This window comes from Neodiprion virginianus, chromosome 1 (assembly GCF_021901495.1).
Source record: "Neodiprion virginianus isolate iyNeoVirg1 chromosome 1, iyNeoVirg1.1, whole genome shotgun sequence".
Lineage (NCBI taxonomy): Eukaryota > Metazoa > Arthropoda > Insecta > Hymenoptera > Diprionidae > Neodiprion > Neodiprion virginianus.
The window spans coordinates 4,342,490-4,620,438 of record NC_060877.1 but is presented as its reverse complement, the minus strand read 5'-3'; the positions used below and the strand labels follow the sequence as shown (position 1 = coordinate 4,620,438).

The 277,949-nt window shown below is 39.0% G+C and overlaps 29 protein-coding genes and 1 long non-coding RNA gene across 50 annotated transcripts; 15 read left to right on the top strand and 15 right to left on the bottom strand.

Moving 5' to 3' along the window:
- The first annotated feature begins 41,716 nt into the window (after positions 1–41,716).
- Positions 41,717–57,868, top strand: LOC124308102 (zinc finger MIZ domain-containing protein 1). Of its 2 annotated transcripts, XM_046770464.1 has the most exons (11): positions 41,717–42,749; positions 42,863–43,061; positions 51,536–51,790; positions 51,916–52,248; positions 52,372–52,987; positions 53,138–53,484; positions 53,609–53,800; positions 53,903–54,045; positions 54,158–54,650; positions 54,811–55,044; positions 55,210–57,868. In XM_046770464.1, exons 3-11 carry the CDS (start codon positions 51,701–51,703, stop codon positions 55,345–55,347), a joined length of 2,586 nt encoding a protein of 861 aa, XP_046626420.1. In that variant the 5' UTR covers positions 41,717–42,749; positions 42,863–43,061; positions 51,536–51,700; the 3' UTR covers positions 55,348–57,868. The 2 variants fall into 2 exon arrangements, with proteins under 2 accessions (XP_046626420.1, XP_046626429.1); XM_046770473.1 differs by lacking the exon at positions 42,863–43,061.
- Positions 57,869–60,166: 2,298 nt separating this feature from the next.
- LOC124308110 (pre-mRNA-splicing factor 18) lies at positions 60,167–62,332 on the top strand. The gene is made up of 4 exons (XM_046770488.1): positions 60,167–60,564; positions 60,707–60,991; positions 61,145–61,573; positions 61,723–62,332. Exons 1-4 carry the CDS (start codon positions 60,502–60,504, stop codon positions 61,960–61,962), a joined length of 1,017 nt encoding a protein of 338 aa, XP_046626444.1. The 5' UTR covers positions 60,167–60,501; the 3' UTR covers positions 61,963–62,332.
- A 117-nt stretch (positions 62,333–62,449) lies between these two features.
- On the bottom strand, positions 62,450–65,614 carry LOC124308117 (pyrroline-5-carboxylate reductase 1, mitochondrial). Of its 2 annotated transcripts, none has more exons than XM_046770507.1 (7): positions 65,472–65,614; positions 65,301–65,378; positions 64,978–65,234; positions 64,754–64,835; positions 63,053–63,192; positions 62,760–62,971; positions 62,450–62,671 (listed from the first exon to the last, which is right to left on the bottom strand). In XM_046770507.1, exons 1-7 carry the CDS (start codon positions 65,497–65,499, stop codon positions 62,608–62,610), a joined length of 861 nt encoding a protein of 286 aa, XP_046626463.1. In that variant the 5' UTR covers positions 65,500–65,614; the 3' UTR covers positions 62,450–62,607. The 2 variants fall into 2 exon arrangements, with proteins under 2 accessions (XP_046626463.1, XP_046626454.1); XM_046770498.1 differs by having other exon boundaries at positions 65,301–65,393; positions 65,472–65,576.
- On the top strand, positions 63,262–64,756 carry LOC124308157 (zinc finger MIZ domain-containing protein 2-like). 3 transcript variants are annotated; one of them, XR_006908931.1, is made up of 5 exons: positions 63,262–63,658; positions 63,738–63,794; positions 63,875–64,050; positions 64,158–64,277; positions 64,405–64,756. XR_006908931.1 is itself a non-coding variant. In XM_046770571.1 (5 exons), coding segments are annotated over exons 2-5 (534 nt in total). In that variant the 5' UTR covers positions 63,527–63,658; positions 63,738–63,793; the 3' UTR covers positions 64,619–64,756. The 3 variants fall into 3 exon arrangements, 2 of the variants coding, with proteins under 2 accessions (XP_046626527.1, XP_046626536.1); XM_046770571.1 differs by having other exon boundaries at positions 63,527–63,658; positions 64,135–64,277; XM_046770580.1 differs by having other exon boundaries at positions 63,529–63,658; positions 63,738–64,050; positions 64,135–64,277.
- Positions 65,615–65,773: 159 nt separating the features above from the next.
- On the bottom strand, positions 65,774–70,581 carry LOC124303039 (uncharacterized). Its single transcript, XM_046759758.1, has 13 exons — positions 70,446–70,581; positions 69,975–70,228; positions 69,681–69,762; positions 69,352–69,488; positions 68,973–69,184; positions 68,735–68,801; positions 67,717–67,807; positions 67,419–67,532; positions 67,077–67,330; positions 66,928–67,009; positions 66,676–66,815; positions 66,338–66,549; positions 65,774–66,268 (listed from the first exon to the last, which is right to left on the bottom strand). Exons 1-13 carry the CDS (start codon positions 70,540–70,542, stop codon positions 66,205–66,207), a joined length of 1,806 nt encoding a protein of 601 aa, XP_046615714.1. The 5' UTR covers positions 70,543–70,581; the 3' UTR covers positions 65,774–66,204.
- Positions 70,582–71,099: 518 nt separating this feature from the next.
- On the top strand, positions 71,100–72,302 carry LOC124308149 (mitochondrial transcription rescue factor 1). Its single transcript, XM_046770558.1, has 4 exons — positions 71,100–71,305; positions 71,487–71,623; positions 71,786–71,858; positions 71,938–72,302. The coding sequence occupies exons 1-4, from the start codon at positions 71,102–71,104 to the stop codon at positions 72,139–72,141; spliced, it is 618 nt and encodes a 205-aa protein (XP_046626514.1). The 5' UTR covers positions 71,100–71,101; the 3' UTR covers positions 72,142–72,302.
- A 1-nt stretch (position 72,303) lies between these two features.
- LOC124308087 (kinetochore-associated protein 1) lies at positions 72,304–83,381 on the bottom strand. The gene is made up of 32 exons (XM_046770440.1): positions 82,829–83,381; positions 82,496–82,737; positions 82,189–82,305; positions 81,929–82,052; positions 81,689–81,840; positions 81,359–81,558; positions 80,807–81,273; positions 80,535–80,720; positions 79,999–80,420; positions 79,706–79,874; positions 79,517–79,612; positions 79,242–79,433; positions 79,029–79,159; positions 78,830–78,935; positions 78,413–78,656; positions 78,200–78,338; positions 77,945–78,099; positions 77,653–77,862; positions 77,402–77,439; positions 76,973–77,268; positions 76,728–76,885; positions 76,440–76,643; positions 75,708–75,823; positions 75,494–75,603; positions 75,273–75,394; positions 74,805–75,181; positions 74,354–74,718; positions 74,069–74,257; positions 73,723–73,954; positions 73,289–73,591; positions 72,617–72,700; positions 72,304–72,452 (listed from the first exon to the last, which is right to left on the bottom strand). Exons 1-32 carry the CDS (start codon positions 83,144–83,146, stop codon positions 72,399–72,401), a joined length of 6,318 nt encoding a protein of 2,105 aa, XP_046626396.1. The 5' UTR covers positions 83,147–83,381; the 3' UTR covers positions 72,304–72,398.
- Positions 83,376–84,381, top strand: LOC124308171 (uncharacterized). The gene is made up of 2 exons (XR_006908934.1): positions 83,376–83,667; positions 83,999–84,381. It is a non-coding gene; the product is annotated as an uncharacterized LOC124308171 (long non-coding RNA).
- Positions 84,232–86,855, bottom strand: LOC124308128 (protein N-lysine methyltransferase METTL21D-like). 4 transcript variants are annotated; one of them, XM_046770528.1, is made up of 4 exons: positions 86,615–86,855; positions 85,648–85,918; positions 85,364–85,553; positions 84,232–85,169 (listed from the first exon to the last, which is right to left on the bottom strand). In XM_046770528.1, exons 2-4 carry the CDS (start codon positions 85,893–85,895, stop codon positions 84,918–84,920), a joined length of 690 nt encoding a protein of 229 aa, XP_046626484.1. In that variant the 5' UTR covers positions 85,896–85,918; positions 86,615–86,855; the 3' UTR covers positions 84,232–84,917. The 4 variants fall into 4 exon arrangements, with proteins under 4 accessions (XP_046626484.1, XP_046626493.1, XP_046626475.1 ...); XM_046770537.1 differs by lacking the exon at positions 86,615–86,855 and adding an exon at positions 86,334–86,555; XM_046770519.1 differs by lacking the exon at positions 86,615–86,855 and adding an exon at positions 86,303–86,554.
- A 4,941-nt stretch (positions 86,856–91,796) lies between these two features.
- LOC124298188 (programmed cell death protein 2-like) lies at positions 91,797–94,442 on the top strand. The gene is made up of 4 exons (XM_046749871.1): positions 91,797–92,440; positions 92,631–93,067; positions 93,168–93,632; positions 93,872–94,442. The coding sequence occupies exons 1-4, from the start codon at positions 92,330–92,332 to the stop codon at positions 94,137–94,139; spliced, it is 1,281 nt and encodes a 426-aa protein (XP_046605827.1). The 5' UTR covers positions 91,797–92,329; the 3' UTR covers positions 94,140–94,442.
- Positions 94,443–94,958: 516 nt separating this feature from the next.
- Positions 94,959–97,407, bottom strand: LOC124298131 (complex I assembly factor ACAD9, mitochondrial-like). Its single transcript, XM_046749774.1, has one exon. It carries the CDS (start codon positions 97,229–97,231, stop codon positions 95,339–95,341), a length of 1,893 nt encoding a protein of 630 aa, XP_046605730.1. The 5' UTR covers positions 97,232–97,407; the 3' UTR covers positions 94,959–95,338.
- A 164-nt stretch (positions 97,408–97,571) lies between these two features.
- LOC124298107 (double-strand-break repair protein rad21 homolog) lies at positions 97,572–104,218 on the top strand. Of its 2 annotated transcripts, none has more exons than XM_046749734.1 (12): positions 97,572–97,716; positions 98,144–98,313; positions 98,467–98,696; positions 98,906–99,089; positions 99,241–99,400; positions 99,507–99,929; positions 100,186–100,406; positions 100,676–100,861; positions 100,940–101,332; positions 101,507–101,641; positions 101,768–101,923; positions 102,362–104,218. In XM_046749734.1, the coding sequence occupies exons 2-12, from the start codon at positions 98,170–98,172 to the stop codon at positions 102,485–102,487; spliced, it is 2,358 nt and encodes a 785-aa protein (XP_046605690.1). In that variant the 5' UTR covers positions 97,572–97,716; positions 98,144–98,169; the 3' UTR covers positions 102,488–104,218. The 2 variants fall into 2 exon arrangements, with proteins under 2 accessions (XP_046605690.1, XP_046605681.1); XM_046749725.1 differs by having other exon boundaries at positions 97,572–98,037.
- A 174-nt stretch (positions 104,219–104,392) lies between these two features.
- On the bottom strand, positions 104,393–107,783 carry LOC124298150 (T-complex protein 1 subunit alpha). The gene is made up of 10 exons (XM_046749804.1): positions 107,593–107,783; positions 107,371–107,456; positions 107,157–107,285; positions 106,978–107,075; positions 106,775–106,885; positions 106,106–106,511; positions 105,782–105,984; positions 105,191–105,383; positions 104,936–105,099; positions 104,393–104,842 (listed from the first exon to the last, which is right to left on the bottom strand). The coding sequence occupies exons 1-10, from the start codon at positions 107,663–107,665 to the stop codon at positions 104,632–104,634; spliced, it is 1,674 nt and encodes a 557-aa protein (XP_046605760.1). The 5' UTR covers positions 107,666–107,783; the 3' UTR covers positions 104,393–104,631.
- Positions 107,784–108,455: 672 nt separating this feature from the next.
- Positions 108,456–117,645, bottom strand: LOC124298138 (uncharacterized). 2 transcript variants are annotated; one of them, XM_046749784.1, is made up of 13 exons: positions 117,451–117,645; positions 117,246–117,364; positions 116,646–116,807; positions 116,276–116,473; positions 115,728–115,847; positions 113,939–114,050; positions 113,696–113,819; positions 113,483–113,618; positions 113,224–113,280; positions 112,003–112,128; positions 111,605–111,858; positions 111,275–111,462; positions 108,456–111,197 (listed from the first exon to the last, which is right to left on the bottom strand). In XM_046749784.1, the coding sequence occupies exons 2-13, from the start codon at positions 117,262–117,264 to the stop codon at positions 110,897–110,899; spliced, it is 1,797 nt and encodes a 598-aa protein (XP_046605740.1). In that variant the 5' UTR covers positions 117,265–117,364; positions 117,451–117,645; the 3' UTR covers positions 108,456–110,896. The 2 variants fall into 2 exon arrangements, with proteins under 2 accessions (XP_046605740.1, XP_046605747.1); XM_046749791.1 differs by lacking the exon at positions 113,224–113,280 and having other exon boundaries at positions 117,451–117,643.
- Positions 117,646–118,238: 593 nt separating this feature from the next.
- On the top strand, positions 118,239–138,346 carry LOC124298068 (protein dopey-1 homolog). 5 transcript variants are annotated; one of them, XM_046749663.1, is made up of 26 exons: positions 118,239–118,915; positions 119,821–119,928; positions 120,473–120,750; positions 121,315–121,480; positions 121,607–121,796; positions 122,052–122,227; positions 122,324–122,587; positions 122,714–124,280; positions 124,369–124,631; positions 124,749–125,883; positions 125,998–126,423; positions 126,541–126,851; positions 126,926–127,124; positions 127,244–127,645; positions 127,801–127,937; positions 128,039–128,195; positions 128,303–128,674; positions 128,797–128,911; positions 129,010–129,181; positions 129,348–129,559; positions 129,686–129,838; positions 129,963–130,158; positions 131,058–131,069; positions 131,677–131,844; positions 131,990–132,101; positions 135,169–138,346. In XM_046749663.1, the coding sequence occupies exons 2-26, from the start codon at positions 119,873–119,875 to the stop codon at positions 135,376–135,378; spliced, it is 7,449 nt and encodes a 2,482-aa protein (XP_046605619.1). In that variant the 5' UTR covers positions 118,239–118,915; positions 119,821–119,872; the 3' UTR covers positions 135,379–138,346. The 5 variants fall into 5 exon arrangements, with proteins under 5 accessions (XP_046605619.1, XP_046605610.1, XP_046605633.1 ...); XM_046749654.1 differs by having other exon boundaries at positions 118,240–118,915; positions 119,667–119,928; XM_046749643.1 differs by lacking the exon at positions 118,239–118,915 and adding an exon at positions 118,936–119,513 and having other exon boundaries at positions 119,667–119,928.
- Positions 132,308–134,778, bottom strand: LOC124298220 (uncharacterized). Of its 3 annotated transcripts, none has more exons than XM_046749941.1 (4): positions 134,625–134,778; positions 134,184–134,328; positions 133,842–134,058; positions 132,308–132,884 (listed from the first exon to the last, which is right to left on the bottom strand). In XM_046749941.1, exons 3-4 carry the CDS (start codon positions 133,957–133,959, stop codon positions 132,355–132,357), a joined length of 648 nt encoding a protein of 215 aa, XP_046605897.1. In that variant the 5' UTR covers positions 133,960–134,058; positions 134,184–134,328; positions 134,625–134,778; the 3' UTR covers positions 132,308–132,354. The 3 variants fall into 3 exon arrangements, with proteins under 3 accessions (XP_046605897.1, XP_046605907.1, XP_046605916.1); XM_046749951.1 differs by having other exon boundaries at positions 134,184–134,292; positions 134,625–134,772; XM_046749960.1 differs by lacking the exon at positions 134,184–134,328 and having other exon boundaries at positions 134,625–134,758.
- A 771-nt stretch (positions 138,347–139,117) lies between the features above and the next one.
- LOC124298191 (probable pyruvate dehydrogenase E1 component subunit alpha, mitochondrial) lies at positions 139,118–142,170 on the bottom strand. 2 transcript variants are annotated; one of them, XM_046749884.1, is made up of 7 exons: positions 141,963–142,170; positions 141,754–141,771; positions 140,737–140,970; positions 140,326–140,544; positions 139,979–140,227; positions 139,569–139,817; positions 139,118–139,470 (listed from the first exon to the last, which is right to left on the bottom strand). In XM_046749884.1, the coding sequence occupies exons 1-7, from the start codon at positions 142,011–142,013 to the stop codon at positions 139,285–139,287; spliced, it is 1,206 nt and encodes a 401-aa protein (XP_046605840.1). In that variant the 5' UTR covers positions 142,014–142,170; the 3' UTR covers positions 139,118–139,284. The 2 variants fall into 2 exon arrangements, with proteins under 2 accessions (XP_046605840.1, XP_046605848.1); XM_046749892.1 differs by lacking the exon at positions 141,754–141,771 and having other exon boundaries at positions 141,963–142,169.
- Positions 142,171–142,728: 558 nt separating this feature from the next.
- LOC124298088 (thyrotropin-releasing hormone-degrading ectoenzyme-like) lies at positions 142,729–170,875 on the top strand. Its single transcript, XM_046749691.1, has 15 exons — positions 142,729–142,768; positions 163,224–163,476; positions 163,572–163,904; positions 164,238–164,393; positions 164,471–164,779; positions 164,871–165,054; positions 165,138–165,557; positions 165,677–165,869; positions 165,950–166,203; positions 166,295–166,491; positions 166,609–166,776; positions 166,922–167,065; positions 167,224–167,305; positions 167,387–167,534; positions 170,665–170,875. Exons 2-14 carry the CDS (start codon positions 163,316–163,318, stop codon positions 167,522–167,524), a joined length of 2,739 nt encoding a protein of 912 aa, XP_046605647.1. The 5' UTR covers positions 142,729–142,768; positions 163,224–163,315; the 3' UTR covers positions 167,525–167,534; positions 170,665–170,875.
- Positions 143,075–143,744, top strand: LOC124298245 (26S proteasome complex subunit SEM1). Its single transcript, XM_046750010.1, has 3 exons — positions 143,075–143,235; positions 143,318–143,414; positions 143,629–143,744. The coding sequence occupies exons 1-3, from the start codon at positions 143,154–143,156 to the stop codon at positions 143,681–143,683; spliced, it is 234 nt and encodes a 77-aa protein (XP_046605966.1). The 5' UTR covers positions 143,075–143,153; the 3' UTR covers positions 143,684–143,744.
- Positions 143,736–147,706, bottom strand: LOC124298098 (uncharacterized). 2 transcript variants are annotated; one of them, XM_046749702.1, is made up of 8 exons: positions 146,711–147,706; positions 146,273–146,582; positions 145,855–146,195; positions 145,514–145,730; positions 145,095–145,433; positions 144,863–145,016; positions 144,569–144,732; positions 143,736–144,479 (listed from the first exon to the last, which is right to left on the bottom strand). In XM_046749702.1, the coding sequence occupies exons 1-8, from the start codon at positions 147,376–147,378 to the stop codon at positions 144,174–144,176; spliced, it is 2,499 nt and encodes an 832-aa protein (XP_046605658.1). In that variant the 5' UTR covers positions 147,379–147,706; the 3' UTR covers positions 143,736–144,173. The 2 variants fall into 2 exon arrangements, with proteins under 2 accessions (XP_046605658.1, XP_046605667.1); XM_046749711.1 differs by having other exon boundaries at positions 144,863–145,013.
- On the top strand, positions 147,832–149,804 carry LOC124298179 (MKI67 FHA domain-interacting nucleolar phosphoprotein-like). Its single transcript, XM_046749858.1, has 4 exons — positions 147,832–148,029; positions 148,171–148,362; positions 148,467–148,575; positions 148,671–149,804. Exons 1-4 carry the CDS (start codon positions 147,943–147,945, stop codon positions 149,567–149,569), a joined length of 1,287 nt encoding a protein of 428 aa, XP_046605814.1. The 5' UTR covers positions 147,832–147,942; the 3' UTR covers positions 149,570–149,804.
- Positions 149,908–156,303, bottom strand: LOC124298212 (homeobox even-skipped homolog protein 2-like). Its single transcript, XM_046749914.1, has 5 exons — positions 155,988–156,303; positions 154,726–155,027; positions 153,348–153,667; positions 150,569–150,738; positions 149,908–150,370 (listed from the first exon to the last, which is right to left on the bottom strand). Exons 2-5 carry the CDS (start codon positions 155,019–155,021, stop codon positions 150,284–150,286), a joined length of 873 nt encoding a protein of 290 aa, XP_046605870.1. The 5' UTR covers positions 155,022–155,027; positions 155,988–156,303; the 3' UTR covers positions 149,908–150,283.
- Positions 167,547–169,068, bottom strand: LOC124298239 (uncharacterized). Of its 2 annotated transcripts, none has more exons than XM_046749997.1 (3): positions 168,719–169,068; positions 168,389–168,555; positions 167,547–168,222 (listed from the first exon to the last, which is right to left on the bottom strand). In XM_046749997.1, exons 1-3 carry the CDS (start codon positions 168,893–168,895, stop codon positions 168,096–168,098), a joined length of 471 nt encoding a protein of 156 aa, XP_046605953.1. In that variant the 5' UTR covers positions 168,896–169,068; the 3' UTR covers positions 167,547–168,095. The 2 variants fall into 2 exon arrangements, with proteins under 2 accessions (XP_046605953.1, XP_046605943.1); XM_046749987.1 differs by having other exon boundaries at positions 168,389–168,558; positions 168,719–169,059.
- LOC124298125 (ADAM 17-like protease) lies at positions 169,318–173,263 on the bottom strand. Its single transcript, XM_046749761.1, has 14 exons — positions 172,991–173,263; positions 172,763–172,901; positions 172,561–172,661; positions 172,365–172,489; positions 172,123–172,273; positions 171,857–172,065; positions 171,588–171,782; positions 171,360–171,498; positions 171,110–171,264; positions 170,954–171,034; positions 170,684–170,892; positions 170,337–170,575; positions 170,097–170,212; positions 169,318–169,958 (listed from the first exon to the last, which is right to left on the bottom strand). The coding sequence occupies exons 1-14, from the start codon at positions 173,049–173,051 to the stop codon at positions 169,659–169,661; spliced, it is 2,220 nt and encodes a 739-aa protein (XP_046605717.1). The 5' UTR covers positions 173,052–173,263; the 3' UTR covers positions 169,318–169,658.
- A 125-nt stretch (positions 173,264–173,388) lies between these two features.
- Positions 173,389–175,701, top strand: LOC124298203 (cysteine and histidine-rich domain-containing protein morgana). The gene is made up of 5 exons (XM_046749904.1): positions 173,389–173,619; positions 173,744–174,303; positions 174,415–174,603; positions 174,736–174,946; positions 175,223–175,701. The coding sequence occupies exons 1-4, from the start codon at positions 173,538–173,540 to the stop codon at positions 174,940–174,942; spliced, it is 1,038 nt and encodes a 345-aa protein (XP_046605860.1). The 5' UTR covers positions 173,389–173,537; the 3' UTR covers positions 174,943–174,946; positions 175,223–175,701.
- Positions 174,933–179,018, bottom strand: LOC124298118 (cell division cycle 5-like protein). The gene is made up of 13 exons (XM_046749748.1): positions 178,830–179,018; positions 178,288–178,553; positions 178,067–178,197; positions 177,645–177,973; positions 177,370–177,543; positions 177,087–177,261; positions 176,729–176,988; positions 176,447–176,621; positions 176,239–176,357; positions 175,986–176,153; positions 175,759–175,866; positions 175,498–175,671; positions 174,933–175,379 (listed from the first exon to the last, which is right to left on the bottom strand). Exons 1-13 carry the CDS (start codon positions 178,872–178,874, stop codon positions 175,149–175,151), a joined length of 2,355 nt encoding a protein of 784 aa, XP_046605704.1. The 5' UTR covers positions 178,875–179,018; the 3' UTR covers positions 174,933–175,148.
- Positions 179,019–179,022: 4 nt separating this feature from the next.
- LOC124298154 (chromatin assembly factor 1 subunit B) lies at positions 179,023–182,328 on the top strand. Its single transcript, XM_046749817.1, has 7 exons — positions 179,023–179,464; positions 179,618–179,750; positions 179,829–180,138; positions 180,217–180,480; positions 180,590–180,817; positions 180,900–181,441; positions 181,844–182,328. The coding sequence occupies exons 1-6, from the start codon at positions 179,324–179,326 to the stop codon at positions 181,426–181,428; spliced, it is 1,605 nt and encodes a 534-aa protein (XP_046605773.1). The 5' UTR covers positions 179,023–179,323; the 3' UTR covers positions 181,429–181,441; positions 181,844–182,328.
- On the bottom strand, positions 181,523–183,322 carry LOC124298214 (peroxiredoxin-2). The gene is made up of 5 exons (XM_046749929.1): positions 182,986–183,322; positions 182,457–182,574; positions 182,135–182,374; positions 181,822–181,987; positions 181,523–181,713 (listed from the first exon to the last, which is right to left on the bottom strand). The coding sequence occupies exons 1-5, from the start codon at positions 183,149–183,151 to the stop codon at positions 181,660–181,662; spliced, it is 744 nt and encodes a 247-aa protein (XP_046605885.1). The 5' UTR covers positions 183,152–183,322; the 3' UTR covers positions 181,523–181,659.
- A 1,072-nt stretch (positions 183,323–184,394) lies between these two features.
- On the top strand, positions 184,395–185,872 carry LOC124298231 (39S ribosomal protein L32, mitochondrial). The gene is made up of 4 exons (XM_046749973.1): positions 184,395–184,544; positions 184,946–185,200; positions 185,362–185,504; positions 185,620–185,872. Exons 1-4 carry the CDS (start codon positions 184,454–184,456, stop codon positions 185,737–185,739), a joined length of 609 nt encoding a protein of 202 aa, XP_046605929.1. The 5' UTR covers positions 184,395–184,453; the 3' UTR covers positions 185,740–185,872.
- Positions 185,873–193,220: 7,348 nt separating this feature from the next.
- LOC124298160 (tachykinin-like peptides receptor 86C) lies at positions 193,221–258,049 on the top strand. Of its 3 annotated transcripts, none has more exons than XM_046749837.1 (8): positions 193,221–194,092; positions 236,602–236,815; positions 245,565–245,699; positions 246,486–246,566; positions 252,374–252,524; positions 252,987–253,183; positions 254,735–254,856; positions 255,252–258,049. In XM_046749837.1, exons 1-8 carry the CDS (start codon positions 193,798–193,800, stop codon positions 255,401–255,403), a joined length of 1,347 nt encoding a protein of 448 aa, XP_046605793.1. In that variant the 5' UTR covers positions 193,221–193,797; the 3' UTR covers positions 255,404–258,049. The 3 variants fall into 3 exon arrangements, with proteins under 3 accessions (XP_046605793.1, XP_046605787.1, XP_046605803.1); XM_046749831.1 differs by having other exon boundaries at positions 252,374–252,533; XM_046749847.1 differs by having other exon boundaries at positions 252,374–252,533; positions 254,735–254,869.
- Positions 258,050–277,949: the final 19,900 nt, after the last annotated feature.

Genomic DNA, 277,949 nt, shown 5'->3' with positions numbered 1-277,949 from the left:
ATAGAAAAATTTGCGAAATAAATTCGGAGATAAAACGAGAAGATTCATGTGTCGAAATATGTAAATGTATATAACGCGTATGCGAAATCGATCGCAACCGCGTAATTTTCCGACCGTTTGAAATTACAGCTAGATACATTGCGACACGGTTTTAGACAGGCGGTAAATAGCTAAATCTAGGCGGACATCGAGCTCTCAAGACTCATTACACAACACGGATGTACAAGCATACCTATACCCGGGTGTATCGAGTCTCGCGTATACGCGCGTGAATACCCTGAGATCACAGACACACCGATATAGATATACGTGTGTAGAGGAGCGCAAGAAAGAGTCGCGGGAGTTGCGCGTGGCCAGAGTCACGGTTCGCCGGAGGTCGCAGTCGATTTACGAACGAGTTCGACGAGCGAGTGAGCGACTAGCGAAGAGGCGAGTGAGCGTGCGCGAGCGCGCGCGCGAATCCGTTATCCCTGTAGATACGAGGCGACTCAGCCGTCCGTCCGTCCGTCCATCCGTAGGAGAGAATCTTCTGAATTCCGTTCCGGACAACGCCGCCGAGCTCGGAGGCGTAAAGCGGAGAGACAAGAGGATCGGAGAAGCTGAAACGGAGCCAGGATCACGTGGCTATCGTTGCACGACGCCTTATTATCGGGTGTGTTTGCTCGACAGAGTGAAAACACCGATGCGCATGGCCATAAGTGGGACGGGGAAGCCGCTGTATTTCCTCGTCTTTATTTCTCCATTAAGGGGTGTGGTACGCAGCTTGATAAAGAAAATAGAAAGACAATTGGAGCGATCTGAGTTTTAGGGCTTTATTAATTATGGTTTCGAGAACGTTTTGGAATTTTTTCATTTAGATTAATAACAAAATGGCCGCATGACGCGTATAAGTGGCGAACGACTTGTACAGATGGAAAAATTTCTTCGAATTAAAAAGGTCTTTACGGGTTCTAGCTTGTAGCACAAATGATAAAAAAAAAATTTAATTATATACGATAATAGAAAAAAAGTTATAAATAAATTTTGGGATTCAAGTTGAAAAATCTAACCTCGATCTCGAATCGATAGACAAGTCTTAAAGCCTGTGACAAAATTTCAAATCAATCGGATAAAAGTTACCCGAGGAATCTGCGCCACCGGATTAAAACGTGGTCGTAGGCTACTTATATATGCCATGCCACCATTTTGTTATTAATTTCAATAGAAAAATTCTAAAATGTTCTTGAAAGTATAAATAATAAAGCCCTGAAACTCAAATTGCCGTGGCATTTTCTTAAAAAAAAACAAAGAACTCTTAAAATTAGGTATGATTTTAGACCGCCTAATTGTAAGGTGTATCCCCCCTTAAGAGAGGGCTGAAAACACCCTCCATTATCGAATATATACACATCTGAATTTCAAAATATTGTAGCAGAAAATGCACTGTTTTCACAATAAAGGCAAATCTTTCGATCATGGCGTTTACTCTTTATGGAATTATGTATTTTCGAATTTCTTATCGATCTGAGATTGGATCATGCCGGTAAAAGATGTTTACGAAAAACCACCGAACTGATGTAAATTTCGCTGCAGCGCTCGTCGTGCGTAAAGAACAAAAGTTGCCACGCAGGTTGTGCAGGTCTGGGCATCGACTTCTTTATTAGTATCGCTTGTTTTCAATCAACGGATTTTTAATCCACCACTAAAGATAAAGAGCATTTAAACGTTAATTGCATACGAGTAATCCTGCTAATAAAAGAGAGCCTCTAATTGCCGGATAACAGTTTGTTTTGGAACTTTTGTTTACTGGTTTATTCCTACCATTGAGAAATGGAAACATCGAAACTTACGGAAACAACTCGATTTCCATAAAAACGACGATCGTTATTCGTGCATATCTCAAGTACTCTTCGTCAAATGAACAAAAAGTCTTTTATTTGTCATACAGACTTTGCAGTGTCCGACGTGTTCCCTGTGAAGCTGATACGTGGGACGAAAAAGGGAACTAAAGAGTTTTTCTTCCCCCTCTACACAGTGTCGCCTCTTGATAATGGTCTCCTCCGAAATAGGAACGCGTTTCGCCGTACGGCAGCAGCAGACTCTGGATTATTCTTTGTTTCAAATAACCCACCGCGGTACCAGCACGGTGGGACCGGTTGCGACGTTTGGCCTCCTTCGTCACGGTTAAACACCCACGCTCAAAGTGTTATTCATCATAACATGCGTACGCGAGCCGCGGCCCTTGATCGTAGCCGCGAATCAAGATTAGATTAGATTATGGCGCCTCGGTGCAGGTACGGTGTGCGTATACCTATCTTACAGTATACATGCCCCGAAACATTTCGTAACCCGATAAGCGTGCGAGCAACTCGTTGCAGCGACTCCCTGTAACATCCTGCGCAAGCGGACCCGCGAGCAATAATCCGGTCTTGCCTACTCTTGTCAACCAACAAAGGTGACAAAGACATTCGCAGGCAAATATTTTCACGATAATGCGTATATACATGTGTGTAGTTATCTGTAGATTAGACCATTTCCTCTGTTTAATACCTATTATCTGTACAGATAAGCCTACATTGTACGCGCGATGTATGTGTATTATAATCCGATCAGTTGCCACGATCTTCCCGATCATATTATCGTAGCGTCACGATGAGTTTTATAAGTCTGTGGAGAAAAATATGTAGCTATTATACGTATAGGTATCAGGTACCATTGTACGAACGAAACTTCGTGATTTTTAATTGTTTCCTCTTTGCTTAGCTATGACTCCGAGGAGTAGAAATAAAATTTACCTACGAGATCGCAGCAGCGCAAAAAATCGCTACGCAGATTCGAATTCAGTTCGAGAATAGAACTGCGATCAATGATTGATCATCGACGACCAATGATAATGAGGTTGCAAAGTCCGTTCAAGTGATCTCATTATTTTGTATAATCACCGTCTGCACAAAAGTGCACCGAATCAACTTCAAAGTGTCGCGGCAGCAGGTCACTTCGATTAATTTTAACTTGTAAATCTCACCATACATATACTTTCTTACGATCCTGATAGCAAAGCGTGCTCCGATCGATTCAATCAGTGTTTTTGAGCCCCCATAAAATGGGGCAACATCGCGAAAGGGTTGAAAGATAAAGCAATTTAACTGGAAGGGTTAGGCCCCATGAATTTTCGTGAATGACCGTCTGAAGCGCTGCGAACGTGACGTCATACACCCCGAGCGAATCGCAGCGACGTGATCGGGAGCGCGGGAAATACGAAAAAAAAAATAAAAAATTCAAATACCTACTACAGGATACTGCAGGCGGAAGTTTCCTGTCCAAATTTCGGCCCTGAACTGTGAGAAGACTGTTGAAGAAAAATAAATAAGAAGAGAAATCCAGTTCGTATGTGTGTGTCATATTCGATATTTTGTAAAAAAAAAAAAAAAAAAAAACGTGCCACACAACGCGGGGCCAAAACGATCATCGTCGGCCCCGATGTCAACCGCCCGAGGACTCGTCTCGACCCGGACGGCCGAGTATAATGACGTAGTGAAGGTGTGCGCGCGGCGTAAACGTGTTCACCTGTAACGCACACAGACCGAGAATTAATCCGCGGAAATGACGGCTGCCGCATTGAACGGTGAACTTTTGGTCGAAGTGACCTGCTCCGGGCGATCGGCCCAATTTCACAAATACGTTGGTAGACACGTAGGTGCGGCATAATTAGTATAATAAGACGATGCCGCGGTTGCGACGTTGACTTTGTCGACTTTGAGTATTGCAGGGCTTGAAGCGACTCGGAAACGGGCAATTTTCGCCTCTGTTTCGTCGCGATAATTTCCGGGCACCGGGTACATTGTGGATTATTATTTACCAGGGCGGGTGAGATTGCTGCCGTTCATTTCAGAGGCCCGGCCATGCTCGAATCTCGCCGGGCCATAAGGGCGCCATCCGCGGCGTAGCCGTATATTTTCCCGAGGGTCAACGGCGTCCTCCCCGTAGGCTAACCCTTGACACACGCGGCGACGGCCGCGGCGGCGGCGGTGGTGAGAGGGATGCCAACAACGAACAATAAAATTACTTGAGCGAATATCGCTCCTCGTATTGATCCGGGCTTACGCCCGACAACAATGGGCACTCCGCTAGTTACCGTCCAGGTTACGCTAATGAACACTTCACCTCCTGTTACACGTACGAAATTAGACAAGCATCCACGCACAACAGAGAATCGTCGCTTTTCGCCAGAGGTTAAAAAAAAACCCTCTAACAACAATATTATTATAGATTAAAATGTTTGAGACCGAAATTCGGGAACTTATACATCTTCGTCGTGTAGCTTGTACGCTTTGAGTTCGTTTTTTTTCTCTGCGATACAGTAATGTTTCGGCCGCCTCGGTACCGTATGTCGTCGCACGTAATGTATGTATACAGTACATGCTATTCTTTCATTTTTATTTTATCATTGCATATATATGTGTATATGTTTTTTTTATTTTTTTTATTCCTTTGTCTTTCCAACGTCATACGAGAAGTACCGTTTCGTACTGTCCTATGTATACGTATATTTGCATTACCGTATTTTTCAAACGCGAGTCATCCGCGGTGTCCCTCTGCCTGGAGTATATCCATCTCCCGTTAAAGGCGAATGAACGGCGGAGTCGGAGACGCACGGACGAACAAAGTCACGATCGCGTCTTATGCCAGTGAGAAAGAAAGATGATACAGAGAAGCAGAGAGATGCAGAAACGAGAGAAGAGAAAAAAAATTGTTCTGCGTTTGTCGATATAATGCGATTCGAACTCCGATAGATCAAGAATACGATACATTCGCAACGTCACTGTTCCGAAAAACAACAAACAGATTGGTAATCATCGAATAGCAATTCTGACAGTCCCTGACTAAAGAAATAAAAAGAGATACGCAAGACTGGTGAAATAGCTCTAATTCCAGCAAGTTGACGTATAGAAAGTTTTAAGCCTATCGCGATAAGAAAGAATAAAAAGAAAAGAGGACCGTACGTCCGTACACCAGACGGTGTGTGGAATCTACCCCGTTCTAATATTATCAAACTGTCATCGTTGTTTCCGTGAAAATGATGTTACGTTGGGAACTGGAACGAGAAGAGGAAACGTCATTATACGTAATATAGAGTTGGCTGGTAAACGGTGAGATGGAGAGATTGATGCACAGTTTGGTTCCTCGGTGTGTACCACATCCACGTACAACGAGTACACGAGGTACGGATAGGATCATACGGCAGCAGGCGCGGTGAGAACCCGGTCGAAAGCAAGGAGCGACAAAGAGCAACGTAATATCCAAATTAGCACGCGACCTCTTGCCCCTACCAATTCAAATACCCTGCAGAGTGTGGCCGGTGAGCCCGCTGCCTCTCGCGGTAACTGGATTCCAACGGACCTTTCTATTACCAGTACCTTATACCAGCCAGCCAGGCATTCAGGCATTCAGGCATTCAGGCACACGGGCGAACGAACCGCCGATACACATCCGCGGGTGTCCTGCCTCCGCGATCACAGTCTCTAAGTGTGACGACAGCGGTCTTCGAGTTGGCTTGGCTTGGCTTGGCTTGACTTGACTTGGCCCCCGCCTATGAGCTCTGTGCAAGATGTAACGCGGCGTCGACCCGCCGCCATCCGGCACATATAACATTATTCGGTACCTACTACCAACCATTCGATGGAATAGAAAGTGGACCATTGCCTCGACTGCAATCATGGCTGTACGAATACGCTCTGTACACACCGTCTTTTGTTGCCTGTATACGTACGTAGGTATAATATAACACGGACACCGATCGTAGCTGCAAGTAGGTACGTACGTACATTCATACGTGTGTATATGCCCAGTTTACATACCCTCGGTCACAGTATTGTGTGCTTGTTCCGATTTTAAACGCCGTTATACTGCGCGCCATTATCTCGCCCGCAGATATAATGCGATAAGTCAGTGTGACTAAAAACAAGGATCACTTTTCTACCGGATACATACGTATATCTATGTAGGTACGAAGAAGCTGGGACCATAGTCCGAAATCGTTCCCATTTTCTCGCGAATGGGTATCGAGGACGTTATTCGTATAATACGGACGCATTGCAGACGCGCAGGTCTTATGACGACTCGTCAAGATTGTTCGGATAGTTTGCAGCGTGCGTTACATGCGCGAGTTTGAGTCGTAAATTTACTACTGCGGTAGTATCGACCAGAGATCTTATCGTATCAGCTAGCATTTGACGTCCGGGAACTGGTTCAACTTGACCTGACGAGATTGTTTCAATTTCCGAAGACTCTTCGTACGTTTATCGAGGACCAAAAACACGAAGGACTTGGTCCTTGAAAAACTAGAAACATCTCGTGCGTCTAACCAAAACACCCAAGTATTTGGTTGTCCTTTATTGCCGTCGCGAACGTGTCGCGTGAAAAATTCATTCGCTTACCAGCGTCTGCAGCTGTCGTTAAAATATATTTATCCGAAGCTAGTCGAAACAGCATAAAGGTAGACATAAAGTTGACACTTGTTGGTTTTTCAGTACAATGTGTCCACCTACGCGTTTCCATCTTCACAACTGGGCGAAAGCTAAAGGGTGTTCCAGCCTGCCCATGCAAACTCAAGTCACTTTATGAGGATAATGTTCGTCTTACGGTCAGGATCAATTTCGACGATAAATCGTGTCTCCCAAAATCCACGTGCCAATGACTTACTTGTCGATGTTGTAATTGCAAACACCCATCTCGTATAAAGCCTTGAATAGAGTGGAAAAGGGCCTCGCATAAAATTAGTTTAATATGTAGAATTGTTGGTCAAAAGAACCGTTATGGTAAAACGAACACGCTTGAATACCGGTAATAATAATCTCTGCATACTTCTAATTTTTACCAGCAACACGTGTAAAACGAAACCAGGAGAGGGGAAACTACAGCAGATATAACGTGTCACAGGGTAGACGTATGTGGATACATGTACGTGTACATTATACACCAAGTTACAAAGTATCGCTTCAATTTTTATTCCCTCGCAGTATAATAATCTGTACGCGATAATTATCACCCGCGTCAATCACGACGACGTTTGACGTCGGCTTCGATACGAGATTCTTAAATGGTAGCGGTGAGAAATTAGCATAAAACCGATTAATACCGGCTATTCGGAGTTATTAAATCGTTCGCGGCGCAGGTTTTCAGCGGGGCAGGACTTCGCCCTGAGTCGAAAATAATCATGTTACAGGCTAGCACACCGGACTTCCCGCTCGATCTCTATGGCACGCGGACGACGTAAATTGGTGAAAAGCATCAAAACGTCGGTTCGCAATCAAGCTAATTATTCAATTAACACACCCGACCGCACGAAGCTTATCGCTTTCGTTCTATAATATCATACACGCCGCTAGCCATCAACTGGCCATGGCCATTTCTTGAACCGCCGTAAAATTTTTACGAGCTTAGGCTTACGTTGCAAGCGTCGAATGAAAATTGTTTGAAAAAAAGAAAAAAAAAAAAGGTAACGCTGTGTACAGTTTCTCAAGGCATGTGATATTCCACATTCGATTACAGCTACGTCACTAGGTAGATGCTGTGAGCGAACTAACCGAACTTAAACAAAGATCCCGTTCTTTCAGGCAACAAACTCTGTGCGTGGATGACCCTGCCGCACTCGACAGATGTAACTCGTCGTCAGTCATTCGGATGGCGATCGATCCTCCTTTTTTCGCGTCTCCTAAAAGAGCCGCGTACCGTAAAACCGAACCGTCTGACTGAAGGATCCTCTACCGGAGTCAACAGGCAACACAATCGAAATAGAAGCCGTTTAGAATATGTATTGTACTTCCCCTCAAGTTCAAGGATGGAAAATGTTACCCGAGAATAGGTATATCATGGAGTTTGTAAGCCCCTCAGCAAATAGAAATACATACATGCCACACTTTACTTTTTTTACCCTCATTTTTAGACGAGATCTTTTAAAGAAATTGTGGTTTTTGAGTTCAATTGATTCCGATAGAAGAAAATTATTTTGCCTCTAACTCGCCACTTCCAAAATTTGATAACTATTCTAGGAAGTAAGTCTTACAGTCAGTTACACTTACAAAATAGTTTTTGATTCGAGGATCTTTGGCTAAATGTCAGAAAAAAAAACTCTCAGATTCGCTTCCATTGCAAGTTTAAAATATTTCTCTCAAAATTCGACTCAATTTTGATGAAGTGCAGTTGACTTCCGTCGAATTCTTATGATACCGTAAAATTCCTGACCTGCTACTTAATATAATACCATGACTAAAAATGTTGCCACTACGTTCAGTTCCAACGTGTAACTATTGAAGATGCGATTCTGGGATAAGAGCGAATTACTCAAGATCTAACCGCAAAGCCATTGGGTATGTGGAAGACTGTAACATCTTCGGTATTCCGAATGCGACGATGATCGTGGATGACCTTGAAGTTGAAAAGTGGTAAATCCTAGGTCAAAACGGTTGGCGCGACCGTGGCGCATAAAACGACTGCGGTCAGCGCAGAAGCCGGTATTGTGTGTATATACGATAGTTTGGGCGGCATGAAGAAACGAAGAAAAAAAAAAAGGCCGTTGAGCGGCAGGTGGTGGGTTCTAACCTCTGGCCGCAGAGGCGCATTGGGAACTCCGCGGAACACCGCCACACACCGGCACACCACACGGTGTGTAAGACATCGCGGCAGGCCACGTAAAGACGGGCCGCCGACCACGGGGAACGGCCACGGGGCAAAAGGAGGCCTGAGAACGTCAGGACCTGCCGTGGTGCAAAAAGAAGGAGAGAAACGGAGAAACATAGGAAGATGTACGGAGAGGGAAGAAGGGAGAAGAAGCTGGAGAGAGAGAAAGAGAGAGAGCAGCGAGATCCTGCGTCTCGCGTCTCATTCCCGACTACCTCTCCTCCTCCTCCTCGTCTTCTTCTTCTTCTTCTTCTTCTTCCCGCGCATCTCGATCCGTCGAGAACGGGAAATTCTCGCCGATGATGAGACAGAGCGTCGATGAGTTTTCGGTTGAATCTTCGGCATCGTCGCATTGCGGCTGCAGAGCCGAAGGATCGTGGGTAGAAAACCTTGCCCGATGCCTCAAGCCTCGTGTGTATAAAGTCATACTGTACATTGTACATTGCACACATATCATACCTGCGCATTGTTGGGTGGACATAGAAATGACGAATTGTATAAGGAGAAGAAGTCGGTCCAGCCGTACTGGCTCGACTGCGATCACGGAGTTGGAATATTAATAAAGAAAGCGTTGGCTGGACAATTTTTTTTCTTCGTCGTAATTTCTTCATCGTCATTTCTTCATTACGCAAGTAACACTATACCTATATGTATACAAAAGTTTGAGGCTGTAGATGTACACATTATGAGACTAAAAGCTTGCGCAAATGCGGCGAATTAGTCGGACGGACGACTCGATGAGGCTCGTACTAGATTCTATTCGAATGATTGTGGTGTGAGAGAGAGGGAGAAAGAAAGAGAGTGAGAGAGAGAGAGAGAGATAGACACGGACCCGCGGTTGCATCAGGTGTGGATAGAACTGATATACCTTATACCTACCAACAAACCAGCCAACCATCAACCCACAACGCAACAACGATATCCGACGACTATTTCTATCTTTCATTCTTTGCTTCGAGCCAGTCACGATATGATTTCTCTCTAGGTGCCGTGGATCATCTCGACATGCCTGAGCACGTTGAGATGAGACATGACAGCGCGGCGAATAGTGTATAGAGGCACGCGTCCTCCATGTGTATACGTGGGACCAAAGGCTACTCAACAGTCCGATACACCGAGCATCGACACGTGGTCGTCGTATTGTGTGCGAAGAAGGATGAAGGTCCCAAAGGAGATGGGAGTCTGGTCCTCGACGAGGAGGAGGCAGATATTTGAAGGGAGAAGGATTTGTGGAGGGAGGATCTCGTCGGGGGTTGAGGACGCGACGATGAAGACAGTGAAAATGAAGATCGACAAAAATTATAATAACATTCGTGGCAAACGAGTACAACACGATGCAGCGCAGAGGCGTATATGGATAGGGTACCTGATCGTCGGTCCTGCAAACGGTCATGACTAATCCTGGCTTAACCGCGTGTCCCACGGGCTTAACAAAGCCGAACCGAGTCTGCATAGGGAGAGCAAAGGGGCGGCGGTAGCGGTGGCGGCGATGCCGACGTCGGGGAACCGGGATAGGACGAGGACGAGGGAGAGGGAGAGGAGCAGAGCGAGTTAACAGTGGGCGACCCTGCTGCCGACTGCCGACTGCCGACAGCATTCCTACAACAACGGTGGTGCGCCGTGCGCCGTACCTACCATCGCAGTCGGTTGCCACGCCACGCCACGCCACACGACGCAAGAAGATGGGAACGTGGCGCGGAACAACGCCGACGCCGACGACCCCGGTGGACCAACCGTGTCGACCCGACCCGAAATCAGGAGAACGAGGAGGACCGTTTTCGAATCAGGCGGAAGGAAGACGGTGCCCCACGTACACGCCGGGGTTAAGAGGATCGTTCCAGTTGCCATGGCAACTCCCGTTCCACGCTAGCCTCGTTTCCGGTTGAACCACCGGAAACACCGGGAAGTCTTGAAGGAGGCGAAGAGGAGGACGCGGCAGCATCGTGCGACCGACGACCGTCGCGCAAACTCGAGTAACCGAATTGACGCGTACTTACAACAGAGGGGAACGATGTTGTACGAGGCTACACATGCGTTATTATAGGTATACGGTATACAGATTCGCAAACAATGAACGTACGTATGTACGTACCTACGTACCGCGTGTATTTGGTATTATGCAGAGAAAGAGAAGAGGGGAACGACGATGAGGGGAGAGGGAGCAAGTCGATATGCACATGTCTGTGTAGACAGTACACATGCCTGTAAACCTACCTATACCTGTGTACCTTCGCTGCACATGCCCAGAGCTGCAGCAGATTCTCGTGAACTTCGCCTGGCCGTGCGGCAAACTTTTATGCTGGGTAGCTGGGCATGCATACACGGACAGGCACACAAAGACGGTTCTACACGGGGTATATAAGGTTATAGGCGCGGCGACAAACGACGATTGTCCGCAAAGGCGCAGCAGCCCCTCCAGCGAACCAAGGAGTTAAGGGTCGAAATCACATTGTCCCAAAAGGAACTGCCGCACTGGAGCAGCTGCTAATCAAATCGGTCCGAAAAAGGTAACGGACGACGTGGTCTGAGGAACAAGGATCCCTGCGTAACAACGTCCCGGGTTCGAGCCGAACGCAAAGGAACCCCAAGTTCCTTTGCAGCCGAGGATGTCGTCGCGCAAACCTCGATGAAACCTCGATGACCAGCCAACTTCTCGATCGTCGAGGTGCTGTTCGAGTGGACGAGGAACCATCAGGTAATTACTGGTTCACATTTACGGTGTACTGTTATCCGCGTGCGGTTTAACCTGCAGCAACGTTGGTGTTTGATTTATTCTGCATTCTTCTTAGGCGACCAAAGCAACGGCGGCGACGACGACGACTATCGAGTTACCACCGTCTTCGTACGTGTGTGTGAGGAATATAAGTTGGTGTACATGCACGTATAACAGAGCTAGACGTACACTCTGTGAACGGTTCCGTTCCACCTCGGTACGGCGCTCCGCTTTTATCGCGATAAATGGAGCTTGTAGAGCTAACCGTACACACTAACGACGACGACGACGTAGTCGTATGTACTTTCTATATACGGACGCAATTGGGTGGAGATTCAACAACGTGTATATAAGCAGTGGACGATTAAACGTAGGACGGAATTCACTTCCGCGAAGGTATTACAATATCATACATTGGTACGTATATAATACACAAACACCGCGAGTGGCCACCCGGATTTCGCGGTAGTTGGTTTGAACCACTGCTATCTTCACGTACGTGCAGTACTTGGATGTACATACCTATAATGCTTAATGCCGATAAGACAGCGACCAAGAATTTCAATCAAGTGTCCTGCAGCGAGGGTCGTCGACACGAAACCAATGCCAGCTAACTGGAACGAGAGTCTCGATCGAAGCGACGATGGAAATTCCCATAACGAACCTGCAAGAGACTTGCGTACGAACGTAAGTGATCAAAAACTAAAAAAAAAAAAGAAAAAAAATAAACGAACCAAGGATGCAACACCTCCAGCAACCGGAGGAAGAAAATATTCACTCGGTCAATTGGACGTTACGCAAGCATCGAAATAATTCTTTCTCTTTTGCCTTCCGACGATTTTAGCTGCGGTTAGGAAAACAAATGTATAATGTACGAAATAATTTATGTAATATATAATAATAATAACCATTGATTGTTTAATTCTTTCTTTACGATAGAGAATGTTACGAAAAAGTTCGGTATACGTTATAAATATTCATGATCTGTTTCTGAACTTATTTATCCGTAAACTGTAATGTGAAATTCATCAATTACTTATGTAATATATAATAACATCTGTTTCTACAGTGTTTCTGTTTCACTGACTTTTGAACTGAAAACTTTTTCATCTTTCCCGCGCATTTCCAAGAACCACAAGCAAGTAACTTGGCGTTGGTAAAGTCGCATTGTCAGCGCCACTGACGGGTAGCCGATGTATCAAGAGAAAATAAATGAGCGATTCCAGAGTGTTCAGTTTAAGCTAGATTATACGCCAGATATTTTTCATCTATTTTGTAAAATTTTGTCTCTCGAAATTACGATCGATCCATTCCCTCCCCAAAAGATAAAACAAACTGGATGATATTCCATCTCCATTTACAGCGTCTAGCCACAGAGTCACCGGAATATCGTTTTTTCCCGAAATCACATCTCCCTACGCTGTATTGGAACTTGTCGTTGCTTTTTTAATCAAGAGACTCTTATCGTGTCAAGAGCGATAATTCATGGCCCCGATGAATTCTGTGTCTACACGGTATATATCTTTCATTCTATGATAAATAAGGAATTGTCGTAGCGATGAAAGAAAAATAACGACGAAGGATACCGCAGCCATCGCGAATCGTTTCACGTCCGCAACCGTGTTCAGCATCATTCACCGGACACGGTATAATACCTGCATGGCTGAGAGTGCAGGGTGCAGCAGCATCACGAATCTAATATGCATCTAGGTGGTGCGATGCATCAAGAGCGGAGAAGCAGAAGCAGGAGCAGGAGCTACGACTGCGACATTCCCACAGTGTCTCCAGAACGACCCTGAGCTTCGAATGCTCGGTTGAAAGATAAGAACCGAGTCGCCGTCCAAGAGGGAAGCGAGCCTGCCCAGCCTGCAAACTCTCGCCGAGAGAGGAAACTGTTGTTGTTAAGCCTCTGGCCTCCGTTGGTGCCGCTGCCGGTGGTTCTCCTACAGCACCACCATCACCCGATCCAAATGTCTTCCTTTTGCCGCCCATCTTCCAACTCCTTCGCTCCTTCTCAGCTCGTTCGTGAGTTCAGCTGATGCTGCAGCCGCGGCAGTGCAGCGGCCCCGATGATGGCGTCTTCTCGGTACCCGAGACTGCTGCTGGTGCTGGTGCCGGTGGTGCCGCAGCGTTCGAGGAGTATTAAAACACTCCGAAGGTACAGTAACGAAGACCAAGACCAAGACCAAGACCAAGACCGAGGCCGAGACACCGAGAGTCCACAAACGCTTTTGTAGACACAGACAGCCGCGTCCGCGCCCACACAAACCGGGATGTGCGAGTCCGTGTGGCGGCCGTGCCGCACGTACATGCGGAGTACCCGGCCCTCGACTCTCTGGTTCTTCGAGTCGTCCTCGCTCACCCTCGCCGGTAAGGTCTGGTCGCACAACGGCGCTGGATAGCGTCGGCTTAAATGCCTGGCATACCTAACAGCGGCGGCGAACACGAACACGAACGCGAGGGTGACGCGGGCGTCTGTGTGCACCTTAAGGAAAGGCCGAGGAGGAAGAAGGAAGGAGGAAGATGAAGACGAGGAGGAGGAGAGGGCAAGGCAGCGCCGAGTGGCGTTGTATCCACTGTTACTGCACAGTACGAGCTGGCTGTCTTTTCCTCGAGGATTGTGACTTGCTACCGCATATATAGTGAAATCAAAGAGAACGTATAGTCCGTAACGACAAAATATGTAGGTAGACGAGGTGGGGAGAGAGGCGCGAGGAAGCATCGTGGGATACTTTTTCAACGAGCAATATCCATGACTCTCGAAGAGCAAATAGCCCATCGTCTCAACGATCCTCCAGCAATTACACACGACCGCTGCTCCAGCGATTCGATAAACGCGCTGCGCGCACCGTAAGCACCTGGCCGATTCTGCTGCGCCACCCTCGCAAACGATCATCGAGGCTGACCGAAGACTCTGTTGCATCACTTGAAACTCCCGCGGACAGCGAGGATCGATTGCGATGACGATCGTGTTGCGCAATTATTAGAAATTTATAACGATACTCGAGTAAGGGGGGACAGGAGAAAAATAAAATATTTCAAATCGAGACGCGTGTCGCTTGATTAATCGATGCGTTATAAACCGCTACGCCGGACGGATCAAGGCTCACTCGTACAACGTATAATACGAAAAGGACGACGTAATAGGCGAATTGTCCGTGAATAATAATTTCCGGAGAATCTCGTTACCGAACGAGATTGCGTAATCGGGTATGATACGTGAAAAAAGGCCTAGACAAAAATCGATCAAATCGAGAGCGGGAGACAGAGAGAGAGAGATAGGAAATGAAAATATAAAATTTGAAACAAGTCGTTGCAGTCTACGCCTGTAGAACATGCGGCATGCAGGAATGATAGCCTATTTGTTCCTGGAATAGAAAATATTTACTTACGCGATACGTTATTTGTTTATTTTTTTACCATATCTTATACCGACAAACCTGCTACGGTCAGACACGGGGGGTGGCCAAGCCGAGTAAACCGGCTTGTTCCTTTACGGTCGGGTCGTTTACGTCGGGTCTCCTAGCGTTCCATTTGTCGTGGAACGATCAAATCTCCCACCGTCCTACTTTCGAGATTACTCCACTACATTATTTACCGCGGGCACGCATCCATCCTTCTCTCTTTCACTTGCTTTTTATAACCAACATCGCGGTTACAGTGACTGCAAATCTCTGTACATTCGACTATAGCTTTGTGTCGTATACGTCACAGGCCTCGATCACTAGAAAGTCCAAAGAGAAAAAAAAAAGAATCAAGACTGCAAAAGAACGAGACGTACACTGACAACCATTACTATACAGAGCCGGGTATAACAAGTAGAAGAGACAAACATTCGAGAATAGGACCATTCTGCGGGTAGTAAGAAAAAAGACGAAATCACTCCGCGGGAGAAGAACGTGTGGTATTGGGAACAAGGTAGGTATGTTACACACCATCGCATTCGTAGTCCAATGCTCTTGGCGCATGGACCCTCCACGGAACAGTCGACGCTTCACGACTATGGAACAGATAGTTTCTCGCGTAGGGCGCCACCCTCGCTGCACGGCTCTACGTTCGACGGTCACCGATCACCGGACGCGGTTCGGACCTCTCTTTCCTAGGGGGCGTCGCAAGGGGGATAACCTGAAGGGATAAGAACCCGGGACCATCTCTCTAAGCGTGTAAGAGAGAAGGGACTCCCCGTGGGGAGCTGCTGCACCGGCGTCTCTGTGAAGGAACCAGAGAGCAGAGAGCAGAGAGCAGAGAGCAGAGAGCAGAGAGCACGCAGAGCGGCGTCACCGACTCCTCTCGCCTTCGCCCCGACGGACAGCCACCTACACTTCGCTCTCCTTCTCTCCTCGTCTCTCTCCTACCAACGCAGGCGCGCGTGTGCGAGACGTACCACCACCCACACCAGATCGGCCAGCGCCGTTCGGGTCGGGCCGGGCAGCACCATTTAAATCCATACTCCGAGCCCTGGACTACTCTCCGCGAGAGGAGATCCAAGATCCAACGTATTATTACCATCTATAGAAATCGTTCGCGAGCCGTGGGAGGGTATCGTCGATTTACGAGCTTAAAATCTTCTCGCGAGAGAGCGCGCCTACCTACCGCGCCTCGGCCTTTCTGTATGCGTGCATGCGCCACGTATAGACGGTGAAGTACCCTGTGCTTGGGTTGCTTCCCATGCCCGGCATACCTCTGTCGGTGCACCACCGGCAACGACCGATCGAGCTACCATACCTCATCGGTTAGCTGAGAACCGTATTGAACCCCACGTTATTTCATCACGCGGGCGTTCATCAGGGTTCCTTGCTAGTGAATACTCCCGACTACGTACGGTGTGGCGACGAGGATGAAGAAAAATATAATCTACAAAAAAGTCAGATCAAGTCAATTTGTATTCTTGACGGAAAAAAGTAAACTCGTTCCCGTAGAAAATCATTTCCGAATTCCCATGATAGAAAACTGATATTTTCAGGTTTTTTTCGAGATCAAAAAAAATCCCCTGACAAGTCCAGAACTTGCAGGGTTTTAAGGTGTGTGACCACCCTGGACAAACAAATCCGCATGATACAGTAACGATAACTCGTAACGTAACATAACGTTACGTGTCGGCACGAAACTTTGATATAGACATACTTTAAAATTCTGTAATTCGACAATCCAGCTATATTCTAAGATCTATTCTCCGTAACATTCCAAAAACGGATACGTCGGACTTGGTATGTGACCCTAGCAAGGTCAGTCCGTGCCGCGTTGTCCGGCAGCTGGAACCAGGTAGACGACTGGCAAGAAAATATATTCACTCGGGACTTTCCAACTAAACAATAAGTACACTTTTCGACAATGAAGCAGTACCGAACAATTTCGTACCTGATTCCCAAGGCGAGTTTTTGTCGTTTTACAAAATTCGACTGGTCGACAGACGTGAACGGCGACGAGACCGGACAGCGTGACCGCGGAAGGGTCGCGTGTTGTTCATCTTTTAAAATTTATTTAAAACTTTTCCCACTTTCTTGCAACGAACAACATTCACTCAATCAATCAGGTAAGATCATTTATGCCACACTTTTTCCCCCTTCCATCAATCTCAGGCATTTCCAACATTCTTACCAATCAGAAATAGCACGGTCATGTATTTTACTCAATTCCATCTCCTATCACTGTACCATGTGCTTTTCTATTTCCTAACATCTTTAAAAACTACCACGTTAGCGTAAACCAATCAGTCGTCATCGAACATTCAACAACCAATATAGTTTACGTCAGTCCTTCAAACAGTCAAGTACTATCTAACTAGCCAGCATTTCTGAATCATATAATCGTCAACTACCTAGTAATCTTATACCAGATAACAAATCTACTCAAATCTCTGTCAACAGACAGTTCAATAAACAACATTTTATATTTTACAAACTAAGTTTCTAATCTAATCGATTAAATTAAATCTCCAATTATACCTTATACTTTTGCAAACTCGACAAATTAACTAATTTCAAGAAGAAATCACCTTCGCTACATCTCAAGTGTAGTGGAGGACGTTACACACATGCGTATAACGTTTTCAATCCTCATTCCGTATCGATTGGCATGAAAAATAAATTCATCTATCAATATGGAATAAAAAAATAACGAATAGAGCGAAGACAGAAAAAATATATATACACCCAAAAGTTCCACAGCGTTGAAATAATCTTCATTGACTATTTTTCTCTGATCGTGAGTTGTCGAACGAATACAAATAACCGATGGGACGACAGAATAATTTGTTCTCACATTTTTCATCACCTGCGCTTTCTTCGGGCTCGGGTGAAAATTAGTTTCGGGGTACGACAGTGTTATAAATAAAGTCGAAAATTCTTGACTCGATAAAGTATTTAACCTGCGCACGGTATGAGACAGTGTGAAGGATCTTTCACGGTTCACCACAGCAGGCGTATAACTATTAGCCGTGTATGCAGTCCGGTTGAAAACACTTACGCACACTCAGGCATCCGCGTGCTTTGTACCAATGTTTACACACGTATACCTTATACTATATTTGTGTATAGTGCAGGAATACGGTACAGTATATGTATATATACATATATATACAAATGCACATGCACGAGCGACTCGAGCGGGGTGAAGTGAAGTGAACCTGGCGTCACTTCGCCGCGACCCTTCAAACGACTCGAAACCAGTCGAAAATCATAAATCATTGGGTGAGACCCTCGAGGTATACCTTGCGCCGTGTATAAACGTGCCTCCATCGTGTACACGCATACCTACTCGCGGTCCAGGTATACAGACGCGTCCATACAGACATCGTCCTCTTGTACGACGAGGAGGTACGATTCACACAAACGTGCAAGCAAGCATCCGCAGACAGGGCGATGTAATCCACACTGTGCAGCCGAGACTACGGGTCGTGGTGGAGGCCACCGAGGCGTAAGAAACCCGGGAAATAAAGGCCCCTGGAAACGGCCACGGAGTTTTAAGGATTGCGAGTGAAGAAGCTCATTCGCCGAGGTGCCCGGGTCACTGTACCTACCTACTATTATTTGGGTGCCCGCAGGTAATGGGCCCATGAGTCAGGACACCACCGAAGGGCGGAAAATTTTAAACTCTATTAGGGGCAAACAGATGTGATCCGTGTTTTCGGTCTATGGAAGTCCCGAAGGACGGACCGATGCGAGAATTGAGGTACGGGATAGTGTAAATACCTACCCATAGAAAATAAAGGCAGGTACACGTGGTTCACGGCAGCTACGCGCATAGAAGGAAGGAAAATAAGGGGGCAGGCGGCTGTCTGACTACCTGTGAAATTCCTATGAATGAACCGTACGCAGCGAGGGCTTATACTAGACGTATACATTATAAGTGTATAGGTGTATATTCAGGGTTTTCTATCCGCAGAGGCGGTGTGGTTCTTTCGGAACTCACAGGTATTTAAGCGTTATTGCAGTGTAACTTCTTCCATTCCATTCTGCGTACCCACTCTCGTTATACATATATATATACACACACACAGACGCACACAGATACGCATGCGTTGTACGTGTTTTCGTATAACGCGCGTAGTGTATATCATCACTTGGCTATTTGTCATTCGGGAATGGTGCTATTTGTTCGCTTCGAGGAGAGTAAAGAATAATTGAAAATGAGAGAAAAACAGATTTTTTACAAATGACCCCTGCCTGTTATGCACACAATCTTCTTTCCGTCCCTCTCCGTGTGTTTTGTAAAGTACGGAGGATAGTATCGAGGCACAGATTATACGGTTAATTAATTGGAATCGACGGTCAAAATTCCCCGTCTCTAATTTGTTTATTATTACAATACGCATGTATATCCTAGAGAGAAAACAACGACTGACGTGACAACGCCGACACACGGATGCTAATTTGAATTTCAAATAAATGATTAGACTTGACCTGAACGTACGTTCAATCCGTTATTACACGTCCTTTTATATGCTCAACATTTACTAGCTTGCATGATCCAACAGATTTTGAATCTAGCATTGACAGTCACGGTGAACACCGTGAAAAATGCATCATTTCAAAAAAGTTACGACCGAGAAGTAGGAAAACAGGAAATCGGAGAAATGAGAAAGGAGGAAGGAGCAGGACTACGTGGTTATGTTACAGGTATAGACGAGTCGCTTTGTCGTGAAATTAACAATAAGTGGCATTTGACGGTCTCTGGAGGAGAGACAGATTAATTCCGGTAAGGGGTATACACGTACATATACATATACATATACAGAGCGCTCTTATTGGATGTAGAAAGTAAGTTTAAACGGGGAAAGTTTTTAGACATTTAGACACAGGCCTCAATCTCTCTCTCGCTCTCCGTACAGGCAAGATAGGTAGACAGGTAAGTATTGTGCATTAGGAATTTCGGAAGAGAGCTGAAGCTGACGTTCACGTATTACAATATCCGGGGTATGTATAGTCAGCGCAGCGATTGGTTGGTCGGTTGGTCGGTTGCCTGCCTTCGTGCAGAGTTCTACAACCTAGGCGTGTAAGTATTAATAAGCCGAGAGAAAAGATTAGATCGCTTAATCAATTTCACCCGACACTGTTGTAATATGTACACGTACGCACGCCTGATATAACGATACGGCGAACGCGGCGTTAAGAAATCGCGCGATCTTCCTAATACCAACACCTATTTCCATTACAGGTGCGCCTGCGAGTCGGTCATTTCTGTACGTATACGTGTATAAATTTTATTCATCGCATGTATAACCCGTACGAGTGAGCGAGTCCACGTTGTGAACGTTGTTTGTCATCGGAGCTACTTTTCGATCACCTTTCATAGAGCGATAAATTTAAGCCAAGTTCCGTACATCTGAAATAAATAATTTTACTCCTCTCGGCCCTTCGAGACACCGGAGTCTTCGCTTCTCTTACGACCATCGGACGTTTCCCGGTCGAAATAGAAGACTGAAGACAGTTACGTTAACGTAACGAAACGTCGTGGAAAAAAACGGTTGTTGTACAATTTCAGAACGACTTTCAAATTGTTGACTTTACACGATTTGATTACGTTTACTTTTTTTTTTTCCTTTCTTATTACTTACGAACTGAATTTTCGAAAATCCTAATGATCCAAGTAACGATGGTTTTTGAACATGCATCGTTAAAGTACAATAACGTTACCAACTTCGACCTCATGCCACGATAACGATAAATTGCGCCGCGAGCAGAATGAATAAACATACAAGCCCCTCCCTGACGATGCATGAATCGAGATCACTTTTACTAGTTACCCATAACCGAACAATTTTCATAACTTTATAATACAACCGAAAATCGCAAGGCAGTGACTTCGCTTGTTCTACCTGCGACAAGTATGCAAATATGATATGCATACACAGCTCGTCTATTTGCTTGCGTATATGAGCACAAAACGTGGTTCCCACAGCAGTTGAACGGACGGAACGGCGGCACAGGGAAATATTTCCGGTACGGTACGACGACGCGAGTGGCGCGGCGAAGAAATGATAATAGTAATAAGAAAAATCGAAACAAACAAGCAGCTGTCTCTCGGCAATACTGTCTCTTGTTATATGTTTAGCGTTTTGAGAAATCGATCCGGGCGTGTCGGTAATAAATTTGCTTGATAAATTGTTTATAAAACCCCGTAGTTTTTACGGCCTTCGACGTTCAATTGACCGTGAATTAATTATGCGCTGATAATTTTCAATTGAAAAATTAACGAAAATGTGTCGAAATCGAAATATCTGATATCGTTGTGACATTTTTTTTCATTTATAATTTTCCTAATAAGAGTAGGGGCTGCAGCTATTCTTGGACCTAAGTTTTTATGGGTATGCTAAAATACCATTTTTTACCAATCAATTTACGGTAAGAAAAAAACGAAAGGGAACCGGCAGCACGTGTTGAATATCAATCGATGAAATTTATGGCCTCGTATAAAGAATCGCAAATTAATTGTAACAAATAAATAATTTCAAATTGACTCGCGATTAGCGTTGAGGTAGGTTATAACAGGCTATTAATATTTATCTCTCACAGTGTTTCATGCCGCTGCAGATCCCAGATTGATGAATGGAGGAATCACGATAAATATTAACTATCGATTTGACGATATGCTTCATAAACGTCTTTGTATTTTTTTTTCTTTTCTTTTCTTTTCTTTTTTGTCTATATTTCTCTCCACATTTACACTATCAATTCGAAAAGCTTGAATGAACTAATGACAAATAAATAATGCCCAACTAGAGGTGATAAATATTATTACTTGTAACATATATACTGCTGTATAACGCATATATTACGCGTTACATAAATCAGACAAAGTTTATAAATTTAAACGACCAATAAAATTCAGCGTAAACACACAGAATATTCCGCGTAAAAAATATATGTATTAGCTTACACTCCCGTTGAGTATACATTGTTGATTACAAAATTTTTTCCTGCCGCCCTTGTGCCTGGCAGGATATAGAACGATTCTGATGAAAACTGGGGCTAATCACACGTTTTGCGAAAATGTGTATAAAATTCATTTCTTCTTAATTTTCCCAAGCAATTTATTTTTGTATTTATAAAAAATAGAAAGAATGAAACTTGTTGGTTTTTCGAATACTTATACAGTAGTTCAGAGTCTCGAATCAAGATACAATATAATTTGCGATTCCGAAACAGAAGGCAAAAAAAATAAAAAAGAAACGCAGAAACGAATGAAGAACAAATTTACAACATCTCATGATAATAACTATTCCGGAGTATCTGTAACATCTAGTCACGCGGGGGGTGGAAAAAAAAATGTAGGGCGAAGACGGGGGTTAGATTAATTGATTAAAACTGCGGATCGTGAACCGAGGCTGCAGGAGTGCAGGTTTACACTTGCAGAGAGAGAAGAAAATGTATATGTATATCCTTTGGTACAAGGTAGGTATAAGAAGATTTACCGGCAAGCGGAGCAACGCGATCGTTGACTCGGCCTGGCCAGATCTCAAGAGAATGGTGGCTGCAGGGTAGAGCGTCGTCTCTCCTCTCTCCTCTTCATTCCTCCTCTCTCTCCACTCCTCTCCTCTCCGCGCGTCGCATCGTTCTGCCGTAGCACGCGGTCGATTAGCTCAAAGTTGAATTCCCTCCCACAAACAAAGGAATCTCAGGAACTCTCTCGCCTATAGTTTAGACTTTGGACTACCAAGTTGGCGAGTCGAGCAGAGTATAGCTGTACAGTCGAGACGCGCAGCGCAGCGCAGCTCAAGCTCAGCTCAGCTCAGCTCTCAGCTCTCAGCTCTCAGCTCTCGCCGCTTCGCTTCTTCCTTCTTCCCCCGGTTCTTAGTCGACGACTCGTACACGCCGAGGGCACCGAAGCGCGTGCCACGGGACAGCGAAACCCACCGCGCCTCCGACGATCCGGGCCCACAAGGCCCCACGTGACGGGCGACAGAAGAAGAACCGTAGACGCCGCTCGGCGTTATTCACGATTATTACGATCGCCCCGCGGCACGGAGGCCCAAAAATCGAGTCAGCTATGTCGCGCGTTTCACCGACGATTAACGATAATCCGGACCCAATTTGTACCATTCATTTTACTCCGAAATTCCGCGTTTCGTTAGAAAATGAAATAGCACGGCGTTAGATGTCAATACTTGCATTGTCATGTCGATCGAACGCCGAATAATGTGGTTTTAACAAATTCGATGCAAACGTAACATCATGCAGTAGCGGACCATGTACTTGATTATCATGAGGACAAATTAACGTCACTTCCGTGAACCAAACGCAAACTACTCAATGTACACATTTAAGGTGTGTATGTAAAGACGTAAATATTGTTTCAATGCTGCATTGAATGCAGGCATTTGAACGTCAAGCTGTACGCCGTGTGTTGGTACACCGATGCTCAAAGTTATTCTGATTATAGTTATACGCCGGGACGAATAAATCGTGGATATAAATAATTAGCTGTTCCATTCATTTCGTCTATACCTGTCGTAGAGAATGTACTTCAAACAACCCTTAAATTTTATTTATTTATATAAAATATAGAGGAGCCAGAGACACAACAAATCAATTATACATTTCGAAAATCAAAAGGCAATTCAACGAATATTATTAAGCGACCACGAACAAAAAAAAAACGCGAGGATTTTCCGAGATAATGAATGTCCTGTATATCGTCCTGTTTTACCATCGACAATATCGGTCGGTAACGCGTCGATAATAATCGGTATAAAAATCATGCTTTCTCGAATTGTACAGTTTATCCCAAAACCTGTAACGTTTCGACCGAAATTCTATACATCTATAAATTTGTGAGTAAAAAAGAAAAAACAAATCTGCACCTAACGAGCGATAGATTTCGCGTTATTTTCTTGCGTCAAGATCGGTAAAACAGAGGATCGATCATTGAACGGAGAAGAACACCCTGTAGGTAGTCGGTAACGTGTGACACGCATATACACGCATCTCGTCCTCATGTGCATTTCGTGTGTAATACCTGCAAACGCATTTTGCGCATGGTGGATGACCTTCTTTTACCCCATTCTCGCCTCCCCCTCCCCCCTCCCCCTTCTTCCACCGTCCAGTTTCTTCTTTTCTCCACTCTGATTCCGCTCTCTTTCTCTCTTCCTCTCTCCGTTTCCCCATCAACGTCAGTTCGTCCCTCCTCGCGGTATCATCGGGCTGCTCTTCTACTCGCGATGCGGTAGAACGGTGCTACGGCGAGAAAGATCGACGGAACAATATCCGATGGAGGACCTTTACTTCGGCGTTAGTTCAGTTCAGTTCACATTACTTTACTTACTATACGGGGTCAATGCCACCGCGTCCCCACCGCCCCTCCGACTTCACTTGGCTTCACTTAGGCGGTTCCGTCCGACTACTCGCCCCCACCACCCTCGCCTCATCGCCTTCGTCCTCGTCCGCTTTCCGCCGCCGCCGCCGCCTCCGTCTCTCTCTACCAAGGCGTTCGCGTCTTCTTTTCCTTTCCTCTTCTCATTTTTTCTTCCACTCCTCCTCTCCCGCCGACTTGTTCCTTCGTTCGTTCGTTCGTTCATTCGTTCGTTCGTTTGCCCCCTTTTCCCCCTCTCGAAGCCCCCCCCCCCCCACCCGCCGTCGCTCTCCCGCTCCTCCCGCCCCCGCCGTACCGACTTTATAAAGTATTCCAAAAATTCATACTGTTGTTATTATCACTTATCCATTCCCAGACCCGGCCACAATGCACGACTTTGTTCGAGGATGACGGTGGTTGGCCTGCCCCGCGACCCTGCCCCCTTTGCCCCCCCTGCCCCTTCACCTCGTGCCTCCGCACGTTCCCATCCCGATCCCGTGATGCTGATGCGGCCGAGCAGCAGCTACTTGCTGCAACTCGGTTATACACACGTAGGTATATCGTACAAAATCCGGCCTCTCCCTATACTCAAACATGGACGAAACAAATAACCCGCACCCCTGTGCTTCTCTTCTTTAACCCCGCGACGCTTCGAAAGCAATCCGAGATCAACTTCTACGCGTCGTGCGACAAATTGAATCGCGATACAAGGAACGAACCGCAAAAGGAAAAAAAAAACCTACCGCACGATTGCGGAATTTCCGAATTGATAAATGAACGAAATATCGAATGCACGAGCACTGTCTACTCCACTAAACTTTGTTCTCAAAACGTAGTTGTAACTACGTTGATATAATTTTGCGGAAGCGTAAAGTGAAAGATCGTTCTGGTCTCGATTGAGCGATCGAGCGTTGTGACCGGGAGTATACCTATCTATAAATGTAGAGACAGACAGGTACTAGGCAAACCTCTCAGAGCACGTCGAAGAGCGCGTGACACACCGCGACACTTTCGCGCAGGTAGGTGTTGTCGGGTAGGAAGGTAAGCAGACAGACAGGGTTAAGAGAAGGAAGAGGAAAACAAGGACGAGGAGAAGGAGGTGGAGGAGGAGATGGAGATGGAGATGGAGGCTGCGGTGTGCGGCTTACGAAGGTACAAGAGCGGAGGCGATTCTCGATGTGAAATCGGTGAAATGTACTTCCAGGAAGTGGCTGGCACACGGGATCATCGGCCTTTACGGTTATTTCAGTTATTTTGCAGCATGCAGCTATTTTCAATATATGTACGGTATGGTGGCTTGTTACATATAGTATACATGTATAAATACACACATAACGCGAGTACGTTCGAGTTCCATACGGAACACTCCGCTCGCTCTTGTGTGGTACATGCACGTGTGTGTGTGTGTGTGTGTGTGTGCATAAACGTACGTATACATATATATATACACGCATATCCGTCTGTATACAAGTATTTATATTGTGGGGTAAATACGAGAGACCGGGAGAGATGCCGGAGTGCGTATATAGAGGAGAAAATGGGGTTGATATTTATAGCGCTGCGCCCTGTCGACAGCGGCGAACAAGCTGTAGGTAACCAGCGGCAGCTACAGCAGCTACAGCAGCGGCAGCTACAGCAGCAGCGAGCCTTTCGACTCCTGGTGAAATTCTGGGGGAGAGGGATGGATGGATGGATGGATGGATGGATGGATGGATGGACGGATGGATGCTGCGGCAACAGCAGAAGCAGCGCAGTGCAGTGCCGCAGCAACGCCCAGCATCGGCATCAGCGGCTGCAGAAGCCTCCTTTTCTTCGCCCCTCTCTGTTAAAGGAATTTCCTATGATTAGAATGAGTATTTCTATACGTCGGGTCGATCTCTGCACCAATACCATCTCACAAGCCAAGAATAATCTACCAAGTCTGGTCTGGTCTGGTCTGGACGAACGCACGCACGGCGTCCTCGTCCTCCCTCCCCCGCCTTCTCATCTTCCGCTCCTCTTTCTATCCTCATTTTGTATTTGTTTTTTAATTTAAAAAATATTTTTTTTGGTTTTCATTTTTTACCGGAGATAACTCCGTTTGAACCGCGGACGGTGATCTTTTGCCGTTTTAGAGACAAGCGGGTGAAAAATTTCCAACAGTATCTACTATCACGCGTTTGCGATTCGCTTACAAATAATTAACCACGATCGTTTTGCACGGCTGTTACTCTACGCAACTCTGCGCAATATCGGTTACATACCAACACTAGGGTGGTTCATTGTATAACTGTTTCTTTTTTTTTTTTTTTTAAGGTACCACTCGAAAAGTTTGTGATAAATGCTGAAAAAAAAAGTTGTAAGACGTGGAGGAGGTAGGAAAGTATTTAGAGGAAGCTACCAATTACTGTAATGTTCTTTACTTATTTTTATGTTTACACCTTACGGACTTGTATATACATTAATTTATTTTTTTCGTATCGTGCTCCAATTAATCGTTCACCATCAACGGCAAACTACGCCTAACAATTCCGCATTTGGCTGTTCTCGACTTTTACCCGAAAGATCAATCGTCTCGAAGAAATCTGGATAACAGTTTTTGCTACCGAAATAGGACTAGCGCATCACCTTAATGTCCCTATTTCATTTTCAGTGCTGATTTTGATGAACAATGAGCAATTTCACCGCGATACGAAAAACATAAACTAATATTATATATATGTAAATCCGTAAGATGTACACGTAAAAATAAATAAAAAATATTACAATAATTGGTAGCGACATCTGAATATTTTCCTCTACTTCCTCCAGGTTTTACGACAATTTTTTTTTCAGAATTTGTCCCAAATTTTACTAGTGGTAAGTTGAACAGAAAACAATTATAAAATGAACGACCCTAACCAACACATTATTGCATACCTACTTATGTACAATACAGCAAAGGCTCAGGGTCGACGACACGAGTGACTCTTCGATTCTGTCGTAATCGATCGATGACAAGAGTCGCGGTTTCAGTGCCCTTTTCGTTTTCAGCTGATCGATCGTTATCTTCTTTTTTATATCGCTAGTTATATATCGCGTTGGGTGAGTTTCGATCAACTACGGTAATATTCAGTCATCATTATCAGTGTCATTGTAGCTCATACTGCGATAAACAATGTTGTTTATCGTTTTCTCTTTCTCCTTATACCTGCTGCTGCAGTTTTCATGCAGTTATAACGTACGTGTGTAGGTACATCGATACGCTTGTTTACGGTGTAATCGGTTCAACGCGCTGGACAGTCGTTACAGTGCATACGAACAATTTCACCTGTCTTATTATTCACCGCGAGAAGAATGCCTTTCTCATACGAAGAGGGGGAGAAAAACTGCTGTATAGAAGAATCGACGTTACGCTAAAAAAAAAAAAAAATCTATAGACAGTAAATTAACGACAGAACGGGCAAACTTGACCTATACCTCTGTTAAACTACTTTGAAAGAACCGCAAAATCGTTCGAGCATTGTATTAAAGTATAAGTTATAAGAGGAAATTACACCGATTCCGCAGCGTCGATGGTATTGAATGAAATTTTTCAGTCTACCCGCCGAACCGAGAACGTGTGGTTCCAGTCGTTGAAAGTGCTGCTATTTCATTGCAGTATCGTTAACGGTATGCAACTACGTGACCGCCAACCATTGGAACAATGCGAATAGTTCAATCGTCGGAGGAGATTTGCAATTCCCTGGCAGCAGGCGTATCGTCGCGTCGGCGGCCTCGAAGCTTCGTTCCGTCCTCCTCGATAATAATCCCTTTGTCGCCGATCCGAAACCGGTGCAAGCAAAGTCTGGCGAGGTGCAGTGCAGTGTTTCTCCTTTCTCCGCGCGTATAATTATTTTCGTATAATATCTGCACGTGTCCTCGTTTAGGTATGCATATAAAAGCGCGATGCAATGCGCGGGTATTTGACACGGATGCTGTGGATGACTTAGCTGCTTGGAAATGCAGTCTAGTTGACGTCATTAAAGTGCAGAAAGAGAGAAAGAAAAAAAAAAAAAAAACAAACAGCGAGAACGCAAAATCGTTGCATTTTTCTTTTCTTTCTCTCTTTTGTTGCTTGTTTGGCCGTTTGAAGCCGGCCAGTTTTATGGGTCAAGGCAACGCTTCCTATGTACGAGGAATAAATTTACCTGAAAAATTTTTAATCCGGGAATTGAAGAATCTACGTCGCGGACCGATCTCTTCATCATTAAAACCTGCTGCTGCTTCTGCTGTGTCACTCGAGATGTTGACCACGAATTGTGTCTGGCCTATAACCAGTTTCTGAAATATCAAAACACGAGAATCAGATTCCACGACAAGCGTTTATCCAAATTTCGGTATAAATAAATGCATCATTAAACGCTTTTATATAGATATCTTACGCCGCGAACCAGTAACGATCACCAACTTACGGTAGAACCTGTATAATTTTCACCGTCCATGGCTTCGAGTATGGCTCGATTCGAAAGACATAGCGGCGCCGCTGTGGGTAAAGAAGCTGTCGGGTATCGGGGATATAAAATTACCCGCAATTCACCGCGAGCATGAAAAGAAACCAAGTAAGTATAGAGGTCGCGAACTTCCGGGGTGGTTGAAAGGACTCAGGTTCTACTGTAAGTAATTCGTTATCCCATAACTATTATTATTATCGTTATTATTATTACTGTTATTTTGCAGCTTCTTTTATTAAATCCATAAAATATTCAACAAACATTGGATTAATTTCGATATGATCGAGAGATACGATCATCAACCTGTAATCCGGCCGCGTATTATACGGGAGAACAGCTGTATACGTATACATGTGCAAGCACGTATAATGCGGCGGTGGTTCTCTTTGACGGGGAATTCCCCCGATTGAGAATGGGAATTTAGAACCATAATAATACGTGTAACACACAGAGCATGGAGTTGGTATAGAATGTCTCAGTTCCCAAGGCTCAACACTTTGTGTCTGCAGAGACGAGTTAGCGGTTAAGTATATATGGGTGGCTTTCAAAAGAACTTAAAGTCCCGGGACAGAGATCGTTCCCACCGCCAGCGACCACGTCGATGGTGCCTTGGTGGCATCGCCTTTTCTTATCCACCATTTTCTCCCTTTCGTTGTGAGCGACTGACGTAACGTAACGTAACGTAACGTAACGTAACGTGAGACGAAGTCGATAGTCGGTGCCTGTGCAAACTGACAGACAGACAGATTTTACGATTACGTTAAACCTCTTCGCTCGATGTAGATTCGTTAAACGTCACATCAATTAACGCCTCGTAGAGAGAACAATGCAAAGATTTTGCAAACGTGCAAAATCGATCGTCATGTCCAATGATAGAAGCTGCGCGCGTGGATCAAGTTTAGGAAAAATGTGTAGTACGAGAGGATGGAAGATTTTGTATTGGTTTGTTGGTACGATATCGATGGGAGTCTCACAGTCCAGTTTGGGGCTCGAAGGTTCTTCTTTTTCTTTTTCTCTTTTCTTCTATTCTCCATTTATCCTTTTTCTTTTTTTTTTTTCTTTTTCCCATTCCTCTTCCAAGGCGCGGGCTAAATTCCATCTGTTTTCCATCCCTAGAGGTTCTCCGGGCAATGGGTTTCGGTTGAGAAACTGTCGTGGGTATAGAGCGTGGAGGTAGGTGCACGGATCTATAAGGCAGTCTGTGCAGGATCGGTGTGTACCTTCAACGTAGTGTACATTATACGTACACAGAGGTATACAGGTAGTCAACGTGGAATGTGAAACAGAACGGTCACAGGCGCTGTGCAGGTAGGTAGGTAGGTACACGCGTTTGTACTGGAGAATATAACCGTGTACCTACTTTTCGTCAAACACGTTTCAGGCGCCTGTCACTGGTCAAAGTGAGAGCGAGTTAGGGAGGGGGAAGGTAGAAAGAGCGAGAAAGAGAAAGAGAGAGAGGGAGAGAGAGAGAGAGAAAGGTAAACAGAGACGAGGGAAGGGGGAAAAAAAATTAAGAAGAGATAAAGAGAGAGGGACAAAGAGATAGCCAGAGACAAAACCATCGTTTCCCTTGGTGCGGTGCAGGTCGAAGGACGCACCTACATTACAAAGAGTTTAACGCGCCTCGAGCTATCGACGGTATTTTAATAATATCGTATATTTGTCCCCTGTACGAATTCCCACAACCAAGTTTTTCAGTCGATACATATATTCATTTCTAAAATTAAAATTCTACGCGACGAATACAGACAATTCGGTTTTCATTTCGTGCAAGATTTGGATCATCTTTGATGGCCGTTGCGGGTTTAGGAAGTAAGAAGTGATATACATAGACCCATATCCGTACAAGGAATCGAGCTGGCCTGCGAGGCAGGGCGAGTGTAGAATATTCCCAGGAAATCGCGGAGGGAAATCGAAAAGAGAAATAAAGGAAAAATAAAAAAACTTCCAACTTGCTTGCACCCCGGAACGCCATTCACGACGGGGGAAAAAGGCAGGGAAAAAATAGAGGGCGGCTGGCTCACGAGAAAGCGAGAGTGAAAGGGGGGAGTTTGGTGGTGGAGGAGAGGGGGATGAAAAATCAAAAGAATGCCGCAGAAGATACCTAAAGAGAAGGAGAGAGAAACCGAATCGCAAGAACTATTGGCAACCCTGCGCGCGCCCCTATCCGCAACCTCCGACCTTTCCGCCCCTTGCGGATCACTCCGCAATCCTAACCCCAATCCAAACCCGAAAACCCCGCCAGCAGCGCTGCGCCGAATGAAAGAAGAAGAAGAAGCAGAAGCAGAAGCAGAAGCAGAAGCAGAAGCTGGTGTTGGTGAAGAAGGCACACGAACGAGTCGATGAACTACGCGAGAAGAGTAGGTGGAGCTCCTCGTCCGCTGCCACGCTCTAACAACTTGCCACTTTGCTCCCCGGCTGCACTGACACACCCTTATCCACTCACTTCCCTTCGTTCCGCAACCTTATCGTTGCAGGGCTTCTTCTTCTTCTTTTTCTTCTCCCTCTTCCTCCTTTACGCCACTTTTCTCCGTCTCGTTGACCGTTCGTTATCCTGCAGGTATAGCTAGGACGACGACTATTGTCTACCAGGATCTGCTGGCATGGAATGCTCAGCTTGAGATAATTTTATTGGTTTAATTAATTTAGATCTTGATGAGATGTGGTTTGAACTTGATGTCGAATAGCCATATCGTCAGGATTGACTAATTGTCGGCAATTTTCATTTATCAATGTACGACGAAGATTTACAATGAATCGGGTACGCTTGACGGTTAGTTTTAAAACTATCATTTTTTTTTTTTACTAACTACGTACGACAGTGATCATCGATTGTAGACGATTAACGAACCGCAATGAGCTTGCGATAAATCCTGAACTTTCGTTGAAATAGTCGATCGTTCCCCATGCTCGTCAATCCAATGAACTTTAACGTTCCGACGCCGCGAAAGCAAACCAAAACGCATGAAAAAAAAAAGAAAATCTCAACGTAACCGAATCTCTATTATTCCCCCAAAACATGTCTCAGATTTCGTCCGAAATTCCCCTCAAAGAAGAAGAGAAAAAAGAAACGACCTGCTGCAACGTACAAGTGAATCGAGCTTATCCCTGCTCAACCGGCAATTCAATGTCCACGGATTACACATCCTTACCGACCGAGAGGTACCAATGTAGGCACGATGAAGTCGGTGAAGTCGACGGAATAAAAGTGCAAGCCTACGCTTATACGTGCATTCGCTACACTCGTAACGCACGCGTGTTTATGTATATACTAATTTTTTCAATCCGCCATCATCCTTTAACTCGATGCCACGTGCCTACGAAATACACGTGTAAATATATACATGACATCGTATACGTACTCTACCTGTCGCTCTCGAGGATCGTTCGAGTGCGCAGTTTCATTATACATGTACGACGTATGGAAGTTTGATTACGTATACCGTATATACAAGTATGCATACGTATCGGCAGGCGATGCGATACGATACGTTGACGATGGGCGAGTCTATTACTGGCTAATCTAATCGTCAGCCTAAAACGGACCTGTGCTTCGCGCGTTTATACGAGTCGTATGTGCGCCTCGTACGTACGTACGTGGAGTATCACGAATCAAATGATGAGTTTTGATTTCTTGCAAAGTAGATTTCGTTTCTCGCGCGGAGAGTACGAATTTTATAAAAAAAAGTTCTGCAAAGACGTTTGTATTCTTCGTTTTATCGCCTTGCCAACTTTTTCCTCTTTCTCACTTTGGAAGCTGCAGTCGCGCTTTGTTTTCAGCATGTCGTTACATCGGTGCCCTTCCCCCACTCTGACGCATTATATGACTCAGAAATATATGTGCGCACAATCTCGAACCGTCTCGATAAAATAATCGCTCCAGGAAAAATTTCATTCAACACGTACGATTGGACGACCTTACATCAGTTTTCTCCGTTTTTCTTCATTTCCGGATTCGTAACCAACGAAAATTATACCTTACAGGCTACGAAGGGAGCTTGAAGTTGAGAATATTTGACGACAGTGAATCGCAATCATTTTCTCCCGAGAAATTATCGTCAATCGATTTTAGCGATTTTTAAAATCAGTCGAAGCTGTGACAAAAAATAAACAGCCGTATTGGAGGCCGTAAACATTTTTCCGTAAAATCAATTCTCCAAAATCTTTTCCCGTTAATTTGAGCACCAATACGTCAAAAAACGAAACTATTGCGTTTATCTCCTGTAGGTATTCGCCTAAGTAATAATAAATAATTTCGCATCAATTCTTCAGATCAATGTTAAAAAATAACTCTATACAAAGCAAATCGCATTAACGAATCGTAAAAACATTTCGCTTCTTGTCTTTACGACGTTGGTCTGAAATCGTGTTACAGACTAGGTTATACAATATACGCATATACGTATAATACAGTTGCACGAAGCGAATTACGGCCTGCGGAAGCAAATCCTAATCCCAATCACGTATCCACGTGGTTCTCCCCTTCTCTGTCTATCCCCCACTCAGATGATGCAAGAGCGAATTCAAACTGCACTCGAAGGCGATAACACTTGCCGCACAAGTTACTTCGACAAGCGTCTAAGGGGTGTCGGATTAAAAATCATCTGATAAACGTTTACAACGCGTTTTCAATTACGGGAATAATAACGAAATCCGAGAGTACGCGAAACCGATTTCCAAAGTCTAACGATAAGACGCTTCTCTAATTTCGCTTCGAGTCTCGGTGAAAAATATTCGTCTTTCATCTACGGATTCTTAAGAGGTTACACTTAGTCGTGATTTTTCAAAAATGATTTTGCTACGAATATGAATTCGCTGTTTTCGGCCTCCTGACTAGATATAACTCCCTAATTCGATTGAAAGATTTCTTGCCAACAATATTACGACAAATTGGCTCTTATTACTGCCTCTATCCTATTTGAATGTAATGCTTATTAGCTCGGTTTAGTGACCGGTGAGAAAACCGGATGCCTTTTAAACGCCGTTTCTGATACACCTGCAGAGTATGCACGAGTGCAAGAACGAGCGTTAGCCGGTGGAGATTGGGAATTAATTGATAGATCCTTGAGCGAAACTGAATCAAGGCAGGTTGGTGAAATGTCCAAACCTGCACAAGTGGTAACGCCGCTTGAAGGATCTTAAACGTTAGAGCGAAGCAAATGCAAGGAGTTCTCAAGTATAATTCTAACCGAAGCACCTGTGCTAGAATCAAATCGTAAATCAATAATATTCAAGAGTTGCCATTTTCCAAATCCCTTCAGCTACGATTTAGAAAAAAAACACCCTGTTATTTTACGCTATAATTTCAACCGCGCAGCCTGTATTAGCAAGTACTCGGTTATCAAATCCGACGACCTTGAAGATTATACCGACCTCTTATTTATGACGAGATGCGAAATATAGACGACGGAGGTTATCGATTATAATGTGTTCAAATTCACTATCTCTGTATCGTGATTGCACGAAATCTCGACGACTTTCCACGTATGCGGGATTATTGAAATTTGGATTTTCTCGTGAAGAAAAAAAGCTTCGCTCTACGGATGTTCGAGTGATAAGTAAGCCGGGAAGAGAGAAACACTGGGATATGTAATAAATTAAAATTGTACGAAGATAAGAAATTCTTTCGATTTAGGTAGCAAGTACATCTTGATAAGTCGATATAAAGATGTGTCATATACATGTGTATACATATAGATACATACATATGTATTGTTACATATACTCTTCGACGTCACAATCTATTTCCTTGTATAGATAACATATGTATAATATAAAATTATAATAAACAAGAGGAAAATTTCTGCCGCTTAATTCGTGAACGCATTTTAAAATCTTTTACATATTTTATCTGAAACAAGGGGAAAAAAAACCAACATTCTCCACTTATCTGCGATACAAGAATTCAATTTTGTTCCCCCTCGACTCGAATATCATTTGAGCTAAAAATAGGTTGACAAATCGTGAAATATGTATGTTTCAACTGTTTTGTACAAGCTCAACCGTGAATACATCATCCGTGAATAAACAAACAACACTAATTGTATGAGAAAAAATTTTCACCGATCCGAGACAAATTCCCAACATTTTAGACGTAATTGCAATATTTTTCTCCTCAACCGTATTTTCAGTTTTTCCAAAATATTTCCCGCGCACGCGTTAATGACATTACTGTAGTAGGGCCTGGATTAATACGTAAATAAATATTGTTTATTCAAATCATTTTCATTCCTTATTTGGTTTTCTACGTAAAGTGTGATGTTTGGAGGCAGAAAATCCAGTTTCTATTTTCCACCTTCTTTTCCGTACTTCAATTCTTCAAGTCTATATTATATGTACATATTTCGTAATTTTTAATCCATATTTATCCGGGCCCTAGATATTAGCTACCCTTGGTACTTATCAACGGACAGAATCTCTCGAACCAATTCCTCGTATAGAAGATGTAATGTAAAAATTAATGACCATTGCCGAAGACCTGGTGCACGTGGACACATCGCATGACAAAAATTTTCTTATCCTTTTGAAACTAGCGAAGATCAGAAAGGATTTTCACTTAATACTTCATAAATTCCATGCTATTATGCACAGCGAATCGAAGGCCTGTCGGTGCTACGACGATGCTGCTGCTGCTGCCGCTGCTGTTACAGTACCAAGTCACATGGTACATGCATGTACCACGTATACCCACACATAGAGACATGGTATTTTATATGGGCCAACTGTGCGTAAGGCTGTAATAGCAATATAAAAGTATCCGAGTGGTACTGCACGTAGAAGAAACGATCTAGAATGGTGATCTAGAATGGTCATTATTGCGGATAAATTCGAAAGCTGTGATGCAGTTATGCACCCGCATGCAGCGTTATGTGCATTAGCTGTATCTCGTACCTACGTCGTCACTGCATGTGCGATGCACGTGACAAGCTACGCAAGGAGGTGGCGAAGAAGAAGAAGAAGAAGAAGGTGGAGGAGGAGGAGGAAGAGGAGGTGCGTCAGCGGGTGACGTACCGAACGTCAACTGGTCGAGCTATAATAAACGACGACTGTATCAAACAGCCAACCTTTTATATCAACCTCGGTGCATGCCTGCCTGCACGGTAAATACATGAAGCATGGCTGCTGCGTGTTCGAGTTCCGCAACCGAAAAGTACCTTGCTAATTGTAAACCAATTTTCAATGGTAATCCATCGGTCCAAATTGAGCTATCAATTATTAAGCGAGGCTGAAGTTGGTGACGTTATCGTTAGGAAACATTGGTGCAAGATCATTATTTTCTTAATTTTACAATTATTTTTAAGGAACTAAGATTTCGAAATACGTGAGCGTGTTTTTTTTTTGTTTTATTACAGTTTACTGAATTTCAGATATAATTATACCATGATTGTTGTTATTAGTATACACACGGATTATTCAATATAATAACGTTCACGGTGGCGACAATTTTTCTCGAATAAAATTCGCCGACTTTTCCCTCACTTTTCCCGTGACAAAATTCAGAATTCCCCAACATTTTCCCACGAAACTTAGGCAATGTTGGACAGCTTTTATAACCAAGAGCTGCAGAAGTTGTGCATCTTGAATATATAAATTTGCAAGTAAAAAAACACCATTTCCGAAAGTTAACTTAACCGAATATGCGAAGCATAGCTGAAATTTCAAAACGATTTGTATAAAAATTACGTTTTTCATCGTAATTCCCACAATTTTCCCGATAGACAAAATTCCTTGACCATTCCCGATTTTCCCAGTAGATTCTAGAAAAATGCTAATTATCGAGCGTAACACACACCGATGCACGTTTGAAAATCCTGCATCGAGAAGCTACAACGAAAATTAGTCGTGCCTTAGGAACCCGAGTGACTGCTGCTGTCTGGGTATACAAAGTCAACGTAAGCCCGTGACGAAATAACGAAAATATGTTATCGATACAACAAAAAGGAACGAAACGAAGAAACGGTGTGTGGGTATACAGTGGTTACAGGTACATAGGTACATACAATGTACATACATACTGCAGGAGGCACAATACAACGTACAGCCGAGGAGTTGTCCGTTGACATGGGCCTGCGGTACGACTAATATAACGGTAAGTCGAATATTGCCTTTTTTCTACCTGCCGTGTCCATCCATTCCTGCAAAGTGCAGAGAGAAAAGGTCGAACGAATTGACGGAAGAACGAGCCTGTGACGCCCAGGCAAATAGCTTTATCTGGGGAACGTTGAAGCTTTCGACACTTCCGATAAAGACACGTTTCGAGTCTAGAAACGTTGGGTAAAACGCAAGGCGGGCCTTGTTTTCGGATCATTCCAAAATTTACAACCTAGGAATTTCAAACGGGAGTAAAATAAGATGCAAATACAAAATTGTGTTGCTCTGTTCGCGTGAAAATTGAAGGACTTCGTATATTTTCAGTTTTCGCAACCATTCGATTCTGGACAATTGGGAAGAATCTGCAACTCGCAAAGATGTTAGAAACGTCGGGATTTGTAAAGTGAATGTGTAATATATCGTATCGTATTACATGAACGGATTTCACCGTCTCTGTTTTAAACTTAATCAAATGTATATACTGCGGTTTCCTGGTGGGCGGAGAAGGAAGAAAAAAAATGAAGAAGGAGGAAAAAAAAAATTAGTTCAAGCATTATTATACCATTGTTTTAATCAACATCTGGCACAACGCGAGCGCGATTGTGCAGAAAGTTTTTTTACCGGTACATTCGTGTTGTTATATAATTTATACTCGAAGATTTTTAACGGTACGACATAAATATTTTCTTACAAGCTACGGATCGAATTTATGGAGTCCGATTTATTTCTTCTTCTACTTTTCTCCAAGCTTTTGAATAAGAAATACGCCCGTCAATCGCGTACCACGTACGTTGCCCTCAAAAATACGTTCCCAATCCAAATCGTTGCCGATACAGATATACGGTATAAGCATATTATAACAGTGTTTAGACGAGCTAGCAGGTAGCGCGCAGACTTCTTATCTCTCCTTATCCTTGCCGCATGCGCGCGACGTTGCTGATGTACGTTATTACGTAGGGACGTATGCCATATACGTATGAATTGTAATCAATGAATTCGGCAACAGTGGAGGAAAGCCAACGAGAACGAAATGAACGTCGAACTACACAGTGAGAACGATAAGCCTCCGCAAACCCGTCGTCATACATGTATGTATATATAAGGCTATACCTTATACGTGTATTTACACAACAACCATGGATAGTTAGCTGCAGGGACGGCTGAAACTTTAACGATCCCCTTGCCGGTGGAAAAAATCACGAGGAAATTCTCGTTTTCCTTGAATAATAAAAGCGTTAACATCGTTTTTATGCCTCGTATACTCTGAAAATGAGTATGAGAACGACCTTGTAAACAGTTTCGCAGCTTATTATAATATGTCTGAAATATATATATATATATATATATATATATATATATATATATATATATATATGTATATGTATATGTTTGCGATTTTCTTTTTTCATGGCTCGATTTAATACACCGCACAGCCTCTCGTTTTCAAACTATAAAAATCATAGTATTATAGAAAATAGGGGGGTTAATTCAAAGAACTGATAACAACTAAAAATTGCGAGAACACCGAAGAGTGTTTTTGACATTTTTTATCTACCATGTCCCTACACTACAATCAATCGTCATGTAAAAATACTCCGGTAGGTATACACACTTGTCTTGTACGTACATACCTCAGTATCGGGACTTCGGTTTACTATCTGCAGAAAATAATCATTAGTAATGTAAATTCTCTTTTATTTCTCAATCGACACGTTACACGCGTACTTGATCACGTTCATTTAGTGTTGCGAAATTGGATTCTCGTATTATTTCTTTTTCCCCCCAATGCCCGCAAGATGACATTGTAACTCACCGGTAAGAAGCGTGACCGTTATTTTCACAAGTCGAGATATGAACGTTGAAATTAAAACGTAGATCTTTAAATGCTGCTATGTACACATACGTCAATTAATTGGAAATATATCCGATTATACCCAAATCCTCGACGTTCTCACAATTTACAGAGACATTGAGCAAAGTTTCTTGTACATACGCATAGGTGTAACAGTACGGTCTACTGATCGAGCAATTTGCCGAAAAGTGGTTCAGTTTCCGTTACATCAGATAAGGTAAAAATATGGCAAAAACACGTTTTGTTCCAGTAAATTCCAGACGGAATTACTGCGAGATACACTGGGGGACATATAAGGTTGAAGACCGGTAAAATAAAATGAGAGGAATAAATAAAAAAAAAAAAAAAAAACAATTAACGTTGAAGAAGTGTACGAAACGATTTCGGACCACCCCTAATGCAGATGAACTCTGATTGTGTAGAACACACAAGTAAATACAGTGCTGTATAATAGGTGTATATTATATGTATACATAAAGGAACAAATACACATGTATATTCAGATTCCAGTTAGGATCGACCGACACCCAGTATAACCTCGTAACGGAGGGGAATTAGGGGCGGGGGAGGGGAGGGGGCGGAAAGACGGGGCAGGGGGAAGGTTATGGGGGAGTCGGAGGTTGATAGGGTGGGGTGTCGCCTCGTCCGGGAATTCTCTGTGCGTTCGTATCGCGTAGACCACCTCGAAACTCGAATCGAGTAAAAGTGGGCAGATCATGAGACGGCATGCTGCACCAGCGCCGGCAGGAGTGATAGAAAGCTAAAGAGCTGTTCCGCCGAGAGAGAGCGAGAGAGAGAAAGAGAGAGAGAGAGAGAGAGAGAGAGAGAAAGAGAGAGAGAGAGGATTTCGCTTAACGAATCGGTAGTTCGCGCTCGAGAATGAAAGAAGGCCGTAGCGCGACGCGGGTCAAGAACGCTGCCGCCGTTGAGACGATAGGTGTGTAGGTAGGCAGGCAGGCGGACCGTAGGTATAATAATAAGTACGTCGTACATGCGAGGAGGGGGAGGGAAGTAGAGGGAGAGGGTGGTGGGTGGACGGGTGAATCGAGGGGAAGAGGGCGAGAGGTAATACGCGGCACAAGCCGAAGAGGAGCGAGAAGGCCGCGCGGTTCAACGCGAAAGCAGAAGAAACAAAACGATGAAAAATAAAACAATAAAAGAGGAATAATAAGAATAAGAAAGAAGGAAAGAAAGAAGGAAGAAAGAAAGAAAGAAAGAAGTAGGAAAAGAAGGCATTCCGAATAATAAGCAGAGCTGCTGCTGCTGCTGCTGCTGCTGCTGTTGGTGGTGGTGATGGTGGTGGTGGTGCTCGCATGACGTGAAAAATAAATAAAAGGACGTGGCAACCGTGGTCGATGCTCGGTGATTCGTCGCGTCGCGCAAGCCACAACCGTGGATATAGGTATACGTAGGCGCACGATACCGATGTATATATATATACAATATATGTATGTCTTATACTTGCAGAGAGAGAGAGAGAGAGATTGGTGTTGTGCGATGGTATAGCGTATCGTAGTACTGTAGTACCGTCGTGCCCAAGTTATCGGTAGTGGTGGTCGAACTAACAAGTAAGCTGCTCGCGCAATCTTGGGGATATGTACTACCACTACACCTACCTATCCACCGTCAAGCCGTACAGGCGGTAGCGTTCCGCACCACTCGGGTGCCGAAGTTGGGCTGAAACGAATGAGCGGAAGAAAGACGGGACGAGGTCGAATGCGCGCGCGACGCTGCGCGTCTTCGTCGCTGGCCTCGTGTGTGAAGCTAAAGCTCTGTCGGGCGAAGAGAGAGAGAGTTGGTAAAAGAGCGTAGATAGAGAGGGTTGGATGAAGAGGGTGTTGGAAGAAGGAGAGAAAGAGAGAGAGAGAGAGACGGAGAAAAATGAAGAGTGGAGAAAATCGCGTCGGCGTCCCTGTCTAGCCGCCCGGCGGCTAGCGTCGGCAACGGTGAAGAAGAGCGTCTCGCCGAGCGGCGGGTGTCGGGGGAGTACGAAGGGCGCGGCGAGGGTGAACGAGGGGAGAATAAGGTGCGGGGGTTGGCGCTCCACCACACCGGTCGACGAGGACAGGGCTTCGTCTCTCCGGTGGTTGTTGTCGCTGAAAGGACGAAAGAGAGGGAGGAAGGGAGAGGTAGAGAGTAAGCGAGAGACACTCTCGAGACCGAGAACCCTTTCCTCAGTCGGGAGGCTCCACCCACACGACGGAGAGACTACTACGAGGGCTAGACGGACGGGGCTGCGAGCCCCCGAGAGTCGGTCCGACGTCCGTCCGGCGTCGCCGCCCGGTTTCGTCGGTGGAACGAGAAGGGGATGGAGGAAAGGGAACGGAAGGGAAGAGAAGGGAAAGGAAGGGAAGGTGCGGGCGCTGAGCGCGCGCACAACGGGCGCAATCTGGCAACAGTGGGATCGCTATAACCGATATTGTGGCCGTGGATTGAATGGAGGGGAACTAGAACTCGGGTCAAACTCCCCACCCCCGAGGACCGACGACCCCTCAAACCCTCCGCGTCGACGTCCCCCGCCCTGCGCTGCTGGCTGGCAGCTTGCGTCGTCGCGTCGTCCCTCCTCCCTTGCTCCGCTCGATCCTCCATCATTCTGTTTCTCGCTCTCTCGCTCTCTCGCTCTCTCTCTCTCTCTCTCTCTCTTTCATTCTCTCGCTCGCCTCCTCCAGTCGCCGCGTGTACGTGCGAGAGCGGAGTGAAGTGAAGTAGAGTGGAGTGTGGAACGGAGTGGAGCGTGCGTGCGAGAGAGCGCCAAGTTGGTATGCACGTACATACGTACGTATATGTAGAACCCAGCCGTGGGCCGACGCTCCTGTCGAAACTCCCACCACGGCGCACAATCGCACCTATACCAATGCGCCTGGAGGAGCGCAGCTGCGTGTGAGAAGTAGCGACGACAACGACGCCGACACGACGCGACGCGACGACGATGACGACGACGATGAGAGACTAGAGGAGTTGTGTGGGTTGGGAGAGGAGACGTGTAGCCAGGGAACGGAGGTGTACCACCACCACTACCGCCACCATCGCCATCACCATCACCACGCGACGCTACGAGAGGACGACCACCACCACCACACGGGCACTACCACCACCACCCTGCCAGCACCACCACATCACCACCACCACCACCACGAAACGACCAGGACGCACAACGTAGTAGTCACCGGGCGCACACAGCGTCGTTGTTGGCTTCAACAACCTCTCACTAGACAGTATTACTTTCAACCGTTTAGCGTTCGGCCAATGCTACCCGGAGCGGAGGACGGTACCAGTACCTATTCGTAAACACAAGAGGCAAATGTCGTGGTCGTCGTCTTCTTCGCCGTTTTCTTCGTCCTCATCGTCGGTAGTACGCGTGCTTCTCGGTTCGAACCATGACAAACTCGGCGACGAATGTCCCGAGTCAGCGATCTACCAGATATAAATAAATGAGTTTTTTACGTTCGTTACAGTTCTGACATTTCTGTGACATCTGGTGTATCTCGTGGTGCGGTTTGATCCTTGCACGTTATTCACCTTCTTATACTTCGTACCTCCTCCGTTTCCAACGTTCTTCGTCCTCGTCGTCCAAGTTCCCCTCTTGTGTTCCTCTTATTATTGTTGTTGTTTTCGACCGTGTCGTCCTTGTTCAACCCTACGCAACTCGTGGTGTTTTTCCCCCCATAAAGTAAAATAAACTCGAGGACGAATCGACGATCGAATTCGTCAAGATAACAGAGAAGAGAAGGTTGTTCGAATCTTGTATGATAAGGGAACTTTTCACAGTGCACGGATTACAGTTCCAGTTCTTTTGACATATATTCATTCCGTTCGTTGGTTGGTCGTTCGTTCGTACGTTCGATCGGATGCATCGTAGCATCTACGTTAAGAGTTACAATAGTGTATATTCTAACATTGTTCGAATCGTTAATTTATAGCGTTATATATACTCGGCTGACGGGCAAGCATCCGATGTTGATAAAAATGACAAGGTGATGCGTAAACGCAACGGAGGCAAGTGGAAAATTGATCGTTTTTACTATCGTGATGGATGATGACAATTGACACATTTATATGAAAGTTGTGTTGTGCTGTGTGACAAGTGTTTGTTCTACCCAATTTGGATTATAACGATACTTGTGGCTGCGTACCGGTCGCCCTAAACTCGGTGTGGAGGATAATGTTCTACTTGCAGATCGTGATCGGCCATTAGGTAAGTTTTGACAAGCGGCGATCGGTTTTTGACTCAACAACGACCGATATAATATCTCCCGGCCACTGTGACGTTTCGAAAAACAACTAAATCCCTTCTTATATTATCAACAGATTTAATCGTAGGGGAGAAAAATAAACGAATGAGAGGAAGTGAAAGAGAGGAGGCGGCCAGAAGTGAACCAGACGTAATACGCGCGTTTCCTTGAAACTTCCGTAACCTAAAAAAGGGAAGGGAATCGCGGTCGCGCCAAACTGCCATCTTGAAACAAAAACATTATCTGCACAGACTCCTTGGCCTGGCATAAGTAATGTACGTATACATACATGTATAGTCAAAGATTATCCTCGTGTATTATAACCAGGGTTAGATTGGTAGTGAATGTCCGATATAATATTACGAGTCCCGTCTAATATTATTGTACGCGAGATAAAGCCTTTATCAATTGAATTGGATAATCGACGAACAAGCGCGTACGCGGTCAACGCGTTGATTACTCTAATCGATTCGGCTCAGGTACGAATTCAAACGAGTGAGTGAAGATTTTGAGTGGAATTTGTCGGTCGACGTCAGCTGCGAACAAGAAACCGCGTCTCGCGTCCCGACTCATTCAATTTCATTTGTTTAATCACGCCGCGTTTGACGAAACACAGAATGTGCTTAACGCGAGTTCGCAATCAAACGACGACGACGACAGCGTCAGAAACTGTTTCTTCTTCCCCTTCTTATTCTTATTCTTCTTCTTCATCTTCATCGTCATCTTCATATTCTTCTTATTCTCTTTCATCTTCGAGAAGGAGAGACAGAGAGAGAGAGAGAGAGAGAGAGAGAGAGAGATGGAGAAAGAGGGAGCGAGAGACTCGGAGAACGCAAATATTCCTCTCGGGCAAGTTATTTCGGAGCTAAATATATTTCGTCACGATCTCAGGCTCGATCCTTTTACGTTTAAATAAAGCGGGGAGGGGAAAATCAAGTATACCCGAAGAATTTAATTTTAAACTCGAACAACAAACAGCGTGTAAGTATAAAAAGTTCGGTGGAACTTTTTAACCTGCATCGCTGGGATATTCCCCTGCTCGGTTTATTCATTCTCGACACGCGATAGAAATCCACTTCCTTTAAGGATATATCGATAACTAATCGCAGGCCGAGGTACATACAACAGTTTTCTAGTTCTGGTTGCGAGCAGCAGAAAAGCCTCACAACAGTTGTCCGTACCTATAGTCGGAATTATACCTATAAGTAGATATGCACCTTAGAATGGGCCGGATTGCCTGTCGAGCGAACGTCAAGCTTTCACTTAGCACTCTAAAAAGATAGATAGATAGCCACTGTTACGATCGCTTTTATTACAAGGCGCACCGGCATACGCAAGCATAATACCCGATACTTCACCGGGCCTAAAATCATTATTCCGCATTATCAATGTATTCCTCTTCTTGGCCTCATTTTCGCGTCAGCGTTATCGAAGCAATTCCAGTCTTCGGTATATTAACGGTCGGTTGGTTAGCTACTAGTTTTTTAGCAATCGTAGGTATAGTTGCCTAGGGTAGGTAGTTAGGTACGTATGTATGTATGTATACATGGGCAGCAAAGCTAGGTAGACTCGGTTATACGGACAAGGATTAGGGTAACGCTGGGTAAGCCGAGTCAGTCAGGCAGCGTAGGATAGGATACACATGCCTCGGATCAGAGAGTGTGTTTCTTAAACGTTTGTAATCTTAATATAAGCTGCTGGGTGGCGCAATATCAGAAATAGGTTTGTTAAAATAAGCTTGTGTAACGGACTGGCTCTGCTCGCTAGACCGCAGCTAGAAGAGCCCAGAGAAGGAAGGAACGCTGCCGCAATCTCTCGCATACCACCGCATAATATCGTCCACTTTTCCGAAATTCAAATCATCGTAAAACCGACCACCCTGTACAGCTCGTCCTTTGTCCTTTCCACCCGACCTTTAGGGGCTCTGAGCTTTCTCCGGCTAAGAATTCCAGGCTCTGTCCATAGATCGGCCGACCCTCGTTGATTTTATTTCACCGTTATACTTAACGATATAAATATTACCCAACTGCAGGTCCAACGTCGCCAACTTTTGACTCGCGAATAACCCCTTGTACCTAAATGGTTTTACAATACGTCGAATAAACTAACAGTGAAAACGATCTTTGGTACGTAATGTACGTAATATTCGTTATTATCCGACGAAAATTCTCCTCCAACTTTTACACTCTCAAATTGCGTATAAATATGTGGAAAATCGAATCCGTATCGTCCAGCGCGTAGCAAACAGATCAAAATCGTCACGCACTCTTGAATTATAACAAATGACTCAGAAATTGCGTAATTAAAGCTGCTGACGCTGCACCAATGCGAATCAAATCGAATCCAAAGTTATGAAACTGTTTTGCAGCAGCGCGACGAGCGACAATCAGACGCGTATTAACGTGCATACACGCAAGCAAGCACGCACGCACGCACGCACGCACGAGCAAACGGACAAATGCATGGATGGACTAATAGTTCCTAAGTAAATACACCGTGTATATATTATCGGATATACACACGCCCGACGAACAATCGTCGCATGTATTGGAAGAGTTGAATGTGTGCATTATAACGTACAAATGCACACACACACACAACCAAAACGCTGACAATGGTACGACCTTCGTATATTATTCTCGTACTTTGCTCAAGGTGAAGCGCAATTAAATTTTCATAATTAATTGTTACACAATAGTATAAGAGCTAGGCGCGCGAGAGTTACCGACTATACCCAAGATGGCACATACTTATCAGTAATCCAAACTGTAATAATGCTAGGCGAGTCTCGAGTCTAGTCGAGTCTAGTCGAGTTGAGTACTTGTAACATAGTTTGCACACGGTATAACATAAGGTATAAGGTAGGCAGGTATGGAAAACCCGTCCCCGTTTATTGCCATCGTTGGTCGACTTGGCAACGCTGCACTCGGTGATCCTTCTCAAAACCAAACTAACCGTCGTATGACAGATGTCATTTATGCCATGACTAGGTATGCGGACACGCCAGCGCTGCGCCGATGTGTATATACACATACACACACTGTATGTATACGTATAAATATACATAGCAAAAGTCTGACCGCTCCACTTTGTGAGAAACACCTGACCCAAGTGTTACACGCTGACATACCCAATTCTGCCCGTTAATATCCAGACCCTTACATCTATATTTCCGAATTCCGTTGCATTGTTTATTTGCCGATATTACCAGGCGATCTTCGATGAGATTGAAACATCGTCAACGTCGGCAATTACGTAAGGTGAAAATGTCCGCGCCCGATTTATCGAGACTTATTCGCGAAGAATAAGAACCCGGGTAATTGTACAATATAAAGCTAGAAACCAACAGCCGGTGACATTTGATGCGAAGTATGCATGTAGGTACCTACCCAGAGATACTCGAGCGAGCAAAGAGACTTGCGCAGGCAAAAGGAGGCTCTCGGTGTTTGTAATAATCATTCCATAAATGGAAATCTAAGGCAGGTATCCATCCCCCCGTCAATCTTTGCGTCATGATTTCGCGTCGTTGCAATAAGGCGTATGTGTATATACGTATATACGCGGTGTACACACCTACACGCACACATACCGAGTGCTTAACGCTCGCTTGAACGTTTCGTAATTTCGCTGGTCGCAGCAACGTTGCACAATTCGCAAGTGGCATTATAGGTACATACACTCCTTACAGCGCGAATGAGAAGTTTCAGAATAAGAAGGAGCGGCGGGGGAGGGACGAGGACACCAAGGCGACGCGACGCAACGTTCGAAATTTACATCGTCAAACGAAAAATATCATCACTATATTATTATAAACATAAAAATCGCACGCGGACCGCGAGCCTGTCATTGGAAGAAAAGCGAACAGGAGGGTAAGGAAGAAACAGCTAGGGCAAAACTTGTGTTGGGAGTCGTGGAAGCATCCACGGAAATGTAGAACAACTCGCTCTCGGTCGCATCCCAGATGACAGGTAAATCCGGAAATAATAATTATACGAGTTTGCAGATTGACGTTGACTATTAGTAGACTGTGACCCTTGTATAATAAAAATATCACGTGATCAGGTTTGTTGTATAATCTGTTTACGATTCCATTCCACATTGGTTTAAAAATATGACGGCACTGCAGGTTTTATTGCTGCAGCAGTAGCAACAGCCAACGCTTTTGTAGAGAGGAGAGTGACTGACGACAAGGTGGCGGCTGTTCGACAGCAGCGAATAACCACTCGTCGTGAAACGGCATAATTATCGATCGATCACTATACATGTCATTGTCTAGCTTTCAGCGTAAAAAATATTTTCGAAAATTCACATTCTCGCCTAACACAACCGCGGACCGGCAACGATTTCTTTCAAATAACTCCTGCGACGTAAGGCTAGGATCATTGGATGAACCCGATAAAGCGGCGTGTAATAAAAATCATGAAATAATAATAGTAGTGATTATTCAAATATGTTCAAGTATAATGACTTTGATACGCACGATGCGTTCAGGCTCGCTCGAGCATGCTTTTAATAATGCGTATACGTGTATATACCTGTACATGTATAATACGCACAGCATATGTATGGGCACGTGGGTATATACGTATAAATATGTCCATTGTACACGAACGCCGATCGGTTATAGAGGCAAGAACGTAAGAACGATTCATTTTATTTCCTTTGCATTTTCTTTTTTTCTTCTTATTCCACTTATTTTTCTTCCCTCATGCAGTTGTAATGAAAGGCGTAACGGTATTACGACTATATTGTACGCATATTTCGCGTATGGCCGTGTATGCGTGTGTAGTATAACGCGTACGCAAACAAATATATCGTACGTCTATCCCCACGTGCAGAGATACATACACGTGCACGAATCGCTATAACCAATACCACACGTCTTTGCCCCCGTCCGCCTTTGTTCCGCTCGCATCATCGACAATGATTTTTAAACGCAAGCTGTGTAAGAGGGTCTTTGTTACGAGCCCCGTTTCGTAGGCACTAGTTGACGAAATATTGACATACGAGAATAGAAATCCAAGAGGGGATAGAATAATGGGAGGGGGGAGAGGGAGCGAGCGAGGTGGAGAGAAAGAGGGATGCGAAATGGGGGGAGGAGAAATCCAACCGGGGTGAGAAAGAGGTTGGGTTAGTGTATCGGCAACGTGTAGTGGTGATACTATTCGAGCCGGTAGCAGCAGCGGCAGTATAGTAGTAGTATAGGTTGTATTTAGGGTGGTGGTGGTGGTGGTAAAACCATGAGAATTGAGCCGAGTTCGAATTTGCCGAAGGGTGAGGCCGTAGCTGTGTGGCAGGAGACGGGGATGATGACGTCATCTGGGAATATTCTCTCCGCCATCGCGGTATCGAAATTATTGTTTCGTGGAATCGATCGAAGCTTATGTAATTTCTCTGCATAGGCTACTACCAGAGTTTTGTATTATGTATACACGTACATTGTATCCTTCTTATCGAACATATACAACGTATCGATGATTCGTTGATGGGAAGACTTGAGCGTCGATGCCAAATCCTGAATAAACTCCAGGTTTTACTTCGAAGCACAATTAGATTCATTCTTTCTGCTCAACGCGAAATTGCATCGTCGAACAAGAACTCCTTGGATCTTGGGATCCTTACATTTATCCTCATCCCTCGGCGAAGAAAGAAGAAAGAAATAAAAATTAGGCCGCTATGTTCAACGTACTCCCTAAAAGTCTCTCCGCAGTATAGCAACAATGCTTTTCAGTAGTTTTGAACTGCAGCAGCTATTATCCAACAGCCATTATGTGTAGAATGATGTTTGTGAGAAAAGGGCTTTCCGAGCAGAGCTGCATGCATCGGTGAGAAAGAAGAAAACAAAAAAATAAAAAAGAAACGAAAGATTCTCTCACTCTCCAGAAGCTCCTACCTACCTACCTACCTTCCTTATTTCCTTCCATCCTTCCCTCCCTCTCCGTTGCACATTCGATGGATAGCACAGTGCCGTGCCGTCGCTGCAACAGGGAATCATCCTCTGAAGCAACGACAAGCACCAAACAGCATATTACGTGGCGTGGTATGGAATCGGTGGTGTAGTAGTATTACTAATAGCAGTAGTAGCCCCATAGTTGTGGTGGTGATGGTGGTGGTAGAGGAGAGAAGTACGGTCGGTTGGTCGCTCTGTGTGAATAGGGAACACGTGCATTTCCCACAGAAAAGCGACAGCGGCAGCGAATAGCGAGCGACAGGGGCTTCTCGCAAGTGAGAAGGAAGGCAGGCAGGCAGGCAGGCAGGCGGCGTGCAGGGCAGCCAGCTGGGCTGTTCGTAGTTTTGTTGCGAAGGGGATGCCCCGAAGTCGTTGGAACCTGGGCGAGGGTTGCTTGCGTCTGTGCTCCGATACTTGGTCGACGTTCAAAATCGTTTCTGACAAGTTCAAAGGACTTCCGGCCCCGATGTTTCCTTCTCTTTATCTTTACATTTTTCCTCTTCGTGTTCCATTCCTTAAGGAAGGAAGGAACAAAAAATTCTCCCACCCTTGGTCATTTCCGCGAATCGTCCTGATTTTAATCCAACCTTCGATACTGCTGTAACGCTGCTGTAATGTATATGGATGCAGCAGGATGATCGATGCGCGCACGTGCTCTTCGGGCGTGACGCGCCAAGTGTCAAACGCGATTTCATCGTTGAACGTCATCTTTACGATCCCCCGTGACTTCGCATCTTCTTACGTACACCTTGTTCGAGATGCACCGAGCCTTGAACTATTGAACGTGTTGAGAAGTACCTTGTACGTTTGTGAGCAGACGCGACAGTCGCGATACTGGTTGGAAATATTTTCTTTGCTTTGTTATTATTATTATTGTTGTTGATGTTGGTACTATTTTGTATTTTTTCCGTCCCCGTATACGACTCGCCGCAGTACAAACTTCTGCAGGATTGTATTATGCGTTACGTGATGTACTCGTGTTATTGAAGCGCACTTATTTACACAAAACCTTCGCGAACGCGTTGAATTAGTTATTTTATCACGTAGCGCAGTGTGTAGAACCTTGGCTCGAGGCAACACGTGATTTCATAACTTTATTCTTCCGGTTTCGTTGACGAAGTCAGTAATATTATTACCACTGCAATTTGATAGGCAAAAACTATAGCCGCGAATAACGATAACGATTTAGTGTCGTCAAGGTTGTTGGAGGATTATCAATTGTCGATTCGTTGAATAAAATTGCCCGATATAATTATTGAATCCAACCTTCGCTGATCAACTAAATAAATAAAAAAAAAAATCGTTTCAAACCGATGACACAATAATTTTTTGTTTGTTACGCATACTTGTGACGTGGAAATAAAAAAATTACTCGCAGTTTATGTAATTGTTACTAGTCTAACTAGTCTGCCAGTATAATGAGTATTACTTCACGAGCACTGTACAGACTACCAATTGTGTATACATCTCGCTAATTATTTCTTTAGAATTACAAATCCTTCGAATAATTAAAATTTTCTCTTCAACGCGATCGATCTTCACCTTCATCAGTATCGATAGTACAATATTTTTTCTAGACAGAGTTACGTACCTACGCCATTTCTAATAAACATCGTCAAATGACACAACAAATGCTTATCAACCGCGTAGCGCAACTGTAATTTATAACCGTTAGTTGATAATACAAACTATGAAAGTCGAAGACTTGTGACTACTAGCTGTGGACTTTAAAACTCAATTGATTTCAGTAACAATTCAACCAATGCTTCCTGGTTGCTCGGTAACCCAGTCGGAAGATTGTTTTTCTATTGTTAATTACCCTCGCGTTCGCAGTGTGTGTTGTGTACACTCATGCGTTAGAAGTAGGGATAGAACATCAAGGATCTGTGAATTAAGTCACGGAAATATGTAAGATGGACGTTGAACCTTTCGACCAGTATTATTCCGGTATCAATTTTCAATAGAGCGATTAACCACCATTTGTATTAACTTAACACGACGATTCTGAAGTTTTATCAAAACTTATCACTAGAGACTAGTTACACGCTACATTCGTTCATAGGTACGTCGATCTAAACGTAACTCCGCGAATAATCAATACTTACAATACGCGAAGGGAAACATCCTCGAGCTAATCGCTCAAGCGGTTCATTCGCAATATAAAACAGTCTACAGGCTACAAGCTAGGCTGATTCTCCGGCTCGGCCGGAAGTCACGTCTGACGATAGAGTTCTCGTAATTACGCGTCTGTTCGTTCATCATTTACTGTACGTAGGTACTTGAGTAAGGATTTATTACAGTAATATTGTGGTATATTTTATTCAGATCTGTATAATTCATTTTCAAGTATATAACGCAGGTTTCACATGGTGTCCAATGGTCCTGGAAACTATCCTTGAATTTTTCCTACCTCCCGGAAGTATTCTATTTTTAACGTCAGCTGCGAATGATATACAGTTTATTAGTGCTCACTGAGTAACTGTTTTTAAAAAAGTGGATTCCCGCCTCGAATCGCGTTTTTTGTTTTCCCCTACTAGTAGATTGTAGTAGAAATAACGTATGTCTCGTACATCGAGCCGATTCTGTACAGCACCCTCTGCATTCGTGTATTTTTATATTTCCTAAATGTCCTTGAATAGCCTGAAAATTTCCTTGAATATGTTACGGATTTATTACCGAACGCCATCTTTAACATTGCCGATAAATCACCCTACACGAATCAATGTACGTACGTACCTACGTACAATTTTACGGTATACGCGCAACTATAATCTGGTTTTGTTTTTATATTGATTTTAGGGCGGCCCACGTTGAGGGGAACTTGGTCTCATTTTACACGGTATTCTCTTAACGTTAAAAACGGCGGCGATCGGGGTGGGAGTGCAGTCCGTGTTATCATCTGGCTATCATAACACGGCGCCATCCCACAACGGGGGTGGTGGTTCGACGCTAAGCGCCGCGGCGATGGTGGCAGCGGCTACCGCCACGGCCACCGCCACTGCCAGCGTGGTGGCCATGCAGGACCGCCAAGACATCCCCGCACAGTATAACCAGGTAGGGAATCGGCAAAGTAATTCTTGCGACATCGCAACATCGAAGCGCAACTGCAGTAGTTTAACAAACCAAAGCCCGAATGCAATATTATTGTATGAATTTCAATAACGTGAATCGTGTAACAGATGCAGAGCCAACATGGAATGGCTCACCAGGCGTACAATACGGGGTACGCGCAGAGAGGAGCGATGGCTGGACTCGGACCGGTCGGTATGAATAACTTCAACAGCATGGGTTCCATGGGACCGATGCATACGATGAATTCTATGAATTCGATGAACGCGATGAGTGGTATGAATACGATGAACCCGATGACTATGGGGGGCATGAACGGGATGAACGGGATGAACGGTATGAACGGAATAAGTCCGATGAACTCGATAGCGAACATGGGCAACATGGGGATGAACAACATGATGGGACCCAACAATATGCAGATGAACAAGATGAACATGCAGGTGAGTTCGTAATTGACGCAAAGAGGATTGGTAACCAGTCCGATGTGTGCATGATTATTGAACGATCGAGCGTCGAACGTTTTCCAAAATACACTCTGTACCTAACGTTCGAAAACTCGACAGGCGCAGACTCAACAAGCTTACCCGAGGAGGTTAGCGCCGTATCCTAATCCAGCAATGCACATGGCGCAAAAGAGGCAGCAAAATCCTTACCCGGGACCGAATCCAGGGGCAATGCAGCCGGGCTTCAACGGGATGCCCAATAATCAGTATGCGAACGCGTACGCCGGTAGTCGGCCAAGCTTTCAATCTCAGTATCAACCGATGCAGGGAATGAATCCTGGCAACGCTGGCTTCGGACCGAATTCCATGATGCGAGGCACCACGATGAGACAAGCTAACCCGTCTTACAACCCGGCGGCACAAGCCAATCAGTATTACGCGAATAGCGGAGTCCCGACTAACATGGGACCCACCTCGGTGAACAACCAATTTGTCGGCCACCAGCAGACACCTGGTTATGCTGGTACGTCGCCGTACGCAGCTACCAGCCAGTATCAACAGGATGTCGCGACAATGAGGACGAACGGTGCCGGAAACATGAGCTACCAGCATAGTCCTATACCTGGGAACCCGACTCCTCCTTTAACTCCTGCTACCAGTATGACACCTTATATCAGCCCCAATCCTGATATAAAGCCGAATTTTAACGAGATCAAGTCACCGGTTAATATTCAGAGTAAGTGTATCGTGCGTGTACGGAATATTACTTCGGGGACAAAGGGAACTTGCCACTCGGAAGCGGAGTGTTGAGTTCCATTCGTCCCGGGTTATCGGTTATTTTTTTCTTCCAAGTACCAACCCTTCAAGTTTCTTTTTGTTTTTACAGAGGACGACGAGCTGAGATTAACATTCCCTGTGAGGGATGGTATCATACTTCCACCCTTCCGGCTAGAACATAATTTGGCCGTCAGTAACCACGTATTCCAGTTGAAAACCACTGTTCATCAGACGCTAATGTGGCGATCCGATCTTGAGCTACAATTAAAATGCTTTCATCACGAAGACAGGCAGATGAATACCAATTGGCCGGCAAGCGTTCAAGTATCGGTCAATGCGACCCCGCTGGTTATCGATAGAGGGGAAAACAAAACATCCCACAAACCACTTTACCTTAAAGATGTGTGTCAGCCGGGGCGAAACACAATACAAATCACAGTTTCTGCATGCTGCTGTGTGAGTAAAAATATTATTGCAGATCTTGAGACTGTTGGTCAACACCGCGAACAAGAGTTGCTTAATTGGCTTATAATTAGACAATCCTGGAAATTAAAACCACTTCTTTTTTTTTTATCCATAGTCACATCTATTCGTCCTACAATTAGTTCATCGGCCAAGCGTACGGAGCGTTCTGCAAGGGCTTTTACACAAGAGGTTACAAGCTGCGGAAATCTGCATAGCTAAGATAAAGCGAAACTTCAACAACACGTTATCGAATAACGGTATGCAATCTGAGAGAGAGCGAGACGTTGTGGAGCAAACAGCACTGAAGGTAAGAAACGGATGAAACCACATCGGTTTGGATCGTAATATGAAATGTATGTGTACGACGAATAAAAATATGTTTCAATTTTTTATTTTTTTTATTTTCTAGGTATCATTGAAATGTCCTATTACTTTCAAACGGATTACACTACCTGCACGGGGCAATGATTGTAAACATATACAATGCTTCGATTTGGAATCCTATCTACAACTGAACTGCGAAAGAGGATCGTGGCGATGTCCTGTTTGCAAGTAAGTTTGTTTAGAATTTGACGACTGACCTGGTTTCTTTGCCAACATATACATGTGGATATGGGAAAGTTCTCCGCATTATTTAAGATAATGTATAATTTGTCACTTGTAGCAAACCTGCACAACTCGAAGGATTGGAAGTAGATCAGTACATGTGGGGAATTTTAAATACTACTCTAAATACGTCAGAGGTTGAAGAGGTAACGATAGATTCGGCAGCAAGCTGGAAACCTGCTAAGAGTGTGACAGGTATAAAATCTGAGGAGGACAACGACTGCAAGAGAATGAGCAAAGCTATGTCGCCCGGTAGTATGAATATGCCAACAATGAACAACTGGGACATGAATCAGGCAATGAGTCCCTACATCGCACCCGACATGAACAGCATTGCCAGCGGGTCTATGATGAATAATACTCCCCCTGCGTATGCCAACAATAATATGAATCATAGGAATTCGTCCAGAGGATCTTACGACATGAATCCAGGAACGAACAACAGTAGTAATAACGATTACTCCAGTGGCGCAGGTCCGCTGTCGCATCTAAGTGACTCCGTCAATTCTCTTGATCCTCTGAACGCAATGGAAAAGACTCTTAACGATCAGGTAAGAGAATAAAATTCTCACAAACAATTTTTCTAATGCTCTCTACAAGTATCTTGGTAGTATACTCGAAAGATATCAATGCTAATTTGGTACCATGGTATCGTGAACAATTTTCAACTTTGTAATTGAATTTGTCTGATGGTTAATCGATTCGTTTCAGATGCCGCACACACCTCACACGCCACACACACCCCACACACCTCATACGCCTGGCGGTGGAAACAGCGGACCACCGAGCGTACCTCCATCATCTCAAGAGTCGACTGGAAACCACAATCCTTCCGGAAATACAAGTACAAATATCAACAACGACTCGGCAGACATACCTTCGGACCTCAACTTTGACCCTGCAGCTGTTATAGATGGAGAGGGAACTGGGCAAGAGGCATTGAATGTGAGTAAAACAAAAATTGATATGAAAATAATTGCAAGGCAACGAGGCAAGAAAGACGAGACCTTTGTACCTGGTTTTACTGCTCGACGGTGTGGGAAAATAAGAGAAAAATGTCACGCTGCAAACTGTAAATGACTTTTTATCAATTCGTCATTATCCTTTCAGCTATTGCCTGACAACGTCGTAGACCCAATGGAATTACTCTCATACTTGGATCCGCCCGATCTTAATACACCACCGAGTAGCGGAGCAAGCAGTGGAAATCCTTCGTCTAGCGACGATATACTTGCACTGTTTGAATAAGATGCCAGTGTAATGAATTAATCACACATTACGAGAGGGAATAATCAAATTAAAGCCCAAAAATTTTGGGGAAAGTGACCACCGAGTCCGTATCTTACTGCAGTATGTTCTTACTGTACGTGGCAAGAATTTATGTAGTGAGAATACAAATAAATGGGGTCACTGTGGGTGCTTTCACCTAAACAATGGTACAAACAATCTTAGCTCTAATTGTAATATTCCTATTGATGAAGTTAGGGCATATTAGACGTAGGATATTGGACCTCTATCGATGGTACCACGCAACATTAGCGCTCGTGTGTCCGAAGAGCATGGTACATGGATTAGAATTGACGCAATGATCAAGTTTCTTCAGGCTGCAAGGAGAACGAGTGTACAATATTCTTTCACGTGCAAAAGATTGAAAATTCGCGCAAATTAACCCCTGTACTATGTTCTTCAAACGAAACGGTCTACTCGCGATCAAAGGCTATGACGGACCTATATCAGAAATTAAAGATATAAAAGTGAAACAAGAAAAAAAAAAAAAAAAACTACTGTACAGTATCTTTTGTATATAGGTTTCAATTCAAATTAAATAAGATAAGAGATATGCATCTGTTGTAAAACCACCTTGCTTATTGATGGATATAGCGCATATAGTGTTCCTTTCCTTTAGATGATAATAGTAACATGTGGAGACAAGTAATCTAGGGGCTGACGAGCTGTACACTGTCAACTCTTTCAAGTATCAGTAAAACAAATTATCACGATGTATCTTTAGAGATGTAATGTTGGAAGTCGAATGACATATAATAATTCTTATTGTCGGTTATAAACATTTTTTAAAAGACTTGCAGTTTTTTTCTGCTTCAAATATAAATTCTAACAATGATTGCATATTTTCAGGGTGTCAAGCGACAATGATTCAACAAATTTTCTGACAATCCCCAATTTGACAGACGAAAATAGACATTTTTCTTTTTATGATACGCCATTCTTTCCAAACATGAAGAAAGAAACATCAATCTCAGACTATGAACGGTTTATAGTAGTTTTTCATATTTTTCATTAATTTCAAGTAAAAAAATTATATTTTTCTTCACTAATACCCTTTTCACACTAAACTCAATTGTCTTACGAAGAGTAAAGAGAAAAGCCAGCAAGGAAGGAAATACAAAAATTCCAGGACACATGCCCAAATCACTCAACATTTTCCAACCTTAACGGATGCATGCAAATTCTCTGACAGCTTGATACCCTGATTTTTATCATCAATCATAGACATAATTTATTCTCGTTTCAGAATAGTCTGTCACACTTATGTAATTAGTTTGTGAAGTAATTGAAAATCAAACAAGATCATTCGGAACTACCTTTCAGGTAAAATTTATCTTTCTGATCCCAATCAGACTTGAAAAATTTGCGATAAATAGAGGCAGTTGCTCAAGCAAATAAACGACCAGTATTACGGTTTTCTACTCGATGTCTTTTTCGCTAGATAAACCGAGGTAATCTGATTTTATCATCACCCTCGAGCTATCAACTAAAATCTCCAAGGATACATCGGAAATAAGAGATTATATTTGGGTACGACAAAATTATTTTCACAAGCTTGCATCACTGAAAAAAATACTGTAATGTCTCGAAACGATTCTTGCATGTATTGTATCATCTAATTGTTGGCACTTTTTCAGTACAGAGATTATACAGTTTAAACTATACGAACGATTTGAGTAAAATGAATATGATGGTTACAGAAAAAATGAATCTAATTAGTTGAGTTTGATCAGCTTGTGAAAATAAAGGCTTTGAAAGTTGTAATTACTATTCGCACAAACATTAATAATAATTCGATTTGAATTTGAAAGTGAAAAATTGGTCATATCCCAAAGCTATGCCTAAATATAAAATATTGTCAGAGAGTGGCTCGCAATCCCCTGCTTGCATAGTAATTATTATATTTATATTTTTTTGTGATTAAAGAGAGGAGATATACTTAAAGTGATTCATGTAGATTATACAAATTTTATAAAAAAAAAAAAAAAAATAATAAGAAATGTATTTATATTATTACGCGTAACATGGACGCCCCGATAAAGAATTAGATGCGGTCAAGTTTCTATTCATATAATAATAACTATACATATATATAATAATAACATTATGGAGGTTAGTTTTTAATATTACTTGTATTAAGTGCGACTATTGTATATTATTTGTATATATGACAAATAGATTAATAATATAAGCAAAGTGGCAGATACTTATTGGCCAGTTATAACAGTAAAAAATGGTTATCTTAATTATTTCTCAGAACCAAAACATACGAGAAACAACGTATGGTATTACCTACCTACAACATACCCCTAGAAATGAAAGGAAAAGGAGAAAACAAGTAAAAGTAAATGAACATGAAAAAAAGTAATGTGTACAAGACTACAAATTTTAATAAGTACAGTTTTAAAAACTGTACACACCTATTATTACTGATAGTAATAACGGTACTATTACCTACCCAATAAAGATCTATCTACCTTAATTAAAGAAAACAGTTTATTCAAACCGTATTAATTAGCTCTACATTAGCTGAATATATCATTGCCAACTTCAGTAGGTTGTCTAAATTTTGTGGCCAGTACCGTAGCAAAGAGTTAGCTAATACCTCCGAAGTTACTCTATTCAATAAAATACAAAATTTCAGCTAGTTGATCATACAAGCTGCTCGGCCTTCTTGTTAGCTGGAGTAATGATCACTCAATGAAAGCTTCCCGTAGCAATTATCCATGCGTAATTATATATTATACGAATAGAAACACGCGTTATGTAATGCGAATTAATTACCGATCAGTTTTATAGATAAAACTTTGCATAATGCAGGAGAATTTGAAGCTATTAATACTGATTTTTATTACTCCGATCGTTTCGATTTGTTGCAGTTTTTTTTTTTTTTTTGTATCTGTCATAAAAAAAAAATTTGATATCCATGTTACTCCAGATTTCGATGATGGGTCAATGCAGCGTTATCTATAATTATATGGATGAATGGCCTATGATTTGATCCTGTTATGTATTAGGTAATAATTGATACTTTGAGACAACAGAATATGGAGTGAAATGACACATGCATCCTTAGGAAGCTACTGCATCGACACCATAATCAATAATGATAATATATTTATTATTCCAATTGTCTTCGAAACATCTCGCAATTTTCTCCTAACTGACTAACAAGTGAATCTCGGAGAAACAATAATATAACATATTAAACGATATGTCATATTACTGGTGGAGCATGTTCGAGTGACGATATAAACTTTTAATACACGGAGATCAGTTCATTACAATATAAATATATATATAAAAAATATATACGTATATTTATGGTAGACATGCAATGTTTCCTCCTGATAACAATTAGAAACGCATTAAATAAAAAAACATCTCACACATATAATTTGCCTACATTTTTCGTATGTGTACCTCATTTCGCAAGCACTTGTCAAGCCGCAACATGTTGCTGCAATAATTAACGCCACAGCACGTGTCGATCATCGCGAGATTCCTGTTAATTAAAATCGAGTACTTATACCTACGAAAAAACGTGACTCACCCTTGTCGCTCATGGAACTTGGAAGCAACCACATGCTGTTGGCGTTGTGGCGTTGGTTGGCGTTGTTGACTTACGACTTTCGATGCTTCTGGTCCATTCCGCCACAAAACAATACCATCGGCGTCAATTCGCTTTTAAACGTACATCCACACGCGCCACGTACACTTTGCAACGGATTCCAGTAACGGCAAATACGGATAATACAATCGGCATTATCGTCGAACAAATTCAAGTACTGAACATTCGAGATTCCAACGAACATTTCAAACGAACGCGACAAAACACAATCGCACCCGTGACAAAATGCGATCGTAACTGTAACAAAACACGATCGCAGCCGCGACGCCGCGGCGTATCAAAATATTAAAACGCGTAGTAAACCTGACCCGGTTATGTTTACCAACAAACAACCAACCCAGTCGTTCGATTGATAGAAAATATAGAAACTTATTCTCACAAATGAACACGACTTTTTCCATGACTTAAAACGTCGGCCCATTCGATTCTGCACGCTGCATTTTATTAACAAATAATTAAAGCACGACGTATGTACGTATGTCGCATACCTGCCGATCAATCTACACACCTCGGAGCGTCGCGTCCGATCGCCGATTGTTTTCAATACTCAGCGTACTTCACTTCGTCGCCTGTTATATTATGACGAATCAAAGACACGACAGGGCATGGCCAGTTAGTTTTTTCCACCTGATTATGTTGTAGAAAATGTATGCTGACAAACTTTATAGAAATTATCAGAGGCATTCAGTAAACCGCGTACGCACTATTCTTGAGACGTCGCGTGTCTGATTGCCTCTTATTTTTGTCGTACTGCAGAAAAATAATAAACGCACGACTGTTTGGGCATAAATAAATAAATAGTTCTGAAGTCACATTTTTACCGGCAAATATATCATTGATGATGGTCAAACTATTATTTTGTTTCACTTGTCATAGCCGAACCAACGAACGGATTTCCCGTCGATTGAAATTATACGGCCAGATGCGCGCAGCGTACGTACAGCTACACTGGCCAATTCTGTCGGTCAAATTTTGGCTTAGGATAATAAATAACTCCTAAAAATGTAGTCTGTACATCGATATTCCATTTCAACTTTCTACTTTCAGTTATTTACATTTCGAAAAAAACTGGCAAGTCGCTATACCTACTTACGAAATACGTGTGCGACAGTTTCATATGATATTATGTTTTGCTCCTTGTCGATTTACTTGCTCATTATGCTATCCTGCCATCTAGTGCTATAAGAAAATAACTTTGTTTCGCCCTATCCATAAACAATGAACGTAGTTCGCTTACGCCATCTCTTTAAGATTTAGACAAACTAAATCAGCAAATCAGCTGTTTCGTGAAAAACAGAAATAGCCAAGAAGTTGTAATTGTTCTGTTTTGATTTTTGATTATTACGTTTCTAAAACAATTTTTAGAAAATTTGCAATGTTTTAAAACCATATATTGCACATCTGCTTATAAATAAACATAATAATAAGAAAAATTTCAAAACAATTCACATTGCCCCACAAATCTATCGCACAAATCGTTTGCGATGGATATTTTGAAGGCAGAAATAATGAAAAAAAGGAAACAGCTGGAGGACAGTAATATTTTGGTAGGTGAGAAGTAAGTCCTTAGATTTGCAGTCATTATATGAACCGTATTCTTCGTATCTTCTGTAAATCGATTACATGCAGTTTTCAGGTGAATGTAGAATAACCTAAAATTTTAACGATTGTCATATGATCCCGATACAGCATAACAATAAGAAATACTTTCGCCGTGGAGAACTAGCAGCAAAGGAACAAGAAGAATACTTGGAAAAGTATGGACACAAAAAGGACACGGTCAAATCCGACGTCAGCGATCACTCAGCGGATTCTGTAGCGAACAATGGTCAGGAGCATTTAGCCTTGTCAAGGCCCGAAGTCATACGACGATTACGTGAACGGGGAGAACCGGTATTATTATTTGGTGAATCGGAGCTAGAAGCATTCAGAAGACTAAGAAAACGGGAAATACTTGAACCAGAAGTAAACAAGGTATGAGAAAGTTAATCGTTAAAAGTAAAAATCAACGATACAGTTAAAATTGCCATGTAAATGATTTTGGGGTTGATGTAAAATTCTCTGAGGGAATGCTTGATGTTGGTTTTTCTATTGTTGTTTTAACACTGCTCTTCGTTTGTCTCCCAGGGATTCCGTAATGATTTCCAAGAAGCTATGGAACAGGTTGACCAGGCATACCTTGATGAAATATTCGAATCGTCGAAACCGCAAGACGGAGAAGGTAAAGGCGATGTACACGTACCTGATGAAGGTGTGACCTATGACGATATACAGAAGATGTCTGCCAACCTGAATTGTGGGGACAGGGAATACGACATGAATGTTATCACTCAGTTTTTACAATTCCTTGTAAAAATGTGGGGCAATCAGTTGAACAGTAGAGCTGCTATGGAAAAGAATAGCACTAGAGGAAAAATGGCTAGTGCTACATATGCTCAAACCCGAGAATACCTCAAACCCCTACTCAGAAAGTTGAAAAACAAGTCTCTACCTGAAGATATTACTGACAGTTTAACTGAAATAGTTAAACACCTTCTTGAGCGCAATTACATACTGGTAAATATGTCATGCTAGTTTAGAAAAGTGAATTAATGACGTATATTTTTCCTAATTTATCATCGAATCAACTTGACTCTCCATGATTAATGATAATGTGAATATAGCTGAAAATATGGATAATTTCAAATTGTGTCTATTCATTTCAGGCAAGCGATGCATATCTTCAAATGGCTATCGGAAACTCTCCTTGGCCAATTGGTGTGACCATGGTTGGTATTCATGCTCGTACCGGTCGTGAAAAAATTTTCTCCAAAAATGTTGCTCATGTGATGAACGACGAGACGCAGCGTAAGTATATACAGGCACTCAAGAGATTAATGACTAAATGCCAGGAATATTATCCTACGGATCCATCTCGATGCGTAGAATATGCAAAAACAAACTGAACTGTGTATGTACGTATGAAAATATATCTCAACTTTTGTATTACCTTGTATGTCATTGTAAATATATTTAATTTCAATAGATTAATAAATATTATATTACTTTAACTGTAAAGGATCTGGACTTGACTTCATGTGAATCAAATACACCTATAAATCGACGTAGTTTGGCATGTTTAGAAAAGTATATTGCAGATCAATCTATGTACTAGATCGGTCCTTATTTTGGACTTTTTCGAATTTCCACCAAACTACCCCCAAATTCGTTCCCAATAAATAAACGAATAAATAAAATTCTCTTTAAAAGGTTTCAGTTTGCGGGACTAAATATTTGCCAAAAACTCTATAAATGTCAGAAATTTCTAATTTGGGGTGAAAAATCGAAAAAGTATAAAATAAGGAGGATCCTAATATGTATGTATAAACAGATTTGATCTGGTCCATAAATTATTACTTCCCAGTTAACTTTGTCAATAAAGAAGTCAAGACAAAACGTGATACACGAAATCTTATAAATCATCTTTGAATTTCGATCAATTTATTTTCTACACATCTATCATTTATATTATTTTTCTTGTTATTCGGCAAAAGGATTTGATATAAATTATTGCATAGCAAGTTTATAACTTCCCATAACGAATCATATATCTATTTTTTGTCTAATTCCGATGATCGTTGTACAGCTGCTACAACAGCATTCATCAGTGCTGCTCTATAATAGACAAAAAAGCAAATATACGGTATATTTGAACTGAAGTTGAATGAAATTTTAATTTCTCCATTTCTCCAGTTAAACTTACCTAACACCGCCGTTTTCAATAGCATGTACTCCACAAATTGTTATACCACCTGGTGAACAGACTTCATCCTTGAGTTGTCCAGGATGTTTTTTAGTTTGCAGTAGCATTTTAGAAGCACCATAAAAACTTTGCCCAGCAAATTTTATGGCCAAATCTCTTGGGACTCCCATTCTAACAGCTCCGTCAGCTAACGCCTCAATCATTACATATACCTGCGAATAAATAAAACAAGTTTATTCATAATATGATATGAGCTGATGCATTTCAAAATCACTTCTAAAGGATCGACTTACGTAAGCTGGGCCAGCACCAGAGAGTCCTGTTATAGGATTTATTAGGTCTTCCGGTACTTGCTCACAGATTCCAATACTTGACATTATTGTTGTGACAAGATCTGCATCTTGCTTTGTTGCTCCATGACCACAGGCGAACACTAAAAAAGGAACTTTATGATTAACTGTCCATTGACCCGTATCAACTACAGAATAGTTATTTACTTTATTTTACAGTTTCTATGAAAATCAATCAGATTGGGCAGATAGAGTTTAAATGCTCTGAAATTGAAATATAACTATAAGGTCTCGAGGGATGGCGACACCTATCCCCTCGAATATTGTACTTGCCCAAAAAAAAATGTAAGAATTATTGTTCAACCTGCAGTGTATGTGTATGTCCATCAGCACTGCCTAACTTGGGTAGCTGGCGAGTTTAGGTAGCAAATTAAGTATACAAAAGTTCTACACTCTTGTTAGTAAAGGTATTTACCTGGGCGTGGTGTGGGTCTTTTTTTCCTGTGTCTAATTTGTCTAACCTTTTGTGTTTATGCTACATTAGTGGGTAACCAGCAGAGAGTAGTTGATAAGTCGAGTGTCATACCAAAAGTTCACTGCAACGTTTAGGTAAAGGTCAAATACTGAGTTGATTTTCAGTTTCTTATTTTTCCTCTGTATAATCTATGTTTTGATTTTTATTTTACAGTGGATTATATTCAGTCGAGGTGCATGTCGACAGTTCAATAGCGTCGCATATTTGAAAGTAAAATACTGGGAATTGATTTTCAAGTTCTGTTTTTTTCCTCTGTATAATTGATCTGTGCTTTCGTTTTTATTCAACAGTGTTTGATCAGTTAAGTTGGAAGGAAAGTATAGAAAAACTTTTGCTCGAAGGGATAGTATCGAAAGAAAAAAGCATGGCCAGAATAACGAAAATATTGAGCACCAACACTCCTAATAACAGAATCCAATCTGAGATTAATCAAGATACGTTGGAGCTGGAAGTAATGGAGGTGGAGGTAAGATACTGATTGAACAACATGTCTTCGTGGTGTAGTGAAATGTATGCCAGGTGCACAATAAGTAACAACTCGATCTCTCAGCTACCACTAAAATGCCCTCTCAGTTTGACTCGGATCACGATACCTGCACGGGGCTGTAATTGTGAACATATACAATGCTTCGATTTGCAATATTATGTAATGCTGAACTACAAAGTTAAGTCATGGAAGTGTCCTATATGCAAGTAAGTTTATTCAGAATTTGGAAACGGTTTTACCTATTCGTAGAATTGTTTTACAAACAGCTACTTATTACAGCAAGAAAATTTTGTTTTTCGTTAGTGTTTGAAATCGTGTATTTCCCGTTTTTAGTAAAAATGTTGGACTTAAAGACTTGAGCGTGGACGAGTACATATTTGAAATTTTGGAGATTACTACGAGCATGTCGGATGTTGAAAGGGTAGTAATAGATTTAACAGCTCGCTGGAAAATAAAGATTTCAAAACCGAATGTTATAGATTTAACATCTGAGGGAGACAAGGACTGCCAAATTATACACTCAATAGTCAATTTAAGTTTAGAATGAAATGCTTTCAACGGCTTCGAAACAATTTCCAATCGAAACGGTGTAATATGTAAATGTTGGCATATTTCGATTAGAACGATTTTTGTGGCATTATGTATGTACCTGCCCAATCTAAAATTGATTTCATTTCTTTACCAGTAGCACCGGCTCCAACCATTAATGCCATATTTGGCATAGTTCTGATTATTTTTGCCTTTGGTATAATCGGTAAGATTACCTAAAAAAAATTTATAATAAATAATATATTTTACAAATTATACAAGTATGTAAGATGAAACAAATGTATGATAAAACCACATAGTGTAATATTGGTTTTATAAATTATGTATTCAATAAAACATGCTTGAAATTGCACGAACCTCCTCAAGTTTTGCCAACGATACTCCAGCTAACACCGAAACAAATAATTTTTCACCAATATTTAAAGAACCCAAATTTTGTTTAAGAGATTCCATTGCCTCTTTCAAAGATCCAGGTTTCACAAGGAGAAATATGGTATCTGTTTTTTGCACTACCTCAGCATTATTGGCGGATATATTTACACCCATTTCACGCCAATTTTCTTGCAACAATTTAACTGGCTCTGATACATGAAGTTTCGAAGCTTCCACTAAGCCTAGTAATCATATGAAATTGATTATTGAATTAAATCTACAGTCAGTGACTTGAGAAGTAATCTCACCATTGTTAATGATGCCATGGCCAATAGCTCTCGCAATGTTACCGCCTCCAATGAAGCCAATATCCTTCTTTAGAGTGGCTACACAGAATAAAACTATACTGTATATATCACAGTAGAATATAAGTAACACAAATACCATTATAGTTATTATAAAAAGATTGAACAGTTTACCAGAAATGCATTCGACGGTAGATTCCATGACACAATCTAGTTTTGTGGTACAACTGTGAGGACAGAAAACTTTGAAACGACTGTGAGCGTTTGATGTGGGAATAGTTAGCAATGACCATGACAGCTATTCGCAACCAAACTGTCCATTTGCCAAGATGTTCAGCCAAAAGAAAACAAGCTTAATATAGACTTACATTATTTTGCATAAGCTAGAAAATTTTACCTATCACTATGTTCTAAATTATTCTCACTTTCCTCAGTAGTAAATGGTAATGTATGAACTCATACGTGAACACTCAATATGGAATTGTGCTTTTTATTAATAAACATTTAAAAAAGCAGGTACAAACATTTTTTAGTTAAGCGCATTCAATTTATATAAGAACAGAGCTATTACAAGGTGTCTTACATTAATACGCAGAAAAATGAGTTGGCAGAGTACGTAGAAAAATATTTTGCCAATAAAACTCTGACCAAATGGGTAAAGAGAAAAATACTACCCCTACCTCATTTTTTTTCAATAGAGTTAATTTTAGTTGAACACGCACTTACTCTGCCCTTTTGCATTATCTTGTGACTCACGCAGCATTAAGATGATAACCCATTCGCATTTCACACAAAATTCACATACTTTATCAGGTCACATATTATGCACAAATTAAACAAATTTCTCAGTACATGACTCACAAATAGGTTCATCTTGATATGTACATCCTTATTTTCCAGGAGTACTTTATTTATTAGTAATTTCTTCCGATCTCTTAACTGCTTCTTCAATTGCATCCATAAGCGCGGCTCTGAAAATTGAATAATCGTTATAAAACGGCATTGAATAAAATGCAAAAAATCAAAAAAGTTAGGCTCACCTAACGCCTGACTTTTCCATGGCATGCAGGCCACGAATAGATGTACCACCAGGAGAACAGACTTGATCTTTTAATTCACCTGGATGCTTCCCAGTTTCAAGTACCATTTTTGCAGATCCGTACATAGTCTGTGCGGCAAATTTAATCGCTAAATCTCGTGGCACACCCATTTTTACTGCACCATCAGCTAATGCCTCGATCATAATGTACATCTGAGAAATGGGAGAATACTTTTATTAAGTAGTCATGGTAATAAATCTGGACACAATTTCAATTTGTTATTTTCCGAATTGAAAGCACAACGTGAAAATAAGCGTATATTTAGATGAGATACTAACATAGGCAGGACCGCATCCTACGAGGCCGCTAGCTGCATTGAGCTGCAATTCAGGTATGAAGTTACACATTCCAAGCCCGGACATTATGGTCTTTACAGAGGCTATATCTTCCTCCGTCACGCTACTGTCTCCACTGAATACTGTAAACAAGAAATGAAAATTATTTTCTGAATTCTTAGGTAAGTACAAAAATACATTTGCTTTCTTGCTCAACAGAATTTGTTCCGTTAACAATATGAAGCTGTTACTTGCCTGCGCAACCCTCTCCAATTAACAAAGGCATATTCAAAGTCGACCGTATTATTCTGGCCCCAGGTACGACAGGCAGGATCACCTGAAATTAACAAATATTTTTTAGAATGATTGTTCTCATGTATATATCATTACAAAATGCACTTTACCTTTTTTAAAACTGACAAAGGTATCCCAGCCAGAACGGAAATGAATAATTTGTCTCGCACTGGTACTGACAAAGTATTCTTTATGCCAGTGGCTGCTGCATTCAAAGCGGTTGTTTTCACGGACAGAAATATGATATCACAATTTTCCACAACTATTCCATTTTCGTTAGTTACTTTTGTCCCCAAATCCAGCCATGGTTTTTGCATCGGTTCGTAAGGTTCTGCTACATATATACTGGGTGGTTCGACAAGCTCTATTTTCAGAAAATAAAGTCTATGATCAATAAAGTTCTTAGAGCAAATGACATAATATTAATTAGTATAATTTATTTGTATACTTACTACTTTTTAATATCCCATTGCCGATAGCTCTAGCAATATTTCCCCCGCCTATAAATCCGATACACCCTACTGTGCTCTTTGATGAGAATTTGCGCGATAGATTAATGAAATTTGCTAAAAAAAAAAAAAATAAACGTTAATGATAATTCAACAAATTAGCAATTACTGAACTTAAACATAGATGCAAATTTTTCGTTAAATAGGCCAAGTTTACGAGTGAATGTATGCTGATGACACAGGCATACGAAATTGCATGCGAAATAGAATAATCCCATAAGTATATAATGTCGTAATTTACCGTTTTCATATCTCAGGGCATAACTGCAACAAGAACACACCTTCCTCAAAATTAAACTTGATGACATCATGTCGAAATAGCGTTTGACAAATTCAACCAATCAAAAATACAAAACTATATCCTATATATCAAATAAGAAAGGCAACAGTTTAATTGATGCAGAGCGAAATATATTCGGTGCAAAATCGCGTTCCTATTCTGAAATCATACTCGGCCGTGTGCCATTAATTACGTAATAAATAAAAGACTATTACGACTGCACAGTGCTCCGTATTTATACCGGCCGCGTTTACGAATTAGACGCACGTGGCTGCTCTACTTGTCAGTTCAACGTAACTGGAAGGACTAAGTTCATGAAATCGAATTCTGTGCTGCGCAATGGGTCTTTATTATCTTCCGAATATGTTTGTTGACTCGAAAAGCTTAGGAATTTCGCCGGCAATGAATCAGCTGACGCGATGATGCATCGATGCGCCGATGCGCAAATAGCAACGTGAGTTCGGCCAACAATGTATGCCATGTACAATGTATGCACATGACACATACATAAATACCTCCGCTGAATTTGAACTCGTTACAATTTCCAACTAGACCTTCCGCGGACTTTGTCACCAAATTTTACAGTGCTAAATAGACTATTTACATTATATTTAACAGGAATCTCACAATTTATGCATACTCATGCCTAGTCATACATAATCTGCAGCTGGTAATAATATTTGACTTATGGGAAGTAAAAACACTTTTACACGCAACACAAATTTAGTACTGGTTTGAAAATCTAAGGAATCCTGTGAATTAAGTGATGTCTACATCAAATACATCTCAACTTCCGATTCAATCTCAACATTTTTTTCAACCATCGGAAGTTTGATAATGTTCATAGTCTACGATACTTACATGTAATTATATCATATGACATCAAGTTATAATAATCAACATGAAATTATGCACTAGAAATTTGCTAGCGATTTTCATTTATTCTCTTCCCAACAATGTACATTCTACAAAGTCGTTACTTAGGCATGGAAGACAACTCATCTGATCTAGTTACTGCTGCTTCAATCGCGTTCATTAACGATCCCCTTAAATGACAGAACGAAATATGCAAGGCTGAATTACATTTTACATCATTGTTATGTAATTTATAAATGGTGTTGAAGGAAATTTAAACCAGTATGAAATAGGAAGAAAATGATACATTCTTCAAAGCGAGACAGTCAGACAATTAGTCAAAAAAGATTTAGTGTTCATACCTGATGCCACCTTGTTCTAGAGCATGAATTCCTCTAATTGTTGTGCCAGCTGGAGAGCAAACTTCATCTTTCAACTGGCCTGGATGCCGTCCTGTTTCTAATATCATTTTACCGGCTCCTACTAAAACTTGAGCAGCAAATTTTGTGGCCATCGGACGTGGGACACCCATTCTTACAGCGCCATCGGAAAGAGCTTCGGTTATCAAATACGCCTTTATGGAAAGATAGCCAAGAGTTATATTAGAACTACAATCTAGTCTAAGATAAATTTGTCAACTTATATTGAAAAACATGTTTTCCCAGTTATAAAATAGTCATATGATAAGTCTGATGTAAGTTTCTAGTACAAAAAAATAATAAACACTGTTACATTACATACATAGGCAGGACCAGAACCTGACAGTCCACCAACAGCATTCATTAGAGTTTCTGGTATGCTCTCGCTGATTCCCACATGTGAAAATAATGCATTTACCAAAATTTCGTCGTTAGCAGTTGTTCCTTTAGAACAGTAGACTGAAAATAAAATGAATGACATTGTGGTAATGAACGTTTCAATACTACAATCCTAGACCAAATTTCGTATCAAAACACAATAACAAAAATTTGTTAATTAACATGATTCATAATTGTTGTAACAATGATACATGGGGGTGTAGCAAGCTAGATGATGGCTATTTTATTCAAATTCAACTGGGTAATACATACCAGTGATACCCTCCCCGACCATCATAGGTGTATTCGGCATTGATCTAATAACTCTCGGTTGCTGCACAATGCGTTCTAATTTCTGGAATACATACCTGATTATGTTAATAGTAAATAAAAATAAAATCAACATAAAAACTAAACATAGACATTGGTTCATAGGTTTAAAGAAAAAGTTCAAAGTCTCAACTGCTTGTAAAACTGATAAATTTGACGATTGCTGTTATTTGTTTTAAAGTGAAAATCTATTTCACTAAGATTTTACTATTTCACAGTCTTACTTTTCCTACTTACTGTCTGAAGAACCTCAAGAGTCACGCCAACAAGTACGGACACATACAATTTGCTTGGAGGGCATTTAGTTATAGTTTTAGCAATACCAGCTAAAGCATCATCCAGCATTTGTGGTTTCATTGCAAGAAATATGACATCAGTATTTTCCACAACCTCTCCATTTTTCAGTGTTGCATGAGCCCCTAGATCGCTCCAGAAACCAAGCGTTCTGGTCGTTCTCCCAGATACCCAGACGTTATCAGCTTTCAATACGCCTATGCATGTGGGTATCAAAATATTTAACTCAAGACTTGTACTACTGTACACTTGCCTAATATTTATGAATACTACACAATCAACATTGATGTTTATTGGTACTAAAGCGTAATCATGTATGAACACCGTTGTCTATTTGCTGCATAATCTGATGGCTGTGTGAAACGGTAAACTGGTATAGAATTATTCATTTTTAATTCAAAACTTGTACTGTACCTCTTCTTATGAGACCAGCACCAATGGCACTAGCCATATTTCCACCACCGATAAACCCAACTCTAAGGGACGTCAAATCTTGAGATACTTCTGCCATGATGCTTGTATATCAGTTTATGAATAGTTCAGTGACGGGCTGAAATAATTTCAAATCAAATTGAGACATAGTAGGTTTTCCAATAAGTGTCAATGAACCACATAACCCTAATGTAAACTGACTCAGGAGAATAAAATCCTGGGCTGGTGTTAGCTCCTATTACTTCACTGCAACAATTCAACGAATCAAATGAGCAAGTAGGTATTCTCCTTTGTTACAAAAGACAAATTTCCGTTGCCGAAAAATCGCGATTAAATGTACTCGCTAACAACAGCGGTGCTTCAAAGTGCTTATGCCCTAGCATTGACAAAAACTAAACGAGCTACAATTTTTTGTTCTCTTTTTTCTGTTATTATTCTTATCCTCCCTCGCTTCAAAACTTTTAGCATATTCGATAAACGTGATGAGCTACATATGAATCGTTGATATGGAATTCGCAAAGAATAATCTCGGCGTCACGTCACATCGCAATGTTTTCGAGAAGTCGTTACCACTGCCAGTCTGTGCAATGGTGATATTCCTAGGATCGAAGCGAAAACTGTCCGTAACATAACCTAAAATGTTGTGTAGACGACTAATATTTTCAGTATTAGAAAAAAGGTATTTATACTCGGGGGTGCAGGCGACCTATGTAACTTTTCGATATACAGATAAATGTTGTAATTTAAAACAATCAATCATTTGCAATGACATTACCAGCCGAGAACGTAACCTAAAAATTATAAAAAGATTCAAACACGCAGGAAAAAAATCGAATGCAAAGGTACAGTCGATTTCTATAACATCTGCTATACTACTGAATTAATTAACTCGGTAATTATACCGTGCATTTGTGACGGCAATTATTGTAATTGTCAAAGCTGCGATCTCTTACAAAATTGAAATATGTTCCATTTTCAAATGTAGAATAAAATGCTTTCTTGTATGTATTCACGTGGATATAGCAATCTGAAGAAGACGACGATGAAGATGATGATGATGTTGCTACGCAGCAAGATAAAACTTTACCTACAATATCCGTGCGCGTAACATCTCTTCGTGCAGATCTTCTACTCAAAGCTGGATTAAATATTGCTAGAAAGTAAGCAGTAATTGGAGTTTGTTCTTTGCTTATGCTCAGTGACAAATTTATATACAGCAATTCAATAGAGCTTGCACTTCCTATGGAAATAATTTTTTAACAGTGTATAAATTTCATTCAGTTACTGATCTTATTACAAAGTTTGCTAATGTTTTTCAACAGTAAAGTGGAAACGGCATTCTACGAAAGCAAGATACGAGTTAATGGGAAGAAACTATTAAAGAAAAGCAGTCAGGTTGGACCAATTTTATTCTTCAAGTGTGATATCGTTCCTAAATATTAATAATTTGCTCGTTTCTTTTACACTATTGTAGGTGTACATTGGGGATGAAATCGATTTGATACGTGGCCCTAGTCCTACGAACCCAAATTTTTTATTGGTTTCACGAGTTCAGTTGTTAGATGCGAAAGGAGATAATGAAAATGAAAATATACGTGTTAAGTTAACGAGACATAAATCTTTAGTTATTGAAAATTACGATGAACCTTGGAAACCAACAGCATCTACCGACAGCTAAGCTGACTTCACCAATAATTTGAACCTTAAATTTCTCAATTAAATATCTTATAGAGTAATAGATCCAATATTCAGAAAAAAAATTATGATTCATCTTTAGGTAGCATCTAGGAATTAGTCTAATTGTACTAATTCTAATAATGTATTTTTAATTTTTTTTTATGTACAATTTATTCAAGTTACATAAAAAAATATAATTATAATTTTCTGATCTATGTCACATTACATTCATATTCACATGTTATTAACATTGTAGGTTCACTCATTTTTCGTCACGTCCGATTGTACCAATTTTTCCAATATACGCACCGACTGGAAATCACGAACATTAAAATTAAAAAAGTCTATACGCTAGATTCAAAATTTTAATCCTTCAGAAATATACTTTAGTCTCATAACTAAATGATATATTTTAGGGACAAATAAAAAGATTTATCGTTACAAAATAATTTTATGTTAGAGGTAGGGTCACTTACATGTGAAACCGTGAGAATTCCCTTTTCTAGAAGAGCACGGAGGTCGTCTATAACTTTAAACACATCACAGGATGAGCTTATTGTCTGAAAAGTGAAATATGACAGTTAGCCATAACAATTTCACAATCAAACTGCACCTTTCAGAGTAAAATTAAAATAACATAATGGTGGTTATTTTATAAGAATACAGCTTAGTAAATATGCACCGGAATATTAAGAATTTTTACCAAATTTTCCCTGCAATTCATATACTTATCATATTCCATATACTAATATCAAATTCTAACAATTGAATATGAAGCCATTCAACAAATACGTTCTATTTGGGGGGGGGGGGCTGAAAAGTGTGTCGTTTGGTTTTTGTCTATAGAATTCGTGTTTTGGCACCAGAGATCCCTAGAGAAAGAAATCAAGGGGTGCCTATCTTTTCACTGCCTAGCAACAAAATCCTTTCCATGATTCAAAATTTACATTTTTAATACCTCGAATATGTTTTATTATAAACAATCTTACCAACAGATCGAATTATGAATCAATAGACCCAAAAGACAGAGGGGAGTCGAGATCTGTGACTTATTTTCGGGGCTATTGTTACATGAGAGGGAAGGATCTAAAATCGTTTAGAAAATAACGAAAATATTTGTTGAATGGCCCCTACTGTCATTCTCTTACCTTTACAACGAAATCCACATCATTCTTATTCAGAAATGGTAAAATTGCAGCAGCAAGTTCAGGATGATTTGTCTCAAAACAAACTTTTATGATCGGCTCAAGATTTAATTTGTTTGCTACAGGACACGAGTGCAAGAGACAAATTGATGTCACACATTCGTCGAACTGCTTTGAAGAAAGAACAGTATCTGTTTTCCTGAATGGTTCCCAAATTATTACTTCCCAAGCCTTAGTATAGCCCTTACAGCCTATCGTGTAGCTTACAGTTGATAGTTTTGGCAAAATTTTTTCTAGTTCTCTGATCTGCAAAGAAAAATACAATAATTTAGCAGATTTGCAGATGAAATTTAACAGAGTTGCAAAGAAGTAATTTACATGAGGAAATAAACAGATGATAACGAGTAGGTATAATTAGATGAATATGTTATACATACCATACACATTTTTGCCATAGCACTTAATGCCCCATCCCACAAAGTATAATCTTTTATTCCAAAATCCAAGCACATTTGCAAAATGAGAACGAGTGCCTCTGGTAAATGTGCATGACTTCTAAACAACATTTGCACCAGTTCCAGTTTTGGAGAACTTTCAAATCCATGCATACTGAATGTAAGTCCTAGTCTTTCCAATTTACTTATATATTGCAGTGATTTCATGTACAGTCTGAAAATTAGTACAAACATTGTGTGATCAGCATGTATAATGGAATGGATTTGTGACAATGTATATTTAGAAAGGCAACACTGATATATTAGATATATTAAATAATTGAATTACTTGATACTTCGCAAGTCTCGTTTAGTGAGGTCTTGTACTGTTGCCGAATCAGTAATGGACAAGAGTACACTTAGAGCTCGGAATTGAATTCCGGGTCTAAAGGAAGCATCGTTTGTCATATCAAACCCAATGTTGATCAAGTAATTTGCAGACATCACTTTATCTCCCCATTCAAGCAGATAGCATGCCCTGTGCAACAAATATTATTTCAGCAAAAATCAAGTGTATCCAATAATTTTTCAATTTTTTTAAAAACACTTTCATTTTTGTTTGACTACAATGTACCTCAGCAGATTATCGTCATTGACGATATTGTCTTCAGTTTGAGACGTTATAGCAGCAATGTTATAAGTGATGCTGTCATCCAATTTCGAACCACTGTCGCTAGGTTGTAACCATTCCTCAAGTAATTCTAATCGAAGTTGTATGATGTTGAGGGAAAAAAGTTTTCCAAGTGCATTCACAGCAGAATTAACATCAGGTCTGTTCTCAGTAGCTCCCCGACATCTTAGTACTATATTTTGATCCATGTATAGCCTACGAACAAGTCGCTCTGGAGAAAGGACCAGTTGCAGATAATCGCTACTACCTAATCCATGTGTATATAAAATGTGTTTAGCGGTAAGTTGTAGATATTTAAATTTGATTTTCTGTGGAAAAAAATGGTTTTTGTGTACTATTAATACCAAAAAATTGGTCACTGTTAAAATATTCAGATAAATTTAGCTCTGCTCACCTCTATCATTGCTTCGTCGGACTGTGCTGATGCTTGAGCCCACTTCTGAGCATGAGCATAACACTCTTGGGCAGCTGCTGCTTGATCTGCCCCTGGTGGGGTATGATTAATGACATAGTAAAGAGCAGCCATGCCATAATAAAGAGCATGCTGATCTTCCATATGTCGAATACACTTTTTAATATCTTCGAGCAGAGCAGGATTCTTTAAATGGACCACCCATTCACTGGAATTTCTTGTTTTTGACTCATCTTTCAAGCCCCAGACTTGTGATACACTTCCTTTTATAGCCACTGAACAAATTACATAAACTTGCAAGTTCAATACTGTGGCTACTTCTAGCCATTTTTTGTAAGTCGATAAATTCAATTCTGGTGCTGAAATTTCAATAATTTGGGTAATTAATTTCCACTCAGTATAGCATATACTTGGATAGGGTAAATTTAATCTTGCAATTGTCGAAATTACTTATTAATTTCCACTGGTCAATTTTTGGCAGGAAAGGAAATCTCCATTTTGCTATTGTTGGCAGAGAATTATTCTCTGAGCACAGCTGGGCCCATTCTTCACATTCTATCTGTGTTGGGAGGCTGGAATATAAATATTAAGGAAATACGTTGATTTCCGCGATTATTATATTCATTCTATTACGTACGATATATTCTTTTTTTGTAAAAAACATAACTCACCCATATCGAAAATAGTTTTGTAAAAAACAAAGGTGATTTAATAGCTGTTCGTTATTGTCCCCAAGTAATTCCATGATTAAAAGAAACACTTCATAGTGATAAAAATTAATCTGCAATAAAACGTTAATGAATTTTTAATGGTTTATTTTTCATTTTGGAATTATTTGAAAGTTAATTTATACATAAATAGCAAATAACGATTCTCTAAACAAACCTTCGGCCATAAAGTTGCAAGATGATTCTTCATGGCCAATTTGTCTTCTATCATAGCAGCAACTTGCTTGCAGTTCTTTTGAAGCGTAGTAATGTCATCCTCGTTGATTTTTAATTCTAAAGTATTATATATTATATACGAAATAATGAACATATATTCTGCAGTAAAAAATATTAAAGTATAAATCGACAATTTCAATGGGGAAGTTTCATGGAAAAAATTTTTGCTTTTCATACATGCATAAAGTGAAGCAGTTTGCAGTTGAAGGATTGCACGGCAAAATAGTGTAAGTGCCGTCATTATATTTTTCAGGAGAGTAAAAAAAACTGTCCCAAAATTTGATTGATCAATTTATAACTGGAATCAAAAAGTACTTTTCAGTCGTGCAATCTCTTTCTTTTTATAACTTCGCGAATAAATTTTTGTCAGCCATATCGTTTTGCAAGGACGCGTATATGGATTTTAAACAGTTTTTCAAGGAAAAAACACGTATATTTCATATTTTAGCACTTACACCGTTTTGCCGTGCCACCCTTCAGTTGTAGATACAATTTAGCATAAGTGACCTCATGCTAAGACACAGTACCTTTTTCAACCAGCCGATTATTTTCTTTGACTTTGTTTCAAACGAAAAAAGAAAACAAATGACGAAATTATCATTTCCCAAACTACTAAAATCTGAAATTAAAAGAAAAATTCATGCAACTTCCCTACCGAGGGACTTTTGCTCACCGTTTTCGCCGTTCGATTCTACCACTTTTACTTTAGGATTCCAGTGCTTCAACAACACATCAAGATACAAGATGTAACATTCATCAAAGTCGAATTCAAAATCAGCGCAGAACTCCTTGAGTAAATTGACAAATCCCGGTATCTCAGAGCGCATAAGTCGTTCCAAAATATATTGCTTGCCCTTTGTATCACTGGTAAATATTTCTGTACGCAAAAATTATCCTTCTAAATTTAACCGGATCAAATTAAATAATGAAAGTACATTATCAAGAGACAAGACATTTTTACCTTTATGATGAATACCATAATCATGTAGTTTTCGTTCCCAATAATGACGCACACGAAAGTGTGTGAAGTAATTTATATGCACGTCATTTTTTGACAAGCGACAATATTCATAACCAAGATCTGCTACTGCACGTAGTCGTGAATAATCTGTTTGGTATCTGGTAAGTATGAGAACAAGTTTTAATGATACTAAAATTGACTGCTGTTCAGTGCTCAAACAAGCATTCCCAAAATGATTCACTTACGTTTTGCAAGCTGATGTTAGCCATTTGAGAGACTCTTGCTCGGAAAACATGTAAAGACAAGACAAGCCCGACTGCAGATCCAATGTACGAGCACTGATTATTCTGTGCAGTAATGTTCGCAAGCAGTTGTCTCGAACTGGTTTAATAGCAACAACAATTTCTTCTTTTACAGTGGTTATGGAAGAGCAATGGGATATTAAAGTATTTAAAATCTGAAGTAAAAAGAGGTTGTAACGTTCCTTCGGGATAGCTTTTACTTTGTTTACTAGACTAATGAGTCTATCTGAGCAATCTGTCTGAAATATTAAAATTCATTACTCATAATTTTTGTCTCAATGAATCGTGTTGTTTAACCTAGTGAAAGCATGTCTAATGTTGAGTAAATTTTTATTTTTTTCTTGACTGTTGAAATATACCTCAGATACACACCTCAACCATAACAATGGGGCCTGTATACTGCCATTTATCTGAAAATAGACGTTTCCTTCTTATATCAATGTAAAGTTGAAGTGTCAGATGATATAATAATCATATTCAGGATACACAGTTTGCGTGAATAGTATTAATGTAAAAAATTTTGACAATCCTCCGTCAGTCGGAAATGTGTTCTTACACAACTCGAAATGATCAATGAAATATGATTAAATATTGGGTAGTATAATATTTTGAATTATACATACAGGATGAATAAAGTTGAAACGCTTCCACGAAGAACGGTAAAATCATTTCGTTAGAACACATTGCAGAGTCTGTATAGATTTTGTATAATCTCCACTTCAGTTTATCAGCTACTTCATTTCTCATTTCTGTTCCATCAATGTATAGATTGCTAGTTAAGTTGGAACTCATATTACTCCAGACCGTTGATAGTAAAATCCCTGACAGTTCTCCTGAAGTACAATAAAATAGTTGGAATGTGAATAGTCAGAGACTGTTAGAAAGTAACAGACAAGCAAATAACTATATACAAACCAATTGTACAATTGTCTAAAGCGGATGTGGACATGTGTTTCAGATGGTGTATTATTCCCAACTCTTCGATTTTCAAATCAAATATAAAAATTTGGCATAATTTCTTCACGTAATGACATTCGTTAGCTGGGAAGGAACCAACCTCTTTCACTGCTCTGATAAACAACATTAATGTTTTCAAGAAAATCTGTTTGACACGTTTTACAAATATATTAGTAACATGATACTTTGCACTATTGCAACTATTCTGCTTACTCGATATAAAACTTGAGTACTTCTATATTGCGGCTAATCTCAAGTAACAAACATATCGCTGAAATTCGTGGCAATCGTAAAAGATCCGCTATCCTCCCAGCTCTCTTATACATGGTCCATCCAGATAATGTTTTATTATCTAATTATGGGAGCACAAAATTAATTACTGAACATGCACAAGGATGTATACCTAGATCAAGTCAAAATGCTTACCATTGCACAACTGTTCGAGATAGTTTTTTAGAATAATTTCACGATCAGTCTGATATTCTGTTAAGGTTACAACCAATCCAAATTCTTTACGCAGAAGACATATAGATTTTAATTCAGATGCAGTGATCAAGATATCCTCACGCATGAATCTATCAAAATTTAGTGTGGATATTGGAATATTTCTCAACTTGTCTTGGACTGAGGATATTACTTCTGCATAATAATCGGCACTATTGTTCATTTCCTAAAAAAAATTGGCAAAGATTTGAAAGTTATAATATTTTAATTACTAAAGCTGAAATCATTACAGACAAATAGATAAATAATGTTGCCCATAATTTGGGGACTCCTTATGGAATTCGCGTACAAAGAAAAACAATCGTAGTGAGATTATACGAAATTGTTAAAACAAATTACCTGGAATCTTAGACAAATGCTTATGTAATTTATAACTTGGTTGCAACAATATGCTGCATCATCACAAGGCAGATTATTCAGTACATACATCATTTGCATCAGATCACTAAAATTTTTTAACAAAATAAGTAAAAAATTACTTAAATCATTTTCAAGAAACCAATGTTCGAATTATGAGCATACAAAGTTTCAAGCATACCCTTTGTTCAGAAAGAAATTGACGCAGAAGGAAAAAGCTCTAGTCTTGAACGAATGATTATTTTTTGTCACTTCATACAAATCTTCAAGCCATCCATCACGGTTTTGTTTTACCATATATTGGGGCAATATCTGAAATTGGGAACAAATTCCAAGTCGTATAATAACCAGAATTCCAGTTCGATGAAACAAGACAGAAAGATTTTATACTTACATCTGTGACACCTATGTGTTGATAGCCATATTTCTTCAATATCACTTTTAACGCAACTGAATTTCGTTCATTTCTTATAGTAGAAACCAAGGAATGCTTAATGGAGCTGCTAGCATCAACTAACGCCAATATTGTAGGACTCCATGGTACAGACGCTTTCTTCAATATATCCACAACTTGTTGCAATCGGGTCTATAAAAGTACAATAATTTCCTATCTATATGTATATAGATTTAATTCTATCAGAATCACTAACAGTTTTATGAATGGTTTACCTCTACATTGTGTATACAAGCAACAACACTAGCTATCTTTTGTTCCCATGGGGCTTCTTGCCAATACCACCATTCCTTTGTGGATTTCAGTGTTTTCTACATTATAAATTGAAATATGATAAGATATGATAAGATGTAATAATATAATAATCACACGTCCTATTTTCACGTGCAAAATACAACACACACCTGAATATAGAGTATCAATACATAATCATTCTTTAACGAATGATTAAGCATGTATTGATGTAGAAAGCTTTCGACAAAATGACCAACTTCTTGGGGATATACTTTGCTTAACAGCAAATGTGCTACTTCTATGGGCTCTCCCATATATGCTTTGATTTCTACAATCAATCTAAAATGAATGCATCAAACAATTATTGTTTTAGTGGTTTCAAATTATGCTGCTGATATAAAGATCATTAGTGGTACAACTACAAAATAATATTAATAACATTGTATTATGCATATATATAAACCTGTGATTCTTTTTGAGTTCCATCAAATCGGTCAAGGCTTGAATAATATCAGTTAGATGTTGTAATGGTGAATGTTCAGTCGTGTATTGTTGATGTAAAAGTGAAAATGATTGAGATTCATCAAGATTAAGCAGCTTTATAAAGCTTTTGCAGAAATTGAGTCCATTCCTTGGCCAGTTGTTTGGATCATATTTTTCAAATAATTTCGCCCGTTTGTTTCCCCATGTAACTATTTCTGACAAACCATCGGGAAAAACGGATAGAACGGAAGGCACAAAGTGAAGCAGCCATGGCCATAAGTCATGCTGGACCAGTCTATCTGGAATAATCTCCAACATGTCTCTAACGACTTCTGTGGTCATAAATTCCGCTAAAGTGGAGCAATGTCGTACCCATATCAGAGCTGCAACTTTCAATTCACTCTGGAAAAAGTTAATATTTTATTGTATTTTTAATCTCATTGAAGTTATTAAGCTAAACACGTAGTGTAAAAGCACATGAAGTAATGAATGAAGGTATTTTTTGTAAAAACTTACATTCATGAGATAACTTTTACACATATTACATAAATCTGCTTTAAAAAACTGGGCCCAACTGCCAATATCCTCGTTATACGTCACAGTATTTTCCCTAGTTTGATGAATCATTTCATAAGTTTCAATTCTGAGTAAGGTACTGTTCAGGGTAAACAGGTATGTGGCTATCAGAACATCACTTTTTTTCTAAAAAATAATCCATTCGTACAATGGTTCAAAACAATCTGCCATAAAACAAATGTAATTCCTTCATACATATGAGTATGCATTACCTCTGCTGCATCTTTCATCAAACGATGTTGTGCATACGAGACCAGCTGCTTGGCATGTTCAATGTCAGAAGTGATGGTGTTGTAACAATATTTAAAAATATCTTCAACGTTTTCAATTTTATCAAGAGTATTGAACAATGCATTCAATACGTTTGTCCTCTCACTGTAGTCTGTGACAGAATATAACTGCTGTGAAAGTACAGTGGCCCTAGCACAGTGAATTGCATTCAAACTCAGGTGAAACCTCTTGGCAAAACTTTCAGCCTCATGATATTGGCCACGCTTCAATAATCTCTGCATTCGAAATTCCGGCAATTTATCTTCCACTACTTTTACTTTAATGGTGTCGATAACTGGTGAAGTCTTGCTGGCTCCTTCTAAAAATACTATTTCATCCATAGAACTGGTATCCAAGCTGACCAAATAGGTCATTGTTGGAACTTCAAGATTGAATTTAACTTCAAAACCTGAAGGTATTTTAAATAGAGTACAATTTTAGACTAACGATAAATTTAATATCTCATAATAAAATATTTTTCATGCAGTACGTACCAGGAAACGAAACAAGCTGCATAAATGTAGTTGCACTACCTGATTTTGCCACTAAGAGAATAAGAATTCGAATCGGGCAATCGGGCTGGTCTTCCATAATTTCTATGTCTGAAGCACGTCCATCCCAAACTTTTTTTGCAAGAAGCGTTGAAGAACAAACAACATTTATAGCTCCGTCTGTACGTAGACATAGTAATAATCTGAAGTTAAAAAAGAGAAAGATGAAAAATTGCGATTTTTGAACCGCACTGAAAATCGGAGAATATTTAACAAAAACCGTAGATCTTGTGTATCCATACTTATGAGGTAGTTTTAAAAATTTCATCTCACCTAGTATGTTTAAAACATTGTACTTTGACATATTTGTAGGGTAAAGCATTCAATGAACAAGAACGCCCGCTTGGCCAAATGGATAACAGATTGTTACGAATCATAACTATAGATTGTTTTTCATCCAAAGCACCAATTTTGCTAAATATGACCTGAAATTTAAAATAAATTTAACTATCAATAGTGACATTTTGCATTCGAAAAAATTAACTACCCAAATCTAACAACACATTGCATTACTTCTTGAGGATTGTTTTCTCTGAACAATGGAGAACACTGAACGGTCAGTGTAAGTTCTTCAAGCTGTGCAACATCATCCACATCAAGCACGGAATCCATAACTTCCTCAGTGAATCCTGATAATCTGGAAATAAATATGTGTATACTAGATAATTATTATACCAAGCAAATCACTCTCTCTTCAGAAAAGTTTGTATGAAAATATGAAGATCACTAACAACTATAAGATAAATTAGTGGACATAATGTATTAATTAATACCTGTAAATGTGTCCTTTTGAAGTAACGAGTAATAAATCTGGGACATCGTTGAAACTGTCTTCCAAGAAAATGTTCAATATAACTTCATCTGGCTTGTGGTGATCCTGAATAACATGCCTGACGAAATTAATGAGCTTATTAAATTTGATGCTGTGTATAGTTTAAAATAATGCATACACGTGCTTAAAAAAACTCTGTGGATGTACGCGCGTCGTCATATCTTTTGATGTCTCTCCGTGAATAGCTATGGTAATAAAAAAAAACAAAGAGGATGGCGTTCAATAATTCTTGAAACTAACATATTTACCTGAAGAAAACCAATCGCCCATCAGCTTCCAGATTCAAACAATACAGAGTTCCGTCAGTTGAAGTGACGAACAAAAAGGACAAGTCCTTCGAGAGACAAAAAGATGTTATTATAGTATCAAACCCAATACACACTCTCATTCCTTGGCTTGTAGTACTATTAAATACAGTAATCGACTTATCTACCACTACGCATAGTGTAGAGTTCTGTATAGATGCAATAACCTTTGGGTTCTCGAGGACCTGAACAAATAGAATAATTGTTACATAAAAGTTTGCAAAGAAAATTCATATTTTATTAAACGCATGTATAGATAAATAATGAATCGAGAACCTCGCTGTCGGCTTCGATAGTGGCAAGGGTAGTTGTTTCGTAAACAGAATCAAAGCTCTCTGCCACGGTTCGGCTGACTCCAAAATTGACAGTTTCATCTTCAGTATCAAATCCTGAGGATATCTTGTTCCACAGAGCCATAGTTTTATTCAGTAACCCTGACAGAGTTTCTACGAAAACATATCTTTTCACATTCACTAAATTGGCCACTTCAGTAAATATTATCAATGAAATCACTGAAAGTAAACTTTTAAAAACTTTTGCCAAGCAGACCGTTGGTTGAAGTTTGAATTTCGACAAGATAGTATTATAGTCCATTCCAAATATATCAAGTGGATCAGTGTTCTATGCTTCGTTTTACAAATCTTCATTCTTTATTGGACAAAGCGCGCAGATTATATTTCGTCTAACTGTAATTGAAATACGTAGTCATATTGCTAAAGCATCTTGGGGTTATGAAATGTGAGCCGATTTTAGCTGCAAATCGTTAATCGTGGTGGTGCTGTTAAACGTAAGTTGTCAATCTGACCATAGTTTGAGATAACTCGTGGTGCTCCCGACAACGGTGGCAACAGCGATTGCAGGTTCTCCTTTTAACTGCGTAATTAACACATTTAAATTTCAACATGCAACTTTGTATCAATGAACGTCACGTCGGTTATTTTATGTAACCTTATTTCCACCCACGATATGACCACATGTTGAACACGCTGTCCTATACGCTCCATACTTGATTACACGAGTGAGGGTTAGAAACCACTTCTTGATATAGAAAATAAAAAAATATCGGAAATGGGTTATAATACAGGGATGAAGTTATATGTATAGTGTACTTATAGGTATGTAACTTATGTACATACTTGCAAGATACATAACTAAATTTTCATCAACAAAAAGGGGGCTGATGCAGAAAATCAATATTTTCATGCTTCAATTTAGGTTAAATTTTTGAGGCTTATATAAAGCTAGTTCATTTTTATCAACAAACAGACTTTTTCGTATAAAAATAATATTTGTCATTTATTTGTTTGAAATTAGAAAATGTACAATTGTTATGAATACTTGAGTACATGTTGCAACAACACCCAATAAACTTTGTGTAAACACTATCACAAAAGTAATAGAAAATTAAATTTCAAAATAATCTAGATATTTTTTTTACCTTTACAGCTCTGCACACATACCTCACTATCACACATGGGATACTGAAAATTTCTCTAGATTTAGTTTCAGACTGTTCCTAATAGCGTATTCAGATATCTGATCGACTTCACGAAATATTTTTGTTAACCCTTAACGCAATAGCTTCGTGGAAGACAAGCTTTTCATTCATACTGATCTTAACTCATATGTTAATCTCTGTGACAAATCAATTTCTATTTTATAAAATAAATGTTCTTTTCCCATTCAGGCATAAGCGATTATGTTTTACACTGTTGGTGAGATTGAATTCCCTAAGTTCAGATGTGAACCATCTAGAATTGGAGAAATATTCAAATTTTTTAACCAACACCGAAGAGTAACTAGAGCCATATGTAACTTGTAAAAAATATTCCTGAGATTTAAAGATATTTCAAAAGTATGACCATTATCCTTGAAACACCACATAGGTAACCAATCATGTTATGAAACTTTTGAGACAACACAATCAGATTCTATGAATCTTGGAGATTTTAGCCACAAACCACGTCAATATGCAGTCATACAAATATGTTAATAATCCAAAGCTCTGAAATAGATATGTACATTACATTATTATAAGTTTGAGATAGTTACTTTATGTTGAAAATATCCATAAATCCGAGTGAATTACCATGACTTCTATGTGGTGATTTTTCATTACCAAGCATTCAATTTACGAACACATGTGAGAAATAAATTAATGTTTATTTCCTTTCTCCAATTATTAGAGAGTTTATTATTTCCCTATCCGTTCCAATTCATTATATTTGTGCATATTTCATCATACCATAAAATTTATGCCCGCTAAGTCGCATTAAAAAAAATAAAAAATCATAGAGATTTCTTTGCATGAAACAGAAAATTACCACCTGTAATTCTCATATTGACATCAGCTACCTTTACTTGATTACTGAGTTTCTTTTTTGTCCTTTGACGGTAGCGTCAGTTTAAGCACACGTATGTCATGACTAGAGTAGGTGGGGTGTTGTTCTGACAACATTACTGGAGTAATTTTAAACCTCTTCTTAATCGCTTCAACAAATTGGCTCCAAACTGGTTTCTGATTTGGTGTGTCTCTCTCTTCCTGTGAGAGTAATGCGTACGTGTCATTTCTAGCTCCACATAGTCTCTCTAGCGTATCAAGAAGTGGTTCTATTGACTGAAATGTTGAAAACATATCAACACAATTCAACAAAATCATACAATGATAAGGTACACCACAAACAGTACGGTGTGTAGAATTTGAACACTCAATCTCAGGGCAATGATACAATGCGAGCATTGAATTTATAGGTATCCATTGTCGTTTTGAAAACAAACATACGTTATTTTCAGCTGTTGATATGTCTTTACCTCTGTGTAATACACGCAATCTGCCAGTAAGATGATTTCAGGCTTAAAATCTATTTCAGCATGTTTACTCCAATCAAGTTCTTCAGCTCGAGCAGATCCACCAGACTGTTTCCACAGATCTTTGTTCATTTCAATATTCTTATTCAGCGCTGGCAGTACATTGGCAAGGTCTGTGAGAACAACTTCAGCCCTGGAATCATTATAACTAATATATCACAAAACAAAGCAGCAAAGTCTTGTTTTTAATCATCAGATCATAATATACGAATGTAACAATGTCATACCCAAGACATGCAGCGGTCATTCCAACGCAGCCAAGACCCGCGCCTAATTCAAGTACTTTCTTACCAGCAAGCCAATTTTTTCCTAGTCTGTTTTCACTGCATAATACGTCAAGATATTTTGCCAAAACTAACGAAGCATCCCACACGACACAACTAACGTCGCCAACTTCTTTTTGATACAATGTCAACGTAACGTTTCGACTTTCCAGTTCAAACTCGCGTGTAAAAACGTCGTCCTCTTTGTCCATTGCAGAATTTCAATCACGTATACCTTTTGAAAAAATCAGCTTTCTTGAAAATCATATAATGTCAATCAGAATCCGCCCATGATTACAAATGTGGTTAACAATGACCCGCGATTTAGGAAAAAATTTATACAATGTGAATAACATTTTTACAGCGAAAAGTCTACAATAGGAAAAATAACGAACAAAATTGATTAGTAAGCAATACGGAAAATAATGAGATTGAGTGAAAGCAGGAGCATGCTTAACCTGCAACTACATTTCGTCAAAGACGGTAATTACTTCTGCGAGTAAATTTGTTTTATAATTCATCTATAAAATGGAGAAAGAAAATCAGTGAACAATGTGTGGTTAATAATGAAATAAATAATTGATAAAGCGTCATTTTAAATTGTATTATGTCAACAAACCGAAAACAAAAAAGCAACGAAATCGCCGTACACGCTGGTAGATGTGTACCGGATTCGAAATATACAGAAAACTCTACTTCTATAGAGCCTTCTAAGAAAAGGAAAATCTACTTTTTCGAAGAAACAAAAATGATAATTGGCGAGTCAAAACATTTAACATCGCAAAAAATCGGGGAAAATTATGATTTACATCCTTCAAGTTTGCGAGCATAATTCGGATGCTCGACCACTGCCTGCATCTCAGTAACGCGCTTATATGAACCAGATACAATCTACTAATGCCATCTTACAGGTACTACATATATTACGTACGCATTATCTGGTTCATGTATCTCGTACGTATGTATGTGCATACATACATGCCGTTGAGTAAGGATGCAGAAGGGCTTGAGGGCATTAGCCTGTAGGATACTAAATGAAAAGTTGAGAAAATCCCATTCAAGAGATATCCTTAATTAAGTGGTCGGAGATTCATACTTCTCCTGACGTCGCAGGTTACGGCAATGCTATAAACATTTGATCGCGTTGCGCGTAGCTTACGTGGTGTTTTCACCCGGCCGTGAGACCATAGAGATAATATATAAAATAGAGCATGAGCAACGGCTTAACGTCCCGTGAACGGATTCGAAACGGTTCTCTAAAGAACAGAAGATAATAATTCTCCCGCTCTCTCTGTCGCTCTACCCATCGAGTTGGGGCCACGAGAGGGGAAGATAACCTAGGCAGGCGCGTGCAGCTACTCCCACTCCGTGGGAAGAGCGATGAGGGGCGGGGGATTATCATCTTCCGTCTTTCAGAAAACAGACTTAAATCTCTTCCGAGCGTCGTGCGGCGTCAGTCGTTTACGAGCAACCGGAGTGGAATCACGTGCTCTCAGCATCAGTTCACCATTCAGACCGCGTTGTGCAGGTTGTGTCACGTTGTTCGATCAGAGTATTTCCACCATACTCATACCTATATGAATATTACACGAGAAGCAGCGTGTAGCCTGAAGGAAAACTGAGTTACTGAAATAAAAAGATTCTGCGAAAGTTGAAGGTGAATTTCGTGTCCCGAGTTTTCATTGTTTTGTGTAACTTCCGATTTCAGTGATGTCTATTTTTGTCTCTGTGCGTCGAGTGTCAATATTATTTTTTTTTTTTGCTGATTTTCGGCAAATGCGCAGTTGCATTGTTAGCAAGTTTATTCAGTCGGTTTAAACAGACAGCCACAGCACAAAACGTGAGTGTAGAATCGAGTGTTATTGCGGTGCGGATTTTTGGATTAAAAGAGATTAGTGAAGATATGAATTATGTGAAAAGTGCGTCGCGTCGCCAATCAACCTGAGATGCTACAAGAACTACTACATGTAGAAGTGTGGAGCAGCCCAGAGTCGAGGTAACTATACTTATTTTAATTATTGATTGATAATTCAAGGTGGTACATATAAAACCGAACTTTTGTTCTTGCATAACGTGCAATGGATATGAAACTAGACAACAGTAATAATTAATTTGCAACCTGAAAAGCCAATTTGTTAAATTAATTCAAGTGTTCTGTTTTGTTTTTTACAGATTTAAGCAGAGACTTCCGAGTAATTTTTCCATTTCTCGGCAACGTTGGTGAGTTTGCATGTGTTAGGTTATGGGTATTTCCCTGGAATTCCTCTGTCACGTGGCGTGGCGGTAACAATTGTTATACAAATCTTCGATTTCTTAGCTGCATGGGTATAGGCTCATTCACGATCGCAACGTGCTTGACTTTCAGTAGAATAATTTTTTTTTCGCAACTGAATCTACCGTAGCTTACTCAAAGTTAGAAATTTTACACGTTGCTAAAAGTGGAATGAGCATCGCGACAGGTAACCATCGCTTACTCGGCACTCGCGAGATCGAATTGTGTATCGTAACTGATGTAATAATCTACGTTTGAATTTACCGATGATGTCGTTTAAGTGGTGGGATCACCTGAGGTTTGAGTGTATTCAATTATCACATTATTGTTAAATTGATAAAATTCCAAAGTCTGGCATAACGTAACGTAATAACATTGCATATTGTCTTATATATCATTTTCAATCTCTTAACAGCCAACAAGTATTGATCAACTGCAGGCTTAGCTCGCTTAGAAAAATGCTAATTGGCATACAGGATGTTTTTTAATCAATTTTACAAAAGGCTAATGTACCGATAGTCTGCCAACATTTACTAAAATAATACATACAATATTAGAGTTGGCGGGAACAACCGCCATACCTTATTCAGAGTAGGCAGATTATGATACAATAACATTTTGCTCCCAACAGGTAACCAACGAAAATGTAAGTCAGTGACCACGGCGCAAATGATGAAGAGTGATGTGTGTTGGAAAAAATGGAGAATCGTATAGATCGAATATAGGTAACCGGGTAGGTAGGTGGTAGGCGTTTTGGGATCCGTCGCAGCGTTTATGCATGAGTGTGTCTTTTTTCCGTTGGGTGGTTCCGTTGGGAAACTGGCAAGGGTAGGAAGGTCGCGATGTACCGTGATGTTAATAACTTTTGTAATCCACAGCGTCAAACGATCACAGAAATTTTTTTACCAAAAGACTCCGTATTCAAGTCTCTCGTCCATTTGTGAGGATTTGAATATTAACGAGATTGAATTTCCTATTTCTTGTCACTTTGCAAACATTTTTCAATAGTTATTCAATTCAATTATCTAGTCACTACCGATCATTATTCCATTCAATTCATCTCTGTGATCGTCTGAATGGGCAATACGCATCTCTGGACCATCTATCGCGTTCCGTGGTACGCTAGATGGGGAGAGATGCTGAGCTCGAAGACTTCGCGTCGAAGAGGACCACCGACCGTCACGCCACACAATAATGCATGCCCTCCAACCTCCCTCCCAATTTTGATTCGATTTGTAATCTGAGAACAACAATCCGCATAGCAATGTATCTAATTCAAAAAGATGCAGATGTGGATTGGGTTTCTACAGAATTTTTGGGACAAGTCCCAGATAATACAAATTTTTTGGCAGTTTAATCTGTCGCGCCTTATTGCGCGTAGATTAATCGCGAAAATTGAACGCAGCTGTTTGCGCGTAAATTAATAACGGGAATCGGACACGCTTTTTTGCGCGTCGATTTTGCGAACAGTATATAAAAGAGCTACGCACTCTCGATGTGCTAATCTTTCAGCTCTTCGGTCAATTTTTTGACGGATAATAAAGTTTGCAAGTTCCACGCCGCCTTATGCGCGTGGACTTGATATCTTTCAGTTATGAGAGAAAGCGCGGCATTTGAAAACCGGCGCTCAACGCGCAGGAACAAAAATGTCTGTAGTGTATAGTGGTAGTGGAAAATTTTAGCGTTGGCGTAAGTATTTATGAAATATATCTGGAATATACAGAAATACTCGTTTAAATGATCGTATTATTTTCTGTTTCAGGGCAACAAAATCAATTTTTTTACAAGTGTACTAAGAACTATAGAATGTTCAGTCAAAAAAAATATTCACTTTAATAACTAAAAGCAGAAAGAGTTTTCGATTCAAAAAATTGATGACATTTTTTATTCATCAATACAATTAATAATCGAAGCAACGAATATTAAGGCGAATATCATATTGAACTCGACCCATTTTTTGTCAGTGTACGAACTTATGTGATTGTGTTAACCATACCTTCGTCTGTTTCAGCTAATTAATCTTTTGTCTGTTTCAGCTAATTAATCTTTTGTCTGTTTTAGCTAATTAATCTTTTGTCTGTTTCAGCTAATAACATTTTCGTCTGTTCCATCTAATCAAACATTTTATTTGTTTCAGCTAATCAAACTTTCTGTCTGTTTCAGGTAATAAAATTTTCTGTCTCTTTCAGCCAATCAAGTTTTTTATCTACTGAAGTTAATGAAAGCTTTTGTCTGTTTCAGCTAATCAAACCTTTTATCTATTTCAGCTAATCCAACTTTTTGTCCGTTTCAGCTAATCAAACTTTTTGTCCGTTTCAGCTAATCAAACCTTTTGTCTGTTTCTGCTAATCAAATCTTTTGTCTGTTTGAGCTAACCAAACTTTTTGTCTGTTTCAGATAATCAAACCTTTTGTCTGTTTCAGCTAATCAAATTTTCTGTCTCTTTCAGCTAATCAAACCTCTTGCCTGTTTCAACTACTCAAATCTTTTATTTGTTTCAGCTAACCAAACTTATTGTTTGTTTCAGCTAATCAAACTTTTGGACTGTTTCAGATAATCAAGTCTCTTGTCTCTTTTTTGTTAGTTATATTTTTTACTCATCTAAGCTAAGCATATTTCTGTCTGTATCGACATATGTCACTAACTATATTTTCATCTGTTCCAGGTAACTGAATTTTATTGGCCTGTAAGATAAAAACAATCACCCTTCATCCATAATTAAAACAACCATTTTTCATCTGTAATTAAAACGGTCATCTCTCATCGATAATAAATAGTCGGCGGGTTATATGAACTCAAAAATTTCGAACAAACTGCGAATATACTCGAGCATGAATTGATTGGGCAAACGAATGTACCATAATTAACATGTGCAAAAAAATTAGTTGCAATTTTTGGAGGAACGTAAGATCGATCTTGCTACTATTCTCCGTGGAGTAGGCCTACTGGGGATACCACGTAAAAAAAAACGCGCCGGGTGCTCTACCGCTTGCGGTGGCGTGGAAACGAGCATACGTGAACTTATTTTCACGCGTCAAAAACTAACATATTGTAGTTTTTCAAATGATAATTTTATTCTTACGTAAATTTAATTCATTTCAATAAAACCCACGCTTCGATGATGTGTAACGCATGTGGAATCATAATACCCTTGGATTTCTCTAGTTGATTCAGAGTGAATTCCACATAAATATATTTTTTTCTTTTGATAGATTTCGTTTCTTAATTAAAGTCAACAAGGTGCACATACCTTTGGCAATTTAGAGTTTGGCAGTCGCAATTTAGCCAGGTAATATGAATAGAAGTTGAAAAAAAACCTTGACCATCTTTAAATTTTTTTTATTTTTGTGATAATGATTGTCTAAGGTTCATCGGGGTTTGTTACAGCATAGACTCAAACATTAGTAAGAATCGAGTCTTACCTAATGTCCGAAAAATATTTACGAGTAGTACTTTTGTGTAGGAAAGTCTGAGTTTTCTGCTGCAAATAAATTGCATTTTTAAAAAACCACGGAAATCTAACGTCAGTTAAGAAATTATTTTTATATCTCAGCCGCATCTTCATTCGGAATGAAGATATGAGCATTGACTGAAGATGACTATTATTATCTTTAGTTAACGGTACGAGTTAAGTATAAACATATGTACAGAAATTACATAAGATACATATAGGAACAATTGTATATTTCCATCCTTTGATTAACTTCCTCGACTATGTCTCCCATCCTTCGCATCAAGAAAAGGTTTCTAACTCATGTTATGTGCATGTTTATTGTGCATCTGTTTAGATAACATTATTTTTGTCTACCCGATAGAGTTAGATTGACATTACCGAACTTGGTTCAAATGAATTTGTGTAGTTGAAAAGTATACGGCGTCCATACCGAGTTATATGAAAAGTTCAGTCTGTTCCCGTTCGTCATTCTATAGGCATAATAATATTCGACTCTGCATTATCTGGGTATACGTGGTGAGCGAAGGTAACATCAGTTCGTGTTGCCTCTACTTACCGACCGCTTACCGGATTGAGTTGCGCGTGTAGGGGAGGACACAGAGGGCGCTGCTTGTCAATGAATTTATGTCCGCCATTTTCGATTACGAAAAGCCCCATAAAGCTAGCAGTCTTTATATACCTTCAGTCAACGTTTGTACATCTGCGGCATTTTCTCCAGAATCTCCAGGACAATGTATCTAGAAATCAATACACCTTGTGCAGGCGCAGGCGCGATGCTGAATGCGAGCAACGCATGTCACACACAACGATGGAATTGTCAGTGTATTTTGTAATTATTGACAGAAAGTATCCCTGTTAATTGTTAAACTGACTTACCTTCAGTTTATAGTCTTCCAGAGGAATTATTTTATATCTTAAAAATGGCTCGCGATATACACGGGAAAGTTTATCTGGGATATGAGGATGAATGTGTTACAGAAAAGTATCGCTGTCTTGTGAATTTTACTACAAATAAAATCGGCGGTAAACCGGTGAGCATTTCCCAAATTATTAACAATTATACACACTGGCAATATATGTTCTTCCAAAGTCATTTATAAACAAATGAAAACATTAATTTAGTGCCTGATTATTTTTGCCTGCATGAATAGAGTATATACTTCCGCTCCCACACTTAATGTCTTTCACGTAAATCTAACGAATTTTCATCACAATCTGCAGGATTGGCACTACAGTAAAACATCCGATTCAACACCTCGATGCAGTCTCTGTGGCCTGCAACAATTATTAGCCTTGCAAGTTTATGCACCTTTAGAAAACTCCAAGTACCACCGTACGCTGTACATATTTACGTGCATTAATCCAAATTGTTGGAACCAAAATGAAAGCTGGACTTGTATTCGAGTACAATCAATCGAAGATACGACGAGCACAAATGCTTCAGCCAGTAGTAGCGTTCGAACAGATTCAGCGACAAACTGGTTGTCTGATGCAGATGATTGGGGGAATGATTCCAATGATAATATGGCAGAGCAGAATGGAAATAACGTAGCATTTAATCAAAAGCAATTCAATCTTTCCTCATGGAACAAGAGCTTGGAACAAGATTTTAGTAATGATTTTTCAAAACTGTATGTCGACGACCCTAATGCTAACAGGTTTGTCTCAAAATTAATGGAATACATTTAGATGTATATATGAGTAGCTCATTTCATTTCACCGGTACGATAATCTCAAGTAAAAATCTTTTAATTGTAGCCCTACAGGTATAGAAAGTCCCACAATCGGTGGAGGAGGAGCAGTAGGAAGACTGGATTCACCTCATGCTTCTGCTGAAATAGAAGGTGAAGAAAATGAAGTAATCTGCATTGATACGCCGACAAAGCCGCAACACGATCTGATCAGTCTACTGCACGAAGTTACACCTCTGCCCGTGCAGCATGTAGAATCAAAGGATGAGGTTTGCCTAACATTCTCGGAAATATTTGTCTTTGTTGAAGAAGAAGATTATAACTCTCACGTGCCGCAGCATGTTCGTGATTTACTTCTTGAATATCAACAATCTAATCCTGACTCCATTCCTAATTCTCCCGTTGAATCTGGAGCTGGCAAGGCGACTGATACTGCTCTAGAAAAATATGAGAAAGGAATTCCAGTTCATGGAGATGAGATGTTCCATGATTTCATGTCTAGACTACAGATGAATCCTGGACAGATTCTCAGGTATTGTTTATGCAAACAATGGTAATTAGTACGTGTACGTCAACATTTCAGCAAATTTCCTTAGAAAAAAACTTTTATCTGCAAATTTTTCTTAGTAAGAAATCGTATCCCCTTTTAAGGTATCGATTCATTAAACTTTCTTTATATGATGGCCGAACTTTTTTTTATACTAAATACAATTCAGTTTGATAAATTATGTAACATATTCGTAAAGATATACGTATTTATCACTGCTTCAGGTACTCGCGAGATAATAATGCCGTGTTGCTACCATACCCGATGGCAGGAAGTGTTGGTAGATGCAAGCATTGTGGAGAAGAGATGACATTTGAATTACAAATATTATCAACTGTGATACCAAAGTTAAAATTGACCACTCAACAGGAGCAAGATTTCCAGATTGAGTTTGGGACAGTTTTAATATACACCTGTTTGCGCAGCTGTTGGTCCTCGACAGATACATACAGAGATGAGACAATTATTGTGCTACCAGAAAAATTATGTTAATTTTCGATAGAGGTCTGACTGAGAACAATATTTTGGAAACGTACACTAAGTAAAATATTCAGTCAACTTTCTAGGAGATACCGTCCAATAATCGGTATATACCTAATAGAACTGCTACCGAATAGCAAGGGTAATTTAAGTCAAGGGGAATCTGTGGTCTGATTATATACCCTACCTCTAGCCATAAATGTTCCTGAAACAAAATTCAGTATCTGTTGCTTGTTAGAATGTTATTCTTCAAACAAGGATCTACTATGTACTATTCAGATGACATATATACGCAAATATAAATCAGAACAGTTACATGTAATTTGTTTAATTCTAATAGTAGCTAAGAGACTTTTCATTGACTATGAAGTTACCAATGGATTTTTTTAAAACTTGCCAATGAAAGTTATTTGTAATTGACGGATCTGTTAAAGTCATTTGTAGGTATGCACCAGCGTGGTTTTGACAAGCAATAGTTAGTAAATTCTGCAGTGTTGCTAACTGATGAATATTTCGTAGAAAATATACAAGACGAGTCCACAACGAGAAGAGTAAAAAAATATTTTAAATTACTCAAGTAACTTTAGTATAAGATCTAGTCAGTCTAATGAGAATCAAATCTAATTTATCTTCCATCTCTCAAAGTTCTGAATTGAGAGGACGAAAGCTATATGAAATATACACAGTATATAAGGTTGAGTTCAAATGTGTGTACATAGATATACAATGAATATATCTGTTGATTTGTTTATTTGTTGAAGTACAACATGATCTTGGTAACGTGATATTCTATAACCTGTACCAAGTGTTCATTATTAAAAATACCTCTAATAAAACGATTACTTCTTTATTTCGCATCTACCATTCTAGGTAAAATATAAATATTCTACAATAATCACCTTTGATATCAAATTTACTGTTTGTAATTTAACATGGATCGCTTTGAGACAACTCTGATAAAAGTTAATACGAAAGATGTGCAAAAGTTTCATGTGAACTAATATTTATTAAATCAAATGAAGCTTGTGAAGTAAATATAAAATAAATATGTAAATGGATAATGTACAATATAGAACATTTCAAGTAGTCACATTACTTGCCGTAAGTGATAGAAGGTGATTAGCTGAGCACTTATGCACTTATTCTGTCCCTCTAATATAAGTTCGTAAATCATACATACAATGATTCATTTTCAAACTTTTAAACCGTCTTCAGAAATTCTTTTTAAGAGGATGTTCAGGGAAGTATCCATGCTGTTCAAAAATCTTTTTAGCAATTATTCTGTACACATCATCGCAGTTTCCTTCGTCTCCTAATTTGATTTCCTCATGATTTTTCTTCACTCTCCTGTGAGCATTCCAGCAAATACTATGTGCCATAACAATATCCTTTTCTGAGAGTCTGAGGCCAATGCAATAGGAGCGAGATGCTCTGCCTAGAGCTGCAGTCATCATGTAAATGTCAATTGCCATGTCGGCTAGCCTTCGTAATTCCATATGAGCTTCAGTAACTTTTGTGCCATGTGTAATCAGCATTTGTTCCGCCGCATCGTGCAACCAGTGAACAGCAGCCTGGAGCAATTTTGCAGAGACTTGGAGAGACGGGTGCAGATATTCATCCAAAGCGAGGTCTGGCCCATTGCTTGAGAGAAATACTTCTTTCAACAGGAATGAAGGAAACATGAATGGGTTCCTGTACTTTTGAATAGTCTCAGAATTAATAGACCCTGAGTGATGAAGACCCATTACAGCTATATACGTATGCAAATCTATACTCGACTCATTGTATAACGCTAATCCTAAAGCATCCAGATAGATTCGTTCATACGGACTATCCTTAAGGTAAGTTTTTCTACCAAGTAATTTCAGTCCCTGTAAAATTTGATCTACACATTTGTTCATCGAGTAAGCTGCAACAATGGCACTTTCGACACTGCAGTTTTGGTCTTTGTATTCGTCAATCAATCCAGTCGTCATATAGGTCATACTTTCAATTGCATATAAGTCAGTGCTCATTTTAGCAATAATTTCTTTTGCAAAATCATAGGTCATTATTTGTTTATCATAGTGTTTTCTTTCAATTGCGTGTTTTGTTAAGATGTTAATGAAATCTTTCAATATAGCTATCACCTGCGATCCGATACATTCTTTACCTAAGGTGATTAAGTCTAACGCAATTTTTGGAGCACCACCAATTAAGCCTAGTAGATTTTCTCTTGGCACAAGGGTGTCTGTAAAGTTAACTTTGTACACTTCTAATCCTCGTTGGCCAATGTTTTCAACTTTCTTTGAACTGTCGATTCCGCTATTTTCGCGTTCAATGATAAATATAGTGGGTATATCTGGCCTATGTAGCGGGTCGTTAGTTTCTGTACAATTAGCAAGAACAATAAAACAGTTAGCTTGATTTCCATTCAAGACATGAATCTTTTCAGCATTGAGCTTGTAGTATCGTTTGCACTCCGTTCCAACTGCTGTAGCATTAAGTGGAATAGCATCAATGTCTGTATTGTCTTCGGCCAATGCAAGAGTTGGGATAAGTTCGCCACTTGCGATCCTTGGGAGAAATTTTTGTTTCTGTTGTTCGGTACCGTATTTTAGGATCAATTCCGTTGGCTCGGTGCGGCTAATCACATAAGAAGCTAAAGAGGGGTGTTTACCAACTACTTCAATTAATCTGGCATATTCTGTACTGTTTAATCCAATGCCCTTATATTCCTCTGTGATGGTAGCGCGAAAAACACCAAAATCCTTGAGCTGCTCCACCAGTTCGTTGGATATCACATTTATATTTGACTCCTTGACTTCGAGGTTGCGATTAATGCAGTCTTCAATTGGCGCGAGCCATGCGTTGAACTGATTTTGCCTCTCGTTTGGTTGAACTTCGGGGTAGGCAAGCAGGTCGTTATCGAATCGTCCGATAAATAAATTCTTGACGAATGGTTCTCTCTGCGGTTTTTTCTGCGGCAACGGCGCCAATTTATATTCTTGACTCGTTATTATGTCCTCTGATTCTTCCGCAGCCTGGGTGAAACGTCGGGCAGAAGCGTAGCTATACTTCAAGTACGACGTATGCCGCCTCAGCAACATTCTAGTCGTTAACATTTCATCAGCTGATTTATTACTTCGGTTTTGCGAACGAATCTTTCACTTTATCCGTACGAAACTGATTATAACCTCACAGTTTCGATTTGTCGTAATTCGTCGTCTGCCGAGTGCCGGTTATAACCTATGTTTCGGTATGACGTTAGATTGACTACCATAGCATTTTTTACCTGTGTTCTTTTACCAACCTACTTTTTTTAGTTCCAACAATAGACCTCAGAGTACCCTACATAGGTCTTAGAGCATATATACATAGGTATATCACTACGATGAAACTAATGAAACTCAACCGAGTGCTGAGGTTTTGTTGTGTTTCGGAACGCCCGGTAATGCAGCGGAATTACAGAACATCCGGATAGTGAAGACGCGGTCGAGGGTTACGTTTACATGTGTCAATAGTTTGCGTCAACAAAACCGAAGTAAAAAGTGGGATTAAGAAAATCATGATATTGGGGAGTACACTGGGGTTAAACTGAACCGTTAGTGTAAGATAAACCGCCTTATAATTGCAATGAAAACATTCTTTCAACACTGTTTACGGTGACCGCCAAAATTGGGACGCCATCTTGAGCACTCTTGTTGACAGTTTATCAAACTATGAATGAAATATTTGTATTCAAAAGTTTTGTGTAAATACTTTACGGAATATTTTTTTCTATATACACTATTTTATCTTTAAACGTATCATTCGTTCCGAAGTATTATGTGATTTGTTTTCCAATGATGGGTTAACCGCAATACGAATAACACAAGCTGGCAAACAATCTTCTTATGAAGATAATATAATGCCTGGTGGATAGTTTTGGGTGCGTTGTATTACATCGTTGAAAAAGTGAATTCGCTCTCTGCGTGCTAAGTTGGACTGAGAGAAGTCTGAACGAAGTTCCAAAAACTAACCTAAACTTTTTGTAGGAAACACATAGCAAGGAGCGCCAATCATGTTTTATGCACATTTTGTGTTGGCCAAAAAAGGGCCGCTAGCCCGTATCTGGCTGGCTGCTCATTGGGACAAAAAACTTACCAAGGCACACGTCTTTGAAACAAATATAGAGAAATCTGTAGACGGCATTCTGCAACCCAAGGTAATAATGAATCTTTGATACGAAGCATCTGTATCTATGGACCCATATTAGTAGCTTATAATCACGTGTCGTTGCATGTTACTCCTTACATTTTTATCATACACATGTTGCGGTTGCAACTACATTGATAATTTCATATTTGTATCTTAATAGGTAAAGATGGCCTTAAGAACATCAGGACATCTTCTCTTGGGAGTGGTGCGTATTTATTCTAGGAAAGCCAAATATCTTCTGGCAGATTGTAACGAGGCTTTCGTCAAAATAAAAATGGCGTTTCGACCAGGAATGGTTGATCTGCCGGAAGAGCATAGGGAGGCTGCAGTCAACGCAATCACTCTGCCTGAAGTGTTTCATGACTTTGACACAGCTATGCCTGAGTTGAAGTGAGTGCTAAGATATTGACGTCAGAATGTTTTTCAGTTGAATCAAATTTTTCACACATATGTTGTCTCTAAATAAAAATGCATTTTCCTAAGCAAAGATATGAAATGGGACATGGGTTAAACTACTTATGATATAATAACTGTATCTATCGCTAAAATTCTAGAACAATATTATTTTTATTGAAATGATGCACTTTTCAATATTTCAGAGATGTAGATATCGAGGCCCAATTCAGTCTGAACCAATCTCGCGCCGAAGAAATTACTATGCGAGAAGACTATGGCAGCTTATCTCTTGTCACACACGATCAGGGATTCGGAGATATGAGTTTTGATGCAGAACCACCTGAGTTGTTGAGACATGCTACTACAATGGAGCCTTCCCTCGATCAGGTATGAGTTGCTAAGGTTGCTAATCGAAAGGTTTACTGGATACTTTGAGACAGGATGAATCTTTTTGCTTCATCGTCTTTATCTCTAATCCTATCTTGTTACCCAAACATGTAGTCAGTGATCCGATGATAATAAAGTATGTGATTTTCAGAGTCACATGCTCTTCAGCGATGGACCAGGGATGGAAACTGCACTAGAGCCGAAGGATAAAGAACCTGTCGCTGGTACTTCAGCTGCAGCACAAGCTATGGATATCGATACTCCAATTAGAGATGATGGGTTTGGTGGTCACCTCGGTCAAGATATAATTTGTAAGTTAATTACTGTGTAGTTTTATTTCACAAAAAGAGTCTCCATAGAGCTCAATCTTTTTTCTCAATCAATTACAAGGTTTATAGTAATAACACTGATTTATAGCTGGAGGCCTATTCGAAGGAGGTCTCTTTGACGAAGCACCTATGGGAGAAGTTGCAGTACCTGAGGTTAGTGCGATGGGCGATCAACAAGATGTAGCAGCAGCAGTGGGTCCACCTCCACCGACTAACGAGGACTCGGATGAGGATATGGGTGATCACTTTGGTGGGCCTCCATCTCCTATGGGTGGTGGTATGAGCAGCACAGATGGCTCTAGACCAGCCACACCTGTTGCAATGGGTGATGATGCAGGCGGGAGAGTGAGCGTAGCTAGCCGTCGCTTTACTCCAGCACCTCCAACTGTCCTTGAAGAACATCCAGTAGATGCCATTGAGGAGGCTCAACCCCAGCAGGAACAAACTACTCTCCTTCATGATGAGGAAGAAAGTTTTGCTCTAGCGCCAGTCGATGCATCTGCCCTGAAAGGTGAATTAGATTTTGTTTTTTTTTAATTCATCACCAGGTATACAATATTCAGCCAAATTGAAGAGTGGTATAAGTTAGCTAAATATATATAATGAGCCAACATATTAGATGAGTTGATAGTATCAATAGACAGAAAAGAAAGGCTACAGACTACGAATTAAAAGATTAGAAGGCACGGTTTTCCTATTATTGGTTAATAAATCTACCCTTATGTCCAATTTCGAAATGTGTTGATAGGTACTTTTTCGACTTTCAGGATTCACTAAGGCTAAACGTAAGCGTAAATTAATTGTCGATGAAGTGAAAAACATCTCAGGAGAAGAAATGAAAGCTCAATTATCAGACACTAGCGATATTATCACAACTTTGGACTTGGCTCCTCCCACAAAACGCTTAATGCATTGGAAAGAAACTGGTGGTGTTGAAAAACTATTCGCTCTACCAGGCAGACCTATACCCGCACGTGTCTTATTTAAGGTAGAACTTTTTTTGGTACTTCATTTAACATTAAAATTTATCAGCAAATATCATGAATACCATGTGTTAATATTGTATTACTACTATCTGAGAAAATTTCTCCAATAAGTTGAAATCTATTCTTAGTGTTGTAATTTGGCAGTTTAAATTTTATCCGGTAAAAGTAACATGTTCCAAAAAATTTGGATACGCAAAAATTAGTCCCAACCCTATTATTTCAGAAAAATTGGATATGTATAATAGTTGAGATATAATTTTAAATTCTACAGAATTACCAACGGCATTTAACCAGCAAATCATATGACCATGAAGATTTTGCTAGAATCGGGGTGGATGAAGATGGTATGCAGTTAGAACAAGTAAGAGATGCTGCAGACATGGATGTAACAAACTTCGAACAGAGTATGCTTGGTAAACGTATGAGTCGAAAGCGAAAGGCACCATCGGATGAGGAGGTCAGTATAAAAAAGTGATTGTGATCGATACTTGCATTTGACTTTCTTGATTTGCCATTAACAATAATGCTTTTACAGCTCAAACAGCCTTCCACTCAGCAACAAACAGAGTCAGAAGTTTCCCAGACGTCTGTTGCTAGCGAAATGATGGAAATCCCAAGCATAGTACCACCGACTCCTCTCCCTCCTCCAAGGTCACCGATACCTCCAGAAGTATCTTTACCACCTGAAACATCAGTTGCTGACATTAGTGCCATCCTTCCATCAGTGGAATCTATTGAGGCAATGTCTCTACCTCCTGAAACCCCATCTCTCAATAATGTCGAGATGCCTCAGATTCCTCCAGCCGAAGTCAGCTCGTTATTAGGTACAGATGAGCAGCAGCAACCACAAGTGCTACCAGTTCAGCCTGAAGATGTAAGTCTACAGCCTTCAGAGCTTCCTCAAATGGAGAATATGGGGTATGACCAGGTGAGTTATGGCTGATTTTACATTTAATTGTCGAATTGTTATTAGATTGTCAAGTTATGGTTAACTGGCAGCTACAAATGTGTAACAAATTCCATTTCTATTTTTTTTTCCTTACATCATTAATGAATTCTTTCTTTCTCTGGTCATCCGCGAATGTTGTTTTCTTTCCTCCAGGCTCAGACGCAAGTACCGTTTTTGGGGTATGACGACCACCAACCACTGGCTCACACGCCTGGCGCGATATCAGAAAGAGGTCCAGCTACTCCTTGGAATCATGAAGATTATGAATTTCCCCCATCTGTTGGTCCAGTATGTGAAATAGTCATATTCTTCGACATTCTCTTATTCCTTAGTTTATGTCAACTGAAGACGTCATCTTTTTATGACTGTCTTGTGATTGCCTTGTTGTTAATTGATGTTGTTGTTATAATACAGCTAGAGGAGCAGCAAGTTGATGAGACTTATGAACAGTTCGAAGAACGAGTATTGAACAAGAGAGCTGGTCACATGTACCACGTAATTAAGAGCAAACTAGAGACCAAAGACAGTCTGACACTTTCTGAGATGGCATATAGAAACAATCGTAAACAGGTATGGATTAAGACATTAATTGTTATTTATTTTATAAATCATCACACAATGTTGATGATTTCAGAACGTGGAATTGAAGCCTCGTTGTTTTTGAATATAATATTGTAACCGGGTTTAGATGACTACTTGATTGTCTGCAAATAACTTGGGTTCCACTTATTCTATGACTATTGATCACTGATCTAGTACTATAATATATATGTGTGTATATATATATATATATATATATATATATATATATATTTGAAATTCGTCGCGTCGTGTAATATATATATATTATACATGTGTATATATAATAATAAATCTTTACTGTTTATACATACGTATATATATAGTATGTATAAACGGTAAAAATTCATTAGTGTCTTTGCTTTACTCAAATTTTGTAATTGTGTCGCCAATTTGTCTCTTTCTTTATATTTTTGTTTTTCTTTACAGGCTGCTCAGAAATTCTACACATTACTAGTTCTAAAAAAATTTCAAGTGCTGGAACTAAACCAGGAATCATCGTATGCTGATATTCTGGTAACCAAAGGGCCCAAATTTGAAAATCCTGCACTATAAGTGTACCTTCTGTTATCCAACCATAAATGAGGAAAACGTATCGCCTGAGTTGTTTTTCGCAACTTGACTGTAACGAACGTTACAATTGTTATTTGCAGAGTTCGACGAGTTAAAAATGGAAACTATAGATATATTTTATAAATCGCATAATTTCTGTTAATCTTGTCAGTATAAATGGTCGGTCTTGGAATATTTATTTAACAATATTCTTTTATTTTTGACAATAGATAGGATTAGCTAAAGTAACGTTTCTACATTGCTTTCATTTTCCTTTTGAAATCGCGTCGAATGACTATTGAGTCATTTAAATTGTAGTACAATTATAATTTTCATTAATGTTTTACGGTTTTCATGTTATTATTTAGTTTTTTTTTTTTTTTTTTAATTTTTGGAAAAATACTGTTTTTTCAACCAAATAAAAATTGTGAGTGCATATCACTTCATTAGTTTTAATTTCTATTTAAAACAAAAAAAAAAAAAAAATTGGTCTTCAACTTTATTTTTATGCCGACCGGGCAGCATGTCGGAAACTAAGAAAAAACGGTGATTTTAAGTACACGTAGCAATTCTAATCAAATAGTTCGTCTCTTCAGTGTAAATACCATAAGTTTTTCTCGCAATCGTACTCCTTGAGAAAGGAATGAATTTTTGCTATTCGCGGATATTTCATTGCTGGAAATGAAAAATGTAGTGAGTACTTTTCATGTTCACCATGAGTTTTAGTTATACGTATCATGAAACACAAACCTGAACATATCGACAACCTTTGTCGAATGAACTTATAAAGTGGAAAATGTCTATGGTTTTGGATCTGGTTGGGTATTCCTGGTAAAATGACGAAACATTTCACATTTACAAACTGATTTTTTTTTAATCAAGCTATTTTCAAATTCATATATTTTTATTAATTTTCAAGCAGTAGGGAAATTTCGATAAACCTGACTTATCCGATTGAAGATACGAAGAATAACAGTAAGCAATGTACATAATAAACTGGCGCTGATGTAAAAGGTATACAAAAAGTGTTAACGAAAACAGTTTTGCTGAAAGCACTGACTTCCAAAGCTAATGAACTAGGGTCTACTGTCTTCGATTTATAGTATATTACACTATCAATTAGCTTGTCGCGTTGCCGCCATAATTTTATACCACATTTTTGACTAATTTTTGACGAGCGTTAAAAAATATTCTCTAAGTGTTAAGCATTAGCCGAATTCGAATTTGTCAAAGGTATGTACCCTTGTATACTTATCCTTACTCTCGCCCTGTTATTTAGACAGATCCAGAGGTAAGTTTACAAGGGTCCAAAAAGGGTGCACACTGCAACGAATTTGAACGCGGCTAGCATGGTTCCAGTGACCTGGGGTACCTAAATCCAGCCTGTACCTGATGCTTGCGAAAAAATGTCTTTACCTGTGGTGAGCCAAATGGTGGAATATACTATACAATCTGTCATTAATTTAATTTCATCATTGATAGAAGTGATCAGATCCGTACCTCAGTGCTTGGTGATTTACATTTTAATCAAAGCTTCACTATTGTAAAACTTCATTTCTCATTCTATATCATACCCAACTTGATCTTCGTGAAGTGAATATTGGTTATATTTGATTCATTTTTGTTAAATTCAATAATGTAATGTACTCATCTAATATAGATTTAAGATATGAGATCATTAAATGTAATATATTATTATATAAAAATTGTATTGATTAAAGGGATTCTGGAAATTGTAGTTTATTATCTGCAGTCATGCATATTCTATGAATCATTAATTATATTAAAGAGTATATGTTGAATCTAAGGGAAAAAACCGTATTGCAACAGTTTCCACAGTTTCTTAAATAAAATATGTTTACTCAAATCACACAGGTATGTCTTTAGGTATATCAAAACTCCTCGAAATTTGTTTTATAAAGCTTTATTTATCAACTTTATCGTTGTTGTTAGCAAATCGGTTATTTTTTATTAACTTAAAAAATGAATGTGTGACAATGTACGTCTCCGGTACAACGTTACCCTAATTAATTACGTGATAGTTACGTTAATTAAATTATGCGTGTCCATGTGACGTTAAGAAGTCCTGCTCAATAATTCAATGAGAAGTTGAAATGAAAACAAGAAAGCTTAAATAACATTCACTCTTATCCGTCTAGATCACCGGCAGCCATTGCGTCCTGGTAGGATCTATCATTGCTTCGCTCCGGGTCTAATTTGATCATGTCGTCAATTCGCAGAATAGTAATTGCTGCTTCAGTCGCAAACTTCAAAGATTTTATCTTAGATACTGCTGGCTCCAGTACGCCTGCTTTTTTGTTGTCCTTGACAACACCTTCAATCAGATCAAGGCCAACCCTGGAAAAAAATTATTCATCAATTATAAATCATTTTCCCTCTAAAAGTTAAGAAATGAGGATTATCATTGATTCAATTTGAACAGAATCTTACCATTTAAGATGGGCGTTATCAGCCTTGGTCTGGCTAGAATTATGATATGCTCTCAATTTAGCAACAAGGTCTGTTGCATCTTGTGCAGCATTGACGGCTAATGTTTTTGGTATAACCAGGAGAGATCGAGCAAATTCTGCAATGGCCAGCTGTTCTCTGGAACTCTATCAACATAATTGTTTTATTTAATTAATTTATAATCCAACTTTATCTATAGCCTTAATAGAGATGTAATATATAATGTTAGGGACCAACCAAAGACGTTGCAAAGTTTTCAAGATAGATTGACAAGGCAGCTTCAACGCAACCACCACCAGCCACTACCGATTTGCTTTCGAGTACTCTCTTCACGACACATAGTGCATCATGCACAGATCGTTCCATTTCATCACAATAGAAGTCGTTCGGACCACGCAAAATCACGGAAGCTGCTGTACGGGCTTTTGGGCTGTTGAATTTAATTAGAAAATGTAAATTACTTGATTCTTTATAGCTATTGAACAAATTGTTTAAAATTGTATTGATTTAAATATAATTCGAGATTTTGGAAGTTGAACATGACACAAAAAATCATACTCAATGTATTGTCTTTATGTTTAGAAAGTAATCCGTGTGATGAAGTCTCAAACTCCAATGTCCACTAACACTTAGGAGTAACTGACATTTGGAACAATACAGTTAATTTTATATTCAAATATTATGATAGATAATTTAGTTGTCTGAATTTTTATGTTAAATTTGAATTGATACTTAAGTTAAATATTTTTATATAATTGTGCTTCAACAAAAAAATGGAGATTTGTCCAGAGCAAAAAGGAAAAAGTACGTGGGGATAAAATATTATACCCTTTAATAAGGATCAGCTCATCGTCACAAACATTTTCTTGAACAACTTCTGCAGCCTCGCCTAAGAAGTTGGCATCAAAGCTTTCCTCTCCTTCCATATTCGTCAAAGACGTAAGGAAGTGAGCACCAGTTGCTTTGGCGATTCGTTTCAAATCAGCTTTTTTACACCTACGAACTGCCAATGCACCAGCTTCGACAAAATACTAAAACAATGAAGAAAAATAAATCATGTGAGCAAAGCCAGGAATATCGGTAATAACACCATTATAATGAAACTTCAGAATTAATAATATTCTATACTTTCAATAGAAAATTTGGAAGTACCTTAAGACAGAGGTCGTCGATGCCGCCACTAACGAGAACAACGTTAGTGCCAACAGAAAGGATTTTTTGGATACGTTCCTTGGTGATATCAGATTCACGTTGACGAACGCCCTCCAATTTTTCAGGATCAGTGATCAGTACTTCAACTCCCAACTTCATTTTGGCTTTCTGAAGCGAAAAGTCTAGGCATGCAATTTTTGCATTAACTATCTTCTTGGGCATCGCTTGTGATGCCACTGTACAATTTAAAGCATAACCGGGCACAAGGATAGACTCGCGTGCACTCTTTCCATGAGCTTTTAACACATTAACAGCTTTCACTGGATACAAGGCTACTCCTCTGTTATCATGGATTTTCACAGCATTCGCTGCATCCACGACCATATTAGCAAAAAAGTCCGCATCACTATATAATTTGTTAAGAAACATACCAGATTCCTTTCTTTTTTTCACTTTGTTTGATTTCTCAAGATGACTTAACTCTCCAACTTTGAATTTGAAGATGTTTTATGTCCAAATATATTTAAGTAATAGTGATTTACCATTTAATATATAAAAATAATTTACTCAAATTTAGAACTGGTGCCATGCTAAAAATTTACCGAACAGTAGTAGTAATATTTATTAAAAAAATTAATCATTTTTTTGTGATAGGTAGAAAAAGGATACGCCCCGATAATCTTACTTGACATTGACGTCTTGGCTACATTGACCAGACAGTCTCTGCCGAGCTCATCAACTCCGATAGTCAAGTGTTCTTGAATATACTTACACGCTTCTCTGCAAAGAATAAGATGATAGACACCAGGAAGGTGAGTAAATGTTATAAGTTGTTCCTAAGTGAAACAAAATAAAAATATGAAATTACTTACTTGCATGCAAGACGATATCCGCTAATCACAGAAGTCGGATGAATCTTTTGCTTAACTAGTTCATCGGCATTCTTCAATAGTTCTGCAGCAATAATTACCTGACAAAAGTACGTGCAGTAAATTAACACAGATTTGTTGACGAATCAATTACATCATCTATCAACCGTACATATGCTTACAACAGATGTTGTTCCATCACCAACTTCGTCATCTTGAAGTTGTGCCAGTTCCACCAATACGCGAGCGGCTGGATGTTCGACTTCAAGGAGACGCAGTATAGTAGCTCCGTCGTTGGTAACAGTTACATCCTGTGAAATGAGGATGGATTTTTGGAGGTATTTCAGTAGTATCAGATTGTCGAAAATTGATGAAGGTATGTGAAGAAAAACTTACACCGATATCATCGACGAGCATTTTGTCTAAGCCAACAGGTCCCAAGGAACTCTTTACGATGTTAGCGATGGCACATGCTGCCATAACTGTGAAAATTGAACTGCATTTAAGGATGTGCGGAATACGCGTAGAATAGTTTTAATCATTATTAGTGGAAAAAGACAAGCTAAAATGGTGACAAAATAATTTTAGTAAATGATTTAGAATAGGTTAGCGTATTACCATTTTGCGTGCGAACTGGAGCACCAGATTGTCTTGTGCCGCCAACGGAAAGAGGACTTGCTAACGTAGACATTTTCACGGTTTAACACACGGACTAACGAGTTGTTGCTTTACTTCGATAGAAAAAGAGCTGCCGAACGTGGGTGAGGTCGGTCAAAATCGCGTGTGTGACTCCATGGAATAATGATAATAATCATGCCGTTCGTCTGTCTTGGCTGGTGGACAAACGCAATCGTTATTTTTGATTGGTCGATGGTATTAAAATCCAGTTTCTCATTGGTCCAGAGATTTTAAAGACGCCCGATCTCTGATGGCGGTCCTCAACCGCGTGGGTACTGAGGTTCTTTCGTACTTTCTAGAATAAAATTGGAAACGCACATTTTTCAGCTTAATAACTTCGAAAAATAACTGAAGTACATCATTTCAGCTGTCTTAGGAGGTTTTAATAATACAACACTATCAGCAGTATTTTTTCTCTTTTTGCGTTAATTGAACGAGTTCTCAGGTTTTGGATGTCCATATTTGGTCACGGAATTCTCTTGGCTTCATTGTCATGATTCGATGATTCGCAATATATGCTATCCGCGGCACTGCTCATGTATAGAACTTTTTCCAATTTAGAAAGATAAAAAATAAAACTATAAAAGAGCTAAAATGATGTCCCGAAATTTTTGTATGTATTAGTCAAGTTTTTTACAATCTTATTTTCCATTGCAATATTAACTACTTTTAATGTAACATCAAATTTGTACTTAGACTACACCAAAATTTTAATGAAAAAGCTCTGTTCGAACGCGTGATCCGACATGACGATTACAAATTTTATTATTTTTCAAGCATTAAGAATTAAAGAACGCATAGTATTTAAATGACCCATAAGATATATTTCAACAAAATTCGTCAATGTCTCATAATTAACATTACGGACTAACGTACATTATGGATGGTCGCTGAATAATAAAATAAAATTCAGATACGTAAATGAATCAGAATTAATATAGAATAATTTATCGTTGTACAATAGATATCAGTAACCTAAAGTATATGCTAGAAATACATACATTTTTATTTAGAAGTCGTTTTTTTCGATAAATCAGACTCAATGATTCATATGCCTGCATATAATCATACTAAGAATACGAATACAACCAGTAATAGAATAATGAGAGCAGCATCACTTCCTAAAACACACACGGTTCAACTTTTCGTTATAATTGTAGTAATTTTATTGAATTTGGAACAAATTTTGTCTCGAGCAATACTTACAAGATAGACTGAAACTATAACTAATTATGGCTAATCTTGAAGCAATTAAAATGATTAATCGTGGTAGAACCAGTTCCGCGCAATGTATATGAATAAAGGACTTTGCTAGTGCCCGACGTGTTGCTTACATGGCTACAAACTAGTTTTCAGAAACCTTTTTGTATACCAATCTAGGAATAATACTTAGTGTTATAAAAACAAATTGACCATGTGACAATAGTAGAAGAAAAGACTAGCATTGATGACAAAAAATATTTGGCTTAAAATAACACAGTTATAAGCACGACTTATAGAATTTACACTCAAACCGCATTTTTTTTCACTTTTTTAAAAATGAAATTTAGGTAATTCGATGATATTGGTATCAGACCTTTAATAAGAACCTGATGTTTGATTACTTCATAATGAAACGCAAGATTCAAGTTTTCTGTTTATCTCATTGAGTAATTCCAATCGTATTTACCATGCCATTTTCTATCATTTTAAAGCAGTGCACCAGGTCAACAAGTGATCAACAAGCTCATCTGCATAAATCTTAGTTTATAATTAGATATTATCAATATTAGTCACAATTTAGATGGTAAGTAGGTAGTTATAAATAAAATAATAACACAACAATAAAAACTTTCAGACATAATAAATATAAAAATAAATAGAAGTATCTATCCACCAATCTATACCATAATTAAGAAGTTGTTACAAATATTTCCTCTTTGTATCGTGATTAGAAAATATTTACGCAAAGGATGCCATTCGGTCTTATAATCAGTGTTAGAAGTACTTATCTGAACAAAAAGTTTACACTGATAGTACTTCGATATATAAAATTCTTTGTATCTATTAAACTTGTTCTATATATATGCCCATCAATAGAGATTTTCATCTAAGTATATATTAATTTACAACAATTATAACTTTATTCATATTGGTTCTGGGTTGTTAGGAATGAAATCAAGGGGGTATGTCGTATTGGCTTGCGAAGGATGAAAAACACGAACAATGACAAACGAATTTTTGTTAAGTGAAATACCCCCAGAATTAGGAATTAGATAAATTTTTTCAATATAAATATTGATTGAATATGTCAGTGTACGTGTATATGTACTTATTATGAACACATTGACGCCTGCCATTCAAGGTTAAACTTTCATTAAACGCTATATTAGTGTTATAGTATTCACTTATGTGCTCAATAATTGAGAGACAACTGGAACGCGAGGTGTGCCGTTAATTTAATATACAATGAGTTGAAACATTCTAATAAACATTTATGTATTAACTACTTTAATAACGACTTGACTCTAGGCTGATGAATATGAAGTATTTTCTGCTATTCCTCAACCTTCAATATAGATATATACTCTACTATGAATTTAAAGGTCATATAGTGAAATCCTTATGTAAAAGTTTATGCGAAGGAAACCTCTATGCACCCTAAGTAGAAAAACCAAATGAGCCAGGGAAATAAAATTTTCGTCAGTTTTAAATTGAAGCAACTTGATTACTGATTTCACTGCATTTATAACTGAAATAGCTCGGACAGATCAATGTCGTTGACTATGGTACTAGAAGACTGTTGAAACCAACTCTAAATTGGGAAAAAGTTATTTAGACTATTCATGTCTAATAATGAAATGACATACATTTGAACAGATATAACAATACCGTGTTTTACACAATACTGACTAAGAATTACTAGAAGTTATTAAATGCATTTAAATTTACTTATACTATATTTAAAAGTGGCACATTGGTTTGTGCGTTTGAATCGATAGCTTATTACGCAATAATTTTTCTGTTATAACGTCAAATCGTAAATAATACAAAAATACGTAGATATTATAAAATGTTAATCAAACATTTATCCATGTAATATTTTGTAATACTATTCTCACTTTCGTATTATGCATTGTTAGCAAATTATAAAGTCTTGCTACAAAATAAACGCTATCAAATGGAAAAAATGTTAGAGCTTTAAAATCGTAAGCTTGAGTTCAGCATATATCGGAGTACTGATACTTCGACTATTTTTAGCATTTTAAACATTGGTTGGTGGATCCATTGCACATATTACAGCTTTAACTACGCTGGCTGCTGCCAGTGATGCATATGGCTGCCATTCCTTGGCTCTAGAACCATCTTTGTAATCTGAAATACCTCTTACAACCGCAAAGCTTTCGCGACAGTTACCCAAAACACTCTCTACCACTGCATCCATTTCTGCATCAAATGCAAGCACTCCAAACTTGGTAGCAAACTTTTGTCTGAGTTGATCGTCTCGGGCAATTTGACGTCCAGACGCTACTGGAGCAAGATGTATTCGCGGGCAGCCATCCAGTCTGTATAATTATTACGGTTATAATATGTTAAACTGTATGAACTAAAATGGTTTTATTATTCATTATTACAGGATTACCTTTTATTTTTTATTCCCTGCGGAGCAACAGGGTGAGCTACTTCAATAACATCCCTTTCACCAATAGCCATGTACAGTTTATCTGATTCTGGTGCGGGTGGTTGAAAGGCATGTTCAGACTGTGTGCTCAATGCATCTATACCTTCTTTTAAATAAGTTTGCCAAGGTGGTATTGTCCCATTGTCTGCCTGTGTGCGGTGTGAAATAACAATTTGTATCCAACTATTTAATTCCACAATTGCAATATAAACTTTTCGACAGCAGAAATAATTCAGGATTGAATGTTTTCTATGCGGGTTGAATAAATCTTGACTAGCAGATTAAACTCACCTGTGATTTCAGGTTCGCGGCGATTTCCTGTAGTCCTAAATTTTGCGGGCAATATTCTTTGGTTTCAAACAAATAACTTCCGTTTTCATGCATCTTGGCACTTTCGCAATAAACGTAAACGTATTTTTTGTTGAACGGAGTTAAATCTGAGACAACCACGTCACCCAATCTAACATGTTTGTTGTAATCGGTATAATGAGGAACACCTCCACCAACCCCAACGAGAAATACAAAGTCCACTTTTTGGAATGTTCCTGAAAAGATAAGTTGACAAAATTTCATGAACAGTCGTGTCAATGAAACTATTGTATTATACGACAATGACAACAATTATTAATCAGTATAGAAAAAGTTAATATAGTAAGTACAACAAGAAGGCAGAAATGGAAAACACCTACCGAGTAATCTAGTAGTTGTATTTCCAGCTGCAGTCATTGCTTCCCTGGTATGGCCAACAGTAGGCAACTTTGTGCATACAATTCTGTGAGCACCAATATTACCCAGTGTGTAAACGTTAGATTCTCCTGTAATGAATGAACAATTAGTTCTATCATGTATACAGATGGATTTTCATCCAAATTTACCCAGTGTATTTAGAAATATATACAATGGTGCTGAGTGCTGCTATTGTGAACTTACATAAAAACAATATTACCAGTGATAAATCGGTGTAGAATAGTATAAAAATACATGACAAAGTTGAGAATATTTTTATTTTATTTTAGGTCTATTTGCTATCACCTACTGATGAAATCAAAAACTGGCAATCAAGATCTATAGAAACTATCCTGTGAAAAACTTTCTTGTATAAATAGCTTTTCGCATTGTCTTTTTTTTTTGCTGACTGTGAAACAGTCCTTTTCATATTTTGAGAATTTCAGTCAACAAATGTCTGAGTCACAGTTCTTAACACAAATTTCAAACATAAACATGAACCCATCACCCCTGCATTACTTATGTTTGCAGACACTTGTACGAAATTTAATGACGCCACAGGGAATCTACAATAACAACCTGTAGAATACAAGGAAAAAATTTTGATTTCTGTTCCATAACTTTTTCTTGGTCTAATTAACAAATAATGAGAAAATACGTAAGAATCGAAAAATCTAGAATTGCTACTTGGAATGCGAATTTACCGTCTCAGTTATGGAAAATAGATAGTATATAATAACTAATAACTTAAAAAATACAGACAACGAACGAAAGCAAACATCAATATAAATTATTTCGAATAACACACATTTAGTTTTAGTGAAGTTATTTATAAACGGATACGCACGTCAGAAACAGTTGACAAATAATCAAGAGTGGAAAAAATTGCTCAATATTCTTGTTTTAGATTGATGAGTGATTAAGTTTACAGTAGACGAAGAGCTGAGGTGAATTTTTGGTTTCCAATCAGTTCATTACCACATTTCTGAAAGGTGGTCGAAATTTTCTTTTGGGTTGAAGTAAAATATCAATATTATGGACAATACACATGATTACTCCCAAAACGTTTATCTCAACACGAACAAACGTGGCACCAACGTCGATGTTTTGTGGACACAAGCGGTTCGCAAGCTATGAATTCATTCTACGTAGCGTTAATTCAATTATATTACAAACTACGTTACCAAACCGACACGTGACTCTTCGTACTCCATCAGTACCATCTGGAGAGCTTGCTGTACCTAAAGTATCATGCAAATTCGTAAAGTGTAACCCAAAAATTAAACGGACTGATCTTGTTCGGACAGAAAATGTTTACAACAATATTTATCAACATTCAAACGTAACTCGACCCTCTAATTCTTCTTTCGCAATACAACTATATTACAAAATACGGCATGTGTAACAGCTGTACGATTCAAAATCCGAATCATAAAGACTTACCGACGGTTGTGTAGCGAACGTAAGTTTCCTTATTTTCAATCATTGAATCAACAGCCAGTTTCTCGCAGTACTGAGCAGTAATAATAGCTATTGTTGGCTGTTTAGAGCTAACCATTGTGGGCATTTGCTTAACGACCTGAAAATATTGAATGCATGTTAAACAATGATATAATAATTATTTTACCACATACTTTTCAATTTCCACAGTTTTACCTGGATTTGAGTGTCTTGATGTACAATTCGGGTAAATGCTCCATGCTCCATTGCTTTAACAAGACCCTTTGCTTGTAGTTCTTTCAATATAGCTTCAACTGCAGATTTTTCCCAGCCATATTCCCTATGCGTTTTATTTTTGAACGATAAGTAATGATCGCGTATGCATTGAATGTATTAAGATCTGCATAAATCTAGAGCAATTGAAAGTATTGTAAATTTAAAGAGTAGAGATGGACTTACTGAGCCATATCTACTATGGTAACTGGATTCGGATATGCGGACTCAATCAGTTCAAGCATTTTGAACAAGGTCAGCTCAACGTGTTGTCCGATAGCCGTGTCATCTGCCGATGCTATAAAAAAAATTAATGATCATATTAGCCAATCGTTCAGAATCATGTTATTCAATACATAATAATGTTGATCACAAAAATTTAACCAATTAATATTATCAGGCATTACCATCACTGACAATCTTCTTATTGTATACTGATGCATCTAGACACCACTAGACCAATTAGTCATAGAAAGTTGTTTATAAGCCCTACAAATGGATTTCTTTCCTTCAATCAATTCAACTATTGCTATTGATCTCCGCCATCGAATCTTTGATAGCTTGAGATAGCATGTTTACAACCAATGACTGTTCAAATGTTCATTATATTTTTTATATTATAGACATCTTTTCTATTAATACAAATGACCATAACAATTCTAATTCAGTGTAAACGTTAAACTGTGTTCTTTAACTAATGGTAACAGGAAACAGCTGATACTCTATTCTCAGAATTCTATATCTGTTTGGTGTACCAGTTTCTTGAAAATTGCATGTCATGTGCTGCGCAAATGCTGCTACATTTTCAGTAATTCGTCAGAATTTCTAAACGAAACTAAAATAATCATCGGCTATTTTTCATATAAATATTAAATTGGTACAAGTTGAGTGCATTAAAAGAATATTAATATAATGGATTCCGGTTCATGTAAAATATAGAAGCATATTGAAATTCACTTTCATAGAGTACGTTTTTAAAAATTTATATTATAAACTCATGAAAATGTGACGAAGATTTAGTTTATAAACTGCTATTTGCCAGATTATCTTGGTACTTTCATGGTAATGAGTGAGAAATTGCCATATATTGCATTAAAAAAAAAAAAGTAGAAAATTGTTGTAACTGCTTTATTGATATTTTGTTATATCAAAATTTTGACGAAATAATAAATGCTCAACGAGATAAGTACATACTGTGAGTCTTGTCTAAGAAACACTGTGCATGTTAACCATTTATATCTAAGTTATTGATTATCGAATAAAATAATGTTATGTAAACCACAAAGAAAATACTTGTTAAATCAATAATGTTATGATTACCAGCATCAACGTTCAATAAAGTCAGATTGCAACAATTGCGTGGTCACTACATTTACTGGTCAATTGAAAAAATGAATAATGAAAAAAAAAAAATGTACTATGAATGATTACAATTAGCATTGCATGAGGGATGAACGATAAAAATATGTGAATACTGAAATGATGTTAGAGAATCACAATGCATGTCTGCAGAATTTTCAAACCTTTTTTAAATTTACCATGGAAACTAGTTGCTCATTTATTGACCAATAAAGTTTGCTGTGTTACGTGAAGCTGCAGATGAGGATTACCTCTATGTAGTAAATCTGCATTGAAATAGTCAGCTTGTGATCGCAAAAAAAAAACAGTGATTACAGAACACAATAAACGAAAGCCTATCAATTCTATCTAATCGAACCTGGTCGCTGAACATTTTTCTGAGACCAAGGAAGTGTCAATAGTAAATGGCCAAGTTGAGCTGTGAATAACAATGAATATTATAAAGCGTTGCCATGATATCACCAGTTGTAACTATAATAAAAATTAGACAATTAATATAATCCGCTATACCAACTGAATTTTCTTTGAACTTAATTGAAGAATTGATGACCTCTGTGTAGATATCTCAAATTCATTAATACTATGAAACAAAATGAATAAAAACAGATGTACTCACATGGTCTAGCCGGAAGCTCAACTGGCTCCTGTAATTGCTTTAGTTCAATCTCGAGCTTCTTGATCGTAGTGTACTTGTGTTGCATTAATTTCATTATTTTCTTTATAAAACCCACATAATCTGAAAAACGAAATTGTGTGTCATGTTTCCTTCACATATGGTCTTTTTGTTGTTGGCACCATAATTAAGTAAGTACATTCAGGATTTAAATTCAATTATCCAGGAAGATTGAGATGTAAAAAAGATTCTCATTCCGCTACTCATTAGTGGGGAAAATTTCCAGAACCTCTTTTCTGCCACTCAAAGATGTAGCATCAGCTAGCTATTTTAAGCTTGCGACATCAATAAATCAATCATTCCACGAATACAAGGTTTAAATCTCAGAGAAGAATTGTAAATACCTCATACGGTTATACAAGGTCGCCAAACTTTTTGTTGAAATCTCGAATATAACTTGGCAAGGCATTTTTTAAACGTATAATATATACATTGCCAATACAATTGCATGATTTTACTGCGTCACTGTAAATCTAAAGTCTGTAATATACCTCTGGGAAACTCTTGTGGGCTGACCAATTCACGGAAAAATTCCTGAGCAATGCTCGGCTGGTCCATGCTGGAAAGCGATTCTGCGAACCAAAATTGCAAAGTCCTTGATTCTTGTGTGTGTTTTCCTGTTTGTGCACTCACAAGAAACACCCTGAATTCCAGACATAATTGCGCAGGTTCGAATGCTCCATTTGATACTGAAAATGATGTGCCATTCAAACTATGTATTGATTTACGTTTAATTTAGGATTTCTAGTTTTACCAGCCACTTTCAAGTTAGCTGCTAGTAAATTACATCTTTCATTATTTGACATGTTTAAGATTAGGATAAGACTTTTCTTATACAGTAAAAAAACATAATAATCGTACCAGCACTAGCTTGTTTGTTAATGACGATTCCTTTGTGATCTCCGCCAGCAATGTGAACTTTGCTTTCATTTTCATTAATTTGAGGTGGATCGATCGCCTGGCGTTCGATTATTAACGTTGTAGAATTGGCAGTTTTGCACTTGGGTGTCATTACAATGTGTTCTGTCAAAAGATGTGTTTCATCAAGATGATGATGGTAGTTGTTTACAATGTTCATAAATGCAAAATTAGAGGGAAAATTCTTAGAGGTAAAACAAGATGAATAAAATTTAAAAGTAGAGATTCAGAAAATTCATTAAGAAATAAAGAATGACGATAGAAAATATGAAGTCGTGATTTACCTGAATTAACCTGATCAATTATGCTAATTGTGACTGAGGAAAATTTTTATGCAAAAAATTTTATTGTCAAATTATGTTTCGAGACAGGGAAGCATGCAAATGATTACACCGTAGAGAATATTGTTAACAATCCTGAACGTTGCTGATCTTGCAAAATTACGAACCCCGTTAATTCAAGATTGATTTGAACTAGTTTCGGATGGTTGGAACGAGAGAAAGCGTAATTTTTTGTGTAGTTACTCGTAGAAGTGACACTCACCAGTCTTGTTATCCTCCATATTAATTTTTGCGAGGGATTATGCACTTTGAATTTTGGTTAGTAGCGCGAATTGATAGCTCAAAAATAAATTACCGCACTGTTCTGTTGGGAAGAACAATCTGAAATTAGAATTATCGTATTTTAGAGCCGTAGAAACACAACGTAGACTACACGACAAACGTCGGCACTCAACTGTATTACTTACTGTACCAAATAACGTGATCGCATTGACTGTCACTGACAGAGCCAATGAATCGTGATCCAGATTTGGCGCGTGTATGCATGCATGCATGTACTCACCACTACTACTTGACAGTGACTGTACCGTCAAGTGCAACCACACCACTAGTGTGCATATGCTATCTTTTGCTACGTATGTAATATGTATGTACACGGCTTATCGCAATAAATTAATAATATACCTATGTATCAGAGGTTGAATGAGATAAGGTTTTCTTTCAAGTGTAATGTAAAGGTTAACTGACTGACAGCCGACTCGGCCAGTTTTCAACAGTGACTATACTATCGTGAATAATTTCTTGAACGAGAGACGTCAGATGTGACTTTAGAGGTGCCAGGACGTGACCATGACGTTTAGCGGTGACACATGCGTGTCTCATAATCAGTATGATGTCAGCACAGTGTTGCATTCTGTAGTGATTCTATAAGGCTTGTTCGTTCCGTCATTCAATTTATGCATGATTACACCCTGGGGCAAGTTTTTAACAAATAGCAGTAATGTACGATGGAAAATACTCCGATCGTATAATTGACTGATTGACACAACGGACAGACTGTATGATGTGGTTCGATAATATATCCTTAGTCAACGTATCACTGATGGTGGTTTGGCGTCAGATTAATATTTATTTTAATAACGACATAAGCAGTGTATTTTAGTTTTCTAGGACTGTCAGGCGATAATCTAGTCTACAAAAATGTTTGCGATCTCCACGTCAAAAAGTAATTTTACATTAGCGAGTAGGTTATTGTGAAAAAAAAAAAACGGGTGCGTGTATGTATAAAAAATTCATGTATAATTGCTAATAACCAAAGCATAGAAACTTAGATTTTGGTTGTGAAAGATTCTGCCGAACATAAAAATACCTTTAATGCAAACGAATAGAATTTGAAATACCATCATCAAAATCTGATAATCAGATCCGTTCGAGCATGGCCTCAAAAATCCTCTAAATTCTCTCATTCAAATTTTGCCGCCGATTTATGGTAAGAACTGAACTCATAAAAATACTCAGGTGTCTGTCTTATCGACTGTGCGTATACACGAATTGCTCAACGTGTGGCGCTGGCAACGCTCGGGTTTCTACGTTAAGGTTCATTCAGCACAGTAGTGAATTTTATATGACACTAGTCATAGTTTGTGGATGATTACAATTTCCTCCGTAGCTGAAGATATGTCAGTTTGCCCAAGGCATATGAGAGAGATAGATGAAAATAAAATTTCTTTTTATGAATACACCAGAAAAATAATACAATATTCATTTGATATACCTGTCGCCGAGTGTTCATTTCATAATCTACTAGTGCTGAACTGACAGGAACTGTGGTTTCCCAAGTTCCGTGTCACTTGGAACCCGATTAACTGCATTGAAGTTTTCTGTGTACTGTACTTTAGCAGCATATGCATCGCGCAATGTCAACAATGTAAGGTAAACAATACACCAAGTAATTATGAGGTGGCAAGTGTTTCAAAATCTTCAATAGACAATGAAACTTCGTTCCTTGTCATTTTCTCATGTGTCACTTCAAGATAACCTCTTATTGATGAAGAATATGCGGATGACAGTTACTTAACAAAGTTCAGTCTTTTGTTGCTCTTCTTCAATTTAGTCTTAGAGTTTTGGCTACACATTTGCCACGTAACTAGTGTAGAACCTTTATTATTACAAAATAATAATAGAATGTACGTAATTACGTGAATATACGCATTGCCCCGAAATATTTTATCTGCAATTTCAAACCGCAAATCGTGGAAATGATTTTTCCCATTAAATCGAGCCTTTGGATTCATTTACAGTATATATTTCACTGTGCAACTAAATTATAGATAAACATAGGTGTTTGAGTATTCAATACTGTATAAACAAATCGATTGTTTAAAATTAGTTTAGCATGATATTTGTCACACCACGTTTTTCGCTACCATGTACAAAGTTCCGTTTCAAATCAGTTGATGCTGCAACGACACTTGTATTGCACACAAAAATAAGTCAGTGTGTTGCATAGGAGATTATGACTGTGACAAAGGTAATTAGCATTATTATGTAGCCAACAAATTTTCATTCAGTCTTCAGTCCTGAAGAACAGACGCATAACGAATTGATAATGCAAGCTAATACGGACGGTATTCAGAGTTTTTATAGGAAACAATTTACCATCACATAATAATTTTGTTTTCAGTCAGTCACAAATCAATGTGATTCTATTTGGTCTGGTTTTCTTGTTATCTGTGCATGATGGATAACAAGATAAGAAATAGAACAGTATAGAATGAGACCTCCGGGCTAGATATTCGTTTCATAAATTTTATAAATTATGTAATCTAAACAAATAGTGTGGTCTATTTAATCTCCGAACCACTCTACTAAGACAACAAAGGCCTGAAGATGGGTTCAATAGCTTTGGAAGAGTACGATCTCATGAAAGACTCAAAATATCGAGTGTAAGTATTAATCACATTTTTTGCACCCTTAAAATATATATTACGATATGTGTATTGAATTACATAAACATACAGCAAAACACACTTACCAAACAGTCAGTGTGAGTTAAATGTCAAATTCCGTCTGGTACTTGTTATACTTGTAACAATTGTAATCAACACTTCTATCCGACGTATGACTCATTCTTGGTCTGGATCTCATTTATCACACATGATTATTATGCATACATTGTCTGTATGCAATATTATATTTATATATTTATAGATCGATGGTTTTCTCAAATTCTATATCTTTTTTTTCACAATTCACCGCAAGTTAGTAGTATCAGTTTAGTGATAAAATGCGTGATAACATTATATACGCATTCTCAGAACCCGATTAGATTTTATCTATCCTCATAGTACACAGTGGACGAGATTAAGACCTGTGAAAAATGCATCATCCGCTTATCTATACTTAGTCTGTAAGCTTTTCAATGTGGGTCCTTTGTTATCTGTGTCAAATAAATGAATTTCCATTATTATTTCATTCTTCATTTTTCAGCTATGTTTCAGCAGTGGATAAAGCCCTTAAAAATTTCGAATACACAAGCGAATGGGCTGACCTTATTTCCGCTCTTGGAAAGCTGAATAAGGTCCTTTTGAGTCATATGAAGTTTCCTGTCATACCGAGAAGGATAAAAATATCAAAAAGGCTAGCACAATGTATGCATCCTGCACTTCCCTCAGGTGTTCATCTCAAAGCACTGGAAACGTACGACATTATTTTCAAATGCATGGGAACAAACAGACTCAGTCACGAACTTTTCATATACAGCGCTGGTAAGTTGGTCCACTTGTATTCAATTGCAGCTAGTTGGTTGGCTACATACATGTACATTAAATGTGGATTGTAATCATGCATGAAAGTGTTTGTTCATTTAGGAATGTCAACATTAATAGCAATAAAAATGCAATTGATTGCAGATATGAAAAGACGAAGTATATTTGCACGGAAATATCACAACTACATGTAAATAATATCTACAAAAATGCAGTTATACATTAAATTGGCATAAATTTATGTCACTTTCAAACCAAATAAAAACAATTTATGAAAACAATATTTCGAAAATTTTGCCACAGTCACGTAGTCGGCAATCAAATATCTTGAGAAGCGTACCTGATTCACATTCTCGTAATCGTTTATCCTGAAACCTTTGAACTTGATCTCTCATTTAACAACGATAAAAATAATCTCTGCTCTTTAGCAATTGTTTCTGACACATGAGTGCATCCAACTCCGATAGTATAGTATAATCATCCCGTTCGCAGTGACCATTTGAAATATGTAATGTCACAATATGATGATTTCTCACACGGTTATTGTGACCTTTTTTTTCACAGGACTCTTTCCATTACTGGGTCATGCAGCAATGAATGTTCGCCCATCATTATTGACAGTTTACGAGACACATTTTGTACCTCTTGGAGAGAGACTTCGTCCTGGATTGAGTGGGTTTCTTAGCGGTGTTTTACCGGGCCTTGAGGAAGGATCCGACCACTTCGATAGGTAAATTCACTTCAAAACACTGTAGTTTTCTGTAGTTCTTAAGATAGTCAGAACCTGGTTTCGTCTATATAATTTATCTCAGACTACTGGACCACTTACCAACGATATTTCTTTTATTGTCTTTAGAACAAATTCTCTTCTGGAAAAAGTTTGCGATGGGGTTTCACCGGAACACTTCTATGCGTGTTTGTGGGATTGTTTGGCGTCAAATTCTGGGATTCGTTTACCAGCGATATCTTTTGTGCTGGCTCATTTCAATAGGAAATTATCCATGGAAGATCAGCTGTATATCATGGGTACAAACATCGACATTATGGTAAGAAATTTCAGTGCTTTAAGAGATTAGTTCCGAGTATTATTGTCAATTCAATTTTCGAGTCCTGTAGTTCTAGTATATTTTCTGATCCTACTAATATTGAAAACTGCACAAATTTAATAAAACAGTACAGATTATCATTTCATATATTTACCGTGTGCTCCAAATGTTTTAACTAAAGTAAATATTTTAGTACGTGATTGTACCGAATTTGGCAGTATTATGACAATTTCCTTCTTTCCTTTTCTATGATAGGTTGCTGCTTTATGTGCTGGAGTTCAGGATAGTTCTGTTTTAGTACAACGAAGTGCGCTTGATTTGTTATTGGTAGGCTTTCCAGTTCATAACAGCCAATTAATACGAGAGGATATGGTATTGTTACTAACAGCTGCCCTAGTCACTATATTGCGAAGAGATATGAGCCTGAACAGGTATTGATTGGAAATAGTTTGTTTCTCCGAAATTCACGCACAAAAAAGTGTTTTCTTAGTCAATTATGTGGTGCAAAAATAATCTTTGTATTCCAGACGACTTTTTGCTTGGCTTTTGGGAACGGAAGTTAACATGTCCATTTTGAAAAAAAGAATTGATCCAGCAGTAGCTGAAGCATCCGCAACATACTTTGATATCTTCTCCAAAGATATGTTAATTCAAGCGATAAAATCTACGCTTAGGACTGTGTATAAGGAGAACCCACAGGACTTAAAACCATACAGAATTCTAGTCTCATTATTAGATAAACCAGACATTGGTCCGGTAATTCTAGACGATATCCTCTACGAAGTATTCAGGTGAGTTATAGTATTTTTGAATGACAACAACTTGTTATTTGCTTGAAGATGAACCAGTATGACATAATACATTGGCTCTTTTCACTATAGTGAAATTACTCTGAAACATGTGTAATATACTTTCAGAACACTTTATAATGCATGTAAAAAATCGGATAAACCGGTAAAATCGAACGAGGTAGTGAAATCTGCGAATCTTCTATTTACAACGTTGGAGCCATCTTATGTTTGGGTGCATTGTGGATATTTGTTTGAGAAAGCTTGCTCAGCAAGAGTAAAAAGCCTGGAGGAGATTGAAGAGAATAGAGTAAATCTGGTCGGTAGTGGAATGCCTAATCTAATAGAGGTTTGCATTTTAACTGAGTTTCTGCTAGACACAGTGTCTTTGGATGCCTCTTTAGATACACCATCCGAGCATCTACCAGGCCTATTCTACCAAGTAATTAACAAGCTTTCCTGCCACACCGATGTCTTATCACCTAATGAAATTGCCAAAAGTCTTGGCTTGTGTGCTAAAATTTTATCCAGAGTACAACCAACCATAGCTACTTCTCATGTGGACAAAATAGAGCCTGAAACAAAGCTAGAAGTAATGCTTAATCCGGGTTCACCTAACACAGCTCTTGCAGACAGTTCATTGACTCCTATACCGCTGGAAAAGAGTCAGTCGGATAGTAAGTTAAATAAAACAGATATGCTCAATAATTTGGCAGTGGACAAAAGTCCGAGTCCAAGGAGACGGGCAAACTCTGGTGGCAGTGGTAAAAAAAGTGATAAAAAATCTAAGAAAAAAAGCAGTAAAAGTACATCGAAGCTAAGCGACAGTTATACTATTCAAGCAGATGGCAGTAACATATCTGTAGTGGTGAGTGAAGATATTAAACTGATTGCCCGCAATAAAAGTATGGACAATCTAAAAATTGATTACTCTGAGACAAACTTGAATAGTTCAGCACCTCAGAGTGAAAACTTGACTCCTAAAAGTTTATCGAGGAAAAGTTTGACCGGATCAAATGGATCGTTGAACAGAGGTCCATCACCTGCTTTGCAAGCGCAAAATTCAATGTTGGAGAAATGCCTAAGACAATATGAATTGTTTTATGTCAAATTGGTGAGTAACAGAATACTGACTAAAGATAAAACGGTTTCCGACATGTTTGAAGATTTAGTAATTGTCTCTCCAAGAGAAAGTTTCCAAGAACGAAGTATACGCCTGGAATCTTTATTGACTTCAAGACTCAGTTTAGAAGATTCCGGATTTTTTTGTCAAGATACACCTTTGCACACTGAAATGACATGCTTGAATTTCTTGCAACTAAAAAATGGATCAATCAAACGATCGGAATGGGAAGATGCGATGAAAATTGCGTCAAGCTTGTTGGTTGAATTATCAACATTTCCAACCTATTGTCTCCCGGGAGATGGCATTTTGCTAGAAGAAGAACCTAAAGGGCAAGTTGTACTGCCAAACTGGTTAAAAGTCTTAGTGGTTTGCGCCTGTTGGTTGGGGAGAGAGCCGTCACTCCAATTAACGAGTATGGCAACCTTATTGGATTTAATTGCTTTATTGAAAGCACAACGAGATGTGAAGCCTCATCCTCAGAGTGGAGAGGGAGTAACAACAGTTGTGATGGTTCCCTTGTTGAAAGAATGGCACATCAATATTTTAGAACAACATACAAACGTGTTTCAAGTAAGTTGAGCTCAGCTCGAACCTTGAACTTGTTAAGTGAATTTCTGGTTAAGTCGGTTGAACTAAAAAAGTCGATTTAATTTTCAAGGTGCTTGCTCATTCTTTATGGCATCATCTTGGGGAGCTGCCTGCTCACGAATACAGAATGCGTTGTGTTGAACTGTTACACGAATTGCATCATGCACTTCATAATTCCTGCGATGCTGTTGAGGATATAATAGGTACAACTCTGACGTGTGACAATCTGGAAAAAAGAATAGAAGCATTCAGCAGATTTGCAACACTATGGCATCTAGGTCGAGATGTTGAAACTAATCCTAGATTAAGAGGATGCTTGAGGACGTTTGATAAGTATGTTCACAGTATTGAACATTTAAATAATTTTTTCAAAATGTAAAAATCTAAGAAAAATAGAAATAGTATAGTTATTATTTTGTTCTGACAGCTTTTATTGTCTTGTAATTACAGATCTTTGTTGAAAATGTTAGATAATCTTCAACTAGCGTATAATTCGCCACTGAAACTTCAAGCGCAATCCTGGTTGCTGCATTCCTTATTGCGTGGTGATATTTCACGTATTGTTGATCCTGTGCTGACAATGTTACTGGACCCTTCCACTTGTAGAATGAGCGTACTTCACGTTAGCATTCAACATAGCAATACAGTACTCACTAAAAATGACGTGGTTGAAGAAAAGTCAGAGCCACATGATGATTTTGAAGGTGCTGCAAAGATTTACGCTATCAGTTCTGTCGATGGTAATGTTATATATCACGTCAGCGATTCTACAGATGATGCTAAGTGGAAGAAGGGTAAAAAAAAAGTCAAATTGATAAATCCTGTTAAGGCAAAGAGAATATTCGCTGTGACAACGTTGGCAAATGGTGATAAAGGTAGTCATTTTATAACGGAGAAGAATCAGTTCATGAAAGAATTGGAGGTACCACCAAGTATTTCGGGTAATAATAACATATCCGTTTTTGTTAATCCGTTGTCAGTGAACTGTAGTGCAAATTCTAATGACTCCTTGACTGAAGACGAGTCTTTGCAAAGTGTTAAAAAATCTAGTTTGACAACAGAACTTTTAAAAAATGCTACTAGGTTCAAAAAGAAAGACTTTAATAAAGGATCGACTGCAAGTTTGGATGAAAGTTTGTTCGATTCTGCCAATTCTAGCTTAAAAATTAAGGATAAAAACGAAATGAAGAAAGCGAATGGCGATGTTGGATCGTCATTAGACTCTATTACGAATAGTTTTGATTCCAGTAGTCCTGAAAGAACAAACAAAGTACAAAAACCGAAAAAAGGAATGTTAATTCCTGGTAGCTCCAAAGAAGTTGCCGGCACAATAATGACTGGTAGATACCAGAGTACAAATGAATTTTCAACAAGCTATGAAACACATGATGTTCCGGGAAGCTTTGAAGCAACAGCTGAAGTTCCTAGCTGGACAATGGGAGATGAAGAGTGTGAGTTGGAACTAAGTACTACTGCTGAAGAGTATTTCAGCAATTCCAGTGGTGTCAGTATTGTTGAAGATATTCTTAACGAAGTTATTGACAAAGTATTGCTACAGTGTGATGTTATGGAGCCAGTTAAGCCTGTGAGTATAGATTATCAAAATTAAGTTCTTACCTGTGAAATACAGAGCAATGGACAGTATAAAACCCGAGAATTTCATATTATCAAAGTTTCAAATATTTATGTATTATTACAGTCAGATGCATCGGTACAACTTGATACAAACTCTAGACGCACTTCTGGTGTCGGCGTTCACAATCTTCACTCTCATATGCTGCTTTACTGCGGAGTTTATGACTCAACGAGAACGCTTTATGCATTGCGTACTCTAAGAAACGAACTTTTAACAAATACAAGAATGTTCTTGTGCTCGGCAGCGACAACCGGTATTGCAAATACCACAAAATGTACAGCACTACTAAATTTATTAGCAAGACATAGGAAAAGTGTATTTGGTCGAAACTTTCATGGAGACATAGCGAACAGCGAGTTTGTAGCAGCGTATAGAAGTAGCATGTACTTGGAGGTTTTGATTAGTGTTTGCTTATACTTTGCCAGAAGTTATTATCCCAATTTAGGACAAATGAGACTGACCCAGGAGGAGATTGCTGGAAATAGACAGGTAAATTTTTGTATACGATTCATTACTGTGACTTGCTTTTTACAATACCTTAATACACTACCTTCAAATAGAATCAAGATAAACTAATTGTTATGATTATTTTTCTATCAAATATAGGTTCAGTTAGCAAGCGCAGAGCTTTTAATGCTTATATTCTCTGAACTTATTGCCATTGTTCGAGATTCTGGAAAAGGATTTAGTTGTTACATAGTTGACTTATTGGCGAAATGTAAGGTTCAAAAGGTCGCTCTTCATTGCTTGGTATCAAGCGTCCTAAATATGAAAAATGCCCAGAAAGAAAATGAAGATATTTTTACTTTCACTGAAGAAATAGTATTGTTTAATGACCCTGTGACTGACACTTACGTAAACAAATGTAAATACAGAGCTAGTGATCATACCGAAGCCTTTCAAATACAATTACTAAGGTTGGTGGCAGTATCCTATGATACACGAAATAAAAAAATGTTGACCTATAATATTTAAATTTGTATATTTTCAGGCTTTTGTTAGCTCTAATTATGCTTGAGCATCAATGTGGTGTGCAGAAAGGGGAAGAGGTTACTCCAACTCAACCAACTCCTTCTACACCAACTCGAAATGCACCAAATTTAACTGGCAGTGCACTTAAATATATACCTGGAGCACCATTACCTCAGCAGCCAATGTTCTTAGCCAGTATATTGAGCGCCTTGCAATTGGTTAGCATTCCTCATTTCTCAATTATATAAGTTTGTTTCCGAATTGTAGTCATTGCCACTTTCTTGCTCTGTTAAGTAAATATTTTACACGAGTTCTCGTTCTGATTATTTCTCTGTAGGATCACATGAGGCATTTACATCAGCATTGGACAACGCTGGTCACATCTAGCCTTCCATTTATGGGATCATCTCTCACGCAAATTGTGACATCTGTAATTCACCAGCTTTGTTATAATATAGAACATCTAGCATCTTATTACGTCAGTGAAGAGGCGGCACTCACTTTAAAATTGAAAGATATAACTACTGTCGAATGCTGCTTACCGGCAGATTACACTGTTACTCATTTGGAAGCGTTGACTTTTCTACTTCATTACTGCTTACTTGATAACTCGCAGCAACTTGGGTATTCGTTTAATCAGCCGCTGAGTGGAACTGTTCAAACCGGAATTCCTGGAGCAAATCCTGGGCAAATATTCAATAATCTTATCCATGTGTTCATGCCCAGCCCACTTTCACCTGTGAGTAGTAAATCTAATATAATGATTTGAATTCATCCTTTGCATTACATAAAGTAGAATAGTACCATAACTTTGTTGAGCAAGTTATATTGATCTACAGAGATTCAAAATTTCAATATTGCATAATGAATACAACCGGCCTTTTTGTTTTTCAGGAAATAGCCAGTGGAAAGGATAAGGCTGGATTGAGTGAACAACACTTACATGCAAGAAGAACAGCTTTGAGTCATTTACCAAGAATAATAGCTTCTCTTTCAGCTTTGTGGCAAGCAGTACTTGTCACTAAGGATAAGTAAGTTTTCTGCTAAACTTAAATCGAGTTTACAAGACATATAGATGAAAAAGAACAACATGACAATCGAACAAATTATTAAATCAAATGTATATTGACAGCGAACAGGCAAGTTGTGTCGTGGGTAGCCCCAGGGTTGTTAAACATCAGCTACTGGAACTCTTATCTCCTATTTCGTTTCATCATGGTGTTAATTTCCTGGCTGCAGTTGCAGTTGCGTGGCATGAAAGAAGACAACCGTCGGCTGCGTCAAAAAAGGTTCACTTTTCAAACAATACGTCCAAATTTCAATGAAAATTTGAAAATATTTGCAGTCCATTTAATGTAATACGTTTTATCAAAGTATTGACGATTGATTTGTGTAGGTCTTACCTGAAGCCTGTCCAAACCAACAAGTGATGGTCCATCTAGTCAGCGCTATTCGTGTTATGCCTATTGATACACTTGTACGCACTGTGCACCAATTAGTCAAATCTCCACCACCGATTCACGGCGTAAAACAAGATTTCTCTCTGGAAGTATCGGTCTTGGAATTGTTGTACGTTTACATGCAGAGTAATACATCACAATCTCTTGTTGAATCGTGGGCATCTTTACTTGGACTACTCAAAGATAGTCTTGCATTAACTGCACCTGCGCAGTTCCTGTTACTCGCGATATTAAATGAGTATATACAAAAATGTCCGCCTATGCAAGAGAAAAAAGATATTCGTGATCTACAAGATATCACAGCTAAGGTACGTTTAAGTTAAATTCGTTACGCATTATCCAAGTGAATCTCTTCCGAGACTTAAAAAGATGTCAGGAAAACTTTGTTCCTTCTTATCGCGTTTCATTGTGTATTTTTATTTTTTTACAGCTGGTGGAATCATGCTCTCAAATAGCCGGAGCATGTCTAGAGCAAACAACATGGCTAAGACGAAATTTAGCTGTGCGAGAAGATGTTTTAGAGGTTGCGGAAGGAGTGTCTGAAGGTGATTGATCAAGAATAATCATCCCTGAAATATTTTTTGCCCAAGACAAGGTCGCTCCTTTACTGGTTTCTTTTGTTTTTCATGTGATTACATTTCAGTTACCCCTGGTACACCGCCTAATACTGCCTACAGCGTTCAGGCTCAGGCTGTCTTAGCTGAAATTTTGGCACCCCTTTTGGATGTTAGTTATGGATCCCAAGAGAAAGAGCGAGTAGTTACACTGTTAACCAATCTCATGTACAATATTACACCATATCTGAAAAATCATACGTGAGTTTATATTTTGATTATCATGTACGTTGAAATTTCTGATGAATTTGCTGCAATGAACAGTCGATTTTTATTACGGAGACGAAGTCTTTACCGTCACTCCTTGGTGATACTTATGAATTTGTAACTAGAGCAAGGCAAGGTTCAATTGTGATAACTGTTACAGAATGAGAAATATTGCATCATTCACTGCCTGTTCACAACTACTGAGCTCACTTTCCGGCTACCAGTATACTAGAAAAGCATGGCGTAAAGATGTTCTTGATTTACTACTCGATCCTGCGCTATTTCAAATGACGCCAGCGTGTTTACCCTATTGGAGAACTATAATTGACAATTTAATGACACATGACAACACCACATTCAGGGATCTAATGAGTACGTATACTTCTATATTGATCTACTCGCTGTACAAATCCATGAATACATACGATAATTTATACCACTGTTGGCTATTCAATATTGGAAAATACGAAGTTAAGTATCGTGTATTTATCTTTGCAGACAGAGTATCAATGGCACAAAGTAGTGGAATTAGCATATTTTCTTCTAAGGAACAAGAATATGAGCAAAGAGCCCAACTTCTAAAACGTTTGGCATTTGCTATTCTTTGCAGTGAAATGGATCAATATCACAAATATATGCCCGAAATTCAAGGTAACGCATATTGTATAGATTATCAAAAGTAATTAAAAGTAATAAATGTAAATGTTCCATTGCGAAGCAATTACGTACTACCTGTAACACTATTAACAATTCACCAACTTTTTTCACTATGCAGAACGTCTAGCCGACAGTTTAAGGCTTCCTCAGGTGATCCCATCCATTCAGGCTCAAGTTTTCCTGTGCTTTAGAGTATTGTTACTGCGAATTTCACCTCATCATGCTACGTCCTTATGGCCTGTTATTGTCAGTGAACTGGTTCAAGTATTTTTACACATTGAACAAGAGTTGAATACTGATACTGAAGAATTCACGTAAGTTGTACCTGCTAATACTTTCTCGTGTAATAATTGTCACAGTACAATCTATGAGTCAATCACGTGCCAATGTCTTTATCATATATTCAATGCACGATAAAATCTGTGTGCACCATGAAATTTTCGTCTACTAACAAACGTATAAATTCAATTAGAATTATCTTGAAGTCTGAGAAACTTGATATGTGCTTCATCCAATTTGCACATCCTTGATTGTGGATGAGATCATCTTCAATAGATCTCAAGATTATAGTACTCTAAACGATGTATAAGTATTACAACCTAAATTCATTTATATTTTCATCTCATCCAGAACAGATCAGGAACTAATCGCTTAATTTGTCATTAGACAGACTAATAATACGTGTGGATGTAATTAACTTAGTTCTGCTTATGTGATTGCTGGGAATTTATTTACGTTTCAAATGACAGAGCCTTTAGGCTTTTCTAATTTGGTGTTGGTAATATTTAACTTGTGCTACAGTAGTGAATTCTTATGCAGCAATATACTTATATATATTGCTACTATACTTTTCACCAATGGTTGGTTCGTAATTTTACAATTGTAATCTTATTGTACAACCATAATGCAAACTATCCTTAGATTACTTGCTGCTGAATAAGTTTAAATGTTTCTTAATAGCTCTAATCTACAGAACATTGCCATATTTTTTTTTTAATTAATTTTTTTACAAATATAACGAAAGTTATACCTTGTCAAGCTAAATTTGCAAGTGGTGATATATTAACTGTTAATATTTAGATACACTGACATACTCCACACACTAACAAAAATGATTCCTAATAACGTGATGTTTTTGGCTCTGTTTTGGCATCCGTGATATGGTTGGATTTGTGGTGCGACAATGATTTTGGTGGTTGGTGTTGGGCAACAGTCGACACAACAGGTAATTAGACCCAGGTACAAATAAACTGTAACATTGATAAATTCAGAATTGCTTAGTATACTCAAGGCATGAATAGGAAAGCAGTATTCTATTAGGAGTGAAATTCATTTGCATTTATGAATGTGGCACTTGAATTTTGAATCTTCTAATTTTACAAATTTCTTCGATGCTATGTTCCGTATCGTACAAGTCGGTTGGTTTTTTTTTTACATTTGATTTTACACATGTCTTTATTTTTGGCTAAAACTTATTATAATCTGAGATTGATACACGAATGACTTGTAACAAATATTCACTAAAGTTTGTGTAACATGTTCGTCTTATTCTAATTTCCGGTGCTATATTTCGACAACATTGATATGTGGGTTTCATGAAGCATTACCGTTATAATGTAATTGCTATAATAATAATGTTGCATACGTATCTTTCAGGAATAATACGAATTTCAATTGTACTTTGTGTTGTCCTTGTATGATTTTGGCTGGCTTTTTACCATATAACATGCATTCATACGAACCAAATTTCATGTACCGTTGGCTACTTTTAGTGATTTTTGACTATCAACGAAGTTAAAAAATTGCAATTGTTTTTAATTTTGTTCATATAGCTCTCACATTAAACTTTTATCCGCATTGGATTCCTCATGGGCAGTAAATGCCAGTAATGGTCTTCAAGCTCACGGACACCCACACTGGCTACAACTACAATTAGCTACTGCTAAACTGTTGGACCTCGCATTGCTCTTACCTGCGCACAGACTTCCGCAGTTTCAAATGTTCGTATAACAAAAAAAATTTAACGCATTATTGTTATTGTATAATATATATATATACATATATATATATATATACTTCAATAGTATTCTGCTTCTTTAATTACCTATTTATACTCTTATTCATTAATATATTTGATATACTTAGGTATCGATGGGCATTTGTGGGTGATGCAGCATCAGACAGTATACAGAACGGTGAGCGTCAAACAGATTTTGTGCCTCACATTACCAGAATTGCAAGGCTTATGGACACTAAGGTATGTATTCATCATTCTAACATGTGAGCATTTATCAAAGAGTACTGTGAAAACCTAGTTGAGGTCATAAACAGTATTTTATGAATTGCGTTGCCTTACATTTGTTTGATGATTTTTCACTCTATGCGAATGACATGAAAGGGAATGTTTGGAACAGAATAATAACTCATCAACAAAATAGGTTTCATTATTCTCAATGTTATAAATTTTTGACTCAGCAGTTTTATTTTTCATAAATGTTTATATTTTCTTGCTATTGACACATTTCTAGTGGTACACATAGTTGTGAGTTTTCGTCAAATACATATGCTTCTTTACACTCGCATCCACTTATACATGGCATGTAACAATCAACTTCATTCGGGTTAGAGCATGTGAATTGACAAACGCAGTGAGACCAAACAGATCTCGCATCACACTTATTTAGTTTTTTATGTCCCATGAAATCTAACTCATGATAATCGTAACCAGGTATTCTATGTTTTGTATATTGATACACTCTTTCTGGTGATTGTAACCATTTGAGATGTTGATAAGGCGGTTTAATCACTTGTATGGATCCTTCGTCTTTCTCTAGATCCAAAGCTATTTCCTCGTTCGCAGCATGTATATAATTTTTATTTATATCATTTTTAGATATTGCCTCCTCATAATCATTTATTATGTAAAAATCATCTTGGGTAGTATCTACTTGTTTTTTAGGTTGTTGCATAGGTCTGATATCATTCGATAGAAATTCATCGTACACACCATAGTCCTCGTAATCTGAATCATCTACGTATTCTGCAAACAAAAGCCACTTTTAGATTAGGTACTATCGCATACTTCAGTACCTGACCGAAGTATTATTACCTAAGTAAAGTATTAGGTATTCAAATAGTTGGAAAGATGTTTCTTTGGTACACTTGAGACCCACTACTAGTAAATATCGATTAATTACTTAACAGCATTTTATCTAGCCTATCTATCGCTTGACGAAATCTTAACGCTTGTTATTACTTGACAGATTTAAGTGATGTTATCGTTGTATAATTATTTATTATTACATCTTCATTCACAATATTCGTTTTATTCTCATCAATTAATATCAAGTAGACTCAATTAAGCCTAGTTAAGCAATTATGGCCCTGTTTATTAACTGCGCCATTACACCCGTTGCTACAGGTTTCATTTTTACTGAATAATCATACAATATTTTAGAGGTACACAAAAAAATATCAAACCGTTCTATATTAGTTACGCAAATGCCCTTTGCTACATCTTCATTTTTCACAAACAGTTTTTTATCCATACATTCAGAAAGTTTCAAATAAAGTGTGACAGAGTTTTTGAATATTACAATAACAGTAGCGAGTAAAGTTCTGCTAATGCACTTCCGAATCGGGTTCAAAACTGCAAAAATGTTGTGGCAAAATATCTTCAGCATACTGACTAGTAAAGATTACAGCGCACAACTTAAATTCAAGGTCATTCTCTCGTGAAGTATTAGTTATAATACACTAATAATTTATTTGCTTTCTGCATTACTGCAAAATCACTAGTCATAACAATGAAAATTATAAATAGTACTTATTGGCATTGTTCCTTTAAATATACATACATTATATTTGCATTCAACAAGAAAACTCTGTACGCCAGGTATTCAACTGAGTAAAAAAGAAAGATGATTGTTTCAAAAATCTTTCAAACAATTCGAGAACCTTTCATTAGCATAAAATTAATCTTTTCTCACAGACTTACGAGAAATAGTTGTCGACACGTTTATGCTCAAAATCAGCATACACACGTGTTTGAGTCCGTTCATTCTGCCGGTTAATTCTGCACTGACTCGTTGACTCTGTTCATCATTCACTGTCATCTGATGTGTATGCAAGTCCAGTGCCTTTATTATTCATTCGTAGTTTAGTCACATAGGTATATCGATTGCTTTATACAGTACCGGTGAAATCCAGCTTTTCTGAAAAAAATTCTCTAATATTTGAGACTCCGTTACGTGAAACTAGGGATTGAATAATTCGCAATCCGCGTTATGTTTTGTGGCGATTTTATAGGTAGAGTAATAAAATTATAAATTATAATTACTCTTTATGTTACGGACTAAAATCCTGTTGTAGAAGTGTTTGACAATATCAAACTGAGAAAGCTGCATATTATTTGTTATTCTTTATAGTCCGCTCAAATTGTCAGCACACTGTAAAGTATACCAATATTCTTAAAGATTCCAGATCTAGTGAAATGAAACAAAGAAATTCATTGAATGTGATGTAAACATTTTCTTATTATCGCTTCTCTAGGATTTAGCCGATATAGAGAGAGATTAACACAGCTTTGCTTGATACCTTGTGAAAAACTAAATTTATATAAAATGTGACTCGTGGTGCACTTAAATATTGGATTTGACATTTAATGAGTCGGCATTCACATTGAAATATTTTAACCACAAAGTAATTAATCCCGTCTCTGATTATGCGATTGTTATTTTCATTCAAGTTTTCATTTATGAACAGAATTATACGAACTTACCCCTGCATGACCTAGTATTGAATATAAATACAATTATCAAGATGAACTCTCAAAATTAGACTAATATTAATATTCAACACGTGTCTCCAGTCTTTACTCAAATTGGAAATGGCTGCAAGACTAGTACAATCTTGTAATTTAAAGCCTGCTGTTCTGACATTTCGAACTCACCTTCTCTTATCCCATGGTTTAAAAATAAAGTTTCCTTAGACTACATCTGGAACCGGTCCAATGTATACAGGTCGAATAAAATAGGTGCTCTGTGCTTATCTTCAAACGGTTGCATGTTTGTTTTAAATTTTATTAAAAGCGTTAGATTTATGCTTTATTGCTTTCGTATATTCTGGGCTATTCATCTATGTTTAAAATGAAATGTAGTTATAAGTGTGTATTTTATTAGTCATAAACTTTCAGATCGAGTACGAAAGAGATTCCTATGCTACACATACTACAATTGAATATTTATTGCATACGATAAAAAGTTACACTTTGAACAAAATAATGAATTTTCTAGTGCCTTTAATTCCATCGTATTAAATTACAGTATGGTGGAGAGGTTGCTCCGTTGACATCGTCACCTGGCGAACTTCTACTGGCATCGAACAACATTCGCTCGTTACAAGATCTGTACCCGTTCTTTACAGCACTTAGTCGTAGATCGACTGATTCACATGAAACATTGAATATCAATCAATTAGAAGCAGTGATCGAACAAGACTTTCTCGAAAAGATGCCATCCGGTCTTTCGAGATAGTAGAACATATCCATTTTCAATAATTAAGGTTTTTCTTTATGAACTCGATTTGGAAACTAGCAACGATGGTGTTAAGTATAAAATCACCAGAGCGCCAAACTTTCAGGATTTTTTTTTATCGAAGTCGCTCTAGGAACGGGTCGTTTAGAAAAATACATTATAATATTAAAAATCAATATTTATTCAGTTGTTAATAATTCTAAATGGGATGTCAAGTTTTATATGTCACGATATATTTGTCGATTCTCAATAACTGCAAACCCTTATCTTTGAAACTATGTCATATTCCTGCATACTAGAAACTGCAACTTGAACCAAAATTATAGATTCAACCTGCTAGTTGTCTTGTGTGTGTTAATTTATGACATCAATCCTGCGAGTATATTTAACATTTACGTTTTATTCAGGAAATAAATTGTATAGTTAACGATATGCCACTGTTAGTAACTCTGATGTGAATTATATTTATCTTGCATGTATCTGTGCTCTCTTTACTGACAGTTGGCCCGATTGCATCCGTATTTTTATTCTTATGCTTTTATCATCATTAATATACAGTTTGTGTAATGACTCTGAATAATCACTACAGGTTACAGGAAATTAATTGAGGTACGGAATATTCTCGTGAAATATTTAGTCATGAAACTATTTTCTCGTATCAGTAATTTTACATGTTCTCATATTCTTCCGAATAGTTGTTTCATTGTAAACAGAAACTCGAAAGTTTTACATCAATTCTTATTCTGATTTATATTTAAAAACACTACAATTTCATGTGAAATTGTTTACTTATAGGTGTTATGTTGAAATAAGGAGTACTTGAATAATAGTACAATCAGCAGTAGCAATAATTAATTAATTCATTCATTCAATAGTAGGTGCGTGATGTTTAATCAGCAGTAGCAATAATTCATTTGTATGATCTATTGTCAGTAATGGCTGTTATCATGCATTGCTATGGTCTTACATTTTTGTTAACATTGCTATTGCCGATTGTGCCTATTATTTTAATACGATATGTGTATAATAACGGGAAACAGCAAATAATATGTTTGGTGATTCACAATTAGTAAGGTAGTCGAGGATCTAGTTCATTAAAGTGTAGTTTATTTCTCACTATCGATTATTGATTTCGATTATCAAAGCTTAGGCTTGCCTCCTCGTTCGGTTGTGAGTAGTTATGGAAATACTTGGTGTTTCATAGTGGCTTTAGTCGACATTTTTATGAAATGTTTGATTGCAATGCTTTTGAAACACTTGGTGCAGTTAAATAGGATCAAACAATATAATGAAAATTTATCTATCTCGATACAATTTTATATTCATGAATGGATATCGTGTGATTTCTTTCTTTTCTTGTTTCCAATACTTGCTAATGACTGGTAGAATCTTTAAAATACCAAGTATTAAACGAAGAGACATTAAGCTTGTGCCGAAGTTTTAATTATATACATAGTGCACATAATTTCACAAAAACACGTTTAAATAATTAGACAGTTCTATTATTAAATTTAAAGTAATATAATATTTCAGAGAACTTAAGTTTGATGTACAATAAGTTGTAACGTGCAGGTACATCTCAATGATAGACATTATGACTTGTATTTTTATTTCCTTACGATTTGAAAATTATTTTGGCCATTTAAATAAGTATTCGTAACTTTAGGCATTGAAATTGTTTAAAGATATTTGTATTAGGACTTTGCTAAAAACGAGCTAGGAATTGTATGAAGGATAAAGTATGTACTAGATAACTCAGGCTGTATCATCGATGTTGTTAATCAAGATGACGAAAATATTTTTGTACTTTAAAGCAGGCGAACGTATAAAAGAGTAGAAGTTGCTCATAGACATGTAACTGTACATAGGGTGTTGATCTGAAAAGTTGATGTCTTAGCATTCTGAATATTTTTATTACTTTATTCAATCGATGACCGAAGCTAGCGAAACATTTTACTTGTTTATTATTAGGTGATATCCCAAAATTTTCTCAAGATCAAGTCGAATGAAAAAGCATGTCATTCGATACAATTACGCTTGGGAATATATCTGGGTTACAATATGTTCCTATACATTTAAATCTTCAAGAGATCGTGAATAATTCTTTGAATTATTTCTCAGTTGATTTAAAACTTTTTGTCTCGTTATCCTCCTTACACGTTGAGATTTTATTGAAGTTGGTAACATTAAATAGTGAAAGTATATAGTCTGAATTTTCATTCCGTCACATTATTTACATGATGTTTTATGCATTTTGTTTATACTGTTCATTCATCTTACGTCCAGTTTGTTGACAATAATACATCATCAGAGCGTTATATGATTTTAAAATTGAAGGCTAAAAAACATTGTCAATTACAATTTTTTTCATGCAGTTGTAGTACAATTCTGTAAAGACAATTATTTCTATTCACTGTGCCCCATGCATCGAGTGAGATTGAATGTATTTTAACAAAATGAAAATTAATTGTCACCCACTTTTCAAGCACCTCTTTGAACAATCTTGATCATCGAAGTAGTTTATAAATGTACTCTACTTCACAAGCTCATCGAATAGCATCTTGTAAATATTAATCCCATGAAGAGATAAGACAAAACTTGAAATACCCTAATTATTGTTGATTATGCGCTAAAAATTATAATCAATTATTGTATAGTAATGGCAAGGAAAAGTTTATGACCTTCCAAGTAATCATACGTCAATATTATTATACACATTAGAATCAATATATTTTATCTTAGTGAATGTATACGCTATTTATCGATATTAAAATTTAGAATGCTGTTTAATTATATTTAGCACTGTCCGTTCTTCACCTTTGTCCAATTACCATATTTATTTCAACAAAGTTGCATTATTCTCAAACGATCGAGTCATTGCATATTCAATTTCACTCATTTCTCAGAAGACAGAGCTATCTAATCACTGTGCCTGATAACAACAAATGTTTTATGTAATTTTTTTTTATTATTTTCGAAAAACATGATTATTCTTGAACAGATAATTAATGAAAGTACATTATAGAACTTGTATACATTATATAATACATGAATGACTTGAAGGCTAAGATCGTGTTACTCGTACACCGTGTTCTTACTTATCGTTAACTCAAGTCACTCAAGCTACTCTTTTTCATACAACTTTTGACTAGGAGCAGCTGTAAAAGTAAATCGTGTTTTATTAAATGGCATATTGAAAATTTGAAACGAAGTCAAGTTCTTTTACATGGTAAGCCAGTATGTCATATGTCACTTAGGCAGTTAGTTCAGTATTTTCTGAGGTATCAGAACGAATATGGATTTCCAGTTAATATTGTTTTATTACGTAAAATAGTTGCATTCGTGTATGAGAGAGGAATGAGGATTGTTTATTTGGAATATAATTTTTTTCATTATTGATTTCTATGATGTTGGAAGGCAGGAGGTAATCAATTCATTACTATAAACCATATTGCAATTATTTAACACATACTTTATAGTTTTAAATAATATAAATTACGTATAACACCTACATATTATTTTATAAATTAGCTATATATTTCTTACTTATGCATGTTAATTTAGAATCTCTAAAGAGGCCACTTTTTGTATGCTCAAAATCTCGTAAACTACTGAAGATAAATTTTTTAACTATTCACAAAGGAATATGAAATAGTACGATAACGATACAATTCTTGTGGCGTAAATAGTTCTCTTTTTGTTTTTATATGCATACGTCAAGGTTACAAACTGGCAACAGTTATTTCGAAAATTTATTTATTCACAATTTCAGTATTCTGTTTAAAACAAATGTAATTCTTTTAATCTGGCATGTAGTAGTTGTCGATTTTCTATTTCACTTACTACTAAATTATTACAGCCACATGTCAATCTCACGACCAGCGTCTGATTGAATCATAATTTTCTCTAAAGATTAATGGCGGGACCCAGCCTACCATGAGGTAGTGGATTGAAAGGGGTTACATTGCGCACTTCTTTTTCAAGAGGTGCAGAGTAGATATCTGTGGTCAATTCACTCATAGGGATTTCTTTGTCTGTCTTAGCAATCTTCACCGCATCATCAACTTCTTTTCTGACCTCAGCCTCAAGTTTCTTTAAACACAGTGAGAGGTTCAGATTAATTTGTATTTAAATAATATCACTTTGCTTTAGCTATTAGTCAATGATAGATCATGTGTTTGAATGTTTACCTTGAGTTCATCAGCTGCAACTAAGTTCGAGTTGAGAATCCTTTCTTTAAAGCTGGTAATAGGGTCACGAGTCTGACGAACCTCTTGAATTTCTTCCCTAGTACGATAGCTTGTGCCTGGATCTGACATACTGTGACCGCTGTAACGATAAGTAGCTGTTTCGAGGACAATTGGTCCTTTTCCACTGGTGCAGTGATCAATGGCATAACGAGTAGCCTCTCGCACGGCTAAAACGTCCATTCCATCGACCTGTTCAGGTAATTCATATTTGTATGAAATTATATTGTCAAGACGAAATTGAATTATCAACTATTCGAAAAGTCTGGTGAATATTAATGAGTGTAAAATAATTCACCAAGTATTATATATAAATTTTTGACTTGTACAATATTGAATTATCTTTGCTTTACCCAGATTCCGGGAACATAGTCTCCTCTTGTGTAATAGTCCGTACTGGCAGCTGCTCGGTCTGCGCTGGTTCCCATACCATAACCATTATTTTCGCAAACAAAGATGCAGGGAATATCCCACAGCTTGGCAATATTGTAAGCCTCGAATATCTGACCTTGATTTGCAGCGCCATCACCATACAAAGCTAAACATACTCCACCGGTGTTTTGATATTTGGCAGCAAAGGCTACGCCAACACCCAGCGGCACCTAGTGAGTAGAATTTTAAGAATTCTCAGTTATCCAAAAATTCATAATGTTATATAGCTACTCATTTCATTAACGTAGCTCAGTCATCTTTGGCTTACCTGGGCACCAACAATACCATTGCCTCCGTAAAAATTCTTGGCATACATGTGCATGGAACCACCTTTACCGCGTGCATTCCCGCTTTGACGCCCTGTAAGTTCAGCTAGTACACCTAACGGGGAAACACCCATAAGATAAGTCCATCCGTGAACACGATACGCTGTTATTACGGAATCCTGAGGACGTAGGACGGCAGTCATCCCAACTGCACATGCTTCCTAGGAACAGCAAAATCAAGAGTAAGTTAAAGCTTTTTGTGATACACATTTCATGTGAAATTTTTAAATTCAAGGATGAAATTACTTGGAGATCGAAAATATGGTTATTTTTAAATTGTACAAAATTGTGCAAGTTTGGATCAATTATTTATTAACAAATTTTACACAAAGTTAGCTGGGAGTTTGTCATACCTGTCCGGAGTAAAGATGACAAAAACCCCTTATAATTTTTTCTTTGTAAAGGTTGCCAGCCGCTGTTTCAATACGACGGATGGTGTGCAATTGCTTGTAGTACTTGAGAGCATCCTCTTTTGTTACTGACACCTGCGTGGATGGGCCTGATTCTAATTTATGTAAACGGAATGGCTTTGTTTCGAAGGATGCCTCCGTCGCGTAATTATTCTTGTTTAATAAGAAAGACACAGCCTGCAACAAAAAAAAAAAGATTCAATTATAGCAAACTGTTTATTATACATACCGTCAGGTATTTCATTTAATATCAATTTTTGTGTTACGCTGAAGAAAACGAAGGTAGTCAAATGGATCTCCAGGACAATGTTTCGATAACTGTGATTATTACGTAGCACATTATATTTGAAACTGAATAATTTCGTTGTAGACAGAATTTTGCATGTGCAGAGGAAATATTTTTTGCTGCGTAATCAAAGTTGTTGAAATGGCTAAGCTTTAGTTCCTGTGTACATGTATTATAATTTGCTAAATTTAACGAGATGAGTGATTGAATTATTCAAGGAGCAAAGTGCAATTAAGGTGTTTTGAGCGTGGTGCCACGTGACCAATTTTTGAATTTATTTGGAATTTCTCGTACGTAATATTATGGTGCTATTGTCGGTAAATACTCTGGGGTCAGCTGGTGCTGAATAACTTTTGTACAGATGTTTCATCTATTTATATCACCGCAAAACATGCTTTGAGGTTATATTTTGCAGATTATTCGATTAATTATTAATACGATAATTTATCTGTGCTAACTGACCAGAGCACATTTCCCAGCATGAACAAGGTCATATCATAAAAATATTCCAAATCGAATCAATGTTTTACGAAAGAACAAGATTGATTTTCGTACAAGCTCTTACAATTAAATCGATCACGTGATACCACGCTCAAAAAACCTTACAATTAACATTTTGGAATATTAGCTGAAGCATAGACAACGAAAACTAAATTTGTTACTGGGATATTTACCTTGCTCCAGCTTCCATACTTGCCCATGAATGAGATATAAAAATGAAGGATTATTCAAGGCATTAATCGAAAAATTACAGGAAAGGCAAAACAGCGAGTGAAAATAATTGAAATTCTATACTTTTCAAATCATAGGAAAAAGTAAGGGATTTTTTCTAAGGTCATTCACATGTTCAGCAACAGTTCGAATTTTTTTCAGAATAACTCACATTTCTTTTCGACGTTTGACTGCCAATGCTCCTAATGCAGTTGGGAATCATTTTAGAGGTAGAATGCCGTGTCAGGTAATTGAAATTTTTTTAAAATTACGTTTAATTATATTTCCCAGCTGGCAAATGAGAGGAACACGGATATTACAAGCTACGCGACAGCGGACATTTAGAGGAGAACGACCGTGCACCGTGGACCAACGATTGGCAGCCCGATATGTTACCCGAAATTTTGCACGATTGGTATGACTGGAGTTCGATTCTCGAACCGTGCGAATGCATAATAATCTCCCAAACGATTGAAAATCGCTGTATGAACTGGTACGAATCGCGTCCGCGTCGCTTGAGAAATCTCAAATTTCGTCGAATTTGAACATTAGTTTTTAGCCTATCGCCAATCGAGTAACACCAATTTGTAAATACGGGAGTTGTGATCACACGCTTTTATTTATCAAGTGTTACATTGCGTATAGACGTAATTATTGCTTTATCAATCCATGTGTAGATCGTGCCTTGTTTTTCGACGAGAAAACAAGTGATTTTCGTGATTCGAAAAAATCGTTGTACTGGTTTTTATCGTCTTCGAATAAACTCTGAATATCAGTGCCTCAGTGCGGTTTGATCTAATTGGAACGGTCTACGATGGGAGTTTGCCGATGTATGGTTGTAAAAAATAGCTTATCAGTGTCGAAGAAATTATTACAATGTGCATAACAGGAGTGTATAGTGAAACAAATACTGATATGTGTTCAACCGTGGATCCACACAATGGGTACAGGTCAATGCAGCTACGAATTCGACAAAAGGTAAGTCTTGCATGCGATTTGTATTTTTCGTAATGTTTCCCCAGGTTGTATACTGACTACAATTTTAATCTTAATTATAATCAGCCTGCTAGTGTTAGTTTCTGTCACTACAATAGCGAAAATTATTATCATGGAAAAAAATCTCCGGTACATTTTGTTTATAGTCTAGAATTATCTTTCAAATTATACGTTCCAATTCTGAACGCGCTATTTGCGATTGACCTTGAAACATACTTCGCGGCGTTACAAACAAGCTAGACAATATGATTCTACATACCTATGTACGCCTTCTCGAAACTTAATATACTTCGTGGTAATAATAATAACAACGTGCAAGGCTCACGACGTCGGTGTCATATTGGAATCAGAGTGAAATAAAGTGAAAATGACCGACAAGAACGATAAATCGAAAGTTGATTTGGGACTTCTTGAGGAAGACGATGAATTCGAAGAATTTCCTGCCGAAGGTAAGTTTCCTTTATTTTATCTTATCCCGATATTCTTTGCTTCTCTTCACCCTCTAACCTCAAATTTGCTGAATCACGGAAGATTGGACTGCCAAAGATGAAGACAATGCCGATATTAGCGTGTGGGAGGATAACTGGGATGACGATGACGTCGAAGATGATTTTAGCCAACAATTAAGGTAAGACTTGTGACTCTTATTTGTCTAATATAATATGTTAAAGAATTGCCTCGGACTCTTCGTAGTTTTCATGTCTCAAGTCTATCTGTGTTATTTGAAAAGTTTGATGTACTGTCTTTGCTACCGTCATTATTAGTGGTATCAAACTACCCGTTTCTTAACTCGCTTCAACCAAGAAAACGACCTTAATTAATTTACCATATCGTTATTGCAGAGCTCAATTGGAAAAGCAGAAAGTACAGGGTGACCCTTCGGGAAAGGAAAATTGAGTTCAAAACGAAGTGTGGATGTATGTTAATTGTTAAGTAATAAACTGCTATATGTATTTCATACGTATCATTTTAATTTCTCAAGAGATAAGTTCCAATTATACAGCACATGTAACGAATGCAAAAAGTTCTACTTATAGTTTCTCTCATGTACGAATATTTGTTTAAAAATTTTCACAGTCACTGAGATAAAATCTAATAAATATCATTGTTTGATAGACAATTTTTTTTTTATACATACTTTTAATTCAATTGAAAAATCTGTACAATTGATAACAAAACTTCACTGGGATTTGGCTAAACATCCTTAGCTAGTACACCAGTGTAAATACAAATAGAATCTATTTTTGTCACATTTTACCCGGTTTTTTTTCCATTTTAGAAGCAAATGTCAATACATGCAGGTGTGGGTATTAGATTTAAAATAATTGCAGCAGAAAATGTTTACTTTGTCTTGAAAATAAATTTAGGACAACTTTTTAGTTCACTTTCAGTACGCTGATACACCTTGATTGGTTGATCTGGACGTAGCTAATAATTGTGAAGCTAAAACGTCCAATAATTGTAAACACAAATCTCGATTAATTTTCTTATTATCCAAAGACCTCATGAGAAATTTAAATGCTTCGCTTGTTTCATTGTCCCCTAAGAATATCTTTATGTGAGGTGGGATTGCTGACATTAATTGTTGTAGTAATTCATCCTGCAGTATATCTAATCCTTTAGTATTTTCGTTACCAGAGCTGGCAAATATGTCCAGATTATCCAAGTGTTTAAAAGATTTGAGAATCGAATTCTGGAACAAAATTAGACGGCTTTTACAGTCAAATCTGATGCCACTTAGCGTACATGTTAATTAACAATCTGATTTACCAATAACATTACTTTTAACGTGGTCTCAGCAATATTTCCAAAGAACAATTTGACAGTTCTAACAACAGCTTCTTGTTCTATAACGTTGTCACATCCGGATCCGCCCAAAACTTCAGAAGCCAAGTCGACAACTAGTTGCGTTAAAGTTATCTTACTGTCCAGCTCATCAAGTTCTTCTGCAAAAATTAAAATATTATTATTGAAGTTATAGCTGCATTCAATTTAGAACTTCTCAAAGTAGTTACTGCTAATTGATGGAAGTTAGATCTGTTTATCGCGTACAATGTTGGAGGTAGGATTACTGACCGTCGTATGGTGTGTTAAAAATTTCCCACCAATGAGCCAGCAGCTCTGAGTCACCGCTACCCTCGACCGATTCGACTGCTTCGTAAGCCGTGTCCACAGAACAGTAGTCCATTCTTTCCGCGACCAATTGCTGCAATTCTCGAGCTAAATTCTGCTGATTTTATAATAAAAGTTATTGGCAGTAGTGGAAATATATTATTGGATAGAACTTTGGAAGACACTTGAAACTCACAGATTTTAAGTCCTCAACAAACCGCCACGGAACATCAGCCAGTGACATTAATGTCGGCATCGGCATTACTTCTATTTCTGTATCCATTTCAAAACCAGGCACAACAGTTTTCAAAGTATTGAATACTCCGCTTACGGTTTTAGCCAAAAATCTATCTAGGCGTGGTGCCACTGTGTCCGCTTTTTTATTACTGCTGCTGCTTGGCCTCAAAAAGTGACGTAATTGCGGTGGATAATCGGCAGCTAAACGAGAGCAAACTAGTTTTAAATAATTTTCCATCTCCACACGTCCGCCTTCTGGTAAAGTTATGTTTGATATTGCAACCGCCAATGATGGAACCTGAAGTTAGATATTTGAATGCTTTTTACGTCTGTGTTTCAGCGATTATTAAGCATGGTTGTATGTCAGTTGATAATTACTTCTGCTAGACTAGCGTGAAGTTGTACAAAATCTGAGTACTGCCTCTTAACGGTGGCTGTAGTAGTTTCAAATAAGTGTGATCCATGCTGTTCTATGTCGTCAAACTGTATGCAGTACAGGAGCTGCTGAGAGCCATCGGGTGCTGTATGAAATTCTGTCCAAGGAATAGTTAAGTGGCTGCCTTCGTAAACTGTGCAAGACTTTTCCTCCAATTGTCTGCAATTAAATTTAGTAGAAGCTTCGGGATTATTTTTTTATTAGCTTCCAAATTAAGATTTTGCATGAACCTGGAGAAGCGGCCAGGCCTGAATTAAACTGGTTGAAAAAAATACACATTTACAATGGTGTTGAGGCGTTGGATTTTTGGTGCAAAAGACTTCGCAGTCTGGCGATAGTCGTTGCAAAATCAGTTGGTTCTTCATAAACCGGAGACAATCTGTCTTCCTCTGGTTCAGAATCAGGTTCAGATATTTCAACATTGGCCCACAATCCTCTGTGGCTTATTTCTAAACCCTCCAAACTCAGAGCAGCTTTCCTTTCCATTGTGCTTTGTGCATTCTGATTGTTATCTTTGAAATCTGGTGAAATATCAGCACCTTGACCAGCTTTCGGTAAGGGACGCGATATCGCTGCAGCTGTTGTGGAACGTATGGCATCACTGAGTGCCGTAGACACAACACTCTGAAAAGATTCGACTTTGATGATTATGATTTGGATTAAAGGAGATCCCCAAATAAATAGAAAGAAGGTATTATCACCTCGCTAGCCGAAGCACATTTCTCATTTTTTACTGGTTCTGAACTAATCCCTCTTACAATTTCTTCTAAAATCCACTCTGGCGAACTTATGCTTTCTATTCCTGTGAGCAATTTTTTAGCCAGTATTGAAAATAAGAGTTTACAAGGTAACGAACTAGTCAATTCCCATTGTAAAAATTCTCTTGCCAATACAGTGACCACTCGATGAAGACTGTGCTCTAACGCCGCTAGGCTTCGCGAACCCGGATGAACATAGCGATAGGCTTCTTCGATGTCTAGTGCAGTTCCCTTCTCAACACGACGCAGCGCTCTGATAAAAGGAATAACAACATTGCAGTAAATCGTTAGTTTCCTAAGTGAGACTGTAATGAAAACGAAGCTAGGTGAATCGGTAATTGCAGTGCATAATTATACAATGTTTAACACGTGGATCATTACCTACGATATTCCTTCAAATGCAACAAGAATATATTGCCAATTTTTCTAGCCAATTCAATTCGATCAATTCGTATCAATTGATGATTGAATTTAAGAATCAGATTTTCGAGCAACTGTTTGGACTCGTTAGGAAAAGCATCGTCATTGCTCACATTTCTGTACCAAATTTTAACAAAGTTCGCATCAATATCATTTATAACTTTTTCCACATTTATTTTTTCCACAAAAGTTACGGGCAGGTCCTGTTCTAAAACAGATCCATCGTCTAAATTTCCATCAGCCCTTAGGTCTCTGAGAAGATTATTTATCTCTGTGTTTTGTCTGTCTATCTGATTTTCGTCCTTCGTTTCTTCATCGTTATCGACACGTTTAACTACCGGTTTTTGTGGCTGACGACCACTACCTGTTTGGTCATTTTTCATCCATCCCTGAGACCATTTGTTGAAAGGTTCAGTGGTCAAAGGTGCGTTGACTTTGAGCATTAATCTCAATACGAAACAGCTTAGCCATATCGATATAGTGATCACAAAAATTGCCCAAGATATTAAAAAATGAAGCGGCACAGTAAGATGAGCGACGTGTGTTTGAATCGTCATGCAAATTGTAACAGAGAAAAGACTGATCAATAAAATACGATTTGACCAGCTTATCGAGAATACTTTCTCCATATTTATTTTCGTTAGTTAACCACTTTCTGCTTCAATTGTTTCTACAGATAAGTATCATTTTTGGTGTTGCGTGTTGCACCTCGTGTTACTTTGAAGTCTTTGATATATTTCACAATCTTTTTCTCTAAATATAAAAAAATGTCGTCCAACTTTCGTTCAGGTCGTTACAACAACGATGAATATTCTTCTCTGTCATTCCTGCCATAACGTCTATATTTTCACGCGTATAATGACACATGATTAATGAACCTCATCGATGATTACTGATCTTATCTCTTGTGCTCGCGCTGACAGTAGTTGACAGTTGTGTGACAGGAGCCGACGGATCTCGCAATTTTTTTACAACAGTGTGTTCCGGAATACATTGAAAAAAGCGGCAATCACGCGTCGCGGCGACCTCTGGTGGATATTCAGTGAACCTTTTGTCGCTACCGTAGTGACTTTAAAGTTCAATTCCGCAAATCCCGCCACCGTTACGCATCAGCTAATTTTCTTCAATTTTTTCCACACGATAATCGAATAAATAGAATTCAAAGTGGAGTAATTTTTTTTTGAAAAAACAATATGAAGATAGCAAAACAAGCTGCAGATCAATCGGATCAATCGACACTCAGCAAAGCCGTTAAAAATGTGAAGCAAAAACTTTTAACGGTATGTTTCGAATGTATCCAAACACGTGTTTAACATAACCTATAAATCTGTTGCGCATTCGGCAACTTATCCAGTCCAATCAAGTCTGCTATTTCGGTCAGCCGATAGTTGAAACTAACACTCGACGATTTGTCATTTCAGAAACCTAAAAAACCCGAAGCTAAAATTCTTATCGAGAACAGCGATGTTCCATCGTCAACTGAATCAGTTTCGCTTAATAGAGGGATTGTTTATCTTGGGCACATTCCTCATGGGTTCTTCGAAGAACAAATGATTAGCTATTTCAAGCAATTTGGGAAGGTTACCAGAGCTAGAGTGGTTAGATCTGTAAAGGTAGATATCTGGGAGCCTCGTTTTCAACGATCTTATTCTTTCAGTATATAACCAAACAACATTGAAGTTGCAAACACGTATTTTCATTCATTTCCATCTTGTAGACCGGTAGAAGCTGTGGTTATGGGTACATAGAATTCATGCACAGCGAAGTGGCAAAAATTGCTGCACAGTCTATGAACAACTACCTGATGTCTGGAAGACTGCTAAAAGGTAGATTAGTTTTGATAGGAAAATTCAAGTTCATTTTATAAGCAGTAAAGTATCGACGTTTTCTTAACTGTTGTTATTCCGTAAAATGTTTTCAGCGACATACATTCCGCCTGAGAAACAGCATGGGCGTTATTTCGCAGGGCGTCCATGGAGTAAGCAACAATTTCCTCGATCAGTGAAAAGAAAGGAACAGAATATGCGAAAAAACCAAAATGTGGATAATAGTGTTGACAGTATGCTAGCTCAGCGGAAAATGAAAAAAATTTCTGTTATGGAGAAAAAACTTGAGCAAGCAGGAATTTTCTATAAGATTAAACCCGTTGAAGTACCCGAAGACACGCAAGTTAAAAAGAGAAAAAGCTCTGCCTCTCGACCAGCTTCAACAGGAACGAAAAAGATAAAAACTTCCAATGGTATGGTAGAGAGTGAAATTGACGCCGAAGATGGTTCTTTACAAAAAGTGGAGAAAAAAGCAGTTGTCAAGGAACCTGCGATTAACAAGACGAAGAAAAAGAACAAATCAGAATTGAAACCGGCTGACGAGGTTGCTGAAGCTATCAAGGCTAGTATTTTAGCAGTTCCAAAACCGAAGAAGAAAATTTCTACATGCACAGTTCAAGTACCCGAAATAAGCTTGCCAAAAAAATCTAAGAAGAAAATGGCAGCTGATTCCGTTCCTATTAAGAAGAAGAAAGAAGCAGTGTCAACTGAATTACTTGTAGGTAAAAAATTGAAGGGAAAAGTTGCGTCGATTGATCATCCGCCTACTGCTAAGAAGCTGAAACAGCAAGTGGAAGTGATTGATCATCCACCAACTGTTAAAAAGACGAAACAGAAAGTACAAAAGAATATCCCTGCTGCAGTGCCGCTCATTGAAAAGTCGGGACAAAAGAAAATTTCTTTCCTAGTACCAACGGTTAAAAAATCCAAAAAACAAATAGCAGCTCAAGTATCGCTGAGCAAGAAAGGAAAAAAGAAAAGTGCAGCGGCATAAATGATGATGCATCGAACTAAGCTGGATTTAATTGTAATTGAGTTTTTCAGCAATTGTGACGGATCGAGTTTTGGTTTACTTTATGTTTCGTGAAAATGATCGATTAGATCAATGGAACTTTTACCTCATATACGATTTTAGAAATCGTAAATAATTTTGCCTACGATCCTTGGAATGGATTGTACATACAGCTCATGTATTTCATCACAGCGTTTAATAAACGAAGTATGCGTAATCTGTGATTTTGCGAAAGAATTATTTAATACAAACGTTCTGCACAGAACGTTGAATAAATCTTAGTTAAAGATAACAAATAGGGCCTGGATTAATATGTAAATATATATTTTTGTTATTTAAATCAATTTTATTCCTTATTTATTTCTTTACATAAAGTATGGAGTTTGGTGCTAAAAAATGCAGTTTATATGTTCCATATTTTAGTTTGTCAAGTATATTATATAATTATATCTTGTAATTTTTAATACATATTTATCACGGCCCTGATAATAAATCTTTTAGAAATATTTCAAGAATTTATTTTATGCTCCGGAAATCGATAAGCCTTTGATATTGTCGATAAATTTATTCGCTTTACCGTAAGCTAGCGAATAATATTTACAATTTAGTTATTTCTTCTAATTAAAAACAAATTTTATATAAATACGTAATGTATTGTATATTTTATTATATATCCACTCCGCTGGTCAGAATTAATCACAATTTTTTCCCGCGGTTCTGAGATAAGGGGCACCCTTTCGTTCGTTTCCATTTCATACGTCTGTTTTGAAACCAAACTTTGACCTGAAAAAAATGGATGAGAGTTGAATACCCTATCATTCAATGTCGCGTGAACAGTTATTAACTGCACCTTGTTTAATAATTTTTGTGAATTATTCAAACATGGCTCGAGGTTTTATTCAATCATTCATTCGAAGTGATTTACATAAATCGTATGAATTAGTTGAATAATTATGAAAATAAACATTAACAAAGAATTACCTGCCGCTCCGTTAAATCTAAAGCCACGGCAATTTCGTATCTCCGAAGTCGGGTGAGATAATTCATGTGCGCGAATTCGTACTCCAAGTGACGAACTTGTTGTTTAGTAAATGCTGTTCTTTCCTTGCGTGGTTTTTCCGTCGCGGTTCCGCTCAGCCTTTTACTTGCCTCTGAAATAATTGAAAGAGTTTATTTATCTTCATCGAATAAAATATAGGGATTATGCTCTGGATATTTGTCACGAAGTAAATTTGTAGAAGCTGGTGTTAAGTTCGATACACTCGAAAGAAAAAGACGAAGATAAATGGGAATTTGATTGTTTATATACCCACTTAAATTACGTCGATCACGGGATCGGGTTCAAATTCCGAAATTAAAAATTTTTGAATTTTTTTCTTGCGAAATATGTAGTCAAGAAATCAAACTTTGTACGAAACATCAAGGTTTCGAATGCTCTGAAACCTGACGCTCAAAGTTCCGAAAGGATAAAATGCTGGAAGGGCGTAACTATCGCAAGTTTACTTTTCGGAACTTTGTTCTATCGTAACATGAATTTTCGGAATCTTGCATAATTCGGAACTTTGATCAGTCGATTTTCCGACCATTCGAAACTTTGTTGTTTCTTCAAAGTTTGATTACTTCACTCCTGTTATCGCCACCAAATAATTCGGAATTAACGCCTTTCTAAACTTTTCAAATTCGGTATTAACTGCGTAATTTCGTCCTGTCCAAACCGCGAAAATGAAGTAATCCTGCAATAATCCGATGGCCTAATTAACACGTCTCGTCGTACGGAATGAAAGGACGATGCACGTATAACGCGGAGGGCGTCGCAAAACCGTGAATTTTTGCCCGTCGGCAATCTTTTTGCCGTCGGAGATGAAAATAACTGCATCTCCGATGCGTCATATACGATGACGTTCTCCTTGCGGCGCCGCGACGAGAGAAAGAAAGAGAGAGCGAGAGAGGGAGACGGACATGTATACATACCTATATAAATATACATATATAAGGGGCGATTCGCACCACTTGAAATGTGGGTTGGCTAGAATCGCGGATCTCCTGCCGAACGTTGCATCATCTCCTGAGTGCATACACGCATCTGCAATGTGCACACATATGCATTGGCGGTATACGCGATGCGTTCGCTTGTGATGCGCGGCTTCCGTGCCGCTATCTCGTCACCCTTTCGGCGATTTGCTCGATGACGTCAGCATGCGTACAATAAATACAGGCGCGCGATTTGATACGTTGGAATCGTGATTTTATTCTATCAACATATAGTGTATATATGGTATATACAGGTGTGTACATACGCGTGTGATTGTACGCATCGATTAAAGAAAAGCTAAACCTTAACCCTTTTTATATCGAATATTATGTATCACTGTTTAAAATGATTGTGAATTTACAACGCGTTTACTGTACAAAAGAGTTGCAAACTTACAAATTCGATGCATCGATGCAAAACTATTGTGTATTTTTTTTTCTTTATGTCTGAAATTTACGATGAAAATTTTTGTTCTTACTAAAATTTGTAGAAAAAATAGAAAAATTGGTAATTTGAATTTACTAAAATGTGTAGTAAAGTTATTGTATTTGTAAATCGAATGAGAAGTAAATGCATGGTATTCGAATAAAACTTCCGATACAGCTTGGGATGTTTTATACAGAAATTTTTAACAGTTTAATGCTATGAAACTCCTGCAGGGATTCGTACTGTTCGAGATTATAATACGATTGTATGCATTCATTTTCTCTTTCGGATTGTCATACTTATAAAGAAAAGAAGCGCAGAGCGCGATGAGGAGGTGTAAAAAAACGAATTAAAACAGCGTAAAACTGGCGCAACTAGACCGGCTCCAGTTTCTCTTATAACCCTGTACCATAATATCACATTTTACAGATCGTGGTGTAGCGTTCAATCGTTTTTCATTTAGAATGCTAAGTTTACGATGTTTTCACTCGCTTCGGTTTCATTGAGAGAGAGTTTTTCGGCGGGTATGTCACAGATGGTCAAAGGCTTGGACTTGACACGTGTTCTTCGCTCTAAATTGATGTACTATTATACGCGTTACGTATCTAACTCACACTCGTCGTTATTATATGTCACATATACGTATTTATGTATATTTAGTTGAATACGTGGTCGTTTTTAATGTCCGAAATTATTCGACGTATGTAATAATTTATGTGGTTTTTCTATAAGATGCGAGTGAAGAATCTCGAAATATCATACTGCAAAATTTTATAGCGAGAGGAGGAAACCAGCAGTGGTACCGATTAATCGTTGTTCTTTATAATACATGTAGGAAAATGTGTGATATTGTTTGACAGCGAGATCAACATGCAGTTGTGTTGTAACGTTCTTGAAGAACATTTTATAATGTACGCACGTACGGGAAATTACAATGGTCGGGGGATTAGGTAAATATTTAGGCTGAACTGAGACTGGCGTTAGCCGCATTGGCGACGTTAAAGACATAAACGCGTCCGTTATAAATTAATTATCAACAAACAGTGCCAAGTTTACTATATATACATATAACTCAATGCAACGTAGTACACTGCAATAAGGTAAATAGTACATAAAACAACGGACTTTCTTCCCTGTCAGTATTTTTTCGTTACGAGAAAAGAATCCCGAGAAACCAATACCTACGTGCGAGGCGATCCTTCAACTTCCGATAATCGAAATTCCGCGGGAAACGGTTTCGAAAATTCGTGGGAGGAAATTTGTATAAAAAAAAAAAAGAAGCTTTTGAAAAATTCCACCTACCGCAATCCAACTCTGACGAAGTTGTCGGGGAAGAAGCCTCCTCGTCGCTGGTTGTGGTCAAATTTTGGTAAACTTCGTGGGTCGTATTTCCCGCAGGAAAATCGTTGGTTGCGCCCGCCTGCAAATCGGGAACCTCCCAGGCTCTGAAAACCGTTTGGTGCGCCTGGATGTTGTACTTAGCGCAAGACACTTCCTCCGAGGAATCACCTGCTCCTGTCAGAGAACAGAGACCCAATTCTTCCCTGCTCAGTGAACACTGAGACGAGGCGGACAAGGTGCCGCACGTTATAACCTGGTTCGAGTAATGCTGCACCTCCCATCTGTCGGCAAATTAATTTCAGGAGAGGAGTGGTTCAAGTTCCGAATTTGATGAGTTTAGAAAGCGTCCGATTCCGGATTATTCGGTGGCGTAACGTGGAGGGAAGAAGTCAAACTTTGACGAAACAACAAAGTTTCGAACTGTCGGAAACCCGACGGCGCAAAGTTTCGAAATGCAAGATTCTGTAAATTCATGTCAGAATAGAGGAAAGTTTATGAAAAGTAAAGTTCCGATTGAGTGAAATTCGGAAAATTAAAATATACTCAACGAGTGGGTGTAAAGAATCGGAAAAACCGAAAATCGGAATGACCAAGATTCTGAAAGTAAAAGTATCGAAAATCCGAAACAAAGAAAGATCAAAGTGGTGAAATTTCACCAAGCCAGAAATTCAGGGAACTGAAAATCTTCGATCATTCGCAATTTCGATGTTTTAAGATTGTTTAACTTTCTCATATTTGCACTTTTGGAACTTTGACTTGTCAGAGTTATGCTCTGTCAGCATTTTGTCCTTTCGGATCTTTGAGCGTCGGGTTTTGGATCATTCCAATTTCAATTAGGCACTTTCGGAACTTTTCGAATTCGGAATTTCAACCCCGCCCCAGAATGACCACGTCATCATGTCGAACTTTCAAAGACACGGAAAAGCAAATTCACAGAATTTTGAACCGACGAGGAAAGTCAGAAACAATTACAATAAAGGTGAAAATATGCGAAAAGGAAAACGTAAGAGTGATCAGAATCTCCATACTTCATCGTACATGTATGAACATGTATATTCCGTACAATGACTTTCGGCATTTAAAAATTTCAGAAAAATCAGACTTTAGTCTATCTATGCCCACATCCTACTGTTTTACCACCACGTAGCTCGAGTAATAAAATCCGTTGAATGTCTTCAGCAAAAATTCAATTGATCCTTTCGCAGCTTGTCATTCAAAACCAAGTGCAATCGGGGTCGTAATCGCAAGGTCCGAATCTCTTCGAAGTCACGAATTACAAAACTTGAAAAATACTCGGCGATAATCACGAGTAAGCAAATCTTCGATCCGTTCGACTCACCTGTTCATCGGGTAGTTTTGGCTGTTCCCGATTGTCTCTCGAGCCGGACTCAATCCTCCCTGATGGTTGCAGACCAGAGAGCATCCCGATTCCATCGCCTCCGAAATATCTCCAGGATCCGTCGAGACGTCCCAAGGCCATTTGTAGAGCCAGGACGCTTCGCAGCTACTTTGCAAACGGCTTCCTTGGACGTCCGGGTGAAGCGACGGCGGCGTCGGCGGCGTCGGAGGCAACGCGAACACGTCTTCGCCGATCCGGAGTCTCGACGAAACGTTGCTATCAGACCAAGAATCCATCCCGAACTGCCGGAGATGATATTTCTATTTCAATTTTTTCGTTTTATTTTTTTTTTTTTATTCGCGAGTAACGAAATTCTTTATACGATTTTCTGCAGAATCTTTAAATTTTTTGAATGGGATTTTTTCCCAGTTGTTTTTTTTTTGTTTTTTTTTTCGTACGAGATATTCTTTGGATAACGGAAGTTGAATTACTTTCAATAAAAGTTGGCCAGAAATCGCCAAATATATCTCTAAATATTTCTTCAGTGATTTTTATCTTCTCTTTGCGGAATCTTGACTTCATTTCGTGGGAAATTATCGAAAATTATTTTGCTAATTGCCACGGTGTACAATTGGTAAATGTTGGACAATTGATGTGAGAAATAATTTATACATATAGGTAGATATCTTCAAAGTTGCGTTATTGTAGGATTTCATTTGAATTCATGCTTGGATTTTTCTGTTAACCTTTAACCAGGCAGGAGGAAATGATTTTCGAAAATCGTCAGTAATTCACTACTCTTTTCCGTACAATTATACTTTTCAACCTCTTTCTGTCAAATCCTGTTTACAGATCGTGAATTACTTACAGGTGTTGGAAAGTTGGTAAAGATTATGTAAATCCATGTTTCTATCCAAGTCAGTGATACCGTATAATATCGTATTTTCTACCATTTACAAACAATAGGGGGGAAAAAATCACCATCATACCGGTCTTAAATTTCACCGTCGATCTACATACATCGAGTTAGGATAGCATAAAAATTAAACGCTGATCACAAACTAAAAGTACCGTAAAAAAAACCGGTATTCGTATTCGTTCAATTGTTATTTTCGTAAGTGAGAAAATTGTTGCGCAGCATCAGGAAAATACATACAAGCTGAATTGAATGTTTAGTGATTATAGATGATTCCAGACGGTGCGACGGAGCAATTAAAAGTCAATCGTTATTTTCAGTCGAATTACAAAATATTGATAAATACCTGCTTCGGATAGTTTTGACGAAGAGAATTGAACGGTAAAGATTGCGAAGAAATTTATGAAGACAAAAATTCGATACGGTATAAAAATCGAAGGATAGAACTGCTGCAGGCTGTTATAATGCAATTCCGTCGAGTCACAATTATTTATTGTAATTTATTTACTGTAAGAACGATCCCAGAGTATATGTGTAAAAAGAATGTCAGCAACAGGTTCGATTTAACTCAATCACCGCGCGATCACAGTATTATACTACTGTTACTAGACGTCATAAAAGAAAACTAGCCTCGTGTGAATTGTCTCGGCACTAAGTTCGAAATGTCAGAGTAGCACATGTGTTCCCTTGTAAGACACACCGAGCACATCTCCCTGATGCCCATGGGCTACGGCCAACGGGGACAGCGACAGTCCGGTAGCCAATCGTAACGAGGCATGCCCACGAATAACCGACTAATTGTCACCAATTATGACCAACTTGCACTGATCCAGGAGCACGGTAGGCGGTATCTTCATTTTTTTTTTTTTTTTTTTTTATTTTCCTCTTCCCTAAGCGCTTTATTTATTCGCCTCTCTTTTTACTCGACATCGCGTAATCGGTATGGCGGCAGAAAAATTCATCTAGCGACGAGTGTTTCCCCCATATTGATTGTACTTTAATATTGTAATATCGAGTAATTATACGTCTTCCATAATCTACCGACGAAGACACTACGAACGATTATCGAGAAATATTTTCTGTATTTTCTCATTTATGGATATATGTGTACACATGTAGTTACAATTAAGGATTCTTGATTAGCGTTATAATACAATTTTATTATTAACCGAGATTATTAATACAAAATGTGTTCGGTAAAAACGTTCGTTGGACGAATTTTTTTTTCTTTTTTCTTTTTTTTTTTGTTCACTTTTTTTCAACCAGTCGGCGTGATAGACAGTTCAAAGTACAGCAGACTCGGTTGAAAGAAATGTTGAGGAAAAAAAAAAAAAGAAAAAACGTTTATACATTGCCAGATCCCTGCAGACCGCGTTTCTTTACCTTCTTCTTATTCGAGAATTGTACACAGAGTTAACGATGAAAAATACCGATACGCCTGCACAGCAGGTGTGTTCTTCTTTGGAAAAAGTTTGTGAAAAATAAATGGAAGAAGAAACGCCGCATCAAGCTCGTAGAAACAAACGATAATAATTTTGCGAAATTATTATCAAAATCCAATAATCCGAGCTAAATCTCGTTATTTTCTTATTAATCACAATTTTTTTTAAACAACAGTTTACAACCGAATGAAATTACGAGGATGAATTTTATTTACAATCATATCGAAGAAATGCCGAAACTGGATGATATATTTTTTGAACGTCGCTACGAAGCGTCAACTATTTCGAGACCAATTACGGAAAGGCCGCGTGCACCGAATGCACTTTGCGTAAAATAGCCGGAGGCGTTTGGTGTCGGTAATTTACTGTTTACTTAGTAGCCGAAAAATCCCGAGTCAACGGAGACGTCGGGAAGTCGGCTATCGGGACGAGATGGAAACGGAGCGATTGCCCGCCGTGCGTTCCGCAAGCCGCTAATGAGATCCCGCAGCATCCCGCGGACACGGCATACACGTCTTATCTTCGTACGGAACCGATCCCCCAGCTGTGATACATCCACAGCCGCAATGCGCCTTCCGTATCGCCGACTTTCAGCTTTTCACTTTCCGAAAAACATTTATTTAACACTAATTTAAGACCCGTATTCCGTTATTCTCATTATTATTACACCTCGGGCTTCACTCGGGTTTCGACCCCTGTTTCTGTTGTACGGATAGCGTGCTTTTGCACCGGAGTACTACGTAATGTGTAGTTGTTTTTTAATATATGTATATGTATATATATATGTATATGTCAACATAAGTTGACATTCCCCAACACTTGTGATGTCTCGTGTCCGGTTTTCGATAAGGAACTGAATACCGACTTGCATTTACTAAGCTGACTGTTCTCTTAATAATCACAATTGACAACAAACTTCGCAAGTCATCTGCCTGTTAGCATATTTGTTGGCGTATCAGCCTTTTTGGTTTTGTAGCAGTTTATGCCAAATTATGTAAAAAATTTTAAATGATTTCAGAACAGAAGTGACTTAGGTTTCGAACGTCAGTTCTTCCGTTGACTGTATTTTTTTTGGAAAATGTGTATCATTTCTTTGATAATATTTACACGGTCACGAACTTCAAACTCATCCAGAAATTACATGGGGAAAAAAATTTTAACTTTTCAAAAACACACAATTAAATATTACACGCTCTCAAGGGATCATCTTTCCCTTATACTTAATTTCGGCAATTTAATTCAAATACAATCGAAATTTCCATTACGTGGGCGAGTTTTCAGATCTCTAGACAAAACTCCGAATGTTTTCTGTAAAACGAGAAGGACTTCCGACCGTGTAAGTCTGTCACGGTCCATTAAGGGCCGGAGATCCCGCTGAGCCGGAATCCGTACGAAGACCTCCGCCGTCGCGTTCAACTTGTATCTTTAAACCGCAGCAAATAAGGTTGATCAGTATACGTGTACCTATAAATGCAAAATCAATATCTAAACGGGGCTGGGTCTACGATAATGATAAAAGAGAATTTTCATTTTCTCATGAAGTAGTTGGCTGATTATTCATACTAACCGTGAAAAATAGTATGCAAGGAAGGCAAAAAGAAAGAGAAATTTTCAGTTCCGGTTACCGCTCAGTCCTTAACTATTTTCATTTTTTACCGTAATCGAAAAATATAGTTCTAGGTAGAAAATGAAAATTAGTTTTCTTGCTGTTGGCGCAAAATGGTTAGGCGTACCTCGTTTTTCGTAATTCCAACAATATTCGAACAGATTTTTTTCAACGACACCTGTTTTACTGAATTTCTCTAGTTACCGTAACAAATGAAACTTTTCTCAGTTGATTGAGATTGAGGCCTCATTGCAGGTACGTACCCGATGCAACTTCATTCATTGCCCGAGTAGCTGCCGCGTGCAACGTAACGCGTAGGAACTGATCTCGTTAGATTTCATTGAACGGTAGCCATTACTACGTCAACCAGAACATAAGTTAATCCAAGGCGAGAGAAGGGCCCACCTAAGAAAACAGGCCTCGGTTACTATTCGGCTTGCCCTTTCGACGCGCACCCCTATTAATCATTCGCCCTGTTTGGCTTGAGGAAACCAACCCAAAACCTTCGAGTCACATAGCACGCGTGCGAACTAACGTATTTCTCCTTCTGTCGTGTGTGTGTGTGTGTGTGTGTGTGTACCGACAGGAAACGCGCCGCACTGGCGATTGTGTCGTCAAAGCATCGAGAAATTTGAAACCTTTTTGGTGCCAAGCTGTCTGACGAACGAAAAGAAGGCAAACCCGTAAAATACTTTGGGAAAAATTGCACCGATTGTCGGTTCGAGCGTCGGTCGTAAGTTTTGAACTTGAAGCGAGAGACCGGAAACGGCTTTTGGAGGCGATGCTTTTCATACGGATATTCCTTTTCCTTCGATTATTTAGGAGGGGGGTACAGCTTGAACGGTCTAAAATCATACCTATTTTTAAGAGTTTTATTTTTTTTTTGTTTTTTTTTTTGAAAGAAAACGAAAACACTTGGACCAGTTTGAGTTTGAGGGCTGTATTTGTATAGTTTTGAGAACATTTTGGAATTGCCTTCGTTAAAATTAAGGACAAAATGGCGGCGTGACGCATATAAGCAGCGAAGGACTCCGAACTCGGGAGCTTTTGCGGTGGCGGATCTCCCGACATCACTCACTGTCCAACTTGTAACACACGAATAAAGTTTTTTTTAAATTAAGATTACCTTCTCGGGTTTGAGCACGTAGCCAAAAATTTTTGAACTGCAATTCGAAAATGTAACCACGAGCTTGAATCGATAAACAAGTTTTACGAATCGTGTCGAAATTTCAAGCGGATCGGGTAAAAATTGACCGAGGAATCTGCGCCACCGGATAGAAAACGAGGTCATTCGCTACTTGTGTGCGTCATACCGCCATCTTGTTACTAGTTTCAACGAGAAAATTCTGCAGTGTTCCTGAAACTATAAATAATAAAGCCCTTAAACTCAAATTGCTCCAAGTATTTACATTTTCTTAAAAAAAAAAAATAAAAATAAGAAACTCCTAAAAATAGATATGATTTTAGACCGTCCAAGCTGTAATCCTCCCCCCCCTAAAACCCGCAATGAAAATGAGGCAGAAATTAATAAGCGATCCTCAGGCGATTCAAGACACGTTGTCGTACAGAATCCTACCGCACGAATGATCGAAATACCACCGTTCATCTCAAGTTTGAATTAGGTTTATAGAAGCAGAAGTTAGGCGTTACAGATTTTCATCCGTGTACCTGCACTACGATGGCAAAAAAAAAAAAAGCTCGCGTAAAGAAATCCGAGCGTGGGTGTTAATGAATGCGTAATGTCCCCGTGCGGTGGTTATGACGGAGTGTAATGTGCTCGAGAAGTTGGTGACTTTTTAAGTGAGAAGGACCCTGGATGCGTGAGAATTTCTCGGTGTGATGAGAAAGCCAGGCATCCAGTATTAGGCAGGCGACGCCTTCGAACAGGGGCACACGGTTTATATCAGACCTGCAGTCTCCGACAACCCCAACTTTGTTGTGGGAATAATACGGATTCGACTATTATGCTCGTACGGCGACTCAGGATGAAGACACGATTAATTGAACATGTATAATCCAGCTGCTGACTCGGCTGGTACTTGAAGAGCGATCGGTTACTGCAATATTTTACGAGGCTGAAGCTAGGCAGCCAGAGTTGGCAGCCGAATAAGTTAGTCAAGTCCGAGAATGAAAATTTTTTTAAATATCTCCAACTGAAATGCCTTTTTCTATTTCCAAAACGTTTGAAAGATTTGTTCGCTAACTTTAGCTGCTAGCTTCAGCTTCATACTATTTTAACGACTATACCCTCGTGGCTGTTAAACAGTAGCATTTTGCTTTCAGGGAACGGAAGTTCCAAGACCTAATTGAGATCGCATAAGTTCAAGTATTGCCCGCTATAATATTAATGTATCGAGGCGGGGGCCAACTAAATGGAAAATCTTTACTTCTCCCGGGACCAAAATATATAAATTTTGTTATAGATGATTCGTTTTGAGGTTGCGGATAGGCGGGGGTGATGTTGTATTGCGGTAAAAATAGTCAAAACCACCAAAGTCAATTGATATAACGGTTTTCCTTATCGTAATTAATTTCTGTAGACGTTGTAATCGCCACGTTTACATTTTTGGATTTCCAATGCATATCGACTGTGTAAAATACGATATCGTAATTTGTCCGTGACGTCATTGTCGATGCGACGTAATAAAATTTCGCAGACGTGAAATCGCAGAAACTGATTGCGGTACGTTTAACACGTGCGTAACATTATTCAACCGTTAATTACGCGGAGAGAAAATTCTGCTTATAACCGCAGGATGCAGATGTTCTTATCGATACTTTTTCGCTTCTAGATGTTGCGTGAAAATTTTGCTATCACTTGCCTTCCAGATTCATTTGACCCGAATTATACGAATCTAAGACACCACGTGTCGTTTAATTGATTAATTGACAAATATCGATATCCAATATTTAACGGGATAAGTATAAGGGGAATGAGGTTAACAGCGGTTGAAGTATTGCCTATAACGAAACCGTCCGAGCCAGAATGATCAGTAAAATGTAGATATGTATATCCCTGGATCCGAGTGTATAAGAACAATAACGACTTCATTGAAGCGGTGCGGATATATGGGTCTGCTTTTTCGTTTACACACTCTTACAAGCTCGAAAGCTTTTAAACACGTCACGCTTTACAACGGATATTGAATATCAAACTGCAAAGACCACTCAAGAAATATGTATATAGCTTTAAACCTACAAGAGGATGGATATTTTTGGTTATCGCTTTTCGGAATGCTGCCAGACCAGATTAGTCCACCACCTATGTCTGCTCGACAAAGTCAGTTGCTCTTAGTCCGCGATGAGGATCGATTTGCTCTAATATTTACTAATTAAAAAGTGTTTAGAAAAAATGGAACCTCGTCCCAGGCGAACCCCAGGTACGTTGGAACATGAGCCCGTTTTCATTCGGTTAAAGACGATCTGTACAAGCTTTGTTTCTTGCAACGTCGTATTTCGGTTTTCTTCCCCTCGCATTGTTTCATTTTAATGACAAATTGTTCGATCTCCAACTCAATATACAAGTGAATTAGGTACGACGGTTTGTTTCTTTCTTTCACTTTTTTTTTTTTTTTTATCGAGATCGAGGTTTGATTTCTAGAAATTTTCGCTTCATCTATACATTAATCAAGTGAATTGTTCCAAGGATTGACAGAATTCAGTCGAAGAGTCAATCGATTTGTAACAGGTTCTTCGTTTCTTTGCAAGTCATATCTGAACAGCTGTTTGATATAGATATATGTATACAATTTTCCGATCATTAGTACCAAACCATTATCGGTCTAAGTATAATAAAGCGGTTGTTCAACCGTAACAATAACGTCGGATTAGGGTATGGAGTTTCTCAGACATACCAGTAATTAATCTCAGGGTCAGCGTATTCGCTGCGACTCACAATGACTGAAATTCGATTGGTCATTATGAGCTGGTAGCTTGAACAAGTATATCGTCATCGTAGTTTTCATTCAAATCTTGCACGGAGAATAAAATCCTTGGTTCGGAATACCGTAATGAATGTAACTTCTACCAAAGTCACTGGTGCGTGTATGAAAAAAATACCTGTGCGGTAATTCCTACTTTATTTGTCTGATAAACCTCGAAACTCAAATTCTGCTTCTCAAAGGCAATCCCGGGCGTAATAATTACAAAAACAGGCCGCTTATTTACTAGTCAATGCTGTAAATGTTGCGACGTAACAACGATAAATTTGCTGGAGCATGTAGTTGAAATTACTGTCACAATGTGGTTCGTTGAGCCAGCCGCTTCGTTGGAATAACTAACTAAACTGTGCGGTACGCTTAATCAAGTTGAGGGAATAATCAATGGACTAGCTACCGGTGTCTATAGTACCATAAAATGTTTACCTGTACGGTACGGTAATACAAACAGGGGGATTTTTCTCCGTTCGGTAACGGTACAGTTATAACAAGTATTGATGACGTGAAGACGAATACACGAAAATGCATTGACCGATAACCGGTTGCGGAACGGTCGAAACTAGAAAGGTGAGTTTTTTTGTTCGTCTTATTTTTAGGCATCGCCGAGGTGACGTTCCTCGCTTACGATCGCCACGAAGGCGTCGAGGAGGATCAGACGTCTAAGGGCTGCGGTTTGAACGCTAAAGGAATGACTGCGATTGTTGCTACGTGTGTGGCGATCGGCCTGATCGCCTACATGCTGACAACATCTTCCGGAAATCCGGACGCGAGCGCGGAATCAACCCCAAATAATCAGGGTGACAAAGTTGAGGAAAGGTTGCCAAAGTCCGTTTCGCCAGTTGAGTACAGGTAGGGATGAAATGGTTGAATCTTGCGGTGACAGCGGTTTTTAATTCGTTGTATTATACGTTGTGTCTTTTCTCGATCGCGATCCCGACGCCCAGATTGAAGATAATCCCGCATTTGGAGGATGGAAATTTCACCAGCAGTGGGGAACTTTGGATAACAATGGAATTCAAGGAGACTACGAACAAGATAGTTCTCAATGCTCGGGAAATTACGTTTCACCAAGTGGAAATCGTATCTTTGGCAAAGGATATTGCGGTCACTAATGTCACGGTGAAAAATGATTCCGAGCTTGTTATCATCCGGGTAAATAAGCTATTGAGAAAGGGCGAAAGTCATAAGCTGTACATTCGGTTTAGCGGGATATTGAACGACGTTCTGCAAGGATTTTACAGAAGCAGCTATGTCGATTCGGCAACTAATGAAACCAGGTACATAACACGGATCAGCAAAAAAATATATTATATGATTTTTAGAATCAATAATAGGATAACACATTTCGAGTCAAACGGGAGTTTCACTTTAAATGAAACTAAAAAGACAAGTTCAAGAAAAAACCTGACGTGATGGAATTTTTTTAGTATTAGTATTTCCCCGGTTTTATCCAGTGAAAATCAATAGGAGATGGTATAAAAAACCTGTGCAATCATCGCGACACCCGAGTTTTACTTTATGTTATCACTTCCAGTTGGGCTGACCTAGTTTTTCTCTCTTTTTTTCTTTGGCGCACCTTGTTTATTGTTCACGCGAAACTCGTCTTGCAGATGGACAGCTACTACTCAGTTCTCGCCAACGTACGCTCGACGTGCCTTTCCGTGCTTTGATGAACCTTCGTTCAAAGCTCGATTCAGGATATCTCTTGGCAGGCGAGAGAACATGACGTCGATTTCAAACATGCCGCTCAAATCGACCCAAGATATGTGAGACTTGTGCGAATTCCACCTTTTTCAACGAAATTTCATAATCATTCGAGCTAGTTGTCCTCGTTTATTTACAGGCCTAACATGCCGCATTTTGTCTGGGACCATTATCAACCGAGTTTACCGATGTCCACGTACCTCGTGGCCTTCATTGTAACAGACTTTGATAACGTCCAAGTAAAAGATTCGTCCCAGCCCGTTTTTCGGCTCTGGTCAAGGCATGACGTGATCGATCAGACCGAGTACATGTCGAAGATTGGTCCAAGTATGTTGCGATTCTTGGAAGGCTACTTCAACATCCCATTTCCGCTTGATAAGCAGGACATAGTGGCTTTGCCGGACTTCGGTTACAACGCCATGGAAAATTGGGGTCTCATCACATTTCGGTATCGTCTCCGCTACGCGTCTACCCATTTCTCAATTATGCGATGTAATTGGCTACAATTGATGACAAAAACACTTTCGATCCTTAACCAGGGAATCTGCTATGCTCGTAAACGAGAAGGAGGCAGTTGCCGAAGCCAGGCAAAACGTTGCGAGTGTTGCCGGACACGAGCTGGCCCATCAATGGTTCGGAAATTTAGTCACTCCCGCTTGGTGGTCTGATCTATGGTTGAAAGAAGGGTTTGCAACATTCTTCGGCAACATGGCAGTTAATCATGCAAGTATCGAGTCTCACTGTTCAGTTGCTGCAACGGACGGAGAAACGCGCGGGGCTGTTAATCTTGGAAGTTTGGTTTAAAGGTGGAACCAACGTGGAGAATGACCGATAGCTTGATCCAGGATCTTCACGATGTACTCGTGGGCGACGCGCTGGAAAGCTCTCATCCAATTTCCGTCGGGCTGAATCACACCGACCAGATTACCCAGATATTCGATTCTATTTCGTACATCAAAGGCTGCTCGATCATTCGCATGATGCACCATTTCCTCGGAGCCGAAGTATTTCGGATGGGAATACAGAGGTACTTGAGAACTTACTCGTATCGCAATGCCGAGCAGGATGTCCTCTGGGAGGCTCTGACTTACGAGGCCCGTTTGAGCGAAAATCCGGTCACTTACATCACTGTCAAAAATGTCATGGACACTTGGACCTTGCAAACGGGTTACCCTGTTTTACAAGTACAGAGGAATTACAAGACTGGAACAGTCACCGTGTTTCAAGTAAGCCCAGTTTTCTCAGAGTTGAGAGACAAAAAAATTAAGCATTTGCATAATATTTTTCTGGTCTCAAAAGTATTGTTCAATTTCGAACACACGAATATTTTACTTACCCGATGCAGGAGCGATTCTGCTGGGCAATTGCCGGCTGTCAGGATAGCACGGAATCCTGGTGGATTCCCTTGACTTGGACCACCCAATCGAATCCAAGATACAACGATACGATGCCCAAAGCGTGGCTTTGGAATCCTACTTTGGAATTAAACGACACGGTACCTGACGATCAGTGGATTTTGTTCAATCTTGGTCAAACGGGTAACGCGGCATTAAGTTGAAACCATTCTATTCCTCCTTGTTTTTTGATTAATAACCACCAGGGGGAAACCAATTCGCAGGTTACTATCGCGTCAATTACGACGATAGAAACTGGAAGCAGCTTGCACAGTCCTTTGAAACACTGCCGCCGGTAATTAGATCACAACTGATCGACGATTCGCTCGCGGCTTCTCGAGCGGGGAATTTGCGGTACAAAATAGCGATTGATCTTATCAGTAGATTGGAAAATGAGACAGATTTTTTGGTCTGGAATGCTGCGCTCAACCAACTGGAATACATACATGACAAGATGCACGACGACGCGGACTATAATGTAAGATTTGTATCACACATGTTTTTAAGCCTGCAATGTGAGTTCGGCTGATAGATTTATTTCACAATTTTCGTTGATGTTACAAAACAAGAAATTTATGCTGAGACTTGGGAGAAAAATCTTTGAGACAATCGGTACGGTGGAAAAGCAGAACGACGGACATCGCGAGAGACGATGGCGAGGAAAAATAATGAAATGGGCTTGCATAGTCGGTCACGAAGAATGCCGACAACGTGCGCATCAATTTTTGAAAAATTGGATTGAAATGCCACCGGCGAAAGAAAATCCGTAAATACACCGAGATTAATTATTCTTTGACTAATGCTGACAAGTATTTCATCTGTTAAAGAAATTTTATAGGAATTTTGATTGTATAGTTACATATCTTCGATGTGGTTCTTATAGAATTCCGGCTAATTTGAGAAGCTGGGTATATTGTACGGGATTAAAACACGGGGGTAAGAGTGAATGGAATTTTTTGTGGAATCAATATCTCAAAACGACTTCCGGATCAGAAAAGACAGTGTTACTGGAAGCCCTGGGATGCATAACTGATGATGCTATCCTCCTCAGGTGATATATGATTCAGAGAAAAATGAAGTATAAGTCACTTTCAAACGTTTGCCATTTTCGTACTCAGAGCTGCAGGTACAAAAAATTTTTATCAGTCATTATAATTTTGTATGATTTTGTTTTCTTCGCTGTGAACAAAAATTAGCTATTTGGAAAAATCAATTTCAAAAAATTCTGGTGTACGGAAACAAGACGGTTGGTGGGTTTTTCGTTCTGTCGCTGGAAATCCGATTGGCAAAGACATCGCTTTTCGTTTTCTTAGAGAAAACTGGGTTGCCCTTAACGAGTAGTAAGTACAAGATGCTGAAATGTTACTGCGAGTATATACACTTGGCATGGGAAATGTTACCGGAGCCGTGTAAAAAAACTTAATCATGAGTATTGACATAATTAGGCAGTCTTTAGGTGAGCCTGTATCAACATTTAGCAGCTTATTTTTATTTTTAGCTACGGCTCCGGTTTCTCAGCAGTAGCAAAAATGGTGACGGCACTACCAAGATACATGAATTCCGAAATTGACCTGAAGGAGGTATGCCGCTTAAATTTTTTATACCACTATTCACAGGCATAAATATTTTCATCCAAGCAAATAAATTCTTCATTATTATAGTTGGAGACTTTTAAAGATTCCGTAAAGTTGGGCGTTACCAGCACTGCTTTCGAACAAGCGATTGAGCAGGTAAAGATTAACGAGGCTTGGACTACAAACTACAAGAAACAGATCCAAGATATTTTGAAAGAAATCTGAGAAATAAAATGTACGACTCTATTTCCAATCTTCATTTAAGTATACACATTATTATATATTGATTATAGTATAAAAAACGAAACTGGTCTCAAATATCATATCAGCCTATATATGACTGAATTGTTTATAAAATCTGTGCGTATTTATACTATAGAATAAAACATCGTTAGTATAAGTCTTAATGGCTGGAACAAACTATGAAAAATTGTACTTAAACCTATCCAACATAACGAATAATGCATGAGCAACAATTTTAATCAGAACCGCTTAATCGAATTAATCTAAATTGTTTATTTATATAAAAATAGAAAGGCACAACATTATAGAAATATAATTCGGGTCTTCGTAAAACTTGAATTCGTATTATGAATATATACAACCTATTAGAGTCACCAGCTGCCAACAGAAACAAACGTGTTCAGATCATTAGTAGAATTATTTAAGAAAGTGAGATTTGCATTCAATGACTCTCTACAACATCGTCTCATCGTTTTCTGTGCAACTGATGTATGTGAAATAATTTAGGATTAGTGCAATTCATCTGTATTTTCACACTGCATTCAATTTGATGCTACGGCATTCCCATCGTTTTCGGTTTCTGTCGCCAAGTCATATTTGGAGTAAATTCAACTTCCAAAAGATCGTCAGTGACATCAGATGGAATTAGGCTGGTATCCACAACAGAGTCCGATTCTGACCTGTAATCAGAACCAAATACTAAGCATAATTTCTTTTTACTAAGATCACAACATTTCTAAATGCAGTTTGAAACTCTTTTGTAATACGCAATATTAAAGTCAAATGCTATATGATCTTATTACATGCTGAACTGAATTATTGTAAAATGTTAATAATTAAACATACTGCTCGACACTCTCGTCTTGCGGATTTTCATATCCATACTCTGATAAGACAGTCTCCATATCGTTGCATGACTGCACGATATCTTCATAAACATGTTGCGACTCTTCTAAAAATGTTTCCATCTCAGACATGTAACTTTTTCTCGATTCGGCATCGTTGTTAATGTTCTTCTGAAAGATTTTTTTTTATCAAGTATAGGGATATGGGAAAAAAATTATTGTAACGACGGATTGATGACTGTGACGTTGAATTCTTTTCAAAGTTTACCGTTACTTTGTAAATTTTTTTAACCCAATTACTTTAATCAATAGAAAATATTATTCTACATACCTGAAACTGCAACAGATCATCTTTTAAAGTCTTCAAAGAAGCTTCTGCCGCTTTCAAGTCTGCGCCATAACCTCCCAATATTCTTTGAGGATATCGCCACGTCTCGGTCAGTTTTTTCACACCTTCGTCAAATTTTTGCCCGTGTTTTAGTAACTTGGTGAAACAGTTTTCGGTCATTGCTAATATTTATGATTTCTTTGTCGTGTATAACCTCGAGGATCTTTAGATTTTGCCGAACGATCCGTTAGAATTTAATTTCAAATTATGGAGGGTAGAGGTATTTCAAATGCATCACAGGAATTTCTGGCTATTCCATTGGATTATGTGGGAAACCACGTGAATTTCATAATTGACGCTGAAGATACAGAAGTAATTGGTTTATGAACGCGTCAAGGTTTCGCGCGCAATTCTAGGCTTGTTGTATGCTTACAATATTCTGGTTGCGAAAACTAGTAAAAAAAATAGATAAAATTATAAAATGTTTTTACTATCCCGCTATGGATCCATGCGGAATGAAAATTTCTATCATAGTATCTTTTACAGAAACGTTTATTAAAAATCTTTAAAATAACCACATGAATTAATATATTATACATTCCTGACTCTTTCTTATTTGTTAAATTACGTATTAAATGGCATATACGTACACGTCGATAATACTGTCAAGTAAAAAATATTTACCTAAAATCAATATATTCTATTTCATACTTAAGTCAAATCTATTCGAAGATACACATGTAAAAATGGTAACTAAAATCTTGAGGTACAGTTATAAAAAATATTAATAGTCTACGATTTTACATTCACATGAGAGTAACAATTACTGAACAATAATTAATTTAGATTATATACATTCAAGTAACTGAGAATAATTTTCTGAGAAGGAAATTCAACGACTAAATTCTGGGTTAAGTACAAATTAGATGGAAATGTTGTTCAATTAAGTAGGTTGTATTCTCTGCCTTGACGAACCCTGTGTATGAACTATTCGTCTTTGATCCTCCGGGTGAATAAGCTCGTCCGTGTGCTTCCAACGCCATTTTTTCTCTGCTTCCTTTATCCGACGTCTGTCTACGTAACTGACAACGCAGCTCGCTGGTATCCAAACTATTGCTGTACAAATTATCACAGCACCAACTATGTTGTCCTTCAAAAACCGCATCACTTTGTTGATGTTTATGTCCTCAATAATATCCCAGAAACGTTCAACAACGTCTTGGATCGTCTTCTCACATATTCCCTGTAACAATTATTGGGCAATTACTAAAATGTAACAGTTACATCCCGGAATGTAGAAAAAAAGATCTATTCGATTTAAAATACTATTCATTGCCTTACGATGAACGATCATATTAATATTTTTCACAGTTCTACAAACCTTATTACAAAATCCTTGAATACAAGGTGTGCCATCTGGCAAAATATCTTGGGGATCAACAGGGAAACAAGTTTCGTTGAGGCTCATTCTGCAACATCGTTTGCACGCGTCTAGAACTGGAAAAATCACAGATACTTCTGAGTTAGTACCTCTCGGACCTCAAATAATAACGATGAATATCTCTGCTTTTCAACTCGGTCATTTTAGAAAGAAAATTAGTTTTTATAAAGGCTAACTTACTTGTATCACACATGCAACTCTGAAGTCCTTGAGTTTCACAGTACGGAATGCACTTTCCGTGACGACATTGACCTCGCTCCAAGCATCCAGTACCGTCATTCATTGGAGGTGATCGAGGACATTCACTCGATGCCCCAGTGCATCTTGATTCCTGTTCACATGTAGCGTACTGAGCATCGCGGCACTTTATTGCAACTGGCATGAATGCACAGTTTTGGCAGCACGGAGAGTTCTTATCGCTGTTGAATTAGAAAAACAAAACGATGTTAGATGTATTGAATCTCGCAGTATATCTTATCGTTTTTAAGCAAGTTATGTGTTTTTGTAGGATTGAAGTCCCATCTCACCTGCAGACGGCGCCTTCGTTACGACGTAGTTTACAGTTCTTATCGCAACAAGAATCATTGTCTTCTGTACCCAAAAGACCTGCGTCACACTCCTCATCGCCCTCTACTCTCAAATTTCCACAGAACGATTCTTCTGGTTCAGAGAAGCATCGGCCGGACTTTGCTTGCAGTACTTTTCTGATTGAGCGTAAACTGCATGGAGAAAAGCGCTGCGCAAAATGTAAGTATTATTTCTCTTGGCCATTTGTTAATTTTAGTTAGAAATATTACCTTATTATTGACGTCATATCCACTAACGCTGTATGTATACATCAAATAAGAACCTCCTTGACTGGCACTAGGGCTACATTCCTGTGTAAAGATTCACAATTTATAAGTGTCGGCCTATGTTAGGAACAAATTTATAAATAAACGATTTTGACTTGCCGTTATATCAGGATCATGTTCTGATCCCCAGTTATGTCCAAACTCATGTGCAGTAACGAGATCAGCTTCGCGTGTGATCACTCTTTGACCATAGTGATTCCGGCTTGAGCTCAGTCCAGAATTTAAGTACAATGTGTAACCGTTTTTAAAGTACTCTGGCAATAAAATAAATAGCAAGGTAAAATCATTATGCGAGTAAAATATACGAATGCATTGATGAATCTTTCTCAAAGTACTCGTATTTTCTTACCCGGAGTGCATATTCCTCCAACGGAATTTCTACGTGGAGAACCAACGTATGCCAAGCCTAATATTCCTCCCTCGAATTTAAGATCGGTGAATAAGTGCGCCAAACAAAAATCCTTGTGACTATATTCCCGGCTAAATACCTGAAAATTGTTTCAAAGTTATTGGGAGCAAAATTTCTTTTTCCTTCGGTAACGTGCATTACGCTTCGAGAACAAAATAGTTTTTTTACCTCAAGTAGAGTCCGAACGTCCCACTTTTCGCGAACCATGTTGTAATGGATCTCGCCCCCTCGCATGCGGGTTGGCTCGCTATGTACAACAATTTTTTTAATTACAAAACCCATTCCCTTGAATCCATCCTGCTCTTGACGCTCCTGCCACAAAGTATCGTTGTATATTTTGTGCACTCTATCGATGAGGCTGATCTGTAAGGGACACTGGATTAGCTAACAGCTCAAATTAGTAAAATTATAAATTAAAAAATAGCTTGTTTGTTTACCAAGTAATTGATGGTTGTTTTCGTATTGCTGGCTCCCATTTCTTGATAAAATCTGTAGTCTGCAACCAGCAGCAGAGGACAGCGAGTTTTAGTGGGCGTATATTCATAAGTATCCGTTTGTCTTTTCGTTCTATTGTAAGCGTGCACCACTTGAGTGTTGATTTCGTTTTCTAGCTCTTTATCGTCTTCTTCATCTGTACCATCAGCACCTGGAATTACAAATCTCTATTATGTCTCCTCCACATCTATAGAAATCCAGTTTCAACCTGCATCTTCCTTAACATATCCGCAGGTCTTTGGAACCCCATGAGTGTGTCCTTCACCACCCTCGTAATGTTCCCAGCTCAGCTTCACATTTGATCCTTTATAGACGATCATAGAACGATTATCTGCGTGGGGTAAATGTCTCCAGGAAGGCTGAAACAGGGAGATCATTTTTGATATTTAGTAGACGAGTACCAGTGCACAGAATATTTTTTTAATACAACTGTATAGTTGGTGTTATTACTTCGATGTGATAAGTGTCATCATCTGGTACTGTTATTGTCGCTGTCAGCATTCCATCATCAACGTGTACATGAGCATATGAATCCACTTCTCCAAAGACGCGTCCATGATAAAAGTTTTCATGGTCTATACAACAGATCATAAAAGACGGTGGATTAATTAAATTTATAAATAATTTAACAGTCTTTATGCCTTACCAACGTGAACTGTGGTTTCTTCACCATCTTCGTTCACCTCATATGCCTTGAAATTAGAATGTATGACCTCTCGCCTCGGGGTGAGGAATAGGCGAAAATTCCTACAAAACAGTTGAAACACGTTTTTGCATTGTGCAAAAATATTGGGACCAGAGAAGTTGTCATTCATTGGAAGTGAATGACTTATCAATTGTCAACTCACCTGCCATGAGTGTAGAATTCTACTTCGTTTATTTTGTTGAACGGATGATAGCTGTGCTGAGCACCTCTTTTCACAATTTTGTGTTGAAAATGAGATGCGTGTAACGTTTCGTAATATTTTAAATTGTCGTGAAGACTGCCTGTAAAGAAAAATAGCCTGTAAAAAAATACCGATCGATCCTTTAGCTAGATTTGACAGGTCGTCAATTTTAATTAAATCATCACTAACAAGTGTTGCAGATATTGTGCAGTATCAACAAAATTCGCAATAATAAATCGCGCGGCTTCATGTTATCGAGCCAAAACCACTCGGGTGAATAACCACCGCGTTTTTAATTGTTATTCAATTCAACCCCAACTTTGATCCCGTTCGAAAGTCACAAATGACAGTCACATGTGTCATCTGATCTGGATTCTGGTTTCTGATGCACAGATAATAAAAGTCCTACGCCCATGACGAATTGTTTACGCCATTTTTTAGCAGATTTGGTTAAAAATATCAAGGCAGCTGCCTTTCTTGCTGAATTATGCATGCGTGTACCATACGATACGCTTTTCACGTAAGAATGCGTTGGTGTTGGTAAATCGTATGTGTGGTGTACGCTTGCTTGCTGACAGCTACACATTTACAGGCTATAGAATCCAACGGAATTGTATAGAATTTGCTGGAAAGCGCGTACAAGATAAAATCGGCCCTCGGGTGGCATTGTATCAACAGATTTGGGTACAACATTTGCCCAGTGACACTAATAGGCAAATAAATTGGAATCATAGTGATGTCGGAATCAGAAGAAAAGATGTTGCACTGTTATAATCGTGGTTGTGGTAAAAAATATGATCCTGAAAATAACAAGGAAGGTAAGTATTTAAGGTTATCTTCTTTATTAAAATTTAAGAAATTTTATCTTGTTCTATTATGTATGTACACGATCTCGACACAATAGCAAAAAAGTTTACAAGTTTATTATTTATCCATGACTAGGTGATTGCATTCATCATCCTGGACTGCCTGTTTTTCACGACGCTTATAAGGGCTGGTCGTGCTGTAATAAAAAATGTACAGACTTTACGGAATTTCTGAACATAAAAGGCTGCACCAAGTCCTTTCATACGAACGTCAAACCAGCTGACCCGGAAAAACCTGCCGTTGACAAATCTAGAATGAATGAAGTCATTGAAGTGAAACCTCTGGTGAAAAACGTTAACCTAAGCTTGCCTAGACCTCCTTACGACAGCCCTCAAGTTACTTTGATACCTGTTGTATCACCTGCCTTACTGCAGCAAATTGAGGGCCTTGCTGTACAGGTCACAACGTCCACAGAGACTCAAATTCCGATTGGTGAAATGTGCAAGCGGAAGGGATGCAAAGCCTCGTATACGAAGACTCTGGCTGATCAAGAACCGTGCACTCATCATCCAGGTGTACCTATTTTTCACGAGGGGCTCAAATATTGGTCATGTTGTCAGAAAAAGACAACAGATTTCAGCGTTTTTTTGGAACAACCTGGCTGTTCTCAGGGAACCCATCTCTGGCTGAACGAGGTAATTGCGTTATGACGATGTGCTTGAAATCAAAGTTTAGCTAATATATTATACATCTCTTGTGATCTATTTTTTCTATGCACGAAAGTCAGCTTTATCTCTCTTCCTTAGGCTAAGAGCAAAACCATCAAGTGCCGAATGGATTGGCATCAAACCGGAGGGTTTGTTGTTGTTTCCATATTTTGTAAGAAGTATCAGCCTAGCCGGTCGAATGTTAGATTAAATCCAGTACGATTGACTGTGGATCTGTACTTCCAAGAGGAAGATTCCAGATATGAGCTGGATGTTGAACTCAGAGGGGTAAAGTTTCACAATTAATAACAATTCAATGTCGAATTATTTCATTTCAGTGTAAATAATTTTGACAACAAACAAATAGCTAAATTTTGATTGGACAACTATATTTCAAGGATTATTTTTGCACTATTTTAGGTAGTCAATGTGGAAGAAAGTAGCGTAAACATGTTGCCGACTAAAGTAGAAATAAAATTGAAAAAAGCTGAACCAGGGACTTGGGCTAAGCTTGAAACCGCAAATCCAACCAAAACGATAGAAACACCTCCTGTCCTACAGTCAGAGTCTGAGAAAGAGGAGAGCATAACCGCACAAGTAGATGCTGTAGACCTCAGTGATCTTTGAAAATGTAGACTGTTTATTACTTAAAGTTATTTAAGACCAGAAATATCAGCACAAATACATTCGTGAATGATTATCATGTATAAATTATGCAGTCATTTATTAATCTTTTATCATAAGTTGCTAATTTTGGAACGAGGTGAACAATTCCTCATTTAATATTTACTTTTTTTTCTTCAGTATTTCATCTAACCTCTCTTACGTTAACGTTATTGCACTTGTAACTGCTGCAACTGATCTTGAAGCTCAGCAAATTTATTTTGCAAGATACGTTCTCTTTCAGTTTGCCTATTGACGTCTTCCATGAGTGCATTCAGTCGCCTTGGTACTGCAGCTTCCTCTTGTGCTTGGAGAAATTTGAAAGTTGATAGTTCGAGGTGAGCCTGTTCGATTTGTTCCCATAAGTCATGTATTTGTTTTGATAATCCTTGTGCACGTGTCTGTGAAAAGATGTTAGCAGAAATTCATAAAGAGGAGCATATTGATAATTTGAATTTTGTTAAATTCAGAATCGTTCAATCATGACATCACGATACAATTCCACAGATATTACTTTACCTGATAGCCTCCAGTCAATATTTTGAGCTTCTTCTCCATTTTCGCTGCACGTTTTGCTTCCCCAGTCATATGAACACGGTTTTCTTCTAATTTTCTTTCACATGCTTCGACCCTATCTTTCTTTGAAGCTAAAGTAGCTCTTGTGTATCGCTTCTGATTCTCCAGATATAGAATCTATAATAAATAATCGATTTAATTTTTTAATCGCGTTCATATAATTCTTTACGTGATGAACTGTAACAAAAGACAACAAAAACAAACCTGTGACAGACATTCTTCCCAGACAGTAGAATAGGCATCTAAACTTAGTTCTCCATGTGCCATTCCTTCCCGCACAACTGCCATTTCTTGCTCCAAAAGTTTACGAGCCTGTGAAAAGGTTATACTTCAGTTAAAATTGGAGCATAGTATAAAAAAGTCGATACCAAAATCAACTTTATTTTTTGTAGGGCAGAACGTAGTATTTGTCAGATAGTAACTTCACTTACTTGCGCAAGTTCTTCTGGATCGTAGTCTATGTAGGGATGCTGTTCCAGAAATGCGGTAGCTTGTACAATTGAAGAACTTGATCCTCGTTTGGTAACTGTAGTCACTGGGTTTTCCAGCGAGTCGTACTGAAGCATTGTGATCATTTCTCTCTTTATTAATTCTTCGGCCTGAAATGAATATTTAATATTTTGAATTTTCATAATCAACATTTACTGCTACATTTGATTATTGGATTATTTTCTGTTTCAATACCCTCTGCAAGTCCGTTAGTGGACTATCCATAAGCGGTCGCAAGATGTTCATATTGATGTCTACGGGTCTGGGCATATCTCGTTGGATCACTTGTGATCTTTGAGCAAGATCCCTTTTTTCTGAACAATAATCAATCAAATTTTCATGACTTTTGGATGAAATATAATTTTGAGCAAATTGATAGTTACTTCTGGATTACGAAACTTACGCTGCTCAATTATTTCCTGTTGACGTCTAGCATCAATGTCAGCTTGATCTTCTATTATATTGTCTGAAGACTCGTTTCCTTTTTCATCATCTCCTTCACCTTCAGGAACAACTATTTCATAATCATTCCGAGGTGTGGGTAAAGTACTTAATCCAGCACGTAGCTGTTCTTTCACCTAATAAAAAAAATGAAAACTGTAATTCTACTATGGAATCAGCTGATGTGCTGATGAATTGCTGATCTTTTCGGGTACAGCTCACTATTCTCATAATTTGAGAATACCTGCTTGTGAAGAGCAGGGGTCTCTGAACCTTCCAGTCCTTCTTCTGGATTGATACTCAGTTTATCGCGAACAGGTGTCGGTACCAGAGCTCCAGCTTGGCTTCGTATAGATGTTGGCGTATTGAACGAATTTGTAGGTGTACCGTCAGTGCGTTGTGAGCGGAATGGCGTTGCCAATACAGTGTTGGGTGTAGCCACAACATTATTAGCAGGTAAAATACTGCTGAAATCCGAACTGTGTAGCGGTGTATTCAAACCACCTGCAAAGTTGATTTACAAAACATGTGGTAACAGTTTTTAATAACGTTATTGCAAGATTTGTAATCTAAAGACGTAATTTCATGAAAACGAAGTTCACCTTTTAGAGGTGTGTCAACATGGGTCAAAGCCATCACATTTTGAGCCTCCTGGAGAATTCTGTCCGTAGCAGCTGGTGTGCGAGGAGTTGCTGCTGCACTTGGAGTCAGAGAATAGTCCGCCAATAAGCTGTCGGATAGTGTCACTCCACTTTCTGTTGCAACTTCTCGAGCCACCTAATAAAAAGTATACTACATCATTTGTATGTGCTTATGTTGACTGAAAACAAGAATAAAATTGTGGATGGATTGAATACTCAATAAAACATATGCAACACTTGATACCTCAGAAGCTCTACCAAGCTTGACAACTTGTTGTAATTCTTGATCAGATATCTGTGGCTCTGGCAAGACCAGTTTACTCCTCTTTTTAACTGGTTCTTGATTGTTTAGCATTCCCATTGGAATATCATTTTCTTTTCTTTGCTTGAGCTTTTGCTTGTCCTTGCGTCGCTCCATCTACGATTATTATACAATTATTTGGACCAAATAGAATGAGAAAAGTTGTTCTTAACACTTATTGGTTGACTTCATTCAAAATAGAATTCCACATATTGTACCTCCTCCTTTTCTTGCCTCAGGTCTCCATCTAAATGTTGTTGACGCATTCTAGAAAAGTCAGCTGCTAGAGGATCAACATGTTCTATTGATGTATCATAAAAACCAAGTGCTGGCCGTTTTTCAAATGGTATTTCAGTGTTGTAGTTTACGCCACGTTTGCGTTTGTGTTTCTGAGACACTGTAATTCCAGCAGCTCGTAATTCTCTTCGTTTCTGAAGCGCCGCCAACCGTCTGGCTTCTTCTAACTGCTTCTCCCTGGCCTTACGCTTAGCCTTTTTACCTTGAGTATTTGCTAATCTAGCTCGGGCCTCCGACAGCATTTCAAGTTCTGGATAAAATTAGAGATTATTATCAAGTATTTTCTGAATCAATGAACTTAATGAATTTATTAGTTATAATCGTAATACATGTCAACAGTTACCATCTTCGTCCATATCCTTTGGATCAGGGCGAGCAGGTTTTGTCTCTGGATTGGGATCAATTTCGCCTGGTTTTAATTTGCGAGGATCATCAGCTGCATCTTCTCCTTCTTCTTTTTTTTGAGCTTGATCTCTGAAAATTAAATAGTATTCAATGGAGGATAAGATTAGCGCTAATTCTCTATTACTGCTGACTTTTAAGACATGACTCAATCGTACTTACAGCAAATATTCGTAGCGTTCTAAACATTGAGCAGCGGTACGTCCGATAATTGGAGCTATGGTACGCCATTGTGTTGGCATTAACTTTGCCAAATGCAAAAGCTTCTCGTCTTCCTCTCGACTCCATTCTGTTTTCTTTATACTTGGATCCAACCATTCGAACCATCGTGCTTTACATTGTTTAGCAGACTTTCTGTGAAGCAGTGAGGCTATACGTGACCATTGGTTTTTTCCATATTTCATAACCGCTGCTTTGAGAATTTCATCCTAGAAAATATATATAAATTGCTACGTGTGTATAATTATGTCGGACGAAAAGTTTTCAACTCAACTATTATACAGGTATGAGGTAAAATGAAATGAAGTAAGATATAAAGTACAGTGAATTTTGATGCAATGATCTGTCCAGAAATCAAGCATTATTATTTTTGAATTATAACCGAAGAATTTAGAGTGCTGATTTTGAGTATTATCATCGGCTTTTATCTCGCAAGGTTCGGCGCATTTGAAATTTATAATCGAGGTTAGAAAATTGTTACTTACTTCGGTGTTGCGCCAAACACCACCTTTTATCATTATACGTGGCATTTTGTTTGTAATTTAATTAACTACAAACAAAATAAAGTAAGAAGCCACGAAAATTCTCGCTAGCATGAATTTTCGCTACAAATTGATTAAAGGTGTAATTCGCTCTCAATGAAGTTGATGGCGTCAAGGTGGCGTCAAGAGCCAATGCTACCAACAGTCAGAGTTGCAATTTCTTAAATGATCGACCTCTATCGTGACTTTTAGGAACTAATTGTCTCTACAGAGTTGAAACTCCCACATGCACCGATTTTCTTCATTGTTCTCTCAACCACAGACTACGTTGGAGCGTTTCGCGCGAAATTCTTCGTGCAGTACAAAATCAGGTTATGTGTAGAAAATAATAATCACCGATTGAAGTGTGGATTTAATTTTAATAAAAATCGGGATAGACGAAACACGGCGCAGTTAAAATTATCGTTTTCTCATACATGTTCTTCTAATTGAACATAATGAAGTGTACGATTCCTGAAATATCCTGGCATAATCGCGATCCTGTACTGAGTATTGACCTAAAACCCGGTGTAAATAAGACTTCGGACGGTAAAATATTTTGGCGTTTGGCTACTGGTGGTGCGGATTCTCATGTTCTGGTAAGTAAAGAGTTTCAATTTTTACCATCGTGAATTCTGGGTAATTGACATGAATGAAAAGCCTAAATTAGTTTTAAAAGATATTCGATTTTTTCAACCTGAATATTGTGACCAAATAAATATTATTCAATTAATTTGCAATATTTAATCTAGATTTGGCATCTCACAGTAAATGAAGTGGGAGCAACGGTTGTGGAGTTTGTTGGGGACTTGAGTCGCCATCAGAAGGCAGTTAATGTTGTAAGATTTTCTCCTTCGGGTGAAATCCTTGCATCTGGTGATGACGGTGAGCAAGGAAAATGGAGTAATACAATTTTTAACTCTGAATTATTTAATCCCTAATTTTTTTAATTCATTCTTTCAGAGTCTGCGATAATGTTATGGAAAGAAAGGGGCGAATTTGAACCACCGCCACTTGCAGGGGATGATACAAATCAGAATAAAGAACAATGGAATTTATGGAAGATCCTTCGAGGCCACGTTGAGGATGTTTACGATTTGAGCTGGTCCCCTGATTCCAATTTTTTAGTCTCCGGCTCTGTTGATAATACTGCCATTCTGTGGGATGTTGAAAAAGGGCGAAGCATGGGTATATTATCAGATCATAAAGGATTTGTTCAAGGAGTTTCATGGGATCCGTCAAATCAATACGTGTGCACATTAAGTACAGACAGGTAGTAGAGCATATAGTTTTCGACAAAAAATGTTAGTTCTCCCGTGCAAATTGGGCTCACAAATTTCTTTGTCCACAGGCAATGCCGGTTATTTGATATAAACACAAAAAAAACTGTTCAGCGCGTCAGTAAGGCCAAGATCCCCACGCCGGCCAATCACCCACTGAAAGACAAAACTGTACGCTTGTTTTATGATGACACTTTTCAATCCTTCTTCAGAAGACTTACGTTTTCACCCGATGGCTTATTGATTATTGCGCCATCTGGCATTATTGAACCTCAAGAATCTTCTGAAAAGTTGTCTAATGCAACAATTATCTTCTCCAGGCATAATATTAAGGAGTATGTACGATTGCATTACATTTATTATCGGATTTTTGTATGCAGAATTTGGAAACATCGCTTTTCTACTAACAGACATGTCTAAACGCGATATCTTCTAATTTTTCAGGCCTATAGTAGTGTTGCCGTCTTTGGAACAATTTACAGTAGCTGTACGTTGTTGTCCTATTTACTTTAAGTTGAGAGAAGATGGCCCGGTATCAATGATAGGAATTCCTTATAGAATAGTATTTGCAGTTGCTACAAAAAGTTCCGTCCTCATATATGACACTCAACAAGTTTCTCCAATTGCAATAATTTCGAACATTCATTATACCAGATTGACAGACATTGCGTGGTGAGTTAAATGAAATGCTGCGTTTCACAATGCACAGCAATACGACATTATTGCATTTAAACTCTATTTGTGTGTATTTCAGGTCGTCCGACGGACGTCTTTTAGTCGTTTCGTCAACAGACGGTTATTGTTCAATAATTCATTTCCAAGACGGAGAATTGGGAAATGTGTATGAATCTAGTTTGGTAAACATAAATGACACGACAGAAACAAAATCTGTGCATTCAAATTCATCCAAATCAAAGCGTAAGACTAATAATGCCGAGAAGACTGAATTCATTATTGATATGTGCAGTGACGCAATGGATATTGACATTACGAAACCTGTGAAAGCATCTGACTTTAGCGAAGAGGCGAATAATGGTAATAAAGATGATAAACTTGTGAAAAACGTTCAAAATACAAAGTCGACGGATGTTGATAACGTAGTTCTTGAAGAGACGGAAGATATAAAACTTGTTTACACAGAAGAAAGTAACACAGAAAATATAAGTGACATTGTTAAAAAAACACCTCCAAAACCAATAGTTCCTAATGTGATAGCAGCTAAAACTCCGCGTAGGGTACAGCTTATCACACTCTCCAGTCCGAGAAGTGGGAAGAAGAATTGACCGTTAAATTTAGGTAATATATACACACGTATCTTTCAAGAACAACATCCAATCAACGACAGTGTCGTGAATCTTCAGCACGTCATTAAAAAACTTCAATCCAAATAGTTTATTATGCTAATTTTGAGCAAGTAAAAGATTTCGTTATTACTAATGTAGTTAATAAAGGGTAGATTTGTTTATTTCTTGAAATTATGAAAAAATATGCAATATAATCAGCATGATAATTAATCAGTTGAGATTTTTCGCAAAGAATTTCTTCTTATCCACCGGGTTCGGAATGATCTGAAATACAAAAATCATGTTCGTTAATAAGAGTCGTTACTTACGTGTGTAAAACTTAACAAATACAGTACTGCAGGTACCCAATTGCCTCAATATTCTGATACTTACCGTGTCTTGTCCTGGTTTCCAGCCAGCCGGGCAAACTTCACCGTGTTCATCTGTATATTGGAATGCTTGTACAAGCCTCAAAGTTTCATCGACTGATCGTCCAACAGGGAGATCATTCATTGTAATTTGGCGCAGTACTCCTTTACCATCGATGATGAAAAGAGCTCTGTAAATAGAATGAAAAAATATTTGGCGATACGTCATTTGCATTTTTATATGAAACATAAAAACAAACATGAAAAAAAAATAAATAAATAAGTCAAACTACCTTTACAGGTTGCGAAGTAAAGCCTCAAATGTGTGATCACGTTACCTCAAAGTATGTCCAAGATCTTCCAAGTAAACTCCATAATCCTTTGATATCTTATGAGTGAGATCGGAAAGCAAGGGAATTTTAATATTTTCAAGACCTCCTTCCTTTCTAGGCGTGTTTATCCAGGCGAGGTGAGTGAACTGTGAGTCAACAGATGCAGCAATGACCTCAGTGTTCAGTTTCTTAAATTCATTCAATCGATCCGAAAAGGCAAGAATTTCCGTGGGGCAAACAAAGGTGCTGAAAATTCAGAAAATCTAAATAAATTTCGGTAAATTTAAAAAAAAAAATTTCATTCCCATTCCAGAGACTGTGAACTTACAAATCCAATGGATAAAAAAAAAATACTAAATATTTTCCCTTGTAATCCGTGAGCTTAATTTCTTTAAATTCGCCTCCAAGAACAGCCGTACCTTCCCAGAACGGTGCTTGTTTTCCAACTGAAACAAACGGTACGCATGGTTAATTTAGATTTTTTTTTTACAAGAAACAGGTCAATATGTATTGGAATCAGTGCTAATCCCACCGCCTAATCAGAGATTAGATAAGATGATGATACGAAATTAATACACCTGCTGTTAATATTGTCAATAAGGTGTAATAAATTACAATTTCAAATGGTTGGTATTCAAAAGTCCCATATTGAGATGAATTGAGGAAAGCGAGATTGAATTCTCGTAAAGAAGATAACTGTGCTTTTTTGCTGATATCAATAACTATCAAGTATTCAATCTCGTGACATTTCCTTGATTTCTCATCGCATTATTCTCGCCAGTTTTAGGAAAGACATGAAGATAAATTCGCTAATGAATTTTCGGTCCCAACAAATAAAAATATTTCGCTCAACTCACTGACTGCTTGAGTTGTCTGCAACTGGTGACCCGCGTGTTTGGTACCGGTTGGATATACGGTGCCACCAGCGAACGAGTAACACGCTTCATCCTCACCGAATAAGCCCTCACTTTTCGTAACAAAGCACGAAAATGCGATTGTAACGAGAATAATCAGTAGCCGCATCTTCGAACGATTCTCCACGTACGCACTTGTTACAACGCTCTACTTTATTCTCTCGTTCTAATCTATACGCCCACTTTTTTAATCTTGCTTGTTTCTTAAAACCCGCTTCGAAAAAAAACAGCGCCCCGGCGTCGCCGTCCGCCGCTTCGCGCTTGACCTACGAATCAACAAAAAAGGAATACGCGAATCCAAAGTCGTAAGCCCGCTTTCCATGTGACGAATTGAAGATTGGAAGCATGCATCCTACGCACGACGAAGGGAGAAACCCGATTGGTGCTCACTGAATAATGACAACAGTTCAGTATCGATAATACCCGTTACTCCCAAGTTATCTGAGGATTACTGTAACAAATTGATCTATCCAATTTTGTGTAATTCAAACTGCGGCTTTCATCGTCACAAGAATGTTCGTTATTAGATTTTGAAATACTTCCTATATTTGAATTTGGTACGCGATTATACTGAAATCGCGCGCATGCATTTCTCTTATGTGGATTCACGATACAACATGATTAGGGTGCGTTCCTGACACGAGTAATGCTCTTGCTCAGGCATCTCTAAGAACCAATCGCGTGCCTGGAACATAAGGCCGTCTTAGATCGTCAACTAATCACGTTCGAGATTGTTTAGGGTTCATTTTGAGGCGTGGAAATCCATGAAAATCTTCACAATTAGTTTTCCCCTCATTACTCATGTCTTTGTTATTAAAAATACAGTGCATGTATATATTCTTGTCTCGTGGTTCCTATTTCAGGCTGTCGAGCAAGCTCTGCAGAATATCAAAAATCAATGTGTTCCAATCGAAACATCGTTATATTTACTTGCATTGTCATTGAGGACGATCCCTGCGGACGTCGTGAGCGCGGCAGTATGCGGAGCGTACAAAGCATTTCCGAATAAACTGGGATCTGAATAATAAACGTGGTAGTACATGTTCAATACGACGATTCCGACGCAGAATAATATTGTCCAAGTCTCCTGCAAAACGCCACTCATTATAACGCGGTTAGGTTATTGCTGGTTTTTTGATCCGCTGCATTAACGACGGGTAGAAAAAAATCGTTTGTGATTAATCGTCGCCTCCATTGGATCATAAGTAACTTCTAACGTATTATGCGATTCATTCCAGAGCTCAAAGTGTCGTGCGTATTTTCAATATAACAATCGTTATTCGTTTATGATCTCACATTTGACGCGAAAATATAATAGCTCGAATATCGAGTCCAGCTGATCGATCTGGGTGTCTTGTTCGTGTCAAGTATCGAATATCGGAATCACGAAGTAATACTTGCGACTAGAAACATGGCGTCCGGCCTGGTAAATCGCGTTCAGATTGCTTTGCAGAGATTTGATAATATAATTGTGAATATTCTGAGTCGGAGATTTCCTCCAGGTACGGAAGTTACTATTGTCTTTTTTCTCAAAGTTAGGAGGGTCGTGTCGAGGCCTAACAATTGAAATAACGATATTCCAACCTCACTTTTTGCCCGTCTTAACCTGGAAGCTCTATTCCACGTGAAACTATATCGGAGCGTTCAGCCGGTGACAAAATCTCGGACAAAATATCCGAATGAATGAATGCCTGTAAATAAATAAGCTGTTAGTGACGTGCGTTTGTTGGCTACATGTCCGAGATGATTGTCATGGGTTTCACTACATGAAAAGTATAATCAGTCAATTTGTGAATAACAGATTATGTATGATTTTGGTGTGCATGGAGGTCTGACTATCGTAATTCAAAATAGCTCGGAGTCGATTGTATTGTCTGTACCAATAGATCATTAATAATTTCAGAAGCGTTATGTGTCGTCGAATTGAATGAGGGGCAAAATTGGCCGCAGCCGATCCCTCGAAGAAGTCCATTTTCCATAGAGAATATTATTGATAATGGTTTTCTGTGGGGTGTTCCCACACATAAGCGAACAATTGAAAAAAGATGGAAACGACGCTTTGGAAACCCTAAGTATATTTCGAAATTGTTGTCACCGAAAACAAACATTTTGACTTGTCACACATGTGGACACGATCACGAAGCTGGTATTCTTTGCAGTGAGTAAGATGATATATTGCCTGGAGAAATCTGTTTTATTTTCTAACATAGTTAGCAGCTTGTATTATTGTGCTGAATCAGAGTAACGAACCAGGTGAACGAAGAGTTTCACTGAATTGTGACGGATTTTTTTGTCCTATCTATGTCTATTATTTTTCAGGACACTGTTATGACAAAGTAATGGGTGAAACAAAAGAGATGCAAACTGCTATTGTGAATGATTTAGGTTTGAATCCAGTCGAGAAGGATGTCATTGTTTTATATGACGGTGAAAAGAGTGAGGAAATGGTAGATTATTGGAAGGTACGATGAAATGCTTTCACTGATGTTACGGTTCATGCCAACTTTGAAAGGTTGTTTATTTGACTGTCTTATGTTATTTTCGTTTCACTTTCTGCTTTTCTTGCAACGTAAACAGAACAAGAAAATCGTGGAGGTACCTAGAAAGAGGCCGAACTGGTTCCAGAAAAATCTACTTCAACGAACAACGGAGGTACCTTCCGACAGTAAAGAAGTTGAGCCCACTCATCTGGCGTAGATACATTTTTTTGTGGAAAACCTTCAGTTCTCTGGAGATACTTCAAGTAAAGTCGAATAAAAGTAATAATAATAATAATAATAATAAATTGATAGAAATTTCTCGAATAAACGAGGAGATCCTAATATGGTAATTATTATACATGTGACTAATCGATCCCTTCTATCCGTATTAAACAATGTCAATGAAAGAAGGGAGAATATAAATATGTAGTTAGCTGATTTATGAAAAAAACTTGATAGTTGAATCGGTTGAACCCCCCTCATTCACCGGTGAAACCAGAAATTTAAAAAATTTTATAGATTTAAAATGCAGATTTCAAGTTATAGCAGTCGATTACAATTGAAAATCTGCATGATTTTAGAAAGAAATATCCAAAATAGGCTTATGGCCTTTCCTCTTCGCCTCGAGGTTTACGACCGACGATCGAGGGTTCGGTTTACGAGTTTTGGGTTATGGATTAGGGCTGCGCGGTTGGTGGTTTGCGGTTTTGGGCTCGCGATTCGTGGTTTATGGCTCTCCTAGATCCGCGGAAGCGTTGAGAGCTTGAGGTCGATACGTGACTATTGCCCAGCTTCAAATTTTCCCCTACAAAAACCCCTTTGGCGATGAAATCGTCATTAAAAAGGGTATAAAACTCGCTTCGCACCGGGCGAAAATCACTCAAATATGTGAAATTGCGCCTTGTTACGTAAAACTTCGCAAACTCCCTGCAATGCCGTTAATGTTTATCGGATGGTGGCGCCGCTAGGGAAAATTGTGCGAATTAATTTTACCGCGGATAGTAAGGCGGGTGTAATTACAAATTTCCTCCAAGCATGCATCGAGAAACTCGTCGTTTATTGCCGTAAAACATGACAACTGCGTTTCATCTGCAATTAAATAAGGACAATTAACGTGCCGGTCAAACCCGCCGCTCCAGATTTCATCTGAACGTCTGATATTACTTTAGACTGATAATTACGTTTGCTGTAATTGGGATCGTCAATGTAACGAATTGTCTGAGAACGCAGTACACGTAGAGAAACTTCGAAGGGAATAAAAATCGTTGGCAGCGTTCCAAATACTTCTATCTGCTTCTACCGAGACTCGCTGAAGATATAGTAGATCTATTGTATATATTCGTGCGGTTTTTACAGGTACATGCATACATTTGGCCTGGAAATAAATTGTTCCAGGTCTAAAAACGGAAACGGTAAATTTGTCTGGAGATTTCTCGCGACAAATTATACCGTTTCATCTTTCTCCTCTTCTTTCGCATCTTCGCGACTGCGCATCACGACATCGGATACTTTTTTTCCCCAATTATTCATGACAATCGTATAGGTATATAAATATATGTAATACGTCGATGCCCCGAATTCGCACGACGATATTTTTCCTTGTAATGACCGCACGCTTTGTGTTACAGCAACAGGTTTTTCGCTCTGGCGAAACGATAAAATTCGCATCAACAGCCTCGCTGTAATTTGTGTCACGCAAGAAATCGCGAAATTCGTTACCAATGAAGGAACCGAACGTCGATTTTCCGCCGATGTCTAGCGCTTCTTCAAATCCCGCCCTTTTCGTTTGAGTTAGGACCGGAACTATGCGGATGTTACAGTTACTGCCGTATTCGACTGTACGCCACATTGAATTACATCGTCCACTGATTAATCAACTGGTGTATATTTCGATCCCCTTGGCTTTGGGATAAATGGGTTACAACGAACGCTACTCGTTTCTTTATACACCGGATGGTGCAGAGAGCGGTAATAATTGCGCGGGGCTTTCCTTTGATCTCGATTTTGGACTGACCGCTGGTCCAAGTATTTCTTCGCACTTCGGGCAGGTTTGGATTACTTATTTGACTTGGATTATTTTTTGTCGATTCGCCCTATGCGAGAAACTCACGTTTTCTCACGACTTATACGGCTGATCCCTACCTACGGATTCCTTTGATGTTCCCAGGCTTGCTTAGAATTTGGGTAACTGAAAAAACCTCGCAATACAATGTTTATGAATTCTCACGCGAGTCCCTGTCGTCCGAGGATAATATAATACCTTGTTCGTACCAACTTTTCTCGCATATACCCTTTTCCGTGCTGTTTTCAACGTCTGAATACATTTCCGATTGAAATACATTCCGCTACGTGAAACACATTATTCAGACTTTCATGGGATTGCGGGAAACACACGACATATCTGTTTCAGAGGCAGGCTCGACACGACCACCGATGTACGGGTATAATTGTCTCAGAGTTATTCCCCTTGTTTTCTAGACTTCAGCAAATTGTAATTCTATTCATTATTTTACTATTGATACATCATTCCAGGTAGAGTTTTAAATGAGAGTAAATAACTTGTTTATTTTATACATCATGGAATCGGTTTCCACATAATTCTTCAAAACCTTATATCAGAGGGGAAATTTTCTGCTCGGTGTAATTTTGAACTTAACATTAAACTGGTCGTATAAAATTGAATAAAATTTGTACCAGGAAATGATACGAAAAAACGGTCTTTCTTGTTTTAGAATTTCAACAGTTCCTATCGATAGAGAAAAAAATGTGTGTCCGTTACTTGGAATTTTCTTTTTACGTTAATCAGTAATTTTCAATGATAATTGGATAGCACAGAAGAATCGATGGTGGCTTAATTTGTAAAGTGCCGCGGTACGTCTATTTATTACAGCCTGTAAAATATTTATTTCAGTAGATCTAGTTATCTGGTTGCGTTATATATATAGAGTTTTTTTTATTTTAGAAAGTTTTTTTTATTTTCAAACATTTTCCTGGAAGCGAATGTGAATCTATTTCCCATTACGTACAAGTTAATTGCTCTATTGTCAATCATCTCTAAGCCGTTGGACGTATTACGCCCCTTCGTAAGCGAGTAATCCACTGCATTGCGAGACTTTGAGCTGGTGAAATCTCTCTTATGATACTTTCATGCGGTTGGCTCACGGGACTTGGATAAAATCTCATTTCTACGATTGGATATTAAACCGGAAAACGGAAGGCCTCAAATCCTTGTCTCGTTCTCCTCAAAGGCTACGAGTGTATAAAACTTTAATATCGAAGGTAAACATATTGTTTGCCTTTCGTTTTTTATTCTCCTAAAGAACGCTTATTCCTGCAATGCTGAAGATACAATATTTCACTCGAGGCAACTGCCATTTATCGAATTTTACGTAAGATCCAGAATTTCTAACAAACATTGCATGGTTGAAAGAAAAAATCAGTTTTAGGTTTAAATCAGTTATATATATATATATACAATGATTTACAGTAAAATTCTGACTATTGAACTTTGATTTTTTTTTCCTCAATCTGCGGTTAAAAAAATTCAGTCGCGGAAGAGTTTCCGAACCCATATAATCGATGGCGACTCAAAGTTACCGAAGCCCGGAAGAGTTTCTGATTTTAAGCAGCCTCAAGCAAAAAAGTTACGACACCATATGATTGAATCGAGATTCAAAACTCGTGACTTTGATTTCTGATCCCCTCTTCTCAAATAACTTTAGTGAAAATTGGGGGAAACATGGTTACGTTGAAAAGATGTGTTAGGCTGCTATTTTTACTGCTGAGCCTAGTTTTTGTTCAATTCGTATTTCTTTACTCTTAGCTTGGTATTTTTTCGCATCTACTATTTATTCGATACAAAAAAAAAAAAAAACTTATAACACCCACGCGAGTTCAACATACCGCATAACATATACTCGTGTATATGATTATCGATCGGAAGTAAAGTTATGTTCGTGATAATGACAAAAACGCCGATAAGTGTCCGAAAGTTGTTGAGACATTAGAATAAAGTTTCGTCAAGCGTAAATTATTCGACCGAGGCTTCGAGTCATTCCAAGCAATCGCAAACACAGTCAGACATTAATTTCCGGCAAAGAGTTGAGAGCTTATAATTTAGGCAAAAGTCCGAGCAGGGTGCGTATTTGAAATAAAATCTAATGAAACGAAAGTGAAAGGTGAGGTAAGGAAAGTTTAAGGGAAAAGGTCAAAGGTCTGGGTAATGGCAATTTATGTAGAAAAATGTAACGAATTTCAGGGAATTCAGGGATAGTCGTCCAGAGCTTTGGCCTTTTTACCGTCGAGCATAGTGAAAATTCTTGCGAGAACAATTTTTAACCCGCGTTGCGTACACCTACGCAATTCTTTGGCGAAAGGAGGATGCGAAATAAAAATAAAAAGAATAACGGAAAATCTACCGGCAAGCTCTTCAAGCTCCGAGTTGAAAATAAACTCTAATGAAGCCTTAAGTGAGGTCAGGACGAAGTCATAGGTCGTGGTTGTGGCAGTTCGCATTTCTAACCCTTTCGTAATTTCCCGAGTTCATTTCGCAGTCGGATATAAACAGTCAGCGGACGCTCATTGTTAGTCTCCCTGGTAGAATTTCCCGCCCCGTATAAATGCTGGAACAATTCTCTGCGGCTGGAATCGTATCAGCGGCCATGATATCGTTCCAACGTGTCTACCATTATTTCCCGTCTCCAGCGAGTGCTAACTCTTGCCTATATCCCGCAGGTATAACGAAACATCGCGGGGAAGAGAATTTAAACTCCGCGGATGGGCTTGATTAAATTTCGCTGTTTATAGCGATACGGAGAAACTGCGCCAAGTTAATTCCTTCACTTGATTTAACGCGAAATCGCAGCTGCACTCTGGAATCTAATGTCGCGACGGCCACTAATTGTAAGCTAAGAATAATCGATGCGTCTAATTAATTGGGTCGAAAAAAATAATCAGACACGAACTCGTTCGAATCGGTGAAAATTAATCGATTCATCGATTATTTCGTATTTTCTTTTTTTTCAAACGGTGCGTACGAAACCAAAATTATGTCAATTTTAGTACGCAGTCTTAAGAACGGAAAAGTTTTTTGACAATTTATGATTTCGTTCAAAATATTCTTCAATATCAGGTAAAAATATTCATTCATCTTTCACTTATTGTATAAAATATATACTCGGTTATTAAGACAACGGTAATAATTGATACTATAATCGCATAAATTGATATTGCATTGCGTCGTTCACGCGAGTAAAAAACAATAACTGATTACGAGGAAAAATAATCGATTTAATCAAAAATCGACTTTTTTTTGGTCATTCTTAGAATTCAGGCGACTGATCGTCCTTTTGACTTGTGTTTTGGAAATTCTCACGAAAAAAACGTAGATGGAATATAATTACAAGAAAGTTGATTATCCTCTTCTTGGACTCTCGGAGTAATAAGACGAATCCTCCTTTCTTTTGACAGCGTTTCAACGCTTTTACTTCTCCTCAAACGAATCCTTGTCGTTCAGTTACTTTTACTTTTCCTCGGATTTCCTCGGCATAATGTTATAATCCCGCACGCATTATTCGGGAAACGATAATTTATCGTACTAAATAGTGCTTTGGGTTGGTTAATCGATCCTCCGAGAATTTTCGTCTTTGATATACCAATATCACAAATTCGTGTTATTTCATAACCGCAAAAATGAGTATTTTTTCAGTCAATTATCCGCGCGTAACATTATTTTTTCTTAACTCTGCATCGTTGATCTGATCGTTTACCGTTTTTCCGTTTACACGTCGACGTTATCTTAGTATAAAACCGAAACAATTCATGATTAGTCTTTAATTTTTTAATTTCACAAAGTTTTCTTTTACACCATTTTTTTTCTCCCTTCCTAACCGTCTAATAAGAATTTTTCCTCAAAGCAACCGTTCATTTCAATTTAGCGCGTTTAAGGGGGAGAAAAAAAAGCACAGTATCACTGCAATTCGCACCTGTAACATTATACTCATTGTCAGCTTGATTCTTCTTGTTTACTTACTTTTCTGCTTCAAAGAATACGCAAATCGCTGGTCAATATAATACCCGCGGTGTTTCCATTGCCATAATTATAATCAAGCACACTAACGCCTGGCAGCAAAAATAGCAGGCTAATATAGTTTGCCACAACAAATGACCACGAGTGTATATGAGGCATTCGACACCAAACCGACCTAAGCATGTTCCTCGCCATCGGAGATTTTTTCTTATCTTTAAATATCGCGTAGAGTGTACAAAAAAAAAAAAATATATATATATACTGCTCCCAGAAACACAAAAACTCAATTTTCGAATGAATAGCCCCAATCAAATTTTTCTTAGTTCTGCGCTTTTGGTTTACATGCTACAGGCAAAACAAGTGATTGAAAGTGAGAAAAACGGAATAATACATAAAATTGTATTTTTTAAACTCATTTTTAATCAGACTTTAATCACTTTTTGATTACTTGTTTCGCCTGAAGCTTGTAAATCAAAAACTTGACCACTTCAATCTGCGTTTAAAAATTTTCGTTTTTCAACAAAGAATGCATGGGAAAAATTTAAAGCCAATTGATCAGAGCTATCTGCTCGAAAATTCGGCTTTCGTGCTTTTGGTAGCAGTAAAAATCAAACCCGTGCTCCAAAAAATGTAAGATCCGATGAAAGATGTTCTTCTTCTACACGATACACGATACTTGAAAATGAATATAAATCATCAATGGTAAGGGTCAGACGCAAGTAGTTTTGCGGTAGAACGCCTCGTATAATAATATTAGTCGAAGGTGGGTATAAATAACACGTCGTAGACGTGATATCAGCCGCACCGTCAATAATACATCAGTTAAACCTGAATTATATACCACGCACGTCCATCACCTTTCACGTCATCGAGATATTACAACACACCGGCTGAAGCTCTAACAGCTGATAACGATCCGCGAACTACATGTGAAAAATAGAAGTTGAATAACACGAGGGGTCAGTCATCGCGTCAGATTGGATGAGAGAAAAAAAAAAAAAAGAAACAGAAAACCGGGAGGAGCGAAATGTGCGTAACTATGTTGTGGAATTACAATTGTTTTTTAAATTGAATTTATTCAAACAAAAATTATAGTACAAAGACCTAGACAGAATGAAACTTGCAAAAAAATGTTGAGACATTTCTCCGCGTTTTCCTCAATCTATTTCATTATACTATCTACCATATACCGATGATGACAAAGATAAATGTTTTTTTTTTTTTTTTAAATGTAGTATCTCGTTCATTTACCTGCGAAATTTTAACATACATCGTTTCTGTTTACGTACGGATTTGGCCAGCTGTTTCTACCATTTAAAACTAATACTGCAAATTGATAAAGCTAATGGTTCCCGTTTCATCGCCGGTTCGATGAATAATCCACGGCGCAAGAAACTGGCATAACAAAAACATCGCATTATCGAGCACCACTTTATTTATTCCGAGGCTTTGGTTAATCGAGAAAGCATCGCGATGCGTCGAGGCGTCGCGGCGTCGTCCTGCTGGCCGGGAGTTCCAGTTAGCAGCGCAAGTGTCGTTTCATTCATGGATATTTGAGTGTAATTGGCAAGTAGTACGAGTCGTCGGGATGACGAGCCGCATGTTTGCGTTGCGCACGCAACTCCGAGGGAACTTGATAGCGGCTGAGACTCGGTCAGTGTCTTCGAAGCTGGTCTGGCGTACGGTGCTTTCGGATCTGGCCAGAGAAATTTGCCTGTAAATTTTCACCTAGTCGGCTGCTCTTGGCACTTCGAGGGAGGCGTCATCGCCGCCTTTTGAAAGCCGCGTTTTAATCAAACAACACCGTTTCACATACGGAGGAAAAATTCTTTTTTCACGACACATACGGAATATTACTTTTGACAAATACACGTATATGCGTGTAATGAAAACGGGCTTCACGGATGCTGAATAAAGTAACGTGTCAGAGGTTATTGATATTAGGGACAAACTTTGTTGAGTTTTAGTTTTCGCCCTGACAGTTAAAGCGAAAATAAGAACTCTCAGTCCCAGTGTGTCGATGATCGATTTATCCCGTAAAACGAGTTTGTTTTTTTAAGTCAGAAAGTAAACGTCTCTTCTCACTCTTCGTTCTTCCTCCGAAGCAATCGTGCTTTAATTTTGTTCTCATCGTCTTCTTGTACGTTTTTCAAGTCACACGGTTTAACGATGAGATCGGGCGACTCGGAGCTCGACCATCGGTGATTGATTAATTACTGTACAGCTAAAGCCGCCGGTCAGGAAATCATGAAGAATGTGGATACCGAACGGTTGTACAATTGCAGTGCTGTTGTGCTTCGGCAGGATTTATCAACGGTGCGTGAACTGAACAGAAGTGATCTTTTGAACGCTCTTGAGGAGGCGCTTTCCGGTTCCATCGCGAGGGAACAACTTCGCGACAAGTTGTCCGTCTGTCTGTTTCCTGGTCAGCCGAAACCCTACGATTTACCATGGTGGGAAAAGCTCTCTTGGGCTCTGGTATTCACGGCTATGCTGCTGGTAGCTATAGGCGGAAATGCGATAGTCATGTGGATCGTTCTTGGTGAGTAAATGACCGCAATGTGTACATGCCCGAAAGATATTTATTAAAGTGCCACTCTATTTGTTCGCGTTTTAATCGACCGAGTTTCCTGTAATTCAATTATCCCAGCTCCAGGGTTCAAACCTCTCCGCAAGGTTAATTGCTTCAACACCGCGTTGTTTCCTAAAACCGATAAACGCTTTGTGGTTGTGCCTACCCTTAATACTCTCCGCGATTTATACGCGCGTAACTGATCGCAACTATTTGCAGAGTTTATAATCCAATGGTATGTAGGCATCAACTTTTCTCATTACTTTTACCTCTGCGGAATTTCTAATTTGATTATGTATAAATATGATATCCAAAAATGGATCAGATTTTTATTCTACCACGAAACATTTGGGAAAAGGTTTCTTAATACATTCGAAAATTATTGGAAGATATTGAATTTTCGTAGTATCGATTTTTGGCAAATCGTTATTATACGTGTTGAAAAAAATAAAAATTCCTTGTATAAATTACCGATAAAAAATCAGTTCACCGTTTCAGTATTACCGTTGAAATATAACAGGCAGGTAATTAATTCTGTGATCTTACATCGCATTGCAATTCGTTTTAAATACAATTCAACCTCGACCTTGTCCTTGGCTGTGGAAACGACGCTTTTGTCCTATGCGGAATAACTTGCATAATTCAAAATTTCAATTAAAATTTATTTCAACCCGACCTAGGTGTATGTAGAAGGAATCAATTGTTCCTTCACGCTTGATTGCTTTATACAGGCTTGACACTGCAGGCGGGAATTTTTCCGTGTAAAAAATCTGGTTTTAATTTAAACGAACCGATTGTTCGTAGCTCGCCAGCTGTGATACAATTTGTACTCTTGACGAGGTAGAATTGCGAATTCTTTGGCCTCGATGCATTTTTTGAAACGTAGATGTAACAAGTAGAGGGTGTAACGTAACGAGAATCAGGACACAATCTGCGTACGTTAATTCATGCGTGTTTTATTTTATTTTCCAATTTCTGTGTAGGTATTTTTTGAAAAAGGTTAAATTGCTACTTTATATTCGAGTCAAGGGTTTCGTGTGGCAAACAAACTTGGGCCTTTATTTTTTTTAACCCTATACGCTTTCGAATATTTCAACTCATTTTTCGGCCCCATAAACAGAGACCCGACCCAGCCGCGATGGACGTTAAAAAATTCTACGATTGAAGCTGATTTTTCCGATCACTGCAGCTTCTCTGCCGCGTAAGCTCTTCGAATATTCATCAAAAAGAGAACAATAATAACGTGTACGAATCAACCTTACGCAGGGAAGAAATCGTATACTTTTTTTTTCCATCGACGTCTCCCAAGGGAAGTATTAAAAGAACAAAGACTTAATTGGATTTGTGGCCGCGGTGCATTTCATTAATTCAATGAATTTCTCCTTTCCTTTTCCTTCTCCGATTACACGGACCCATGAGATTCGCCGCTTTCCACTCGGCCGAAATCGTATAATCATTTTCCCGTTCGGGTAATTTTAATTTTCATTCTCTCTAATTTTTCATCCGTTTTTTCATATCTCGCAAAATCTCTTTCAAATTATTTCGCGTCAATATGTTTGACAACGTTATTTAACAACCCTTATCGATTCGCACGACGTCTTGTTCTCCGCACTTAACGTTTTTCCATTTTCTCAAACTAGTATAATATTTGCTTTTCCCGAATCGTATAATACCGAGTATATCGTTGTATATACCAAGGTCGAATCTCCGAGCTCAAATCACACTCAACAATTTTTGAACAAATCCTCGTCCGTTTCAACCGCGACGAAGCTTCGCGTTCCAACGTGACCGTAAACAGCGAATGTATTTTGGGCGTATACACGATAGTGTGCGTTCGCATCCTAACCGAGAGGTGCGTCGTAGGGTGGAGTCATTAGCGGAAGGCACAATGCAGGGTGTAATTATAAACAAGCCTTGAAAGCACGGCCACAACTTGCGGTAAATAAAATAATTAAAGGGGTAAGAATGGCGCAGCAAATTCTCCATGGAAAATATTATTATTATACGTGTATCGGCCATTCCGCCAAATTCTATACGCGCAACGTAAAATAGAAGTCATTCCGTGGATCGAACTCCCGCAAAAATTTCACTCGTTGTAGGTTGCAGGTATTTTGTTCCCGGATGTTGTAACTCTGAACTTAGCACGTCTGCTGGCCGAAAAATGTTTCCTCGACTTCTCGTTTCGTGGTAGAAAATTCGGTGTCGGCGCGATGGTATAACAACGCGTACAAGCTTCGAGCACATCGGAAATTATACGCACAACCAAATGCGTCGGATCAGACGACGATCCGTCGAGTATAAAAACTGATTTCTGAATATTCCATGGGAATTGGTGGGAGGAAATTTGATCATATCGCTGGTGGGTCTAACTCCTAGCAAAATATAGTATAGCTATGAAACAGTCGCCTCGAACATTCAGCCGGATATTTGAATAAAAATGCTGATCGTATTCGACAGCGACGAGATTTTGTATATCGTTTTCGGAACCACGAGATAAATAAAATTGACGCTACAGATTCTGTTTGATACATTATGTAAGTATTACATCGACAAACGCTGAATCATTACTCAGTTTCGAATGAGAGTGTCGAAATTTTACATCCGAGAATATTATTATTATTAATCACACTGTATCCGCGTGAATTTTCTTCCATTTTCGTTCATTCTTTTTGTTTTTTTTTTTTTCTTCTTCGTCCCGAGTAGAAAAAAGGAATCACCACCATTTTTCTCACCTGATATATTTTTCACACGCCCATCGTCCCTGCGAGACAGACAATAACTATGAAATTTGCGAGTGGGCGGTTTATATATGTATGTATACTGTATAGTATACATATATGATATAATATAGAGCTAAAAAACCGCGGAGAATTTATTTCGCGGAAAAGTTTGAACGCGTGAAATTGTTTCGACTTTTTTCTCTTTTGTTGTAGGTATAAATTGCGAATCGCTTTGTATTAAACGTACAAATATTATGTGAAGTTTTTCTCTCGAGTTTTTATAAAATTCAAGCGTGCAGTAGAATAAATTATTAAATACTTTTAGTCCTCATTTTATACACGTTTCGGGACAAAACCGGCAATTAGAATAATCACAGTCGGTGTTTCAAGTCGAACTATATATGTATACATATAACACGTACTTGGATGTTATATTTTACACGCACGTTACCAGGGCAATACACAAGTTATTCACCCCTTTCGTTATTATTATTACTGGCACATTAGGAGGTAAATTTGCGGTGAACACGAGGCGGTTTATAATACAGAAGGTAAACTTATAAACTTAATTTTCTCGAGGCTTGCCGTGTTTGCTACGAAACTATGTAGGTATGTGCCTACTCGGGCTTTCTGATTACCAAATAATTGGCCGGAAGTGAATTTCAAGGTGAAATCCCGGCAAAACCGCTGACGCGAACTACGCTTGTACAACAATGACCTCGCACAAGAATAGTCCCGATAAATAATTCCGCGATGAAAAACTGTACGAAATATTATTGCGCGGGTAGATTATACGTGTAATCTAAGCTGTAGAAGTAATTGTTCGGGTTATTTAATCCGCAGTTTTGTAATTTCGAAAAAAAATTCATCAGGAAAGCTTAATTAATTGTAAATAAATCCAACATCGAATTGGCTATTGATTGGAATTCCTCGTTTCGAATCCAGTCTGCCGTATGCTAGATAAAAAAGAGAAAGAAAATACAACGAACGTTTCGCGAAAAGAGCGAAAAGTGCGTTTTTTGGCGGATGGCTGAACCAATATTTCTATATTAGCTTCTTGTTTTTCTTTCCCTAACGCCAGGTATAATTTTATATTAGACCCGGTTGCAAACCAGCCTCGTATATCGGTTGCTTCTGTAGACAGCTCGTGAGCTTATCGGGAATTTTAATGCGAACTGCTGAAACTACCGACCCCGAAGCTCGTAAGAGGGTCTCGAGATAGTCGGAAAATCGCTGGGACATATCCGACCGAGATATTCGACAATTAGTATCGCGAATCTGATTCTAAGTCGTGGACGAAACTCGATTTTATACTTCTTCCCCATTTTGTCGAGTTTTCTTAAAGCTTCGTCGTTGTTTCGTTGGGGTGGTAATGAGGAAAATAAGTTTTGTCTGTAACGGTTCTTTTTTTTTTTTTTTTTGTTAAGAAAATTAAACTGAGTACCGGACATTTTCAATTTCATCACTTTCAAGATGTTTTTAATATCGTGTATAGATTGGCTGCACACTTGAAAAAACTGGAATTTTTAGGGGATTTTTAATTTTGTCATGGTAAAAACTGATAATATCAGTTTTCTATCATGGGAATTAGAAATGATTTTTTTTAGCTAACAGGTTTACTTTTTTTTCGTCGAGGAAAGAAATTGGATTGAACTGACTTTTTTTTTGTATATTATATGCTTCTTCAATTCGAATTGAATTTTAACCGAATATAGAGTTAATAAGCCGAACGATTTATTATAATTAATTAAAAAAAGTAATTATTCGAATTTCGACAAGTCTTTGTTAGCCTGAAAATCATCCCCTCGTCCATTTCCTTTATCTCTTAAATTTTTCCCACGTCGCAGAGCACAAAGCCGATGTTAATTTTCAAGGAGAGTTGACTCGTCAGTTTTATTGAATAGAAAAAACTTAGATCCCTCTACGTTTCTACGGAACATTTCACCGTCTTTTGAACTAGTAAAATTAATCACTGACAAACGATCAAAGCTTTAGATTTTTCTTAATTTAATCCGTTTCTTTCACTCATATCTTCAGTCCAATTATTCGTTTGCAGTAAAGTTTCCAGCCGGCCGTAATTAGTGAGTTTTACATTTTAGGAAAATCTTCAACTTCTTGTAAAGTAAATAACAGCTGATTCTCTGTTAAAGAAATGTTATTCTGTTAGAGTCGTTTTTGAAAAAAAAAACCCTTTCTCTTCACAATGTTCTCAAATTTCTCGCATCAAGAATTTTCTATCAAAAGTTTTCGTGCTCGTATTACGATAAATCAGAATTCTTTTCTGTAGAGTCAGAGAAGCTGAAAATTAAAATTGCACGACTTCCTTACCCGCTTGTTACTTGAAACTGTCTCCCTTTTTTCCCCCCTTCTCATTCATATCGTGTAAGCCTGGATCGATCTTCGTCGTAAAAAAGTAATTGAAATATTGATGAAATCTGTGTTCTTCCAATTTTCCAAAAGTCGATATATATATCGCATACACGTCATAATATCATCAGCCCTCTTTGATCCACGATGTAAATATAATATAACGGGATAAAATTTTTCTTTGGGATACGATACTTTTCTGAAAATTCCACCCCTTCTCCAGAAATCTAACGACTTGGTAAATAACTTCCCCGTATCCAATATCAGCCGAATTTGTTTACCTGTACGGTTTTGCAAATACGTACGTACGTACATTGCTACCGCGAATTTATTCGCCGTTTGTAACGTACCTGCCTCAAGTTGTGTTCTTTTTTTTTTGTTGTTTTTTTTTTTTCTGTTTGTTTTCCGTTTCTCTACCGCCGAGCTCTTTTTCTCCCTCGTGTTACGCATGTAATTACACTACAAGGTAGGTTCATTCGCGGGGAATTATACTTATACAACCCTCGTCATTCCCCTGAGAGGTCATTACACAATTTAATAGAGAAACGTGTTGAAAGATCGTTTCGACCGATATAAAATCGCTGCCGAGGTTCTTCTCAGCGATTCCCGCATTCTTCGCATTTCGCATCTCGAACGAGAACGCTCGACCATTCAGCCTTAATTCGCCTTGTTTTCTGCCAGGCTAGACTCTGGAATTTAATTGAAAGATTATCTCCTCCCTTATATTTCTAATCCTGCGGTCGTCCTTTTCCCCCTTTCTTACATCCCGTACAAGATAGCTTCTGAGACTGCAAATTCTTCATTGTTTCTAGATTTTTCCTTCGTTGTTGTTGTTGTTGTTATTATTCTCATTGTCTTTTCCTTTTCGTACATCAGATTTCCGTTTCACCCTTTTTCGCCCACCTCTCTCTATATACACAGATCTTCGCGCCTTGCGTGATTGATTGTATATATTTTGGCGCCAATGTGATTTTACCGATTCGTCGACGTTTTATATCGACGGGATTTTGCCGAAAATTGAGAATGCTTCGTACACGTCGATCGCCCCATTATCCTCACGACACTCCCCTCCCCCATTCGCCATTTTCTCGACGACTTGCCAATTTCCCGATCTCAGTGCTTCGCTTAGTTCTCCACCTGCTCCGCCCTAAGGAAGTATATTTTTTCCATCCCGGCACTCGTCGGGATTATAAGAACGCGCGGCTTCTTCTCACTTCGCACATCTTCTCCACCAATGACGTATACCTATGTGAAAGAAAACGCACGTACACGTGTATACCCTATCGAAATGATTTGCCGGCGTTATCTGCAGCCTCGAATCTTCATCCGGATTCCTTCACCTCCCATCAGCCTCGAATCACGTTATTGTTTAAGGCTCAAGTTTTCATCCGCACTCTCAGCCGGGCTCGAATGGGGTTGGCAAGTAAAACGCGCAGTTTGTTAGCGTCTTTTTTTAGAGAGGAGGCGAGAAATTTTGAACAAATCGCAACTTTACTCCGATTACGCGAAAATAGTGCGTGACGGATTTCACTGCGATTTCTTGGTCCAAGATTTATGATATAGCGAGACGATGACGAGGAAATGAGACGTTGAAGTGTATTCGCGATCTTTGCGAAAGAATTCTTTTCTACGCATTACGAGATTATTTGTCTTTCGATCGAATAGAATACTGCCAGTGTCAATTTCCCGCGAGATATTTGATGGATATATGGAGATAAGTTTATGGAGAAGTACAAAAAAGGAGAGAAGTGTTAGGCGCGTGTTTAGGGTGATCATTTTTTTTTTTTTCGGCTTTTCGACTATCGCGAACTTGTTATACGTAGGAAATTGAATTTCCGTGCGAAACGGATACTGCGAAGGAAAATGAAGGAAGAAGCAAGCGGAAAACGTATATGTATACTGTAGATCGAAACATTGCATCCGTGACTAATTTGAATCTAACGAAACGTCGGTCTTTCACTTTGGTCTGTAAATCCGACGGATTGAAACGTGTTACTAATTTCAACGTGCACGCGATTCGCTAGTCGGAACGAATCGAAAATTCGCATTTATAAAACGCTGATCGAATCGCTGGTATCTTTTCGTGAATTAGATGTTGCAACGAAGGGAGTTGAAGTTTGTAAATAAACGCATGATTCTCGCATATTAAATCAACCTGCAATTATAGTTTTGGAGCAAACGAGATTTTCGCATGCAGAGATTAAAATCTGTCTCGCTAAACGATTAGCATTTAATTATTAGCACAAAATAAAAGTTTAATTGGATTCTCTTATAATTGCGTGTTTCGATGACTCGCAAAATTTGTTGCGTTTTCGGCGTTTATTACGTGTAACAAAGAAAGAAAAAAAAATTGCGAGCCGATAGGATGAGAAACGATTTACTCGATTTCGGTTTGGGGAGCTTCAGCTAGAAGTGAAAGATACGACGTTGAAAAACTTTTACCCTCTGACAATGAAAAATGAATAGAAAATCAATAGATCGCTGCGAGACGACTACGACTCAAATTGCAAACATTTTTTCAAACTTTTCTCTTAAGGTTAGTTCAAAGGGTCAAAGGGATAGAAAATGGCGACGCTTGTCGTCGATGGGTGACAAAAAGCAATTCGAAATTAGTTGAAACTCTTTCGCAGCCACTTGAGAATGCCGGACGCGTTCTCTGGAAACTTTATAAATTATCCGTCTGCTCCTATTCTCTCGTTCTTCAGAGTGGATTAAGCTCAAGTTCGCAGATATGATAACCGGAAGATATCGGATGAATCGTCTGTGAATAATTCGATGGGATTAAATATTCGCTCTGAGATATATAACGCAAAATTTTTGCAAGATTAAATCAAGGGGCGTTCAGCGGCAGCAAATATTGACACGATGATTACTCATACATTTTACAGAGCGATCGCAACAGATTACTTGACGAATAATCTTACTTCGACAAGGTAATTTATCACGGTTTTTAAGATTTCATAAAATTTCTTGCGATTACAAAGAGACTTCTCTGTGATCCTAAATGATTTCCCGTAACTACCAATCATTACAAATGCAGAATTTTATCTTAATATTACTGATTTCAGTGTGATTTCGAGGATTACCAAACCATTTTGAATCAGGTTAACCTTAACTCTGGTGAAAATGTGTTCTACGATTTTCTACGAATTTTTATGGAAATTAGGACATTTCGTATAATTTTTTTTTATCGTAAATATGCATGTATGAAAATCTACATTTTATCAGTAATAGAAATCTAGAATAAACTACAATTTTTAACGAAAATTAATAATTCTTCACGAAGAACTGTACATATTTACAATATCGTGCGAAATAGTAAAAAACGTTCCAGTAGTAGTAGAAATTTTCACCAGGGGATAATTGCTCGAGTGAAATCACCGCTTGGATGAAATTATCCTGTAGGATATGCGGTGCCCTCTTATTTTTCACTCCAAAGTCATATCGTTTGTCCGACTTGACGTTGACAGAGATCCTTGTAAACTCGAGTGATAGTTGAGTACCGGAGAGTATATAACGGGTCCATATAATATATCATATACGGTAGGTATCAACTTTATCTCCTCTATCGCTTATTACACACCCCTGGCTTTCAGCATTTTTCAAATCGCAGGCGCGAGTGTCTCCTCGGCGATAGCCGCACGTCGTTTTGCGATGATCCGCGACCCTGTCGGCCGTAATTCGTAAATGTGCCCGAGGAAGAGGTTCACGGTTATCGCCGGACGCTGAGAGCCGGCAAAGTGCCCGCCGAGTCACGACGTATTTACAAAAGTCGAGTCAACTTGCGTCTTTCTTTACACACACACACGCCCAAGATCTCTCGGGGGGGGGGGGGGGGGGGGGGGGGGAGGTTGGAAAATTTTCATCGCTCTATGTATCAGGCTTGTTGAATCTGCAGGGGGATTAAATATTGGCTCTGTGAAACAAGTCGTACGGTGAAGAGGGCAAAGCATTTGTGGGTCCTCCGTAGCTTCGGATTACGTGTAAGAATATATGGGGCATTCCATGACACTTTTCGTTTGGCGATCTTTTTCCATTCCGTTAAAAAAGGTTTTTGGATGTTTTTTCCATTTTTTTTTTTTTTGCTGAACCGTTGATGAGATATGAATTTTTTTAGTCTTTAAAAGACCTTTACATACAGAGGATTAAACCATAATCGGAACTCAAATATTCCATCGCCTGATTCCGAAAAAAAAAAAAAAATGATATTCAACATTGAAAGTAATTTCAAGTTGAAATGAAAATGTTTGTTTTTAATTTCATTTATCATTTTTTAATTTCATATCTCAGATTGATTTATTTGCGTTTTATTATTCAAGTAATACACTATTTTCGGCGTAACGAGAGTGTGACGTATATACTGAGAATTGTGCAAAATCTACGAGGTGGAAAATCTCAAGATGCGTTCTCGATCAACCGAAAACCAATGTTAACCGAATCGAAAATAATCCTTCTGGCTCAATGGAAAAAAGAATCGTCGGTTCGACGAAATATTTCTTTTGCGGGATAGGTAGAAAAATATTTTACTGCCGCGAATAATTTGTCGCGAAAGCGACCAAAGATTTGATGGAATTGACTAGACGGCATAGATGTTTTTGAAACGATTAAAGATTTCGCGAAATGAAGTAAAAATTTAGATCGAGTAAGAAAATATTTGTTTGGCTCGAACAATTATTTTTTCATCGCTTGATTCTGGCATTGTAGATACACGATACGAAAGCAAATGTTGGGATAAGAGGGAGGCGATTAAGGCTTGAGAGACAAAAAATTCATCGCGTAAACTTATTCAGAGAAGAACTTCTATTTATGGTGATGAGGAAAATTTGAATATTCTCATAAGTGTTTTTCGATTGATTAGTTCAAATCGCGTTTTTCTTAAAAACTCACAGCGAACTCTTGTCTAGACCGCAGTTTTTTTTTTTTTTTTTGCTGTCAAACCATTATTTTTTCCTCTCTTGATTGATAGCCTCATTTGGTCCGTGTATAAAAAGTGAAAAAAGCTGATCTATATTGGGCGTTGAACGTGAAAACGAGTGCAAACTAACCGCCAGGAGATTGCAATAGCGATAATCCTAAAAACCGATCGAATCACCCCGGCCTAATAAAACTACGTACAGTATGTATAATTTTTTTCTTCATTACTGATTTATTGTCAAGGGAAAGCCTTGGATTCCTTACAAGCAACTTCCTTATCTACAGGTAGAAGTAAGACGTAGCCGAGTATTTAACGACTTGCCTTTAATTACATCTCCTAGAACAACGTGCGATACGTGTAACGACTGTGTGGCTGAAGAACGTTGGGAAAATTACCGTGAAATAAACTTTCTATAATATATAGATGTAATACGGTGCGGAGAATTGTCTCTTTAACTTTTACGTCGCCGAGTAAACTCTCCTAGACTCGCTTCAGCTATGTTGAGTAAACTGCCGGTGGAAAGGTGTAAGAATCTACTATTTTTCAACTTTGACGGAACTTAACGATCGAATCTCTGTTCGAGTTATGAAAACTTAACCCCCCCCAGGCATGATTTCTCGGTTGAATATGCGGAGGTGATATTTACGTATGCATCTACGTACTTTAGGAGTGTTCGATTTCTCTCAAAATATGCGGTTGGCCGCGAGGAGACGATGATAAATGATCCGGAAGCCTCGTCGGAAAGTTTCCAATTTCTCACAATGAATCCCCGAGGTGAACCTTATCGCACGTCGTACTTGATCACTTTTAAAAAATGTTTCCATGCTCCGTGCAGGTTTAGGGTAAATTCGAACGTCGATGTCGTGAAATTGAACATGCGATAATGTAATGTATGTATGTATACGTTGAAGAATGGTGAAAGAGTTTTATATAAATGTGCTACGCCGTTAATATGCATAAAAGATGACACCCTCCAATGTCGTTACCTCAAAGCTTTTTTGGCGGGGGATCAAGCGACGTCTGTCACTACTGTCCCCGTAAAATGACCGGTGATATGACGGAATGGATTTGGCGGGTCCGTGCTAAAGCAACCCTTGAAATGTCACCCGGTCAACCCGACATCGCCAAAGTGTTGGAAAAATAAAATATGTATCGCAGATGTTACGTTTTTCTTAGACATTTCTTTTCATCGTTTTTGTCTTCTTGTTCTTCAGCTTGTTAATCATTACTGTTATAACTATTATTGTTATTGTTGTTATCGTTGCAATACTTCGAGGAAACTGCTCCATGCAGAAAAATGTTATACAAGGGACAATTTTGAGGGTGACACTTTGACGGTATAAAAATAAACTCGTGAATAAGTGGAGAAATATTTGGAGCCATTTTGTTTGTTGTTAACGTATGTACACATACCGTAGAGATCTGTGAGAAATCTGTACACAGAAATTTGGTGCAGAGGAGGTGGGGGGAGGATATTTCTCTGGAAATTTTCAACGTCGTTTGAATTCCCGCGGTTTTGGTAACTCTGTTATTCCTGTGCAATTTTGAACCAGCTGACTTGGAAAATAGGCTTGGAAAATTCAACCTGGCACTGTAATAAGTATATTATCTCACCCGGTGCCAGTGCTAAATTTCAACTTTTCACTTTCCACTTTCCAAGAAACGTTTCATTGACGTGTATTAAAATTCAGGGAGCAAAATTTTCACAGGTCAAAAGTTATAATATAACAGGGATATAACAGGGGCCCTGGTTTAAGCTTCATTGATCGGCAGATAAGTTACAGCTGTGGATACGAAGCTTTTATATTGAAAGCACTCGGTGAACGGTTTTCTACGGTAGCTAATTACCGAAGGGGCACGGTGATGCAGTCGTGATGAAAAAAATTGGCTTCTTTGGAGTGGTTTTCGGCATTTATGATTGGAGAAAGGCGCGAGATAATTTTTTCCCGCCGAAATCAGCCGGCATCTATTTATGTGCCATACTTGCATTATACTTCAAAGGAACCCCGAAGTCAATCCCTGGAATGGGAACGTGCCGTTAGTAATTTTCTGCGAAGCACCAGCTTTAGTTCCTTGAAATTTGAAAATTTTGAGCCGCGTGTTACCATAATTCTTGTCTGAGGAAAATCCGAGCGTTTGAAAATCAGAGGTTGGACATTTTTCGAGCTGGAGAATTTTTTACTTTGATAAAGACGGGAGGTAAACAATTGGCAAACCTTGTATCGGGTGATAGAATACGGGAGAACTATCAATTCATTTTTCTCTTTATACGAAAACCGTTTGAGAGAGAAGTTTTATTTACTGCAAGAGGTGGAAAAAGTTTCGAGTGTAAAGCAACGATAAAATTATTTGTTTCTTGCAGTTTTCGGGCACACACAAGACCATTCAAGTAAAATTACAGGGATAGGATATAAAAAAATTTTACGTTACACCCGTGTATAATTTGAATATATTTATTTGTAAAGAGGGAGGTATTTTTTCATTGGCTGAAACGTTCGCACCAGTCTAATCCTTGGTTAATTTGCGGTCGAAAGGCGGAATAGCGAGGCGGTTGTTTTCTCCAAAAAAGCACAAGGCGTCTGGCTCAATTCGAATTGCCCTTTAATCCATCCTCCCGGCTTTCAGATACGATATTCGGCTTCCGGAGGGAGGCCAAGAATCTCCTAGCGACGGGATTTCGATTCGCTGGTAATTGTCCCGAACCTTTTTCCCGGATTCCTGGGGTAGTCGTCGATTTTTCCCCCGGTTTCCAAATCCTTGTATGTAAACATCCGGCGAAAATGCGGTGCGAACCACAATCCTGCTTGAACTCTTTATTTCTCTGCACGATGTTGATCCAGATCAAGGATCCGATGTTTACTCTTCCACCATTATACGTGTCACATGTATAAACCGCTCTCGAAATTGAATCCAGGACCAAGGAGTGTTGGATTTTTTTTTAAATTGCCTTGTCGCTTGGAATTTATTTTCAGATAGCGTCGAATTCTTCGCTGCGTGCGTCGAACAGTGGGACGGAGTCCAGAAACAGGGAAGTAAACCTCTAACGAACTACGATTCGAACAAAGTCTTGTTCGCAGGGGTTTTCAAAGTCGCTTATTACGAATCCGAAGTCTAATATACTGTAAAAAAAATGGTGAATCCAATATGGCGGACACTTTTGATAGAATGACGTCGAATTTCGAAGATAATAAGTACAGGAGGGTTTTCGAGGTCGCTGAATGCGAATCCGAAGTCGAAATACTGTTAAAAAAATGGTGGAATTCTTCGCTGCGTGTGTCGCGTCGTTGCCCGCATTTGGTGAACACGTTGCTCGTCTGGAGGGTTTTCTTTTCATCCCCGGCAGCACGCGTTGTCTCGTAATTTTAATTGCTGCACTCCTACCACATCCCTACGCGAGGCGACTCTTCAATTGAAACTACGTATCTACGTATACCTGTATATATGTATATATTAAGTACGGTTGTGACTCACGTGCGCAGATTTAGCATTCGCAGCGTGAATTTCAAATCGCAAAAGCTCGAGAGTTGGTTTTGCTTTCTTTTTTTTTTTTGGATTATCTTTCTTTCGTTGCGGGAGGATTCTGTATTTTAGATCATATCTCGTTTTTGACGAAAGAAACGAAATATTCCTGTTTCTTAAAGTTTAAGGCTATCGATTGGTTATTATAATAGTAACTAAGGGGCAGCTTATACCCGATACCCAGATATCTATCTACGCGTAGGCTTGAATTTTCTACGATTTAATTACCGCTCTCTGTTTATACGCTGTTCATTCGCTGTTCGAATTTTATCCTCTAATTGCTACAAGTCGTCATCGTCATTTTTCACCGGTGTACAATTTCAGCTTATATTTCGCTGATATCGGCTATTCGCGCTACCGGCGTGGTATAATAACAGAAATTCACGTTACAGATTAGAGATGCGTTAAACTTCCGATGGATTTGTAGAATTTATCACTGAATTAGTGTAACCCTTGCGTCATATATCGCGGTTTTTTCTAGCTCCGATGTATCGATGTATGCTTAATCGTGTGAGAAAATTGAGCAAGTTTTTTTTCTACTTGTATATGCCTTTAAATTTATGACCTTTGGTGACTCGACGATATTCCGATTATATATATATACACACACATATATGTATACCTAATTTATGAGCTCTGCGAACGAAAAACGACGGTACGGCGGCATCGTAATATATATTTATAAGAGTAATTTTAGATCGACTGAAATTTTTTCAGAGGTGAATCGCGATAATGGGGTGGTGATAAGTACACGGGAGTGAAATTGCTCAACGAAACACATACATCAGCGGCGTTTCACGGGGAATGAATTTTCAAACCGCAGTCAAGTGTCGTGAAAACGTCTCTACGTCAAATTTATTCACCTAATTTGTTACGCTTGTATACTTGTTGACTAATTTTTGTCTTTTTTTTTTTGATTTTTCTCGCCTCCTCAATACGGTGGATGTGAATTCTTACAGTAGTTCAGCCTTTACTCCGTCGCATATGTGTTTTCGGAAAACCGGGGTGATTTTTTGTCCACGTGCCAAAGTTTTTCTTCCCTAATCGTTACTCGTTACTCATTTACGATCGGTGAGCCGAACCTCTATATTTAAACTTTGCGATACCGTCGTTTCGAGGGTTATAGATACGCGCATATTGCGTAACGATCCTATTATACAAATTGAGAAGAGTAATTAACAATAATCAACTTCAGCTTGATAGGCTCAGTGAGTACGTAGGCACATACGTGCAATAACTAAGCCGAGCTTGAGCCAATTTATTCAACGAGTGGATAGCACGAGTTATAATTGACAAGACGAATTTCACAATCACACAAAAGTTTGAAAATAATGAGATAATAATACGTAAAATAAAAAGATTTTTGCTTCTACCTCGTTTTTCCTTTCTCTAATCCGGCGAGTGCGTTTTACCGATACTCAAATAAAAATTGACGAGTATGTGTCGCACGCGATTCGTGAATCGACGAAGAGTGTAACGAACGCGAAAATGTATCGAAAAAAAAAAAAAAAACGGTAACAAATGTAGTATGTAATCAATTTTGACAGAGTGACCTTAGCTCGGCAATTCGTGAGTAATGTAGAATAATTTTGGGCTATTCGATTCTGTCCAACCTCCACTTACAAGGTGGAATTCAAACACCTTCTAAATGAGGCGCCATTGTGTTTTATTGTGCATTGAGGACGGACGAAAGGTAGGTATAGTATATTCGAGTTTCTGGCTCATTTAACAAACGCGAAGATTATTTTAATTAGGAGTCAAATTACACGAAAAACGAACAGAGCGTAACGGAAGGGAAAAGCGAGGTAGGTGACAAGGTAAATTGTAACAAGACTCAAAGAGAATATTCCACTCACATTGTACATCTTCCTGCGTATTCGGTACGTCTTTGAGCCGAGATTTCGAGCTTCTATTCTTTTTATAAAATTACTTTTAGATTTATGTTCCGAAACTTTAAAAGGCATTATCACGGAGCACTGCAAGGAGCTGAGTCGAGTTGAAAAGTTTTTTCTCCGGTATTATTTATCACTTTTTTCACTTTTTACCTTATTCTTTGTTACTTTTATCTTATAACGCGATCTCTGAATGCTTCTACCCCGCGACTCGCGAATATCGTACAATCTTAGATACCTAAGAAAAATGCGATAATTCCGATACTCTTTTCGCAATTTCCGGTAGACCTCGTCTACCCCTTGTTTACTACTTTCTGTATAACCGCACTAATATACAGGCACTTTACTCGATTAACCGCAAGAATGTTACGCATTAGGATTCGTCCGAGGAGAAAATACCAGAAACTTGAGATTTCTGGGCGTGCGGTATTTCGAGATGTTTTGTAAAATTAGCGCTCGGATTAGCGGTAAAAATAAATAAAATAACGAAACGAATCTTTCTTCACGTGAACAAGAAACGGTTATAACGTCAGATTTTTTTTTTTTTCCTACAACGCTACTTTCCTCGTCTGGAGAGGCAGTCGTGAAAAAGATCCTTGGGAATTTTCCAGGTTTATATTGTTGACGTAACGCTTATTTACGTCAAACCGTACGAGAATCCTTGTGATATTTTATGGGCTGTTTTTTTTCTTTTTCTTTTTTTTTATGCAGGATATACTCTTGTAGCGACCCCTTTATTCTTCTTCTTCTTCTTCTTCGTCTTCTTCATCTCACACATATACCTATTTATATCACCCCGAATAGGGGTAAACAAAGGAAACTGGGTCGAAGTGATGAAACGTCTGGATGTTATCCAAAATTATTTGCAACAAGGGGTTAAACGCTGCGTGCCAAAAGCGCTGGGGTTCAAATTATCGCCGAATTGTTCACCCGTGCGATTTACACTGCGCGAAAAAAATCAAAACAGGGGTGAAAAAATAATTAATCAATTTCACGGTTTACGTTACTCCGGTTTTATGCGAAAGGTTTGAAAAATATAAACAGAAAATTAGTGATTGAAGAAGTTTTCGCCCTAATTATATAGCTTGATTAAAAATTGTACGATCATCGAGGGTGGATTTTCCGTCTTGCAATTCGTACATTTTATTTTTTCCCCGGTCACACGGGATTCGAAGTTAAGTATACTGCTCGGTTCCTTTGCATATAAATTCCTTCTAACGAACTTACGTAAAAATTGCACGAATATTTTAAGCTAATGGAATACCTACAACATGAGAATTTGTCTTTCGCATTATTCAGCAACTTCTTCCATTGCTCCTCTCTTTCTTTTCTTCATTACGATCCCTGAGCACCAGGTATTTGAATTATTTTTCTCGTCTCTGTTAGTCCGTAAGTCCCGAAGGGTGGCTAATTCGGAACACCATTAAGGAAAGGTTCGCGATTCTCGTTTTACGGTTCGGTCGACGAACTTCTCACCCCTGCAATCTGCCGTTCGGGTTATTTATTTTACGTTCAACGACGAAAGTGGCATTCATCCCTTGTCAGTTGCGAAATCGCATCCACTTGTGTAATAAGACTGCAGATATAGTCTCGGTCGAATTAAAAGGGTCTTTAATTGCTCAATCTTCTATATCGGGTTTTTTTATTTTTTTTTTTAATCCAACTACGTCCTGCCTTGCAGATGAGGAAACTTATTATTGGAATGTTGGCGTCCACCCCATATATCTGATTTCTATTTATTTTCACTGAGAGAATGTTCACGGGAAGGTGAAAATTAGCAACGGCAACGCGACGAAGCGTTGGCTGGGAGTAAAATCGCCGTAAAATCACCGTGATAACGAATTTGAAGGATATTAGTGATCGAGTCTGCGAACTGATCCTTATCAATCCGGATAAAATTATATCCTTATCAAATTTCGATCATTCTATTTTCTTACTCAATCTTCTCGATCCGAGCTGTGTTCAGGTTAATATACAAAGCTGGATAATTTTATTGGGAGAGACAGTACAAGGGCATTCGTATAACGATGATCAAACGATGAAATTTGACACGTGTATATATCTGTACAATATCCTGCGTGAAATATGCGTGCGTCTAAAGTTATTGGGTTGTGAATTATTATGGGGTACGGAATGTATGTGTAAAATTGAATTAACCACACCGCGTGAAATGAAAGACGAATTTGCTCCGCGTTTCGAATAACAGAAAATTTTTTCTTTCTCCTCGCATGACGTCATCCTCGGCGGAATGAATCCGGTTCGGATGGTAAACAGTACGCAAACGAAGTTTGAAATATTTATAATCACGATCGAATTATTCCGATTCCCGGAGGGAAGAAACTCGATGAAAACGCGGAAAGTGAGAATAAAAATTATTTCCGATCAGTCGTAATATCGATAGTGGATAAATCGCATTTCTCAGAGGAAACGAAAAGCGCGCGTTATTATCTGCGGTTATTTACCTCGTCGCTCGTCACACTTACGGTAAATAAATTACGTATGACGGAGAAGGCGAGAATTACGTGTCGGCTTGAAAAACGGTGACTCGAATTCGTGCCCGAACAATTCAGGACACCCGAAACGGAGCCAGGACTCTAACGGATTTACAACCTTCGTAATATCCTTGTTTAAGCTCGACGGACTTCGCCAATTGCGTCGCGGAATTCCCGCCCGCGTTGTCGCAAGTTTTTCTCCTTCTTATTCTCCGCGGGTTTAAACCTACGGGATACGTAAAATTCCCGCAGGGTGTTTTTTCACCACCTCGGACGTACGGCGTTGATCTACGATTAGCTTCTCTGCATCCCGTTCCTTCGGCCGTCCAGAATTTCCCGCCCCCGACACGTTTTCAGTTTCTTGTTGTACAACGCAGATCCTTTCTTGCGATTTACAAATAACATTCCCCGGATTCTCCGAGTCGTTGAGCAGAATTTTATCATCTACAAAAACGGTTCGACTGGTTTTGCCTGTCCAGTGAACTGTTCATCTATAAGTGGCAAACGCGTTGATCGCGCGTGAAATATTTTCACCCTCATATTATCAATTTGCGTTATGAATATTCATCTGTTTATACGGGACGATCCGAGATTACAGTTTAATGTAATAATCCTGCAGGTTGAATACAATCATTCTCCAATTATAACACGATCAATCCGTGTAATATACTCTTCGCTCAATCTATCGTCGTGAATAATTATTTTACCAGACTCGTATAATCAGCGTTCAGCCGTCACGTATCCTGAAAATTATAATCCCTGCGCGTTAAAACGACGCGGTAACCACGCATATTATTTGTTGCACAAAATCAAGGGAAATAAAACGTTGGCGTTGATAAAGGGGAGCCTTCCTTGTTTTCCCCAAGTTTCCCCCGTATTACATATGTGATGTATACATGCATATATATATATATATGTATATCGGTTGGGCTAATCTCCGGGGCTCCATTAGCGTGTTTACGTTGAATGCAGACTAATCTATCCGTAATTGCAGACTCTGTTTAGAAATCCCCGATTATTCGCTATACGACTACGCTATGTATTATATCCTGTCTTCTCTTATCATCATTCGTCGTTTCAAAGGGGCTGACGAGCGGCGTTTTGGCAGTTTCATAAACTTGGATTAGTCGGGTGTAATTCAGAATTCGTAACATCGACGATCGTCTCATCGAGCAAAACCCTTTGTCAGTTATTACACCGAGTAATAAAAAGGAAAAAAAAAAAACAGAAAAGAGGAGAAAGAACGGGGGAATTTTTTGCCGATCTACCCGCTCCTCGAGTTTTATTTCGCTTTTCGCTTTACGTACTTTTTACAAATGTTTTTTCCACTCGAACGAAACTGACTAAGCTGATATTTCTTCCATTAACTTGAGATAATTATGCGCGACAGCTGTCAGTGATTTGCCTTGCGCAGACAGCAATTCACATCCGAGCGAGTCTCTCGCATTTCGGCTTTGAATTAAATCGCGCGGATCTGAGTAAAGGGATTCTCTTTCTCATACTCCACGGTTTTATCCCTCCTTCATCTCCTCCTCCTGTCGTCTCCGAGTGAATCAGGCTTATTTAAAATCCACAACAACGCAACGTCGCATTTGGCTCGTAGGTTCCTAATATCTGCACGCTTTTCTTTCATTCTTCTGCCTTGAGCAGCACTTTTTTTCACCATCCTCCTTCGCGTCTTTGCCATTTGCAAAGTCGCGAGTTGGCGCAACCTTTTCTCTTTCTAGCTATAACGTAGTAATCTACGCGCACTTAAACTCGTCTCACAGCCGGCAGTTTCTTGCTACGATCGTTTTGTTCGGCAACGGCGGGTTAATCGCCGGTCTGATCCTTGCGGCGGACCTGCATTCGGACAGATTTACCGCTGCAACCAATCTCCTTTCATCGCTCCGTTTCACCCTCTACGTTCAACGTTGTAGAACCGGTATTTTTCTTTCGTAGAAATATTCCCGGGAGAAACGAGCCGCGAGGATCGAAAACGTGGAATCGATTCGAACAGTCGACAAAAATAGAACGTTCAACTCCACGGACGAATGAATTATTACACAATTTTCTCTTAGTCCATTTGTCCGTACTTCGAACGGCTTTCCTTTGGGTTTATAAGGCTCGAGCTTCCTGAACTGTCAAACTTCCCGCTTCCGGGCCGAAATATTGCAGGACACCTTCCGTTACTCGAGACGTTACTCACGGAGTTACTCTTCCTTACGTGGGGCATTCGCCCGGAGCGCCGACAAATTGGTGTGATTTCACTCAACTCAAGGTTCGGCTTGAACTAGACAGCCTTCGGATTTTCGCTTCCTTGTTAGCGTCGGCTTGTCGTGAAAATTGAACTTGCCGATGCAAGCAATCCACGTCCCGCGTGTCAAGCGACTGATTAAATTATCGCTATTCCCCTCTAGCTGGTTTCTGGTATCGAGGAATCACCGGTATACTCCAAATTCCTCATAGACATTGCGGGATCGTCTTCAGCCGCAGAGTAATTTGATTCATTTTGATCCATGTGTGAGGCAAGATCCGTTCCCTGCAACGGACATGCGGGATACGTATTCTAAGTCGGGACAAACTTCTAGGGTGTACAGAGACTGTCGAGACAAGCATTTTGAGGCAAGACAACCGTGGTCGGAAAATCATCCTAACGGCTCCGGAGGGTTTTCGAGGATTTGGTAACCTGCGCTTGTTCGCGGTGTAATGAATCGGACCTCATCGCTTTCTACTCGACATTTTATTCAGGCGTAGACAACGTTGCACTGTTTTTGTACGAAGTCAACGAAACGATAAACTTTGCGACAAAAAACGAAAAAGTATTCCATTCGCTGACACGCGCACATCTGGGCTTTTGGCTGTCCATCACTTTTTTCAAATTCATCGTTTCATTGATTTCACACCAGAACAGTGTAATTTTTTCTACGTCTGAACAAAATGTCTGGTCGAATGCGATGACTTGTTCGTGGTGTAACGAATCGGACCTCATCGGTTTCTACTCGACATTTTATTCAGGCGTAGACAACGTTGTACTGTTTTTGTACGTAGTCAACGAAACGATAAACTTTGCGACAAAAAACAAAAAAAGTATTCCATTCGCTGACACGCGCATATCTGGGCTTTTGGCTGTCCATCACTTTTTTCAAATTCATCGTTTCATTGATTTCACACAAGAACAGTGTAATTTTTTCTACGTCTGAATAAAATGTATGGTCGAATGCGATGACGTCTTATTCGGCGTGGGTGTCTTGCCTGAAAATGCTTGTCTTGGAAGGCTCTACACACCCTAGAACTTTTCCCCGAGTTAAAATGTATTCCCTGTATACTTGGATGAATTCTTTCAAGTGTCGCACCGGCGGTTCTAAGTTTGGGCCTGAATACGCCTGCATTTATGCAATTTCAGGTACACTTAACCTGGGTTCGCCTGCATACGGGCAACTGAGAGTACATTTCATCTTCTCGTGAAACAAATGTCGATCGGTATTCAACGCGCAGGATAATTTTGCCTGCATTTATGCAATCTTGGGTAAATTTTTCCCAAAGACGCCTGAATATCGGCATCTTAGGGTACGTTTAATCTTGAGACTGGACAAATGCCAATCGGTAAAATGTAATCTCAGTTGCCGATATTCAGGCGGGCTCAGAAACATCACCCACGATTGCATAAATTAGGCGTATTCATCCTACACGTCGAATTGAAAGGTGTGAAACATTTCCGCGATATAAATCGGTTATTAAAATGCCTGACGTGAAGGGAAGGTGATATTCATACGCGCTTATCAACTTCCGGGTGTACGCAGTGCGTCATTAATCATTTTTCCTGGGGTTGTAAATTCGACTGTGAAGCCAAGATCACTGTGCACCGATCGAACACAAGCAACTTGGCATTCGAATTGATGACTGTAATAACGTGTCGTTCGTGTAATATATGGCTCTCCATCAATTCGAGTCTTCACTTTCCTCCGCTCGACAGTGATTCAGAGAAACCGATTGATGCATGCATATGCGTATACACACGACTTGGATCAGTTTTTTTCCTCCGATTTTTGAAACACAATTTTTTCCTTGCACGCTTACGAACAAAGCCTTTCGTATATACATACTCGCGGCAAGAAAAATGATTTGCAATATTTCTGTGTTCCTGTATGTAACCAAGACGTGCGCAGGTACTTGTCCCTTAATCGACTTTTCGCAATTCTTGCGAAAGCACTCTATGCCTGTAAGAAGCGGGAAAACTTGCAAGCGAAATTTTAACCGCTTATGTCGTTTCGCCTATCCCAAATGCTGCGGATAAAATTCTCGAATATTCGATCGAGTTTTTTTTTTTTCTCTCTATTTTTTCACAAAAATCAAGTCCGTTCAGCCGTTACCCACGTATCGCATAATTCGCTGGTGGTTTTCCGAATTAATGCGTACATTATTGAAATCGCCCTACGTCTTCTTTGCATATTCTAACATTTTTCACTCTCCTCTTCCCCCTCTCGCTCTATCGACTCGGATTCGTATCGTAGCACGAAGAAAGAGATACCCGCTCATTAACGAGTATAAAAAAGAATAAAAAAAAAAAAAAACAATATTCAACGATTCGAATCGCGACCTGTAATTAAGGTTCTCGGGGATATTTTTTACCTCTCAAACGCTCGGTGCTACGGTCGAAGGTATTCATTAATCAGGGACGCGGTCCTCCGGGCGTCGGAATGGTTAGGAAATTTCAATCTTTGATAGCTGTACAAGGGTCGAGCGGTGTACCCCAATAAACTATTAGGAATGCAAATATCGACCTCAGCTAAACATCTGCCACCTGTGCAAGAAATACCCGAGCACTAGCTGCTGCAGCGGACCCTTCATCCTTGCCCTTCAGGGTCTTTAAATTTATGCATTCCGCGTATGGAGTTACAGGCGAAATGAACGAAGGATCAGCAAGCACCCGGAACCTTATTTATTATTATTATTATTAATATTATCATCATCTCATCATTGGTTTAATTTGTGCCGAAGCTCGGTCAAACTGAAGTTTTTTTCTTTCGGCGAACACTCGGCTGACAATTGGATTTGCACTTCGGCGGGTTGTAGTGGTGGGCCACGAGGCTGATATCATGCAGGAGAAGACATTCCACGCCGCATTACTTATCTTTCTTGTTCACCGTTAATCACGAATTCAATTTACCAAAATTTCTCAGCTCTTACTCAACCGCGTCCTTACTTCGGCCTTCAACTTTGAATCCTCGTCACGCGAATACGTCACTTGAGTTTTTGGCGCGACGCTTTGCTCAGCGAAACGCATCTGACGCATCGCGGCCTTAACAAAGATTGGCTAAAGTCAAGCCTAATTTCTATCTTGTCTGTAGAATTTTGCAGACTTGAAACTTTTTGCTTCCGTAGCGACTTTCGAAGACGATAATATAATCTTTGCCGAGAGGCTTATACGTGTATCACAGAAGTATCGAAAATTTAATACCAATTTCCGAGATGAAATCTCCCTGGGAATGAAAATTACACGCGGTATGAACGTGAAGTACAGCTATCTTTAACGGTTGAGTTTTGAAATTTCCCGCAATTAATTTGCCTATCTTACACCATATTATACATGTATTCCTCGTATTATACGATTTGGCTTGCAATTAACCAACGTCGAATAAATTTTTCTAAAATAGCATTCCTTAGCGACGATGTATGCATATTTATAATTTGCAAGGTATAAATCTAACGCTTTTCGCGCGAATTCTGAACTTGTTATTACATTTTTCCCGTTCTTTGTCTCACGCTCTAGTCCGACGTCCATAAAAATATATCATCGGCACAACGTGACTAGGTGAGGCTGTGTCAAGTCCCCAAGGATATCCTTCTTTTTTGTCCGTTTATTCGGCTGTTGACTGTGATGGCGCAAAGAGATAGAGAGAGAGAGAAACTCGTGGCTGGCATGGCTGAACAAGTAAAAGAAAATAAAAATACAAGAGATAAGAATGTAGAGGAAAAGAATTCGGGCAGGGAATGCTAGGCAGTCCTTAAAACATGAAGAAAGTTGTGCGGCACTTGACTAACAACCGGATTATAAATATCACCGATTTACGATCGGAAGACTTTCGACGTTGAATCATCATGTAGGTATTTATTTACGTACAAGTAAAACGGTCAGAAATGAACGTCGGCGAAATTTTTCACGCTGTAGGTGTAAAAAGCCGAAATCATTGGCTCAGAACTGATTCACCACATGATATCAGGTTCATTGTCGGTAACTTGGAAAAGTAAACAACATAATATAATTTTCTCGTTACAACCGTTTAAATCGCATCTCCGATGAAAATCTGAGAAAATGTGTAACGTGAGGAACAGAAAAAAAAAAAAGAAAAGAAAAGAAAAGTACCCGGAATGCGAAACTTTGAAACTCGGCAATTGTCTCTGTGTATAGGTATAATTATTCATCCCGTCACCGTTTGGGGGAAATAGAAAATATTTCTTTTCTCGGAAGAAATTCCTACGGTAATTGCGCGGTGTCGGAAAAACCGGGCAATGAAGTTCACGCTGCTGGAGAAGAAGAGGAAAAAGAAGGGGGAGAATTAGGAGAAGGAATTGCTCGCATTCTGAAGTAGGTATTGCAAATTTGTTGCTTCGTTTTACTTGTTTCGCGTAGAAGAGAACCCCGCACGTTTTCTACCGTATTTCATTACATAATAACTTGTAAATTATCCATCCAATTGCACGTCAAGTATTCCGAGAGTCACCGAGGCGAAGAATTGATTGAAATTTCATCAAACACTTTCCTGCAACCTGTAGCAGGTGTCGACTATCTTTGCAATTATCGCGAACATCTTCAATGAAATTCTTGATCATTGCAGCAGCTTCGCTGCTTTCGAATACAAATAAAACTTCACATTTTTATCGTACTTTTATCGTTAAATGATTTGAAAAATCTGCATATGTAATCATTCAGCGTATAAGATTGGTTTTTCTTCTTTAAGTTGTATTTCTTTCTTCTCTTTCTGCCGATTCGTTTCTTTTATTTTGTTCTTTTTTTTTTTTTTTTATCTTTCCATCACTTTCGACGATTCGACTTCTGCCTTGATTTGGGAGGGACAACCAGTTCGAAGATATTGGAACCTCAACGTCCGAAAGCCTCTGTCTGCCGATAATTTATCCTGCGTCAAGTGTCCGTATATTTTGCTGTTTTTCCCTCATCCGTTCGTCTATTTTCCCTTGGCACAAGACTTGAATTTATCCTCCATTTCACGCCCTTTTCAACTCCCACGATACATCTTCAAAGACCTTTCGTGTTTTTCCCCGACTTATAGGTACATACGTACGTACGGAATTTTTGCAAAAACTGATCGACACGCTGTTATTCTGGTAATTTTTTCAAGCTGTCCAAAATTGAAAAATTGTCGTTGAAAACTTGAGCTGAAAATATTGCGAAAAGAGACGCCTAACATGGGTTGGTATTTTTTTGTTTATCAGGAATCCCTTCGTGTGCGTATAAATTATCCATACTTTTTGCTTTTCCATTCAAATAACAACATGTACCTCCCATTAACTTATCGCGGTAGAATCGTATGGAAATTTTTAATTACCTTCCCGAATCGCGTGCGTGAATATGACACGATAACGGTGTATGTTTAGGAAAAAGAAAACAGGCAATTATCTAAAACAGGAGGATTAATTTTTTTCGATGTAAATATTTCTACACGTGTGTATCGAAATGCGTTAACGGTACGTTGTTTAACTACGAATATGCGTACATCGTACACGACACGCGTTTCACGACAAATTATGTGGGCGATAGGCGTGAGTAAAAATAACATCCCTCCTACAGGTGTAATGATAAAAGCACAAATCCTCGGCCGGGTTTTATTGCAGTAGAAAATCGAACTCCGTTCGCGGACTCGCTTGGTTTGTTGTCACGTGTCGGAAGTTTGAACCCTCTGCTTTTTTTTTTTCAAATCTATCAATCTCAATACGTGTGTTTACCCTCGTCATGTTCGCGCTTCAAGCCGCACGTATCCATTATTAATTATTATCGTTTTCCCGCACAAGCGTTTCTCGCTCGGCAAGTACGTGCGAAAACTTTCTACCTATAGATTCGTTTTCATATTTTATACAAACCTACTTCTCGTTTTCTCTTCATTTTTTTTTTCCCATCCTTGTTCGCTCGCTTCGTTTTTGATCAATAAAATCTGACACTTATTACGCGCAATGTTTCGCATCTCATCCCAACCGCGTGCATGCCCGACGGGAAATGTCCGCTTGACAGCCTCACGTATATTTACAATTTATCAAAGTCATACCTACTGTATTTATCGTGTGAATCACCGACCCAGAAAACTGGGAGACGAATTCTGTTCGGGTTTGATATTTTCTTCAATCGAAAGAGATTTTTTTTTTCATTCAAACCATATTCTTGCATATCTTCAAGCCTACATTTCTTGCTAGAATAAGTTTCGTACTTTTGGTTAATCAGCCAAATGAAATTATACGATACGACTAGTATAATTTTTGCATATATTCTGGAAAAACAAAAAAAAAAAATAAAACAAGTCTAGTATTGCGCCTGACTGCGGATTTAGATAGTTAATTATTCCTCGGTCACCTCGGTTCGTGATAAATCATCAGCGGCTCCGCGAACGAGCTGCAATTGTTTTTCAACTCGAAAGCGGAAATAATCTTCTAGGAGGGAATTAAAGCGCCGTCTGTGTGCAGATATGATACGGAGCGGCGTCGGGGAAGCAATCGACTAGCTTCCGTACCGTCGTATTATAGGTTCCATATAATATACGACAAAAACTTTTGACGTTTCTAATTACCTTTGCGCAAGAACTCTCCGTGCGTCACATCTGTATACCTATACGTATATTTATTTTATATATACATATATATATATATATATATATATATATATATATATATATATATACACACACACACACACACACACACACACACACACATATATACAATACAGTACTTGTTTGTAATTACAGCTGCCAGATGTTTTTGCTAATTCCACCGTACTTCCGAAAAGCCGGTCGAAGATGTTGCGCGCGATTATTATTATTATTATTATTATTATTATTATTGTTCACCGCAAGATTTTACCAACACCCGTTAGGCATTGGTGATAATTTTGGCGCAACGGTCGTTTTTATTGCTGCGTATCATTTTCCTTCCACTTTCATTATCAGCCGAAATTGGCGTGAAAAAGCGTTTCAAAGATCGTTAGAAAAGCCAATTGTCATACCGAGAAATCTACCTTTGTTATTGCCTTGTGTAGAGACGCTCGTTTTTGGCGACGGTAATATCGCCTGAGGTATACGTATCCGTATGCATGAATGTATGTGTGTATGTATGGATACGTGCAGTGTAATGCGGAATTGTGCGAAAGCTTGCCGGATAAAAGTTTGCCTTTCGTTTTTTCTCTTTCCTTTACTTTTGGTAAATCAAAACGACTGGGAAGCACCGGTATTATTACTTCACTCGCCGTTTCCTTTATACTACAAGCTGTAGCGATATAATGCCTGCAGCTTACAATGTCGTTAAAGATTCGATGCCGAGGCCCAGTCAAGTCGATGGCTTAGCAGGATTTCATCGCCAATTCCTCAGGATGATCGTCGAGTTGTTGTTTTTTTCGTCTTTTTTTTTTTCCTCTTTATACGACGACAATTTCGGGCATCGATTAGCCGTTTCGAGTCCTTCGTCGATTTCAGAAATTGATACGATGGATAGGAGATGGAAAAACACGTCAGGGACTTGCTGGCGTATAATGTGTATCTAGGAATATGAAAATGTCTTTGCGAAGAAAGTAAATTTTAACAATGAATTTCGCGTGTCAAAACTTTGAAGAGACGAAATACTTTTACATTATATTACAGTATTGTAGAATGGTTGGTGAATTTTTGTTTTATAATAATATTATACGACGTGAAGTACAAACAGCGCGAGAAACGTGTAAATTATTGAAATAAAATTTATACAATTATCAGTCGCTTTGACAAATATAATTACCAACTCTGTGTGCGTATAACAGTATAATTATATATTTATGTAGAGAATACAACGTTCGTAAATCTTTTCTACGTTTATATGACGGTTGCGATACGTATAACATATTTGATCCGGTATGCATCACGTAATCAGCTTCGCGCTGATGAATTAAATCTCGAAATTTCACCCCCAATTAGTCAAACAGCTTGACTAAGCTTAATGTGACTCTCCCTGATTATATACTATTAGCGTTATTCTGCAGATGCACAGGAAGAAAAAGGGGTGAAAAAAGTACTTTAAGAGATGAAACTCGAGTGAAGGAGATCGAGCTTGCAGAATTAAGCTGATTTAAGATCAGCTTTTCGCACCCCGTTCATCGTCGGACGAATTTTGAATGCCTGGATTAATAAATGATGCGTGCCTTATCGCAAGCTCCCGGCATACGATCACACGCTCCGATAGTTACTAACGATAAAATAAAGATGAAAATAGTTTATAACACTTTTTTCTCCATCACATATTACATTTTATGTTAATGCGGCTGACATGCTGGCTGCTTTCTATTTTGGTAAAAAGATGTGCAAATCTCAGCACCGTCGTCGCCGTTTCGACGTCGAATAATCGAATATGTTTCTCTGTGTTTTTGGCCCACAATATGCGCCTGCATATGTATACACATAAATTTTACATATACCTATAATGCGTAGTGAACGTTACGTCCGCCTACCGTTTCTATATACGCGAATAAGTTTAGGGATGCGAGACGAGAATTCATAAATAATAATTGATTATTCGTAAATAACGATGGAACTTTTCCCCTCTACCTTCCAGTAATGTCTTACGGCCTGCACGGATGAACGATTCGATTTTTTCAAAAGTTACGACAGGCAGCATGTTACCAATCTGCCAATTCGATTTTTGTTTTTCACTCCCTTTCTTTCCTCCGTCAATTCACTTTTTTCTTCTTCAAGCCCTCGTCGTTCGCAGGGTCGGAGTTGGCCCATTCGTAACACCCCCGTTTCCCTACTAAGCCGCGGTATTTCCCTTCAATTTCATCCTTTCATCTTCGCAGTTATAAAAAAAGAAAAACAAAATAAAAAAAAAATAAAAAAAAGAACAAAAATATAGGATACAACGAAGATGCGCAACGAAAGGAAAAAATAATGGAGAAACATGTTGGGGAAAAGTTATTCTCACCGAATATATCCTGAATTATACAACAGTACGCGTGAATGTTATCCGCGAAAGTGAAGATATGTTGCACATTATACCAATGTATACAATGTATGTTTCGTTTTTATCTATTCTTTTTATATTTTTTTTCCCTACTGATGTTTACCTGTCAGCGAGTTGAACGATCGCAGGTGAAATTCATACCATTGAGAATAAGAATAAATGGAGATATTGCATATGAGAAGAAATTTGCTTACATCCGAATTGAACGAAGTCGATAATTTCGTATCGTATTTTTTTGCGGCTATAATCAAAAGTACAAATATCTTCTTTCTTTTTTCTTGCTTATTGTTTTCATACAACGTGGAGCTTTAGGGTAAAACTTTTTATTTAAATTTCACGTCGTTCACCGGTAGGTTTGAATTTGAAGAAAGCTTTGGCGAGAAAGGTGTTCAAGAGAAAAATCGCTCGGTTGAGAAATGCGAGATGTTTGCAAGGCTGAAATTTTACGAGTATTGGAAATAATACAAACCCAGAGAAATACAGAAGAAATAAAGCTTTTTGGGTTTGAAAATGGAAAGGAAATAAGCAAATAAATACGGTGCGTGGGTTTCCGAAATCCGTCAATCGCAGATTCAACGCTCGTATATACGGTGAATGGATTATTTCGAATCGTCGAGCATCGGAGATATCTTACGCATACTCTCGGAATTATTCCTATTGCGCAAAATTCGCACGGTTGTACAACGATGTCGCTGGGAAGGATAAGCCGTGTAAGCTGTCCTGGAGTGAGTAGATAAATTCTAAACTCAAGAGAAAATTTATCGAGCAACGGGCGGTAATTCTCTACGTTTGTATGGGTCTAAGACTGACTGCCAAGTCGAGGCGTTCCATTGCGTAACATTTACGTGCCATTTCCTTTGCCATTATCCATACACGAATGAGACACCATAGACTGCATTTTGTGGCTGATTATGCGAGGGTGTAACAAGTCGACGCGTACGCGGGTATATGAAATGATTCGACCAAAAATAATCGATCTTTTTCCCCGATTAATCGACTATAATGAATTATTTTTAAAACTCGATCAATCGATCGACTCGATTATATTTCCTCACGTTTGGTTTTTATTTTTTACTCCCATTAACGACGGAATACGATATCAATTTATGTGATCAAAGTATCAATTGTTATATCATTGTCTTACTTACCGAGTATCTATTTGATATAACAAGTGAAAGTAAAATGAATATTTTCACATGATATTGAAGAATATTTTGAATGAAACTATAAATTGTCAAAAAACTTTATGGCCATTAGGACTATATACTGAAATTTTGGTTTGACGTGCAGCGTTGAAAAAAAAAAAAAAAAAATAATTGATTAATCAATTATTTTTTACCACTTGATCGATCGATCCATCGATTGTTTTTAGCTTAGTGAGCGACGCTAAATTTTGAGACGTCGAAATGCAAAGTGTGACGTTTGCTAATTTATTCAATTCCGCGTGATGATGCCGGGGTGCTTTTGCAGATTCTGCCAAAAACATCTTTCGCGAATTCTGGAAACATTATTATTCTTATTATTATTGTTCTCGTTATTATCGTCATCCCCGACAAAGGAGACGAGTGGAAACAAAAAGAAGAAAATGCCGAGCCCTTAATTGAACTCTGCATGTCGCTATAATTACGCTTGTTAGCTTTTTTTTCCTTCCTAGAAACAGAGAGCAGAATAAAGTAGAATGAGATAAAAATTACACGGAAGAAAGGGCACAAAGAGCTCATGCCTCAAGTCACACTAAGATGAAAGCACCTCTTTTCCTCTTTTCCCGAAGGAGGCGGCGTCCAACGTCAACTTGTTTCTTACAGATACTCAGTTCCTTTCACTCGGGAACTGTCGGATCATTGATTCTTTTTCCCGAAACCGATAAGGGATCCCGGCCACCTCAACTTTCTTATTAAATTCTTTTCTTGCGATCTATGTGAAATCCGTGTAATGTGTTACAGAGAAAAAAGGTCGAGAGTAAACATCTCTTCTCTAATACCCTTGAATCTCCTTCCTGAATTCTCTTTTTCAGGCAACGATCGATTCTTATATACAGTAATTAGTTGACGAAGAGAATTAAAAAATGCTCCTATGGTACATTTTTTTTCTCAAAAGGAAATAAACATTTTTAAAAATCCACAAACGAATTTAAACGTAAATAACCATGCAGAAGAGAAAAAACAGTTTTACACTTTTTTTTCGTCAATGGAATTTGCGCTTACAGCTGTTTACCGTCTTCTTTAATTCTTCTCCGCAATTATGTACGCGTTTCTCATAGTGTCCGGTATAAATCGTAATTGAAAAAGTTTTACCAAGCTGTGGTAAATCGGCCGTTAATCTTGATAAAGAAATTTGGGGGATTATCTTGGCCCATTATTCACACGAGCGATTATATTAGCGCTAATTTCATCCGGACCTCCGACACACTTCCGGATTTCATAAAATGTAACATCCGTGCCAACGACTGTTTCCGCCCGATATCAAAAACCTTGGCAGATTACTCATGTTGTCGGCTTTTGTAGCAGTTTATTTACCGCAACAGGCGTCCGGGTCTTTGGTTTCATTTTTTGAATCAGAGCTCTTATATGCTAGGACTTATCGAATCGATATACGCGGAGTGTTGAGTTCAGTCTTTATCAATTTTCGGCTGATTGGGAACCTGAGTAGAATTTTTTTTATATCAAGCTGCAAATGTAGATTCGCAATTTCAAGCCTCTTCGAATGTTCCTTAGCAGTTTGTCACGGTTTTCAGATCCTCCGAGCCGTTCGATGTTTTCTTTAAAACTCCTTCGACATCGTTTTCCACGCGTATGAAATAAGTAAGTTCAAAACATTCGCAGCCCCGTCGGAATATCCAAATCGATGTTAAATTTGATATTCTACTTACGAGAGAAAAACTTTTCCCTCTACGCCGACAATCGGCACAAATCGAGGATTCAAAATTTTTTTTTTACCTTATTATGTGAAAATCGTGGCAAAATTATCATACCTACCGGACAAACATCGTTCAGGCTCGTCAACTTTGCAGGATAAATCGTAAAGCTGAAAATTACGTATGCAACTCCTGATTCGATATATTTCCGATCGCCCCTTTATATTCAAATCACGCGAAGACCGCGCAGTCGCGAAAAAAAACCTGGATTATCTTATTCCTACCCATGGCGAAATTCCACTAACACACAAATTTTTTTTAACTAGACGATAAAGTTGCGGGAAAACTTTCAGCCTTATAGATGGTGTATATTGTATAATATGTACCTACAGTTTATCGTAACGAGAATAAAATCTAGCAGGAGCTAATCGAGTTTTCGTTGTTGGTGATAAACCTTGCGGTTTATACTTGAGTCGATAAAAACTGACCAATAAACACGAGTGCAGGTATTCATAGTATCCATTTTCACTCGCTCGAGTGTGCGTCTCGTTTTTATAGTTGGACGTAGAATTTACAAACTTACCTGAAAAATAGAAAAAGGTGAAAAAGAAAAAAACAAAAAGAAAAACGTTGCAAAGATCCGGTCGTTTCGTTTCGGGGTAACCAAATTCTCCGGCAACATTTTTTAGTCCTTGTTTTCTCAACGACTTGCGTTTGAAAATCGCCAGCTTTTCGCTTTGAATTGTTTTTTTTTTTTTTCTCCTCACGATATTCGAGTACAACGGACAGGTATCAAGTTCATCTCCGGGCTTCGTACAAACATTGCGTGTTTTATCAGACAGTAAGACGACGCGTTGGCGGTGGAAAAACACTTGGCTGTAATCCAGAAATTGTACGTCAAGATAGGTACCTGATATCACACTGATTCTGACAGGGTGGCGACGGACAGGAAAAACCGGGAAAACTGGGAATAGTCAAGGAATTTCATCTATCGGGAAAATGTCGGGGAGTTATGAAGGATAGTTATATAAATTGGTGAAACTTACTTTTTTTATAAATAGTTTTCAAACTTTGGATATGCTTCGGTGATTCAGTTTAGCTAGCTTTCGGAAATAGTAGATATTGTTCAATTTCCAGTTATCAGTGTGAAACGAAGCAATACTATTTGTGTTTTTAAGATGAAAATTAATATATTCAAGGTGGACGATTTATAGGGCTTTTCGTCATAAAAGCCGCCCAACGTTATCTGAGTTTCGTGGGAAAACGTAGGGAATTCTAAATCTTTTGACGGGCAAATGTGAGGGAATTTTTATTTCACCAAAATTGTCGCCACCCCGTCTGATGTTGAAAGCAGTGATATCTTCATCACCGGGGAACCGAGCTTCGGTTTGCAGGTAACGTTGACAAAGTGAAAGAGCGCTGTACAGGTTGAACCAAATTGGAGGTGTTTCATTTTTTTTTTTTTTTTTTTGAAGAGAGTCTCTTATCACCTCTTTCGGCGAATAATTAAGTCAACGCTAATAACTTCGCGACGACCGTTCGTTTTTTTTCTTCTTGTTTTTTTTTTTTCTCATTTTATCTTTTTATTAGAAATGATAATTAATAACGACGTTGAGTAACGTGTACTCTCTTGTCGAATTCGAGCTACGAAATAGATGAGTTTCAGAAAGTTTATATCGACGCTGACGAAGCTCGGTTTACTCTGGTGGAAAATTTTCAAACTCACCAAGAACTCGTGGACTGTGTATACACGTATAATTATCAAAGATATTATACGGATTTCTTAACTATTCAACAACTTTCGCAGCATCGCTACTGTGATAGATAGTAGCGATATCTGTTTACGGAAAGAAGCGAAAGATCAGATTTTTTGTAAAAAAAAAAAATACCCATGTCAATTATGTTTTTTACTATAAATTTAGGAGATTTTACTCTGCGGACATGGGTTTTCACTGTTTTTAGAGTGAACTCTAATTTTTTCCAACGTATTCCTTATTGCCTGCAATTTCGAGCGAAATCTGCTCTTTTATTCTCTCCGTCTTGTTCAGGAATATCGCGTAACAAACGAGGCGAGTTGTTCATAATATTGTTTAGTTTGTTCCCGTTACGGGCTGTAGAATCGATCAATTAGCGGTCGGTGAGTTTTGAAGGGTTGAAAAATTGCTTGAACCAGCTGCGAGGTGGGTTGTTGAAATTTCAATTTCAAACTTTTCATTTCAAATTATTATTATTACCTATCTCATAAGTCTGAAATTTAGGCCAACTCCGCAGTGATTTGAACTTAAAATATTGACCAACGAGCGGCTATCGCGACATGCGAAACATAGAACGAGACGCTATTGCGCTGGTGTACATTTATGCAGGCAAGTAGAAGCGCAAGCGGAAAGAAAAAAAGTATAGTACAAATTACGTAGAAATGGAAAACCAGGAATAATAATGCGGGCGACCTGCAAGGGAAGAGAAAAAAAAAAAGAAAAAAAAGAGGGTCAAAAGTTTTGCATATTAATTTTGTATAATTGTGCATAAATCAACCGCATATTATACTTCCGGTTGGAAAACAAGAGGGCATAAATTTCATTCCAACAGGTTGAAATATCGATTGTGAGACAAGGTTAGGTGTTGCAACGTGTACGTATATATACATATATATATATATATACAACAAATTCACCCTCCCAGATTACAGGTATTAATCTTACCCTCATTAATTCGCAGTTACCGCCGCTTAACTTTTATCGAAGAAATTAACTTTAAACCTTGTGAAATTCCTCTTCTTCTCCGTCACTTTCGCGCCTCGAATGCTGCTCTAGCATTAACATTGTTATTATTATAATAATATATCATATTATATTGTGCGAGCATTCTTGTGACTTTCAACAGGTAGAAGGCAAACGTAATTTTGCCACAAAGTGAAAAGGGCGGGTGAAAATTGCCTGCGGGGGACGGAAAGGAATGTATACAAGGGTTTCGGATGTGATATTACGTGTACATATATTTCTTTGGGGGAGTTAATTATCATACAAATCAGACTTAATTACCGTCTCGTTTACGGTCAGCACTGTCCTGCAGACGTGGTTTAAAACAGTAACAACGAGAACAAGAACAACAAACTCGGAGCTTTAATTTAATCAGCGGTTCGAAATCATTTCTTTCGCTGCCTCGCACCGATGAAATTCACCCTGACGGTACTAAAAATGAAAACTTGGCAATATCCACCGTGAACATTGTAAGTATATTTATATCTATATGTTTATGTGTAGAGTGTTATCACGTATGCACGAGTCGTGTCTGCAGGGACGGACGTGTCGCAATCTGGCTTTTCAGCTCGACTGAATACCAGCTTATTCTCCTCGGGTTTCGGTCTAGCACGTCTGAAACTAGCATGTGAAATGTAACTCCGACCATGAATCATGTCGTGATAAACCTTGTTCAGATCTAGTTGACGTAGGTACATAATTTGAAGTTGTAGGTACGTCGAGGTACGTATGCGTGTAGTTTTGCACGCGACGATTCGCGTTTCATTTCGTCCCTGCAGCGACCTCCAGGTTCGCATTTTACGCGACCCAACATCGCTCTTGTCAATTTTTTTTCATTTTTTTTTTCAGTCACAGCAACGAGTTTAATAATTGACAAAAACGAATTAATTCTCGCGGGAAATAAAAGGTCAGTTTGAATCTAGCCGTCGACTTCTCGCGGCGAGGCGGTTCTTCGACAATATAAATGTTGCAAAAAGCTGACGGTTGCGAAGATCTTGGAGGTTGAATAAAACGGGCTTATCTTAAAACCGGCCGCCTCGAAGGGCATCGACATTCTTCCTTTATGTTGTCGGATGGGACGAATTCACATTTTTATCTGTACACGCAAATTTCTATTCACCCAGTGACATCCGACCGTAATACTTATGATCCAGGTTATCTACGGAGTCACGGCGATGGGTTGATTTTTATATCGTGCGTAATATTTCTTCAGGCTACGAAACAGCTCCGATTTTGCAACAAACACGGTTCGAGTAACGGCAGCGAAAAATTTCCTATGAAAACCGTATCGATCGATGGAGATACGCAATGGTGGACTCTGCATTCGGGCGAACAAGGCAATGAATTAAAGCACTTTGGCGATTGAGGTGAACGGCTGAAACGACGTTTTCAGCAAAGTACTTGGACCCAATTCCTTCTCTCGCTCTCTCTTTCTTTCTCTACTTTGGTGGGTAAATTTTGCGTGCAGGATGGGTGACAATAAGTGACACGCGACGCGCGATAAACCGATACGGTCATCGAACTTCGTCCCTTTATCCTTGACTGAGCTTTCGGTAAACCCCGCGCTCCGTATACAGGGGACTCTATTTTCAATCCCGGATTGAATATCAACTAAAGCTGCTGTGACGCCGTTGCGACGCGTCTGCCGATGCGAATACCAAAGCGATTCAGATTTTTTACTCCAGTATCGGCGAGTGAAAAACCTCTAGGCGATGAACAGTCGGGCATTATTAGTCCTTCCAAAATCTGTCTCGTCAAGTTCGAATGGGAAAATTGATTCCCTGTAAAACATGGCAACCCGATCGTTTACCACGATGAGCTCGTTTCCAGATCTCGTATTCGAGGAAGAAAGTTACGTACAATTCGTTGTCGGAATACCTATGCGGAAGGCGGTAAAAAAGGATATTCGAGTTTGTCATAAAAGACTCCCCCTCATCCCTCTAGCCGTGTCTGTATGTATAGTCGTACGATAAAAATAATTGCCTCGATTATTCTGTATCCTTCGGTTTTACTCGTCGACGTTCAAACTACTCACCTTTCGACTTTGCTTGACGGAAGATTTCGTGGGTTGGCTTTGCGATGTTTGTGTGCCGGGTCGCACGAATGACGCTTAATTACCGTTAATTGGAACCGCGTGTTCTCTTGCCAAAGGCTGGGTGACGTTATTAATTCATCAGCTCGCGTATTATCGTTACCGGCGCCAAGTTTTCTCGCTCTTTTCTTACATACCGACTGCATGAACTTACGTACGAGATGTACGTATAATAATATAACAGCTGCGGAGGGTGGTAGCGGGATATCACCCTTAAGTTGAAGGAGAATCCTCCCCCGGTAAGTTTTAAACAATGAATCATAAAACACCGCGCTTGACGATGAACGATGCAACAAGTTTTCGTTTAATTAAAACCAGCAGATTCACTTCCGGTAATTTTACTTCGTAAATGGGTTTATGTATAACGGTGGTATGTTATGTATAGATAGGTGGGAAGTTTCCGAGAGAGTCGAGTTACGCTTCTTGGTTGCCTGATCGCTGTGATAACGGGAATCCACCGATTCGTTTCTTTGACTTTGAAATTGTGTGCGAAGCACGGGTTTGGAATTCCGAATTTGACAAGTTCCGAAAGCGTGAAATTCCGAATTTTTTTTCGCGGTGAAACTTAAAGTAAAGAAATTTAACTTTGACGAAACGCCAAAGTTGCGAATGTGCGAAAATGAGAAAATTTAAAAATCCAAAACATTGAAATTCCGAGTGATCGAAGATGTTTAAGTTCTGTGAATTTCTGGCTTGGTGAAATTTCACCACTTTGATCTTTCTTTGTTTTGGATCTTCGATATTTTTACGTTCAGAATCCTGGTCATTCTGATTTTTGGTTTTTCTTATTTTTTACACTCACTCGTTGAGTAAACTACACTGTTTTAGTATATCGTTATTTTCGGAATTTTACTCTATCAAAACTTTGCTTTTCGGAACTTTGCTCTACCGTAACTTGAATTTTCGTAATCTCGAGCCGTCGGGTTTCCGATCATTCGAAACTTTGCTGTTTCGTAATAGTTTGATTTCTTCGCCTCAAGTTTGTCCACCAAATAATTCGGAATTACTCGCTTTCGGAACTTTTCAAATTCGGAACCTTAACCCCGTCCCGTGTGGGGAATGAGAGGATAAAAAAATGAAGCCAACAACAGCAATGGAAAAAAAATGACAACGCATCGCGGAATAAATCTATTATATATGTATCGTGGCAAGAATATGTATAAATTCGAAATAACGATTCAAATACGTTTTTCACGTCCTTTCGCTTTTTCTCATTCCATTCGTCAGATCCCGACCCTATTTCCGGTTTGCCTAGCATAGTAAAATATAAGCAGGGAGACCCAGCGTCGGCAAAACTTTCGAACGAATGAAACTTATTTTCTTTACGGATCAGGATCACAGAAGCGTTTCGAGAGGAATGTGGGATAAGAAACAGGGAAGTTCCTTCATTCGGCAAGGCTTATCCCGAAAATATACGGTTGAAATTGGTCGGATGTGTTTTCGAGGGTCTCGGAAGCGGCATTGCAGAAAGCCGCGCATCTGGATTATGGTAAATACTCTGGATATTGAATACTCTATTTTTCTTCGATGATCACCTACGAGGTTGCGAGGAAAAAAATAAGCATCCCAACAACACGACTCCTCGCAAGGACTTGCGAGGAGTTTCACGATAACAAATGTTGCACGCGCATGTGTTGGGTCGCTCCGAGTTACTCTTATCCTCAAACCTTATCGCTCGGGCTGCAATCGCGGGATTAGTGAGGTGGGCGTAGAGAGTCTGTAGGTGAATTTGCGTAGATATTGGTAGGGGAAAATTACCGAATCCCCGTTTATTCGGAGGGTCGCGTCGTAACGCGCAGAGCCGCGCGTTTCTTCGCTCCGCAAAGTTCGTCGCGAGCTCTCAAGAAGGAGATGCTGCGAATTATCATCGGACCATTGTCATATCTCGCCTGGGTTGGAACAGTTAAACTTATTGTTGAACCTCGGTTCATTCCCGCAATCGTTTCGGAGTGAGGAAGTAAACCCCTTCCCCAAATTACATCCACTTTAAACCCCGTTTTCGCAATCCCTGTCCCACATGCCAAAAGTCACAAAGAACGCTTTGTTCCTTCGTCCGTTTATCATCAAAGTCTTGAGAAATCACACAAGGACTTCATTGTCAGAGTTTAACGTCAAGTCTCGCGAAAGTTAACACCCGTTGACGATGTCGTTTGAAATTTGGAATTTCGAATTTGGAAACGTACTCCAACAAATTTCTTCTACAACGATGTCGTCACGCTATCGATCCGTGCACAAATGGTACGTGTAGTTAGTTTGTTTATTAACGTTATACGAGGTGTGGTTTAGTGTTCAATTTGAACCGATTTGTATGTTACGTTGAACCGAGCCTCACCCACCCCTGGAGTGTGACCCGAAATTACAGGGAAAGGTATGAATGAGCTAAAATACGCGTGACTATAAATTTCCTCCCTCCCCCCCCCCCCCCCCCTCTCTGTATCTAGCTTTAATTTTGTCCAACATTTGTTAAATAAATCCCATTTATATTTCTCGCTCTGTGTAAATACTATTTAATTCTGTTCTATACTCTCTCTCTGTGTCTTCGAAACACGTCGTTGTTACCTGTAAAATGTAAAATGTAATTCGAAAGCGAGCTGATGTAAGTAATTGATATCAAAGGATCTTCTCTGCTTGATGCCAAAAGCTGTGTCCGGTAATTGAGAGACGTAACGTATTCAACGGGAAGATAAGATTCGTCAAGCTTATATCTGGCTAACAAAACAAATGAACAAAAAACAAATAGTGACAATAATAATCTACATGTGTAGCATGGCTTAGTACACCTGCCGGAAATGCGAAACATTACCGTGATAATAAACCAGACTGAAAGTACACGAGGAGAGATTGGCATCTATAACAGTCCTTGTTGGGAATGGTAAACACGCTAGGAATGCGTCGTATGTAGGGCACATTCGCACGAAAAATAAGCGTTTAGCATAACACGTGATTACACAGAAACACATGCACACTTCACGTGCTTTTGTCGACATAGAGCGAAATTTTTTGACAATTGAGTAAAGTGTTACTGCATTGTTAGCGGTTTCTCGCAGAAGTTGTGTATGCGATGCTTTATCGTTCATAGAGTTTCAAATTCGTTTAACAATGATACAAGTTTGATGCACGTGTCAAAGCTTTGCAAGGTTTAAGTATGTGGAATTGTTTTTTTTTTTTCTTAAATTCTTGCAGTATGTTATTATGTTGGAATTATCAAACCGTTTTAAAATAAGCGGACGCTGCTGTGCATGCGTTGCACCGTAAAATACTAAACTGGAAATATTTACAAGCGTCGCGCTTGCAGCGTTTGAGGAAAATCTAATATTCATAGAGTCTCAAAGCTTGTCGCACTAAAAGCTCTCTCGCGCTTACGGGCAAGGCTCGTTTTTGTCTCGATAATTGTTACCGATCCGATATCCCTTCCCTCGTATTATAACGCAGGTATAACGAAATGTAGAAGAGAAAATTTTGCACCGATTTAGATCTTTCCGTTCTTTTAAGATCGAACATTACACAAGCATTGGCGTTTTTGTTTCATTCGCGTTTATTTCATACTCGTACCGAAGCGAGCGCCTCATCAGCTAATTAAATTCGCATCTACTTCGTTTAGGTAAATTTGCATTCAATATCGACCGATCGTTAGACGAGGGAAAAAATAATGAGGCTGTAAATATATGATAAACGACGTTATAATGCGAACCATATAAACCGCGACGCGATAATCTCGGTGGCGGTTTTGCGCGTCAGCAGAATTTCATGCGAAATACAATACAAGTACACTTATTGAACACACCAATATCACCTTCGACAATTCACAACATCCTGTCAAACACGTTCACCGAGTTTGCTAGTCTGGCCAATATTTACCCCGAGATTGATCGTTATTTGACTGATACAAATGATTTCTTTCTTTCCACTTACTTTTCTCCCGTTCTGAAAATTGGCTTTTACGCGCGCATATTGATGACCGGCATGGGTTGAATGAAGGATGGACTCGCATTAGAAACGAGTCGTGGAATAATGGGATTTACGCTGTCAGTGTCGGGGTCAGAACTCGGTCAGGAGTCACGAAACCCTTTCCGTCTTACCTGATAAAATTTTACTCCCATAATTTATCATTTTTTTTTTTATCCCCCTCTCCCCTCGAAGTTTTTTTTTTCCACAGAGCCGAAAAGAACCGGAAGTGTTTTGCCGCGCTTGAACGATCGTCGGAACTTGGATCATCTTTGAATTTTTTTTGTTTTTTTTTTTTTTTATCTCTCCCACATCTTTCCGCATTTCTTAAGGCTTGATTTTCACGCGAGAAAGATTAGCGTTGTCACCGTGAGCGATAGTCGCGATCGTAACGACGATGGTAATTAAATCCGATGCTGAGATTGGATTAATCTTTCTTTCACCTTTATCTCGCCTTTCCCGAATCTTGTTGTATCGGCAGTTGTAAATTTTATACATTTTAACGCGAACTACAGTCGTCTGGGTAAAGATTCAAAATTGTAATTACGCTCTTTGTCTCAGTTTTCATTGTCAAATATCGTTGATTACAATTCCTAATTAATTACGTGCAAACGTCCACACGATATGTTTTGTCTGACCTGCCTCTCTTTGAATTTTGTCAACGTTTGGGACGATCTGAATTTCCACTCGGCAGAGTCCCGGGTAAATTTATCAAAACATCTTGGGGGAATTTAGAACCAAAGGTAAAGTTTCGTTTTCGAGGGATATCCAGGGTGAACTCCGAGTGCTATTCGCCCCCTTGAGAAAATATCGAATTCACGCGGCGCGGCTCAGGAGGGATTTACTTCCATCCGTACACGCATACGGACTCGGGTTCATTTTTCAACCGAGGAATTTCGGCAGCCGTGTCGTCGCTGTCCATACAAAATGATAAATAGCTAATATCGTTATCCTCGCATCTAACGTGTAAAATACACTCGATTCTTAAGGGTCAATTTAACTGTCTCTTTAACGACGAATAGCTACGCTTACGATCTCATTCCCAATGACACACGATCGAGTTTAACCCCGTTTGTTCACCCCGAGAATTTACCTCCCCTTAAACCGGCTCTATTCTCATCGTTTTAACGGTTTGCATAATGAGACGATAAATTGGTGCGATGCATTAGCATACGTATCGTTCCTAATCGTCGTGTATAGTAAATCGGCGAAAAGGGTGATTGAACGACTTTACAATATGTCCGATAAACATCATCTTCCGGCACGAGGAGAAGTCGACAAAAAAGAAGTGTATGTAAGGGTTTGTTTTCAAGTGGCTTCAAATTTATTCCTTGTTTTCTTTTATCTTCTGCCTGATCGAATTGGCGAATTGAATTTCTCTTTACTCCTCTGTCTTTTCCGCACATAAGACAAAATAAAGAGTTTTTGTATGAAATTTCACGCAAAACGTTGAACAGAATGATCTGTGTGAAAAATTGAATTTTAAACAGATTCCAGGTTTTCTATTAAATTATCGTTATTGCAAACGGAAAAAAAAACTAAAAAAACTAACTACCAATACCTCGAAAATATTCGACTGTGTCGAGGCAGGTAATTCGCTGTAACGTTGTCAGAAAAAAAAACTGTAAAAAAAATAGCCGCAAACCGATTATTTCTACCATCGTTTGCCTGGACAAAGGAAATTGCTATATGATCACGAAGTGAAAATACATTAGTCGTTTCCTTTCACATGTTTAGCCCACAGACGAATGAGGACAGTGACGAACTACTTCCTGGTCAACCTCTCAGTTTCCGACCTGATGATGTCGCTGCTGAACTGCGTCTTCAACTTTATCTTCATGCTGAATTCGGACTGGCCATTCGGCGCTGTTTACTGCACCGTAAATAATTTCGTGGCGAACGTGACGGTTGCCTCGAGCGTCTTCACTCTGGTCGCCATCTCGTTCGATCGGTAAGCAAAAAAATGTCAATTTTACTTTTCCACCCCTTTTTCTACCTATCAGGTTCCAGTTTCCGGCAGTCCTAAAATCGGCTCGCGTCGTACGAAAAGTTTCACGCAAAGATCGCCGTCCCATCATCGATCCATTTCCGTCTCCACGTACGTCATTTCACCTGACATACGAGAAGACCTTCGCTCTCTGTGGCATTTCTGCAGAATCGTTGCTGCTGAGCTCAGCGGATCCTGTTATTAGCGTCAGTAAACGGTGATGCCCGGTCTCCCCGGCTCTTCTTTCATGATAATATAACGAAGGCGAGCGGGGAAACTGCTTTATTGAATGCAGGGTGAAGAGCCGGAATTTATACCATGTCGAACCGAACGCTCTCTTCCTCTTCCCCCGTAAGGGAATGCAAACGTGATTTCGATGCAGCCCGCGGACCCGTAACGTTCAATCGAGTCACAGTCCGTGTACGCCCGATTTCACGGCCAGGATCGAGGCCTTCTTTCTTCTCAAGATTTCCTCCTGCCACCTACGCAATTCGAAGGCTGGATCAATCTCCCCAAATATCAATTCCCGGTATTTCCGACCTTTTCACGGTCCTCGTTCAAAGTACGTCAAACGTTATCTCGCACCGTTGAGTCTCGAGTCCAAAAGTCAAGTCATCCGATGTTGTTGTTGCGATTGTTTTTGACAGTCGAATGCCGGATATCGTCTCGAATTTCAATCGCGATCGATTCATTCGACGTGCAATATACGTGTACAAATATCACAAAATCGTTGCTAATTCCGGGCGATAAACTTTGGTTGTTAACAAGACGGCTAATCCTAAGGATCTTTGATGTATACAATTTGTCGAGGACCAATGCTGGGTCAACGATGCTCGCGGTTGTTCCGCGGTTTCGGAGAGCTTCTTAATTAATTTCTGCAATCTTCGTTCCTCCGGAAACTCGCGTTAATTGTACAGCTCGGTCCGAATTGCGGGCGGTTAGCCACTTTCTGCAGGGAATGCGATGCAACAGGATGAGAAGGCGAAGCATCTCTTCGGCACGTACGATACACCGAAAGCGTAATCAAGAAAACCAATTCCGGTGATATTTTGCCATGCGCACATCGGGCGTTCGTATAATACATAATTTCATTTCATTTCATTTTCATTTCCAAGAGGCACTCTGGGTTACGCGAAATTTGCTATAATCTTGATTCACCCGCGAAATTGTAGGAAATGAATTCGGTGATCCCGGCGAGTACTCGTCATCAGAGACATCGTCATTTCCGTCGGGAGAGAAAATCATCACGGTAACTACTTCAAACTTCCGATGAATTCGGAATGCACACTCAGATTTCGAGAAATTGATTCCGTAGAGAGTCAAATTTACTTTTACAAACTGGCGAAATTATTTTCTAAGTACAATGATACAATTTTTATCGCAGTATCAATAAAATTACTTTCCTAACGTAGGATGTGTGTACGTATAATTGAAGAGAAGCAATAATCATTGCGAAACTCGAAGAGGCCCACGGGCTTTAAAAACAAAAAGGGCCAGCTGGTAATATTTTTTCATTACACGGTTATACATATTTATATAGAAGGCTGTGCACGTAAATTGGATAATATCATGCTCCGAACTTGTTCTCTGTTAACGTGAAGGAAATTGTTAATACAATTTTATTAACTGTTACATTTTTTACGCGAATACGTATATTTACTGTAGTACTATAATTTTCCAGAAGCACCGGAATTGAAGTTATCGAAAATTAAACCTCCCGGAATAATGTGTATTACATATATGTATATGTATATCGATATTTTTCCAACATCCTAAATAAACGTGCGATCGGTATAGATCATTTGCAAAGGAAAAATAAAGAGACGGTATAAAATAAAAAATTGTTTTTTCTTGTCTTAGTAATTGTTTCGCGAGTATAATTAAAGTTAACGAATACCTAGAGCTGTTTTCGATTTCTACTCGCGTAACAACGTTTACGCGTATTTGTCATCATTTCCATCTGCGCATTTGCTCGTGATATCATTGTTTCGATATAATTGGCCCATTATAAGCTCTTGTCAATGTCCGCAACAACCGCAGAGCCTTCTGTTATGGAAATTTCCGGTAATTCCGAATTTCAGAATGTATGTATTGAAACAATGTGGAAGGGAAACACTTATCCGATCGCTTGAAATGAAATCTTTACGCCCGTTTGCCAATCTCGGCAATCCAATACGGTTCGTTGATTATTCCGCGGAAAAAGATGCGGAAAAAGATGCGAAAAATCTGGGCGACAAAACCTCTTGACAACTGATAAATTCTCTGTCGCGGCTCTGCAGACGATGAACGTAATTGAGGAAATTCTGTCTTGGAGCACGCGAGGTTCCTAATTGATTTTAAGAGGACCTCGTTCTTTGGTAGACCCAATTTTTGCGCGACTTTTTGCCATATATATTCGTAAGGAGCTTATTCAGTTATTCACCAACATCAGCCAAAATTTTTATACGCGTAATTTTGGTACGTGGTCAAATTAAATAACATCCTCTGTGTTTGTTTTTGATAATGTTTTTTTATTTATTTTTTTCCTCCCGTTCTACCAATTCTTGCTTATTAAACTACCGCCCTCTAACTTTAATAAACCGAATATCTTATTCACTTTTGCACACACATCGACTGACGTATTATACAAAACCAGAGGCCTTCAGCTACCGGATGAACGCGGGAAAAAAATTTGCATACGTATTCCCAGATTTGCATCGCGCGGCACAATATCGCGATTTCGTAGCGGAAATTTGCGGAATAACCTAGAGGGAATAATTCGGGCCAGGGAAATCAGTTTCTTTCTCAGCGTGCTGCACTGCGTCGAATGAAGAAAGACAATAAGAAGGAAGAAGGAGAACGAGAGAGGGAGAGAGAGAGAGAGAGAGAAAAAAACAAAAAAAAAATGAATACAGCAACGAAATTTTCATTATAACTCGGTAGTGAAATTCTGCTCTTAAGAACTGGAGAGGAAAATGTAAAAAACAAAGGAAAGAAAGAGGAGGAGGCCGGGCTGTAAGAAGATGCTAATCCAAGTCTCCTCGTCGTTAACCAACCTCGGAAAAAATTTCCTGCGAAAGATTGGACGATTGATATTCTCGCGATTATATTATATATATAGGCATATACCGAGTAGTAAAACCCGGCGAAGTGTCCCATTATCTTATGTCTATAATGTAGAAACGTAAATAGAGGTGTTCCAGCGTCCCTTTCAGCTTCGCCGCGGGATAAAATGAGCTTTTTTTCATTCCGACAATCGCTCTGCATCTCCGGAATTAAGCCCCCCCCCCCACCGCCTGTAAACAAACCCTCGTAATCAAAATCCTCGTGCAACGGAATGACTGAAAACATTGTGAAAAAGTTCGCATCAATAATGTCGTGAATTTAATTCACGTTCCGCAAGAAATCAGGACCGCAAAGTGGAAGTTGTTTCGTTAACGAGTTTTGCAAATCTGACGAAACGAATTGCAGATGAAGGAGCAATCGTTGCCGGGCGTAATTTTCGATATTTTTTTTCTTTGCAGCTCGACGGTTTTTCACTATTATTGGTCCTGTTTTTTTTTTTTTTTTTTTGTTATCTTGCATTTTGCAACCTATACATCGCTCGAATATGCGAAGTTAACAATCGACATCTGCGTGTCATATACCGCGTAGGAGATATGAATAAACTTTTCTAATCATGTCAGATGCTATCACTCATAAATTGTATATTCACTCGTAAAAACAGGCAAATGAGTCGGTAAAGTTTCTCGTTCGTGGGTCGAAGTTTTTTTCATTATTTATTTTTACTGCATCTCACTAATCCGTACACTCTTTTCAATATCTTTTGAATGACGGAAAATGATGAAGACCTCGAATTGATCACATCCTGATGACAAAATGTTAGCCACAGGCTTCGTTGGTATTTTTTTCTTTTTTTTTTCTTTTTTCTCCTTTGGCAAAGAGTTGATTCACGAATGCGACGTGCTGATTATCGTATACCCGAAGCTTTTCCGTACACATGCATATATACGCATAAGTTAACGTCAAACCTTCGTTATAACAATGGGTAAAAGAATTGTTCGAATCAAGCTTGTGCAAAACAAATGTATAATGTCAGTTGTCAGTTTGCGGGAAAGTTGTTGAGGCAAAAAATAAAACCGAAATATTTGATTCATTTTTCAAGATGGTTTGGCCGAAGGAACGAACGAATGCTAAAAATTTGAGACCGCGGATTACGTTATATAATTTAGGCGGAAGCGACTTCCATTATCACGATGTTTCTTCATTATTGGAAAATACCGACTGCTCCCATTGAAATTTCTCTCGCACCAAAAGCAGGGGTTCCCTCTTTTATGAAATCTGTGTTCGATCTCACGCTCGGTTGTCTATGAACATTTCCCACCTTGGCTAACATCATCAGCGGGAAATCTGTATTCATTTTTAGGATACAATCATCAAGAAGGTGAATATTACATGGCATATATATATATACATATATAATATACAAAGTCATTTTATTCCACCGAGACGGATCTACAGAATTTCATCTTCGGAACATTTATGCGATATAATTTTCACAAAAATAAAAAATATTGCGGTCTCTCTAGATCAGAATATGTGGCTAATGTGTTTTTCCATCAGCTTTAAATACATTTAATCCGACTTCCATTATACTCCGTTAAATTTTCTTGCCTTTTATGTGTTTTGTTTATTCCTGTTTCGCTCCCGACTCCATTAACGATGTACGTAATGGTCTGTAAGTGATCGTTCCAATATCGTTTATATCACGTTGTACATCTCGTTTGAAATCAGATATGCGTAATCCGATGGATAAACGTCACGCTACATGAAATCGTAGAAGTGAAATAATCAACATTAAGCTTTTTTCTCTTTGTCACGTTGCAGAAATAGGGCGTCGAGTTCAGAGGAATAGATGCCGAGAGCTATTTCGGACCGCAGTTATTTAATCAACGTCGTTATTTTTCAGTTTGAATTATCGAGAGAGGCGAAGAGGCAACAAAGCTATTTTGCAAAAAAATTGCACGTCGAGTAACGCGATCTGTTTTCCTGCACAGCATGTCTTTCCTACGTGACTTCTATTTCCGACCTCTATTTGTTGAGACCTGCGGGAACAGCTTCTGTGTATTCGAGACGTCAAAAAAATGTTGTGCACTTTTAGCGTCACGTGAGACGATCGGATCTTTTGCTGCATTATGTAAAATTGAGGCAAAAAATATGGAGCATCGTTCGTCTTGTTACCTCACGTCTGAAAATAGGATCTCTTAACGGCTAGATTGTTATTTTTCGCCTTTGCCGCCGTTGCGGAATGTGGATAAGATATTTAAGAGGCTTGAGATATACACCCACGTGGGCATTTTTCACTTTCGCAAGTTTGCGGCTACCGTGCACGAATTCCTGGGATTAGTGGAAAAAGCAAGTGAAACAAAAAGAAAGAAAAAATACCAACCCACGACCAAAACTGAATCAAAGCGAATCTCGCTACGGGATTTGAAAAATGGCGTCAATTACCTGACTATTTTTACATTAGATTAGAAGAAAAAACTGGAACCCATATCGAGAAATAAAAAAAATCCACTACGAAGAATTATGTTCATAGTCAAATCAGTTGGGAGTAATCAACTTTCGTGTTGTAAATTGAGCCGGGAATTAGAAGACTAAAGATGTAAATGCGTAAACGAATGTTAATATAGAATTGTTTGCATTGGTTCGTTTAACGAGTAACTTGGTAGAACGACTGAGGTTCTGCGAAATTCCATGAATCTTATCATCGAGATCTCTGAATGGATTCGAGAAAGGGAGACAGAGAGGGGATATTTGACTTTTGCGCTCGTCAGCTACCCGCAACGTCGGAGAAAGTTCGATGAAAGGAAACAAATTGAACGAACAAACGAAGGAACGAATGAACCGAAGAGCGAGAGGAACGTGGCGCCATAAAATCAAGACTCCGGAGCAGAAAGTGACGACACGAGCTTTCACCTTCGCAAAGAAGGACATGTCCCAGGACATTCGTCCTAATTTACTCCGTATACCCGCCAACCGGATGTCCGGAAGTGGGTATCGAAGGTTCCGAAAATTTGCGATCAGCTTTCACCTTCGAACTCTTCTGCTTTCGAAGGCACCTTGCGTTCTTCTCGATCCAGTCGTTGTTGAAATTATCCTCGAAATGATTGCACGTTTCAAATCAACACGCGAACCGTACACGACGGATTGAATTTGACGCAAAATTTACTTAGCGTCTAATGCGTGGTACGCTGCGAAGGTAATTGACCCCTGATTGGAATTGGAGTTTCAATATAACGACGGATTTCGCCATACGAAATTACCGCTGCGGAAGCAATCATCTTTCAAAATGGTGCGTGGGATTTGTCGATTGTAATTCGCACGTCAACGTTTGCTCGAGATATAAATTGAACAATTACGACGCAGCTACACTCGCGCGTTTTCTGATTATGTATCAGACTCCCGAATTCATGTTATTACACGTATTGTTTAGTAATTGCGTTTTGAAATCGAATTGGGAGACTCTCGGTTCGCTTCTATTGATCTGCCGATTCGTTAAATTTCGGATTCTCGCTGGAATAGCCGGACAGATAACCCCTATGAGCATCCGCAGCTTGCAAACGACAAGTTTTAGTCCTCCTACTCCTAGCGCAGTGGCTGTTTGATCATCGCAAGTTGTTAGACTCCTTATCTACCGCTGGGATAAACTTCCCGAGATCCTTGGCTCGATACGAAATTTTCCAACAGATATTTATCGCCGCTCTACTTGCTTCCGAGAGTTACATTAGAACTGACCGTGTGACTGAGTAACAAAGTTGATCAGTTGTTTTTTGATCTCGATGATAATCCCGAGTCACGGTTATCGTCGAAGGATTTATCCCAATCTTCATTTCCCGTGATTAAGGCGAAATTGAAATTCTTGTCCCATTTTAATTTCAAATTATTTGCGTACCTGACAATCAAGTAAAAAACTGCGTCATGAATTACGGACTGAAGGGAAAATGAGGGGGCCTAATTTGATTATCGTTGAAATCGCCGTGCAGAACGATCAGCATAATTTGGTTAACACGCGGAAACCGAGTCATTATATATTGAAAAGTTATGATTTTTTCACACCGCGGGAATTTTTATTCGTACTCTTTATCCCCCCCATCCTGAAAATTCTGCCGTGAATCTAACCTTTCGTTCGAAAGATTTCTTTTTTGTATAGGCGTGGCGCAATTTCACAAATTCGTTAGTCCTAATGCGGGGAGGTTCCTTAATAACTGAAATACGTTTAAAACCAGGAGTTATTCGTTCGGTTATTAAACCCAGCAAGTCAGAGTTTTTTGTTTTTCAATTTCCATGTCACGCATTTACCTTTCCCCAAAGAAATGCAAAAAAAAAAAAAAAAAATTAGCACAACTTTGCAGCTTCGAACGTCGTTATTATTGTTACCGTTATTACCGTTCAACGAGGCTTCTGAATGTATAGGCCAGAATTGCGATTCTGAAAAAATGACGACGCTGCATCGTTCCTCCCCACTTTGAAATTGATTTCGGAACTTCTGGGTCTGCAATATGCATTGACGAGGGCCTATACACGTCTCGTTATCGTTCGATTCTGCAGGCACACGGCAGGCTCGTCATTTCCAATTTTCTTTCGGACTAATAAAATCTCTGCAAGCTGACCAAGCAAAATTATCCACATCTGGTCACAACTGGAACTCCTAGAAAAATTCTCCCGAAGGAAATAAAGGAGAATAGGAAAAAAAAACTTTTCGTCCGTGTGTTGTTGTTTGACACTTTGGGGCTAGTTTGGGAAATCATTTTATTCCTTGCACGTAAGGTTGTAGTTCACCAGAAGTAAAAGAGCACTTCGTCTCTATGGACCAACTTCGAAGCTCTTTTTACCACGTAAGGTAATAATTTGACAAGACCCTCGTGCAGCCGGATACTCCAGAACAAAACGAAGTGAAAACCCTTGAATAACACATCGTATTCGGTGTAACCGAAGCTCCGTTTCTGGGACATTGGAAAACGTGGATTACTTGTCCCTAAAGGCGCAAGTCCTGCATTCGACTCGATTCGAATCAATTATGCACACCCGCCTAATGAACTGTTTGTTCAATTCTCGAACCTCTGTTATTGTACCTCAAACACCTGATTCGAAGCATTGTACAAATATACAAATTATACAAATGTATGTTTTATACTTGCGTATGTGCGTGGTCAAAGCACGAGTGTAAGGTAGGACCTTCGAAACCGCTTGTTAGCTGGAACTCAATTAACGGACGAATCGGTTGTAGCCTTCTCAGGAATCCAGCTGAATGTGAAGATGTTTTACACGCCGGTCCAGCCTCGTTGTACCTACGTATTCGCGTTGAACTTTGTTATTGCCCTGGTAAACTTGCATTTCAATGTCAAAGCTCCACCCTCGTGCCTAGTTCGAATCGATAACGTCACTGTGAATCCATTCTCTTCAGCTTTATTGTAATTTCTTGAAAATACGCGTCGAGGAGTTTTTCAGGTATAAAGGGGGTCGAGTCGAGTGTCGTACTTTTTGCTCGATACAAAACCAAGCCCCAAATTCACCCTGCGATAAAATTCCCCGTATTCGCGCAATATCCATATAAAGGCCGGTGAAAACAGAGCTGTTGGTCCAATATCCGAGCGGAAAGGGTCCGAGTCGATTTACTCCCAATTTTCTCCCAGAGCGAGCCTTGAATCGACGGTAAAATTTAATGTTACAGATACATGGCGATCGTCCGGCCTCTTCAGCACCGCATGTCTCGGAGACGAGCGCTTCTTGCTGTTGCGATGATTTGGTTCGCTTCCGCCCTACTCGGACTCCCCTGTCTTCTCTACTCCACGACCATGACCAGAAGGTGGGTGCAATTTGCAGTTGAGAAAACAAGGACGGCTTGTATGATGTTGAGATTTAATTAAAATAGCAGGCACACCAGCTGATACACTTAGTTGATTAAAATGCTCGACGCCGCCTTCTTCTATTCACTGTCACGAGAGAACTTCGATTGCTATTTCCACCATCCGCCATTTATGCGATTGGTTATTTTTCAAAGCTCGACTTGCACGGAGGATCCGCTATAAACAGCAGCCCGCAGTCTCGGGTGACTCGATTTTTTTCTCTCTTAGATCGGACCTGAAGAAATACGGTTATACATGTACAATATGATCAATTTCACGAAAGTCCCTGGAAATGTGAGTTCTTTGTTATTCACAGATTATACGTTACACGCCAGGGTCAAAAGTTGAAACGCTCCAAAGATTTTTTTCCGTTTTCTGAGTGGTGTCTGGTAAGTTTGAAGAACGTGTACCACGATCATCATGCTTATCGTCTGATTCTTACTTTTCTTCGTCTTGGTCAGAGTTTACTTCTTCTTCTATTTCTTTACTTTTTTTCTTCTTTATATTATCACAGCATGTACAGCAACGGCAGCAGGAGTTTGCATAACTTTTTACCATCATCTCTGTACAGAATCATCCTATGGTAGATATTCGCGTTCGACGAAGAAATAGCCATAAATTGAACACGATTACTTTTTCACAGTGTTTTACAGCGATATTTATTTTCTAATCGCGAGATCATCAGGGATTTTTAGACGAACACCCGCACTAATTTTTTATACAACAATCCGACATTTTCGTTACAGTTATTCGAACGGACAAGTCAGGATCGTCTGCTACATGATGTGGCCGGATGGTCGGTATCCGCACAGCATGACCGAGTACATGTGAGTATCTGTCTCCAAATAATGTTTACACAGTTACGGACGAGTAAAAAAATAATTATTCAAAAACTATGCACGAATGAATATAAATCGGTGCGAGGAGTCATTTATAGTCTATCTCACCACCAATTTCAATTTTGAGTCTCGTCCAAGCTGAGCTCAGTTCTTGGGTCTCCAGCATGAAGCAAAAACTTGTTTGACAGTATCTTGCTGGTTGTAATCTGTTAAAAAAATTTTTAAATTTCTTTCCGCGTTGAAACTTGCCACACTTGATTTTTTTCGGGGATCATAATAATTCAGGGTTGTAGCAGTAGAGATTATATTCTGTTTCATGACTCGTTTTAGGCGTCTCATAGAGTACTGCGTTCGTATAAACTGTTCGCTACAGCCTGTACAGTACCTAAAACGTATGATACAGTAATTTCACTGTCTTACGATCCTACATAATGGGAAAGACGAAAAAGTTTCCGGACAGCAACGAGGTGCGGTTTTCTTTCACAAAAAAGTATTATTTCTTTCTGTCTGTTTACCAGCAGCACGGTTACTATAATTGCAGAAGACTGAATGAAAGAAATGCTTTTTCCTCTTTATTCGTTGTCGAGCTGTAACGTACAAGAATTAAAGTCGTAATCGACAGACTAAATTATTCGCGTACGATCACGAAGTAGGAAAAGAATGATTAGTCCAACGCAAATATATCTTGAGACATTTAACGGCACACGATGTGTCATACAGCAAATTTCTTCGGTGCGATTTCAGCAGACTAATATATAGCTACACAATGATGCTGAAAGGATACGGAAACGCAGTCGAACTCGATTGTTCCTTCCACTTTAGGTGTACCCGTCAAGTGAACACATACCTCCGTATAACTATATAAGCTATAACATAAACTTTAGCACCACTTTGTCGGAGAAAAGCCGCTTCCGTTGATTATTATTCACCTTTAAGGCCTCTAAGCTTTGTTCTCCAGTAGATACAAAGACTCTCGGAAAGTTCTATGCCTAATTCATGCCACTGCAGCACTGTGTCGTCTACTCTTGAATACGTATACTTGTGATAAAATCCCTCGTGTAAGTTGTTGAGTATGGCCTGAGTCGCAATGTATAGCATGCATGTATCGATGTTATAACGAACGAATATAAATTTTCATTGAACGAGAACGTACACAAAAATGAAAAAAAAATAAAATAAATAAAAAGAATTTCGTCGTAAGCGTGGGAAGAAAAGAAAAATGAGGATAATTATATTTTTTTTTCATCCCCCTCGAAAAGAGAAGTATAATAATTAAAAATTTCATTTACATACAAATAGAAGTGAATATTCTACAAGCAGTTGCACCGTGATGAATATTAGGTACCTTGTGATTCAAAATTAAAAAAAAAAGATTTACTTTCAGCCCTCTTGTTTGTTGCTTGTTTGTTAATTTATTTATTTTCATTTTTTTGTTTTTACGGCACCCACATTTGACGCCGGGAAATTTATGCATGCAAATTTTAGCACAGTGGAAGTTGAGACAAACGACTGATGTAGATTACACAGCGTGTGCAGTTCGCTTCGGTGACCAGCTAAAATGTTCTGCCTCGTAATCGCTCGGCATTTACGTATATCAGGTTTAATTGAATCAGGCATCGATGCAGCGCTGCCGGTCCTTTATTCTATCTATAAATCGTACACGGTATTGAAATTGAATGCATGTTCCGTACGAGCATCGATTTGCCGAACAGGAACTCGAATTAGTTTACAGCTACCCATTGCTCAAATAATTTTCACCTGGCGGAGAATTATTTATATCTGTACATTTCGTGTATTTTTCTTCTTCTTTTTTTCCTTCTTTGAAATTACTCCCTTTCAGGAAGAACCGCACCGCGTCACTCAGTCTCCGGAAGTAATTGGCTGGTTAATTACAACCCCTCCTCAGAGAGTGTTGTCGAAATTGGATTGTGCAGTATATTATAGGTATGTCTTACACTCGGCTCGGCTACCGCGAAGAAAGATGTCTCGCCTTTTTTTTCCCCCCTCGGGTGGGAACCTAAATTGGGTTTTAAGGAGTACACCTTGCGTCTTGAATAATAATTGAACCTACCACGAAAGGTGGGGATTTTTCTCCTTGGAAAAATACGCTTATTCGAAGTTTTTTTACGGCGTATACCATTACTTATCGCCGATGATGTATACGTTCAAAATGTTACTCCGTATTCAGATATGCATGGTGGGAAAACAAATATTCTCGCACCGTTGCGCCTCCTCATCGGAATAACGATGCAATTATAACCGAAGCTTACAGGACGCCGTGAACGAGTTGATACGCTATTATTTTTTTTTTTTTTTTTACCACTTAGTTTCTCCGATGGAACGATATTATTTTATAATGGCATCTTTTATTTCCGTTTTTTGCAATCATGCCATTCCCCTATTCATATCACATTATTATACGTACGAACGAGCTTCCGTTACCAACTAGGAAACGTCTTACCTTCAAACCTTCGCATATATTTCCTCTTATAATTGAATTCGCCGAGAGAAAATGATAGCTGAGAAAATGTGAATCATTATGTTGCGAATTGATCCGTGCAGTTGTTGAAGAAAATGACTTTGATATTCTCGCCAGCGAGTAGGTAAACTTTTCTTGGCGTGTTGCTGTATAATATCGGTATCTTCGACGTGGTACTTTGTTCACCATAACTTGAGGGGGGTTGTTTGAAAGGACTGACGTTATAACGTCGCGTAAATTTCTTCAATAACACGATTCACCCTGTAGGGACATCGATTTCAGAGACTCGATTTGTAACCTAATTGTATTAAATTGTGCCGAAAATTGATAAGTATATTAAATTGCCGAATCACTTTAATTGAAAAAAAATTCCGCAGTTTAATACCTACGCATAAAATGGCTTCCCATAATTTCATTTCACGCAAAAGCAATTATCCCGCTGGTACAAAATCGGCGGTGGTTGCGTACGTGAAAGGAAAGACATACAAAAAAAAAAAAAAAACTAAAGATGATAAGGCGAAAATTTAATTAGCAACAACATGGCTTGCACCCTTTGAAGGGCTGCAAAAGCTAACGAACCGCTTGAGAATGTCTCGAGCCTGTTGCTTCTGGGAAAGAATCTTTAGGCTTCTTAACTTTTTCGAAATATTTCAGCGGTCTTTGATCAGAACTTGTTAGAATATATATTCAATTTTGTATAATCTTCGTTCTGATGTTGCTTTGAAAGGAATCGTTGTCGATGCAAGGCGCGAAAAAAAGATAAGAATAAGAAGAATAAAAAAGGAAAATTCAATTTTTTAAAGGACGCATTACGCGGGTACTTGACTCCGACGCTGATGCACCCTACCAAGTTGTCAACTTGGTCGTGTCGGTGTTGATGACAAAAGTCTCCGAGGAACGGCTACGGAGGAATAATGGCTTTTATCTGTCCACTTCGTCTCCTCCTGTCTCTCACCCTTGACTAACTCTGTGGGTGCGTTTTTTTTTCAAACCAATTTCTTCTTTTTTTTTTCTCTTGTATTTCCAGACTGGCAATTACCCCCTCCAAGGAATCATCTCTGCGGCGATGTATAACACGGCGGTGCAATGGACGGTGTATAGATCTCGCCGGAAGTTTATTTTCTTCCTTTCAGCGAGAGTGAGGAAAATAAAAATGAAAGAGGAAGCTGAATATCGTGTTCTCTTTGCCGTCTCGCCTTTCTTTGCACCGTGATATCTAGATTTTCATTTCTATTTGCAATATTTCAATTCTTTTACAGCGAAAAAAATGTAAAAAGAACACAATACCACGTCATCTTTTCATTGCCTCGTCTCGGCGCTACGGTGAAGGATTATAATTATAAGGGATGAAAATAGAGTTTGGAGAAAAATACGGGTTAAGACGAAAACAGGATGCGATATAAGGAACGTTCTTTACACTTCGCGTCGGGATCATTCGAGCTTGCGGTTGGTCCTACGATCAGGGGATTATTTCGAAGAGTAATTACCGGTTAGTCGTCGGGTGACAAGCGTTAGCCTGATTAATCATTTTGGGGACAAAGGTGTACTGATTATACAACAGCCGATGGTACTCATTCGTTAATGTACCTCCAGACGATCGATTCAGCGATTTAAACCCGACCGAAGTCACGATATTGTTACCAAACGATTCATGCCATTGTTGAGTATTTTCCTCTCTACATCCCACCCATACAATTGGTGCTTTCTTATTCTACATTCGCTCGCATCTCGGCGAATTAATGCATTCAGAAACGAGCGTAGAATTTTTTCGACGCAATATATTCCCGACATCAGCTGGGTATCAGACATTTATTGTTATTCAAATGGCGCAGAAAAGCATTCGGTACCTACCGACAGTCTGATTGTGAGGCTTGCGCTTCGACGACCATTCTGTTACTTTTGTTTAACACGTACAGCGATCTTCCAGCGCTTTTTAACCATTATGACAATTGTATCGGTATTATATAGGCACAGGAATAATCGTACAATCGATGTGTACGTTATGCATGTATGTTCAATGAAAAAATAAATGTTTTTGTGCAACTGTTAAGCAATACGCGTGCTGCTCGCTAGATTATCAGAACCGTGCAATTGCTCGGCATTACAAAGAACAGCGTAGAATACGAACCGTCTAGTCGATAGCGGGAGGTGAACGTTTGCAGGGGAATTTAGCAAATCCAATCCTCCCCAGTACCTACGTAATGTCGGGACTTGGAATTAACAGGAGTATTCAAGGTCTAGCCGGCTGCGATACTGATCGTCTCCACACAATAGTTGAATGCTGGGTCCCATAGCTTGAGATTACATTCTCTGAATTAAGTCAATTAAGAAAGAGAAGTTGTTTAGGTGTAACGGAGGTAAAGCGTGAGGTTCGTGAAGCCTGCGACAACATATGAACAACGTCTTTGAAACCGTTATTTTCACAAGGTTGTACACCAAGGTCGTTTGCTGGAGAGAAAACACGACTCTGAGATTCCAGACAGGTACCTAATTGAATATTTCAGTCGGCCCAGATTGAGCCAACGCTTGTACGAGTTGGTATTTATTGGGTACGCGTCGTCAGTTGGATGCACATGACGGATAGTGTATAATTGTTGATTTCTTATCGATATTTCCAATGGACGCAAAGTCGCGAGAATCGCGAGACTTTTGAATTCTGACAATGTCTTGACCGGTTTCGAAGAACGTTGGAAAAAGTTATATCGAGAACATTCGTGGATGAGTGCAATTGCGCATAATTCATTACAGGAGGAGGAGGAGATGGAGGAGTAACTTAATATTTTCTCAGCCATTGGCCCGACGATCTCGTGAATATCTTTTTTCGATTCAGGAAGGTCTCATAAGAGTAAAACAAGGGTTCTGGACATCAATTCTGAGAAGCATGAATGATCACTCACGGAATTGAAGAGAAAGTGAAGCTGACCCTTTTTCATTCTTTTCGCCAAATTACACCTGATTTTAAAAGAGGCTGTAGTTACAATGTTTGGATCCTGTATCGACATAATTTTACGAGAAGAATTCGTTGCACACAGTCTCGACTCGCTACGAACAACGGATCGAAGGTTACGGTCTAGAAACATGAGATTTCTTAGTATTTACTTGGTATTTTCTTAGCTGTTTGCTCTCCGATGCTCTGAATGCCTGTTTTGCAATCCTTGGGATCGAACTAGTCTAGGAAAGGGTCGTTTGAATCGATTCGCTTCAAGTGGGCAGGGTTGATAAACCGCAAGCACGATTCGGAGGCGCGAGTCAGATGTATGCTCAGTAAATTCGGTACTACATCGAGGTTTCACCCTTGTTTTTTTGTATTTTCTAGCTACAACCTGGTGTTCCTCGGAGTGACCTACCTCGTTCCAGTCACGGTTATGGCCGTGTGTTATACCTTGATGGGCCTGGAGCTGTGGGGATCAAAATCCATCGGAGAACATACCCAGCGTCAAAAGGAGTCGACGAAATCGAAGCGGAAGGTACTTAAGGTCACATACGTCAGGGACAATTTCAGGTCAACTTAACGTCACTAAAGGGGTATGAAAGCGCATTTCTGACGTAGACACGACGGCCAGTTTTTCGGCGGTATGTACTTGAAATACCTGCTAATCACAGGTGGCACAGCTTGTCGAAATGCAAAAGAAACACTTACTATTTGAACTTGGGTCATAGAACTGAAGAAAAAGTCGCAGCAGAGTATTTCGGTATCGTATCGTATATCGACTATTCTGCACGGGGATCAAAAGACATAAAAAAAAGTCTTATCAATGCTTCTTTTTAGAAAGAATGAAAAAACACCTCTCCATATCGCAACAATGTTTGTACGTCTGACAAAACCGCAATGGATACCCCGTTAGTGGATTTTCTAGTACACGAGGACGTCGAATGTTCGAATGTTAATGTAAACGAACTAATTGAAGAAAATGCTTTCATTTCCGCAGGTAGTAAGGATGTTCATAATCGTGGTTACGATATTTGCTGTCTGTTGGCTACCTTATCACGGCTTCTTCATATTTGCTTATCATCATCGATCGTTCACCAATAGCAACTACGTCCAGCACGTCTATTTGGCATTCTACTGGCTAGCGATGTCCAACGCTATGGTCAACCCGATTATCTACTACTGGATGAACAACAGGTGATCATGTCATTAATTACGATTCACATACCACCTAGGTAGGCCCTAGGGTAGGCCCACCTCACATTCTACATTCGGTATTCACCGATAAATATCTATCCCTCGTCTTGAATCACAGGTGTGAGCATCGTGGCAAGGACCCACTAAAACTTGATCAATGGTCAAAGCATTCTTTGCTTCCATTATAACGGATGGAGAGGAAAATAGAGGAAAGACGTCTCCTTGCTGCTGAAACTCGTGCATGATATTGTTACGTATGTGAATCTGTGGTCAGAGTTGTTTTTTGCGTACACCTTCTACAACTTAAAAGGAACATCCGAGTCTAACCAGAGTTGTATACTTGTATACTTTGGAATATAAGCGAGATAATTTTACAGGAGGACAAAGATAAAATGTGGAAACAATATAATGAATGAATTTATGATGAATTCTGCAAACAAGTGAAAACACTTCTCATTATACTTATTATTTTCAACTAAACGCCCGGGTAGAGCAAAGGCGTTTAGGGTATAACGAACTTTTATCGCATTAGGCATTCATTCCAAGATATTTATGCGTCCCACAATTGGGCCAACGACTAATTAAGTTTTCAGTACGGCGGTTTTAAGCGGGGTGACAGGAGTTGAAAGTTGAAATTTAAAAGCGGAGAAGTTCTCTTGAGAAACCGTATTTATCCCGAGTTCTATAGGTATACATTCAACCCGCAAGTGAAATGTGAGCGGGACCAAATTGTATTTTTTTTTTTTCAATATCTACGAACCGGCTGTAGAAATCACATTTCGATGATACAACTTTAGGACACTTTGCAGAAAAATGCCTCAACTTTGGTCAAGCGGAAAAGTTTCGACCTTTCGTCACACACGCGCACACACATATCTTCTATCAATTTCTTCTGAGCTTTTGTTAGATATTTCAAGCGTAAATTCATCTTCCACGATCCAATTCTCACGTAGCTCATATGCGTGTTATGCTGCAACGCGTTTTCCGTACGGAGACGGTACGAGTAGTAAATCCTTTGTGCTCGCGTCACTTTGTTCGAAAGAAAGGATATCACTACGGAATTTTCTAATGCCGTCGATTTTGTACGAGAAGAAAAAGTATATCGTCCTGGTAAGATTTATCGTGCACGTTTATATCGTGTGCTGAAATTTTATGTCTTGATCATCCACGAAACAAGTTCGGAGTTATTTACAATAAAGAAACGTGTCACGCATTTTCATGGCTCATGTTGTTGCTTTTACGTTCAGCTACAAACGTCTGGGATTCGATCGGTATACTTTAATTCTGATTCACTTTGGACATAAGCCCGTAAATAAATTTCACAACACTGTGGCCTTAGCGGCAATGTGCACGTAGTAAATGTCTATGCGTTTACAGCAAACACCTCACTAATATCCCTCACGGTGTACGGAAACTATAGTGAACGTGTGCAGTTTGCTGCGCGTTCGATACTTCCAGTTTAAAGGGAAAGTGCCCGAATCCTCCAAGGGAGGAACGAATAACGTTTGGCTAATTTCCTAAATTAAATATAAATTTAACCATTTGTTTCAGGTTTCGCGTTTACATTCAGAAGATTATTTGCTGCTGTTTCCTTACAAGGTCTCAGTCCCAGAGTCGACAACTCGATCTTCTAGCCGAACTTCCCCATTCGGATTTAGCGCGCTCCAGATCCGGTAAGGCTGATAGGTAACGATAAACTATTTCAAACGCGATATTTGTCCCAAGTGAGTTTCGAGTAAAACCTCATCCTCATCTTACCGGCAGGAAATAATAAATTTTGGAAAAGTATTTCGCTTTTTCACATTAAAGTCGGAAATCACCAAAGAGTAAACCTCTACTCGCTCGGTTAGAATGACAAAAAATTAATGCTAATGAAAAGTCATTGACGAACAGTCACAAGTTTAAATTCTGACATGACGGTTATGAATTCGTGATACAGCGTAGGTGTAATTTGAAAACGAGTTTATGGCTGCATTAAAAAATGGTTTCGTTTGGCGTAGACCTAGACTGCGTACTGAGCCGATGCTTATCCTTTAACGAAAAAATGGTATTTTATTCGCGTTTACAGAACGATTGAAGTATACGTCAATTCAGTGGCGACAGAGTACGACGGAGAGTCGAGTAAGGATGCCAAAATTAACCAGCCAATTAATCTGCGACGAAATACATAAGAACGGAGGTAGCGCCAGGGTTTCTTCGAAGATTAAACCGCATACCTGAAAGCGGTCCAATACCTGCAGGATCGAAATAGTTTGACGAGTTTTCTTCACATTACACTCCACGTTTCATTATGAAAAACAATGGTTCGATTGTGTATTATTAATTAGTTTAATATATACCATATATCTATATTGTAATAAGTGTAAATATATTCGAATATATAATTATTTTGAAATTAAATTGCACAGAATTGAAAGCCTAATAGTACTGACAACCCTGGAGACCATGGAAAACGGTCGATGTGATTGTTTCTGTTTTTACTTCTTTAATACTCGGCAAGGCTATCAGCGAAGAACATTTCATTCTTCTTTATATACGAATTCCCATTATCCTCTCGACAAGCTGTGAAGCGTGGAAAAAATTATTATGCGAAGTTATCGAGAACCATTAAAAATTCGGGGAAAACAACTTCGAACCATTGCGTGAAAAGTTTCTTGTACTTGCTGCTATTGATCGATATACTTACCAGCACCATACAAAGCCTTAGTTCCATCTCGTTAACGGAACATTCCGAAAAACGAGGAAGGGGATTACGAATGAGTGTATTGCTGGATCTTTGTGAATGCTATCCAAGAAATCCATTATATTCGCAGAAGACGCTTCTGCAGGTCTGATGCAAGGCTGGCTGCCGCGAAACGTTCTGTCCATTTCTTTACCAATTCACCGAAATATTTATTGGAACGAGAAAATTTTAAAAATATTTAAGGCTAAAAATAAGAACTGTGATAAGAATACGAGTAGAAATAGTGGAATTTCAGTATTTGGAAACTTCAGGGTGGTCAGACACTTTGATAATAATGATGATGATACTAATGATAAAAATAATCACACAACAACGATGATGACGGTGAAGATGATAATAAAAACAATTTACTATGTGAAATTAAAGTGTTCTATCATATATTATAGCGCCGATTTGCACTTCGGGTTAATAAGATTGTTTGTCGCAAAAAAATTTTCTTTACGATTGATATTCGTCGATTATCTACACGAATTTTTCGTCAAATTGACGGTAAGAAATATTTTCTTGATTCGATAATCTTTTTTCTCAATGCAGGTATATGTAATTTTTCATAATAAATGTAAAAAAAGAAATACGAACGAGCAAATTTACGGCATAATGTGATTCCTGTATAGACGATGTTTCAATATACGAGCCCAATGCAAATAGTGAGTACAAGGTATAATACAAATAATATTGCATTAATTAATGAAAAATTATAAAATAACCGTAATATTATACTTGAATTCTTGAAATTAAATTAAGTTGATTTACCAGCGGTGGTTAAATATTTGACGGTAATTCGAATGCGAAAAACTGGATTAAAATTTTGTTCATTAGAATTTATAATACTTCTTTCAGCAAATATAAATTACATAATGGAAAGCGTTTCAGTTTTATTCAGTAATAATCAGGTATACATCCGCTAATGATTTTATCTTGTAATTCGTCATGGGCACGATGCGTCTTGTTGTGATATAATATGCCGTCGACGAAGAATACAATTTACCATAAATTAAGAGAGACGTCAAATCATTCACTTTACACACTCACCGCGTGTATCCATTACGACCATATTGCTGATCCATCACTTTGTAAAAAATGCCGCCTTACTTATCTCGGTTTTACCATCGCGCCATTATACCAGCGGCTTAGAAGATGATCATTTCCAGTTTGAATATCCTCTTACACCCCTCGCGAGAAGAAATATTTGAAAAAGTTTCAGGATGACCGTTTTTGCTCATTGCAATTTTTATTCCACGCCGTAGAAGAACCCAGTATTAAGGTAATTTTTTTCGTGAATTATATTTCCATTATTGTTACCCTGGACGGTATTTTCCCTGTCAAGCCTTCGACACTGTTGATATATTACGCAGCTCATTTATTCAAGTATGTACATAGATAATGCTTTTTTCATTGAAATTATTTCTGCGACTCATATGTATAATTTATTACAGCCTTTATTAATTCCCCATCAGGCAGTCCCCTACACAAAGTAAAGATATTTCGGACTCTCGTTACGATCTTTCTTATCGTCACGGATTACAAAAAAATATATTAATGATAACACATATTTATAAATAAAATAGACGAACATTTAAGTATTCTCGCAGATTCAAGAAATATTTTCTTATTGTCTAGACTTTTTAACGATGTGTAACATAAATTCTTGTTGCGCTTAATTATTTGCAACGAGATACAGACAATATTTGTACACGTGTCCTACCTACTGGTCCGTTTCTGTTAGGTATAATAACCGTGTTTGAACACTTTGGGTAGCAAGTTTGACCAACTCGGATTCATGCTTCAGTGAGCCGGCTTCAGTTCCGACGAGAGAGGAAAAACCGATGTACAAAACAAGTGATATGACCGAGAAACAGAAAATAATTGCTGCGATTAGTTTATTCAAACTCGAATTTAATGTATTAATTGTCGGGGTAAAGAATATATTATATATAAACCAAAGATCGAATTTTTGATCCAGTAATACATCTAGTATCTATTAACAATAAAGTATACTGTAGACCTATGTACCTATAATGTAATGTAAATTAAGTGTGAAAATCTGACGAAAATATGCGTGTATTTATTATATAATGTGACGTCGTTGTCAACATAAATACTGAACCTTACAAATTTGTACAATATGAAAAATTGTTGTAAATTTTATTTTCATGTAACATATCGATAGGTGATTCTCGCCTATTTATTATACATTATATGAGCTATCAAATTTTCCTGTACATATAATATGCGAATGAATAAAATTGAGCTGTAATATATTCATATTCGATATGATAATATAGATACTTTATTTCCTTTCTTTTGGCTTTGCATAATGAAGAGCGAATTGTAACAGTACGTGTAAATATAAAGGATCAAAGGAGCCGACGCGAATATTATTATACTTTTTTTTTTTTCTACCTACTCGACCGCGAAATCGTTCGAGGTATAAAATTGAATCGCGGCTTCGAGTGCAGGTTCACAAGTCTCCGTCGGAGTATGAAAAAAAAAATGGGAGATTTTCTTCGTCAAGCGGCTTTTTCATTCGTCGGCATTGCTATTATTGCCAACTAGAAATTAAGATGAAAGAAATTGAAGTAATCGAAGCCGCGATGCAACGAAACTTTCGACACATTTTTCCACGTGGTGATTGATCTGGCTTCACCAGAGTTACTCAACTAGATATCAATGCACTCGATTTTTCAAGAGTGCTTTTAACGTTTCTGTATTGGTTTTCTATCTCTCTCAAAATACCTCCTATTTTCTATTCCTCCATTTTCTTTTACCCTCGTCTCGCCTGTCGCCATTCCTGCAGGTTTATGTAGTCGGCATAGAGGTTTTCAAAGGATTTTTATGGAAGCAGAGATTACCTCGACGTCGGAACGGGAATCGAGACGAGAAAGAGCTTCAGTTACCTTGGCATCAGTTATACTATCGTGACTTTTCCAACTCAGCAATCCGCAGGAGATCCTATGACTATTAAAAAACGGATCAAGGAGTTACTGGAATTAAGGAGAGGAAGTTCAGGGACTTGCGTTGGTATTGACTGATACGGAGCTGGCGTAAATTACCTTGAGCGGGTGAGTTGGGGAAAAATTGTTTTATTTATTTATTTATTTATTTTCATTCATGAAACGGGTGAATCCTCTATACGCGTGAATAAATGACTTGTAGAGAATACAAGTTGGGCGTAAAACACAAAGGTATAGGCATAAAAGTGAAACGCCTGAGAGTAGTACCTTCTCTCTTATTCTCAAAGAGATTCACATTTCAAACGACGCGTGTCTAGTAGTTAGGTTATTATTCAGCTCTTTGGGGAATTCGATTCCTCTAACGATACGCATTCACCTTTGGTGGGCCGGTGGATTTTGTAACAAGCAGCGTCGTTATACGGATCGGATCCCGCCTACGGTTTTAGCCGAACAATCGGATTTCGCGAAAGTGTTAGGAGTTTGCACGAAAAATTCGAACCAGACTTTTTCCAAGAAATAATTTTGAAAAACACGGAGCATAAATCTACGCTTTTTCATTCTGAATCCTACCGCTGGAAAATCCGAGGTTAAATTATTTAAATTCTCAGTACGATGGTACGAAAAAAAAATTCATTTTACATTTTCAGGATTAATGTACCCACGTATAAAAGCAGAGCTTTTCGCCGTCTGGCCCAGCGCGCCTTCATTTCGTACAGAAACTTGTGTTGATCAGACGATGCAAATGCACGTGAACACACAGTGGGATTATAATGTCCGACGTAAAGCTTCGCCGGAGTAAACTCGTAATTGAATGGACGTCGACCACGGAATCGCAATACCGACATGTAGATGAACGTGCCTACCTGCAAATGGTCTCGTTCAATAATTTCTCATTTGCAGCTTGAATATAATCGCAATAGTTCATGACCACCGAACTTCACTATCTCCATAAGCTGACTATGGGATTCAGTTATGCCTTGTCGTAAATTTAAGCTGTCTCGCCAGGTTCACCACCTGTGATTATAATTTGCCTCGTATTCAGTGCGGGATGACGATCTCGTTCCGCAGGAGTACAGGAATTGAGGAATGCTGGAAAGGGCAATTCTCGCCGAGTCTGCTTCAGGTATAACGTATACGGTATAAACGTGACTACGTCGCGACGGAGGGAAAATCATCCGAGAAGAGAAAACATTGTTTCGAGGTTTTTAAAAATTGTCACTTTTATACGGAAGTAAACGTCTTCATTTTGCCTAATTCAATAAACCCAGCCAGTGTATTAGATCTTTGCGAAAGAAAGAAAAGCTTCGTCGTCCGATTTGAGGAAGGTCAAAGTACGCTTAATGACGTGAACGATAAAATACGGCCGAAATTTAAGCTCGAGTATTTGGTTTCCAAACTCGAGGGAACCGAAATTGTGTTCGTCGGATGAACCCGTTCACTCTCACTACGCCAACACGCGTGTCTATTTTACGCTAAGGGCAAAGCCGCCCTTGGGGTTTCGTATCTCATGTTACGATCCGCATCGTCAAGGACTGGACGAAGATGAAAGTGAATTAGCGGAGAATGGATTGGAAATTTGGGTGTGGCGGAAATTAACGTCAAGCATCGAGAAGCGCAAGTATTCATAGAAGTTGTGCATATGAAGATTTACAGCCAGGTTGAGATAAGATAACCATGCTCAAGCTCTGCATGTGATTGGATGGTAGATTCCCCGGCTTTGATACCGATACAATTCGTCTGACAAACGGTAGAATTCGTTTGGCAGAGGCGTAAATTAAATCCGAGTCTTGGATTTCTCGACTTAAATCAAGTTCCGGTGATTGTGTTCGTTTTTTTTATTTTCTGCTTTTCACATGGAAAATCAATGACGGAGAAGTGTCGGATAGAGCATCCTGCATTCTTATACTGTTGCGTAAAATTGTTTTTTTTTTTTTTTTTTCATTTCAAATAATGAGCAATGATTTACATCGTGTAAAAATGTAATTAAATGAGAAAGGTGCGGTTTGCATAATTTAATTTGACCAACGGGTCTGCGAAATGCCGCACATCGCGTGAGAATGACTGGTAAAACTAAAATCTATCAGGAAAAACATATCTTACATAAGTATTAGCATTTATATTTCTTTACTTTCTTTTCCGAAAACAACTCGGTATAATATCAGCCACAGAATTCGAGGAATATTTTCTCTTCCGAATTTCACGCTCGACTGTATATTGTGATTCGAGTGAAATTCTTCAACCAGACGTCAGACGATTTAAAAGCACTCAGTGTGAATGAATTTAATGAATTGTATACACGTGTGTAGGGTACCAAAAGTAGAAACAATGGCTACTCGACACCACGATACAAAGTCCATAATTAATCGTATTTTATACCTGTACTTACATACCTTATACTGTAATTTCGTACCACGGTAGGAGTTGTTGATAATTTGATGAGTGCTGTCTACATGGAATGTTAGGTAGGTGTTTTGAACATTCCTCGTTATTTACTGCTAATGAGTTTCGCTGGTAATATTCTTCGAAGTCATTATTATCGCGAGCTGTCAAGCGGACTGTCGAGAAATTTGACACGTCCAGAGGATGCCAGAGAATTGATGTTCTGCCAACTTTAATTTAGAGACTGCTAGTGAATATTATTATCTAACAATACGATCTACAGAAATGGCAGATGCAACGTTTCAGCGTGAAATTTATTTTCTTTACGATGCTGTAGTGTGAATTCCAGCTTCGTTACATTCAGGACATCGGTAACTATATATATTAGTATCTGCCAATTTTTTTTTACAAAAATTACACTAAGCAATTGATACGAGTTGTTGCTTCATTGAAAATAAGTAACAACCTTTTTTCAATGACGTATATCTGTAAAGCTATACCTCGTGAACGGTAGATCCAATATCCGGACGACTTCCCGACTGCTTCTTACGGCGACGGAAAAATTCTTTATGAGTTTCGTTAACGCGATAAGTCGATACTATCGTGAAAAAAATCGGCCATTGGATTTTTAGCTGAAATTTTTGATATTTTAAACAAGGCTGGAATCCATTCCTTCAAGCAATATATCGACATGATTTCATCATAGAAATCGATTGCTTGCAATCTGATCACGTTGCGAGCAACGGATCTGAAGTTACAACCAACTAACAACGTAATTTCTTGGTCTGTTTTCAGCTGTTGGTCCTTTGCTGGTCTACGTGTCTATTTCGCACTGACAAGGGTTCGAATGGCCTACAAAAATCGCAAAAACAGCAAGATTCATCCTACGAACAACGGATCATGAGTAACCACCAAGGTGCATACAATTCGTAAGGGGTTTATCAAGAAGCGGGAAAAGAAAATTAAAGAGTTCGTAAATTGGTGTATCAATTTATTGAATATTCCTTAATTCTAGTACAAGTGATCGTGTGCGAGTGAGTAGTGAATCAGCAAGTTGACAAATGAAGCTAAAGTCAAAGACCTAGTGAGATCGAAAACAAAGATCAAACATTACAAGAGGAATCTAGATATTATGTAATAGAATAGGTGTGCAGTTTGATTGTCTTAGACAGAGAGTGAAACATACTACACTTAGATGAATAATAGTTATGATTTAGAGTACAAATTGGGTTTTGATCTGCATCAAGGTGCTACGCACCTATGTAGGTGAAGATGTATGATGTGTGATATTGTAGTATTCCCATTTCCTGTACACTGCATTATAATAAATGTTAAAATTCAAATTTATCTGTATTTCGTTTGTATTCTCTAAATTGTTGATCTTCTGCTGTTCTGGGTTTCTTTTTCGCACGCCTAAGGATCCAATTATTCAGACAAGATTCGTAAGAGAAGATTCTGGAACAGATGTTTTTCACTTAAAATGAAGGAGGGTTGACCCTTTTGCATTTAAAGTTGAATTTTTCTCGATTTTGGAAAGTGCGGGAATAAATTCTTTCATGCACAATTCCAACGTAATTTTGCGAGAAAAATCGATTGGGCGCAGTCCCAATACGCTGCGATCAACGCATCGAAAGTTACAGCCAAAAAACGAAAACCTGAATTTTCGACATTTTTCAGCAGGTGCTTTTTTCCTCGTATCTTCTTTTCCGTTGATCCCACGCTCCTTTCGCTGCGTTTTCTGAGTTCCTTGGGGTCCAATTGGTCGGAAAAGAGTCATACGAATCAATTCTGAGACTAAAAATTTTTTGGTAAAAAAAAAAGGAAGGTTAACCCCTTTGTATTTTTGGCGAAAATTTTCGCGATTTTCAAAAGTGCTGGAATAAATTAATTGTGGCACTATTTCGACGTAATTTTGCGAGAGAAATCGATTGGGCGCAGCCCCAATACGCTGCGATCAACGCATCGAAAGTTACAGCCAAAAAACGGAAACCAGAATTTTCGACATTTTTCAGCAGGTGCTTTTTCGCTTGCCATTTCTCTCCTGTCGATCTCACGCTCTTTTCGCTGCGTTTTCTGAGTTCCTTGGGGCCCAATTGGTCGGGAAAGAGTCGTACGAATCAATTCTAAGACGAAAAATTTTTTGGTCAAACAAAAAGGAAGGTTAACCCCTTTGTATTTTTGCCGAAAATTTTCGCGATTTTCAAAAGTGCTGGAATCAATTCTTTCAGGCACTATTCCGACGTAATTTCGCGAGAGAAATCGATTGGGCGCAGTCCCAATACGCTGCGATCAACGCATCGAAAGTTACAGCCAAAAAACGAAAACCTGAAATTTTGACATTTTTCAGCAGGTGCTTTTTTCCTCGTATCTTCTTTTCCATTGATCCCACGCTCCTTTTGCTGCGTTTTCTGAGTTCCTTGGGGTCCAATTGGTCGGAAAAGAGTCATACGAATCAATTCTGAGACGATAAATTTTTTGGTCAAAAAAAAAGGAAGGTTAACCCCTTTGTATTTTTGGCGAAAATTTTCGCGATTTTCAAAAGTGCTGGAATCAATTCTTTCAGGCACTATTCCGACGTAATTTCGCGAGAGAAATCGATTGGGCGCAGTCCCAATACGCTGCGATCAATGCATCGAAAGTAACAGCCAAAAAACGAAAACCAGAATTTTCGACATTTTTCAGCAGGTGCTTTTTCGCTTGCCATTTCTCTCCTGTCGATCTCACGCTCTTTTCGCTGCGTTTTCTGAGTTCCTTGGGGCCCAATTGGTCGGGAAAGAGTCGTACGAATCAATTCTAAGACTAAAAATTTTTTGGTCAAAAAAAAAGGAAGGTTAACCCCTTTGTATTTTTGGCGAAAATTTTCGCGATTTTCAAAAGTGCTGGAATAAATTAATTGTGGCACCATTTCGACGTAATTTTGCGAGAGAAATTGATTGGGCGCAGTCCCAATACGCTGCGATCAACGCATCGAAAGTTACAGCCAAAATACGAAAACCTGAATTTTCGACATTTTTCAGCGGGTGCTTCTTTCCTCGTATCTTCTCTCCTGTTGATCCCACGCTCCTTTTGCTGCGTTTTCTGAGTTCCTTGGGGTCCAATTGGTCGGAAAAGAGTCATACGAATCAATTCCGAGACTAAAAATTTTTTGGTCAAAAAAAAAGGAAGGTTAACCCCTTTGTATTTTTGGCGAAAATTTTCGCGATTTTCAAAAGTGCTGGAATAAATTAATTGTGGCACTATTTCGACGTAATTTTGCGAGAAAAATCGATTGGGCGCAGTCCCAATACGCTGCGATCAACGCATCGAAAGTTACAGCCAAAAAACGAAAACCTGAATTTTTGACATTTTTCAGCAGGTTCTTTTTTCCTCGTATCTTCTTTTCCGTTGATCCCACGCTCCTTTCGCTGCGTTTTCTGAGTTCCTTGGGGTCCAATTGGTCGGAAAAGAGTCATACGAATCAATTCTGAGACTAAAAATTTTTTGGTAAAAAAAAAAGGAAGGTTAACCCCTTTGTATTTTTGGCGAAAATTTTCGCGATTTTCAAAAGTGCTGGAATAAATTAATTGTGGCACTATTTCGACGTAATTTTGCGAGAGAAATCGATTGGGCGCAGCCCCAATACGCTGCGATCAACGCATCGAAAGTTACAGCCAAAAAACGAAAACCAGAATTTTCGACATTTTTCAGCAGGTTCTTTTTCGCTTGCCATTTCTCTCCTGTCGATCTCACGCTCTTTTCGCTGCGTTTTCTGAGTTCCTTGGGGCCCAATTGGTCGGGAAAGAGTCGTACGAATCAATTCTAAGACGAAAAATTTTTTGGTCAAACAAAAAGGAAGGTTAACCCCTTTGTATTTTTGCCGAAAATTTTCGCGATTTTCAAAAGTGCTGGAATAAATTAATTGTGGCACCATTTCGACGTAATTTTGCGAGAGAAATTGATTGGGCGCAGTCCCAATACGCTGCGATCAACGCATCGAAAGTTACAGCCAAAAAACGAAAACCTGAATTTTTGACATTTTTCAGCAGGTGCTTTTTTCCTCGTATCTTCTTTTCCGTTGATCCCACGCTCCTTTAGCTGCGTTTTCTGAGTTCCTTGGGGTCCAACTGGTCGGAAAAGGGTCATACGAATCAATTCTGAGACTAAAAATTTTTTCGTCAAAAAAAAAGGAAGGTTAACCCCTTTGTATTTTTGGCGAAAATTTTCGCGATTTTCAAAAGTGCTGGAATAAATTAATTGTGGCACCATTCCGACGTAATTTTGCGAGAGAAATCGATTGGGCGCAGTCCCAATACGCTGCGATCAACGCATCGAAAGTTACAGCCAAAATACGAAAACCTGAATTTTCGACATTTTTCAGCGGGTGCTTCTTTCCTCGTATCTTCTCTCCTGTTGATCCCACGCTCCTTTTGCTGCGTTTTCTGAGTTCCTTGGGGTCCAATTGGTCGGAAAAGAGTCATACGAATCAATTCCGAGACTAAAAATTTTTTGGTCAAAAAAAAAGGAAGGTTAACCCCTTTGTATTTTTGGCGAAAATTTTCGCGATTTTCAAAAGTGCTGGAATAAATTAATTGTGGCACTATTTCGACGTAATTTTGCGAGAAAAATCGATTGGGCGCAGTCCCAATACGCTGCGATCAACGCATCGAAAGTTACAGCCAAAAAACGAAAACCTGAATTTTCGACATTTTTCAGCGGGTGCTTCTTTCCTCGTATCTTCTCTCCTGTTGATCCCACGCTTCTTTTGCTGCGTTTTCTGAGTTCCTTGGGGTCCAATTGGTCGGAAAAGAGTCATACGAATCAATTCTGAGACTAAAAATTTTTTGGTAAAAAAAAAAGGAAGGTTAACCCCTTTGTATTTTTGGCGAAAATTTTCGCGATTTTCAAAAGTGCTGGAATAAATTAATTGTGGCACTATTTCGACGTAATTTTGCGAGAGAAATCGATTGGGCGCAGCCCCAATACGCTGCGATCAACGCATCGAAAGTTACAGCCAAAAAACGAAAACCAGAATTTTCGACATTTTTCAGCAGGTTCTTTTTCGCTTGCCATTTCTCTCCTGTCGATCTCACGCTCTTTTCGCTGCGTTTTCTGAGTTCCTTGGGGCCCAATTGGTCGGGAAAGAGTCGTACGAATCAATTCTAAGACGAAAAATTTTTTGGTCAAACAAAAAGGAAGGTTAACCCCTTTGTATTTTTGCCGAAAATTTTCGCGATTTTCAAAAGTGCTGGAATCAATTCTTTCAGGCACTATTCCGACGTAATTTCGCGAGAGAAATCGATTGGGCGCAGTCCCAATACGCTGCGATCAACGCATCGAAAGTTACAGCCAAAAAACGAAAACCTGAATTTTTGACATTTTTCAGCGGGTGCTTTTTTCCTCGTATCTTCTTTTCCGTTGATCCCACGCTCCTTTAGCTGCGTTTTCTGAGTTCCTTGGGGTCCAACTGGTCGGAAAAGGGTCATACGAATCAATTCTGAGACTAAAAATTTTTTCGTCAAAAAAAAAGGAAGGTTAACCCCTTTGTATTTTTGGCGAAAATTTTCGCGATTTTCAAAAGTGCTGGAATAAATTAATTGTGGCACCATTCCGACGTAATTTTGCGAGAGAAATCGATTGGGCGCAGTCCCAATACGCTGCGATCAACGCATCGAAAGTTACAGCCAAAATACGAAAACCTGAATTTTCGACATTTTTCAGCGGGTGCTTCTTTCCTCGTATCTTCTCTCCTGTTGATCCCACGCTCCTTTTGCTGCGTTTTCTGAGTTCCTTGGGGTCCAATTGGTCGGAAAAGAGTCATACGAATCAATTCCGAGACTAAAAATTTTTTGGTCAAAAAAAAAGGAAGGTTAACCCCTTTGTATTTTTGGCGAAAATTTTCGCGATTTTCAAAAGTGCTGGAATAAATTAATTGTGGCACTATTTCGACGTAATTTTGCGAGAAAAATCGATTGGGCGCAGTCCCAATACGCTGCGATCAACGCATCGAAAGTTACAGCCAAAAAACGAAAACCTGAATTTTCGACATTTTTCAGCGGGTGCTTCTTTCCTCGTATCTTCTCTCCTGTTGATCCCACGCTTCTTTTGCTGCGTTTTCTGAGTTCCTTGGGGTCCAATTGGTCGGAAAAGAGTCATACGAATCAATTCTGAGACTAAAAATTTTTTGGTAAAAAAAAAAGGAAGGTTAACCCCTTTGTATTTTTGGCGAAAATTTTCGCGATTTTCAAAAGTGCTGGAATAAATCAATTGTGGCACTATTGCGACGTAATTTTGCGAGAGAAATCGATTGGGCGCAGTCCCGATACGCTGCGATCAACGCATCGAAAGTTACAGCCAAAAAACGAAAACCTGAATTTTCGACATGTTTCAGCAGGTGCTTTTGCGCTCGTCATTTCTCTCCTGTCGATCTCACGCTCTTTTCGCTGCGTTTTCTGAGTTCCTTGGGGTCCAATCGGTCGGGAAAGAGTCATACAAATCAATTCTGAGACTAAAAATTTTTTGGTCAAAAAAAAAGGAAGGTTAACCCCTTTGTATTTTTGCCGAAAATTTTCGCGATTTTCAAAAGTGCTGGAATCAATTCTTTCAGGCACTATTCCGACGTAATTTCGCGAGAGAAATCGATTGGGCGCAGTCCCAATACGCTGCGATCAACGCATCGAAAGTTACAGCCAAAAAACGAAAACCTGAATTTTTGACATTTTTCAGCAGGTGCTCTTTTCCTCGTATCTTCTTTTCCGTTGATCCCACGCTCCTTTTGCTGCGTTTTCTGAGTTCCTTGGGGTCCAATTGGTCGGAAAAGAGTCATACGAATCAATTCTGAGACCAAAAATTTTTTGGTCAAAAAAAAAGGAAGGTTAACCCCTTTGTATTTTTGGCGAAAATTTTCGCGATTTTCAAAAGTGCTGGAATCAATTCTTTCAGGCACTATTCCGACGTAATTTCGCGAGAGAAATCGATTGGGCGCAGTCCCAATACGCTGCGATCAGCGCATCGAAAGTTACAGCCAAAAAACGAAAACCTGAATTTTCTACATTTTTCAGCAGGTGCTTTTTTCCTCGTATCTTCTCTCCTGTTGATCCCACGCTCCTTTTGCTGCGTTTTCTGAGTTCCTTGGGGTCCAATTGGTCGGTAAAGAGTCATACGAATCAATTCTGAGACTAAAAATTTTTTGGTCAAAAAAAAAGGAAGGTTAACCCCTTTGTATTTTTGCCGAAAATTCTCGCGATTTTCAAAAGTGCTGGAATAAATAATTGTGGCACTTTTTCGACGTAATTTTGCGAGAGAAATCGATTGGGCGCAGTCCCAATACGCTGCGATCAACGCATCGAAAGTTACAGCCAAAAAACGAAAACCTGAATTTTTGACATTTTTCAGCAGGTGCTTTTTTCCTCGTATCTTCTTTTCCGTTGATCCCACGCTCCTTTTGCTGCGTTTTCCGAGTTCCTTGGGGCCCAATTGGTCGGGAAAGAGTCGTACGAATCAATTCTGAGACGAAAAATTTTTTGGTCAAAAAAAAAGGAAGGTTAACCCCTTTGTATTTTTGGCGAAAATTTTCGCGATTCTCAAAAGTGCTGGAATAAATTAATTGTGGCACTATTTCGACGTAATTTTGCGAGAGAAATCGATTGGGCGCAGTCCCAATACGCTGCGATCAACGCATCAAAAGTTACAGCCAAAAAACGAAAACCTGAATTTTTGACATTTTTCAGCAGGTGCTTTTTTCCTCGTATCTTCTTTTCCGTTGATCCCACGCTCCTCTTGCTGCGTTTTCTGAGTTCCTTGGGGTCCAATTGGTCGGAAAAGAGTCATACGAATCAATTCTGAGACTAAAAATTTTTTGGTCAAAAAAAAAGGAAGGTTAACCCCTTTGTATTTTTGGCGAAAATTTTCGCGATTTTCAAAAGTGCTGGAATAAATCAATTGTGGCACTATTGCGACGTAATTTTGCGAGAGAAATCGATTGGGCGCAGTCCCGATACGCTGCGATCAACGCATCGAAAGTTACAGCCAAAAAACGAAAACCTGAATTTTCGACATGTTTCAGCAGGTGCTTTTGCGCTCGTCATTTCTCTCCTGTCGATCTCACGCTCTTTTCGCTGCGTTTTCTGAGTTCCTTGGGGTCCAATCGGTCGGGAAAGAGTCATACAAATCAATTCTGAGACTAAAAATTTTTTGGTCAAAAAAAAAGGAAGGTTAACCCCTTTGTATTTTTGGCGAAAATTTTCGCGATTTTCAAAAGTGCTGGAATAAATTAATTGTGGCACCATTTCGACGTAATTTTGCGAGAGAAATCGATTGGGCGCAGTCCCAATACGCTGCGATCAACGCATCGAAAGTTACAGCCAAAATACGAAAACCTGAATTTTCGACATTTTTCAGCGGGTGCTTCTTTCCTCGTATCTTCTCTCCTGTTGATCCCACGCTCCTTTTGCTGCGTTTTCTGAGTTCCTTGGGGTCCAATTGGTCGGAAAAGAGTCATACGAATCAATTCTGAGACTAAAAATTTTTTGGTCAAAAAAAAAGGAAGGTTAACCCCTTTGTATTTTTGGCGAAAATTTTCGCGATTTTCAAAAGTGCTGGAATAAATTAATTGTGGCACTATTTCGACGTAATTTTGCGAGAAAAATCGATTGGGCGCAGTCCCAATACGCTGCGATCAACGCATCGAAAGTTACAGCCAAAAAACGAAAACCTGAATTTTCGACATTTTTCAGCGGGTGCTTCTTTCCTCGTATCTTCTCTCCTGTTGATCCCACGCTTCTTTTGCTGCGTTTTCTGAGTTCCTTGGGGTCCAATTGGTCGGTAAAGAGTCATACGAATCAATTCTGAGACTAAAAATTTTTTGGTCAAAAAAAAAGGAAGGTTAACCCCTTTGTATTTTTGGCGAAAATTTTCGCGATTTTCAAAAGTGCTGGAATAAATTAATTGTGGCACCATTTCGACGTAATTTTGCCAGAGAAATCGATTGGGCGCAGTCCCAATACGCTGCGATCAACGCATCGAAAGTTACAGCCAAAAAACGAAAACCTGAATTTTCGACATTTTTCAGCGGGTGCTTCTTTCCTCGTATCTTCTCTCCTGTTGATCCCACGCTTCTTTTGCTGCGTTTTCTGAGTTCCTTGGGGTCCAATTGGTCGGTAAAGAGTCATACGAATCAATTCTGAGACTAAAAATTTTTTGGTCAAAAAAAAAGGAAGGTTAACCCCTTTGTATTTTTGGCGAAAATTTTCGCGATTTTCAAAAGTGCTGGAATAAATTAATTGTGGCACCATTTCGACGTAATTTTGCCAGAGAAATCGATTGGGCGCAGTCCCAATACGCTGCGATCAACGCATCGAAAGTTACAGCCAAAAAACGAAAACCTGAATTTTCGACATGTTTCAGCAGGTGCTTTTGCGCTCGTCATTTCTCTCCTGTCGATCTCACGCTCTTTTCGCTGCGTTTTCTGAGTTCCTTGGGGTCCAATTGGTCGGGAAAGAGTCATACGAATCAATTCTGAGACTAAAAATTTTTTGGTCAAAAAAAAAGGAAGGTTAACCCCTTTGTATTTTTGCCGAAAATTTTCGCGATTTTCAAAAGTGCTGGAATAAATTAATTGTGGCACCATTTCGACGTAATTTTGCCAGAGAAATCGATTGGGCGCAGTCCCAATACGCTGCGATCAACGCATCGAAAGTTACAGCCAAAAAACGAAAACCTGAATTTTCGACATGTTTCAGCAGGTGCTTTTGCGCTCGTCATTTCTCTCCTGTCGATCTCACGCTCTTTTCGCTGCGTTTTCTGAGTTCCTTGGGGTCCAATTGGTCGGGAAAGAGTCATACGAATCAATTCTGAGACTAAAAATTTTTTGGTCAAAAAAAAAGGAAGGTTAACCCCTTTGTATTTTTGCCGAAAATTTTCGCGATTTTCAAAAGTGCTGGAATCAATTCTTTCAGGCACTATTCCGACGTAATTTCGCGAGAGAAATCGATTGGGCGCAGCCCCAATACGCTGCGATCAACGCATCGAAAGTTAAAGCCAAAAAACGAAAACCAGAATTTTCGACATTTTTCAGCAGGTGCTTTTTTCCTCGTATCTTCTCGCCTGTTGATCCCACGCTCCTTTTGCTGCGTTTTCTGAGTTCCTTGGGGTCCAATTGGTCGGGAAAGAGTCGTACGAATCAATTCTAAGACTAAAAATTTTTTGGTCAAAAAAAAAGGAAGGTTAACCCCTTCGTATTTTCGCCGAAAATTTTCGCGATTTTCAAAAGTGCTGGAATCAATTCTTTCAGGCACTATTCCGACGTAATTTCGCGAGAGAAATCGATTGGGCGCAGCCCCAATACGCTGCGATCAACGCATCGAAAGTTACAGCCAAAAAACGAAAACCCGAATTTTCGACATGTTTCAGCAGGTGCTTTTGCGCTCGTCATTTCTCTCCTGTCGATCTCACGCTCTTTTCGCTGCGTTTTCTGAGTTCCTTGGGGTCCAATTGGTCGGAAAAGAGTCATACGAATCAATTCTGAGACTAAAAATTTTTTGGTCAAAAAAAAAGGAAGGTTAACCCCTTTGTATTTTTGCCGAAAATTTTCGCGATTTTCAAAAGTGCTGGAATCAATTCTTTCAGGCACTATTCCGACGTAATTTCGCGAGAGAAATCGATTGGGCGCAGTCCCAATACGCTGCGATCAATGCATCGAAAGTTACAGCCAAAAAACGAAAACCAGAATTTTCGACATTTTTCAGCAGGTGCTTTTACGCTTGCCATTTCTCTCCTGTCGATCTCACGCTCTTTTCGCTGCGTTTTCTGAGTTCCTTGGGGCCCAATTGGTCGGGAAAGAGTCGTACGAATCAATTCTAAGACGAAAAATTTTTTGGTCAAAAAAAAAGGAAGGTTAACCCCTTTGTATTTTTGCCGAAAATTCTCGCGATTTTCAAAAGTGCTGGAATAAATAATTGTGGCACTATTTCGACGTAATTTTGCGAGAGAAATCGATTGGGCGCAGTCCCAATACGCTGCGATCAACGCATCGAAAGTTACAGCCAAAAAACGAAAACCTGAATTTTCGACATTTTTCAGCAGGTGCTTTTTTCCTCGTATCTTCTTTTCCGTTGATCCCACGCTCCTTTTGCTGCGTTTTCCGAGTTCCTTGGGGCCCAATTAGTCGGGAAAGAGTCGTACGAATCAATTCTGAGACGAAAAATTTTTTGGTCAAAAAAAAAGGAAGGTTAACCCCTTTGTATTTTTGGCGAAAATTTTCGCGATTCTCGAAAGTGCTGGAATAAATTAATTGTGGCACTATTTCGACGTAATTTTGCGAGAGAAATCGATTGGACGCAGTCCCAATACGCTGCGATCAACGCATCGAAAGTTACAGCCAAAAAACGTAAACCTGAATTTTCGACATTTTTCAGCAGGTGCTTTTTTCTTTGTCATTTCTCTGCTGTTGATGCCACGCTTCTTCTGCTGCGTTTTTTGAGTTCCTGGGGGTCACATCAGTCAGAAAACGGTCGTACAAATCGAATCTGAGACCAAAAATTATCGGTCGAAAAATGAAGAAAAAGTAAGGCTCACCCCTTTGCACTATCGGCGAAAATTTTCGCGATTCTTCAAAGTGCCGGAATAAATTAATTGTAGCATTATGTCGACGTAATTTTGCGAGAGGAATCTATTGCGCGCAGTAATCATACGTTGCGAGCAACGTATCGAAAGCCACAGGTGAATGACGAGGATAGTGCTTATTATCTCTCTAGCTATTAGTCCTCTGCAATTCTTCATGTCTGTTTTGCATGCATGAGAGTCTTATCTGTCTCCAACAATCCCAGAAAAAGCGCGGTTCACCTTATTAACAAGGGATTTAAAGTGACAGCTGAAATACATATAAATACTGATGGGATCACGAAAAGACAGGGAAAAAACTCTGAAACCTATTGCTCCAACGATTCAGTTTATTCAATACGCCATAATTTTAGTACAATTGTTTGGATGTCAGTGTGTAGTAATTCAAGTAGTTGATAAGTAGAGCTTAAGTAAAAGACAAAGAGGTTTGCAACGATGTAATGAAACATTACTTAAGAAATCTAAGTATTGTAAGAGGAAATATGTGTGCAGTATGCATTGTCTTAAGTAGTGTACGAAAACTAATATATCAGACACTTATCATATTGTATCGTCTGCATCCTATGTCACTTGTAGTATAATGAATATAAAATCAATATTCACCATATTTTCTTAGCATTCCCCCAATTGCTGGTCGTTTACTGTTCTTGATCTGTTTTTCACACTCCCAGGGTTCAACTAGTCAAAAAAAGGTTATCCAAATTCATTTCAAGACGGAAGATATTTTGCTAAAAAACCCTACAGGGTAATAACTGTATGAGAATGCAAAAGACTCACAATTATACCGTTCTCAATGAAGCAGTAAAGCGTTCTGTGCTGCACGAATTCAGTGCTTGAGCATGGAGCGATTGTGTCAACAGCGAGATTCCACAATCGAAATTGGCATCGCTCATTCACACCCTTATCGCCCTGTTACGCTGTCCTTTCCAATGGTGACGAAGTTATTTTCCCAAAGGAAAAGGATATCTGAAACTCCGAGAAGGGAATTAAATCGGCTTATTTGTTAGTTTTCTCCTCCCTTAGCGAGAAACGGACGCGTACATGTACTTCATTGATAAAATGTTCGGCCGTTTCGACTGAAAATCGTGACTGTGTATACCACAGTACATCAATTTTTCATATAGGATTTTCTCAGGCAACTGCTGCATATTTTCAACGCATTCGCGTCAAATCATCGTTCGACGTCAAATAATTCGCTCACTCATCAGGCAGTCGTTCATCGTTTCATGAGAAAAATAAACCAGTTCGTATTCCGAGATCCAACAGACGAGTATAGATCTGCACCGTTTCCTCTTGTATTTCATATCTGAAAGAGGCTACCAACGAAAGGTTTCCGGTCACAATATAACAGCCGGGTCCGAAATGTTCATAGGGTAAAACGTGATCGTAAGAGGGGTGAAAGTTCGTCGGGGCCACGCCACGGTCGATTCGTGCGATGTTACACAAGCCGCGGATTCGCAGGGTGCGGAAGACGAGCGCAGGGTGCTCAGATTACGCCGAGATAAGCCTGACTCAAGTTTTTCACCGCGTCCGTGTAACGACCCCAAAGCTGTTTGCTAAATTCAGGAAAGGCGGGCGAGCCCTCGTCGAGGAAAATAGTCTTAGTAACTCCGCAGACTCCGGTTCTCCTAACGTCCCTATTTCGTCCCCATTTCACGGACCTCGGTACCGTTAATTCCAAGTTTTCAACTAGGCTTTACACCGATTAATCGTCGCGGTCGCGTCGTTTGAGATCTGAAGGCTAGATTGCAAGTAAATAAGCCCACAGAGGGTGTTTCTTGCACAGGTCGACGTAACACCTCCGTAATTTCGAATTTCGCAGACGAAATGCATGTAGTTTGTACAGTTAGTCGGTCATGTATTGGAAATCGACTTCTTACTCCACCGCGATAATTTAAGCGAAGCCCCGGGGATTTGTGTAGGCTATAATTCAAACACTGCAGTAATTAAGGATCGATGTAGGTAACAAATACCGTTGCAACCCAAAATTAGCATAAGATGCTTGGATAATTAACGGAATATTTTCACATCAGTGACAGACGAGGTCACTCGGTGTTTTCGGTTACTGTTGCAAACGTGCATGTCGCGGATCGTAATTGAAGGAGGTAATGGTCGAGAAAGCACGGACAAATGGACCATGTGTCCTCAACTTCCGGGGTTCGAGAGGAGATGCTGCGTATATATGTATAGAGAGCGAGAGAGGAGCGGAGATTTTTGATTTTGTGGCTTGAGGTATGATCTCCACTGCCCCGTTAGCATGGTAATCAAATGCAAATGGGAACGCAGAGAGCACTACAGGAAATCTGGCACGAACTTCACTGAGAGATCCTTACACCCAACTTTGGCCTATTAAATTTAACTTCCTGCGAATTAATGCCACCGAATTGTGTATTATAAACGACCGTATAAGATATACTTCTGTCAGTTTCACCCACGCAATAAGAATAAACGATTCATCGGTCTAATTGGTAGCGTAGCTAAGTAAAATAACACATCACGATTTAGTTGAAGAGAAACTAACTTGCCGCAAGATATTGGGGCCAAAAGCAATCGGTTGAATTCCGATAGGTATTCCTGGGTCGAAGTCTTGTGGGAATCCTCCCTTTCCGTTCGCCACCAAATGGTGGCAGTTCCCGGTACCGTACGATCTATTTTTGTTAGGGGTGACGAACGATGCACGGGAGACGGTACTTCCGATGAACAGATCGGAAGATGGAGGAAAGAGTTAGGTGAAAATAAAAATGACCAGCCGGAGTCGCGAGTAATATCAATAAATTTATCCCTGCACTCTATTGATAACGGTGATTAATTATCAGCGCTATTGTTAGAAACATAAATTCTTGCGGTAAAGTGTTTCAGGCACAGTGGCGCAATAATTTATTCAATTTTCGCTCCACGACTGGCTGTCACGAATTGAAAAGTTACGGTCTCGCGTTCATCTCGCGATATCCTTGCGCATGGGCCAATATTTCAAATTCTATTATAAAGGAGGGACATTGACAAAGACGAATCCGATACCGCTGTTTCGTGGTTGGCGTTGCGTCAGAAAATCGTAGTCCTGCATCGATCAAGTCTCCCCCCTCTGATTTTTGATCTTGTCTGCAGCATCAGAGAACGCGATAACGGATCAAAACTGTTTGTTTGTCAGGGAAATTCGTTCGGAAAACGGTTTTCTGGAGCCAAGAAAAGCTATTGTCGTATTCCAAGAACGAAAATGGTTCGAATCGATTGTTGTTCTTTTCCTTGACGCGAGCTTTGCTCGAAATTATCGCACGAAATTATTGTACAGCGAGCTCTCGGGTATAATGGAATTTGGCCAATAATCGGAATTGCCATGCCGCTGTTACGAAGTTGACATAAATTATCTGTTGTTTTTTTTTATTATATGTATATTTACGGTTCGAACGAGTTGTCACGCTACTCCAGCTCTGCATGTATAATTTGACACAAAATTTACGAGGCATATGGCGGGAGTGAAATTAGAAAAAAAAATTCAGGTAAGTAGCGAGTTGCCCCACACGGCGTGGATTTATAACAAGGCATGATAAAGTGAAATTCCCATGCGGTGAAGAAAATTATTATGCTTCGTGCGATGCAGCGTAGTATTGGGAATTTTTTGAAGTGAAAAATATTCGCGCTCACCTTGACATCTCGGGAAAAAAGCTCAGTCAATAGCAGGTCGATTGAATGGAATTTCACGAAACGCATATACTCCAAGAACGGCTGTGCGTAATTGGCTAATATTGTACTTTCTAATTTTCAGAGCACTTATTACACATAGGCAAGGCTTCGCATTCCTTCAAGATGCATTCGAATTTCTGTTCTATAGAATTTTTTTTTGCTATTTTCTTCTAATAATTTCGGTTAATTTATCGCCTGTTGAAAGACTAAAGACCAGGACGAAGGAGTAACGCGGGAAGAATCTAATTAGAAGTCCCTGTCGCACAAAGCGTTCAAAGCAACCTTTTTGCGGCATCCTTTAGAATAATTTTAAAGTGAAAGCGAGTGTAAGGACGACATCAACGTCGTAAAATGAAAGCCTGCTACTTCGTGGAAAATCATTTCAATAAAGTCTAGCTGTGTGAGCTTAGTGGTAGAACAGCTCAGTCGGGGTAAAGATGTCAAATTATGTGAAATCTTATATATACGTAAGCGTAATGAAGTTTTTACATGCGCCATTTTCATTCGTTTTGCAACACTCGATATCATAAACTGTACAGACTGCGGAGAAACGGATTGATTAAAGTCGAAATTTGTGGTGGTAAAATTCGAGCAACCGGGTATAATTCACTTACTTTTAGTTGACCCAACTGCGTAACACCCTGCACCATGTTCATATACTCACTCAGTGACGTACAGTGGGATTCGAGTTAGTTTACGAAGCTGATTTTCACACTGCGCACCTGTCTTATACCCCTGTGCACCAGAGCTTAATAAGGATCGAAAAGGAACGCGTGGGAGTCTTTCAAGGGTGAAGTGACGTACGAAGGGTGGAACAAAAAAGGGAAAGAAAAAAAAAACACCTCTAGCCAACGGCGATATTTCGGAGAATCACTAAGCTTGCCTAACGTATTGGACGTTTCGAGGGATTCGGAGTCATATACCAGCATCCAGTTTAATACAACTACTTGCTGGATAAAGTCTTTTCTTCGTACTCGATAAGATGTCACGTTATACCTACACGAGCTTGGAATTTAGAATGGAATTACGTATATGCAGAGAAACGTGGACTTTATCGTATCACGTGTGACACACGTGTCCGAAGCTTGTTCGTCTTTATTTCATTCGCGTAAAACTACCGTCATCATACTCTTAAATCCATTTGGTAGAATGCAAAATTATTCAGCGGTTTGAAGAGGGCGTAAATTTCACCGGTAATATACTTTATATCAACGGTAAATGCGGTTGGCGTGCCATTTTGAGACTGACGATCCGGACATTTGAGTAGCTTGAAATGACGCTTCTATTCATCTTTCCACCCCCACGGGGAAAACAAGGGTCCAAAGAGCAAACGCTCCGCGTCCTGTGGCGCAGGTGTGACAAGCTATAAGACGAATCGCGAAACGTGGTACCGAAGTAGCGAATTTCCGGAATC

Bases quoted from the DNA above. Each gene is read 5' to 3' on its own strand.
- LOC124308102 (XM_046770473.1), top strand. From the start codon at position 51,701: ATGGTGGCAGCGGCTACCGCCACGGCCACCGCCACTGCCAGCGTGGTG. The intron at 52,249-52,371 runs GTGAGTTCGTAA...AAAACTCGACAG, and splicing joins TGAACAAGATGAACATGCAG to GCGCAGACTCAACAAGCTTA. The intron at 53,801-53,902 runs GTAAGAAACGGA...TTTATTTTCTAG, and splicing joins TGGAGCAAACAGCACTGAAG to GTATCATTGAAATGTCCTAT.
- LOC124308110 (XM_046770488.1), top strand. From the start codon at position 60,502: ATGGATATTTTGAAGGCAGAAATAATGAAAAAAAGGAAACAGCTGGAG. The intron at 60,992-61,144 runs GTATGAGAAAGT...TTTGTCTCCCAG, and splicing joins TTGAACCAGAAGTAAACAAG to GGATTCCGTAATGATTTCCA. The intron at 61,574-61,722 runs GTAAATATGTCA...TATTCATTTCAG, and splicing joins TTGAGCGCAATTACATACTG to GCAAGCGATGCATATCTTCA.
- LOC124308157 (XM_046770571.1), top strand. The intron at 64,051-64,134 runs GTAAGATACTGA...TCGATCTCTCAG, and splicing joins TGGAAGTAATGGAGGTGGAG to CTACCACTAAAATGCCCTCT. The intron at 64,278-64,404 runs GTAAGTTTATTC...TCCCGTTTTTAG, and splicing joins TGGAAGTGTCCTATATGCAA to TAAAAATGTTGGACTTAAAG.
- LOC124308117 (XM_046770498.1), bottom strand. From the start codon at position 65,499: ATGGAATCTACCGTCGAATGCATTTCTG. The intron at 65,235-65,300 runs GTGAGATTACTT...TATGATTACTAG, and splicing joins CCATGGCATCATTAACAATG to GCTTAGTGGAAGCTTCGAAA. The intron at 63,193-64,753 runs GTAAAGAAATGA...TTCCTTTTTTAG, and splicing joins GGTTGGAGCCGGTGCTACTG to TGTTCGCCTGTGGTCATGGA.
- LOC124303039 (XM_046759758.1), bottom strand. From the start codon at position 70,542: ATGGCAGAAGTATCTCAAGATTTGACGTCCCTTAGAGTTGGGTTTATC. The intron at 67,010-67,076 runs GTAAAGTGCATT...TGTTAATTTCAG, and splicing joins CTTTGTCAGTTTTAAAAAAG to GTGATCCTGCCTGTCGTACC. The intron at 66,269-66,337 runs GTGAGCCTAACT...TTCAATTTTCAG, and splicing joins ATGGAAAAGTCAGGCGTTAG to AGCCGCGCTTATGGATGCAA.
- LOC124308149 (XM_046770558.1), top strand. From the start codon at position 71,102: ATGTTGTGTAGACGACTAATATTTTCAGTATTAGAAAAAAGGTATTTA. The intron at 71,306-71,486 runs GTACAGTCGATT...ACGTGGATATAG, and splicing joins GAAAAAAATCGAATGCAAAG to CAATCTGAAGAAGACGACGA. The intron at 71,859-71,937 runs GTTGGACCAATT...ACACTATTGTAG, and splicing joins TATTAAAGAAAAGCAGTCAG to GTGTACATTGGGGATGAAAT.
- LOC124308087 (XM_046770440.1), bottom strand. From the start codon at position 83,146: ATGGACTATAATACTATCTTGTCGAAATTCAAACTTCAACCAACGGTC. The intron at 79,875-79,998 runs GTTTATATATAT...CATTCATTTTAG, and splicing joins GAACTCAAAAAGAATCACAG to ATTGATTGTAGAAATCAAAG. The intron at 75,824-76,439 runs GTGAGCAAAAGT...ATAATACTTTAG, and splicing joins AGAATCGAACGGCGAAAACG to AATTAAAAATCAACGAGGAT.
- LOC124308128 (XM_046770528.1), bottom strand. From the start codon at position 85,895: ATGGACAAAGAGGACGACGTTTTTACACGCGAGTTTGAACTGGAAAGT. The intron at 85,554-85,647 runs GTATGACATTGT...TAATGATTCCAG, and splicing joins ATGACCGCTGCATGTCTTGG to GGCTGAAGTTGTTCTCACAG. The intron at 85,170-85,363 runs GTAAAGACATAT...TCAACATTTCAG, and splicing joins ATTGCGTGTATTACACAGAG to TCAATAGAACCACTTCTTGA.
- LOC124298188 (XM_046749871.1), top strand. From the start codon at position 92,330: ATGGCTCGCGATATACACGGGAAAGTTTATCTGGGATATGAGGATGAA. The intron at 92,441-92,630 runs GTGAGCATTTCC...CACAATCTGCAG, and splicing joins ATAAAATCGGCGGTAAACCG to GATTGGCACTACAGTAAAAC. The intron at 93,633-93,871 runs GTATTGTTTATG...TCACTGCTTCAG, and splicing joins AATCCTGGACAGATTCTCAG to GTACTCGCGAGATAATAATG.
- LOC124298131 (XM_046749774.1), bottom strand. From the start codon at position 97,231: ATGTTAACGACTAGAATGTTGCTGAGGCGGCATACGTCGTACTTGAAG.
- LOC124298107 (XM_046749734.1), top strand. From the start codon at position 98,170: ATGTTTTATGCACATTTTGTGTTGGCCAAAAAAGGGCCGCTAGCCCGT. The intron at 99,090-99,240 runs GTATGAGTTGCT...TGTGATTTTCAG, and splicing joins TGGAGCCTTCCCTCGATCAG to AGTCACATGCTCTTCAGCGA. The intron at 101,333-101,506 runs GTGAGTTATGGC...TCTTTCCTCCAG, and splicing joins AGAATATGGGGTATGACCAG to GCTCAGACGCAAGTACCGTT.
- LOC124298150 (XM_046749804.1), bottom strand. From the start codon at position 107,665: ATGTCTACGTTAGCAAGTCCTCTTTCCGTTGGCGGCACAAGACAATCT. The intron at 107,286-107,370 runs GTAAGTTTTTCT...CTCATTTCACAG, and splicing joins TGCTCGTCGATGATATCGGT to GATGTAACTGTTACCAACGA. The intron at 106,512-106,774 runs GTATCCTTTTTC...CAAATTATATAG, and splicing joins TCAAGTAAGATTATCGGGGC to TGATGCGGACTTTTTTGCTA.
- LOC124298138 (XM_046749784.1), bottom strand. The intron at 116,474-116,645 runs GTACGATTATTA...CATCATTTTCAG, and splicing joins TAACAAACAAGCTAGTGCTG to TATCAAATGGAGCATTCGAA. The intron at 114,051-115,727 runs GTGAGTACATCT...TTTTTTTTATAG, and splicing joins TGAGCTTCCGGCTAGACCAT to CATCGGCAGATGACACGGCT.
- LOC124298068 (XM_046749663.1), top strand. From the start codon at position 119,873: ATGGGTTCAATAGCTTTGGAAGAGTACGATCTCATGAAAGACTCAAAA. The intron at 119,929-120,472 runs GTAAGTATTAAT...TTCATTTTTCAG, and splicing joins AAAGACTCAAAATATCGAGT to CTATGTTTCAGCAGTGGATA. The intron at 124,281-124,368 runs GTAAGTTGAGCT...TTAATTTTCAAG, and splicing joins AACATACAAACGTGTTTCAA to GTGCTTGCTCATTCTTTATG.
- LOC124298220 (XM_046749941.1), bottom strand. From the start codon at position 133,959: ATGACAGTGAATGATGAACAGAGTCAACGAGTCAGTGCAGAATTAACC. The intron at 132,885-133,841 runs GTAAGTCTGTGA...TTTTGTTTGCAG, and splicing joins CGTGTCGACAACTATTTCTC to AATACGTAGATGATTCAGAT.
- LOC124298191 (XM_046749884.1), bottom strand. From the start codon at position 142,013: ATGATTCCCAACTGCATTAGGAGCATTGGCAGTCAAACGTCGAAAAGA. The intron at 140,228-140,325 runs GTAAGCCAAAGA...TCTACTCACTAG, and splicing joins ATGGTATTGTTGGTGCCCAG to GTGCCGCTGGGTGTTGGCGT. The intron at 139,818-139,978 runs GTAAAGCAAAGA...TTACCTGAACAG, and splicing joins ACTATGTTCCCGGAATCTGG to GTCGATGGAATGGACGTTTT.
- LOC124298245 (XM_046750010.1), top strand. From the start codon at position 143,154: ATGACCGACAAGAACGATAAATCGAAAGTTGATTTGGGACTTCTTGAG. The intron at 143,236-143,317 runs GTAAGTTTCCTT...GAATCACGGAAG, and splicing joins CGAAGAATTTCCTGCCGAAG to ATTGGACTGCCAAAGATGAA. The intron at 143,415-143,628 runs GTAAGACTTGTG...TCGTTATTGCAG, and splicing joins GATTTTAGCCAACAATTAAG to AGCTCAATTGGAAAAGCAGA.
- LOC124298098 (XM_046749702.1), bottom strand. From the start codon at position 147,378: ATGGAGAAAGTATTCTCGATAAGCTGGTCAAATCGTATTTTATTGATC. The intron at 145,434-145,513 runs GTAATTATCAAC...ATCTAACTTCAG, and splicing joins TTCACGCTAGTCTAGCAGAA to GTTCCATCATTGGCGGTTGC. The intron at 145,017-145,094 runs GTGAGTTTCAAG...TTATAAAATCAG, and splicing joins TTGTTGAGGACTTAAAATCT to CAGAATTTAGCTCGAGAATT.
- LOC124298179 (XM_046749858.1), top strand. From the start codon at position 147,943: ATGAAGATAGCAAAACAAGCTGCAGATCAATCGGATCAATCGACACTC. The intron at 148,030-148,170 runs GTATGTTTCGAA...TTGTCATTTCAG, and splicing joins TGAAGCAAAAACTTTTAACG to AAACCTAAAAAACCCGAAGC. The intron at 148,363-148,466 runs GTAGATATCTGG...TCCATCTTGTAG, and splicing joins GAGTGGTTAGATCTGTAAAG to ACCGGTAGAAGCTGTGGTTA.
- LOC124298212 (XM_046749914.1), bottom strand. From the start codon at position 155,021: ATGGATTCTTGGTCTGATAGCAACGTTTCGTCGAGACTCCGGATCGGC. The intron at 153,668-154,725 runs GTGAGTCGAACG...ATTTGCCGACAG, and splicing joins CAAAACTACCCGATGAACAG to ATGGGAGGTGCAGCATTACT. The intron at 150,371-150,568 runs GTAATTCTTTGT...CATTTTTTTCAG, and splicing joins TAGATTTAACGGAGCGGCAG to GTCAAAGTTTGGTTTCAAAA.
- LOC124298088 (XM_046749691.1), top strand. From the start codon at position 163,316: ATGACTGCGATTGTTGCTACGTGTGTGGCGATCGGCCTGATCGCCTAC. The intron at 165,055-165,137 runs GCAAGTATCGAG...TTTGGTTTAAAG, and splicing joins GCAACATGGCAGTTAATCAT to GTGGAACCAACGTGGAGAAT. The intron at 166,492-166,608 runs GTAAATACACCG...TGGTTCTTATAG, and splicing joins CCACCGGCGAAAGAAAATCC to AATTCCGGCTAATTTGAGAA.
- LOC124298239 (XM_046749987.1), bottom strand. From the start codon at position 168,895: ATGACCGAAAACTGTTTCACCAAGTTACTAAAACACGGGCAAAAATTT. The intron at 168,559-168,718 runs GTATGTAGAATA...AAAATCTTTCAG, and splicing joins ATGATCTGTTGCAGTTTCAG to AAGAACATTAACAACGATGC. The intron at 168,223-168,388 runs GTATGTTTAATT...TTCTGATTACAG, and splicing joins CAAGACGAGAGTGTCGAGCA to GTCAGAATCGGACTCTGTTG.
- LOC124298125 (XM_046749761.1), bottom strand. From the start codon at position 173,051: ATGAAGCCGCGCGATTTATTATTGCGAATTTTGTTGATACTGCACAAT. The intron at 172,902-172,990 runs GTTAGTGATGAT...TTTTCTTTACAG, and splicing joins GCACAATATCTGCAACACTT to GCAGTCTTCACGACAATTTA. The intron at 172,662-172,762 runs GTGAGTTGACAA...ACTGTTTTGTAG, and splicing joins GAATTCTACACTCATGGCAG to GAATTTTCGCCTATTCCTCA.
- LOC124298203 (XM_046749904.1), top strand. From the start codon at position 173,538: ATGTCGGAATCAGAAGAAAAGATGTTGCACTGTTATAATCGTGGTTGT. The intron at 173,620-173,743 runs GTAAGTATTTAA...ATCCATGACTAG, and splicing joins TCCTGAAAATAACAAGGAAG to GTGATTGCATTCATCATCCT. The intron at 174,604-174,735 runs GTAAAGTTTCAC...GCACTATTTTAG, and splicing joins TGGATGTTGAACTCAGAGGG to GTAGTCAATGTGGAAGAAAG.
- LOC124298118 (XM_046749748.1), bottom strand. From the start codon at position 178,874: ATGCCACGTATAATGATAAAAGGTGGTGTTTGGCGCAACACCGAA. The intron at 178,198-178,287 runs GTAAGTACGATT...TTTAATTTTCAG, and splicing joins GAACGCTACGAATATTTGCT to AGATCAAGCTCAAAAAAAAG. The intron at 175,672-175,758 runs GTTTGTTTTTGT...TATTTATTATAG, and splicing joins GGGAAGAATGTCTGTCACAG to ATTCTATATCTGGAGAATCA.
- LOC124298154 (XM_046749817.1), top strand. From the start codon at position 179,324: ATGAAGTGTACGATTCCTGAAATATCCTGGCATAATCGCGATCCTGTA. The intron at 179,465-179,617 runs GTAAGTAAAGAG...TATTTAATCTAG, and splicing joins GTGCGGATTCTCATGTTCTG to ATTTGGCATCTCACAGTAAA. The intron at 180,818-180,899 runs GTGAGTTAAATG...TGTGTATTTCAG, and splicing joins AGATTGACAGACATTGCGTG to GTCGTCCGACGGACGTCTTT.
- LOC124298214 (XM_046749929.1), bottom strand. From the start codon at position 183,151: ATGCGGCTACTGATTATTCTCGTTACAATCGCATTTTCGTGCTTTGTT. The intron at 182,575-182,985 runs GTGAGTTGAGCG...CGTTTGTTTCAG, and splicing joins GCAGACAACTCAAGCAGTCA to TTGGAAAACAAGCACCGTTC. The intron at 181,988-182,134 runs GTAACGTGATCA...TTCTATTTACAG, and splicing joins GATCTTGGACATACTTTGAG to AGCTCTTTTCATCATCGATG.
- LOC124298231 (XM_046749973.1), top strand. From the start codon at position 184,454: ATGGCGTCCGGCCTGGTAAATCGCGTTCAGATTGCTTTGCAGAGATTT. The intron at 184,545-184,945 runs GTACGGAAGTTA...TAATAATTTCAG, and splicing joins GAGTCGGAGATTTCCTCCAG to AAGCGTTATGTGTCGTCGAA. The intron at 185,505-185,619 runs GTACGATGAAAT...CAACGTAAACAG, and splicing joins AAATGGTAGATTATTGGAAG to AACAAGAAAATCGTGGAGGT.
- LOC124298160 (XM_046749831.1), top strand. From the start codon at position 193,798: ATGAAGAATGTGGATACCGAACGGTTGTACAATTGCAGTGCTGTTGTG. The intron at 245,700-246,485 runs GTGGGTGCAATT...TTTTCGTTACAG, and splicing joins TCCACGACCATGACCAGAAG to TTATTCGAACGGACAAGTCA. The intron at 246,567-252,373 runs GTGAGTATCTGT...TGTATTTTCTAG, and splicing joins CACAGCATGACCGAGTACAT to CTACAACCTGGTGTTCCTCG.